The following is a 277,514-nucleotide window of genomic DNA, read 5'->3' as shown; positions in this document are numbered from 1 at the left end:
GAACATTGCAGCAGGCCAAGGACAGACGTTGGGAACAGGATCGTGTGTTAAAATGGCAAGCAACAGGAAGGTCAGGGTCCTGATTGGGCACAGACCAGAGGTGCTCAGCAAAGTGATCACCCACTCTATGTTTGGTCTCTCCAATATAGAGGAGACCCCATTGGGAGCAGCGAATGAGGTAGACCAAATTGAAAGAGGTGCAAGTACAACGCTGCTTAACCTGGAATGAGTGTTTCGGACCTTGGATGGTAAGCATGGAAGAGGTAAAGGGGCGGGTGTTACACCTTCTGCAATTGCATGGGAAGGTGCCATGAGTGATGGGAGAGGTGTTGGGTATAGTGGAGGAGTGGTCTAAGTTATCCCGGAGGGAACGGTCTCTGCGGAATGCTGACAGAGGGAATGAAGGAAAGATGTGTTTGGTGGTGGCATCACACTGGAGCTGGTGAAAATGGCGGAGGATTAAGCTTTGCATGCAGAGGCTGGTGGGGTGAAATGTGAGAATGAGGGGGAATTTGAATTTGGTTTTTGGAGCAAGCAAGGAATGAATTTGAGTCCTCCTGGTCCATTCTGACAACACCAGGTTAAAGTCCAGCAGATCAATTTGGAATCACGAGCTTTCGGAGTGCGGGTGAGTGAGTGAGTCACCTGGTGTTGTGAGACTTCTTACTGTACCCACACCAGTCCAAGACCGGCATCTCCAGATCATGGTCCATTCTGAGCATTGATTTTGTAACTTTAAGAATGGAGATTTTTTTTTAAATGCTGGGGGGCTGGGGGGGGATGGTGGTGATTACAATCTCTAAAAACCATCTCTCCCCTCGGTGGAAATGCATAGACATATCAATCACGAATAAATCAAAAATAAAATTTCTATACAGCACATTCTGTTTTGTTTTCTGTTGCGAGCGTACAGATAACACATCTATACAGACAATTTAATTTCTAGGCAACCCTTGTTAAATGCAAATACCTCAGATAAGAGAAACTTTGCAAAAAAAGTCACAATTTGCAATGTTAGCCTTTCCCTGTATCAAATTCCTGATGAGTTCAACTTATATTTATGCACAAAGTGAATAGATTTTCAGAAGAAGTTCTGCATGATAGTAAATCGTCGCCCGTTCCTCAATTTGAGGATGCGAGTTTTGGCAACTGGACTTCGTACGACTGAACAGGCTGATCCTTGACCCACAGATCTTTGGGCATGTGGGTTAGGGCATCCCACAAGGCACTGGGATCCAGAGTACAAGATTTGCTTCCTTTTTAAATCCTTTGTAAATTCTTCTAACTTCTCTTGCTCCCGATGATCTTCTCCAGGGATGGCTGTGCTTTAATGCTTTAGCTGAGATCAGAAGTCACGGCTGAAAAATCATATGAGGGTTAAGTTGCAGAAATCTTTACAGGCAGAATCAGCATCGACCCTGACCGGAAAATTTGGAGTCTTGAATTACATTTCTGTTCAGAAACAGAAACATAATAACTGCAGATGCTGAAAATCTGAAATAAAAAGAACAGAATATGCTGGACATACTCAGCAGGTCTGGCAGCATCTGTGGAGAGAAAAAAACAGAGTTAATGTTTTAGGTCCGGGAGCAACAGAACTGAAGGGAGATAAAAATGTAATAGACCTGAAAAGGGGGTGAGGGGAGGAAGAACAAAAAAGAAGTTCAGTGATAGAGTGGAGGGCCACCCACTGATGTGCTGGACTCCCCAAGAATGGGAATGTTTTTAGAATCTCTTCCTCAGTGTTCTTGCTTACTTACTTACTCCCATTCATACTGAACATGGCAGCACTGCAGAGGTTTGATCTGAACAGTTGGTTGTGAGATCACTTAGCTCCATCGATAGCATGCTGCCTCTAGTGCTTAGCATGCATGTTGTGGCTTTAGCAGGTTGGCACCTCATTTTTAGATACGCCTGCTACTGCTCTTTGTATTCTCTCTGGCACTCCTCATTGACAGGTTTATTTGGCAGCACTAGCTTTTGGAGCCCCAAGCCCCTTCTTACCTGAAGAAGGGGCTTGGGGCTCCGAAAGCTAGTGCTGCCAAATAAACCTGTTGGACTTTAACCTGGTGTTGTGAGACTTCTTACTGTGCTTACCCCAGTCCAACGCCGGCAACTCCACATCATCACTCCTCATTGAACCAGGTGCTATTGATAAGTTTAAATAGAATATTTGCCCTTATCAAAATAGTGCAAAGTCACCCTTCAGTTTGAAGAGTACAGATACATAGAACTCACTTTTAAAGAATAAACTGGTTGTTAAATGCTGGACCAGTTCTTAACAACGGCAGAGATTGCATCACTTAGGGTGTGCATTAATAAATAACAAACATTCTAAGGTGGGTTTCAATCTCATGATACCCTCAAAGGGGAATTTTGCAAAGTACTTTTGCCCTTTATGGCCCTGGGCCTCTTATGTGGCACGGTGGTTAGCACTGCTGTCTCACTGCACCAGAGAGCTTGATTAAATTCTGGCCTTGGGCGACTGTATTATGATGATAATAGTGCAATTGATATGGACATATATAGTTTAATTTTGTTTAAGAGGAATGTTTAAAAATTCAACTTTATGCTATAGGCAACCGGTATGTCTGGAGGGAATGCAACTCATGTTGGAAGAGCAGGATAATTACTCATTCCAGCCTTTCAAGTGGTTATGTTAAGTAGAGTTAATGGACTTTTGTTTACTTAAGTTCCCCTGGGATTTCTGATTAGAGTGATTGACAGGGTCATGTGATGATGTGGTTTATGTGCCGTCCTGGGTCTATAGCAGAGAGAAAGGCTTTTGCAGAAAGCAGTTTTGTTTGCAGCTGAAGCTTGCTTGAAATTGGAAGGATTTTTCAGGCTTCTGGAACTCTATCTCTCTGTGAAAGCTTCAAGAATGTTAACACTCATTATGGCAAGTATATTTATGGTTTTTAACTGTATTTAAAGTAGCTTTTAAGTATGTAAGAGGAATGTTGCTTATTTGGAACTGAAGCAGTGATAAGTTAGAGATTAAAGTTGTTTCCTTTTCATTTTTTAATATTGTTCAACTGTTAATAATTAAGTTGCTTAATTTGTTAGAGTTATATTTAAACTATGTTTTTAAATAGAGCTGTTTTACCTAAAAGATCCCTACTTTGTCAGTGGAATCCTTACTGGAAGGAAGCATCCTTTCCTCACATTTATGCCAAAAAGAAAAATTGTTGGGGTCTAGTGGGTTCTCCGCAGAGATCAGTGCTGGGTCCACTGTTGTTTGTCATTTATATTAATGGTTTGGATGAGAATGTAGGAGGCATGGTTAGTAAGTTTACAGATGACACCAAGATTGGTAGCATAGTGCACACTGAAGAAGGTTATCTAGGATTGCAACGCGATCTTGATCAATTGGGCTGATGAATGGCAGATGGAATTTAATTTAGATAAATGCGACGTGATGCATTTTGGTAGATTGAACCAGGGCAGGACTTACTCAGTTAATGGTAGGGCATTTAGGGGTAGTTATAGAACAAAGAGATCTAGGGGTACAGGTTCATAGTTCCTTGAAAGTGGAGTCACAGGTGGACAGAGTGGTGAAGAAGGAAATCGGTATGCTTGGCTTCATTGGTCAGAACATTGAATACAAGATTTGGCACGTCTTGTTGAAGTTGTACAAGATGCTGGTAAGACCACACCTGGAATACAGTGTACAGTTCTGGTCACCCTATTATAGAAAGGATATTATTAAACTAGAAAGTGTGCAGAAAAGATTTACTAGGATGCTACCAGGACTCGATGGTTTGAGATATGAGAGGCTGGATAGACTGGGACTTTTTTTTCCTGGAGCGTAGGAGACTTAGAGGTGATCTTATAGAGGTCTATAAAATAATGAGGACCATAAATCAGCTGGATAGTCAACACCTTTTCCAAAAGGTAGGAGAGTCTAAAACTAGAGGGCATATGTTTAAGGTGAGAGGGGAGAGATACAAAAGGGTCCAGAGAGTAGTGAGTGTCTGGAACAAGTTGCCAGAGGCAGGTACAATTTTGTCTTTTAAAAAGCATTTAGACAGTTACATGGGTAAGATGGGTATAGAGGGATATGGACCAAACGTGGGCCATGGGGATTAGCTTAGTGGTTTTAAAAAAAAGGGCAGCATGGGCAAGTTGGGCCAAAGGGCCTGATTCCATGCTGTAAACCTCCATTACTCTAGTCTGGCGTCCTAATGTAACTTGATGTTCTGATCCGGAACCCTAACAGTGCGGAGTTTGCACATTCTCCCTGTCTCCGTGGGTTTCCTCCAGGTGCTCCAATTTCTTCCCACTGTCCAAATATGTACAGGTTAGGAGGATTGGCCATGATAAATTTCCCCTTAGTGTCCAAAGATGTGTAAATTAGATGAATTAGCCATGATAAATGTGCATGGTTGTGGGGATAGGTCAGAGGGGAGGGCCTGAGTAGGCTGCTCTTTCGGAGAATTGGTGCAGACTTGATTGACCAGATGGCCTCTTTCTGCACTGTAGGGATTCTATGGTGACTCACCCAGGAGTTTACATGACTTTGTGGGGGTGGGAGGTGTTATATCATGATGCTACAGCCATCTTGAGCGTGGGGCAAGCTTAATGGACCAACTTGTCTTTTCTGGCCATCTTGCTGTGTACAATTGGCTGTTGTGTTTTCTGACATTACAACAATGATTACTTTTAAAATGTACTTCATTAGCTGTGAAATGCTTTAGTACCGAGATTGTGAAATATACTATGCAAGTTTTTTTCCACTACGTCTGGTTATATTGTAAATAATGCAGTTTGCAACTGGTTCCTCTTTTTAGTTCTTTGAATAATTTGCTTTTAAAAGAAACACATGTTTTCTGAGTCATTTTCTATAGTTCAAGCTATGAGACTCACGAGAACATTTAACAAAAAAAAAGTGCTATTCTCTGGCTTTTAGATGCTTCCTACTTTTCGTGGCCTGAAAATTCCTCAAAACCTTTTAGACTTGTTTAGGTTTTATATCTGATGCTCCACTGCCAACTTTAGGAAGTCAATAAATAAACCAAAGCACATTAGCTGTTAAAATCATAATTTAAAGTTGATTAACTTATTCATTTAATTGATACAATGAATGATTTACTTAGTTTACTTAGTGGGTGGCATGGTGGCACAGTGGTTAGCACTGCTGCCTCACAGCACCAGGGACACAGATTAGCTTCCCAGCTTGGGTACTGTCTGTGTGGAGTTTGCACGTTCTCCCCGAGTCTGCGTGGGTTTCTTCCAGGTGCTCCAGTTTCCTCCCACAGTCCAAAGATGTGCGGGTTAGGTTGATTGGCCATGCTAAATTACCCCTTGGTGTCAGGGAGGTTAGCTAGGGAAAGTACATGGGTTTATGGGGATAGGATCTGGATGGGATTGTGGTCGGTGCAGACTCGATGGGTCGAATGGCCTCCTTCTGCACTGTAGGGATTCTACGATTCTAGTTCAATCTTCAAGTCCCAAAATTATTCTACAGATTGTAATTTTAAAATTGGTGACTGCAGCCAATAAGGAATACTTTTAAAAAAATTGATACAACTGTAGATCTTTAAAATTGATAATAAAATGCACCAAATACATTTCTTCAATACCATTTTTTTTTAAACTAGAAAAAAAATAAAATTCAAAGTAAAAGTACCATTCACATAACTTGCAGGTAATGTACTTCGCTCCCTTACAACGCAACCAAATTGAGATAATTGGGATCTTATCTCAAGAGCTGCATCATGAACCTTGATCTTGCTGCTCTGTGATACTAATACATTACCTCTATATATTATACAGATTCGTCATCTTGGCTCAATTCTAGCACTCACTTTGACATCAGTAGCTGGTTGATTTAAACCATGCTCCAGGCTTATTCGGGCTAATGCATCGATGCAGCATCAAGGAGTGACACACGGAGCAGGAAATTATGCCAATGTCTTGGCCAAGATTCTGCCTTCAATCACCACCTCCAAAATAGAATGATTGGCCATTTGTTTCATTGCTGTTCGTGGGGTCTTGCAGTGTGCAGATTGTCTGTTCTGTCTACCTACAGAACATGAATAACCACACTTTTAAAGCATCCATTGCTATGGAGTGCTTTGGGAAGGCCTGAGCATGTGAAAGGTGCTATACAAATGCAAGTTCTTTCTCTTTCTTTATAAAATAACCACGATTAAGAATAATTTACATTTGTGCTCAGTCATTTTGCATGAATATCTACACATCAGATGCATCATTAATTTTATATGAAACACATTTTCAATTTTCATTTGGAACATAAGAACAGGACTATGCCATTCAGCCCCTAAAACCTGTGCTGCTTGTTTAAATTACACTACACAGAGAAGACAAGAAAAAGTAAAAAGTTAATCACTGACATGCAGTACCAAAATCTATTTAAATCTGCATCAAATAATAAACATTTGTAGTATTTTAACTGTTTAATAAACAAAATAAATGTTCCAAAAGTTTCTCTTTTGGACAGTCCACTTCTAGCTAGATGAGATAACTGACAATTAGTGACTGACAGGCAATTGGATCCCACAAGATAGTGGAGTACATTTAAACATTATGCTTCACATCCATTTTCATAGAATCTACAGTGCAGAAAGAGGCCATTTGGCCCATTGAGTCTGCACCGAACACAATCCCACCCAGGCCCTATCCCATAACCCCATGCATTTACCCTTGCTAATCTCCCTGATACTAAGGGGCAATTTAGCATGGCCACTCCACCTAACCCGCACATCTTTGGACTGTGGGAGGAAACCGGAGCACCCAGAGGAAACCACGCAGACACTGGGAGAATGTGCAAACTCCACACAGACAGTGATCCAAGCTGGGAATCGAACCCAGGACCCTGGCACTGTCAGGCAGCAGTGCTAACCACTGTGCCACCCATTGTTTGTACTTGGTTGAACTCTAAACCAGTAGGCATCACAAAAATTAAACAAGTTTCAAAGGGATGGATAATAAATGCTGAACTTTCCAGCAATACCCACCTCCCATGGATAAAATAAAAATCTATTTTAATGAGGTGGTGTGCCTAACATTTTATCTATCCTCCAGTATCAAACTGGTCCGCCAGGTTTCCCAGTCCTCAGATAACCAAGTAGCTGAAGGGAGGTGACAACTGGTGGACTGCTTGATCGGCCGGCAGGAGCAGAGTGCCTATCACCCCAGCCCACCTATCTCCCTTATTAACCTCCCCAGTGACACCCTCTTGATCTGATCCATGGCACCACCCAGGCAATGTCATTTTCTGGAGAGGCATCCCACTCCACACTCTTCCACCCCCTCCCCTCATTCGATGACCTCCACAACCCATAATCACCCGTTCCCTCTCCCATATTCCCTAGCTTCAGCCTGGTGCCTCACGCCTACTTGCCTGACGGCCATTCAGCCTCTCAATCTGGCTGGATGCAGCTCAGAAACAAGTCCTGACATTCGGCACACTGAGAAAAGACAAATCCTGATATTTCAATTGGGTTGTTCCAGCTAAACATTAAAAAAAACCTTAGAGAAATGGTGTAAATAGATTTTAAAAATGCCTTTAAGAAAATTTATCTAGATGACCTGCAATTACACACCAAAGTTATGGCAGGAGAACCCCATGGAGATGTAGGGCTTGGGTGTCATGTAAGACCAATATTGGTTGTTGTATATGTTGGGGTGTAGCCCCTTTTAAGGGAACAGTTCGTGTGACCTCAGGTGTGGGGTGAGCTGTGGGGATCTGCCCAGAGTGGGCAGTCTATGGTTAGAGAGTGGAGCAAATATTCATAATAAAGAGCTGTGTTCTCTGATTCCTGACTGTGGAGTAGTTATTGAGAAGCCTCAGTATGACAAGATTTAATAGTTGTTATCCAAAAGAGGAGTCAGGAGTGATGGAAAGAAGGGCAATCTGTCATATATCTCAGAAAGGTTAGTCCTACTCTGTATCACCTGACTTATTTTCACCCACGGCCATTTGTTTCTTTTCCATCTACCCAAGAAAGGAAGCAGAACACTAACAGTGAATCATGCATGTTATTCATTGATTCAACTGAGAATTAGAGAAACAGCTGCACAAGATAATTGGATTTACATGTTATTCAAAACTAAAATTTAGCCCTTTGCTGTGGAACAAATTATGGTGCAAAATTCTGTACCTTGATCTTTATCTAAATAATTCCAGAAATCCATATTTAGATTTGCTGTGTAGTCACAGGCAGCAACCCTGAAATATGTGGGAATTCAGTAAATGAAGGATAGCACAGAAAATCTAAATATAATGATCTCTAGAACGTGTAACATATAGGACTTCAGTGAGAGGAATCAATTAGCATATAGGCACACAAACATGTGCTTTGTGCTACTTTTAAATAGAGTTGCCATCAGCTGGCATCTGCAAGTATAGAAACAATGGTAAATGCAGTATTTATGAAATATTAGAATTAAGTTGCGCAATGGCATTTTGTTGGCAAAAATAACTATTTTATCTTAACCATGCAACTTTTATAATTCCCTTGCATAGTAAATAAAACAAAACACAATTTGTTGCAAAATGGATTAAGTAAATGCCATTGTTAATTGTTGAAGACTTGTAATGAAATTATAGCATGTCCCTAGAGGTATTCACTGACCTTATCATGAAGAGTACAGGAAGCTTATTGACCTCTTGTTGTGCTGTTTCCAAAATTGAACAGAACACACAAGGTTGTTGCACAACTTAGTCATTACATCATGATTCTGAGTCACTTTTTCCTCTGTTAGCTTTTGTATGTACTTTAAAGATAGGCTGCTATTCAAAAATCAGTCAGCCTTGATATGTTTCTATTAAGAACATAAAAACATAAGTAGGAGCTCGAGTAGGTCATTTGGCCTTTCGAACCTGCTCCACCATTCAACAAGGTCATGGCTTATCTTCACCTCAATTCTACCTTCCTGCACTAAACTAATATCCCTTATTCCATTATTGCCAAAAACTCTTAGTTTTGAATTCCAAAGATTCACAACCCTTTTGAGTGAAGACATTTCTCCTCATCTTAGTCCTAAATGACTGACCTTTATACTGAGATTATTCTAGATTCCCCAGCAAGAGAAACATTTTCACAGCATTTACCCCTTAAGAATTTTACACTCCAAACACTCCCTTTCTGAAACTCTTCAGAATATTAACCTTTGACTCCTCAATCTTTCCTCATGGAACAATCCTTCTAACTCAGGAACCAGTCTAGTGAACTTTCATTGCATTAAGTCTAGAGAAACTATGTTCTTAGACAGGACGGGCAGGAGGCAGTTTGAAGCTGTAAACTGAATTTGGGCTGATATTGTTTTAATGATATCTCTGCTCAATCTGGCTTGTACATTGAGGAAAAAGAAGTGTTAGGTTGGCTACTAATAGTAGCATGTTATGTAAAGGATCATGTCATTCTGAAATGTTTTAAACTTATTTTAAGTACATATTCAAAATAAATCAGAACTGGAAATCAAAAAAAATATCGGTTGGCACAGTGGTTAGCACTGTTGCCTTACAGTGCCGGGGACCCAGGTTCAATTCCAGCCTTGTGTGGAGTTTGCACATTCTCCCCATGTCTGCATGGATTTCCTCCAGGTGCTCCGTTTTCCTCCCACAGTCCAAAGACGTGCAGGTTTGGTGGATTGGCCATGCTAAATTGCCCCTTAGTGATCCAAGATGTGCAGGTCAGAGGGATTAGCGGGGTAAATATGTGGGATTATGGGGATAGGGCAGTGGTGAGCCTGGATAAGATGCTCAGTCAGAGAGTTGGTGCAGATTTGATGGGCCGAATGGCCTCCTTCTGCTCTGTAGTGATTCTATGATTTCCTAGTTTCTCGTCATTCAAAATTATCCTGCTTTTTAATTTTTCCTGCCAAAGTGAATAACTTCACACTTTTCCACTTTTCTTGACCACTCATCCAATTGGTCTATATTCCCTTGCAGCTTCTTTGCATCCTTTAACCACTTAATTTCCCACTTAACTTTGTTTCATTGGCAAACTTGGATTCATTACGCTCAGTCTCCTCATCCAAGTCGTTAATAAAATTTTAAATAACTGAGGTCCAAGAACTGATCCTTGTGATACCTTACTCTAACATTCAATTAGAAATCATTTAATATTTTGCTGAAATTATAATTACATAAAGTTAAATTAGAAAGGTTCTTGAGGTGGTCTAAACAAAAGGATCTTCAAGATAAATTTACCTTTATCATACAAGTCCACCATTTCAATATAAAATACAGATAGTCTTAATTTACACAAAATAAAATGAATGGCACTCACGTTCCACTCAGATATTGGAAGAAAACAAGAAAATGTCACTTGCACTAAAGATTCAAAGTTAATTAAATTCTGAGTGTACAACTTGGAACAACAACAGTAACCCACATTGTGCGTAAAAGATTCGTAAAAGAACTCTGACATGGTCACCCTGCAAACAACCACCGTGTGGATCTCTCCAACCATCTAGCCCACATTCAGAGGTACCAACTAATTGTAAGCAGGGATAATGAGACATACGGTCTAACCACCTACATCAAGGAAAGCCTCACTAAAAGCACAGAAGACCTAAAATCAGAGAATGACTAAAATCAGCTGACCATTAAAATCAGATGACCCCCACTCCACCTCCATCAAAATAGGTAAGCTGATCATCACAAATGTCTACAAGTCACCAAACTAACATCGCAATACAGCCTGCTGGATACTTAACCACCTACATTGGTGATTTCAACAGCCAACATCACATGTGGGGGTATCTCATTAACAACAATTCAGGAGAACAACTGTCAAAACTTGGGCCTCCATGCATGACCTAAAACTTGTGTATGATGCAAAGCAGCTGGGCACATTATGTTTTGTCAGGACTATTAACCTGATCCTCGCTTCATGGCCCACGACAGAAATAATCAACAGCTTATGTGTTCCTGCCAAGTGCTATCCATCATCCCCCCCACTCCCAACATCACCCAAAACTCACATCACGAGCCTCAAACACTATCCATAAATTCAAAGTCAAAACCTGGGAACCTGCAGAATATCAACTTGGGTGCCTACAGCAGATCGACCATTAACCAGATTCCAGCCCTCCCTGAAAACTAGACTGGCAGCCACTAGATTTGTTCCCTGGGGCTTCAAAATAAAAACTTTCATCCTCTGCTAGACCCCAGAAAACAAATGCCTTCTGGAAGAATACAGGGAAAATGAAGACTTGGATGTAGCAACAGAACTCCTCGAGTCTCTTGACGAAGAACATGTCATAAAATGGCAGGAACAGCAGAGGGGATTAACTTCACACACTAAAGCTGAAAGGTGTGGAATCTCCTAGGACCAGCCAAGCAACAACCCCTCATGTGGCCAGAATTAACGCTTCAGAGCTCCCAATGAACTCAGAGATACTGGCAGCAGGGACGATAAGCAATGAAGATAAGTGATGAAGTCTCTAAAGATTGCCCCAGAGCAGACAGACGTCCCAAACCCTGGTGCACAAGAGGAAGTGGACAATGCCCTAATGGTGACTAAGTCAGGTAAAGTTAGGACTCAATGGAATTTACCCAGAATTCCTGAAGAATATTGGTTCACAGGGAAGTCGCCGAGCAAAGCTGTGTCCCAACACCCAAAGCACAAGCACCATTCCAAACATTCGGCACAAATTCAAGACAGTGGCAATTGCCAAGACAGTGGCAATTGCCAAGACAGGGAGGCCAGTCTATGACCTACACAGATACCACCCTATTACCCTGCTCTCAGTAACATATGTGGTCTGAGGATGCCACCTGCTAAAGGGTAGAATGATGGTTAGCACTGCTGCCTCACAGCACCAGGGACCTGAGTTTGATTCTGGCTTCGGGTAACTGTCTGTGTGGAGTTTGTACATTCTCGCTGTGTCTATGTGAGTTTCCTCCCACACTCCAAAAATGTGCGAGTTAGGTTGATTGACCATGCTAAATTGCTCCTCATTAGCAGGGCAAATATGTGGGATTGCAAGGTTTGTGCCTGGGTGGGATTGTTGTCAGTGCAGACTCGATAGGCTGAATAGCCTCCTTCTGCACTGTAGGGATTCAATGATTCTATGATTCTTAATAGACTGAGTCCCACCCTGGAAGCAGCAGTGCCCAAATAGGCAGTTAACTGCTCCGGGCTGGTCCTGACCTCACATATTGAGGCCAATTTCCAAAAAGACCCAAGGACAGGAATCACCTGAGACAGGAACTACCTTTGTTGATTTATCCTGTGCCCCTGATAGTGTGTGGCGCACAAGCACACTGCTGAACTCTTGAAAAATCATCTGTTTGAAAACCCAGATCTAATCAACTCCACGATCAGCAAACATCAGTTTCTTGTGCAGTGCCTTGGGAGATCAATTCAGTTGCTCGAGTATAACCAACAGCAGCCTCCCACTGTACAGTCTTCACATCAGCTCTCTTCAACATATAAACTGATGACCTCCCTCCCATAAATGCTGATGATTTGACCTAGGATGTGTTTTTTTGGGGCCAGGTTTTTCATCAGCTTTCAGCAGTGCTAATCTTATTTCCATACATTTGCTCAATCCGTCCTGAGCTTCCCTCTCCTCTTCTATTGAAACCTTCACATCAACCATTTCCTTTGTGAAGACAGATGCAATGCACTAATTCAATAGTTCAAAAAGAAAAGCTTGCATTTAGATGGTGCCTTTCACAACCATTGGACGTTGCCAAATAAGTACTTTTGAAATAAGTACTGTTTTATTATAGGAAATTTAGTGGCCAATTTGCAAATAGCAAATTCTACAAACAGCAATGTGTTAATGACCAGACAATCTATTTTTGTGATGTTGATTGAAGGTTAAATGTTGCTCTGCTCTTTAGTGGCCCAGGATCTTTCACCTGAAGGAACAGACAGGCCTCAATTTCAAATCGCATCTGAAACAAGGCACCTCCATCAGCTTTGTACCAGCCTAGATTTTTGTGCACAAGTCCTGGAGCAGGACTTAAACTATAACTTTCTGACTCCGAGGCAAGAGCGCTACCCACTGGGCCATGGCTAACACTTTAGCCACGTCCCCTACCTCTGCATGAAGATTTTCCTTTGGCTCCTTAATAGGCCCAGCTCTTTTTTCTTGGTAACATCTTACACTGTGGCTGCAATCTTACCGGCTCACCCGGTTTGGCGCCGCACATAGAGTTCCCGGCCCTATTCTGCCAGTGGGATTGGCTTCACACATTAATGACATTGATACATCTGGCAGAGCCACTTATGGCCTTCACCAGCAGAGACCAGACGTGATGGCCACACCAGGGGGATCAGAGGTCATTGAAGTCTCCAGGTCATTGCTATCAGGCAGTGCCAGCCTTGCAGTGGCCACTTGACACCCTGGCACTGCTCACCTAGCACACTGGCAGTGCCTGTGTGAGCACCTTAAATGTTGCAGGGCAATGCCAGGGAGCGTGGCCGGTGGGATGTGGCCTAAGTGGGGGTGGGGCCTGAGTGGGGGATATGCACAATGACGGCGGGACCCATGCAGGGAGGAGGCTTTGAAAGGGGGGAGTGTTTTTGCAAGGGGGCTCTGAAGGCGGGGGGGGGGGGGGGGGGGGGGGGTGGTGGTTTATGTGCAGGGTGGGACTATGCAAGGGGAGGACTATGCAAGGTGGGGGCATGAAGAGGGAGCATAGTGGGTCCGCGAGGGAATTCCTCGGGAGAGTCCTGATGCCCCAATCCTGGCGACCCTGGTTTGTGTTGGAGGAGAACATGCCACTAATAATGGGGGGGGGGGGGGGGGGAGGGTGTCCGATGTCTGTGCAGAGGTGGGGGGAAGTCTGAGAGATTGGGACACACTGCGCAATGGAGCTCGAGCACTCTGAAGCCAGCTGCCTTGGTGAACCTAGGCTCCACACCATCCCCCCAACTTTGCGAATCTCACTACTGTCAAAAAACTGACAGAGTGTGGTAAGATTGCAGTGCCAAACACACCCAAAAAAAGTGTGAAACACACCCAATTTCTGACTTTTATGGCACTTGAAGGTTCAAGGTATTTATCTTTTCTCCTAATCTCTCCACCTCCCATAGCAACTTTTTCAATTTCCTCACCTATTTTTCATAATCGTTTTGGTGTCAGGAACCACACTGATGTTATCTGTGAGGCCGTCTCACTGTGAGACACCAGTTTGTGGGGGTGTATATTATCGTTTTTGAAATGGTGTGAGGAGTCATGGGAAACCACCCATGAGAATAAGCAGCCCAGTCTTAGTAAAGACTATTTATTAAAGAAAAAAACAAATACACATGAACAAGACTATAATTCTATAAGTAAACACTGGAAGTAATACAAATACACAGTTTTAGCTAGAAATTACCCCTTGTTCCAAACAATATCCCTGATACCTGAACTCAATAAGATTCCCCTGTTTCCCAAACAACATCCACCTTAAACACATCTATAAGTCAAATCTAGTTTATAGTTACCACACAATATCAGGAGGATGGTTCAGTCTGGGAAGCATCTTTGCCTGGTTCAGCAAAGATGGTTAAACTGCCTTTACAAAGGTTTTTGTATTAACTTAGCTGCAAGACTTTGATAAGGACCTCAGCTGTTAGCTGGATTGCTGTTGAAGGTTACCCTGGCCTCCCAGTGTGATGTTAAACTGGCCTTCAAGTGAGATGCTAAACTGGCCTGTATGCTTCTGTAGGAGTTGGCAATTATACCCAGTTCTCTCTTCAATTCCGATCACCATATATTGCACCATCTGTCTCTCCTACATTCCTTTCTCTAGAAAATTTGCACCCGTTTGTCTCCCTTGATCTCTCAGTCATCTTGGTAAACTGTTTCCTGACAATAGGTCTATTTACATCTGATCTTATCTAGATGTCTGCTAATCTCATTACTGGGAAAAGGTCACATTTCCTCAGCTACTTTGTGGGCTACTGCTGTCATCAGGCAGATTCTCCCCTGTTGCTCAGTAGAATACATCCCATCATTCCCTTTATTAATTCTGGGTCTTTTTGTTCCCAGGCAAATCAATGACACTGGCTATTAACTGAATATTGCTGCTGACATTTGTCATAAGCCTCCTTTTTCTGTTTCAACTTTTATTTCCTGTGTCATCCAGGGTGCGTTAATTTTTGATTTATTTCTTCAAAGGACTATGCCTAATTTGTACCTAAACCATCTCTTTAAATATCTTCCATTCCTCCATTACAGCTTAACCCCGCAATTGCCTTTCCAATCAACCTGTCTACAAATAAGCTCTTGGACAATTGAACATTTTTACCTTGGAGATCTTCTGGACTCTTGAAGTAATTACTCTAAAATGGACAACATTGTCAGGTGATTTCCTATTGCAACATATTCCACTTGTCTTGCTTCATTTTCTAGAACCTGATCCAACACTACTTCCTTCCTCATTTAGAGGGTGTAACAACCAACCTTTTAAAAAGTACATGGATGAACACTTGAAATAACATAACATTCAAGACTATGGACCAAGTGCTGGAAAGTGGGATTAGTGTAGAGTTAGTGTAGTTTTGTTGGTGTCGACTCGATGGGCCAAAGGGCCTCTTCTGTACCTTATGACTCTGAGTCTACTTGCTTCCTCATTGGACTGGAGACATGTTGTTCAAGAAAGTTCTCTTGTACATGTAAGAAATTCCTCTCCTTCCCTACCCCTAAGATGGGTGGGGGGGGAGGGAGGATTCACTGGCCCCCCCATAGAGTATTTCTCATGGCGGGAGGTGACACGCCATTCAGCAACAGCAGGATCTTCCCTTCTCACCACTGTCAATGGGATTTCCCAATGACTGCACCCCACGTGGCCGGGAAATCCAGGACGGAGATGCGCAATCAGCAGGTTGGAGAATTCCAGCCATTGCATTTTTCTCGTTCTATACTGGGGTGTAATTCAAGCCTCCTAATTGTTAAACTAGATTCCATTTCCATTCACTTGCAAAGTGTCAGGACCATAGCAAATATTCATTGCTGAGCAAAGCAAATTCCAGAGGAAAACTGAGCGAACAAACCATAACCCTTTTTCTGTAATCTGAAGACAAGAAGAAATTGCACTGATCTCAGCAGCAAAGATGTCCTTTTGGGATTATAAAAATTAAATGTAAAAGATTTATTAGCAATTGGCACAGTGCTTGTCTGGGCTCTCAATGTTGGCATCAGTGCCAGGCCTCCACAGAACCTCTGTCAAGCATCTTCATCTCTTGAGACATCCGGATGAGCGCTGTGTAATTCCATTAAAAGTGGCTCTCTGCTTGGTACAGGGGCGACTATTCTTGCTCCCCAGAGTATGATGCCATTCTGGAACTCATCTTTACGGGTAACAAATGGTTTCATTTCTTCAGAAACTGGCTCATTGGCCCAACCTGTAAGTATTTTGTTTCTCACTTTGGACAGAAGTGGATCTCAATTGGTCCAGTACCTGACCTGGCAATAATGTGTCCAAAACATTCATCACTATGACAATTTCCTGTGGTAGTGGAGCAGCTGTAACATTTTCTTGTAAAGGTAGGCAGTTAAATGCATCGGCATCCACTGTGCGTTCCAGGTCAGTGCTTGAATGTATATTCATAGACAAACAGAATTAACGTCCAATGTTGCATTCTTGCCGCTCAGATCTGATGCTTCTATTCCAAAAAATACGTACAAATTCTCACCATTAAGGCTGAACCATGAATAATAGGTCACCTGGATAAGGAACTAGGAGGGGGCCTCCCAAATTTGGAATGCATTTCAGAAATCAAAAGTTTCAAGAAAGGAGGAATGTTCCTTTTTTATAACTTGCAATTCATTTATAAATTATATAGTTTATCTGCACCGAATATAAGCATCTGTTATGCAACAAGCCATTCAGCCCAACCGATCATACAAGCCTCCTCCAACATGGCTTTACTTCACCCAATTAATTATCCTTTTTATTCTTTTCTTCCTCATGTACTTATTTAATCTTCCCTTCAATACATCTACACTATTCACATCATCCACTCCATGGCCCAGATTTTCATCTTTGAGGCAGGAATTGAGAATCAGGTCATTACGCGATGTTAACCCTGCCTCCTGCCCAGCAGTGGTTGACAATACTATTTTCACCATAGGGTGGCAGTAGTGAGCTGGAGTCAGGGCTGCCACCTCCCGAAGAAGGGTGGCGGCAAAAACCCAGGCAGGTGGATGCCAAGGTGGCCACGTTCAAAGGCTCATTTTTGTTCCTTAGAGCATTGGCTTCATCCTTCTAACCCTTGAAGCTTAATCCTTCTAACCCCTGAAGCCCTCACCCCTCCATACCCACATCCATTGGGGCAGCACGGTGGCACAGTGGTTAGCGCTGCTGCCTCACAGCACCAGGGACCCGGGTTCGATTCCCGGCTTGGGTCACTGTCTGAGTGGAGTCTGCACATTCTCCGTGTCTGCGTGGGTTTCCTCCAGGTGCTCCAGTGTTCTCCCACAGTGCAGATTAGGTTGATTGGCTATGCTAAATTACCCCTTAGTGCCAGGAGGATTAGCAGGGTAAATATTTGGGGTTATGAGGATAGGGCCTGGGTGGGTTTGTTGTCAGTGCAGGCCTGATGGGCCAAATGACCTCCTTCTGTACTGTAGGGATTCTGTGAACCCAACATCCCTCTCATCCCCATATCCACTAACCCAGTATCAATTATGTACAGAACTCTAGAGCCCTATAATAACATTGAGAAGGTGTTAAGATGCTCATGAAACTGTCAAAATGTGAAAAAACACACAAAAAAAATTATTTTCAATGGCCAAAAACCATCAACATTAATTCAGTCTCCTTGACAGCTGCATCAACAATCAGTGCTGAGCTGAATCTATTGATGGGATTTGGGAATCAGCCAAGCATCCATAGTAGGATTCCAATGAAGAGCTGTATGAACAAAGCCTCCACAGCTGAACACCTTTGAAGTCTTTGGAAGAGGTAAGCCATCTGTTCAACCTTTGGTGAACATATGTCTGGGTAGTACTTCAACAAGAGATTAAAGCCCAGGGGAAAATTGACAGTCAAATTTGAAAATCAATAATGGTTTAATGCTGGAGAGTACTTTTATCGATTGGATTATGTACTTCAATGCATAAAATCATAGAATCAACAGCACGGAGACAGGCCCTTCGGCCCAAATTGGCCCATGCTGACCAAAATGCTAATCTAAGCATTTGCCTGCATGTGGCTCATATCCCTCTAAACCTTTCCTATCCATGTATCTGTCCAAGTGCCTTTTAAATGCTGTCAATGTCCCTGCCTCAACCACTTCCTCTAGCAGCTCATTCTTCATACGTACAACCCTCTGTAAAAATGTTGCTCCCCAGGTTCCCATTAATTCTATCCCCTCTTAACTTAAACCTATGCCCTCTAGTTCTTGAATCCCAACTCTGGGGAAAAAGACTGAGTGCATTCACCCTTTCCATGCCTCTCATGATCTTATACATCTCTAGGATCACTCCTCGGTCTCCTACGCTCCCAAAAAAAGTCCTAGCCTGTCCAATCTCTCCCTTAAACTCAATCCCTTGAGTCCTGCCAACATCTTTGCAAAAAGGATGTTTTACACCTAAACATATTCTCACCTTCACAATGCTGGCAAATGTAATGGTCACTTACCTTTTTGAAACTAAATCCCCATCATTAATTAGTGTACTAAAAACATATCTAACTTATTATACACCACTACATTATGACTTGTGAAGTTGTCAATACCTTTGCACTTCCACCCAAAGGTTCCCAGCTCCAGAATAGTGTTCTCCCTTGTTCCAACGCTCCTCTGAGGTGCTGTGAATCACGTAAGCGACCAAAACAGGCCAGCTGCTGAAAATGGTTGGGGATCTAAAATGTCCATCCCTGCAATGGTGAAAATGCTGCTTGCGCTGTCACTACCCACACCCTCTTACACACAACCCTTAAAAATGTCACACGATGGTAATGGGAGGCAGGAATCCCAGCATCCGTTCCCACCCACCTTCATTCCAGCATGGACAGAGATGTGAATATCTGGTCCCAAGTGGCAGCGATTTTCGTATTCTTACTGCTGAACATAAGAGTATAAAGCACTTTTCTTATATTCACAAAATTCAAATAGTTAGTTGTTTGAAATGTGATTTGTAAATTAAATTTATTTTCATACTGAAATCTTAGTTATTTCAATTTGCAGCATCTTATTTGTAGTGATATAGTACATCTTAAGTGATTAGTTATTGCAGTTTATGCCCAAACTGGTTTAGAAAAAAAAACATCTTGTAATAAATTCACAAATAGAAGTCAGCGCAACAGTCTTCAGTCGGACTCTATGCTGTACAGGTATAAAAGAGGAGGCGCATGTAAAAATAAGTAATTCAGATATATCCAGTTTTTGTCCTGAGTTTTAAATATGCTACCATATTTTTTTTGCGCGTGTAAGTTACCAACATTTTTTAATGCATAGAAATGTAAAATATTATAATTCAAATTTTTTGCTTGCTTCGTCAGCAATGACTTCGCCAATAGCTAAGGATGAAGTTGCTGCAGGAGAAGGGGCATTTCGAACGTGAAGAACACGGCTCCCAATAACCCCAGAACCCCCATCAAACACAAAGTCATCCACGAGATTGCCATCTTTGTCCAAGGCTTGGGCTCTTACTCCAGATGGCCCTCTGCAGAAACAGAGCATACACTTGAGGTTACTCCAGTTATAACATCATAAAAAAAGAGAATAACTTTAAAATCCTTTGTGGAGAGATTACATTTATTTCCAATTTAAAATATACTATATTCTAATCAGTTTATGATTTTACCAAACTATCAATTGTCCCAGTCTTCCTTTAGCGGAAAGCTGCTACAAAGTTGAAGCATCTGTTTACATCAAATCAGCAGTAAGATTTTTAATCTGAGCTATGATTAGGATAATTAATTGCATGCAATTTACATAGTCTCTCAAACTAACCTTGCAAGTTTTGACAATGAATATGCAACTCCATATTTACTAATAAGATAGCGATGGAAATTTAGCAAAATCATAAGCCAATATTAAAGCAAAAACATATCAAAAACTTGAACGTATAGTAAACTCCTTTTATGTAGTCTTGAGAAGCTCCTTTTCTCAATTTTGTGCTTCCAAATTTGGATTTATCCACTATGTTTTTCTCCTATCCCCTTACAGTTGGGACAGCAAGACAATTTGGGTCATACACTCCTTATACAGGTCTATAGTTTGGTAATGTGCAGCCACCTATCACAGAGAGTGTAGTTTTGGAGGTGGAAACATCACCTAATTTCTCTTCCAGAGATCGCAGTACTCCACCACTGTAAGCATCTACATTCATAGGAACATAGTAGCAAGAGATGGCAATGAGCCCTTTGAGTCTGCTACACCAGTCGTTGAGATTATGGCTGAGCTGTGATGTAACTCTATATATGTGCCTTTGCCTCATATCCCTCAATACCTCTGGTAAACTAAAATCTATCAATCTCAGATTTAGAACGAATTGATGTAGCATCAACTGCTGATTGTGAAAGATAATTCTAAACTTCCAACACTTTTTGCGTGTAAAAATATTCCCTAACCTCTCTCCTGCAGTATTTGGCTCCGATTTTTAAACTACCTTATGTAGTAGTAGACTCCCCAACTATCAAACAGTTTCTCTCTATCCACCCTATCAGATCCCATTAACCTTAAATTTCAATCAACTCGTTCCTCAACCTTCTAAACTCCAACAACTTGTATTTATATAGCACCTTCTAACACAACAAAATTCTAATTCCAATTCTGCGACCCCCCCCCCGACCCTCTAGACATTTCTCAGTATCAACCCTCTTAAGAATTTTATGTTTCAATTAGAACAACTCTCATTCTTCTAAATGCCAAGGAATATTGGAGTAGTCTAAATCCCCTCATAGGACAATTCCATCAACCCAGGAACCAGTCTAGTGAACCTTTGATTTGATTTATCGTCATATGTATTAGTATACAGTGAAAAGTATTGTTTTTTGCACTCTATACAAACAAAGCATACCGTACATAGAGAAGGAAAGGAGAGAGTACAGGATGTGTTACAAGCATATGTTTTTGTCATGTGAGCAAACTGAATTCATGGAAAACTGGCATCCGTGATGGTGGGGTCCCCAGGGAGAGGCTGAGATGGGTCATCTTTTCACTACTTCTGTCTGAAGATGATTGCAAACAAGTCTTGTCTTTTGCACTGATATGCAAGGTTGTCCCATTATTCATGATCAAGATGTTCATGGAGTCTCCTCCTCTTGTTCACTGTTTAATTGCCCATTGTCTTTCACAGATGTGGCAGGGATACAGACTCTGATCTCACCTTTTTCAGGTCTTAAGTGGACGACCTCACATTTACCTACCCCAAAATCCATTTGTTACAATTTTGTCATTTACTTAATCCATTCATGTTCCAAGACTATATCTTTCTAATTTTATGCTTCCACCTACATTGCTAATAATACCATCCATCTTTGTGAAATTGGCAAACTTGGATATATAATTCTCTATGACAGAATGCAACCTCGACAGTGTGAGCAGCTAGAAATTCAGTGAATGAGGGAGTTTGGTGGGAGAGGAAGAAGGTGTTCCTTTGTTTTTCTATCCTTTTCAGCCGCCAGTATTTGGTTCTTCAGTACAAGGAAAGAAATTTAATGGCGAGTAACTATTAAGTTATTCTATTTATAATAAATAGTTTGTAAAAACTAAGGTATGGCAGGGCAGCTTGGGAGCGTAAAATGTGTATCTTGTGGCATGTGGAGAATCATGGATGCACCACGTATGCTAGACTAACACATCTGCAGGAAGCACTACTGGGTGCAGAAGCTTGAGCTTAAGGTTTCGGAACTCAAGCAACGGCTGGAGTCACCGTGGTACATCTGGGAGCAAAGAGTTATGTGGATTGCATGTCTAGAAAGGTGGTTACACTTCAGGTAAGGAGCATGCAGGCAGATAAGAGAACCAGACAAATAATAGAGTCCCCTGGGTCAATCTTGCTTGCTAATTGGTTTTCCATTTTGGATATTGGTGAGGGGGGTCATTCCTCAGAGTAGTATAGCACGAGTCTGAGGCCTCACATGTGGTTCAGCTGCACAAGGGGAGAGAAAGAAGGGTGGAAGAGTAATAGTGACAGGGGCTTCATTAGTTAGGGGAACAGGTAGGCTTGAACATGACTCCAGAATGATGTGTTGCTTGTCAGATGACAGGGTCATGGATGTTACAAAGTGGCTGCAGGACATTCTTCTGCGGATGAGTGCACAGCCAGAGGTCATGGTCCACATAGGTACCAATGGTGGGAATAGGGATTGAGTCCTAAAGGGAGATCTTACGGTGCGAGGAAAGAAATTAAAAAGCAGTAATCTCAAGATTACTCCCAGTGCCACAGGTAAGCATAGGAACTGAAATGAGGAGGAATTTCTTCACTGAGAGGGTGCTGAATCGTTGAAATTCTTTACTCCAGAGAGCTGTGGCAGCTCAATCATTGAGCATGTTCAAGATTTCTGGACACCAATAACATTAAGGGATTATGGAGATAGTGCAGGAGAGTTGCATTGATGCAGACAATTAACTATGATTTAACTGAATGGTGGAGCAGGCTCAATGGGCTGAAAAGCCTACTCCTGCTAAAATAAAAGCAAAATACTGTGATGCTGGAAATCTGAAATAAAAACTGAAATATAAACAGAAAATGCTGGAAAAACTCAGCAGATCTGGCAGCATCTGTGAAGATGCAAACGGAGTGTTAATGGTGACGTTAAAGGCTGCTGATAGTGGCATAAAGGTAAGATAACAGAACATGTTAAGAGCAGAACCAGGGTCAGTGCTCAATCAAAGCAAAACGTAACAAGTGACAGATGGCCCTATTGCAAGGGTTGGTGGGGGGTGGCGGGTGGCTTGGGAAAGTATTGCATTAGAAAAAACAGTTAAGATGTAGGAGAGAGGTCATGGTTGAAGTTGTTGAACTCACTGTTAAGTTCAGAAGGCTGTAAAGTGCCTAATTGGAAGATGAAATATTGTTCTTCGTTTGTGTTGGGCTTTACTGGAACATTGCAGCAGGCCAAGAACTTGTGCATATGATGGCAAGACGCTGAGTTGAAATGGTAAGCAGCAGGAAGGCCAGGATCATGCTGGCAGACTGAGTGAAGACTGGGAAAGTTTTATAAACCAGCAGAGGATGAAGAAAAAAAATGAGGGAGAAACTGGTATGAGTGAAAACCAGCAAGAAAGTTAAAGTTTCTACAAGTATATAAAAAGGAAAAGAGTAGCTAATGTGAGGGTAAGACTGAGGAATTAATAATGGGAAACAAGGAAATGGAAAGACTTTTGAACAAATACTTTGTATCAGTTCACAGTAGAAGGCACAAAAAGCACCCAAATAATAATGGAAAAATCAAGAGGCAAAAGTGAGGGAAGAACTTAAAGCAACCACAATACTGGGAAAATGACTAGAACTTAAGGCAGACCTGTCCCCTGATCTGATGGCTTGCACTAGGGTCTTAAAAGATGTAGTTACAGATATAGAGAGTGCATTGGTTGTAACCTTCAAGATTCCAGCAAGGTCCCAGAGATTGGAAAATCACAATTGTAACACCTCTATTCAAAACAGGAGGGAGACAGAGAGCAGGAAACTATAGGCTAGTTAGCCTAATGCCTGTCATATGGGAAAGTGCTGGAACCATTATTAACCAGATAGTAGCAGGACATTTAGAAAACCTAATACTGTCAGACAGGGCCAACAGTTTTATGAAAGGAAAATAGTGTTTGACAAACTTATTAGAGTTCTTTGAGGATGTAACAAGCAGTACTTAAAAGTGAATAGATAGATTTTGATTTTCAAAAGCCATTTGTTAAGGTGCCACATTAAAGGTGAGTGTTTATGGTATTGAGGGTGATATATAAGCATGGTTAGAGAATTGGCTGACTAACAGGAAACAGGGTTGGGATAAATGGGTTATTTTCAGATTGGCGAACTACCTAATAGAGTTTCACAGGGATCAGTGCTGAGGCCTTAACTATTTGTGATCTATATTAGTGAATTGAATGATGGGATCGTATAGCCAGATTTGCTAGCAATACGCAGATAAGTAGGAAAGTAAGTTGTGAGGAGGATACAAGAGTCTACAAAGGGATTATGCAGATGGAGTGTAACGTGGAAAAAATATAAGATTGTCCATTTGTCAGGAAGATTAGAAAAACAAAATTATTTACATGAAGACTACAGAACACTGTAGTAAATAGGGATCTCTGGTGTCCTTGCACGTAAATCATACTGTACATGCATGCTGCCTTTGTAAGTAATTAGGAAGGCAAATGGAATCTTGGCCTTAATTGCAAAGGAGGTGAAGTATAAAAGTAGAGAAGTCTTGCTACAACTGTACAGGACATTGGTGAGGCCATACCTGGAGTGCGGCGTGTGCATGTATGTCTCTTCAGGAGGAACATACTTGCATTGGAAGTGGTTCATAGAATGTTCACTAGGTTGATTCCTGAGATGAGAGGTTTGTCTTATGAGGAAAGTGCATGTTCTCCCCACGTCTGCATGGGTTTCCTCCGGGTGCTCCGGTTTCCTCCCGCAGTCCAAAGATGTGCAGGTTAGGTTGATTGGCCATGCTAAATTAACCCTAGTGTCAGGGGGATTAATAGGGTAAATATGAGGGGTTACAGGAATAGGGCCTGGGTGGGATTGTGGTCAGTGTAGACTTGATGGGCCTAAATGGCCTCCTTCTGCACTATAGGGATTCTATGGAAAGGTTGAGCCTTATGCAGGGCAGGCAGCAAAGTGGGACACTGGCAAGGCTCATTCCTAATTGCTCTTGAACGGAGTAGCTTACTAGACCATTTCAGAGAGCAGTTAAGAGTCAACCACATCGCTGTGGGTCTGGGGTCACATGGAGGCCAGACCAGATGAAGATGACAGATTTCCTTCCCAAAAAAGAATGTGAATATGATGGGTTATTACATTAATTGATGATAGTTGTCATGATCACCAGACTAGCTTTATATTCCAATGAATTGTTTTTATGGATTTGAATCTATTTTCCACTCAGAGCCAGGGCTTCTGGAATATTAGCCCATTGGTACTTCCATTACACCACCACCTTCCCACTGAATGGCAAAGCAGGTTCAAGAAGTCAATTGGCCTACTCACTATTTTGTATGTTGTTACCCATTGTTTTTATCCTGGTTGACCTGTATTTGGCTCTCAATTGCCTGATGCCTCAAATGTAAAATTCTCATCCTCATATTTAAATTCCTTCACAGCTCACCTTTCCCTATCTCCAACACTAGGCAACCATAGAACCCTGTGATAACATTTTAAAAATCTATCATTGCCGACATATCATATACTTTTGCCCCATCAAATGTCCAGGGCTATTATCTGGAAATCCCATCCTAATCTCTCTGCCTTTTCACATTCTTTTCCTCTTTTAAGGCGGCATGGTGGCAGAGCGGTTAGCACTGCTGCCTCACAGTGTCAGGAACCTGGGTTCAATTCCGGCCTTGGTAGAGTGTGGCGTTTGCACATTCTCCCCGTATCTGCCTAGGTTTCCTTCAGGTGCTCCAGTTTCCTCCCACAGTCTAAAGATGTGTAGATTAGATGAATTGGCCGTGGTAAAATGTGTGAAGTTATGGGGATAGGGCAGGGGAAGAGAGCCTGGGTAAGAAAGTCTATCAGAGAGTCAGTGCAGACTTGATGGGCTGAATGGCCTCCTTCTGCACTGTAAGTATTCTATGATTCAAACCACTTTGATCAAAGTTTCAGTCACTGTTCCCAATATCTCTCTCTTTGGCTCAGAGAGGACTTGGCAGATGGGATACAATTTGGCAAAGTGCATCTCTGTGACTATCCTCTGTTTGTAAAAATAAAAAGCCGAATTTTCTTTGAATGATAGGCTGGAAAATGTTTGAATTCAGAGACACCCAAGTGACCTTGTAGATGAATGACAAAGTTAACATGCAAATACAGCAAGCAATTAGGAAGGCAAATGATATATTAGCTTTCGTAACAAAGAAAGTGTAAATGTAAAGATGTCTTGCTGTAATTATACAGGGCATTGGTAAGGCCACACCTGAGGTAGTGTGTGCAGTTTTACCCAAGGAAGAACATACCTGCCCTAGAGGAAATGCAACAAAGGTTTACTTCACTGGTTCCTGGGATGACAAGATTGTTCTGTGAGGACAGATTGAGTAGCTTAAGCCTACATCCCCTGGGCTTTAGAAGAATTACAAGTGAATTTGAAACATTTCAAATTCTTAAGGGCTTGACAAAGTACATGCTGAGAATTATTTTCCCTGGCTGGGAATATCCAGAATATTGAGTCAGAGACTTAAAATAAGGGATTGGCCGTTTAGGATTGAAACATAGTTGAAACAGGGAGCCCTTTCAAAAGGCTGTAAATCTTGGGAATTCTCTATCCCAGAGAGCTGCAGATGTTCATGGGTCAAGTATTTTCAACAGAGGTTGAAGGGACATGGGGATAGTACAGGAAGATGGAGTTGTAGAAGATCAGCCAAGATATCGTTGAATGGCAAAGCAGGTTGGGGGAGGGGGGAGCGGGTCACCAGTAGTTTGAAACTGAAGCAGTCTGTGTCCATATGCAGCAAGGCCATGACCATATTCGGGCTTGGGCTGATAAATAGCAAGTAATATTTATGCGACACAATGACCACCTCCAAGAAGAGACAATCTAACCATCTCCCCTTGACATTCAATGACATTAACAACACTGAATCCTCCCCACTATCAACATCCTGAGGGTTACCATTGACCAGAAACTGATCTGGACCAGCCATATAAATACAGTGGCAACAAGAGCAGGTCAGTGGCTTGGAATTCTGAGGTGAATAACTCATCTCTTGACTTCCCAAAGCCCGTCCACCATGTACATGGCACAAGTCGCGAGTGTGATGCAATACTCTCGCTTGCCTGGGTAAGTATGACTCCAATAGCACAAGAAGCTCAACACCATTGAAGATAAAGCAGCCACTTCAACATCATCCCATCCAGCAACATAAACATTCACTTCCTCCACTACCGACACAGAGTGGCAGCAGCATGTACAATAGAACAAGGTTCACTGCAGCAAATCACCAAAGCTCCTTTGACAGCATCGTCCAAATCCGTGACCTCTACCACCTAGAACATCAAGGGCAGTAGACACGATCACATGCAAGTTCCTCTCCAAGCCACACACAATCGTGGCTTGGAACTAAGGCTGGAATTTTCTAGCCCCCTCCACCATATGTTCTCCTACCGCAGGGTGAGTGAACCACTGAAACCTCTGTTCACATTGGTGGACTGGAAGATCTCGCCAGCATGAAGGGCTGGAAATTTTGGCTTATATCGTCATTCCTTCATTGTCATTGGATCAAAATCCTGGAACCCCTTCCCCGCCAGCACCAAAAGGATACCTATACCACTGGACTGCAGTGGTTCAAGATAGCAGTTTGCCAGCATCTTCAAGGGCAATTAGGGATGGCCAACAAATGCATGCCTTGCCAGCAAAGCCCACATCCCATGAAAGAATTTTTTAAAAACAGGCTCGAAGTGCCATATGGCTCACTCCTGTTCCCATTTTGTATGTTCTTATGTACAATTATGCTTCTGTGAACTGCCTTTGGATAGTTTTCTATGTTCAAGGCACTATAATTACAAGTTGTTGTCATTATTGTTGTTTCCAATGGAAGGTCAGAGACCTGATATGGTTAATCATGTTTCTCTCTCTTCACAGACGCTGCCAGAACTCCTGAATATTTTCTGATCTAATCAAGTTCCTTGTTTTCATAACTTACAATAGTGTCCCCTGACCTTCCTAATCTACCTAGTTTGAACAGCTTATCCACTTGGACTGAGTCTAATACTTATTGTTACATTAAAGATCAACTGAATCTTTTCAAAAGTTATGCTTTTTTGAAAGTAAAACGTCCCAGCTCTCTCAGGCTACTCTGTTAACTAGTTTAAGGATTCTCATTTATTATTTCAGTGGATTTTTTCTGATCATTCTCTAGAGTTTTAATATCTCTGTCTTGAAGGGGACCAAAACTAGTTGTGGCTTGCCAAGGCTTTGTATAGAAATTTTTAAAAATATACTTAATTGTCCTGACAAAGCATCCTAACATCGCATTTGTTTGTGATATCCTATTACGCTGGTCCTCAATGTCACAAGCACTTTATAACCCTTGTGCCACTCAAGCAGTCTTGAGCTTGCAACTCTGCATTGTGATACATTTCGTTGTTTCTTAAATAATTACAAGGTTCTCATATCTACAATACTATCTGAAAAGCTATTGTGCTGATTATTTAAGTGAAGAACTTTCTGATAAAGTATTACATTTATATTTTACAGGTTGGAACCTATATCCCTTGTTCAACTTTCAATTTTTTTCTGAAGTAATATTTCAGATTTGCCATTCCCATATCCTTAACTATTCCGCATACTTCTAGAAAAACATTCATCAGGTTGAAAAACTTAAGTTTCTCCTTGTAACTCGATAGTTTGCATGAGGGATTAGGCCTTATAGTTCTAATCTGCACCATCTCTTGCACTTGAATGTCTCCCATGGTTCTCAGCAATCAATGCTGAGCAGAGTACTTAAGGTATGTTTTAATTAGAGCCCTATTAACTCTGATAAGCTCATCTGACTTCTGCGTTTTACTGTTCTGGCCACGTAGTTAAACGTTTTATTGGTTTTGTCGACTGGATCTGTTAAGCATTAAGCCTACAAAGGCTCCCATGTCTCTGAAATCCATTTAACTTCAACGGATTCAGCATAGAAGCATATGTGATACACTTATTTTGCACTTAAGATAGATTGTTAAGGACCAGATCAGAAACTTCAAGGTATTTTATGAAGTTAGCTTAGACACTAACTTCTACTTTTGATTTTGGCATGAGGATGAGCACAAGGTGTTTCACTCCAGATATGATTCAAGTGACCCACTAGGAAGCTTTTATCAAAACAAACTTTATTTAAGAACAAAATTAGAATATAACAAAGAATTAACATAACTTTTACCAATTAAAAGACTTAAATATGACAAAATATAATTCTCAACAGCTAGCTATCTCTATTGTTCCAATTAATCTGCATCACCCATGGACATAAATCCCTTCTGTAGAACCAATTAGCACAGAAACCAAAGATGCTTACATGATGCTAGATTTACAGCTTTATAACACTTCTGGACAGAAATCCAGACAGCTGTTTTCAGAGAAGGATATATCCTCAAAACAGCAAAACATGAGACAAGTGAGCCTAGTCTCTGGCAGCTCCCAGTCTCCAGACTTCAGAGAGGGGGAAGGAGAGACTCTGCTCTCTCTCAACTCAAAAACAGCAACCAAACTTGAATATTCTGTATAAGCCTAGCTTCACCGCATCACATGACCATACCTGTCAATTGTCCCAATAAACCGTAGACTGCAAAATTCCAGGGGAAAACACTCAAAAACAGCAGAACAGCATTAGTTCAGATTAAAACAAACATTCTACCAATTAGAAGCAATTATGCAGCTGCAGTAACACAGTTGTGTTACTGTGCCAGTTGTAGACAGAACGGCTCTGAGTGCATAGAATTGCTATAGCTGATACTGCCCAAGAACATGACTCAAAGGCACAGTATCATCACAGGATTCAGACCCTAATATCCAATCATCACAATATATTTAATAATTTGATGAAAAATAGTTGAGTACTAGACTTAGTCTTTTTCCACATAAGAATGCTGTAGTTTCAAACACACTTTCCAGGTGAAACAGCAATTTACTTGTACTTTTTTTCAATGCACTGGGCGAGATTGTCCAGCCTCCCAGGCACATGTTTCTCAGCTGTGGACGGCGGCATGCTGTTTGTTGGTGGCGGGGCTCTGGTCCCACCGCTGTCAGTGGGATTTCCCACTGCAGGGACCCCATGCTGCCGGGACCAGAGAATCCTGCTGGTGTGAACACCCGGAGAATTCCGGCCACTATTTTGTAAGTGCTGTTTACAATGTAGTCTGTACATTCAGGAAACTAAGTGCAGACTGGAATCACTTTGTAGAATATGTTCATTCAGTCCATGTGCATCCAGTGGCTTGTCATTTGCACTTTCACCCTGCTCTCTGTCCTCAGCCTCTTACACTACTCTGATGAAGCTCAATGGAATTCCCCCCCTCCCAGCCACCCCAATCCCTGCAACGCACACCAAAGTCAAATCATTATGGTGGTGGCAACAAACACAAGGCAGCCAGAAATAAAGTAAACCAGAAGTGGTGGTGAAAACATTGGAAATTCAATGTGCTTCAATACTCTTGCAACTCACCTGGTGACATCGTTGACAGTGAGTTCTGGTATGTATCGCTGAAGCTGTTTCACTTGGGCAGCAATAACCAATCCTCTGTACAATTCATTTACACCAAACGCCACATTTTTCAATACAAGTTTTTGAACCCCCCTGGTAAAGATAAGACAGAGAAATGTATGTTTTTGATAATCTCATATTAATTAAAGATCCAGATACAAATAGGAATCCACTTTCAAACTTTATTGTACTAAGAATTTTATAAAAATGAATAAATTGTGATTGGCACAGTGGTTAGCACTGCTGCCTCTCAGTGCCAGGGACCCGAGTTCAATTCCAGCCTTGGGTGACTGTGTGAGTTTTCTCTCCGTGTCTGCGTAGGTTTCCTCCAGGTGCTTTGGTTTTTCTCAGTCCAAAGAGCTGCAGGTTAAGTGGATTGGCTGGAAAAACACTTCCTTAAAACCCCCGCATTGCCGCATCGCTTTATTAATAAACTCTTGTTTGGGTTTACATTCTGTGGGAGTGTAAATCATTGGAAAAATCAAAGATAACAGTCCACCAATCCTGACAGCTTTACGCTGCCTTTGACTAAACCAGAGCATGAGGGATGCAAACCAGATAAAACTTTTTATTATAAATGCAGCAAGGTCAGTTTTTATTGTCTCTGTACAGGCTGCTGCTCACATTTTCATTTCTTTGTAAAGTAACGTTTGATTTTCCTTTAAATTGCCCTTTAGTTTTCCAAGATGTGTAGGTTAGGGGTATTAGATATTTGGAATTATGGGGATTGAGTCTGGGTAAGATTTTCTGTTGGAGAGTCAGTGCAGACTCAATGGGCTGAATGGCCTCCCTCTGCACTGTAGGGATTCTTGAATTCTTTTATAAAATTTTAATACAAATGTGCGTAACACCACAGATCAGAAATGGTTACAGAAGGAAGTATATATGAACCCCAAGATCTATTCCAAGATCAAATGTCATTCAAAAATGCTCCATTTTTATAAAGATTAGCTGATGAACAAGTGTAATAAATGGTTTGCATTTATGAACTGGAGATCTAACATTTCAGTCACTGTTGGAGGATACAGTTTTAAAACTAAAATACTGCATTAATCCATTCATGTGTTAGAGATTCAGCTCTGGAATCTACTACATACCGATAGCTTATAGCATCTGTAAAATCACGCAGATCAAAGTCATAAACATTATAACCTTCCCGTTTAAATGCCAAAACTGCATTGGGTCCAAGCCAGACACTACCATCCATTCTGGGTGTAAAGTGCACACCAAGGAAAGGAAACCTTGGATCTGGAACCTATAAAAGAGAAAGACAGACAATTTAATGGACCTTAATAGAAATATTCAAAGAATCCTGTGGAAGAAACACTTTTCATTCGGATTGTTTAATTAAGTATTCAAATCTAAAAAAAAGACACAATTTCAAACAAACGGTTATGTTGATTAGATATGAGAGTTTGGTCGACTATATTGTGGTGATACAAGCCTGTTCATAAGCAATACATTAGCTACAGTTTACCATTATGGAAAGAAAAGCACTTAACTAACAGTGTCAGATTTGGTTTGCCACATTAGAATGAAATTCTCATAGATTTTCTTAATATATAATGGCATTCATGGTGCTGGTACGTTGCACATTTTACATCACTACGAAACAATTCACAGCAACAAAAAAAAAGCAGAACCTCAACAAAATAATGACATGTCTCCCACTCCACTGCCTTGTTTTTCAAATTTCAACGCTTTAATTTAACCTGTAAAAAGCCGATTTGAAATCAAGTTTAAAAATATCCTTTATTGCTTTCATCAGAGGGGATACAATTGAAAACAATAATAATTTTGATCAGGGGTCATGTGATGCAAGCACAAGAGCAGCTGCGTTTTTGAGCGCTCTGGTACTATACATCTTTTAATCTTTTTTTTATCCTGGTGCATAACCATAATTATTTGATCTTGGTGTGTATAATATGTGCTACGTTCCTGGAAGATCCTGGCTAACTTTTGGCGATGGGAAGCCGAGTTAAGTCAAGAAAGTCCTTGTTTGATTGAGGCAGTCGGAGACAACTGGGGTGGGGCCCAGTTTGCTACCAAAGAGAAGGAAGGTGGGGCCCAGTTTCCACTGGCATTTTTGCTTGTGAGCAGATTCAGGCTTTGGTAATGCCATAGGCACGACATGATGGGTGCCATTGAGAGAGTCGTTGCGTACAACGGTCTTAGTTCCCTAGCACATATTATTGGTGAACTGCGAGATATCCTAAAGAGAATGTGTGAAGTGGAAGAGAGGCCAGTCGTGGGGGCAGTTTCCTTGGTGGGGGCTCACCTCCATTTCTTGGAAGTCCTGCTGCATGCTATGTAGAATATCCTGATTGATTGGGGAGATGGGGCCAGAGAAGGAGTATCCGTGCACCGGTCTATTGAAGGGAGCTGGGGATGAGTTCCTGGCTGAATGCGAGAACTGGCTGCCATGCTTTCATAATCTCGAATTCAATGGAGCACATTATATCCAGTCTTCAAAGCCTGGGCTCGATCAAAGACTCTGACCACTGGTCTTATGTTGTCTTGTCCTCGTTCAGAAGGGCTGGAGGAGGTCAGATGTGAAGGGTCTTTGCTACCCACTGGGCCCCAGGTTTCTCTTTACCGGGCCTTCGGGATGATAATATGAGAGGTGCAAAGGCTTCGGTGGAATTCTGGATGGATCCTGGTGTTGCACAACAATCCTGTCTGGTCTTTTCAAACTCCATGGATAGTTATATATTTCTTTGTTCCCTTGTGATTATATTCCTAATTTCGTGATAGTCTTTTAACCTGACAAAGGTGTATTATATATGAGATTGGAGGCGTTTGTCACTTCAGAAAATCAGGATTGTCCATTTTTACTCTTTGATAGTATTCGTCCACCAGCGTGCTCCAAAAGTAAAATGAGGGAGGCCCTACTTTAACGTGCAACACTGTTTGCATTCAATCTTGGTTTTATGCTATACTAGGAGAGCGGGTAAGGGGTCTGCCCACTCTGCTTATGCCCAGACAGGGGTGAAGCCAGACTGGGACGGAGTCAGACCAGGGGATAGGAAGGGAGGGAAAAGGGGAAAGCTCTGCATCGAGGGGATGGGGGCTAGTGGTAGGGCCAACGATCGGGAAAACCTCCCGTTTTCTAGCCCGTTGGACACTGAGTTATTTTGTGAAAATTGCCTCCAAGGAGTTGCAGCCTCAGAACCTCTCCTTCTGGCTAGTTTGCAAATTGCAAAGAAACTATCCACACTGCCCTTTTCACTTCTCCACCCCAAACATATATTTAAATATCTGTACCCAATTACATCTGTATTCTATCGGAATTTTAAAAAAAAATATACAATCTCTTGTGTAGTTCCTCAAGATAAAATAAACTTATTACATCCACTCCAAATACTTACGGGATAAATATTTCCATTGACTAAATAGTGCTTTTCTGGTTTTAGCACCAGGTAATCTCCCCGAAAAGGCACGATACACGGCTCACTACTACAGCCCGATTTCTGGGATAGCCTGTCTGAATAAAGGCCTCCACATGTCACAATGTAGCTGCAGTGTATTGCAGTTCCCTGTTAAAAATACACACACACACATATACATAGCAATTTAATGGAATAAGCATGCATCATGTGAAGAAGTGTATTAGGATTAGATTTATTGCTAACCTTTTCCATGTGGCTCTTTTAGTAAGATCTGAATTATAAAATATATATTTTTTTTAAAGTAAACACAGCTGATTGAGGAAGTGAGCAGCTGTGCCATAAGGAGCAGGATGGTCCCAGCATTAAACTTAGGTAACAAATATATAGAGGAGAAATCTTGGAGGAAAAGAAATTGAATACAATGATAGAATTTTGACTCAAAGTGCACATTTTCTATAAAGGAGGTACATACCACGGCTTGACCTGTCTAGAAAACTACTGAACAGAGAACAAACACAGGATAAATGGCCTAAAATGTAGAGGGACACATATTGAAAATTTGCATTACCCTCCATGTCTTTAGTCATTGGTCTTAGACTAAGTGCCAATAGTTCCCAAGTATCGTCAAAATTGATAATTTCTTACATAAGAACCAAGACAGTGGACAAAAACTATTCCATTACAGAAAATCATCTGGTCTCACTTCTGCAATGTCAACTACATCTGTATTGACCTTATTACTCACTTATGTCTCTGTCCCCTCCAGTAAGCTAATAGTGCGTCCAAAGATGTGGAGGTTAGGTGAATTAGCTATGGTAAATGCATGGTTACCGGGGCGGGGGCCAGGGTGGGATGCTCTTTCATTCAAAGTTGCAATCTTTTTTGCTCTTTAGAATCTGGATTACTCAGTGTCCTTCTGTCACCCCAACATCTGTGAAAGTGTACCCCTGCTCTCCGGAAATTGCTGCCAAAAAACCTCCATTTGATTTAATTTTATTCACACTTTCAAATACTTCCTCAAAACTTGTCTTTGTTACATCCTTCGCACTGTAAAGCTACCAGGATGTTCTGCTGTAAGCATTGCTGCCTCAGTGCCAGGGACCCTGGTTTGATTCCCAGCTTGTGTCACTGTCTGTATGGAGTCTGCACATTCTTCCTGTGTCTGCGTGGATTTCCTCTGGGTGCTCCAGTTTCCTCCCACAATCCAAAGACGTGCTGGTTAAGTGCATTGGCCATGCTAAATTCTCCCGCGGTGTACCCAAACAGGCGCTGGAGTGTGGCAACTGGGGGATTTTCACTGCAACTTCATTGCAGTGTTAATGTAAGCCTACTTGTGACACTAATAAATAAACTTTAAACTTCAAAAGCTGTATAAGTAACATCTCAGGAATTATCCAAAATAAAGGTCAGACAATCTAAATATTTACAATCAGGAGTGCAATATTTTCCAATTTCTGTCAACCAGTGTCAGCATGCAGCATTCCCAAGCTGGGTGTGTCGGGAATAAGTAGATGTAAAGCTCTAAAGTTCTGCCTCAACAAACTTTTCAACACCAACCATATGAATTTTTTCACTCCCTCCATCTCCATTCAATGAAATGGACGACACGCGCTGAATTATTAACAGTTTATGATTTTTTCCTCTTGTTCTGAGACCTGGATAGAGGGTTCTCTAAATAATTTCATGCAAACGTTTTGTAGCCAACAAAAGGAGTCTCGACCTAATTATGAGTAGCATTCATATCGTGGTCTCAATGTCCAAAAGTATTACATCCCAATCTATTTCTAATTTTAAGATAACATGCAGCTTAGGTTAATTATGAAAAAAGTAAAGGCTACTTTTAGTTTGTTATAAATTAAGCTGGGAAATATACTGTCAGTACTCATTATATCCACCATGTTGTTCCATTTTAGATAATAAAAATTTTTTACCTTCAAATTCCTGATTGTTAGTGGATATTTTAGACCTAGAACAAAAAAAGAATCTCTCTAATCAAAGTATCAGAATAATTGGCTATTTTGGCTCATTAATACTGCTGAACTTCATGTGTATGATTCTTACATAAGTTTGTAAGTTTTTAAGTAGTAAAACTTACAAAGAACAGTTGTGCATTGGAAAGAAACATATCAACTCAAAATAGCTTTAGCACATGCTGTGTCGCAAGTTATACTGATAATCAAGTTAAATGTAAATCATTCGAATTGCATAGGATTGTGAAGCAAAGCTCAAGACTATTTCAAATTTAAATTTGGTGATATTAATCTCACGAAGAATAAGAATAGTTATGGAATATTTTACTTTCTAAAAAATATTCATCGTCTGATTTTATTTTTCACTTCTGGACATCCAGTACTTCTGGGTCAAGTATTGTACAGAATAGATGCAGACTTAGTTTGCTGTACTTCATCCCATTATTAAACCCACAAAGAACAACACTCCCAACTGGAATAGCTTGTTTTCCTTCCCACCCAAATTTCTACAACAGACAACCACTAAGACTGCAAATTTTGGAAATATCTTGTGTGCAGTTTCATGTCATCATTAGGTTAAGTCTTGGCAAGTGCTAACATGAGCAATTTAATTTCATCACCTCCCACTTATCTTTGACCTTCTATTTTGCTCCACTCTCTCAACAGTCTAAAATCCATCAACTTTCTAACTCTTTCCAGCTCTGACAAAGAGTCATATGGCTTTAAAATATTAACGCTGTTTCTCTCACAGATGCTGCCAGACCTGCTGAGTTTTTCCAGTATTTTGTCAAGCACAGTATGCTAACTCACTTGCCTATTTATCTAAAATGTTGCCACATATTTATGAAGTATTATAAACTTCCATTTGCATCTGATATTTTATATTTTCATGTTGCATACAATACCTACTTCGTAAATAAACAGGGGCAAGTCTTCCAGCCTGCAGTGCTGCTCAAGTTGGGGGGGGGGGGGGGGGGAGAAGAGGGAGGGCGCGGAAGGTGGTGGCAATTGGAAGGCCGGCAATGGAGGGGTGGGGGACAGTGTGCATGTGCTGATCTCCCCACTGACAGATTGTAGGGCGATTGGGGCTAACCGTGGGAAGCAATCGGAAGGCCGGCGATGCAAAGGGGGGGGGGTGTTGAGAGACACCTGCACATATGCCCATCTCCCCACTAATAGATCGGCACACGTGCAATGGCCCGTTGACCACTATGCTGCTGGCCTCTCGAGTGGGCTGAGAATCCCCCCCTCCCCATCAGCGTGAATCCCCCTGTGCCACTGGAGATTCATTCAACTAATTACGCCCAAAGAAACAGGCAGGAAAATCTCCTGTTTTCCCGCCCATTGGGCATTTAAGTATTTTTCTGGGAGAATTGCCCCCATGTACTCCAGTTAGACTATGAAAGCAACCATTCTGTCAGAGTCACTTCACAGCTATAAACCATAGTGAGATGATGTAAATTCTCTAAAGGCACAGAAACATGAATCATCAATTTGACTTTATTCCAGGTCTTTGGAGGCCGGTAGTGAGCTTAAATGTTGATCACCAAATTGACTAAGCTCTAGCTCACCCGTACGATGTTTAGGCAGTGCTGACCCCATATGGGTCTCCCTTGAATATTAAGACAAAAAGTCACAAACACTACTTTTAATCAACTAACATTCATTAGATCATACACGTGTTAAGCATTGTCATCAGTACAACTTTTGTTGAGCACATTGCAACTTGTAATTTGTGAAAATGATTCTCCTTTATAAATGTGGTGTTGGAATCATCAAGGTTCCCCTGGTGATATTTCAGTGTACATTACTATTTTACTGACTTTTGAGAGGAAATTCAAATTAGCAAACTCTACCACCTAGAAAAACAAGGGCAGTAGACTCATGGGAACATCACCAGCTGCAAGTTACACACCATCCTGACTTGGAATTGCATTGCCATTCCTTCACTGTTGCAGGGTCAAAATACAAGCAATGTGGGTGTATCTACACAACATGGATTGCAGCAGTTAAAGGCAGCGGCTTACCACCACCCAAAGATGTTTAGGGATGGCCAAATGAGGCCATGCCAGCAATGCTTACATCACAGGAATATTTTAAAAAAACAGAAATTTTGGTTGGTCCTTACCATCTGTGCTGCCTGCAGGACTTTCCTTAGTTATTTGAAAGTCAGTTGCTTCAAACTGCGTTTTAATAGTTCCACCCATTTCACAAAAATCTTCTGCATACGAGAGGGCTACCTCTCTCCAATCCACAATGCCTGTGTTTGGAGAATCCAAAGCCATCAAACCCTACATTGCAAAGTAGAAGAAAACGTTATGCATGAAAATTCAATTTTTAAAAAAAAATCTTTTGTTCTGCTAGCATATCTTATTCCTGAGCTTTCCAATAGCTTTACTCCTTTAGAATTTTATTTGTTTGAGGTTGTAAATCATAGGTTAATATTTAATACAACTAAGAAAGCTAAATTTGAAATTCAGCCAATCAAAATTTTACATTCAAGGAAAACAAATACTTAACAAGCTTAGGTTGATTTTAAGTATAATTAAAAGTAGATACAATTTTCAAAAGACTATAGATCAATGATAAACATTTCTGTAATTTGAGTAACCTTTAGAAAAAGGCATTTCTTAGAATCTTAGAGGTTTACAGCAGGGAAACAGGCCCTTTGGCCCAACTTGGCCACGCCGCCCAGTTTTTACCATTAAGCTAGTCCCAACTGCCCACATTTGGTCCATATCCCTCTATACCAATCTTACCCATGTAACTGTCTAAATGCTTTTTAAAAGACAAAATTATACCCGCCTGTACTTCTACCTCTGGTAGCTCGTTCCAAACACTCACCACCCTTTGTGAAAAAATTGCCCCTCTGGACTCTTTTGTATCTCTCCCCTCTCACCTTGAAACTATGCCGTCTAGTTTTAGACTCCCCTACCTTTGGGAAAAGATGTTGATTATCTAGCTGATCTATGCCCCTCATTATTTTATAGACCTCTATATGATCACCCCCAAGCCTCCTACGCTCCAGGGAAAAAGCCTCTCCTTATAACTCAAACCATCAAGTCCTGGTAGCATCCTCGTAAATCTTTTCTGCACTCTTTCTAGTTTAATAATATCCTTTCTACAATAGGGTGACCAGAACTGTACACAATATTCCAAATGTGGCCTTACTAAGGTCTTGTACAACTTCTACAAGACGTCCCAACTCCTGTATTCAATGTTCTGACCAATGAAACCAAGCATGCCGAATGCCTTCTTCACCACTCTGTCCAGCTGTGACTCCATTTTCAAGGAGCTATGAACCTTTACCCCTAGATCTCTTTGTTCTATAACTCTCCCCAACGCCCTACCATTAACTTAGTAAGTCCTGCCCTGGTTCGATCTACCAAAATACATCACCTCACATTTATCTAAATTAAATTCCATCTGCCATTCATCAGCCCACTGGCCCAATTGATCAAGATCCCATTGCAATCCTAGATAACCTTTTTCACTGTCCACTATGCCACCAATCTTGGTATCATCTGCAAACTCAGGAACCATGCCTCCTAAATTCTCATCCAAATCATTAATATAAATGACAAATAACAGTGGACCCAGCACCGATCCCTGAGGCACACCGCTGGTCACAGGTTTCCAGTTTGAAAAACAACCCTCGACAACCATCTCTGTCATCAAGCCAATTTTGTATCCAATTGGCTACCTCACCCTGGATCCCATGAGATTTAATCTCATGCAACAACCTACCATGTGGTACCCTGTCAAAGGCCTTGCTAAAGTCCATGTAGACAACGTCAACTGCACTGCCCTCCTCAGCCATCTTGGTTACCCCTTCAAAAAACTCAATCAACTTGGTGATACATGATTTTCCACTCACAAAGCCATGCTGACTGCCCCTAATCAGTCCTTACCTCTCTAAATGCCTCTCGATCCTGTCTCTCAGAATACCTTCTTACAACTCACCCACTACAGAAGTTAGGCACATTGGCTTGTAGTTTGCATGCCTTTCCCTGCAGCCCTTTTTAAACAAAGGCACAACATTTGCCACCCTCCAATCTTCAGGCACCTCATCTGCGGCTGTCAATGATTCAAATATCTCTGCTAGGTGGCCTGCAATTTCCTCCCTAGCCTCTCACAACATCCTTCATATTTTTAACCTTTGATATCAAGTGCAATGCACACATTATGCAATATCCTTTTCATATACATAACTGTATTTATCTATGGTTTATATTTTGATGTAAAGCCAAGAATTAAAATTCCAAAAATGAACCTTCTCCTAAATACATTTTTACCTTATTGTATCGAAATACTTTAAAAGGAGCAAAAACAAAATAAGTGCTACTCAACACATTTTAAGTACTAGTATTCCTTTAATGGCCCAGTTGCAAAAGGCTGCGTAACTGAGTCATACAAACAAAATTGTTGCACAGTCTAAGGCGAGTTAGCTAATCTGATCCATGGTAATAGTTGGGGCACTGTAGTTCCAACAGCATCCTACAATAGGGAACACTGAAAATAAGTCAGGTGTTCACACCTATTGATAAACAGTCACCTTGCTGAAAAGCACACGTGGACACTGGGAGAAAGGGTTTGACCATAATACTATTAAAAGAAAGCCTCCACCATCATTATTTAGCCACATATGGAAAATGGCCACTTGGGCGAATGGTCGGAAGGTGCTCACTCCCCTGGAACAGTACATTGGCAAAAACCTGTACATTTCAGGAATTCAAAAAGTTTGGAAGAGGAAGATACATTTAGAACACTTTACCCTACAATAGGGCTCTCGCTTGTGGATTTCTTTTGCATCAATAAGGCTTAGACCTGGGACATTATTCTGTTGTCCACGTTTATACAATGCCTTCAGTCTTGGGATTTCTTCTTGCTCGACAGCAACAATAAGCTTTAACAAAAAAAAATAAGATTTGTCAATCAAGTATGATATCTGGATTGATCAAACCTACAAATTGAACTGCCAACTGACTGAAAGGTTCAGTGGTTGAAGTATTCAGTCTATGCAGTTAATTTCCTATATTTAATGGAACACAATACAAGTTAATTCACAATAGTTCATTTTGTATTTTCTGTATAAAATTTGCCAGTAGATTTCAATTAGAATTTTGCCAAACCTTCTGGGAATCTATTGCAGGGTTCATTACTCTTTGGATGAGAACAATTTCCTATTCGTCCCAAAACTCCTTTTAATAACTTAAACTAGTAACTCCTGATTCTATTTTCAGTTTTTCCTTGCATTTATAAAAGCTCAAGGTTCTATGGCCTTTCCACACAATCGGAATCTCTGACTCAGGATCAGCTTTAGGTCATAAAATCTGGAACTCCTCATCCAACAGCACAAGGGAGTATCTTCATCACGTGCCCCTCGTCAATAATGCCCACAACCCATGACTGATAAAAACAATCTCTTCTCTACTTGAATGTCTCACTTGTGTTCTGGGGCAGAACACCAGCAACTCTGAAAGTGTAGGGGGTTGTAAAATGCAATGCCTGGCCTGCTCGCCACCTGTCCACACCCTACCATTAACTGAGTAAGTCCTGCCCTGGTTCGATCTACCAAAATACATCACCTCGCATTTATCCAAGTTAAACTCCAGCTGCCATTCACCAGCCCACTGGCTCAATTGATCAAGATCCCATTGCAATCCTAGATAACCTTCACTGTCTACTATGCCACCAATCTTGGTATCATTGTCTCCCATTTTATGGAGGGCAGTGGTGACTTAAATGCCTCATCCGGCCCCTGTCACTAATTCAGGCAGGGGGAGACCTAGGGCAAACAGAAAGCCTGGCAGCTTTAGTTGCATGGGCTGGTGTCAAGCAAACAGGGTTCCTCCTTTTGGGGGTCTCCTGTGTTCATTAGAAGCATTATACCCCCCACTTCTCAAACACAACTTCCCAACCCTCTCATTCCCATCACTGGGAGACTGCCAGACATCCCCGAATACCCTGAACTTGCCCTTGGTGAGACCTCCTTTCGCTCCTCTTTTTTAGGGATTGGCTGTAGTTCCAGCAGTGGTCACCACTCGAACCTGGTGCTGCAAGAAGTACAGAGCTGTTGGCCATCCGATTATCCTGCCTTAAGAGCATTGCCAGCCATTCTTCCCAGATTGGGGGGGGAGGGGGGGGGGGGAATTGTGGAAATCTCACCCTAGCCAATTAATGTCCTGCCAAATGTTAAATGGCTCTGAGGCAGCTGGTACCAATGGGGTACTTTCTCCACTGATTCAATGTGTGACAGGGAGGGAAATCCCCACCACCTGAAAATTTCTGGCCTTAGTGGTAAAATAACTGTAAAGATCTTGTCTGAATGGTCTGACTAGAGAACTGCTCAGTTTGATTATAAATTTCCCTGACTTATATTTCACTGTTTGACTACAACATTCAATGTGTCTTATTGGTGGCAGCTTTGTATTGATTGGAAGTTCTGACTGTCAAGTGTACTGAAACTCCAGATCTTTAAGTTCCTTAACAGCTAATTACATTTTTCAGGGGGCATGTCATGGTCATTATTCACCTTTGTCTGTATTAAACTTAATTTTGTATTGTTCTTCCCACTTACATATTTTGAGCATTATTTTGTAATTTCAAAACCCCAAATTCTTACTTCAGCATGATCTGAAAAAAATCAATTTTTAAATTACATTTAAAAAAAAATAGAAACAGTAAGAGCGCCAGGTGGTGCACAGGCCCAACTTACCCCATCCCAACCTAATCCTTTGAACAAGTGTCTGTTGTTTTTTGCCCTTCAGCCAATTTCTTAACCACAGAATCGTAGATTAGAATCCCTACAGTTCAGAAGGAAGTCATTCAGCCCGTTGAGTCTGTACCGACTCTCTGACAGAGTATCCGTCTTTCCCTGTAACTCCACACATTTACCATAGCTAATTATTCTAACTTGCAGATCTTGGGACACTAAGGGGCAATTTAGCATGGCCAATCCACCTAACCTGCACATCCTTGGATTGTGGGAGGAAACCGGAGCATCCAGAGGAAAATCATGCAGACACGGAAAAACAGGCAAACTCCACACAGTCGCCCAAGGCTGGACAAACCTGGGTGTCTGGCACTATGAGGCAGCAGTGCTAACCACTGTGCCACCATGCCCAAGGCTTATCCTCAACTGCCACACCTTTGATCTTAACTAATAGTAATTACTGTGAAATTTTCCATAAAGTTTCTGGAAGTTCAGGTACAATGTGTCATATGGTTCATCACATCCACCTAGGATAAGACTTACTCAAAGAAGTCAAAGAGATTGAACAGGCAACTTTAATAGGAGTGGAGTCATTTATTGACTCCATGTTCAATTTAACACACAAGTGTACACATTGCATTGAAAAACCTGATCCTGTGGAAATTCCAAGAAAGATGTTCAAATTTACCTGCAATGTTTGTTCCACTACAGGTGGAATGGCAATAGGCATTTCCAGAATTAATAGTATTACCGTTTGTCTGTCACACAATGAATCATGCTCATTGTAAGAGTAATTACTATTCTATATTGAGGGCATTGACAAAACAAAAGAACAGCTCTGGTCACTGGTCATCCTGCTAAAAAGCTCAATCTGACACCCATACTGGCTTTTGTACAGTTTTCTTACATTGTTTTTACTGATATTTATTTTTCATCTTTCCAAATGCTCTTCCTGTTCTTGGGTTGCTCTTCGCCCAATATTCTTTCACCTCCTCAGCCCATTGTAGGATTGCTTGAAGCCCATTTTCACTTCTTGGCCTGCACTCTGCCTCCTCTCGTTTTCTAGGTCTCATACGCAACTATGAGCACTGGTAGTACTCCATGTCTGTTCCATTTCTCCCCTGCAAAAAGATATTTTTTCTGCATACCAATGAACAGGCCAATGACAGACTCATCTGAAGCCTATTTTCAAGTTGCTGTTTGTTATTAGTGCTGTTCTCTACAGCCAGATACAAACAGAAATGAGCATGCATGAGGACACTCGGAAGCTGGACATGGGCACAAGAAAAAGAGGGGCTTCAGGTGAGCAGAAAGGAGTGTAAGGGAATAGGCATGAAAAGAGGTTGAGTGACATACAGAAACAAACAAAAGGAAATTGTTTTACAAAAAATATACTGAAAACAATGCCATTTAGGCGAGCAATATCAAAGATCTACTATTATCTTATTAAAAATCTTGTGAATGCACATTCAGCCTACTTTATCTCCTAATAAGACTCTTGTATTCCAAAACCTAACTCTAAAAATTCTCTATTCAAATAGTTGTATCTGATGAGATATATCACCAGTGTGCTCCTTTACTAAATTGACCACGACAACTTTCTTATTACTGACATTTATATTTACCTCAATAAGTTTTTAAACAAGATTAGAAAATTAAGAATTCCAATGTGAATAAATGTGATGGAACTATCTTTTGCATCTTTTAAAACTTTAGCAAAGCTTTTGTGTGAAGGCCTCCAATTCTCTCAAAAAGCTGGGTTATGACAAGACATTCTACTTTAACAAGTTGCTGAGTTCCAGCTCAAAAAGTACAATCATATCTGCACTTGCAGAATTTTCCAACAATGTCTTGTATTTATGTAGCACCTTTAATATAATAAAACATTCCAAGGTGCTTCACAGGGGCTTTATAAAAACACATCTGACACCATGGAATTATTAGGACAGGAGACCAAAAGCTTTGTCAAAGAGATAGGTTTGAAAGGAGCATCTTAAAGGAGGAGAGGGGGGTTTAGAAAGGGAAATCCAGACTTTAGGGACTATGTAACTGAAGGCATGGCCACCACTGATGAAGTTCAGGAGTCCAGAATGAGGAGGAATGCAGAGATCTCAAGAAAGTTGTGTGACTGGATGAGATAGGGAGTTTATGGTGTTATACTCTAACAGGAGTTGAAAGGTAGAAGAGAAGGTTCCCTTGATCTGTGTGCATGAGAGATATTTTCACTTTGAAAACACTTAAAGAAACTACAAATTGAATTTTCATAACTTTAAGTTTATTTATTGTCACAGGTCGGTTTACATTAACACTGCAATGAAGTTACTGTGAAAATCCCCTATTCGCCACACTCTGACACCTGTTCAGGTACACTGAGGGAGAATTTAGCATAGGCAATGCACCTAACCAGCATGTCTTTCGGACTGTGGGAGGAAACTGGAGCACCTGGAGAAATCCACGCAGATACAGGGAGAACGTGCAGACTCCACACAAACAGTGACCCAAGTTGGAAATCGAACCTGGGTGCCTGGTGCTGTGAGGCAGCAGTGCTAGCCACTGTGCCACCGTGCCGTCTTATTTCAGGCGCATAATAAATTTATATAAATACATCACAACTGTGCTTTTGTCATGAACTCCTCCTTAAAAAAAAAGTAGAAGCAGCATGTGTAATAGATGTTGTGAATTATTTGTTGATAGCTGAATAAAATTAAGACTTTCTAGAAAATGGACTGTCTTAAGTCAGTCATTTTTCTTGCTTGTACAGATTCCGTTGAAAGAACTTTGCTGAATCATTTGAGTTTTTATTTTAAACACATGAAAATTTGGAATCAACACTTAGAAAAAAATAATTGTATGTAAATGTGTGTTTATTATAGGTTTTAATGGTATAGAAAACTCACAGTGAGCACATAAACTTATTTCTGATGCACACTGGACTGCTCATCAGAAAACTGCACCCACAGTCTTCAATTTTCTGTGTCAACATATAAACATATAGCCATTGTTGGTGGGTTATATACATAAACATGAAAAAAATAGGCGTATGCTGTAGGAAGTAAATATGCTGGGTTCCATAACTAACAAATATTCTAATTTAGTAACAGCAAGAGTTAGAGTGTTTCATTTTTCAAGGTAAAATTTTGGTATTTCAAATTAAACTTCTCAAAAATAGTACAAGTAATTTGTAGACACATTCATATAGTCACTGCAAGCAATAGAAAAGAAGAAATGTAATGAACATGCATATAGCAATAGGAATACTTACTTTGCCACATCTTTTGTAAGGGATATCCTTCTTCACACAATAAGCATAGCTTAGTTCAGCACCCCGCACACACAGTTTGGCCTTCAAAGAGCCAGGAGTATAATAAATTCCACTGTGAATTACCCCACTATTGTGCCCACTCTGGTGGAAAGCTGAGCACGGGGATAAATAATAATTATTAAATTTATTAAACTACTGTAGTATTAATGAACATTAATTTTATGATATTGTTTTATATATTAGGTAACAATACTGGCCCTACTCTTTGCATTGGCACATTAAAAACTAAGTAAACTTGGGCCATTTGGTGGCAGAGTGCACTCATACTCAAAATCACTTCCCTCATGCAATGATTATCTTGCCATCGACATTTACCCAATTACCTCCAAACATTTCACTATTGTGTTCTACCTGTGGAAAAATTACTCCATCTTCACATCTCTGGCTCTCCACTCATCATCTGAGCAGGCAGAGGTGGATAGCAAGTTGGTTTGTAATGATACGTTCCCTAACTGGAAGAGTTTGGTGATATGATGGTGGCTTGCAAAGATCAAGGTGTTGAGAGTCAGCTTTTTTAAAAAGGAATTAGGGGTTATGATTTTCTTTTGGTGGGGGTAGAGGAGAGGGAAAAAAAAAAGAGATAGAACAGTTGATGCCTTTACTGACCTACTCACTTAGAGCACCAACGTTTGTCTCAAATCTGAGAGCCACAGGCTTGGTTGCACATAGTATGTAAGAAGTCATTACCATCTCCCACTCATCCACTCAACGCATTCCCTCACTCCAGCCAAATATTACAAAATAGCTTAAGGCTGAAATTTATGGCACAGGACACGCTTTACAAGTTGGTAATTTGTCTAGTTCAGCATTTTTAAAGCAGGGCGTACCCAGTTCTTTTTCCTTTTCTAGTAGGATGTAGCTCAATTTAGGATGCCGTTGTATAAGCTCTCTGGCAGATGCCAGTCCAACAATTCCTCCTCCAACAATGGCCACATCATAAGAACTAGGAAAGAGAAATGCAATTAAAAATCATACAAGTCCAAACTTATTTAAACTCAAGTCCCTGTGTGTAATATGATATAGTAAGAGTTTTAACAACACTAGGTAATGGTACGCTCCCAAACTCTTACAACTCTTACTGTGTTTACCCCAGTCCAACGCCAGCATCTCCACATCATGTAATATGATATCACAGAAGATTTTGTTTGAAGCAAATATTACAACAATTTTGTTTTTAGAACATAGAACATTACAGCACAGAACAGGCCCTTCGGCCCACGATGTTGTGCCGACCTTCATCTGAAACCAAGATCAAGCTATCCCACTCCCTACCATCCTGGTGTGCTCCGTGTGCCTATCCAATAACCGCTTAAATGTTCCTAAAGTGTCTGACTCCACTATCACTGCAGGCAGTCCATTCCACACCCCAACCACTCTCTGCGTGAAGAACCTACCTCTGATATCCTTCCTATATCTCCCACCATGAACCCTATAGTTATGCCCCCTTGTAATAGCTCCATCCACCCGAGGAAATAGTCTTTGAACGTTCACTCGATCTATCCCCTTCATCATTTTATAAACCTCTATTAAGTCTCCCCTCAATCTCCTCCGCTCCAGAGAGAACAGCCCCAGCTCCCTCAACCTTTCCTCATAAGACCGACACTCCAAACCAGGCAGCATCCTGGTAAATCTCCTCTGCACTCTTTCCAGCGCTTCCACATCCTTCTTATAGTGAGGTGACCAGAACTGCACGCAATATTCCAAATGCGGTCTCACCAAGGTCCTGTACAGTTGAAGCATAACCCCACGGCTCTTAAACTCCAACCCCCTGTTAATAAAAGCTAACACACTATATGCCTTCTTCACAGCTCTATCCACTTGAGTGGCAACCTTTAGAGATCTGTGGATATGGACCCCAAGATCTCTCTGTTCCTCCACAGTCGTCAGAACCCTACCTTTGACCCTGTAATCCACATTTAAATTAGTCCTACCAAAATGAATCACCTCACATTTATCAGGGTTAAACTCCATTTGCCATTTTTCAGCCCAGCTTTCATGAACCATCCACCTGCAAGTGTACACAAGACACCTTTGTTGAACCCCAATTGGCAAGTTCTGGTAAATGATTCCCAATTTCTCCCAGATGTAGAAGTAATTGTTGAGGATTTTATTTAAAATTAAACCTTTTTGTAATTCAATTTCTAAAACAAGAGCAAAATACTGCAGATGGTGAAAAACAAAAAAAAAATCCCTCTCTCCCATTGTATACCTTCTTCTAGTCTGAAAAACAGCTGTGCACAAGAGTCAGGTGGAATTTCCTCCATTTGCACCCAGATACATATAAATGGGGTGCAAAGCAAATACAGAAAAAAGATCAAGGGAAATTTGGGCGCAAGTGTGCTGTGGACATAATTATACTATGTGTGCATTCCTTGTTTTTTTTTTACCATCTATTTACTGCTGCTCCTTGAATGCTTCAGCCAATTACAATGGCTCAGCGTCAATCGTGTTTCAGTTGGTGACACTCTTGCCTCTGAGACACGAGATTCTAGTGCCAATCCAGGGCTTGAGCATAAACATCAAGGCTGACAGTGCAGTGCAAGGCTGAGGGAGCACTACATTGATGGGAGAGCCACCTTTTTGATCAGATGGTAGACCAAGAACTCAGATCCATTCAGGTGGATATAAATTCCTCAGCACAATTGCTAAGAGAGTTATCCTGGGTGCCCTGGCCGATGCTTTTCCCTCAATCAACATCACAAAAACAGGTTATCTGGTCTTTATCATATTGCTGGTTAAGAGAGTTTGCTGTGCATAAATTGGTTGCTACATTTACTACACAACATTGACTGCACTTCAAAATACTTATTTGGCCATTATGTATTTTCATATAACTGGTGATCATGAAAAGTGTGATATAACTGCAAGCAACTTGTTTCTCCCCTCGCCCCTTTACTGGGCGAGTAAATTAAGCCCAGAACATTAGATGCAGAAGGAAACAAAACCATGTTTCTGATATTTTGCTATTTAACAGATTTTTAAAAGAACTATTAAAACTTGCAAAATATTTTATATTTGACTGTATTTTAATGGTATCAGTGGAATCACATTTTATTTTAATTATTTTGTGGGATGAGTGTGCCACTGGCAAGGCCAGCATTTATTGCTCACCCCTAATTGCCCATGAGGTGGTGGTGGTGAGCTGTCTTCTTGAACTGAAAGTTGGAAACTGTTGTTGGGAAGGGGGTTCAACGTTTTTAACTCAGCAGCAGTGAAGGAATATAGGTCCAGATCAGAATGATAGTTCCATGTCAGGACAGTGTGCACCTTGGAGGGGAACTTTCAGGTGACGGTGTTCCGATGCATCTGCAGCCTTCATCTTTCAAGATGATAGAGGCCACAGGTTTGGAAGATGCCGTCAAAGGAGCTTGGTGAGTTGATACATTATATCTTCTATCATGGTAGATACTGCCATCACTGTGTGCCTGTGAAGAAGGGAGTGAATGTTTAAGGTGAACGGAAGCTGTTCAAGCAGGCCGCTTTGTCCTGGATGGCGTTGAACCTTTTGACTGTTGCTGGAGCTGCACTCATCCAGATGGGACATATTCTTTCACGTTCCTGACTCGTCCCTTGTAGATGGTAGACTGCTATCATAATTGTATGATCTTAAACCAATGGGTCTGATGTAGGAGTCATAAAAAGCTCGAAGGATCAATTTTCATTCTTTCCCCCATGTGGGATAATACATCTAGGATAACAATTGCCCAAACTATGATCTGTCACTCTCTCAAAACTCAAGGCAAATTCAAGTCACTGGGTCAGTAATATATCTGGGATAAACGCAAAATACTGCAGATGCTGGAATCTGAAACAAAAACAGAAAAATGCTGGAAAATCTCAGCAGGTCGGACAGCATCTATTGGCTCGTTGGCTCTATTCGCTCTCCACAGATGCCGTTAGACCTGCTGAGATTTTCCAGCATTTTTCTCTTTTTGTTTCAGTAATATATCTGTTGCGTCTCTGTATCGGTCTACTTGCCAAGGGTGAAGTGAAAATTCTGGAATTATAGCTTTTAAAGGCATTAGTTAAACTTCAGCTGGATTATTGTGTACAGTTCTGGGCACCACGCTATAGGGAGGATGTGGACACATTGGAGAGAAAGTAAAAGGGGTTTACAAGAATGATTCCAGGCATGAGAAACTTCAGTTATGAGGATAGATTGGAGAGGTTGGGTTTGTTCTCCTCGAAGAGAAGAAGGCTAAGAGGAGAGTTCATAGACATGTTCAAAATCATGAAGGGGTTGGACAGAGTAGCACTGTGGTTGGCACTTCTCCTTCACAGCGCCAGGGACCTGGGTTTGATTCAGAGCTTGGGTCACTGTCTGTGTGGAGTTTGCATGTTCTCCCCATGTCTGTGTGGGTTTCCTCTGGGTGCTCCGATTTCTTCCCACATTTGGAAAGATGTGCTGGTTAGGTGCATTGTCCCGAACAGGCACCGAACTGTGGTGACTAGAGGAATTTTACAGTAACTTCATTGCAGTGTTAATGGAAGCCTTACTTTGACTAATAAATAAACTTGAATAGATAGGGAGAAACTGTTCCCTCATAAAAGGATCAAGAATAAGAGGGCACAGATTCACACAATGAGTGGTTCAGGTCTGGAATACACTGCCCGAAAGTGTGGTGGAGGCAGGTTCATTCGAGGCATTAAGAGGATATTAGATGATTATTGGAATAGGAACAATGTGCAGAGTTATGGGGAAAAGGCAAGGGAATGACACTAAGCCAGTGGTGGGCAACTCGTGGCCCAGGGGCCACATGCGACCCATCTGGATTCTGAGTGCAGCCCATGAAACATTGACCAGAATTTTACTGTCCCACCTGCCATCAGAATCAGAGCATAGGAACTAGGAACTGAAGTAGGCAAATTCAGCCCTTTAAGCCTCCTCCGACATTCAATCAGATCATGGCTGATCTCTCCCTGGTCTCAAATCCACCTCCCCACCTGTTCCCCATATCCCTCTTCCCTTTTTTATTAGAAATATGTCTATCTCCCTCTTGAAACTATTCAATGATTCAGACTCCACTGTGCTGTGGGGCAATGAGTTCCACAAATTCACCACCCTCTGAGAGAAGTAATTCTTTCTCATCTCAGTTTTAAATCGACCTCTCAACCTATACCTGTGACCTCTTGTTCTAGATTATCCCACAAGAGGAAACATTTGGTCTATGTTTATTTTCTCAATCTCTTTTAGAATGTTATATAGCTCGATCAGATCCCCTCTCATCCTTCTAAACTTCAGCAAGTACAAGCCCAAATTGTTTAATCTCTCCTCATATTTCAAGTCCTTAATCTCCAGAATCGATCTGGTGAACCTCCTCTGAACTGCCTCCAATGCCTCCACATCCTTCTGCAAATAAGGAGACCAAAACTGGACACAATACTCCAGATGTGGTCTCACCAACACCCTATACAATTGCAACGACACTTTTCTACTTTTATATTCCAGTCCTTTGGCAATAAATGGCAACATCCCATTTGCCTTTTTTATTATGTGCTACACCTGCATACCGACTTTCTGCGACTCATGAACATAGACACCCAGATCCCTCTGCACAGATGCATTTTGAATCTGCTTTTCATTTAGGTAATAATTTGCCTATTTTTCTGCCAAAATGGATAACTTCGCTTATCCACATTAAACTCGGGTGGCATAGTGGTTAGCACTGTTGCCTCATAGCGCCAGGGATCCAGGTTCGATTCCTGGCTTGGGTTACTGTGTGGAGTTTGCACGTTCTCACCATGTCTATGTGGGTTACCTCCGGGTACTCCGGTTTCCTCCCACAGTCCAAAGATGTGCAGTTTCAGTGCATTGGCTATGCTAAATTGCCCCTTAATGTCCCGGGATGCATAGGTTAGAGGGATTAGTGGGGATAGGGCCTGGTTAGGATTGGTGTCGGTGCAGACTCGATGGGCTGAATGGCCTCTTTCTGCACTGTAAGGATTCTATGATTCCATCTGCCAAATCTCCTAGCCTATCTATATCTGTCTGTATTTTGCTATGTTACACTCTGTCCCGCTTGCAGATCATTTATATAGATTGTAAACAGTTGACGTCCAAGGACTGACCCCTGCGGCACCCCACTAGTTACATTTCGCCAGCTGGAGAAGGACCCATTTATCCTGACCCTCTGCTTTCTGTCAGTCAGCCAATCCAATCTAATACTCTACTCCCAATCCCCTAAAATCTCACCTTCTGAATCAGTCTTTTATGCGGCACCTTGTCAAACACCTTCTGGAAGTCTAGATATACCACATCCATAGGTTCCCCACTATCCACATTGCTGGCTATGTCCTCAAAGAACTCAAGCAAGTTTGTCAAGCATGACTTTCCCTTCATAAAACCATGTTGACAATGGTGGATTGAGCCTCGTCTTTCCAAGCTGCACGGTGGCACAGTGGTTAGCACTGCTGCCTCACAGCGCCAGGGACCAGGATTCGATTCCCGGTTTGGATCAGTGTGTGTGGAGTTTGCACGTTCTCCCCGTGTCTGTGAGAGTTTCCTCCGGGTGCACTGGTTTCCTCCCACAGACTGAAAGACGTGCTGTTTAGGTGCATTAACGCGAACAGGCGCTGGAATGTGGCGACTAGGGGAATTTCACAGTAACTTCATTGCGGTGTTATTGCAAGCCTTACTTGTGACTAATAAATAAACTTTCAAATGCTCAGTCATCTCCTCCTTAATGACTGATTCCAGGAACTTCCCAACCACAGAGGTAAAGCTAACTGGCCTACGGTTTCCTGCTTTTTGTCTCTCTCCCTTTTTGAATAAGGGTGTCACATTAGTAGGCAAGGGACACACCATGGAAAGGTCCGTTGACCTCAGGCAGGATTTTACAGTTTCAGGACGTGCGAGGCCGTAAAGCTCTGCCATTTTGTTGACCATTACCCACATGTAGGGTTGCCACCACATTCCTTTGATTTCTGTCCAATTAGCTTTTTCCTACTGGTGTGACTGTAGTAATATGCAAGGGCACGTGAAGTGAGGTGCAAGCTGATAGCACACAGCTCTCAGAGTCAGGGTTGTGTACATTCTCTGCATCCAAAGTGTATATATTTATTTTGCTTTTACTATTTGAAGATGATAATTTTATTAATTTTTAAATGATTAAACATTTTCTATAACCCAATGAAATAGTCACTGTTATTCAATGTGTTTGGTCTTATTCATCGCATCATGGTTAAAGTTACGGTTAATTTATTAGTCACAAGTAGGTTTACGTTAACACTGCAATAAAGATACTGTGAAAATCCCCTAGTCACAACACTCCACCACCTGTTCAGGTAGACTAAGGGAGAATTTAGCATGGCCAATACATCTAACCCTAAGTGAACAAGTCTGATTTCAATCTTGTGGCCCACTGAAATGCAGGCCATTCACTAAGCCTGGGCTGCCCAGCACTGCACTAAGCCACCTGGTGCCGACATGATGGGCCAAATGGTTTCCCTCTGCACCGTAACAATTCTGTGATTTCACCCAGGAATATTACTGCAGAAAGTTAATATGGACACACACCAAGGTCACAGAGATAGGGGTAGTACTCCCTTTCTATAAGTTAACCTGCCCTCCTCCTCGCAACTAATAATTCATTCTATCAGGATTCGCCTAACAACCTCAAAACAAACGCCCACGTGAGAGGACATGCAGCTTCAGCCCTGCCAACTCCAGCACTGAGAGAAAACCAAATTACAGCGGATGTTTGAATCTGAAACATAAACAGAAAATGCTTTAAAAAAAATCCCAGCAGGTCTGACAGCATCTGTGGAGGGAGGATGGAGCCAACGCTCTCTTGACAGATGCTGTCAGACCTGCTGGGATTCTCCAGCATTTTATGTTTTTGTTTAACTCCACTCCTCACCTGTACTTCCTTCGCACCAGATAATCCGCTTGAAACCCACTGAATCGCTTGATGAGCAGCGACGCTGCGCGACCAAACCCAACGGAAGTGACCATCACTGTTAAAACTCAACCCAACAGCCGCCCAACCGGTACCGCCTTTCACCTTTAACCCCGGCCTTCGGGTAGGTACACCTCCGCTCGGTTCACAACCTGGCGCCTGCGCGGTTGATAGCCTGATGCCGGCGCACAGGCCTGATGGCGGCGCTTGCGCAGTTGATAGCCTGACGCCAGCGCACAAGCCTGATGCCGGCGCCTGCGCGGTTGATAGCCTGACGCCGGCGCACAAGCCTGATGCCGGCGCCTGCGCGGTTGATAGCCTGATGCCGGCGCACAGGCCTGATGCCGGCGCTTGCGCAGTTGATAGCCTGACGCCGGCGCACAAGCCTGATGCCGGCGCCTGCGCAGTTGATAGCCTGACGCCGGCGCACAAGCCTGATGCCGGCGCCTGCGCGGTTGATAGCCCAATCCCGGCCCACAAGCCTGATGGCGGCGCCTGCGCAATGGATGAGCGCTTTGCCTTTAGTGTCGGTGGGCGGAACCAGAATGAAGGTTGCAGGGCCTTCACTAAACTTGATTATCATTCCAGTACCTGTTGTGGCTTTGTGGCCGGCAGAAAAGAGCGAAATCCAGCAGTAAAGATTAATTCCAGATTTGCATTTTGGAGATGACTGAACCATATGTGAACCCACTGCGCAGTCCATTTAACTGAGGCCTGTTTCTCTAATACCTGGTTCAGGTGAAGCAAGTCTGGTCATAGGAAGCAGTGTGAGCATGAGTCTGGTCTCTCCCTCTCGCAGATAATTCAAGAAGCTTGTCTTTGGCAGTTACAAGCACAAACTGTGATCCCTCTCATTATAGAACAGTTGAAAATTTGGCTGTTTTAATTCGTATATATTTCTTGTAGCTTCAGAAAACCTATCAAGATGCTGTTTTCAAAGTCAACGGGATCCATTAGGACTCTGCGGATCATGCACGCTTATGTTGGCCGCAGGAGTTTTTGGGGATGGTTGAATGCTGTTTTCAACAAGTAAGGTTAAAAGATAATTTACCGGTTTAAATATTTGGCTAATGTCTATAACAACGGTGCATTTTCTTTTAAATAGTGTGGATTATGATCGTATAAAGACTGTTGGTCCAGACAGGGCAGCATCAGAGTGGTTGCTTCGTTGTGGTGCTAGTGTGCGTTACAAAGGTTTGGATAAGTGGCAAAAAGATTACAATCACCTACCTACTGGCCCATTGGAAAAATTCAAAATTGAAGGAATTGATGCTACAGAATCATGCATTATGCACAAAGGATTTGACTACCTGGGTACAGTATTAGATTATTTTCAGTATTAGTTTATTTCTGTAACATTTTGATCAAAAACTCTAATAACTTTGACTTACAGAAGGTAAGACTCAACATATAAAACTTATTGTCTGCACATACTTCCATTATAAATATATCTACAATTATAATTGCCCCAAATAATAGATAATACAGTACACCATTGCTAGGTGGGTGTGACAAGTTATATATAGTTTCTAGTATATGGATATAGGAATTTACAATGAAATTATAAAATAAGACATAATGCATAACTTTAACTTTGAATTATAATTATAAAAACTAACCTAATTAACTCCTCCCCTCTAACAGTATTCAGCATACCTTCTCTATGTATGATATGTTTTGTCTGTATAGCATGCAAGAAACAATACTTTTCACTGTTTACTAATACATGTGACAATAATAAATCAAATCAGCTAAAATGTACACTTGGTTTTTGTGTAACATCATGACACATTGGGAAACCAAAAGAATCATGATTAACTTCATGCTTGTTTTTATTCTATTCATTTAAAAGAAGAATGGGGTTTAAATATTTAACTCTTGATTGTACCATTATGGGAGCTGGTGTGGGGCTGTTGTGTTTAAAAGATTTCAGAAATGTTGATATCTGCAGAACCATGAGTTAATAACTGTTTTCTAATCTATTTAATTTACAGGATTACCTTTAATAGCCAGAATGTTGTTAAGAGTCAACAATCTTATGTAGACATGGTATTGCCACCTCTTTGTAGGTCGCAGCTTTGCTTGGTTTCTCCAACCCTTGGTTGGTACAAGCAGTACTGTGGTTACCTCTTACATTTTAAATTTGGTTTTCGGTAGGCTGATTTTAGCCTAATTTAAAGAATAGTTTTGGCTTTCACTTTGGGAAATGTTATGAATGGACTGATCAAACTGGACAGGTACAAGGCAGAAACAATTCAACCATATAAACAAGGCAGATTAAAGGGCAGTTAGGGAACTGGATTATATCATGCCATGGTATGATGAGCCTCTGGTGACACAATTGCCATTGCAATCTGAATTTTTTGAAATGCTGTACAAGCCACTTTTAGAGCAAACTATGCACTTGCCTTTAACTAAGTTCCTCAAAATGGGTCCTTGAATATTGAAAGAAGATTGCCCATATAACTTTATGCTCATCATAGCCCTTCTGAATGCGATGATGTGCTTTTAATTATTTGTTTCTAATTTTTGCATCTCTGATTTTGTTTCATCTTTTATATATTCTGAAAATTTATATAATTAAATGTTTTGCATCTAGCAGGCCTTTGTCAATTGAGCCTTTCAAAAGCATGACACCTCAGCACATAGAACGTACATAGGGCAAAACTAGCTAACTGACTGAAATGATAACTTCACTGTTGAATCAACTGATTAAACAATATTTAAATAACATCCCAGGCATTTCACAAGAGTGTTATAAAACGAACAAAGAACAGTACAGCACAGGAAACAGGCCCTTCGGCCCTCCAAGCCTGTGTCACTCCTTGGTCCTTGGCCCAACTAAATGGGCGGCACGGTAGCACAGTGGTTAGCACTGCTGCTTCACAGCTCCAGGGACCTGGGTTCGATTCCCGGCTTGGGTCACTGTCTGTGTGGAGTTTGCACATTCTCCTCGTGTCTGCGTGGGTTTCCTCCGGGTGCTCCGGTTTCCTCCCACAGTCCAAAGATATGCGGGTTAGGTTGATTGGTCATGCTAAAATTGCCCATTAGTGTCCTGAGATGTGTAGGTTAGAGGGATGAGTGGGTAAAATATGTAGGGATATGGGGATAGGGTCTGGGTGGGGTTGTGGTCGGTGCAGACTCGATGGGCCGAAGGGCCTCTTTCTGCACTGTAGTCTGTCTGTCTGTCTGTCTGTCTGTCTGTCTGTCTGTCTATCTTCCCTCCATTCCCAGGCTGCTCATGTGACTATCCAGGTAAGTCGTAAACGATGTCAGCGTGTCTGCCTTCACCACCCTACTTGGCAGCGCATTCCAAGCCCCCACCACCCTCTATGCAAAAAACATCCCTCTAATATCTGAGTTATTCTTCGCCCCTCTCACCTTGAACCTGTGACCCCTCGTGATCGTCACTTCTGATCTGGGAAAAAGCTCCCCACCATTCCCCCTATCTATCCCCTTCATAATCTTGTACACCTCTATTAGATCTCCCCTCATTCTCTGTCTTTCCAGGGAGAACAACCCCAGTTTACCCAATCTCTCCTCATAGCTAAGACCCTCCATACCAGGCAACATCCTGGTAAACCTTCTCTGCACTGTCTCTAACGCCTCCACGTCCTTCTGGTAGTGCGGCGACCAGAACTGGACGCAGTACTCCAAATGTGGCCTAACCAGCATTCTATACAGCTGCATCATCAGACTCCAGCTTTTATACTCTATACCCCGTCTTATAAAGGCAAGCATACCATATGCCTTCTTCACCACCTTCTCCAGCTGTGTTGCCACCTTCAAGGATTTGTGGACTTGCACACCTAGGTCCCTCTGTGTTTCTATACTCTTGATGACGCTACCATTTATTGTATAACCCCTCCCTACATTATTTCTTCCAAAATGCATCACTTCGCATTTATCCGGATTAAATTCGATCTGCCACCTCTCTGCCCAATTTTTCAGCCTATCTATATCCTGCTGTGTTGCCCGACAATGCTCATCGCTATCCGCAAGTCCAGCCATCTTCGTGTCATCCGCAAACTTGCTGATAACACCAGTTACACCTTCTTCCAAATCTTTTATTTATATATATATATATAGCAGAGGTCCCAGTACAGAGCCCTGCGGAACACCACTGGTCACAGACCTCCAGCTGGAAAAAGACCCTTCGACCGCTACCCTCTGTCTCCTATGGCCAAGCCAGTTCTCCACCCATCTAGCCTCTTCTCCTTGTATCCCATGAGCCTTAACCTTCCTAACCAACCTGCCATGTGGGACTTTGTCAAATGCCTTACTGAAATCCATATAGATGACATCCACGGCCCTTCCTTCGTCAACCGTTTTTGTCACTTCCTCAAAAAACTCCACCAAATTTGTAAGGCACGACCTCCCTCTTACAAAACCATGCTGTCTGTCACTAATGAGATTGTTCCGTTCTAAATGCACATACATGCTGTCTCTAAGAATCCTCTCCAACAACTTCCCTACCACGGACGTCAAGCTCACCGGCCTATAATTTCCTGGGTTACCCTTGCTACCCTTCTTAAACAATGGGACCACATTCGCTATCCTCCAATCCTCAGGGACCTCACCTGTGTCCAAAGAAGCGACAAAAATTTCCGTCAGAGGCCCAGCAATTATATCTCTCGTCTCCCTGAGCAGTCTAGGATAGATGCCATCAGGCCCTGGGGCTTTGTCAGTTTTAATGTTCCCTAAAAAACCTAACACTTCCTCCCTTGTAATGGAGATTTTCTCTAATGGGTCAACACCTCCCTCCGAGACACTCCCGGTTAACACGTCCCTCTCCTTCGTGAATACCGATGCAAAGTATTCATTTAGGATCTCCCCTATTCCCTTGGGTTCTAAGCATAATTCCCCTCCTTTGTCCCCGAGAGGTCCGAAAATTAGACACTGAGCCAGGTAAGGTGATATTTGGCAGATGGTCAAAAACTTGGTCAAAGACATGAGTTTAAAAGAGCAGTTTAAAGATGAAAGAGATCGAGAGGCAGAGAGGTGTTGGAAGGGTGCTTGGGACCTAGGTACAGCCACCAATGGTGGAACAGAAAAAAATGGGAGATGATCAAAAACCCAGATTTATGTGAACACAGATCTTAGAGGGTTGTGAGGCTCGAGAAGATTTCGGAGATAGGGAGGGGAGCGGTGAGACCATTGAGGAATTTCAAGACAAGAATGAGAATTTTAAAATTTGAGGCGTTGCTTGACTGGGAGCCAGTACAGGTCAGCGAGTACAGAGGTGCTAGCAGAACAGGTGTTGTGGCGAGTAAAGACATGGACACCAGAGTTTGGGTGATGAAGTTTACAGAGGTGGCAATATAGAAGACAGGCCAGCAATGTGTGGGATTAACCAAGTATAGCGATAACAAAAGCATGAATGAATGGCCCTGAATGTTTCTATAACCCACTCCACATTCAGTAGGGTGCTCCCAGAGGCCTGTTGCCTCATAATACAAGAATTTACAAGTTCCAGCTTCTCCCCTGCCTTGAGTACCATCAGAGGCCAGCAATCATTTTATATACTTACATAAGTGAAAGGTTATTAATAATATTGTATACCTGATATTTAAAATTAAATCTTGTGAAAATATTGTTTTAAATATAAAGATATTTGTTTAGAGATGAGTTAATGACTTTTTGTAAGATTTCTCATTTGTACATTTTGTTGAAGATCATCTGGAACATGTCAAAGAAATTAAATTCCAGAGGTGTATATACATTGAAGATGTATGTCTTGAGAGACTTTGCAAAATAGAAAATTTGCAAAAGAGCCTTAAAGGGCTGGAAATAATTTCTTGTGGAAATGTCACAGACCGGGGAATCATAAGTCTTCATCTTCTCAAGTAAGTATTCTTGGGGAGAAATAAGGTACAGTACTGTGAAAATAGTAGCAACATTAACAGTTGTATGTACTTGCATCATGTCTTCATAGCAAGACTGTTTATAGCAGCTAGCTAATGAAATTACAGTACTTCTTGGTGTGGAGTTAAACAATGAGTCAACAACACTTGGAGTAAGAATTGTTTTTGTTCATCAACATGCTAGATCATGCTTAACCGTGAATCCATTACAGTATTCAAACAGTAAGTTCTAGTTACTGTAGGGTAACAAAGTTTGCGGATGACACAAAGATGAGTGGGAAAGCAAATTGCGTGGAAGACACAGAGTCTGCAGAGAGATTTGGATAGGTTAAGTGAGTGGGCAAGGATCTGGCAGATGGAGTATAACGTTGGTGTGAGGTTATCCACTTTGGAAGGAATAATAGTAAAATGGACTATTATTTAAACGGTGAAAAATTACAACATGCTACTGTGCCGAGGGACCTGGGGGTCCTTGTGCATGAATCACAAAAACTCAGTTTGCAGGTGCAGCAGGCAATCAAGAAGGCAAATGGAATGTTGGCCTTTATCGCGAGAGGGATGGAGTATAAAAGCAGGGAGGTCATGCTGCAACTGTACAGGGTACTGGTGAGGCCACACCTAGAGTACTGTGTACAATTTTGGTCCCCTTATTTAAGAAAGGATATATTAGCTTTGGAGAGGGTACAGAGAAGGTTCACCAGGTTGATTCCGGAGATGAGGGGGTTAGCTTATGAGGAGAGATTGAGTAAACTGGGCCTGTACTCATTGGAGTTTAGAAGGTTGAGGGGGGGATCTTATAGAGACATACAAGATAATGAAGGGGCTAAACAGGGTAGAAGCAGCGAGGTTATTTCCACTTACAATGGAAACAAGAACTAGGGGGCATAGCCTCAAAATATGGGGGAGTCAATTTAGAACAGAGTTGAGGCGGAACTACTTCTCCCAGAGGGTAGTGAATCTTTGGCATTCTCTGCCCAATGAAGCAGTAGAGGCTACCTCGTTAAATGTGTTTAAGTCACACATAATTCCCTTAATGGTTAAAAATCTAAGGGTTTTGGGGAGCGGGCGAGTAAGTGGAACTGACACCACTATCAGATCAGCCATGATCTTATTGAATGGCGGAGCAGGCTTGAGGGGCTAGATGGCCTACTCCTGCTCCTATTTCTTATATTTTTATGTTCTTAAATTCTGATTGAAGTACATGGAAATGCTACTAACCCACCTCCAACCAGCCGCAATCTCCAAAAACAAAACTTCCAACAGTATCAACTTCCATTTATGTAGCACTTTTAATGATTATGAACATCACAAAGTGCTTCATAGGGGTGTGAAGTGTAAATGTCCAAGCTAAAGAGGGCAAAGTTAGGAAGAGTGACCAAAGCTTGGTCAGAGAACTGGAGTTTATAAGGAGGTTCTTAAAGGATGAGAGGGCATAGAAAGTGGAGATCTTAGGTTCCGGATAACTGAAGACATTGCATTCAATAGTGAGGCAAAGGCTATGTATTTAAAAAAGTGTTAGAGCAATGGAGAGTTTGTGAGAGGAGGTTACAGAGCTTGGGAGGGCAAAACCATTCAGAGATTTAAACCAACAAGGGATTTATAACTAATGATTGGTGTAATTAAAAATAAAAATCATCATGGAATGTGAACATTGCATACCCACTTACTTCAGTTCCTGCTCCATATTTAGGTGAAAATCCTGCCTGTGGTCTCGATTCCTTGCACTGACTTAGTCAAAATGGCAGATACTCATCTGCATTAGATTTAAGCCATCTTAACCATTCGTTAAATGGAAAATCCTAAGTGAATCAATCCTGTACATCTCCAAGTGGAAATGAAATGTGTGGGGGGAAAAAAAAGAGGCCACTTAGATTTTGTTAAAGAAAAGAACACCGGCTATAATAGGGGTCATTTATTTCCGCCATCCCTGAAAAAAATCCAAGTTTTGGAGTAAATTAGAGCATGGTGCAACTGAATCTATAACATGGCCACACACCAGTTGTATTTAAAATACCACAGGGTTGAGATCTGTTAATGGTAGTTGTTGAGTAATGTATATATGTTGTACCTTGGGTGTTGTCAGGTACAACAGTGGGGCTGGTATTCACACCTCTACAAGCAAACATTTTGGGTTTATATTGACGTTTATCCCAATCACAGTTAATCATGTGCTCATCCTGCTTCCATATCTTGTCACCATCTGTCCACTCTTAGACTTTGACATGATTTCTGCTTCAGTCACTACTCTGATGAGGCATTTCATAACCTCTGTGCATCTGAAGTGCATTGAAATTTTGGTGATGCATGGATGTTGGGAAGGGTGTAAATTTAGTGTGGGAATTCTCGTGCAATCCCAACTAAATATACAAATGAGTTATAATCTATTAGTTACATCATGAAAATGCTATTTAGGTGTTTTGATGTGATGTACAATTTTAACGCTAACGTTTTTGTTTTGAGGTGCAATGAAATGTTTAAATGCCATTTTTTTTATCTGCACAGTGTAAAATCTTGTTTTCCTCATTTTACTGCAGAAACTTAGAACAATTGTTTCTAAGTGATCTTCCTGGCATGGAAGAAAAAGAAAAAACTCTTCAGGTTTTACGAAAAGCTCTACCTGCCTGTGAGATTAAAGTTGATCTTGAGTGAAGCTACAATTTGGAAATTTATGTATAGTCCAAATAAAATGCCACTTTGCAAATAGCAGGATGGATGCGGGGTTGATGACATCCGATTACATGAAATTATCTGCTTTTTAACAAAAGCTCATGCTTCTGCATTATTTAAAAAATGAGATTGTTTTAGCCACAAGTATGTTCACTAAAACTGCCCAAAGTGTTTAAACTCATGTGTGAAGTTGGATTTGAGCCTCCAAATTAGGGTGCTGTTGCATTCTCATCGTCCTGACACCTGGCTAATAAAACATCCATGAATCAAGATTGTAAAAGTTGCAATAGTGTTTGAAGTACATAAATTATAAATTCTGAAAATGTTCAAGTGTTAATGCTTTACATTTTTGTAGTATGAAACAAAAACCTTTCTTCCTCTGCTCGCCATGACATCAAAATACCTTGGTTACAGACATGCATACAGTTACCAGGCAACTGCATTATTTTATCACTTCATTTGCAATTTGACTTTTTATTAATAATTATTAAGTACAGCATTCTGATATGGAGCAGCATACACTTGTTGCTGTTATATATAGATAAACTGGATGTGTAAGTTATTCCACTACTAACACGATCATAAACAGAAAATGCTGGAAAATCTCAGCACGGCTGTCAGCATCTTTGACGAAGAGTCGTCCAGACTTGAAACGTTAGCTGTGTTCTCTCTCCACAGATGCTGACAGCCGTGCTGAGATTCTCCAGCATTTTCTGTCATTGTTTCAGATTCCAGCATCCACAGTCATTTGCTTTTAACTAACAGATTCATGATTTAATACGAGAGATTTTAAAATCAATACAAGATACCATAAGTATTGCAGATTTTGTAATCTATATGTAGGTTTCAATTGTAGCTAGTCAAAACCGTATATATTTACAAACGTAAATAATGTAATACCTCTAAGTTTTAAGCCAAAATTTTTACACAAGTTACTTTTAGTATTCACATCTACTGCAAGGTTTTTTTCCCCCAGATGTCTGATTTAAATGTGCTACATAAACTTTTTTGCTAAAATCTTGTTAGGTTATCAGATTTTGTGTATTTTGTAAAACAAAAAATGAGTAACACAACTTTATCCATTTTCATTTATATCAAAATTGTATGACAAAGCATAATCACTGTGTACATATATATAGTAAGCAGAACATTCTGAATTTTTCATCCCAAGAACGGTCAATTTATTTGTACCGTTTTTGATCGATTAACTGACAGATATACAATCAAATATTTGCCCTGCAGTCAAACTGAATTACTTTAAATTTAGTTATCTGCTAGACTAAAACTGTTGTTTCTGACTACACTGAGTACTGTGCTAGAGTTGTGATCAGAATGGGGAAAGATCATACAGAAGTGAAAATTCCATTCAACAACAGGGTATTTTAAGGGAATAGCTGGAATGGGTCATCAAAGAACTCACAAGAAATGCTAACTAAACAATTCAAAATCAAATTCACTTGGAAGTTGAGTTAGGACTGAAAACACTATGTTGGTTCTTATTCTGTGGTGACACGGTAAATCCAATTTTCCAGCTCCTTTGTACGCAGTTTTCAGACTAAGAAAGGTAAATAACAGGTTATTAGACAAAGAATAAACAGAATTTTTGGCTTGGTATACCTATAGCTGTGGAAGAATAGTGTTGGCAGTATACATGACTCAATGGTCAACTTTTGTTAGGTATACATGTAATGGACATTGCACTTCTCATATGTTAGGACACCAAATGCTAACCTGATTTGGGTTCTCTCTAAGTGGGATTACAGTTTCAAGCAGGTAGTAGTGCATAGAATACAGTGCTATTTCTTTATATAAACATTGTACACATTTAAAACAAAACCTCTGACCAAGTATTTCCTGGTTTATACTCATTTTCATAAGTACACGTTCCTTTAAAATTCAGACACACAGAAAACAAAGTGCTGACCTAAAAAAAAGTGCATATAATCTCAGGCTGGATAACAGTATGGTGCAAGTCTTCACTTTACCAAAATTTAAAAACCCTTATTTTAACATTTTCTTTGGACAGTTGGTTTTTCAGGTAGGTGTCTTTTGTTTGATATCATTTGTAATTTGATGATCTTGCCATTTGGTTAAATGTTAGGTAGATGATAATTATATTTCTGCTTGAAGTACTTCTTGCTTTCCATCGTTGGAGGTATATTGCTGCTGGTAAGCTGTGGTAAGTACTGCAACTATAGAAAACAAAAAGTAAGTACAATATTTGAATTAATCTAAAATGCTGCATTTAGTTAACATTTATCAAACTAATTCTTGGCAAGGAAAATTTTTTAGCCCATTGTTTTATTCAACAGCTTCAAACTACTAACAGGCTAAAAACAAATGTTTATATTGGTTCCTGAAAATCACTAGTTCAATTGAAACATAATTTTCTAATTGTCATGGTACACTTTAGACTTAGAGTTACAAGAACAAACTGTTCTCAATACAGAATGTGCCCACAGGGGTAGTAAATAGCATTCAAGCAGAAGTGACGTTTTCCAGAGAGCTTAGTTTATTTATTAGTCACAAGTAAGGCACTGCAATGAAATTACTATGAAATTCCCCAACTTGCCACACTCCAGCGCCTGTTCGGATACACTGAGGGAGCATTTAGCATGGTCAATGCACCTAACCAGCATGTCTTTCAGGCGGTGGGAGGAAACCCACGCAGACACGGGGATTACGTGCAAACTCCACACAGTGACCCAAGCCAGGAATCGAACCTGGGTCCCTGGCGCTGTGAGGCAGCAGTGCTAACCACTGTGCTGCCCCTTGTGAGGGCAAGTGAGTTTCGAGAAAGAGTGGTTGAGGGATGTATAATTATCATACTGAATGCTTTGATTCATCTGTATGACTTGCTAAGCCACTGCAAAGGATATGTTAAAAATCAAACGCATAATCAGTAAACACCACAAACACTCGGTATAATAGACAGGGTAAGAAATAGCATATTATTTACAGGAACAAAGCTCAAGTTGTTATTACTGTATTTGGTGCCATTTTTTTAAAAAATGCTTCAAATCCAAAATTTTCTCTCAATTCTTTCCATGGAAAAATAATCAAAATATTCTGAGACACAAACATGTAATCTTAAACACAATCCAACACCTTAGTTACACACGATAAACTTAGTAAATTTAGGCTCTGAGTCAGAAGGTTCAAGATCAGTGCTTGAATTTGAGCTTAAAAACTAATGCTGCCTGAACACAGCAATAAACAAACTAGCCAGCAATTTAGTGTGAAAAAGATACCCTGTGAATTGCAAATCATTGTGAGCTGTTGGCTGATTTATCTCTCTACTTCAGTCTTCCTGAAAATGATATCTTGCACTAAAGCTCCCCGTAATCTTCAAGAAATAAGTGCAGTTGCACATTAATTATCCATTACTCACCACAGAAAGTTAAATCCAGTAATTAACTGTGCAAGTGCCCCATTGACATATTACAATTATCAACCACTGCCAATCAACCCCTCGTGCTCAAAATTAACGTGAAGTCTCACTACTTCAGATTGTGAATCGATTATCTTACTTTTCCTTACTGTCTCTTTCAGCTGGCACAGTGGTTAGCACTGCTGCCTCACAGCACCAGGGACCCAGGTTCAATTCCCGGCTTGGGTCACTGTCTGTGTGGAGTTTGCACATTCTCCCAGTGTCTGTATGGGTCTCCTCTGGGTGCTCCGGTTTCCTCCCACACTCCAAAGATGTGCAGGTTAGGTTGATTGGCCATACTAAATTGCCTCTTAGTATCAGGAGGATTAGCAGGGTAAATACAAGGTGTTACGGGGATAGGACCTGGGTGGGATTGTTGTTGGGTGCAATGTCGATGGGCTGAATGGCCTCCTTCTGCACTGTAGGGATTCTATGATTCTCAATCTATTTTTCTTCTCTCTTCCCCCCCCCCCCCCCCCGCCCCCTGCCATCCCCACCGACTGTATCTAATAAGACATTGAATTCATCCTCTTTTAATATTTACCCTATTTATTTCTCAGTCCTTAAATTTCAATGGTTAAGGAAAATGGGCCATTGTTCACCATGCCCTGTTGTCCTCACTGTACCATTATCGGGACCAAGTCTAATCAGTGGGGCATGCGCAAGATGCAGCATTCTGGTGAAATATGGCCCACTATCTGTTAACACTTCATTGCCGTTCTAAGCGAAGGCTGCAGTCAGTGATATCATCCTTTACACAGGAAGCTGAAAAATAAAGCTGATGAACTAAAATATGCTATGACTCAGGATAAGACTGGGGTGACAGTGGTTAGCACAGCTGCCTCGAGCGTCAGGGACCCGGGTTCAATTTCAGCCTTGGGTGACTGTGGGTTTCCTCTGGGTGCTCTGGTTTCCTCCAACAGTCCAAAAATGTGCAGGTTAGGTGGATTGACCATGGTAAATTGTCCCTTAGTGTCCCAAGATGTGTAGGTTAGGGGGATTAGTGAGGTAAATGCGTGAGGTTATAGGGATAGGCCAGGAACTGGGCCTTGGTAAGATGCTCTGTCGGAGCATCGGTGCAGACTTGATGAGCCGAATGGCCGCCTCCTGCACTGCAGGAATTCTGTATTCAAAGAAGTTTAATTTGCTTGTTCAAATGGGCATTAAAGATTCCATGGCAATTTGTCATAAATTGTATGTTTTTACTGTGCATGAAAGAGAAAATTACAGCACTAGAACAGGCCCTTCGGCCCTCCAAGCCTGCACTGACCATGCTGCCTGACTGAACTAAAACCCCATACCCTTCCGGGGACCCTACCTATTCATGTATGTGTCCAGAAGCCCCTTAAAACTCACTATCATAGCTGCTTCCACTACCTCCCCTGGCAGCGAGTTCCAGGCACCCACCACCCTCTGTAAAAATAAAAAACTTGCCTCGAAAATCTTCTTTAAACCTTGCCCCTCGCACCTTAAACTTTTGCCCCCTGAGTAATTGACTCTTCCACCCTGGGGAAAAAGCTTTTGACTATCCACTCTACTTCTCATAATCTTTAGACTTCTATCAGATCACCCCTCAACCTCGATCGTTCCAGTGAGAACAAACCAAGTTTCTCCAATCTCTCCTCATAGCTAATGCCCTCCATACGAGGCAACATCTTGGTAAATCTTTTCTGTACCCTCTCCAAAGCCTCCACATCCTTCTGGTAGTGTGGCAACCAGAACTGAACACTATATTCCAAGTGCGGCCTAACTAAAGTTCTACAAAGCTGCAACATGACTTGCCAATTTTTAAATTCAATGCCCCGGCCGATGAAGGCAAGCATGCCATATGCCTTCTTGACTACCTTCTTCGCCTGCATTGTCACTTTCAGTGACCTGTGTACCTGTAGCCCAGATCCCTCTGCCGGTCAATACTTTTAAGGGTTCTGCCATTTACTGTATATTTCCCATCTGTATTAGACCTTAATGGCGACCAATTTTGCCTACATAACAATCACAGCACTTCAAAGTGATTCTGTGTAATAGTTTTGTTTCTGAATGACAATGTTACCTAAAAGCAGATAATTATTTCCTTAATTGAGTTTACCATGTAACTACTTACTGCTGGTACATTTCTGCGTGGTGCTCTTACACGTCTTTTCAGAGCTTTTTGCTTGCCCAATTCCAGTTCTTTTCTAAGGCTATCAAAGTATGGATGATCCAGCAACTGTTCACAATTTAGACGAGCCGCAGGATCCATGTGTAAACAACCCTGTGTATAAAAACCAGAATTAATATTGTTTCCTTGTACAGATATTTTACACATGCCCATAATTTTTTCTTACCTTCATCCATCTTTACTTCAGGAGTCAGAGAGTACTGTCTTCAGATATATTGATCCACTGAAGGTGTACTTAACTGGTATGGAAGGCAAACCGGAGGAATTTCTTCCCTAGGTGACCTTAAGACTGACAAACTTATTCTTAAGAGATCAGACTGCAAATGTTAACTAGGTCTAGGATTTAGTTTGGAATCTTGGGAGTTAAAAACTTTAGGAATAAAACTAAGGAGCTAATTCAAATACTGATCATACAATGTTGTGGGAACCTTGGCTAAAATCTGGTCTTTGAACCATACTTTCAGGTACTCAGCCTTGAACAATGTGACCCCATTACACTTGGGAGAAAAATGATGTGCATGTTTACATTTACAAAAATAATACACACATTTTGTCAACTACACGTGTTAAAAGTGAGCTGGGAATAGAATTCAAAACAATAAGTATTAAAATATTGAATTAAGTTTATTTTAGTAATGTTATATTAATAACGTTACTCCTGATACCAAGTCTATTACTGTGCAAGAAGCTTTGTTTCAGTATCACAGCACAAGTTCAAACCTGACTTGCCACAAGTTTGGAGTTCCCTGAAATTTCGGGTTAGCTCTTGCACACTGTTTTATAATGTTGTATTGTTGACCCTTTCTGAACATGGATCTCCCTAGTGAACTGATCCCTGTCATTACACGAAGAAAGTTTTGCCGAGAGGCCAGTAAGAATTGAATCTTTAAGGTTTAACATTATGAGCTGTATTTCCTCTCCTTAACAATTCTTTTATGTACAAAATTGTGTCGAGGGTTAACTTGGTAACTTGTGAAACCAACCAGGTAACAGACTATTTTAGATCTGGAAAGATGTAATGAGTCAGGGGTAAAAAGGAAAGAATGATCAAAGCATAATAGGATTTCATGTCGTTTGAGAATGAGAAACTGGATCTGTAGCTGGTGTCTTAAACTTAAATAAAGGAAATTACAAAAGTGTGAACATAAAGTTGGCTGGTAAGCTGGAGAAGGATGAACCACTTATGACTACCTAAGGAAGTCGAGGGTAGTACCAAATTGAAGAAAGATGTACAATGGGCAGTGCCTTGGTTATTGTATATTAAGCCCTGGAAGCTTACACTGAGTTCAGCACAGAAACATGTCATTGGGCCCAAATTTTCCACAGAATCGTTGAAAGGTCACAGTACAAGAGGAAATTGATCCTGTCAAATCCATGCCAGTTCACTGCAAGAGCAATTTAACTAGTTCCACTCACCCCTTCACCCTTTCCCTATAGCTTGTAATTTTTTTTCCCCCTTCAGGCACGCCTTCAGATGAAGGTGTTCAAGAACACCACCACAGTCTGAAAAACAACTGTTTACCATTATTCTGATATTTCCAAAGCACTATCTCTCAGAAGATAGGGAGAAACTGTTCCCACTTGTGAAAGGATCGAGGACAAGAGGGCACAAATTTAAAATAGTTGGTAAACAAAAATGACACGAGGAAAAACTCTTTCATGCAGCAAGTGGTTAAGGTCTGGAATGCACTGTCTAAGAGTGTGGCAGAAGCAGGTTCAATTGAAGCATTCAAAAGGGAATTAGACAATTATCTAAGGAAGAAAGATGTGCAGGTGAAATGTATTTCCTCATGTCTCCTTTGGTTCTTCTGTCAGTCACCTTAAATTTGAATCCTCTAGCTCTCAATCCTTCTGCCAATGGGAACAGTTTCTCTCTATTCTGTCTAAAACATTTTAACACTCATCAAATTTTGTCTCAACCTTCTCAGCTCTAAGTATACCCATCACATCTGAACTCCCTCATTCCTGGAGCCACTATTGTAAATCTCTGAATCCTCTCCAAAACCTTCACATCCTCCCTACAGTAACATACCTTGAATTGGACACAAGACTACCGTTGAAGCTAAACTAATGTTTTATAAAATTTCATTGCTTCTGACACCCTAAATTCTTAACCCCCATATGCCTTTTCAGCTGTTTCCTGATCTTGCCTTGCCACCTTCAATGATTGGTGCATGTGTACTTTAAGGGTTCCCTGTTCCTGGACCCCGCCTTTAGAGTTGTATCTTTTATTTTGTATTGCCTCTCCACTCTTTTCCAAACATCTGCATTAAATTTCACTTGCCATTTGTCTGCCTATTCCACTGGCCCATGAACTCAGAAGTCAGTCACTATCCAACTCGCAGGTCATTATACTTCCAAGTTTAGTTCATCTGTATATTTTGAAATTGTGTCCTTTACACCCAAATTCAACTGAATAATTCATATCAAGATAAGCAGTAGTCTTAACACCATCACAGTCTGAAAAATCATTCACTAAGGCACTCCCTGTTTACTGTCACTACATCAATTTCGTATCCATGTTGCCACTGTTCCTCTTTTATTCCATGGGCTTCAACTTTGCTGGCAAGCCTATCATGTGGCACTTTTCCAGATGTCTTTTGGAAGTCCATATACACATCAAATTCTTTATCCTCATCAACTCCCACGCTAACAGCCCATCATTCTACTACTTTCTCCCCGATGTGCTTATCTAGCTTCCCTTTAAATGCTTCTGTGCTATTTGCAGAGGTTCAGTGTTATCTTTCTTTAACTCATCCAATGTTTTATTGGCCAGCTAGTTTGTTTTTTTATAATAATGAAATACATGTCTTTCTACACAAAAGCAAAATATTGCAGATGCTGGAAATCTGAAATAAAATAGAAAATATTGGTAATACTCAGCAGGTCTGGCAACATCTGTGGAGAAAAAAAGCATTAACATCATTGACCTGGAATGTTAACTTTGTTTCTCCCCACAGATGCATTTTGAACTCCTGAGTAATTCTAGCATTTTGTGTGTTTATATTTTTCCTGAACTTCCTCGATCTATCTAGTCCGTCAGTCTTTACCTGCTCCAGCTCTGTTTCCTCCCCTCCCAATGTTACTTTGATTTTTGTCTTGTATCTTTCTGAATCATTATTTTGAGCGTATGTTATGGCCGCTATAACAAAGCAGATTTTTATACATGTACAACTTTTATACTTAACCTATGGAACCTGTAAATTATAAATCAAGAATTCCATGAATGCACATGAGTTGCAACAATTCTCAGGAAGGAATATTAGAAATAAATAATTTTTGAAATCATTAATGCAAATAGAGAGTGGTTATACGCCATGAAACTATGTGCAACAATACTTGGTAATTAATGTGCAAACCACAATCAGCACTTGCCTTCATAAATCCAAGAGCATGTTGGGAAAGATTTGCAAACTTCATTTCCAAAGGTTCCTGTACAGAAAATAAATTCTAGTTACGACACACTGCCAAAAAGCACAGACAAATTTAATTTTCTAAAGTTTGCTTTCAATAAGAAACACATTTTGTAAACAGATGAATTAGTAGTAATCATCATCCTGAAGGCAAATGTTAAGTTTCTCCACAAAATAGTTGTTTTTCTTCATATTTTCTCTCTTTTATAAACATCCCCCACTAACCTACAATGTCACTGCTTGGCTAGCAGAATGTACAATTCAATCTAAGTTGAATAAAGAGAGTTTAATACTTCTGTTTCTAACTTGTCTCAATTTCAGATTTCAGTAATAATTACCAAAATAATATATTTGTTTATTGATTATAGGCAATAGGGATGTAATTAGTGTTCCTCTGGCACACATATAGGGCTTCCTTCAGAACTCATGCTTCCATAGAGATAACTATATGTGCCAATTCCTAACCTATAGCTAAAATGGCAACAAACTGATTGTCTCAATATTCACTGTAACTGAGACAATGCTGAAATTAATTGATATACAATTACAGACACTGCATGCAGCTTATACCGCAGGCTTAGAATAAAAGGTTTAACACCTCTTGACTAAGTCAAATACACCATTAGTGAGTATTAACAGTTGCCATGATAAATGTATATACCTATCTGACAGTATAACAAAGATCAATTACACGAGAAAGATAAACTGAAAAGCCATCAACATTCAATGGTAAGTAAGTTTTACAATGCACCTATAGTTTATGTTAATTGCATTGTGGAACTGATTCTGTCAAAGTTTGCTTCAAGAACAAAATCGCATCAACTCTTGGTGTTTCCTTGTTGGTCTCTACATTGCACAGTGATTCACACTAGCTCAACTGGTGTACTGGAATATGATGATCGCCATCTGTGGCTAAGGAGATAAATATTTGGGCCAACATGGTGCCAGAGTTCATAATCTAAGATTTACACTTGAGGGAATCTGTGTTTACAGTTGATAATCTTTGTGCCACACAAGTGCGAGGCAATGACCATCTCCCTTTGACATTCAATTGTGTTATCATCATTGAATCCCTTGCCATCAACCTCCTAGGAGTTACCAGTGACTAGAAAATGAACTGGACCAGCTATAATGCCAGAGGCTGGGAATTCTGTGGTGAGTAATTCACCTCCCGATTCCCCAAAGACTGTCCAGCATCTACATGGCACAAGTCAGGAGTCTGATGGAATACTCCGCACAAGGCTGGATGAATTTGGCTTCAACAACATTAAAGCTCAACACAATCCAAGATAAAGCAGCCCTCTTGATCAATACCCCATTCACTACCTTAAACATTCACTCCTTCCAGAATTAAGGCACAGTGCAGCAATGTGTACCATATGCAATAACTGCTGTAACTCACCAAAGCACCTTTAGTAGCATCTTTTAAACCTGTAAACTTTACCACTTAAAAGGATAAGGGCAGCCGATGCATGGGAACACCACCACCACCTGCAAGTTGCCTTCCAAGCCACGCTTATCTTGACTTGGAATTATATCGCTGTTCCTTCACTGTCACTGGATAAATACCTATACCAATGGACTGCAGCCATTCAAGAAGGCAGCTTAATACCACCTTTTTGTGATCAATTAGAGTTGAGCAACAAATGTTGGCCTTGTTAACAATGCTCAGATTTCACAAATGAATAAAACAAATCCTGTATAGTTTATTGGTAATTTGTTTTGCATATCGCTGAGACGATTGTGCTAAATTGAAGAATATCATACTTTCCTTTTTGGGAAGTTTTAATATTTTCAAAATTAATATGAAATTAGATATGTCTACCCATTTTAATGGCAGCCTGAAAGCCACTGGTATTCCAATGACTGTGGCAGCCAAAAATCCCTAAACCCAAACTCTGCCCCATATTTGGCAGAAATCCCAGTGGGGACAGCCTATCATTTATAGTTAAATAATTCCTGAGGTTGGAGTCAAGAATGCAATTCCATGGTGGAGAGCGATGTACTCCAATCAAAGGGAATGGAAAGTCTAGGGTACGGAATTAAAAAATTCAGACTCCAACGTTCAAACAGTGAATAACCCATTTGTTTTCGATGCTACATTTCCAACAACTACTTTCCTAGATTAATACAATGGCATACCACATTATCTGGCACTGGAATGCTCACTCCACTGAAGAACTGGTTTGAACTGAAGACTTGTTGATGACGAGGAATCAAATCCCCTGTAGGCAAACAAGATGCAATAGTAATTACTGAACCCTTAATGAATGCATTAAAATTGCAATGCGTCAGTGCATGACGTTACACTGAACAATACAAATAATCTTAAAACATGTTGAGCTGCTGTGATACAATGTGAAACTAGCAGGTACAGTCCAATCGCCAAGGTATCGCCATCCAACAATCAACTCTGAATTTAATGGCTAAGCCAACATCGACTGTGAGTTCAAAGAGAAAGAAAGCCAATCTGACCTGCGTTTAATCCAAGCATGCAATTCCAGAAAGCAAAGCAATTAAACATTATACACTCACTTTGGCACCAGAATAATATATTTTTATTTAATGCTCCTGAAATTACAGGGACGTGCGCACTGCAGTATACATTTATAATGCCATTCTAACTCCCTTCAGTGAATATAATCAATCTCCTGTGGCTTTAAACATAAGGAATAAACAAACAGTCTTCAGGTCGAGTTGAGTCCCTGCTTTAAAATTTGATTGGATTTATTATTGTCCCATGTATTAGTATACAGTGAAAAGTATTTTTTGCGCGTTATACATACAAAGCATACCATACATAGAGAAGGAGAGGGTGCAGAATGTAGTGTTACAGTCATAACTAGGGTGTAGAGAAAGATCAGCTTAATGCGAAGTAGATCCATTCAAAAGTCTGATGGCAGCAGGGAAGAAGCTGCTTTTGAGTTGGTTGGTGTGTGATCTCAGACTTTTGTATCTTTTCCCCCGATGGAAGAAGATCAAAGAGAGTATGTCCGGGATACATGCGGTCCTTGATTAGGCTGGCTGCTTTTCTGAGGCAGTGGGAAGTATAAAAATTACCAAATCCTGTCCTTATTTTTATATTTGCATTATAAATTTCCCACTGAAGAAGATGATGGTTTTTGGGCAGTGGGGGAATGTGAAATTGCCTCTGGGGTTCCCTCTGGGTTCCCACCTGCCCAACCTCGTGGCAGGCAAGATCAGGGAAGCCCACCTCTGCCCCAATTGAGACCCTTAGGTGGCCAATTAAGGGCCATTTCCTGTTAGGCTGGCAGGTGGATTGAAACTTCATGGAGAAACCTGAAAATAAAAGTTAGATCTTGGATGGGATCTCCATCATAAGCCCCCATCTGACCGAGGCGAAAGGGCCAGTGGTCATTAGCCCCCATTTTACATGAACAACAGAAGGATGGTCAGGGGAACCCCTGCAAAACAATAATGTACATCCCTTTAACCCCGGTGAGACACAAACGATGACTAGGGACCTATCCAGCTCTAGCCAAAACCACACAATTACGGATTTCTGGAATAAGTTGGAAGAAATGATCAATATCCACTCACTCCACTCAGAGGACAAGTCCTCAGATTTGCCTACAAATGAATAACTTAGTTACCGATTAAACCATCAAAGCATCACTCTCAAGTGAAGATCAGGATCCTAGCCACAAAACCAGTCTGAGCAACTAGCTGGTAAAGACCACATGAAATTCTGATGACCAGCGATACATGTGCATGCGTGAACACAAAAGGGAAAGGCTGGTGGAAACACTGGACATGGATTTAGTATGGAAGCGCAAAGAGTAATAATGACTAGCTGGTGATAAGTAGTGTCCATTCTTTACAGGGATATGAAAACCGTGATATTGTTAGTATGTGTGATGACCCTGACTAGAAAGAACCAAGACAGCTGACCAAGTTCTACAAAAGCTTAAGTGAGGGCCAACTGATCAGGAGCATTTAAATACCAATGTTCACAAACAAACATGTCAAAGATGTATCCCCAAACACTTGGGAGTGGAACAATCAGACCATGGGACTTCCCATGTAAACTTACTCGATGATGCATCAAGTGCTGGGGATGAATGCACCATGTAATAACTGACAGCACCACCTTGGATCCTCCAAACATCAACCTAATAGGTTGGGGATATGTCCTGGGAATGGTATGAGGGAGCTATAAAGGGAGAAAGGCAATTGGAGACTGTGTCCAAGGGACGCTCCCACAACCGGGACCCTCCCACAACCCCAGCAATTTCAACCCCTGGGCCAATTACTACTATCACCAGGGAGCTCCTAAAATGCTCCCACATACACTCTGGACCTCAGAGTGGACCTGTGGAATGGGACTCCAGAAGGAATTTGTCTGAGGTAGTCTTGGTTGTATTTAGTATTAGTCAGATGGAACTGTTGGAGCGATGCGAGACACAGACGAGGTCCTTCTAAAACCAACACCTTGATATGCCCTCCAAACAACATGTGCAGGATTTAATGCGCCCTGCTGTAAAGGAGGCCCAATTAATGGTGCAGCCCGCTCTATGGTGCAGCGACATCTGCCATTAACATTTTGGACATAGTGGATATGGATGACAAGTTAATCTTCTGATTTCCACATTGAGGGAGCTTGTGTTAAGGGCCAAGGAGTTGAAAAAACAGCAAGGGCAAAGTGAGAAAAGCCTGGCCAAAACCTCATTAGGATCCATGCAAGTTCTAGAAGACCAAGCCCACATCATTAGCCAGATCTCAGCATCCCTTCATCAGACCTGCATATATATAGGCAGGGACCATATATGCACATGGACTGGTGGGACCTAGGCACATGATTGGTAGGAGAGGCCCGGCACAATCTAGTCCAGCTCCATAGAGGAGATGTGCCAGTCTGGATCATGGATGACACATTACAGACCTGGGTGTCCAAAGATGGAAATTGCCTCTATGCATCCTAAAATTACTGACCTTTAGCACAAAACAGTTTACTCCAAAACATGAACTTTGCTCATCTACCCTGACACTTTACTGCAGTGCCCAGTCACCTGATATCTTAGCTTGATCTTGAGGTCAAGTTACCAGTTTGTTACGGTATAACTCATAGATCATTCATCAACTTATATTATGCTGACCCAAAGGTCAGATTCCTTTAGCTTACCATGGACTGACCAATAGGATAGGCATAAACTTCCCAATTGATTCCTATTCCCATCTATATCCATTCTAGTTTTTTATTTACTGTGGACACTTTTGAAACATATATCCACAACCTGGCCAAACCTGGATGATCCCATGATGCATCCTGATATGTTACACCAGAAGAACGTTTTTTTTAAGAATTCACCATTGTGAATTTCTAAAATGTTGTGGTGTCACAAGGATATTTGTAACTGTAAACGTAACTTACTCTGGTCTAGTGATATTCAATTCAGATACATGATTACGAGCATTCAATATTGTAATATCAAGATTGCAATTACATATACCAATTTCTAACCCCATTTTAAATCCTATGTTGCTTTGTTGCACTTCATGTTGTGAGTTACAAGTTGTAAAGGGCTGTAACAGCAATTGGGAAAACGCAAGGCATTGCCTTCTGCCCAGACACAAACTCTGTTCACCACTAATTCCGTGCTACTTCCTGGCCACTGTCAGACTGAATCACACAACCTTACACTCAATTTGGCCTTAGGTTGAGCCTCTAAGCCAGCCTACCACCACTTCTGTCACATCATTCAACTCTTGTCCATGCCATTTGTTACTAAAATCTTCATTCGTGCTTTTATTTCCTCTAGACTTGAATACTACAGCACCCTGCCGCCGCCACCCCCCCCCCCCCACCCCAATCGACCACATTCCATAAATTTGATCTCATTAAAACTCCTGCTACCTGTATCTAAACCTGTGCCAGATTGTGCTCATCCATCACCCCTGTGTTTACTGATCTATGTCGACTCCTGATCCACCAATGCCTTAACTTTAAAATTCTCACCCTAATGTTCAACTTCCTTTCCCCTGTGGCCTTACTCTTCACCATCTCTGTAACCTCCTCCAGCCTTGCAATGCTCAAAAACTCATGTTCTGGTTCACACTGGAAGTCATGCTTTCCATCGGGTGCTCCGGTTTCCTCCCGCAGCCTGAAAGACGTGTTGATTAGGTGCATTGGTCATGCTAAATTCTCCTTCAGTCTACCCGAACAGGTGCCTGAGTGTGGCAACGAGAGGATTTTCACAGTAACTTCATTGCAGTGTTAATGTAAGCCTACTTGTGACACTAATAAATAAACTTAAGCCTGCGCCCCACACCAGAATTCACTCCTTACACCTCTCAATCTCTACACATTTATTATTCTTCATAAAAAATGTCTATTTGTCTAAGCTTTTAGGTGTTCCTCCTAATGCCTCTTTTGACCGTGTCAATTTTTGTCTTCCTATGCTGCCATGAAGTGGATCATTTCAGAATGATAAGGGGGTGCTATATAAATGTAAATTGCTGTTTAGGTAAATTTAAATAGGTTTGTATGTCAATGTTCAAAAGTCATTAAAACCTACAAGTAATTATTCAATTAAGAACCTTGTATTTATGTAGCACTTTTTATGATTTCTGGATGTCCTGAAGCACTTGACAACCAATGAAAGCACTATTGTAATGTAGGAAATGTGGCAGCCAATTTGTGCACAGCAAGCTCCCACAAACAAAAATGTGATAATGACTAGATAACTTGCTTTTCAGTAATGCTGATCGAGATACAAATTCTGGCCAGAACACAATGGAGAACCTCCTGGTTCTTCTTCTTTATCGTGTCGTGGAACCTTTTACGTCCATCTGAAAGGGTAGGCTCGGTTTTCTCTGAGAGAAAGCACCTCCAACAGTGCGACACACCCCCACTGCTGCATTGAAGTGTCAGTTTTTGATTTTGGTGCTCAAGTCTCTGGGTTTGGAATTGAACCTTCAACTTTCTGACTCGGGAGGTGAGAATGCTACCAACCAAGCCACAACCAAGTTGACACCTAAACATGCCAAAGAACCCTGTATTCCTAAGATGCAAGAAATTTGTTTTTTTTAAAGTTTGTTTATTAATGTCACAAGTAGGCTTACATTAACACTGCACTGAAGTCACTGTGAAAATCCCCGAGTCGCCACATTCCGGCGCCTGTTCAGGTACACTGAGGGAGAATTTAGCATGGCCAATGCATCTAACCAACACAACTTTCAGACTGCTGGAGGAAACCAGAGCACCCGGAGGAAAGTCATGCAGACAAGGGGAGAACGTGCAGACTCTGCACAGACAGTGACCCAAGCTGGGAATCGTATCTGGGTCTCCGGCTCTGTGAGGCAGCAGTGCTAACCACTGTGCCACCATGCTGCACCGTTTTGCAAATTTTATTAATGATAACTCGAATTGCTTGGAAAATTACTTTGACTTGAGCAACCGAGTATAATTTTGAATATTGTACTCACCGAGTGTTTTTCTGATCAGAAAGAGCTGATCAACATCTGATTTTCCTGGCCACAAGGGGGCCCCAAATAACAATTCCGCAAAAAGGCAACCTATTGCCCAAACGTCCACTGGAGGGCCATACTGTGTGTCTCCAACCAACAGCTCAGGAGCACGATACCACCGGGTTGCTACATAATCTGTATAGTAATCTCCTGGACCAGCTACAAAGTAAAAGGCTATATTTAAAAATCATGTAAAGACCCTTAACATGAAACTAGAAAACGCTGAATTGCCATAGACAACCAAACCTTACTTTTATGGGGAAAACATAACTTTTACAAAACCAATTCAGTGCCTTATTACAATTCAGCATTTACCAAAATACATCAATACAATGTATTGCTTTAGTGATGTAGGACATCCACCGTGATGGCACAATGGTTAGCACTGCTGCCTCAGCGCCAGGGATCTGAGTACAATTCCAGCCTCGGTGACTGTGCAGTCTAAAGATGTGTGGGTTAGATTGATTGGCCATGCTAAATTCCCACTTAGTGTCAAGGGAATTAGCAGGGTAAATACGTGGGGTTATGGGGATAGGGCCTGAGTGGGATTGTCGTTGGTGAGGCTCGATGGGTCAAAAGGCCTCCTTCTGCATTGTAGGGATTCTATGATGTGTCCACAGCAGCTATGTTTTGAACAGTACAGTCGCACAAAAAGCATTGAAATGAATGACCAGTTATTCTGGTTGGATAATGTTGGATGAGGAAGGAATATTAACCAAGGCATTGAAAACACTCTCTGCATCTTGAGGGGACCTTGTGGGCCAATTTTAACCCATTCACAACCCATTCATTTGCACAGTGTTAAAATTGGTCCCCTTCCACTTCAGCAGTCAAAAGGGTCCCCGGTTTATTATTTCCTTTAAAGGATAGCAGCTCTAAAATTACAACTTAGGCACTGAAATGTCAACCTGGATTATGTGCTTGATTTATGGACTGGGCTTTAACCTCACAATCTTATAATCTAGAGACAAAAGTGCTATCAATTAATCAAAATATTTTCCCAAAATTTAACACTTAACTGGTGCATTCTTCTTCCATATCTGATTCGTATTTAAGTATATTCAAAGGGCTTTTTTTAAAAAAAGAAACACTATATTGTATGGTGAAAACTAATTTTTATTCATTCATAGGACATGTGCGCCACTGGCTGGCCAGCATTTATTGCCCATCTCTAGTTGCCCTTGAGAAGGTGGTGGTGAGCTGTCTTCTTGAATGGCTGCTCTTGTCTTTCTTGATGGAAGTGGTCATGGGTTTTGAAGGTGCTGCCCAAGGATCTTTGGTGAAATGCTGCAGTGCATCTGGTAGATGGTACTCACTGCTGCTACTGAGTGTCGGTGGTGGATGGAGTGGATGTTTGTGATGTGGTGTCAATCAAGCGTACTACTTTGTCCTAGATATTGTCAAGCTTCTTGAGTGTTCATAGAATCCCTGCAGTGCAGAAGGAGGCCCTTCGGCCCATCAAGGCTGCACCAACAACAATCCTACCCAGTAACCCCACATATTTACCTTGCTAATCCCCCTGACACTAAGGGGCAATTTAGCATGGCTAATCAACCTAACGCACACACCTTTGGACAGTGGGTGGAAAGCGGAGCACCTGATGGAAACCCACACAGATACGGGGAGAATGTGCAAACTCCACACAGACAGTCACCCAAGGCCGGAATTGAATCTGGACCCCTGGCACTTTGAGGCAGCAGTGCTAACCACTGTGCCACCGTGCCATGTTGTTGGAGTTGCACCCATCCAGGCAAGAGGGGAGTAGTATTCCATCACACTCCTGACTTGTGCCTTGTAGATGGTGAACAGGTTTTGGGGAGTCAGGAGGTGAGTTACTCACCACAGTATTCCTAGTCTCTGACCTGCTATTGTAGCCATTGTGTTTATGTGGCAAGTCCAGTTGAGTTTCTGGTCAATGGTAACCCCAAGGATGTTGACAGTGAAATATATACTATAAATTTATAATAAATATTGAAATATATATTGAATAAATATATATTCAATGTATGAAATTAGTTGAAAACCTTCGAATTATTTAAAGCCACCAGTGTGTCCACATCAAGAGATAGAATTAGGATAGTGCCATATGCCTCCCACCAACCCCCCCATCTCCCAAGCTTACTTTTGCTATTTATTAAGATCATGGCTAAACCTTGATCACTCCACTTTCCTGCTTGATCTCATGTCTCATTTCCTTAAGAGTTCAAATATCTTCCGATCTCAGCTTTGAATATGCAGTTAAGCAGCCAAAGTCTTCTGGGATAGGGAATTCCAAAGATTCAGCACCAAGCTACAAAGGACTAACCCAAACATTGTTACACAAACGTGGATTTTCACTGTTATTCTGGTGCTTTATACAAGTAAAGAGAAAAAGACAAACAGTAAACTGGTTCTTGGACAAGGTGGTTCAAGTGGACCACTGTGTTGACAACCTTTTGTTCACCACCTTTCTCAGCTGCTCCATTAGATCTGATTTACCACACTGTTTGTCCAATACAGTAATTGATGCCCAGAAATATTGGGAAGACTGAATCCATTGTCTTTGACCCTTCCCATGAACTGTTTCCTAGTCACCAATTCCATTCCCCTCCCCACCCAGACTGAGGCTGAACCAGACCGTTCACAACTTTGATATTCTGTTTGATCCTTAGCTGAGCTTCTGACCTCATATCTTCCCGATCACCAAGATCCTCTATGTGAACCGTTCTAATGTTGTCCATCTCCTCCCTTACCTCAGCCCATTTGCTGCTAAAACCTAAATCCACACTTCTATCATCTCCAGACTCAACTAGTCCAATGTTCTCCAGTCTTCTATACCACCCTCCATAAACTTCAGCACATACAAAATTCTGCAGTCTATATTCTAACTCTCACTGTGTTCTGTTCACCCCTGTGTTTGGTGACCTGCATTGGATCTTTGGTCTGCAACACTGCAAATTTAGATATTTCATCCTGGTGTTCAAATCCTTCCATGCCTTGTTCTTCCTTATTTCTGCAATCTCAAGCCCTACAACCTCCTGAGAACTTTGCTTTCCTCCAATTTTGGTCTTCTATGAATCCCGCGTAACTTTAGCTGCACTGTCGGCAACTATTTTCAGCTACCGTGGCCCAAAACTCTAGAATCCCCTCCATAAATCTTTCCGCCTCTTTCTCTCCTCCTTTAAAACCTACTTCTTTAACCAAGCTTTTGGTCATTTGTCCTGATATTGCCTCCCGTGGCTCAGTGTTAAATATGTTTTTTATTGATAGCACTCTTGTTAAGCACCTTGGGATATTTTTCTGCGTTAAAGGTGCTATATAAATACAAGTTGTTTTTATTTCTCAGCTGCCTAGGCCCTGAGCTATGGAATTGCCATCCTGAGACTCTCCTATGTGAAATATCTTAAAACCCACCTCTTTTACCAGGCTCCTGGTTATCTATCCTATGGGCGGCACAGTGGCTCAGTGGTTCGCACGGCTGCCTCACAGCAGCAGGGACCCATGTTCAATTCAGCTTTGGGTCACTGTCTGTGTGGAGTTTGCACGTTCTCCCTGTGTCTGCATGGGATTCCTCCACGTGCTCCGTTTTTCTCCCACAGTCCGAAAGACATGCTATTTAGGTGCATTGGCCATGCTAAATTCTCCCTCAGTGTACCCAAACAGATGCCGGAGTGTGGCGACTAGGGGATTTTCACAGTAGATTTGCAGTGTTAATGTAAGCCTACTTGTGACACTAATAAATAAAGTAAAAAAACTAATTTCTCCGAATGTGGCATTTCTGTGAATTTACTTGCAACGTTTTACTATGTTAAAGTCACCATATAAATGCAAGTTTTAGTTGGTATTGTAATGAATCAGTTGTGAAATATAGCAACTCATCCATTCTCCTCAATTTTCTGCGCACTACGTACTCAATCCTGCTTTTAGTTAACGGTCCTGTGATGTCACTTCTAAAAATGTTACGCAATTGCCTAAAATTTTGGTTTTGTTGTACAAATGGTAACAGCGACAATTAAACAGCCTTTGTCAGTTGAAAATAGAGGACTTTCACTTACTCAGTATCCTGGCAAAACCAAAATCACAAAGCTTAATGACATGATGCTTTGTAATCAAGATATTTTCCGGCTTTACGTCTCTATGTATACACTGCAAAAATTAAAGTAAATATAATCAAAGAAGTGATTAGTACAAGGATGTTAAACAGTTGCATGAATGGCAAAAATATGCCAGGCTCTAAATAAACTGTAGATCAATTAACTTCTTGACATCCTGGACAGCGTTAAAAAGCTTCAATTCGATTGGGAGATTTGATAATATTACAGATATTGACCTTACAAAACCAGTTTTTAATTATTAGCCCCATAACCTCTTCTCAGCAATGTGTCACGTTAATACATTTTGTCGTTGGCTTTGACATCTATTTTCCTGCTACTTTTGTTATGATTTATTGCTTTGTACATCTTGAAGGTTGAAAATCAAATGAATGCAAAAGGAATTACACTTTTAGCCAGTTGCAAAGTTTGACCTCAAGCTGGTAAGAGACAATATCTGGTAGTATTACACTAAAAGACTCCGTATGATTATATGGAGTCTTATATTATGATATACTACAGGCAATTTTAACATGAAACTTTTCAGCTGACAAAAACAGAGGACGCAAATTTGTTCTGTAATGTATGTATCGTGTAAAACAGGATTTAAATTGCTTGCCTGAGGCAAAGGCCAAAATCATTTATGGCCTGTTTATACATATACAACTTACTGTCAACATCAGCTGAAAGTAAACTGTCAAAAGTAATTTAATAGTTTAGCTGATTTAGGTAAGTATTTTTTTAACATCAGGTTTAGGACTAATGAAGAATTGCACATTCTCAGAGCTTCAAATATTGCTGTTGAAACAATCTTTTTCAGCAATCTTCAAATACATAAATCTAAATAAAAACTTTAAACATTATGAAAGTGAATCAGAATTGTAAAAGTAGTACACTCGGTGCACTATTTGATGAGTTGTAAAATACTTCATGTACACAAAAGTGTGTGAATGCTTACATTGTGCTTATGGCAAAAGTTCACAGCCTGTAGAGTTTGCCAAGTAATTCTCCTCACCAAGTGATCTGGTACCCTAAGAAAAAGAAAGGCATTATTGAATTTTGCAAAAAATTAAACAGTTTTCCTTCCCTTTCTACTTACAGTAGTGATTTAAATTTGGCATGAGATTTAGCCATGAATAATATACAAAGCAAAACCACATTTATAAACAACTGTTATTAAAGAACCCACGTTCCACTTCAATAAGCCCAAGAATAAAGGAGCTGTGATTTCATCAGCTCCAACAAGATGTCAGGAATGGAAGGACACACAAATCTAGCAAAATGCCTGGTAAGGGAGGGGGCAAGTGCTTAAAAATTGATTATTATTATTCTCGAGCTGCTTTGTTCTGCTTAGATTAACTAATAATGCTTGTTGTTGAATGAAGGGTTCAATGAAATATTCACAATAAAGACATAGCTCACACAAGTCAAAATCAGATGAAGCACAACTTGCAAAAAAATGTGGAAAAACAACACGCCCTGCGGAGTTGATGTTTAACACAAGCTCAGTGACTCAAAGTAGTAACAGTTTTTCAACTGAAATGCATATACCCCAGATTTGATTTTGATTACGTACATTAGATGGGTGAACATGGAGTAGTTTTATTATTCACAAAAAGACTGCTATAAAAACACATTTTAAAAACTGATTTTTTTTCTGTCTAATAGTTACTTGTTCGGTGAAGTCAGTGCTTGAAAATGTAAATTAAAGAATCGATTTACGTTTGCTGTTTGTGAGATTCTGTGGTGGTAGGTTAGCCACAATGTTTGCCTACATTATTATACTTTAAAAAGTAATTCATACAAAGTACTGCTTTAGGGTGTTAAAAATATCCGTTAAGCAAACTCACTGAAGCTCACTGTTGAGAAAGCTTTTCTGAGACCATCTATGGTTGAAATTGCACAAAATTATTTTGCCTTTAGATAGTTCTGAAGGGTTATGCATTATTAATCTAGTTTCATTCGAATAATTGTGAAGAAAAGCTAGCAAAGTTTAATTAGTTCATGTTGGAGAATATAGATTTTAAGCTGACATTGTGGGTAACACTAAAATGTAAAGCTCCATTTATGACTACATTGTTCGTACTTTTCTCTTCACTGATATTAATGATTTCCGTCCTGGTCACTACAATCAGTGCCGAGAAGGAATCAGTGCTATAGGTCCCAAAATCAAGGCAGTGACCATTAAAGGTCCAGTTTTGAAACTTGGAATGTCATGAGGTTGTACTGTGTACATCGCAGTCCGTCACATGTAGTCTGTACACCACAAATCAATGTTACTTACCCTGTGGGGTATCGGTCCAATTCATCCAATACAGTGTGGTCACAGTACTCAAAAACTAAATGAAGCCTTCGTTTCCTTCTGAACACTTCAATCAAGTTGACAAGATTGGCATGTTTGAGTTGCTGAAAAATAAAATGCAATTTAATTTTCAGAGATATATAGATTATCCAAACTTTGCCACGTGTTATTCATCTTGTTGATAATTCTCCCGTTTTGTAATATTAAAACAGGTTTTACTGTATGCAATTCCAAGTCAGTTGTAGTTGAGTAAATAGGAATGATGTGGTTAGTGGCATTGCCTAACTGCAGATATACTTGGAGCTTGGCAGAGTACCTTTGGACATATAAAGAGTCACAAAAGGTGGGAAGTGGAGGAAGAGAAAATAATGTAACAGCAAAACAATAAAAATGACACCCAAGAATCTTCATAAATTTAAATACCCATACCTGATATCAAAGTACTGTTTAAAAAAGCACAAGCTATTAATGATGTGGAAGCTGTTTTTGATCAGGAAGTAAAATTACAGCAATTCTACGATAAATATTAATTTTCTACAAATCATATTATCTTTTATCTGTCACGGCACACCTTTATACTACAAGAATCTTGAGGCACACCTTCGATATTCTCCAAGTGAGCTGCCCTCAAGCAAAAGTCTGAAAGCCAGTGATCTAGTACATATTGTCTCACATCAGGTAATTAAAATGTCCGGTTTACATCAATCGCAGTCTGCACACTTTGTAATTTAACTACCTCGTTTGTCAGAATTGAACACAAATACTAAAAGTAACACAAGTCAGTAAAACTGCTTCACTTCTGTCAAAAATTCTCTGATCCATGAAAAAGGTAATAATTGTAACAGAAAGTTGCTTTCTCATTATCCAGCCTTTGTTGGTGGTGTGACTAAACCACTCTAAAGGCAAAGGCCTCTTGGAATGGAGTTCAAAGAATTTCTGCAAAAAAAAAACCCCTTCAAGACAGATGTTCTTCCAAACCCAAAAGCAGAATGAAGAATGGCCTGGATTACAAACACACAATGATTACATTAGCATTGGAAGTTGCTTAACTGCTTATTGTAGTCCTGGAAACACAATTAACCAATTAAATTCCTAGCGAGAGAAAAATGTTGCTCATTGTGTGATGAGCCAGACCTTTCAAGTCAATGTGGAGACAACAGCCGCTGCTCCACTGCAGTTGACTATGGGGACGATCTTACTGGCTCGTCACGCCAATCCATCACCATGGCAAGCCGATAAGATCGCACAAGAGCCAAAAAAATGGGTTCGCGCTCGGTTTCTCGCCTCTCGTGATATTACTGGCCCTGCTGGCGTAATCAGCCTCACGCCCAAGAAGGGCGCGAGGCAGAATTTAATATCCATCGCTTACTTTTTATTATCAGTGAGCCCGTGACGCAATCATCTGGGCTCAATTGCCTTAACAGCCGTGCCGGTGGAGGTCCTCACTAGCAAAGCCTCCAGCAACGGGAACAAGACGCGATGGCCTCACCAGTGGGGCAGGAGGCCAGGGAGATCATCCAGAAGGTCGGGAGGGGTGGGGGGGGGGGGTTTGGGCAGTGCCCCTTGGGTAGTGCCGGCCTGGGACCCTGGCACTGCCAGCCTGGCACCCTGGCAGTGCCAAGGGGTGGGGCCTAAGGAGAGATAGGACCATAGCCTTAAACGTTATGATGTGCCAAGTGCTCATCCAGGTGTCCAGATCACAAACAACTACTCCTAGTTCCTCCATGCCAACGCTATAGTTAAGAAAGTCCACCAACACCTTTACTTTCTCAGGAGGCTAATGAAATTTGGCATGTCAGCTACGGACTCTTACCAACGTTTATAGATGCACCATAGAAAGCATTCTTTATGGTTGTAGCATAGCTTGGTATGGCTCCTGCTCTGCCCAAGACCGCAAGAAATTACAAAGGGTCGTGAACAAAGCCCAGTACATCACGCAAACCAGCCTCCCATCCATTGACTCTGTCTACACTTTCCGCTGCCTCGGAAAAGCAGCCAGCATAATCAAGGACCCCATGCACCCCAGACATAGGGGGAATTTTACCATTTTGAGTCTAAGTGCCGGATCTGGGCGTCAAATAGATCCGTGCCTGGAATCCTCTTTCCAGCGCGCCCGTACACGTTTTGCCAGCTCCGACCTGATCCGCGCTGTGGGCGGGGCTTAGTGCTGGCGGACCAATCGGAACTCTGAACTGCGCACGCGCAGTTCGAAAAAAATCTGACAGCGCGCCCAGGCGCAAAAGAGAAAGCAGAGAGAGCGGTTCTCTGACGGTCATCCTCTGGTCGGGGGGGGGGGGGTGGTTTGAGGGGAGGGGGTGTGACCGATCATCCCCTTGTGGGGGGGGGAGGAGAGGGGGTGTGACGTCTCATCCTCTGGTCAGGGGGGTTCCGCTGCCTGTCTGCGGCCGATCCCTCCTGGCACCATCACTGGTACACTACCAGCCACAGCCATCTCTCCCGCACCTGCAGGGAAGAGTAATCTGTGACTGGTAGTGTACCAGTGATGGTGCCAGGAGGGATCGGCCGCAGACAGGCAGCAGAACCCCCCCGACCAGAGGATGAGACGTCACACCACCTCTCCTCCCCCGCCCCCCCCCCCCCACAAGGGATGATCGGATACACCCCCTCCCCTCAAACACCCCCCCCCCCCCCCCCCACCCCCCGACCAGAGGATGATATGTCACGCCCCCTCTCCTCTCCCCCCCACCCCCGGGGATGATCGGTCACACCCCCTCCCCCAGGGGATGAGATGTCACACCCCCTCTCCACCGCCCCCCCAGGGGATGAGATGTCACACGCCACGCCACCTCCCCGGCCCCCCCAGGGGATGAGACATCACACCCCCTCTTCCCCCCCCTCACGCCCCGACCAGAGGATGACCTGGGTCAGAGAGCCATTGCAGTCTCTGACCCCGCTCTTCGGAGGCTGCAGCGGCGACTTCAGACTTTTATTTTGTAGATTGGTAACAACGCGGACGCGGATCGGGCCAGAAGACGGTAAAGTGGGATTTGGCGGTAGAGTTGGGCGCGCGGTTCATTAAGTCGATTTAAATGCATGCTAATACATTTAAATCGTCGGGCCACCCGATTCGGGTGTCGGATCTGCTCGGAATCAGGTGCAGATCGCGGTATAGGCCCGACGCCCAACTTTACCGCGCTTTGGTAAAATCAGGCCCATACTTTCTTCCATCTTTTTCTGTTAGGAAAAGATACAAAAGTCTGAGGTCACGCAGCAACTAACTCAACAATAGCTTCTTCCCTGCTGCCATCAGACTTCTGAATGGACCTATGGGGAACAGCCGCTCCCTATCCACGCAACTCATAATCTTGTACACCTTGATCAGGTCGCCCCCTCAGTCGTCTCTACTCCAATGAAAACGATCCCAGTCTATACAACCTCTTTTCATAACTTAAATGTTCCATCCCAGGCAGCATCCTGGTGAATCGCCTCTGCACCTCCTCCACAGCAATCACATCCTTCCGATAATGTAGCGACCAGAACTGCGCACAGTACTTCAGCTGTGGCCTCACCAAAGTTCTATACAACTAACTCCAATATGACCTCCTTGCTTTTGTAATCTGTGCCTTGATTGATAAAGGCAAGTGTCCCATATGCCCTTTTCACCACCCTACTATTGTGTCCTTCCGCCTTCAGAAATCTGTGGACAAACTTGCTGAGGTTTTCCTCCTTTCTCTCAGCCCTGACTCAATGTTAATCTTCTGGCACCAACAGGTTAGAGGTCACCCTGGAAAGGGCCCCTTGATCCAACAGTGCACTCCTCACATACAGTCTCAGACCCCTCATGCAGATTTGCTTCTACTTTTGATTTAAAACTGCACTATTAGTTTGAGTGTGCAAGATGGTGGTTCTGCACTATTAGTTTGAGTGTGCAAGATGGTGTTTCTGTACTATTAGTTTGAGTGTGCAAGATGGTGGTTCTGCACTATTAGTTTGAGTGTGCAAGATGGTGGTTCTGTACTATTAGTTTGAGTGTGCAAGATGGTGGTTCTGTACTATTAGTTTGAGTGTGCAAGATGGTGGTTCTGCACTATTAGTTTGAGTGTGCAAGATGGTGGTTCTGTACTATTAGTTTGAGTGTGCAAGATGGTGGTTCTGCACTATTAGTTTGAGTGTGCAAGATGGTGTTTCTGTACTATTAGTTTGAGTGTGCAAGATGGTGGTTCTGCACTATTAGTTTGAGTGTGCAAGATGGTGGTTCTGTACTATTAGTTTGAGTGTGCAAGATGGTGGTTCTGTACTATTAGTTTGAGTGTGCAAGATGGTGATTCTGCACTATTAGTTGGAGTGTGCAAGATGGTGGTTCTGTACTATTAGTTTGAGTGTGCAAGATGGTGGTTCTGCACTATTAGTTTGAGTGTGCAAGATGGTGGTTCTGTACTATTAGTTTGAGTGTGCAAGATGGTGGTTCTGCACTTTTACCTCGAGACCAGCTTTGACACTCCCCCTCTCACTGTCTGCATTCCCAGAAATCTACCTGGAACCTCACGATGTGAAGGTAGTGCTCCCTTCTGTTATTCATTTATTATTCATTCATGGGATGCGAGAATCGCTGGCTGGGTATTTATTGTCCTTCCCCAATTGCCCTTGAACTGAGTGGCTTGCTAGGCCACTTCAGGAGGGCATTTATGAGTCAACCGCATTGCTGTGGATCTGGAGTCACATGTAGGCCAGACTGGGTAAGGATTTCCCTCCCTAAAGTACATTAGTAAACCAGGTAGGTTTTTACAACAAATCTGTTTCATGATCATCATTAGCTTCTCCAGATCTTGTAATACTGGATTCCACTGTTATTGTGATCAAAATTCCAACCCTCCCCCCGAGCTATAACTGTCAATGTGCCCATGCCCCATGTGGACCTCACCCCTCCCCAGCTAGAGACCCTCCCCCACCCCCATGAAAGCTTCACAAACCTCCCCTCATCTTTCCCCAAGTACAGGCTGCTGATGCCTCCCATAACCATCACAATTCCATCTGCAGACAAGTACAAAGCCAGACAAGCAAATGGATACGGACTGTAAAATTGCCCTACCCACCAAGCTGTACCTCATCACAATTGAGCACACAGCCCTTGTCCCACCCAGGAGTAGCAGTACAATGTGCGTGCCATGGCCTGTAGTATGGCCAGCTGTGCCCCAAGACTGTCTCTACTCCCTGACTCCTGACTACGAGCCCAAGACCATATTTAACGAACATTCATGAGATAGTAATGAATCATTCATGTCACTACTTGGGGAATACCCGATCTGCTATTAACCCAACACTGGGAGAATTGCAAACTGCTTTTATGCCAAGGGGCTTCTGGCTTTTTTGGCTCCTGCCTGCCACAAAACCTGCCGTGGGCAGGATGGGAATATTCTATCCGGTGTTTCTGGAAAGGGAAGAGCTCTCATCATCACTCAGTGACCTGTACTGAAAAGAGGTCAAGAGAAACCTCAGCTGCAAATACTCTGATGACTCACTGTCCAAACGAACATGTGAATGAAGAGCAGAATGGAACTGTAAACCAATGTTGTTAGTGGATTCAAGAGATGAGGGCTAAGGGGGCACAAAGAAAGTACTATTTTGCTGTTATGTTAAATTATTGTAGATTCTGTTGTACATGACCTTATATAAAAAATAAAAAGCAAACCTTTATTTACGCAAAGCTGATTGAAGTCCTGTATTAATTTAGTGCAAAACAGACTGAAAAGGTTCTATGTGCCTCAAGTATATAAACTGAATTTAAAAATATAGAAATGCAGAATGTATGGTACATATCGCTTTGATCAATACTTACATTAACTTAGCAACTCAAATCAAACTGGTGAAACTATAATTGAAAGATTCATTAGCTGAGACCTGATTTATATCAATGTTTACTACAGTATATTGACTGAACAAACACTCTCAATTGGGAAGGGAACCAACTCAATTTCCACTTCCGCCACTCCTTTGCACAGTGCGAGACTTTTTACACTTTGAACAGGAAGCTTTATTGGCAAGCACTTCAACATACCAAAACAACAGACTAAATAAAACACAGTAATTTGAAGTGTTTACATGGTCAGATTTTCAACCTTAACATTTGGTAGAAAAAACTAATATTTCCTGTATATAGAATACAAGTATTTCCCTTCTTGTGTCCCTTTGTAAATATCAGTTCTTATATTTCTAATGAGATTTCCTGGTTGCCCACTTACTGAAAGACACGAACATCAGATCTGAATCTCAACTGGTTGTGAACAAACTAAATACTAGTTACTTGATAGCGATAAGTTGTTCTCCAGTAAATGTGACACTACTTATTCTTTGGACTATTGGGTGACTGATTATTTTTCCAAACTTTTGGAGCTACATAGGTCCTTTCATAGGTGAAAAATGGACAGGAGTGCTATTTCGTGCAGGCTAAAAGCATCACATTACAATGAAAAGCATTTTGACAGGCAAAACAGTACAGATTAAAAACAGCTATTAGATTTAAAATCTACAATGAAAACAAAGAACACCGTAGGAACATTGCTAGATTTCCCTGCCCAAATTAAAAGCACTCATTTTTTTCAGTACACACATTTACTTGCAATCTAAGTTGAATACACAGTAATCTCTCAATCTGGAATGCTTGTGACCAAGCCATTCCTAGATTTTGGAATTTTCAAGATTATAGAATGACATTCAGAATGCCTAACCGCAAGTGTGCAAAACGAAAAAAACCACATACTTGCCTGCTGCATAAACTATTATAAAACAATAATAAAAAGTGGTTAGTTATTCAAGTACTGATATACCTTCCATGTTTTCACTCCCAAAGTACTTCACTAAAATGATGAAGTCAATTGCTTGGATCTGCTCTAAAACCTTCTGGATAACGAATGTTTCTGAGCAATAGTTTTCCACTGACTGTTCCCAAATATTTGTACAAAGAGTCGAACCATCAGCAAGTCTTGCACATAATGTGCTGCACTTTTCAAAACGCATAATGTAAGTTTATTTATTAGTGTCACAAGAAGGCTCACACTAACACTGCAATGAAGTTACTGTGAAAATCCCCTAGTCTGCACTAATCTGTCCTTCTGCACTCCGGCCCCTGTTCGGATACACTGAGGGAGAATTTAGCATGGCCAATCCACCTAACCAGCACGTCTTTTGGACTGTGGGGGGAAACCGGAGCACCCGGAGGAAGCCACGCAGACACTGGGAGAATGTGCAAACTCCACACAGACAGCGACCCAAGCCAGGAATCGAACCCAGGCCCCTGGCAATGTGAGGCAGTGGTGCTAACCGCTGTGCCATCTCGCCACACATTGCATCTTATAATAGAAAATGTGCATATTCTGATGTTTATTTTACCTTATTTATTGTAGTATTAATTCAAAAAGAATGAATCCTGGATACAGTACCAGTGTTATTCTGGACTGGAGAGATTGCAGTGTATGAGGAATTTCTGGAACTATATATTTTTGAAAAAAAATGAATCAATCTTGACCAAGAAAGTCCACCAATTCCAGTGGTAGGTACGCCATGAAACATGACAAATCATAATTTTCCAGGATAATTTATAAATCATAATTGTATTTTGCTGTACTTACCTTTGCCCTGATACGCTTTTATTTGACTCTTTTTCACATTCCATGATTGTACAACTAATATTTAATAATTCTGGAGGCCAGAAGAGTTGAACAAAGCATTGAGTACAAAGTTAATAGTTCTGACTACTGCCATAAAATTACATTGAAAAATTGGGTTTGTATTTCTCTAAAAACAAAGGGTTAAATGTTAAACATATAACTAATAATAACTTAATCTTCACATTAAAAGTTCACATTGTAGTAAAACACCCCAGAATAACACTGGTACTGTATCCAGGATTCATTCTTTTTGAATTAATACTACAATAAATAAGGTAAAATAAACATCAGAATATGCACATTTTCTATTACAAGATGCAGCGTGCGGTGTGATGGCACAGCGGTTAGCACCGCTGCCCCACATTGCCAGGGACCTGGGTTCGATTCCCGGCTTGGGTCGCTGTCTGTGTGGAGTTTGCACGTTCTCCCAGTGTCTGCGTGGGTTTCCTCCGGGTGCTCCAGTTTCCTCCCACAGTCCAAAAGACGTGCTGGTTAGGTGGATTGGCCAAACTAAATTCTCCCTCAGTGTATCTGAACAGGGGCTGGAGTGTGGCGACGAGGGGGTTTTCACAGTAACTTCATTGCAGTGTTAGTGTGAGCCTTCTTGTGACACTAATAAATAAATTTAAATTATGCGTTTTGAAAAGTGCAGCACATTATGTGCAAGACTTGCTGATGGTTAGACTCTTTGTACAAAGTATTTGGGAACAGTGATTTTTATTTTCTAAATAAACTGAGACAAGAGGCATTTCTCATTTGTGACAATGTTATGATCAGCCCTATTTGCACTTACACCAAGTGTCTTAGCTGATATTTGAAGAGCCCAATTGTAATTTTTATTTTATCCTATCCAAGTTCCTTCGTGTACCAAATATGTCAGAGTAAGAAATAGGAGTAGGCCATTTGGCCCATTGAGCCTGCTGTACCATTCAATAAGATCTTGGCTGATCTGATTGTGGCTTTAACGTCACCTTCCTGTCTACCCCACAAACCCTTGACTCCCTTGTCAATCAAAATCTGTCCAACTTGGCCTATCCTTTGACCTAGCCTCCAATGCAGTCGATGGAAGAGAATTCTAAAGATTAACAACCATATAACAAACTGAATTCCTCCTCGTTTCTGTTTTAAATAGGAGATCCTGTATTTTATAAGTGTGTGTGCCCGCCCGTTAAGTTTTCCCCACAAAGGGAAATATCTTTGGCACACTGGTTAGCACTGCTGCCTCACAGCGCCAGGGACCCGGGTTCGATTCCCGGCTTGGGTCACTGTCTGTGCAGAGTTTGCACATTCACCCCGTGTCTGCGTGGGTTTCCTCCGGGTGCTCCGGTTTCCTCCCACAGTCCAAAGATGTGTGGGTTAGGTGGATTGGCTATGCTAAATTGCCCCTTAGTGAAAGGAGAAGTAGCTAGGGTAAATGGATGGGGTTATGGGGATAGGGCCTGGGTGGGATTGTGGTCGGTGCAGACTCGATGGGCCGAATGGCCTCCTTCTGTACTGTAGGATTCTATGATCCTGTCAGCATGTACCCTCCCAAGCCCCCCTGAATCTTTTGTTTCAACAGGGTCACCATTTTCTCAATGCCAGTTTTTAATAAGCCATTCACTAACAGGGGTGCAGCTGGAGTTGGGACCAATCAATCTAAGCTTCCTCAATGGGAAGGAACTACATGTTTCAACCTTCCCCAATAACCTCAAATGTTGCCCGGTATAGAATTTTAGCTTTGCACTTGTAAGCTCAATCCAGGGCACAAAATTGTTTTAAATTGAATCTTTAATATAGTTGATCAGTTAGGACTAGTAAAATTAAATGTTGGCTCTTGCTACAGTCATGCTTTGATTCGGGCATTTTAGGACTTTGCTCTGCCATCAACACAGAAATATTTGTTTCAGAATTGAATCTAATTTTTATGATTGCCACTAAATAGCTTATGAAGAACAGCACGGTAACCAGGTGAACGCACAAAGTAAAGTTTATTTATTAGTGTCACAAGTAGGCTTGCACACCGATGAAGTTACTGCGAAAATCCCCTAGTCGCCACATTCCGGCGCCTGTTCGGTACACAGAGAGAATTTAGCATGGCCAATGTACCTAACCAGCACGTCTTTTGGACTGTGGGAGGAAACTGGAGCACCGGGAGGAAACCCATACAGACACAGGGAGAACGTGCAGACTGCGCACAGATAGTAACGCAATCCGGGAATCAAACGTGGGTCCCTGGTGCTGTGAGGCTGCAGCGCTAACCACTGTGCCACTGGAATTTAATGAATGTTCAATATATACAATGTTATGTGTACAGTGAACAAAATATCACTATACAAGATATGTATATATGTAATGTGGCCTTGTAATTCTACCGATTACCTACTTTCTCAATATAGTAACATTGTGCAAAATCTCTGAAGTAAAAAGTGGCGCCTTGGCAATACATAGATTGTGCCAGATATACGTAAATAGTTCAGCAATTGGCATGGTCTGACACTCCCACAAACTTTTCATATGTTCGCCAACACACTATTAAAAAAACTGATTCATTATAAGTTGGCATATTTATTGCAAATGCCAACCCATTCTTAGCAACAGTAGCATTAAGAAAACAGACCATTGCTAGGTTCCAATGTGCTGCATGTTTAGTAGTAGTTCTGGATTGGTGTTCCTGTTTACTTTAGATAATGAAATCAAGAAATATACCATACCATTTATCTTATGTCAGAACGTTAAACAAATACAGATTTATCTCCTGACCAACAAAGTGAGTTACGTTTACATTCACAATTATCCACACAGATGCAATATTTAATACAACAGGCAGCTACTGGCCAATGTGCCAATTACACTACTTGGAGATCTGTTGCTTGGTTGCGAGTCAACGTCTATACAGATATGAAAAATTAACATTAAAACAAATATTGCAATAGAACTGGAATGCAGAGATTGACAGAAATATGCTGTGCTATAATTACCTTTGCTAATAAAAATACAAATTTGCTGATTGATTTTACAATCACTAGAAAATTACATTGCATTCCATGAAACCCTTCTTAAAATCTAGGGTTTCTCTCTATTATCTAATCACTGTTAACTTGATGTCTAATTGTGATGACAAAAAGATTAATAACAAACAACCCAACAGAGAAACAGTGTGGAAAAGAGGGATGTTCCTGGGAAAAATGTTCTTCAGTGGCACTACAGATATTTGGCAATGGAGCAAATGACATGAAAATTTCAGAAATGTAAGGACATTCATATCTTTAATACAGCAAAAATATTAAAACTATCAAAATGAAAGTGGGAAAAATGTTGATCGCATCAAGTTATAAAGTAACAAATGCCAATGCCAACAGAATGTTCAGTTTTACAAGTATATCCATAATTTATTGGTCTGGAGATACAAGACTGACACTCTAGAAAGCATTGGCAAAGACACACCGCGTACTGTGTCCAATTGTGGTGTCCACTGAAAAACGTTCAAAGTGGAGTAACACACAATGCCAGGACTCAAGACTATACAGGAAAGGCCAAGGTGGACTTGCTACGGAATATAAAATGCAAAGACAAAGTATAAGGAAGAAAAGAGTCAAGGATGAATGTTGGACATTCCTGTTACCTACAAGAAATAATCTCGTCTGAATAATCTCTTCTGAAGTTCCAACTTTTATAAATTAAAAACATAATTACTCCAGATGAACAGACAATGCACACAAGTTTATACATTTACATTCATTGCTGTGAAAAGAGCTCCAAGCATTATCACTAAGGGAATCCATAAGGTGGATTGTGAAAACTATGATGACCTGGGAGACATAACTAAAACCACAAGCAAAACATAGCTTCTGGGGTGACTATGTTACATTCAAATTTTTAAAAAGATAATTTTAAGGATGTGTTCATTTATTACCCCTCCATAGTTGCCGAGAAGGTATAGCGAGCTGCTATCTTGAACTGATTCAGTTGTAAGCTATTGGATTGTTATTCTTTCATGGATGTGGGTGTCACTGGCTAGGCCAACATTTTTATTGCCTCTACCTAATTGTCTTTGAGAACCCAGTGGCTTCCACTTCAGAGAGTGGTTAAGAATCAATGTGTGAGCTGCAGTGACATGTTGGCCAGGCAGGTAAGGGCAAGTTTCTTTCAAAAATGAGTCATTAGCGAAACAAAGGGGGTTTTACAACAATCAAAACCTTCATGTTCACTTTTACTGACATAAGCTTTTTATTTCCAGATTACTTAAAATTGAATTCAAATGGGATTTGAACTTAAATTCTGTTGGTTAGTCCAGATTTCTGGATGATTAGCCACATGAACAGACTGGGAATAGAGGGATACAAAAGAATGGTCTAGTGGGCACAAGAGTGGTGCAGACTTGGAGGGCCAAAGGGCCTGTTCCTGTGCTGTATTGTTCTTTGATTAATTAGTCCTGGTGATGAGTCAATAGTATGAGTCAAAAAGTACAAACTGGCACTCGGTTCTTAGATGAGCATTCCATCAGCAAGTTCCAAATAACATATGACTTCACAGCTGTGTTTACATAAAGAAATCTCCAGTGTTACCATTACTTTGTACCTTTCATATTTGCAGCACTTGTTACGCGGTGGAATGGAATGATTTGCACGAAAAGTCAACACAGCCATAGCAGAGAATGATTTTGATCCAATGACACTTACACAGCACCATTCTGCCACCCAAGAAATCTCCAACATACTGATTCTAATCAATTTCCAATTAAAGAATTGTAGCAACAATGAATCTCTTGTTAAATCCCACATGAAGATGCACCTGACACAAGTTACTGCTAATATGGAAGCCATTTTGACCAGTTTTTATTATCCATTGAGTAATTTAATTCACTCATTCAGAGTGAATTAAAACAGAGTGCAATCCATTCTGGCTTTGATCTTCCTGGCACCAGCACTTTCACCTTTGGACGCAAACAAAATGAGGGATCTGGATCTTCTTCCCACAAAGCCAGAAGCAGGCTCCAGTTAAGAACACTTTTACAATTCTACCTTTTTCTAATACCTTCATCATCTTATCCGGTCCCAAATTCAAATCCTCATTCAGTTATTGCCATAGCTATTGACCTATTAAACTTATCAATTTGGCACACTAATTAGCTCCAGTGCAGGGTTCGATTCCAGCCTTGGGTGGCCGTTTGTGTGGAGTTTACACATTCTCCCTGTGTCTGCGTAGATTTCCTCCTGGTTTCCTCCCAGTCAAAGGATGTGCAGGTTAGGTGGATTGGCCATGCTAAATTGTCCCTCCGTATACCAGGTTGTGTAGGTTAGGGGGATTAGTGGGGTAAATGTGTGGGATTAGAGGATAAGGTGGGGGTGGGCCTGGGTAAGACGCTGTTAGAAAGTCAGTGCAGATGTAATGGTCTGAATGGTCTCCTTCTGTACTGTACGGATTCTATAATCTCTATGATTTAACTATCTCCCCTTTTTAATGGTGTGTTTTAACTTAAAATGGGAAAATAAAATCATTAAGTGGTGTTATACACCGAGAACACAAAAAAAAACCAGAAAATGAGAAAGCATTTCCCTCCACTCTCACTTCCTTCGTCATGCATTGGATTCAATCGTATTTGTTTACCTTCCAAAAAAAACCTAATCTGTTCAGATATCTTTTGATCTCCAAGGGTAATCCAGCCAACTTGATTCCCACATCAAGGCAATTCAATCCTGGCTCATTGATCTCGACAAGCAACAACTTGCAGTTGTGCTATGATATGTTTGATCACCCCAGATGATCAAATATCAACCATCCAGTTTTTGTGAATGAATCAATTGACAGAACATCAGCTATTCTTGCTGGAAGTTTTATACTGCAAGCCCATGTCATATGAAAAACCCTATAATCTCTAGTCTCACTCCATGCAAACAAACAGCACGTAATCAGCACCTCCCAGAATTTTAAAGTCACGATTCATGTTACGTTCTTCCTCCATTAATCTTTTCTCGATTAAAACAAACTTCAGCTCTGTCTCTCTCCCTCTTTCTTTTTTCCTCCATAACTTACACCTGAGAATCATTCCTTGGAGCTTTCCTCAGAATTCTATCCAGCTTTAATGATCTTGAGCAACACCTCATTGTGCAGGATACTCTCTTCAGGTAGCAACACAGGTTGCCTTAGAAACACACTGTTGTCCTCACCAATCACTTGAATTGTTGGCCCGAGGGAGTGGCACTTACTTTGATATACCTGGCTCCAACCCCACCTTGGCTGTCATTGGGAAGCAGTTATGAATAGCATAAATTGTTCAGCAAGTTGTTTCTGTGAGATATATGTTGCTAGTATTTGCATTTTTAATTACATTTAAAATACTGGATATCTATACTCCTTTTGCAATTTACTATTATTCCACATTTTTGCCTTAATAAATGATAATGAGGCAGTGCAGCGGGCCAGGAGACATCAGCAGAGGCTGTTTAGCGGGCTCCCCACTGGGCATCACGGCCTCTGCGCATCTCTGGCTCCAGGTTTTTTGAAGTCATCAGCTCTGTGTCGGAAATCAGCTCGGAACAGATTTAAATATTTAAATCCCAATTTCAATATCATTAGCGGGCCCAGGACTGAAGTCTCTGGGCCCACCAGCGTCTCTCCCCCGCCATGGCAGGGAAGGTTCCCTCCAGTGGGGTTTACAACTGCTCCCCACGAACTGAGAACAGGCAGCCTGACCCCGCTGGAGGGAACAGAGGCCACGGTGCCCCCCCTCCCTCCCCAGGAGGTTGAGAATAAGGGGCTGCCCCCTGGCTGGGCAGTGCCAGCCTGGCCCCTCAGCACTGCCCAAGGGGCAAACTGGCACTGCCAAAGGGGCACCTTGGCACTGCCCCACCAGGCATTGGGCAGTGCCAATGGGGCAGCACCTACTGGGGGCAGAACCTGTTGGGGTGCGATTGGGGGGGGGGGCAACTACTACACTGCATTTGGATCAGTGGCAGAGGGAGAGAGGGAGGGAAGAGAAGATGGCGATCGGGGCTGGCCATCCGGGTGTGCATGTGTGTGTGTGGGGGGGGGTCTTTCCCAGAGAGGTCTGGGAGGCCGGTGATCAGGGGGGGTGAGGGGGGTAGGATCAGAGGGCAGTGACTGCGCATGCACTGATCTCAGCGCTGACAGGTCGGCGCATGCGCAGTGGCCCGCTCAGTGCTATGCTGCCGGCCTCTCCAGCGGGAATATGCCCCACCCACAGGTTTTCATAATGAATCTTGCTTGGGCACTCTGCAGCGCTCAGAATGTGGGAGATTCGTTCTGAAAATCACGCCAAAAAAAATCAGCGGGAGTTACTCCAGTTTTCACACGAATTCGGCACTTCGAATTCTTTTGGGAGAATCGCCCCCCCAATATTTCTTCAACTTGAAGAGGTCAAACCAGATGGTTTTAATTAAATCTACAGCATTTATTTGTGAAATATCATTCTATAATTATCAAGTACTAGGAACTGTCCCATTGATTAATTTGTAAACCATGAAAAAGGGTTTTTATTGTATGTATGCAAGCCAATCATCATATTTAGGAGTCTTCAAACAAAGCAACAGTTACAGGGAAATCCACACAGGTGATCTTTTTATTTATCTCATGTGATCATAGAATCCCTACAGTGCAGGGGGAGGCCATTCGGCCCATCGGGCCTGCACTGACAACAATCTCATCCAGGCCCTATCTCCATAACCTCACATATTTACTCTGCTAATCCCCCTGACAATAAGGCACAATTTAGCATGGCCAATCAACCTAATCCGTACACCTTTGCGTTAGGAAACTGGAGCACCCGGAGGAAACCCGTGCAGACACAAGGAGAACATGCAAACTCCACACAAACAGTCACCTGAGGCCAGAATTGAACCTGGATCTCTCTGGAGTGATAAAACCACATTTACCCAACTCCAGTAAGCTTGGTACAGTTGATAAAACCAAAGTTTAGGGATCCACAATTCCACATAGAATATTACTGGAATTTAGTCAGGTAAAACTGTGCAGCCTATCAGCACACAACACCTCTACATTTCCCCTTTTGTCCAGCTAAAGCCAGCCTCACATTAGGGTAATGGCTTGCAGGGCTATCTGGAACGAAGTGGGAAGAATCCCTGCTTGCAATTATTATCCCAATTGTCAAACTTACCCTGAAGTACAGTGAACTTGCCTGCCTCAGATACTGGATCACTAGGTTTGCCACAGATGATTCCAAAGCTAAATTGCCAGGTATTTGATAATGTAATTTCTGAGCCCAGGGAGACCATGCTTAAGCTCCCTGATTATAATAAAGTCAGTATATATTAAAGGCTTGACAAACATAGGTTTGTCCACCAAGCTACATGGACGGCTGGTACCAGCAGATCCTCATAAATGTAACCACGCAAGAAAGCACAACCATCATCCTGAACACAACTCCATTTGGTGGTTTCACCATTTGGGAGTACAGATTCGGCAGCTTCTCTTTATCTTTCTGTAATCTAATCATGGTAGCTTAAATCCCTGGATATATCAGCTTAGAAACATAGAAACTAGAAGCAGGCCCTTTGAGCCTGCTCCGCCATTCATTTTGATGATGGCTGATCATCAAATTCAATATCCTGATTCCCCCCTTCTTCCCATTTCCCTTGATCCCTTTAGCCCCAAGAGCTATATCTAATTTCTTCTTGAAATCAGACAACGTTTTGGCCTCGATTACATTCTGTGATAGTGAATTCCACACATTCACCACCCTCTGGGTGAAGAAATTTCTCCTCACCTCAGTTCTAAAATGTTTACCCCTTATCCTCAAACTATGACCCCTAGTTCTGAACTCCCCACCATTGGGAACATTTTTTCTGAATCTACTCTGTCTAATCCTGTTAGAATTTTATAAGTTTCTTCTAAACTCCAGTGAATATAATCCTAACCAATTTAGTCTCTCCTCATTTGACAGACCTGCCATTCTAGGAATCAGTCTGGGAAACCTTTGTTGTACTCCCTCAATAGCAAGAACATCCTTCCTCAGATAAGGACACCAAAACTGCACACAATACTCCAGGTGTGATCTCACCAATGCTCTATACATTTGCAGCAAAATATCCCAATCCTCAAATCCTCTCACAATGAAGGCCAACATACCATTTGCCTTCTTTACTGCCTGCTGTACCTGCGCGTTTACTTTCAGCAACTGATGCACAAGGACTCCAAGGTCTCGTTGAGTATCCACGCCCCTCAATTTACACCCATTCAAGTAATAATCTGTCTTCCTATTATTGCTATCAAAGTGGATAACCTCACATTTATCCACATTATATTGGGACCCGGGTTTGATTCCCAGTTTGGGTCACTGTCTGTGAGGAATCTGCACATTTCCCTGTGTCTACGTGAATTTCCTCCGGTTTCCTCCCACAGTCCAAAAGACGTGCTGGTTAGCTGCATTGGCTATGCTAAATTCTCCCTCAGTGTACCCAAATAGGCACCAGAGTGTGGCGACTAAGGGATTTTCACAGTAACTTCATTGCATAGTTAATGTAAACCTACTTGTGACACTAATAAATAAACTTTAAACTATGTGTAATCTTTTCCAGCAATCATAAACCTGATTTTCTGTTTCCTGGTCAACTACACAAATGTCCAACCAATCTCTGTGATGTAAGAACACGAGAAGATTAGCTTGGGACTTACTTTGAAGTCCCAGATTTCCAAGTCCAGTGTTGCACACTCGATTTCATCAACAACTGTTTAATCCAGATGACAAGAGGCAGGATATTCTGGCCACACTTGCCCGAAGACCAGAAAATTCCACCCGAGGTCAATGGACCTCTGCATGGTCTGCCAGCCCCCTGCTATGATTCCCGTGGTGGGCGGGCAGAACGGGACAATTCCACCCGAGGGGTTTCACAAAAAGGCATGATTTCAATGAAGTGATTTTCTCTCAAGTTGTGGTAGCATCGCTCAGTTATCTTTACTTTGCCACAAATCCACCTCCACCACTTAGTCCTGGATCTCACAAATAAATGGTCTCTCTCTGTGAATCTAAAACATGAAGATCAACTATTTGGATACAACACCAACAATCGGCATCAGTGGTCACACTCTCACCTCAGTCAAGTCTTGGATTCAAGTCCCACTCTTGGGATTTCAGCATATAGCATTGAATGGTACTGCTACCATTCAGTGAGGGAATGTTTCACTTGCCCCCTTTCAGATCCAAGGCTCCATCTTTCCTTTAAGGTGAACGTGAAAGATTTGTTGGCATTATTTGAATAAAAGCAGGGGAGTTCTCCTGGCCAATATGTATTTCTCAGCCAACATCTAAAAACAGACAGTCTAGTTATTTCTCTGTTTGTGGGGACTTGCTGTGCTCAAGTTGAGCGGTTTTGGGTGACCGTGTAGAGTTTGCACATTGTCTGTGTTTGAGGGGGTTCCTTCAGGCGCTCCAGTCCCTCCCTCCCAACCCCCCCCCCCATTCCAAAGATTTGATTTGTCACATGTATTGGTGAAAAGTATTTTTCTTGCATACTATACAGACCGTTCATAGAGGAGGAGAGAGTGTAGAATGTAGTGTTACAGTCATAGCTAGAGTGTAGAGAAAGATCAACTAAACACGAGATGTACAGGTTACGTGGATTGTCCCCTTAGTATTCAAAGATGTGTATGATTAACCATGGTAAATGCATTTGGGGGGGGGGGGGGTGTGTCTAGGCAAAATGCTCAGAGTTGGTGAAGACTCGATGGACCGAAGGGCCTCCTTCTGCAATGCAGGGATTCAATGGTTCTATGGACATTCCCTACACAACAGTGACTGGAACATCGGATAAGCAGTCAAGTGCTTGGAGACTCTTCAAACATGCAACACGGGGGGGGGGGGGAGGATTACTGTCGATGACAGGTTGATGGCTAAACGACTGAATAAAAAACGACAGCAAGCAGATGATTCTGCTCACGATATTTAGGCACAAGATGATAATATCTGCACAGCAATGTCATACAGCAGTCTGATTTGTGAAGCCGGACAACAGTGAATTAAAACATCAGACAGACAGTGAGATCAGCAAAGAGGTACATCATATTCCGCTCATTTGGAAAATGGTCAAGAAATGCATTCGGGGTTGAGAGGCGACTGGCCCCAATCTGTTGCCCATGGGTGACCGAGAGCAGCCGCAAATATGATTTAGACACAGAGTTACTAGAGTTGGACACCAGAGTGCCTGTTTCTCACAGTAGCCCGGGGAAAGCCGGTCAGGTGTAACTTGTACAGTCAGCTCTGCATTTTATTCTGCTGCTGATGTGGAAGAGTTTAGATTTCCAATCTGAATAAAAACACTTCAAACTCACACAGGGCAACCTCTTAAGAATAATCCGTCCATCGCAAAAAAAGTCACGTTATTTATTTGATATAAAAATGCCGCGCACTCAATGCTGAGTAAATATATAAAATATGATAAAATAAGAAGTTTCAGCACTGACTGACTTACCTTCAGCATCCGGATCTCTCGGAGTGCAATCTTCTTAATAACCGGATCATCCTCAGACTCCACAAACTTTTTAATCGCCACTATTTGCCCGGTGTCTTTGTTCCTACATTTGAACACAACGCCGTAGGAGCCCTCGCCGATCTTGGCGATTTTTTCGTACTTCTCCATCGCCCCCAGCTCCCCGCTGCTACTTTCCGCCAGTTTTCGCCCGAGGTCTAAAATGGCGCGTCCGAGCCCCGGAGACCGACTGAAATATTGGGCAGGAGCAGGAGGAGGGCGGGAGCGCCGCCCAGGTAGGCGCTGTCGCCAAGTCCGCACTCCCGCACTGATGCTCAGAGCTCCCTCAGCCAGCGGGCAACTCGCTGCTCCCGCCCGGGGCTCCTTCCTCCGCTGCTAACCTCACTCAGCGGAGTCTGATCCCGCACAATAACCCGCTGAATCCCTCCCTCCCGCACAATAACCCGCTGAATCCCTCCCTCCCGCACAATAACCCGCTGAATCCCTCCCTCCCGCACAATAACCCGCTGAATCCCTCCCTCCCGCACAATAACCCGCTGAATCCCTCCCTCCAGAGTCTATCGCTCCACCCAGGGCGGAATCGTCTCACCTTCAGAATTATAGCACAACAGGTACCCAGCCAACTGCCACTTCACATTTTAGTTCTGTAAATAACCTGCCTTTGTACACTGCAACATTTTCCTGGTACATATGTCCCAGATGGAAACATCGTTCCAACCAACTCAAACTTGGGCGGGATTCTCCTGCCACGCTTACCTCAAAACCGGAGAATTCCGCCCGAGGTCAATGGACCTTTGCACGGTCCGTCCCCCGCCGGCTACAATTCCCGTGGCAGGTGGGATGAGAGAATTCTGGCCCCAATTAACAGCTTTTTCCCTGCTGCCATCAGACTTTTGAATGGACCTGCCATATATCAAGTTGATCTTTCTCTATACTCTAGCTACGACTGTTACACTACGTTCTGCACCCTCTCCTTTCCTTCTCTATGTACAGTATGATTTGTCTGTATATACACCAGAAACAATACTTTTCACAGTATACTAACAGACGTGACAATAATAAATGAAATGAGAGGACGTTGGGATCAGCACATTTCAGAAATCAGCCCAAGGCTTTTTTTGGGGGGGGGGGGGCAGTGGAAGAAGAGGGTCAAGAGATAAGCTTGCCAGAGGGTCAACACAATGGAATGGGCCAAATGGCCTCCTTATGTAATTAAACACAAATATTCATCAGATCAGACAACTCCTGGGGTGGTCTGCTATTGTTTTCCATTCTTGGAGCAGAGCACAGAAACAGATACCCACTCTAACCCGGGTGGAATGGGAATTGAATCAAGACGGAGTTATTCTAACCCACAGGTTAGCCATCTAACTAACCAGCTCCTGATTTGTTAAATGTGGTAAAAGACCACTTAGAAAATCCCTATTAGTCAGGGTCAGCGTGGATTTATGAAAGATAAAAAACCCTAAATGAATTTGTCAAACATTTGAGGCTATAACTAAAAGGGTAGTTAAGGGGGTACCCTGTAGATGCCATGTAATTGGATTTTCAGAATGCATTTGATAAGGTTAGTACACAAAGGGACTAAGGTGGGGAAACTTTTTGTCACTTGTGACTTTTTGGAATTCTCTACCCCAGAAGGCTGTGGATACTCAGTTACCGAGTGCATTCAAGACAGAAATTTATCGGTTTTTGTGAACTGAGGATTTGGGATGATGCAGGAAGTGGAGTTGAGGTAGTGAGCCATGATCTTTTTAATAGTTGACTTCTGCTCTTATTTCTTATATTGTTATGAATGGGAAACAAAGAGACCTTGAAGATCAAAGGCACTGAAACTGTTGTGGAGAGACAGGAATTTCCGATCATTTTCTAACCAGTTTTTTTTCCTCCTGTAATTTAGCAAGTAGCAGTGGAGAGGGAGGTGCAAAAAGTCATACCATCCAATGGGGTAAATACATGGGGTTACAAGATAGAGTGGGATGCTCTTGGAGAGAGTGCAGACTCGATGGGCCAAATGGCCTCCTTCTGCACAATAGGAATTCTATGATTGGTACCAATGTCAATTTAGTGTTTATGTGACTCACTATACTTCATTGTGAATACTCAAACTGTAAACAAACATTTTTGTAAATTAAGATTTTTAAAAACATTGTGTAAAACTGTAGATTAATTGGTGATTTTAAACTAGTGTTAGCATGCACACCCTATTAACAAAAATTTACACCCAGCAAAAAGTTTCCCCACCTCAGTCCCTTTGTGTACTAACTGTGTGTGTGTGGCACCTTATCAAATGCATTCTGAAAATCCAATTACATAACATCTACAGGGTACCCCCTGGGGTGGTAGGTAAAGACGAGTACTTCTAATAAATTGAAATCCAAGCATTTCCTACAGAAAGGTAGGATTTCCTAATGCAAGTTGGGAAATTCAGTAAATAGTTCTTATTCACAAAGCAATTATTACACAAATTTGAACCCATGCATTGTACATTTTATTTTACATTATTTACAGATTCATATTACAGAGCCACAATCAATTCAAGTTTTTTTTGCTACAATTAGTGTTTATTTTATTGAATTACAGCCTTTAATATGCATGACTAATTTTAAGAATGGATAAAGTAAATTTTTCTGAAAGATCTTCAAGAAGTGGAGACATAGAAAACATTCATGGGGTGAGGTAGAAACTGAAAATTGTGACTTGAATTCACTGCTTGCATCATAAACCATATTCCAACTCCAAAAGTGAAAAATTGATGAAGTGAGATGACTTCCCCAACCATTTATGATTAAAATAACCAAAAGTGAAATTTAATGTTTTTTGATATATATATACAATGTTTGACAATTTTGACCTGTTTTAGTACACTCCTATAATCACTGCATGTTGTGTATAAAAAACACTTTCACTATACATTGTATATGAAAAGATTAAAATCTATGAAAAAATCTACTGTGGCATCTAAATAGCTAATAAGCCTTACAAATTAAAAGTTGTACTGGAAAGTGCTTAAATGGTGCCTTTGTACAAAAAGAGTGTAAGAGTTTAAGCTCTAAATTATATACCACAATTTGCTTATACATACAACCAGCTAAATAGAACATTTTTCTCTCTTCCTTGAAGCCTTAAGCTTCAATAACACAAATTGAACTAAATATGATGTAATTACCCTCTTTTCCCCATAAGTTTATAACTTTTCTTACAATTGGCAGATTAATAAATAAAACACTTAAATATTCAGTTTATCACTATACTATGACAGAGTTTTTCAAGCTGTACAGTCTTGCAGTGGGTGTATTAAAATCCTATAAAATTGCTGCAGTATTAGACAAGAGGTTTCCAAAGGCATAGATTTAGTACTAAAAGTAGATTTAGACAATATATAACACAGAACACAATGAAACAAAATTTTGCTGCAAAATATTTATAAAATAGAAAGATTTAAGTACGAAAAAGTGTGGCACTTTTAGATTGCTTTATATTTTCATTTTGCATGAATTACTGTGCTCTTATTAGAAATTAGATCATTTGTTATAGTTTACAAAATAGTTAGTCATGGCTTTTATGAAGCAAATTTGATACGACAGACCAACCACACAGTGGCTGAATATTTTAATAAAGCCACATCTAGCTACTAAATTTACTATTTTGCATAATAAATCTACCCCATGATAGAATCAAATATAAAAGTACAACACAAAGGCTACAGCCCGACTTCCATTTTGTTTAATATTTTCCGTCAACACTCAACTTTTGTTGGAAGCTGTTAGGTTTGTCTCATTTCAAGCAACAGTCACTCTGATTAAGTTTCTTTGTGTTGCTTAGTAACTGTTTTCATGGCCAGCTAAGATATAAAGATTGCTGTGTGCTGTAGGATTGTCTGTTGGTCGACTTTCTAGCACGACAACCCTGCAATAAATAATAAACACAATAGTTATGCCTTATAATTTATAGTAAAACCTAATAACATTAATAAAACGCGATTGCTGCAATCAAAATTGTTGAACTCCCCCACCCCCCCCAAGTTATCGCTTTATGGTGTTGCAGGAGTAAATTGATTTAAAAAAACAAATATACATCACATCTTGCATGAATGTGTGTGCAAATCCTTCATTCCGAGGATATTACTCCAAAAATGGTTAGCATTTTGTAATTTACTAAAAACTATAAATCAGCAATCAGTAAAGTATAACTTTTCAAGCGATACACTGGATCTGAAGTTTTAGGCTTACAATAGGTATTCCTACATCATATGCTGTTCGAGGGGGCAGATAGACCTGCTCTCAATACCAATGCAACAAGTTGCTTAAGCTTGCAACAGCAGGCTGGTGCAACTTATTTTCTGGTTCCATCTCCTTCCTTTCAGAAGCACTTGACACACTGATAAGATAAACAATGCAGCCTCGAAATGACAAGTATTATTCAAAGCACACCGATTAACATTCTTAAAATAGTACTGGTGCAAGTGGAGTATGTTGGAATTCAGGGGTTTAAAAATCAATTAGCCCTTTAACCCCTTAACTCTCAAGTTCTCAAATGGTTCAGAGTCCAAAGTGCCTTACTGGTGCTTGTTTATATTTTATTCAGTATAAGAAAGACTTGACATGCTAATGTCTGAGCAGTAGTATCAAAGCACAACAGCATTACCATTACGCCCTGTGTAGCAATGCAATCTCCACGTGACTATTCCCAATGGTCATGTTTCTTTCAGAGTTAGAGCGCACTGTGCTGTACGTAACCAGGTTGATTCCGTCAAAAGTGAGAAAGCAATTCATCACCAACACAGACATCCCTCAACTCTCGCACAAATTCAGTTACAAAAAGATAGTAGAAATACATGAAGTTGATTTTCAAAAGAGTATTAAATATGTATTTAAAAAGAGGAAATTTGCAAGACAAAAGCTGATCAGTTTGTAACCTCAACTCCACATTATCGCTTATTCCCAATAAGCTTTCACCTGCTTATCCAGAATCTATTTACCTCGGCCTTAAAAATATCTCTGTTTCCATTGTCCTTTGAGGAAGGGAGTTCCAAAGACTCATGACCCTCAAGAGAAAAAAATGTATCTTCATCTCGGTCTCAAATGGGCTAGCCCTTATTTTTAAACAGTGACCCCCTAGTTCTAGATTCTCCCACAAGAGGATACATCCTTTCGACATCCACCCTGTCAAGACCCCTCAGGATTGTTTCAATCAAGTTGCCTCTTATTCTTCTAAACGCCAGAAGATACATGACTAGCCTCGCCAACCCACCCATACTAGGTATTAGGCTAGTAAACCTTCTTTGAACTGCTTTCAATACATTATATGCTTCCTTAAATGAGACCAATACCGAACACTGTACTCCAGATGCAGCACAGTCACACAGTGTTTAGCACTGCTGCCTCACAGCGCCAGGGATCCGGGTTCAATTCCCAGCTTGAATCACTGTCTGTGGAGTCTGCACGTTATCCCCGTGTCTGCATAAGTTTTCTACGGGTGTTGCGGTTTCCACCCACAGTCCACCGGAGTGTGACGACTAGGGGATTTTCACAGTAACTTCATTGAAGTGTTAATGTAAGCCTATTTGTGACACTAATAAACAAACTTAAACTCTATATAACTGAAGCACAACCTCCTTATTCAATTCCCCTTTAAATAAACAATAACATTCTAATTACTTGCTGTACCTGCACACTAACCTTTTGCGATTGATGCACTAGGACACCAAGATCCTTCTGCATCTCAGAGCTCTGCAATTTCTCACCATTTAGATAATATGCTTTTCTTCCTGTGAGAACGAACAATTTCACATTTTCCCACATTTGCCAGAATTTTCCCATTTGCTTAACCTATCTATATCTGTCCTCCTTATATAGTCTCCTTCACAACTTACTATGCCTGGGCAGGGCAAAGCTAGAAGAAACTCTGGTGGGGTAGCGGTTCTGACTTGCAAATCGGTCGTCCGACCTTGGTATAGGGGCGAAAGACTAATCCAACTTACTATCCTATCTACCTTTGTGTCATCAGCAAATTTAACAATCATGACTTCAGTCCCTTCATCCAAGTAATTTATATAAATTGTAAAGAGTTGAGGCCTAGCACAGATCCTTATGACACACCACTCATCACTTCTTGCCAACCAGAAAATAACAGCTTTTTGTCTACTCCGTTTCCTGTTAGCTAACCAATATTCTATCCATGCCAATGTGTTATCCAGCGCCCTACACCATGAGCTTTTATTTTCCACAGCAATCTTTGATGTGACACCTTATCTCATGCCTTCTGGAAATCAAAGTACTGTACATCCACCCATTCCCCTCTACCCACAGCACGTGTCATTTGCCTTCTTCAAAGAACTACAATACATTGGGTAAACATGATTTTCTTTTCACAAAACCATGTTGACTCTGTCTGATTATCTTGAAATTTTCCAGGTGCCCTGCTACAACAACTTTAATAATAGCTTCTAACATTTTCCCTATGACAGATTTTAAGCTAACTGGCCTGTGGTTTCCTGCTTTCTGTCTCCCTCCTTTTTTGAATAAAGGCTGCATTCGCTATTTTCCAATCTAATGGGACCATCTCCGATATTAGGGAATTTGGGAAAAATCTCTCACTAACCACTTCTTTTAAGACCTTTGGATGAAGTCGATCAGGACCCGAGGATTGTCAGCAGCTCCAACAATTTGCTCAGTACCATTTCCCTGGTGATCACAATTTTAAGTTTCTCCCACCTTCCATTTCCTGGTTTGCAGCTATTACTGGAATGTTACTTATATCCTCTATTGTGACGACCATTGAAAAATGCCTGTTCAATTCATCTGCCATTTCCTTACTTTTTATTATTAATTCTCCAGGTTCACTTTATATAGGCTCACTTTTCTCTCCTTTTAATTAGCTATAGAAACTCTTACTGTCTGACTTCATGGCCGTGATTCTCCCAAAAGTGCTGAATTGGTGGGAAAACTGTTCTACACCCCAATTGTTTTCTCAGTCCAGCTTCTCACCCGAATCTCTGCACTCTGTACACTGCGGAGGTCCCCAGTCGTGAATCTTATTAAAAACCCAGGGGGGCGGGGCCTATTTGCACCGGAGTTTGACAGTTCTGGAACTCTGCGCATGTGCAGTGGTCCCAATGTGTCAGACTCTGTTTGCTGGCCAGCCTGGGACCACTGCAGTGCTGCCCTTCCAGCCATCCCCCCATGGCCCGATCGTGGCCCCCACAACAATGCTGTCCAATCTTCTGACCCGCCACCCATCTTTGTGCTATTAAATGCTTTTTAGGTTTGATACTATCCTTAATTTTTTTTTAAGTTAACCATGGATGGTGAGCCCTTCCCTTGGAATTTTAACTTTCTCATTGGAATGTATCTGTTTTTGGGTATTCTGAAATATCCCCATATCTGTCATTGCATCTCTATTGACCTAGCCTTCAAATTATTTTGCAATTTACTTTAGCAGCTCTAATTTCATACCCTCAAAACGACCCTTATTTAAGTTTAAAATATTGATCTTAAACCACACTTCTCTCCCTCAAACTGAATGTATAATTCAATTATATTATGATCCCCACTACCTAGGGGCACCTTCATTATGAAATCATTAATTAATCAAACCCATCTCATTTTACAATGCCAGGTCTAGTTTAGCCTGCTCTCTGCTTGATGACAGAACATGCTGCCGAAGAAACTATCCTGGAAACATTCCATGAATTCATCTACGCTACCTTTGCCCATCTGATTTTCCCAGTTTATACTTGGATTAAAATCCCTCATAATTGCTGTACCTTGCTGACATGTTCCTGTTATTTCTTGTTATACCACATCCTTTCATGTGGTTACTGTTAGAGGGCCTGTACACCACTCCCATAAGTGACTTCTTGCCTTTATCATTTCTCCCAAACCATTTCTACATCTTGGTTTCCTGAATTTAGGTCATCCCTCTCTATTGTGCCAATACCATCATTAATTAACAGAACCATTCTTCCACCTTTTTCTCGGTTCCAGTCCTTCCTAATTATCACGTGCCCTTCTATTTTTAGGTCCCAACCTATGTCATCTGTAGCTATGTCTCTGTAAGGGCTATCAGATTATATTTATTTACAATTTGCACCAGCAGTTCAATCGGTTTTATTTTGAATGTTATGTGCATTCAGATAGAGATTTTAGTTTTGTCCTTTTATTATTTTTGTAACCTCTAGGCCTTATCTGATGATTTAATCTTCGAGTTATATTCTGTCCCTTCCTGTTACTTGAAAAGCTAAATTCTATAATTGCCATAAAATGTTTAGAATGTCCCCTCACTTTGAAAGGCGTGCATGAAAGAGGATGTATGTAACATAGGATTTATAGAACAACAGAACATCCGAAAGCCAGGTTATAATTATGTCTGGAAGAAGGGTGAGGAACTTCCTCAGGAAGGCTAAGTGAGAATCAGACATGGACCAAAGTTAGGCCGTATGCAACATCTACAATAGCTGGTTCTATAATAACGCTGGAAGATACCTAGATCTCGTTCGCCCAGTTAGCACAAAAAACCCCTAGGCACAGTGAAAACAAAAAACTAACCCGCTTCAGTCTTGGAGGATATCCATAAGTTTTCACATATGAGCCATTATCAAATAGATCCACGCTATCTCATGCAAATTATTTCTATATGTCAAAACTATCAAAAGTTTTGGAATTATTTACCAAATTTCAGATTAAAATTAATCTGCAAATACCATGTCAAAAAACAGGACATTAATATGTAAATGAAATTTCACTGAAGAATTCAAAATAGTCGGTAGTTAATTTGAAGATTTACAGTAATTAAAACAAATGCAAGTGAACTTGTAATTATGCAAACCAGGTGCTAAGCAGATAGTTGCTAGGCAAGCACCTTGAACAACTTTCTAGCAGTAAGCATTCTATTGTGTACTATTCATTCTCTCCACCTTCCATTCTTTTAGGAAGAATGCAATTGTTCCAGTGAAAGAAGAATGCATAGGGGTGGTGAGCAGTATTCCCTGTAAAATTGTTGTTGTGTGCAGCTAGTCCTTTTAATGAGCAGTATGTTTAACTTTTTTTTGTTTGACCGCTGGCAGACATGACATTTAACTTGCAACAGGGCCTGAACCCTACTTTCCAGGTTGCCACATATATGCAGCTTCATGGGAACACTGGTGGCGAGTGAGCACAGTAGATGTCTTTAAGACAACTACTATTTATACAAAATTAAATCCCCATGTTGGGACCTCTTCAGCTGAAAAAATGCAAGTGCTTGAAAGACTCAGGTGAAGGTATTAACAGTGAAATGTGAATTTACAAGACCGGAGGTTGGGAAATTTTGTAACGAGCATTACAAATTGACAATTTAGCCAACAAGAAACAACAATAATATTTTAGGACTGTTCAAATAAAAAAAAACCATTCAGGAATTACTGAAGTAGTATTAAGATGTACATTTTTCCCCCCACTTGTTTTTCAAAAATCAAATTAACAATTTTGGCAATTGGTGATAGTTTCAAAGATAACATGGACCTACAGGTAGTCTCGATTATTTAACTGGCAAAAATACTGGAATGAAAGTTTTCATACAGGCCACTTTTTGGATTAGGGCTTTAAAAACTCATTATATATTTTGACAACATAACTACATTTATTTTAAAATTAGAAAATCTGCCAGTAACTAATGGAGCTTCAGAGGTCATGCTCACACAAATAAAATGAACAGGTGAATGTTATGCAGTACAGTTTCCTCATGGCTTTGGTACAAGTACCTGGAATATAATTGTCAATTACATCAACATTGTATATGTGCACACTCTGAGCTGTACAAATACCCATGTTTATAATTAGCTTAAAAAATGGCTTCTTCTTACCTATCGGATCCTAAGAGGTGAAAGACTCTGCTTTTATCTGATATCTCCTGGGTAACCTGATTTGAGAAGTTTAGCAAGAAATTGATTACATTTCTAAATTCCAACAGTTTAAGAATCCTTAAAATGGTCACACAACAAATGTAAAATGTAAAAGATGCAGACTTGACCTTGAACCATATAAGCAGCCCCAAAATAATATGATAAATTGCTCCACAAGGCATGTGAATTATTATCCTTTAGGTCTCTGCAGAAACCTACATTCTTCACCATTTTTGAAGCTTCCATGTAAAACATAGCATAAATGTAGATGCTTGCAATATCTGTTTAATGGCACTAGATGACATATCTAATCAAGAGCTTTATAAATACATAATTGGGAACCAAATACCACTGTTTCTGCCAGTCCTCAATATGAACTAACGGCTGTTGTTTTGTTCAGTAATGCTGCGTTGATTTAAAAGTCTCTTTTTTTTCAGTAATGTCGGATTTCATTTTTGGATGAATTTGGCTACTTAGTTTGCTGCAGTTCAACAGCAAAACACATTAGTTTGAAATAGGAATCATGTTCCAAAGATTGTTCTGGTACATTAAGAAATACTAACAATCATTATCTAGTTCACACATTGCAGAGTGGCCACGGTACTGAAAAACTGTTACCATTTGTAGAACTACAACCTAGCTGGGAATAGTGCCCAGTAAAGGGAAAAGGGGCAATGATCATAGAAACATTCGGTGCAAGAACAAAGGTAAGAAAGGGCATTTAGAAATGCACCAGTTTGAAAATGACTGCATTAGACAGTGCCTGAGCAGGAGACCAAGTGTGGCTATGCCTATCTCCAACATCTTTACATTTTGATGTACATTGAGCACATGATTTATTTTATCTGAAGTATAGTAGTTTAGAATTTTGGATCATGTAACTCAGGTCAACAAAAAAATAATCCAATGCATATTGCAATGTTAAAATCTACTGCATACCTTGTTAAAATTTCAAATGGCAGCTCTGAAGCAGTTATATTACAACGCATTTATAAATAGTCAAACTACCAGCCCTCTGAATCAGATACTATCATTCCACTTGTTACCAAGGCGCTTGTTGATTGTTTATATTTCATCACTTCATTTGTATACTCCACTAACGCTGTTTTAAGAAAACTCTTTGTGCTGACTAATCCTGCTTGGACAAAGGTTCGCTGTACACGAATAAATCTGCCTTTACCATGATCTACAAAAGAAGATCATAATCTATCTTTTTGGAATATGTATGCCAAATGACTAATGGGAAAATTCTGACAAAAGGCTGCTGGTACTAAAAAAAAAACCAATAACTTGCAACAAGAATGGAAATATTGCGCTTGACCATGATCCCCATTATTCAGAATTTAAATGATATTCACTGTCAGAGCTCATTGTGAAAAAATGCAGTTTGTTGTATAGGAGACCCTATTCAGGCCCTCATGCTTTGTGCTCCATGTCTCTATTATAAAACCAAGCAACTTGCCCAGCTACCTTCAAAGATTTGTGCATGCAAACAGCAAAGTCCCTTTGTGTTAATTGCCCCAAGAGAGCTATTTTTTTCAAATCCTATTACCAGTTTTCTCCTAGGCAACTTGGGGAAAGTACCAGAGGGACATGAATCAACAAGATTCATTAGAAATAGAGAGGGAAAACAAATCAAAGAGGAGAGATTTTTTCCAGGAGAAACAAAAGTCAAAACAGAACAGGACCTGCTATTATCAATCATCAAGTACTTGTTAGCTGTGAAAGTAATGACAATGGACTTACGACAATGGACTTACTTCATTTGACTTAAAGCTTTTGCCCTGCATTCCATGCTTCCAGAAAGCCAGTATACTGTCCTGAAGGCACACTGCAAAGGTGTGGATTGGCGGGGTTGAGGGAGGGAAAGAAATGCACATTAGAATGAATAAAGTATATTTTGTACCTTTGAATTTGCTGAGTATCTAGTTCAGGTTACTTTTCTCAATTCTAAATATACATTTCAAACTTTGGATAAACGCACTATAATCGAAAAACAATCTGTTGCGTGTTTTTGGTTATTGACAATATTCATTAATACTCTACATTCAATATTTATGAATACTTAAGTTTCCAATAAACACATTTTAAATCAGAGCATTTAGAACACAGCCATAATTTGTTATTCACTTTACCCGCTTTCTCCAAGGAAAACAGTGAGAGTTTCTCCTGCCTCGCCACATAACTAAAGTTCCTCTTCTTGGTACCATTCTCGTAAATCTCTTGCATCTTACCTAGGGTCTTGACATCCTTCCTAAGTTGTGCAGCTCAAAACTGAACATTCCAGCTGGGGCCTTACAAGCATTTTTTAAAAATCCTTGCTGTGCTCCATTCTCTATTATAAAGCCAAGGAACTTGTCCAGCTTCCTTCAAAGATTTGTGCATGCAAACACCAAGGTCCCTCTTTTCCTGCTTGCCCTTTTAAATTGTATCATTTAGTTTATATTGCCTCTCCTCATTCTTGCTACCAAAATGTTGTGTTAATTTATTTGTCATATGTCTGGCCTATTTTTGTAGTATGCCATTGTCCAACCAGGGGTCTGTTACTAACCTCCTCACTGTTAACTACATATCTGAATACATCATCAGCAACCTTTGGAAATTATGCCTTGTATACCTAATCCACACCACATTAAAAAAAACAGCAGTCGGCCTAACACCAACCTCTGGGAAACACCACTGTACAGTTCCTTCTTGTCTGAGAAAGAACCTTTCACCACTGCTCTCTATTTCTGACCATTTTGCACCTACATTGCCACAGTCACTTTAAATGGCATGGACTTTTGTCAAATATCTTTTGAAAGTCCATAAGGACAGCATCAGCTGCACCACTCTCATCAACTCTTTATTAATTCATAAATCAATCAAGTTGTCAAGCACGATTTGTCTTTTCACAACCTGTGCCGAATTTAATTTATTTGCCCATAATTTTCCAAATGCCAATTAATTTTGTCCCAGATTGTTGTTTAAGGTTTCCTCACCATTTGGTTGGCTGGTCTGTAATTTCTGGGTTTATCCAGCTCCCATTTTTGAATAAGCTGGAATATTTGCAATCCCCGAATCCTCTGGCACAACCCCCATATCGAAGAAAGATTGCAAGATTGTGGCCTTTCCTTAACAATCTAGGATGTACCCTTCCAGACTGGGTGACTTTTCTACTGCGAGTCATAGAAACAGAGGGAGGGATTTTCCGGCTGCGCTGGTCTAAAAGCCAGAAATTCCCGCCTGATTGTCCGCAACTCGCCTGCTAAAATTCCAGTGGCAGGGGAATGGGAGAATTCCGGCCATAGAACCTTTTTATATTTTTCTAATCCTATCCAATATCACTACGGTGAATTTACAGCATTCTACCCTCCAGTGAAGACAAACGCAAATGATTACCTCAGCTGCATCCCCTGCTTCCACAAGATCATAGAAACCATCATAGAAACCCTACAGTGCGGAAGGAGGCCATTCGGCCCATCGAGTCTGCACCGACCACAATCCCACCCAGGCCCTACCCCCACATATTTACTTGCTAATCCCTCTAACCTACGCATCTCAGGACTCTAAGGGGCAATTTTTAACCTGGCCAATCAACCTAACCCGCACATCTTTGGACTGTGGGAGGAAACCGGAGCACCCGGAGGAAACCCACGCAGACACGAGGAGAATGTGCAAACTCCACACAGACAGTGACCCGAGCCGGGAATCGAACCTGGGACCCTGGAGCTGTGAAGCAGCAGTGCTAACCACTGTACTACTGTGCCGCCCCAAGATGATCCTTTATAAATATTGTAACTGCAGCCTAACATATGCATTGAACTAACAATACCTCTGATTTATAGTCTGCACCCCATTTATAAAATATAGGCGCTCACTTCTTTGTTTAACAGCTTTAACAACTTGTTCCACTTCTAAAGGTTTGGATATCTAATGCTCTGAAGCATTTACTCCTATTGAAGTTTTAATATTTAACATACGCATTCACTGATTCCTCCTTCAAAATTACATCACCTCACATTTCCTTGTACTAAGTTTCATTTGACCTCTACCTGCCCAATCCAGAAGCCCACTTTAACATTTTGCATTCTGAAAGCTAGCTAAATAGATTTTACTCCATAAATGTATCTAAAAGATACAATTTATATTCAAACCATTAGGCAATGTACCTACCTACTGATTCAATGCAAAAATCAAAGCTTAGCTCGGATGCTAGTTTTTTGCTTGATTTCAATTTGCCATGTAGATTTACAATCTTGACATTTTCTGAAACAGAATAAAATATGGATAATTACAAACCTTCAGTTGTGAAAATATATTACAGAAGGGAACAGCAAAAATCCACCATGTTACGCGCTCCACCTTGAACTTTTCTGACAAATCATTTTCATGAATCATGTTCCCAAGCCATCCTAGATTAATTGCTTAAGAAAGAATGACAACTTCAGAGGTATCCCTATTGAAGTTTCAGAAATCGCCATAACGTCATGATGATTTTTTTGTAATCTGATGTAGGTAGTCCTTCAAATATTTTAACACAATATTGTAACTTTTAATAAAATTCAAAGTTATGAACTGTGCAAAATAATAATTTGGCAGCAAGTGTCTCTCTACAGACCACCTACCCTGATGAACAGTACTGCTTTTTGTTCCAGAACTGTTCATTTTGGTCCTGTAAACTACTAGACAGCTATGAACATTACAATGAGTTCTTTTTTACAATCTATTGAAGGTCGCAGATTGCATCTTTACTGTTTTAGAATATTGCCAAAAACGTATTTGTACATGCAAATAATTACCGAGATTTAGAGTGTATTTTGGCTCAGGTTACTGCACTGCAGATATCCATAATTACACTTTTGATAGTTGGGTAGGTAACATATTCTACAGTGGGTAAAATAAATGGTTGAAATTTAGGGGAAAAGACAGTGTGGACAAATTTAAGGTGTTACATTTTAGTATATTTAGATGACTCCTTTCTTAATTTGATTCACTTATGTTTACCCATGTATAGTGCAACAGGTGTACATAGTATCTGTTACCAGATTTCAAAGAACAATTAGGGTTTATTACAATGCTTCCATTCACCAAAATTCCCATCTTTATGTTTGCTGACATCCACAAGTGCATTTTTCTATGTATTCTCTTATTTCAACCAACATCTTTCTATCAGCTACAATGATCATTGTTGTTCCTTTTGTACTATGACATTAGAGTCAGGGAGTGTGTGTGTGTTAAAGGGGATTTAATGTTCCCAGGTATTAGGAACAGAAATGGTCCAGTGGCGATCTACCATGTTGAGGGGAGGTTTAAGGCTGAGATATCTGTAGATGATACAAATAGCCACTTCCTTATACAGCAGGCGAAGGCACATGGAGAGATCATGGACTGGATCTAATTCAGATTAGTGTGGGCTCATGTGGCATCCTATCTCCACATGGGAAACACTAGGGCACAGCAAGCATAGAATTAGATTCAATGAAATGAAGTAGTTAATTCTGATGTAAATGTGATGCTGGTACCAGATAATAATAATACATTACAAAAAACGACAGATAACCCAAGGGTTATCTTTAGATAGTACATAGCTTCTTTATGTAACCGGATGACTTAAAAGATATTCCATCTGCAATTACCTCTATTTAGTAAAATTACTCAATCTTGCTAGACAGAGATAATTGCAGCTGGAATAACTTTCAAGTCATTCTATTACATAAATATGTAGTTCAAAAGAAGGGCACATAGTAAAGAAAGTCTAACTACTGGACTTAGCTGAAAACCAAATCTCCGATTTATTAAATTGGGAAGAGGGGTACAGTAGATATGTCTATTAATATTAAAATGGTCTTCTTCAGTTGTTAGGAGTCAATAGGGCATTGAAGACTGTATATGGCCACTTAAGAATTCTGTAGGGCATATTTGGGTGGAGTTCTAAAGTATGGTTGGAGATTTAAACTGCTGCTTTTCAACAGATTTCACATCTGAAACTGATGTTGAAAACCATAATTGTTGGGTAGAGATTAAATGTGCAGAAATAGATGCAGAAACTGCCCATGCTAAAATTTGGGTTTTAAAAGCAGTCAGTCCTACTCGTATCTCATGATTCTTTGTCTATTAAAGCTTGCTAAAACTTGCTAAAGTTCAACATGAAAGTTTTCATTTAAAAGTCATGCCATAAAAATTAACAGAATATTATGTTCCTGTTAGAAAAAAATTGGAATCAAGTCCATCTCTGGATACTGGAAACTATTACACACCAGTATATCCTAGAATTATTTTTACCAATGTATTTTTAATTAACATTAGGCAACAATTTCATTGTAATTTATAAAGTCTCAGCTATTTAAATTGCATGAAATATTTTAGTGTTTGTGCCTTGGTGTAATGTTTTGATTGCATTGAAAATTATTTAACAAATTTAGATAAGAAGAAAATCACTCAATTGAACATTAGTAATGTACCTGGCCTCTTATAATCTTCGCTTTTGCCATGATCAAAACCCTTTCTTAATATAAAAAAAATATTTCCCATGTCTGAAGTTTATGACAATAATGCACAGCTCCCATACTTACTAAATGTTGGATCAAAGTTATGTTTTGCAGTCAGTTTAGTGACTCTACATTCAGAATTGCAACACAGAATGCTGTGATAAAGGCTCCCTAAGTCTGATGTTGCAAATATTGGCAAACTGAAAGTATCATTACTTTTAACTTCACTGTGATTATTGATACTGTGTAAAAGGTTAAGCCCAAACAAAAAACCCCCAAAAACCAAACTCTCCTCACTGTCCACAAGGGCACATGTTACAATCACACGTCTCTAGCTACAACCTGGGTCAGACGAACATTCCTCCCCGTTGCCAGCCATTTTCTATTAGCATGCTGGAGAAGATCAAAATCCACATGGAGTTCGGGGTGTGAGCGGAGAGGAACGGGAGACTGGAGATTAGAAGGTGGGGCAAGGTGGTGTGTGGGACGATGACAACAGAAAATTTGAGAGGAATGAGGAAGATAAGAATTTAGGAGAGGAGAGATTAGGGCTCTTATCAACTTGCTCTGCTACCTTGAACGATTGGTGAATATGCGCTTCCAGATGCCTCTGGCCTGTATAAGTCCTCCAGGAGTCTGCTGGTATCCTGCTCGTTATTTACAGTCTTTGCAAGTTTTGTATTGTCTGCAAACCTGTTTGTATGATACCCTATACATTACATTATAGGGTATCAGAGGGTAATTGTCATTGTAGACTTGGTTTAGAAAATTCCAAGATGCTACTGACAAGAGTACTAGAAGAGGATGCATTTGCCACCCTCCTTCTCCAACAATACAGTACATTCTGATATTCTGCAATGTTATTGAGTGAAGAAACAGAACCAGTTAAACAAAACTTGAGACACTTGGCGCTATGTCTAGCATTTCCTGTTCTGATTTCAGACATATGTAATTTTTTGTTTATTGTTCAGAATCAGTTTGATGTTTCTCGCAGCTTTCAGTTATATTTAAAACTAAAAAAAAAACTTGCCACTTATAAGAGCTAAGTATTTTAGGCTTCAGCAAAATAAATCTGCTCTACTGTTTTGTGCAGGTTACTTCAGGAAAAATGATTTAATTTGTTTTACAAATCCAAAGATGTATAGGTTAGGTGGATTAGCCATGTGAAATTGCCCCTTACGCGTCTGAGTTAGGGGATTAGTGGGGTAAATGTGCGGGATTACAGAGATAGGGAGGGGAACCTGGATAAGATGCTCTGTTGGAGAGTCGGTGCAGACTTGATGGGCTGAATGACCTCCTTTTGCACTGTAAGTATTCTATGATTCTAAGTAGCCTGCACTGTACATGTTAGACTTTATCTCATTAACATGTTTGTGTAATTGAAAAAGCTTACGTTATCATATTGTACTATACACAAGCTTAGTGGTTAAAATCCTTAATTGGTATGTACTATTGGAATGTTAAAATGTCTTTAAGTTGACATCGTTTTAAGTGCCAAAATATTGTATTGTAGCTTTAAGTATACATGTAGTTACAATGGGCACATTGATGCTTGCATTAGCAGTAAACAGAAGCCCCGACTGCAATACCAATTGGCTAGAAGGATGGCCCAACAGCTACTAAGTAAAGGGTACAAGTTAAGGTCGGTTTGTTGTAGGGAAGCAAGAAGCATTCTTCCCATTGATGAAGAGTTGCAAATATTTGATTAGATGTTATTAACAGTTGACACAGATGCACAGATTTGGCTTGAATGTTGTGAAAGCTGCCTGGCAAAAGGGTAGAAAAATAAAGGAGCATTGCTAGGGTCTTTGCATTTGCCAAGGGATAGCATTTGTCTCAAGTCACTCGCTAGGTTAGCTCTTGTGTGGGTCATTCCAGTTGATGGGTAATTGTCATTGGTGGTTGCTGCAAGAACCCAGAAATGACAAAAATAATTGTCGTAAGTTGAGGATTGCCATAGGAATCCAGTATAGAAATCAATATTGGAATCTAGTATTAGGGCTAAAGGTAATTGTCTTGAGTGAATAATCTTTGTTAGGAAGTTTTTAAGCTGGAGAGAAGAGAGAGAGAGAGAGATATATAGTGATAGATATATATATATATATATATATATATATATATATATATATAGAGAGAGACAGCTATATAGAGAGAGACAGATATATATAGAGAGAGACACAGATATATATATATATAGAGAGAGAGATATATATAGAGAGAGAGAGATAGAGGGAGAGAGATAGATAGATAGATAGAGAGAGAGAGATATAGAGAGAGATATATAGAGAGAGAGAGATATAGAGCGAGAGAGATATAGAGCGAGATATAGATAGAGAGTGAGATATATAGAGGGAGAGAGATAGATAGATAGATAGAGAGAGAGAGAGATATAGAGAGAGATATAGAGAGAGAGAGATATAGAGAGATATAGAGAGATATAGAGAGAGATAGAGAGAGATAGAGAGAGATAGAGAGTGAGATATATATAGAGAGAGATATAGAGAGAGATAGAGAGAGATAGAGAGTGAGAGATATAGAGAGAGATAGAGAGTGAGATATATAGAGAGAGAGAGAGATATAGAGAGAGAGATATAGAGAGAGATAGAGAGAGATAGAGAGTGAGATATATAGAGAGAGAGAGAGAGATAGAGAGAGAGAGATATAGAGAGAGAGAGATATAGAGAGAGATAGAGAGTGAGATATATATAGAGAGAGAGAGAGATATATAGAGAGAGAGATAGAGATAGAGAGAGATAGAGAGAGAGATATATAGAGAGAGAGAGAGATATAGAGAGAGAGATATAGAGATAGATATATATATATATATATATATATATATATAGAGAGAGAGATAGAGAGAGAGATAGAGAGAGAGAGATATAGAGAGAGAGAGAGATAGAGAGAGAGAGATATAGAGAGAGAGAGATATAGAGAGAGAGAGATATAGAGAGAGAGAGATATAGAGAGAGAGAGATATAGAGAGAGAGAGAGAGATATAGAGAGAGAGAGAGAGATATAGAGAGAGAGAGAGATATATAGAGAGAGAGAGAGAGATATATAGAGAGAGAGAGAGATATAGAGAGAGAGAGAGATATAGAGAGAGAGAGAGAGATATAGAGAGAGAGAGAGAGATATAGAGAGAGAGAGCGATATAGAGAGAGAGAGCGATATAGAGAGAGAGAGAGATATAGAGAGAGAGAGAGATATAGAGAGAGAGATATATAGAGAGAGAGAGAGATATATATATATATATATAGAGAGAGAGATATATATAGAGAGAGAGATATATATAGAGAGAGAGATATATATATAGAGAGAGATATATATATAGAGAGAGATATATATATATATAGAGAGAGAGATATATACAGGGCGGCACGGTAGCACAGTGATTAGGGCGGCACGGTAGCAGTGGTTAGCACTGCTGCTTCACAGCTCCAGGGTCCTGGGTTCGATTCCCGGCTTGGGTCACTGTCTGTGTGGAGTTTGCACATTCTCCTCGTGTCTGCGTGGGTTTCCTCCGGGTGCTCCGGTTTCCTCCCACAGTCCAAAGATGTGCGGGTTAGGTTGATTGGCCATGCTAAAATTGCCCCTTAGTGTCCTGGGATGCGTAGATTAGAGGGATTAGTGGGTAAAATATGTAGGGATATGGGGGTAGGGCCTGGGTGGGATCGTGGTCGGTGCAGACTCGATGGGCCGAATGGCCTCTTTCTGTACTGTAGGGTTTCTATGATTTCTATGATATAGAGAGAGAGAGATATAGAGGAGAGATATTATATATATATATATATATAGATAGAGAGAGAGAGAGAGAGTTAGAGAGAGAGAGAGATAGAAAAACCATTCAGCAGAGGCTGTAAAGTGAGTCTCTAGAGAGAGAGAGAGAGAGAGCGCGCGCGCAGTTGGGAAATGAACAGCTACAGCAATTAAGATAAAGAATTCTTAACAAACATACAAACCCCTTTGCAGTTTTAACCTGACCAAGTTAAAATCTTAAAGGATGCTGTGATTCAAGGGACCAGGCTCAAGGAACCAAGGAAAGAACACACAGAAGTTTGGGGGAAGACCAGTTCCAGGGAAAGACACACTTGGCAGGTGTTGAACTTGTGTCATGCCATACCTTGACTAATGGAATGTTAAGTATTAATCTTTGCTGATCAATAAACCTTGTTAGTTTTCATTCTGAATTAGTGGCTGTCCATTTCACCAACAAGGTTATTCCTCAACAAGAATGTTTTTACTCTGTGGTTTAGAGTCCAAATCCCTAAAAAACTCTAATTAGTTGATAAAAACAAAATTCAATAGAAATAAGTATAACTATGAAAATTTGAATCCATGTAATGCAACACATTAAAGTCATTGAAGGTGGCAGGACAGGTTGACAGAGTGGTTAAAAAAGCATACAGTATCCTATGCATATATCAATACGGGTATAGTGTACAAGAACAAGGAAGTTATGTTTAACTTGTATAAGAAAGCTGGAAAGATGTGAAGGCCTTGGAGAGAGTTCAAAAAGATTCACGAGAATGGATCCAGGGATGAGGAACTTCAGTTGCGATGATAAACTGGAGGAGTTAGAATTGTTTTCTTTGGAATAAAGGCGGCAGAGAGGAAACTTGATAGAGGTATTCAAAATCATCAGGAGGTCTTGACAGAGTAGATAGGGAGAAACAGCTTCAACTTGTGAAGGGATTGAGAATGAGACAGCACAGACTTAATAAAACAAAAGCAATACAAGAAAAACCACGTGCGTTGAAAGTTTTACGGTCTGGAATGCACTGCCTAAGGGTTACAGGCAGAAGATGGGAGAACATAAGTAAATTGCTCATTCGGAAAGCTGGTGCAGATTCAATGGACAAAATGGTCTCTCTCCTGTGCTGTAAGAATTCTGTGATTTTGTGACATACACCCAAATCAGGTAACTCTGTTTTGATCACTGATCTCATATTCAATGATTGAAAGATATGCTTCTCATAAACCTAAACATTACTGGCCTTTGCAACTGCCAGATAAATGAAGTATCTGTGTCCATCAACTTTCACCAAATAAAAAATATTCACCCTGTATATTTCACTGTAGCCTTTTATCATATACAGGAGACATTATATTTAATGAAAGAAGGGGCAAGAACACTGCTGGGGACTTTATGGATAGAGGCATAGTAAAATTAAGTAGTCTCAAACAAAAATGCACGTGGTGTTAAAAGGGAATATATTTAGGATTTTTAGAACTTGATAGATACTCACGATCCATGCAGACAAGAACTGTATCCCTTTCCAACTGGGTTATGTGGATGGTATCCAACTGGCAACTAGCTACAACAATAAAATGCACACATAATTAGTGATATTTATGAAATTGCAAACATTTAATGCTCTTAGGTGATCAGATCTTTTAGATAAATTATCCTCAGTTTAAAAAAGTTTCCATTGGATATGTACATAAAAGGAAATTGTTTTTCCAGTGCCTACTAATATACTGAAAAAAAGTGCAAAGCTAATTAATGAGTATGATGCTAACAAATTAAATGGAAGAATATAGTATTGTAATCAAAACCTGCATAGAATTATTTAATACCTAGATCCGCATTATCAACAAGTCTGTATAACTCATTTTCCATTTAATTTTTTAATCATTAGACCTCAGGTGCTCAGTGAGTTTTAAACTGTTTTGCAGTGTAACCCACGAGTGACAAAACATTACAAAACTGTGAAAATCTATGAGCAAATGGCATACCTGAGCCATCTTCTGTAAACCACGAGGAAGAGGAGTTCAGGTTTATTGTCTGAAACCGGACTACCTGGTGGGGTTCACTGCCTTTGCTGATGGCTACACAGACCATTGGGTATTCCTGCTCAGGTACCACAAGCATTTCAAAAACCTTTAGAGGGTCCGGGAGTGGAAAGTCAAAATGCTGGAAGAAAGGCAAATCATTATCCAGATTTTGTGAAGCTAAAATCAATATTCCAACATACATTTGAAATGGTTCCTGTATTCATTTGTGGGATGTGGGCATTGCTGACATTTATTGCCTATTGCTAATTGCTTGGAGGTGGCAAGCCATTTTCTTGAACTGCTGCATTCTGTATTGTGTAGGTACACTCACAGGCCTGGTAAGTAGGGAGTTCCAAGATTCTGACTCAGCAACAATGAAGGAATGGTGATATAGTTCCAAGTCAGGATGATGCGTGACTTGGAAGGGAACCAGCAGGTGGTGTTCCTGTTGGATTGAATGTTTAAAGGGGTGGGTTGAGTGCCTTCAAGTGGATAGCGTTGACCTGGATGGTGTAAACCTTCTTAAGCATTGCTGGAGCTGCACACATCTATGAGAGTAGTTCATTACACTCCTGACTTGTGAACTGACAGGTCCTTGGGGAAATCAGGTGGCGAGTTTGACCTTGAAGTCACAGTGATTATGTGGCCAGTTCAGTAAAGTTTCTAATCAATAGGTGGTTTAGGTTTATTGTGTTTTGTGAGAACAGGACATAGCAGGGTAATTTTGCATTGTTGGGAGCTGCCAGTGTTGCAGTTATACTGGAACAGCTTGGCCATAGACATGGCTCCGGTGGAATGTTGTCTAGGCCCATAGCCTCTACTGTATCCAATGCAATCAGCCCTTTCTTGATGTCAATGAAGTGAATTGAATTGGCTGAAGTAGTGCTGAGGATCTTATTTATTTGTGCCACAAGTAGGCTCACATTAACACTGCAATGAAGTTACTGTGAAAATCCCCTAGTCGCCACACTCTGGAGCCTGTTTGGGTACACGGAGGGAGACTTTAGCACGGCCAATGCACTTAAAGAGCACGTTTTTCGGACTGTGGGAGGAAACTGGAGCACCCAGAGGAAACCCACGCAGACACGGGAGAACGTCTCAGGAGGAGGCTGAGCTGGATCAGCCACTTAGCACTTTTGGTTGGAGATTGTTGTGACAAGTAGAAAAAGGTACTGTTTGAAGTTGAACATGTAACTACTAAACATTACAAACACACCCAATCTCTATAGCTTTATATTTGCATTACATTTAAACATGGGTATATACTTTTAAATATTCAGCATTTAGCTCTAACAAATTACTGTTTACTATTTATGATCTAAAAGTAATTCAGTACTAAAATATTAGATGCCTAATGAATGATATAAAACAAACACCGACCTTGATTAACATGAATTTTTGCATTGGCTCATACCACTGAAGTAAGACAATACCGGACTGCAATGCTCCACAGAGGTATTTGTACCCAGTGTATGGATTTCTCACTGTAGTTAGTAAACAGAGATATCAATTTTAAAAAGCTAAAAATAACACTTTGCAAAATGATAGCTTCCTTTCAAATATGTACATTAAATTCAATTTTCTTGTACTAGCCGTACAATATTCCCATATGTGGTGCAAGGTCAATATTTAACCTGCTGTGCTTCCCCAGAACACAGGCATTTTAAGAGAAAGATGTGTAGAGGTAGGTTATAGCACTCGGACACTTCTGGTTCCTGATCTCAGCTGTGTTACTTTGGGTGGGAGATGCCAAGTAAAGGAAGAGGAGCAAGATTGAATGACCATTTTTGCACATCTCCCAGCAACCAGATCAGAGTGACATTGAAACATATGGTGCATGACCAGATACACAATAATAATCATATCCTTAAAGGAGCTGCTAAAAATGCAGTTTTATACATTTAACAACTACCATGCTCCAAGCAAATGTTAAAAAATACACAATTTTACATACCAATGCAACATTTGTGGCAACCTTTTGTTTCTGGAATCTTTGTTGTTAAAGCAAATCTCCTGGAAACAAAATAGGGTAGATGTCAGTCATTTTATAAGATGTTCATTAAGTTATGACTCATGCTGCAAATCAATATTCTATATATACTTCCGGCGTTAAGTATCTTGAACTTATCCATGTGGACAAGTGTGTTTATTTTTTTACCATCCCTTCCAGTAATCACTTCTGCCTGTCTTCTACTTAAGCATTTATAGCCATTCTAGTTTTCTCCTGTATATGTTTGTATTTGCCCCCTTCCTGGTTTCTTTTTTAAATGCTGTTCATTAGTATAATCTTTCATCACACCGGAGTATCTTAATCAGAAGATTTGATCAAGGATCTGCACAACCGAAACATTACTTTTTCCATCTGATAAGAACAAAGAAAATTACAGCACAGGAACAGGCCCTTCGGCCCTCCAAGCCTGCACGGACCATGCTGCCCGACTTAACTTAAACCCCCTACCCTTCTGGAGATCACATCCCTCTATTCCCATCCTATTCATGTATTTGTCAAGACGTCCCTTAAAAGTCACTACCTTATTTGCTTCCACTACCTCCCCCGGCAACGGGTTCCAGGCACTCTGTAAAAAATCTGCCTCGTACATCTTCTTTAAACCTTGCCCCTCGCACCTTAAACCTGTGCCCCCTAGTAATTGATCTTCCATCCTGGGAAAAAAGCTCCTGACTATCCACTCTGTCAATGCCTCTCAATCTTGTAGACTTCTATCAGGTCGCCCCTCAACATCCGTCGTTCTAGTGAGAACAAACCAAGTTTCTCCAACCTCTCCTCATAGCTAATGCCCTCCATACCAGGCAACATCCTGGGAAATCTTTTCTGTATCCTCTCCAAAGCCTTCACATCCTTCTGGTAGTGTGGCGACCAGAATTGAACACTATATTCCAAGTGCGGCCTAACTAAGGTTCTATAAAGCTGCAACATGACTTGCCAATTTTTTAACTCAATGCCCCAGCCGATGAAGGCAAGCATGCCATATGCCTTCTTGACTACCTTCTCCACCTGCATTGCCACTTTCAGTGACCTGTGTACCTGTACATCCAGATCTCTTTGCCTATCAATACTCCTAAGGGTTCTGCCATTTACTGTATAAAACGTCAGGAGTGGAATTTGAACCCACAACCCTAGAAAGGGACTAGTATTCACCAGGCTTAACACAAGGCAAGGGATCACACTTTGAGTCTGGCACCTTAGACCACTCAGCCATCCTGACAACTTCTTCATTTTTTTGTGTATTTTCTGTTTTTGTCACATACATCCTCAGTTGGGCAGACATTTGCTTGTTGATTGCATGTCAAGCACCAGAATCAATTGTGTGTTTTCCTGGAACTACTTAGAAGATTGGACTTCAAAAATTTCGAAGGAAGATGCTGAATAAAGAAGACATATTTTACATTGTTCCAGCACAAGGCACTGCAGGATTTTAAATGGAACTCAATTCTACAAAATGTAGTTTCCTTACCTGGGTATTATCTTGTCAGGAAAACGGTGTGTTTGAATGTGGGATGCTAACCCTGGTTTCTTTGCCTGTTCAAATAAGGCTACCAGGTTGTGTGAATAAAGCTGAAAAGTTTTACCTGTAATTGCAGAAAAATATGAAAAAAGTCAAAGACTGACAACTGAAATCTACTCTCTCACCACAACTGTTCTGAGCCTATGCAATGGTTTGTTGATGCACCAAACTGACTCCATCCTAATTAATATCCTCAACTTCATCCCATCCCAAGGCCGCATCTCCTCTGTTTGAGGGCATGTCCCTCTCACCTTTTGCCTTGGCCACATGATCTGAATTATGCATATGCATTTTGATGGTGCTCTGGATCAAGTCTATTACTCCAAGTTCAACATTGCTGCCACTACCCATACTCCAACTCTTCATTCTTTGCCTCTCAGCCCCCACCAGGAACTCCACACAAATGACATCCCATCCCTTTAAAAAGCATCAGTTATTTGTCCAGCTATTTTTTTTGTAGCATGTACCATATTCTTACCACACTTTGGACAAAGCAGTTTCTCTTGAATTCCTGATCAGATTTATTAGTGACTACCTTATATTTGTGACCTCTAATTTTAGATTCCCCCACAAGTGGAAACATTTTCTCTACATCTGCCCTATCAAAATTATTTTTGTTCTGTGGTTAGCACCGCAGCTTCATAGTGCTAGGGACCTGGGTTCAATTCTGGCCTTGGGTGACTGTTGGTGTGGAGTTTGTACATTCTCCCAGTGTCTGCTGGGTTTCCTCCAGGTGCTCCAGTTTCCTCCCACAGTTCAATGATGTGCAGGTTAGGTGGATTGATCATGCTAGATTGCCCCTTCGTGTCCAAAGATATGCAAGTTAGGTGGATTAGTCATGGTAAATTTACAGGGTAACAGGATAGGGCAGGCCTGGGTAAGATGCTCTTTCGGAGAGTTGGTGCAGACTCAATGGGCCAAATGGCCTCCTTCTGCACTGTAGGGATGCCAAGTTCTGAGAGAAGAGAGCTATCCTGTTCTGCCATTTCTCGATAAGCATACACTCAGTTCTGTTATTGTTCTCAGTCTTTTTAGTACTTTCCCCAGTGTCCTTTGAATAATATGGAGATCAGTACTGTGCACAATACTCCAAATGTGTACACAAATTTAACATAAGTGCTCAGCTTTTTAATTTTATTGCTCTAGAAATACATCCAGTGCTTGCTTTTATTTTTTAAAATGACCTAATTAATCTGCGTTATTACTTTTAGTGTTTGAGTACCTGTAGATCCCATGGCACTTCTACCTCATTTAGACTATTATTCAAACAGCCTGATTGCTCCTAGCAAAACACATCAGTTCATACTTGTATATATATTACACACTTATTCTGCAAGTTTATCAATGCCAGTTTGTATATTGTCAAGTTCTTTTTCAGTATTAAGTACGTCCCCAATTCCTCAGCATCCTATTCAAATCTGGGCAGAGCTTTCGACTCCATATGCTCTCCATCATAAAGACTTCCTATTTCCACCTCCAGCAATGCACACCTTCACCCCTGTATCAGCATATTTGCTGTTGAAGCCCCCATCCATGCTTTTGTTGCATCAGGACTCCGCTATTTCAATCTTCCCCATGCCGGATTCCTATCCTCCATTTTCCATGAGCTTCTCAACAAAAACTGTATTACATTCCACAGAAATTGATAAATCCAGGGCCAGACGTATTGTTAACAAAAGCCAGGGAGTAAATAGTGGATGCTCCAAGGACATTTTCCAATCTTCACTAGATACAGGCGAGGTAGAGGTTTGGAGGGCTGTGAACGTTGCTCAATTATTTGGTAAAGGATGGGGGGGTTATGAGGGCTAAGCCAAGTAATTATAAGCTCTTTGGTGTGACATCAGTGGTAGGAAAATTATTAGAATCAATTCTGAGACAGGATAAACTGTCATTTAGAAAGGAATGGGGACAGTCAGCATTGTTTTGTTGGAGTGCAGGGGTGGGGGGGATCATGTCTTACTAACTTAAATCAATTTTTTTGAGCAAGTTTCACAGAGGATTAATGAGGGTAATGCAATGCATGTTGTCTACATGGATTTTGGTAGGGAATTTGATAAGGTACATGACAGACTGATCAGAAAAGCAAAAGTCCATGAGATACAGGAATGTGTTGGATCCAAATTGATTCAGGGACAGGAAACAAAGGGGAATGGTTGATGGATGTTTTTGCCAATGGAAAGCGCTTTTCAGAGGCGTTTCACAGGACACGTTTTGGATTCCTTGCTATTTGGTGCATGTATTGATCATTTTAAATGTGGGAGGCATGATTGGGAAATTTTCAGACAACACAGAAATTGACCGCGCAGTTGATGGTGAAAAGGACAGCTGTTGCCTCCAGAATTATATCACTGGTTTGGACGAGTGGGTGGAAAAGCAGCAAATGAATTTTGATCTGGAGAAGTTGAGGGTTATGCATTTGAGGAGCGAAGACAAAGCTAAGGAATACACAATAAATGGGAGATATTGGGAAGGGCAAAGGAAGAAAGAGACCTCAGAGTACTTGTCCACAGGTTCCTGAAGGTGGCAGAGCAGGTGGATAAGTTGGTGGAGAAAGCATATGAAATGCTTTCCTTAATCGGACATGGTTTAAACACAAAAGCAGGATGTAACAATGGAACTGTATAAAATGTTGGTTAGGCCACAGCTAGACCAGCAGTACTCTCTGCCACATTACAGGGTGGACATAATTGCTCCAGAGAAAGTACACAGGAGAGTTACAATGATGTTGCCAGGGCTTGAAAATTGCAGCTATGAGGAAATAATCAGATCGTTTTCCTTGGAATTGAGGGTGACCTGATTGAGGTGTGCAAGATTATGAGGGGCCTAGATAGAGTAGACATGGCTGCCATGTTTCATCTAGCAGAGAGGTCAATTACCAAGGGGCACAGATTTAAGTTGATAGTGAAAAGGACAGCTGTTAGAAGCATCAGAGGGGACATGAGGAAAAATTTCTTCACCCAGAGAGGTGAATTGGAATTCACTGCCAGGTTTGGTAGTGAGGCAGAAACCCTCAACTCATTTAAAAGGCACCTGGATCTGCACCTCAAGTGCTGTAATCTGCAAGACTATGGACCTAGTGCTGGAAGGGAAAATTAGAATGAGCAGCTAGGTATTTTTCTGTTTTGGCTGAATGGCTTCTTTTTGTGTCATAATTTTTGTATGGTTCTAATTCTGACTCACCAATCACCCATGTGCCTCCTGATCTACAATGGGATGCCTGGTTTTCCCATGCCTCCAACTTAAATCCCTTCAATATCTCCAATCACCTCCAACCCAACAGACAGCAACCCTCTCCACCTCTCAGGTCTTTTATTCCTTAGACCCCACGTCCTACTGCAGGTGCCCCAATCCCGATCTCTCCAACATTGGTATCCAGGCCTCAACCACCATGACACTGTGGGTTCTAAAATTTTCTTGTTAAACCTAATTGCATTTCTCTCTTTCCTCCTTCTCGAGGCCCTCTTCAAACCCTGCTGCTACCCTCCCATTTCCTCTTTCACATAGTCAACCATTTTTGTCAAATTATATCTCGAGGGCCTTGGGATGCTTCCTGCACATTAAAGACATTACTAAAATCTAAGTTGGCGCCTTGAATTGTCACTTTGATTCAACACACCAAAATTTAAATCTCTTAGCAGAAACAAACATGTATGATAAATGCACGTTAGAAAATATTGAGATTTGAAAATTCTAAAAATTTATACTTCTTGAAAAAAAAAACTTTTGTAATGCTTTTACAAATGAAATGTATTACCGTCTCTAACAGATTTGCTTTTAGATAGGAAACAATAAAATCACAATATGGAAACAAAGTACTGCGGATATTGAAAATCTCAAATAAAACAAGTGCTGGAAAAACTCAGGTCTGGCAGTATCCATGAAGAGAGAGAGAGAGAGAGAGAGTTAATGCTTTGAATCCAATGTGACTCTTCTTCAGAACCTGTTGAGGTTTCCAGCACTTTCTGTAGGTATTGTCACAATATTTGCTGGGTGTTTTCCTGGTGAAAATCAGTCCATAGTCAGAGTTATAAGGTCATAAGACACAGAAGACAACCATTTGGCTCATCAAATCAAGGTTAACTCACTGTTGAGTAATCCAGTCTTTCCCGTTCCCTCCTCTATCCTCATAGCCCTGCAAGTTTATTTTGCTCAAGTGCCGATCCAACTTCCTTTTGAAATCATTTAACCGCCTCTGCTTCCAACACCCTTTTTTGCAATGAGTACCCTTCCTCGCTTGACAGGGACTTGGGGAAATCCTGGAGTGTTAGCAGCTATGTTGACAAGGAATCTAATTTCAAGCTAAGATATATTTTGCTTTAATCTGAATCAACTGTGAATGGTATATTGCGAGGAATGATTTAAAATCTATTGAAGATAATTGTAACTTTACATCTGTGAGGATTAGTATGCCCATGAACAAGTGTAGATGGTTCAGGATAGATTACATTTACCTGATCTTATTCTTTGTTCAACATATCTTTCATCATATGGAGTATACATTTAACTGAAGTAATGCGATAAATGTAAAAATAACGGAGCAAGAAACCAAACTGAGAAGAGGCACTATGAGCTCAAACGTTATATTGAATAAACCTATGAAACTGTCAGCGTAGTGCTCAGCTACAGAATTAAAAGTATGGTACCCAACTGCAAAAGCATGACGACAGAGTACAAATCTAGAGACCACTGTTACTGTCCAAACCACTACAGGTCCCATCTTCAATGCTCTATACCGTTCTGTTCAGCTAATCGCTATAAAGATATCACAGTCCCAAAGAAAGTAGAGAAATGTACAACTGGCAAACAGATGTCTGAGAACATCACCACCTGCAAATTCCCCTCCAAGTCGTACATCATCCTGACTTGGAAGTAAATGGCTGCACCTTCACTGTAGCTGGGTCAAAATCCCAGAACTACCTCCCTAACAGCGCTGAGTCATCGATACCAAATGGACTGCAGCAGGACAAAAGGACAGCTTAGAACCACTTTTGTAAAGAAAATTAGATATAGGCAATAAGTGCTGGCCTTGCCAGTGACACCTACATCCCATAAATGAATAATCTGCAGTCCTGCCACATCTAATCATGAATGGGAGGTGATCAATTAAACAATTAATGGGAGGTGATAATTCCACAAACACCCCCAGCCTCAACTATGGCAGAGCCCAGAATTATTGCAAAAGACAGTGTAAAGCATCTGAAATCATCTTTAGCCAGAAGTGCAAAGCAGATGATCAATTTCAGCCTGGTCTTTAGGTCCCTAATATAACAGACACATTCATCACTGATTGGATTCATGTGATATCAAGAAAGGGCTGAGCATACTGCACATAGAAAAAGATTATTGCAAAAACAGAAAATGCTGGAAATATTCAGCAGGTCTGGCAGCATCAGTGGAGAGAGAAATATAGTTAACATTTCAGGTTGAAATCCTAATAAACCGAAGTCAATGGAAACTGGAGAAAACTCTCCACTTTATAGAGTCATGTCTGATGATAGCTATGTTGGAGCACTGAAGATAATGATTGTGGTTGTAGAAGACTAATCATTTAAACTACAGGGCATCAATGCACAAGTTGCTTAAAGCAGTGTCCTAGACTCAAACTACTTTAGCTGTTTCAATGATCTCCCCCAGCCCACCAGAAGATAAGAAATGGGGATGTTTTGCAGAATGTTCAGTTCCATTCACAACTCCTCAGATAACAAAGCAGTCCATACTTCATGCAGTAAACCATGAAAAAATACCAGGCTTGTGCTGATAAGTGGCAGGTCATTACGGCACACAGTGCTCAGCAATGACCATCAACAACTTAACTATCTCCCCAAAACAATGAATGCCATTACATTCACTAAACTCCCTACCATCAACAAGGGGTGGAGGTGGCAGAGGTCACAACTGACCAAAAACTTAATTGAGACTAACCAAATAAGTACAGTAGCTATGAGAGGTCAGATGCTAGATATTCTACTGTTAGTGACTCACCTGATTTCCTAAATACTTGTCCCCACCTACAAGGCACAAATCAGGAGTGTGATGGAACACTTCACTTGCCTGGATGAGTGCAACTCCAACAACACTCAAGAAGCTTAACAACATTCAGGACAAAACAAATATTCAAATCCCATAGCACTAGTACAACATGACTTCTGTGTATACCAAGTTTAAGATGTACAGCAGCAGCATGCCAAAGCTCTGCAACAGCATCTTCTAAACCTGTTATAAATAAATATCTTATTCATAGTTCACAGAGATTTTTAATTCTGGGAAAATTAAAGTTAACTATAAAAAGGGATAAATGCAACTAAAGCAGTCCAAAAAAATAGGAAAGAATGGGGAGCAGGCAAGAAGATGGAGTCAAAACAAAGTTAGGTCTATCTTGCATTTTTATCTTAAAAGGTTGGGGTCATGTTGACACAAGGCATTAACAGCTAGATGTGCAAGATCATAAAAACAGCAGGTGGACTTATTTAGCTGGAGAATTGAAGACAAGGTATTTGCACTGCTTGCAAAGAGATGCAGCCCAGAGAATAGTTTTGTTCTGTGAGTTAAGGCTGCAATCAATTTAAATGCAGTGAGCCCAGGAAGACTACCATCGTCACGGAGATGGGTGGAGTGTGAAAAATTCTAGGGTTTCAACTGATCTGTTCATTTGCTGGGGGCGTGAGAACTCAGCAGGGGAAAAGTCCAGGTCAAAAAGGTGCTGCTGTTAGCAGGCTCCCAACAGCAAGTTTTTGCTGTTAGCTGGCTTTGTGCAATTAAGGCTCAGGAGAAGTTCTGGGCATAGGGAATGTGGCAGAAGGTCCATGCTGGAAAAGGTTAGGGTTCAGAAGAAATCTTGAGAGCCATTTATAGCTTGGTGTAACAGGAAGATTGGAACTTGGTGAAACCTAGGGGCAGTGCCGCGCAGTGAAGCTAATTGGCTATTAAATAGCTGAAATCACACAAGTAGAGGCTGGAACGCAGACCACTCAACCACAGAAATTGAGGGGTTTGGAGTCTCAGGAAACAAGACTGAAATCCTGGGAGATGTGCAATCATTGACACAGGAGTTGGAGATGCTGAAGGAATTCAGAGGATTGATGTTCAAAAGTGAAAGTTTGGAGTCCCTCATAAGGGAGGCAGAGTTCTAATGAAATTAGATGACTGTTTACTGACATCTGCGTGGGTTGAGAAAAATCCATGGAATCTGGTCATATCTGCAATTTACTGTGCAGTGTGGTGTGTTCGATCAGTTTACCTGCTAATTCAGATATACCGCACATACTCTATCATTCAGGGTTAATAAGATAGATAGTGAAATGTTCTATCTTTCTGACCTTGTAAAGTTTATTTTTGTTCAACCAGTAGAATCTTGTGGCTTTATTTCCTTAGCAAGTGTCCTGGATCTCAAACCTGGTCTACATTAAACAAAACATTGGTCGCGATTCTCCAGACTCTGGTGGGAATTGCGATGGCCCGGTAAAACAGGAACCGAGCCAGTAGTCAGTCCTGTCACAATTCTCCCAGCCCATCCAGTCAGCCCCTTACAGCTTCGCGCCCAGAGTGGATGCTCCAGCCTCCCAGTATGCTGCTGCCCCTCAAGTGAGAAGTCCACCGGGGCGGGGGGGGGGGGGGGGGGGGGGGGAGATTTGGTGCAGATCCTGACAAACATGGACCTGGCACCTGGGATTCGGTGGGGGGGGGGGGGGGGGGGAGAAAGAGGAGGGTTGTGAGGGGTGGAGTTGACCTTGAGACTCTCCCATGGGATGGGACTCTCGTGGCTTGACTGCCCCTTCTAGCCTGGGAAAGGTGAAGGTCACTCTTAGCTTGGTGATCTCAAGCAGTTTTCAGTTCAAAGTAGTAATTCTTATCTGTGTACTGTGAAACCCTGGTCACTTTAATATAAGAACATAAGAAATAGGAACAGGTGTAGGCCATCTAGCCCCTCGAGCCTGCCCAGCCATTCAACAAGATCATGGCTGACCTGAAGTGGATCAGTTCCACTTACCCGCCTGATCCCTTTAACCCCCAATTCCCTTACCGATCAGGAATCCATCTATCCGTGATTTAAACATATTCAACGAGGTAGCCTCCACCACTTCAGTGGGCAGAGAATTCCAGAGATTTACCAGCCTCTGAGAGAAGAAGTTCCTCCTCAACTCTGTCCTAAACTGACCCCCCTTTATTTTGAGGCTGTGCCCTCTAGTTCTAGCTTCCTTTCTAAGTGGAAAGAATCTCTCCACCTCTACCCTATCCAGCCCCTTCATTATCTTATAGGTCTCTATAAGATCCCCCCTCAGCCTTCTAAATTCCAACGAGTACAAACCCAATCTGCTCAGTCTCTCCTCATAATCAACACCCCTCATCTCTGGTATCAACCTGGTGAACCTTCTCTGCAATCCCTCCAAGGCCAATACATCCTTCCGCAAATAAGGGGACCAATACTGCACACAGTATTCCAGCTGCGGCCTCACCAATGCCCTGTACAGATGCAGCAAGACATCTCTGCTTTTATATTCTATCCCCCTTGCGATATAGGCCAACATCCCATTTGCCTTCTTGATCACCTGTTGCACCTGCAGACTGGGTTTTTGCGTCTCATGCACAAGGACCCCCAGGTCCCTTTGCACAGTAGCATGTTGTAATTTTTTTCCATTTAGATAATAATCCAATTTGCTATTATTTCCTCCAAAGTGAATAACCTCGCATTTGTCAACGTTATACTCCATCTGCCAGATCCTCGCCCACTCACTCAGCCTGTCCAAATCTCTCTGCAGACCTTCTACGCCCTCCACACGATTCACTTTTCCACTTATCTTTGTGTCTTCTGCAAACTTTGTTACCCTACACTCAGTCCCCTCCTCCAGACCGTCTATATAAATGGTAAATAGTTGAGGCCCCAGTACCGATCCCTGCAGCACGCCACTAGTTACCATCTGCCAACCAGAAAAGCACCCATTTATTCCGACTCTCTGCTTCCTGTCTAATAGCCAATCCCCAATCCACGCTAACACCCTACCCCCAACTCCGTGTGACCCAATCTTCTTCAGCAACCTTTTGTGAGGCACCTTATCAAACGCCTTTTGGAAATCCAAAAACACCGCATCCACCGGTTCCCCTCCGTCAACCGCACTAGTCACATCTTCATAAAAATCCAACCAGTTCGTCAAGCACGACTTTCCCCTCATGAATCCATGCTGTGTCTGCTTAATCGAACCATTCTTATCCAGATGGCCTGCAATCTCTTCTTTAATGATGGATTCCAGCATTTTCCCAACTACAGACGTTAAGCTAACCGGCCTGTAGCTACCCGCCTTTTGTCTATTTCCTTTTTTAAACAGCGGCGTAACATTAGCCGTTTTCCAATCCACCGGCACTACCCCAGAATCCAACGAATTTTGATAAATAACCACTAACGCATCCACTATTACTTCTGACATTTCTTTCAGTACCCTGGGATACATTCCATCCGGGCCCGGGCACTTGTCCACCTTCAGTCCCGTTAGTCTACCAAGCACTGCCTCCCTGGTAACATTAATTGTATTGAGTACCTCTCCTCCTACCAACCTTCTATCGTTAATATTCAGTAAACTATTTGTGTCTTCCACCGTGAAGACCGACACAAAAAACGTATTTAAAGTTTCAGCCATTTCCTCATTTCCCACTATTAAATCCCCCCTCTCGTCCTCCAAGGGTCCAACATTCACTCTTGCCACTCTATTCCTTTTTATATATTTGTAAAAGCTTTTACTATCATTTTTTATATTTAGAGCTAGCCTAGCTTCATAACCTATCTTTCCTTTCTTTATCGCTTTCTTAGTCGTTCTTTGTTGTTTCTTAAAGTTTTCCCAATCTTCCGATTCTCCACTATTTTTGGCCACTCTGTACGCATCGGACTTTAATTTAATACTCTCCTTAATTTCCTCTGTTATCCACGGCTAGTTATCCCTTTTCTTACAGTCCTTCTTTATCACCGGTATATATTGTTGCTGAGTACTGAAAAGGATCTCCTTAAAAATCCTCCACTGTTCCTCAGCTGTCCTACCTACCAGTCTGCTCTCCCAGTCCACCTTAGCCAATTCAGCCCTCATCCTATCGTACTTCCCTCTGTTCAAACAGAGGACACTGGTATGGGACCCTACTTTCTCCTCTTCCATTTGTATCAGAAATTCGACCATATTGTGATCACTTGACCCAAGAGGGTCCTTCACAAGAACATCCTTAATTCTACCTACCTCGTTACACATTACCAGATCTAAGATAACTCGTTCCCTCGTCCATATATCCATACTTTCTAAAGTATGTTAGAAAAGAGGAAGTGAAACTTCTTGGCTAGTGGGTAATGGATCCAACCTGTTAATTAAAGGCTAGTTAATGGTAATGGAGCATGAAACTGAATGAACATAAAGCTCTTGGGAGCTTTTGAGCTTTCCAGGAAGGTTCAGAGACCTAAATAAAAGACAGCGCTAAAAAATAGAGCTGAGTGAGCAGGTCTGGTAGAATGAGGAGGTTATTGAGGCTTAAATACTAAAGTTGGGTGAATCCCACCTGACAGGTGCTGCTAATGCCAGCAGGATACACTCTGGTTTTCCCACTAGCCTCAGCTCTTTCTTTTGGAGAATTGAGGCCATTATTGATCCCAACCAGATCATACCAAAAACTTGGAGGTGCAGGTTAAGGGTGATACACAACAAACTTTACTACTTAGAAGGGCAAGGACAATGAGCACATTGTCAAGATCCCATCCAAATCTCATACCATTCAGGTTTGGAATTGTATCACTGTTCTTTTATTATTGCTGTACTTGAAACTCCCTACCTAACAGCACTAACATCTAGAGTACCTTCAAAACAATAATTACAGTGACTCAAGGTGGCAGCTCACTACCACCTTCAAGGCAATTAGGGACGGGCACAAAATGCCAGCATTACTAATGCCCATATTTTGGGAGTGAGAAAATGCAAAAACTAACTGCGAACCAAACCTTTGAGGGAATCGTATTTAACACTAAAAGTGGATTTATGCCAAGCAGATGATAGTTTCGGAATAGAGATGCAATTCTGTAATTACATCTTCTAGAAATAAGAGGTTTGTTGCTGAAGCTCTTCTGGTAAGAAGAATAGACCTGCTGACACTGAAACAACATTTGGATGAAGTAAAGTAACATACAGAGATGTCATAATCAAATATACTGACGGCAAGAGGATTTAAATCAAACACCTAGTCAGGTTGCAGATTTTAAAGAGCTTAGGAAGCACGAACAGTGGAAAATAAAAACGTTCTGTCCTGGAAGCATTTGCAACAAAAACAAAAGTTCATAAAACTTAATTGAAAATTGACACAAAAGGTGAAAAAAGATGCAAAAGAAAAACAAAAAAGAAATATTACAGGAATATAGGGAAGTTGAGAGGATAGGAGCATACCACATTAAGTAGTTATTTTGAGATCAAATTTTGGTAAACATAGGATTCCTTTAGAAAAGGACATGAAGCTGTAGATTTGCATTTTAATATTGTACTTTGACACAAGATTTTGTACAAAAGCATGCATAAATACAGTGAAGGCTGAAAATTCTTAAATTGTTTTACCTTCTGCACGCAGTGATCAATGTAATTTGGATACAAAGTGAAGCCATTTATGAGAAAAGGAGAACACAAGAGGTTTGATTAATTTCACACACAAGTGTTTAGACAAACAGCTATTAAAAACAGTAGATGAACAGAAAAGCACAAGGATTATTTCAGTTAAATTGACATTCAGCACAAACAACACATTTTACATGGTCAAGACGACAGAATATAAACTATTCATATTCTAAAATAGTCCAGTTAACATTCTCACCTTCCCCCACCTGTTTAATATGACACACAAAAATCTATAATGGACTAAAATCTCAAAAGGATATTTGATATTAGAATATCACAGAAAATATAAAGTGTATATTTTACCAGTATCCCTGTAAACTGAAACAAATAGCCAGATATTGATTGGAATCATGCTATAATAATCATTCCAATCTAATTTAACCAATGCACTTTTGCCCACCTTTCTATTTCATATATGTACTGCTTGCTTCCTGACCTTTGCCCAGTGCTCCACTATTCTGTAACTGACAGATAGGTAGGCAGTGTGTAAAGGCAAGCTTTCTGAGCATTTCCGATTGCACAGTGTAGGTAATATCACACATGCAACGATCCCAGGTTTGATCCCTGGTCCATGCAGAGTGAATGGATGTCACAAGGCGAAACAGTAGAAAGCATGCAACTGATTTCAGGGTTCCTGGGTTTAAGGGCAGCAATAAGTGAGGGGGAGAAACAAAGCTTCTCATTTCTGTCTAGTGACTCCTCCCAGAAAGTGAACTTCTATCAATGAGGGTTTCACATTAACCATCTATATTTGTTGGAAAATCAATAACTTGTTCCCAATTATTATTCTTTTTTATCTTTTGTCTTAAAGGTGAGTATGGTTCAAATATGTCAACTTTCTGTTTATATACAAGCCTAAAGAAACATGCATATATTCCAAAAAAAGTCAGTAGATAACTATCAGCTTCAGATTTAATTTAGTCCCTCAATTACTCCAGGTAGCAACGTTTCACTGCTGCCCTGAACTAGATATGTGGGGTATTTGCCCCACAATGCATACTGGAGTTCAAAACCAGGCCCTTCGTGCTCTGTATGGATATCCGCTGTTTTACAAGACATACATACACCTACAGAACTACTGATGGGGCAGAGAGAAGAGCTGTATTTTCTTCAAAGAAATGTCTGAAAGAATCAATTACAAGGTCAATCTAAAGGCTTAAACTTTAATGCTTCAAAGTCTTTCCCAGCCTTATGAATAAATTTCAGTATTGCCATGTTTATACTGAAGAAATTGCAAGATAATGTTTTAATCCTCCCACAATATAGCCCCAGAAAAGATTACAATCCAATTCTCTACAAACATTTTCAATATTCTAAGAAAACTAGCACATCAATATATACATCTAAGTTAATGAGAAAGCTCGTGGCATAAAATGGCCAACCGGCCAACTTCATGGACCTATGTGCTATGTCTCAAGAAAGTCTGATGAGATGTTGGATATGGCCATTTTTTTGTGGATCAAGCAAAAACAGGTGTTAGACCCTTTGCATACATCAGTGAAGGGTCTCTGTGCCAGTTTCAGGATTTTTCTGTCAAATGGGACTGTTCTGAGCAAGACCGATGTCAGGTCTGCTCTGCACAGATTGTTCAAACATAGAGTTTAACAAGTGACCACACTAATAAAATGCATAATTTTCAATTTAAAAAAATGCAATTCCTCTGGCTGCACAGCACTCCTGAGAGCTGCTGGCTGCCCACGAGGACAGCCAGTACCATTGGAATTGGATGCAACTGGAACACCGACAATTACAGAAATTAGCTCAGAATACCAGAATGACTCAGACCTCCTGGATGGTATCCAATGACACAGGCACATTAAAACCTATAGATTTAAATATCAATTTTGCACATAACATGCAACATTTTTCCCAACTGGTGATTACACTGGAAATTTAAATCAAAATCTGTCCCATCAGTTAAATTGATCTTTATTTTCATGGGAACATGGACAAATGGAAATAAGTGCATCTACAAATCTTGTTTTCCCATGTGTTGTTTATTGACTTGAAATGACAAATAACATTTCAAAAGTAAAATGTTCATGTTATTATTCTTAAGAGATGACCAAATGGGTACATACCTGATAAAGACATTAAAATATTATTGATAACATACAGCCAAGTACACCTCCTGGGAAAAAGCTGGGAAAATATATTTGTATTAGTATCAACTGTAAATGACTGAAAAGTTATTCAACTAATTTTAAATAAAGGAATTGTATAGTCATTGTCCCTTTCCCCCCCCCCAAAAAAAAAGTAGTCTTAAAGTTCAGTGCTACACTTCTAAGCCCTCTCCCTCCCAAAAAGAGATCAAATGCAATTCATCTATAATACTCAGTATGCTTACTTGTTCCATTGAAGCTTCATGCAGTTCATTCAGATTTAATGTATAAATGCCTTCTTCAGTTCCAAAGATTAAGTACTGGTCTATTTTAAAGGAAAACAAAGCCAAAGTTAATATTTTACGAAAGGAAATACTGCACAACCTTTTGTAAATGGTGTCAGTGTAAAAGCAATTCCTGATTAGTTAGCATTACCCTTTGTCTCAGGGTGTATCCAAGATGTAGCACAATTTATCTTCAAAGGACATCCATCAAAAACCTTTGTAAAGCAAGCTCCCATCTGTATTTGAAGAGTTTCAACATTCAAAAATTTACTAGTTAATATTGCAAAATCGGAAAGAAAACTCGTCAAGTAAAATAAATAAATGCATTTAAGATTAAACATGGTTATGTCTGAAAAGTAACCAGGATAAAACCATTTAGCATTTGAGTGAGATCTATTATCAATAATTAATTGCGTGCTATGGTCATTTTCATTTTTTTTGAAAAAAATCAAAGTCCACAAATAAGCAAAAATTGTTGTTGACAATGGAGACAAGGGTGAGGTGGGGCAGGGGCATTAAAATAGATATGCTAGACCATGGAAATGATTTGCAAAACTTGTTCGAGGAAGGGGAGCCTGGCAACACTCCTGCACATTATCCAATATCTCTACCTGTAAATGTGTGGATGATGACATGATTAGACAGTTCTGATACTTTCGATTCAGCCTATAGTCACTCAGGTTTTCAGCTCAATGGTTGAAGTTATCACAGGGCTGAGGTACTTGACATGAATCATCTCATTCCACAGAAAGGTGGAAAACATTGGGAGAAATTTAATGGTACAATGTGGTAGCCCACTTTCAATTAACTAGTCATTCCCAGCATGAAATCCAGCCTGAACAGATGGGTGCAAAGGTTCTCTGCAGACACAGTGGTTAGCACTGCTGCCTCAGTGCCAGGGACCCGGGTTCTATTCTAGCCTCAGGTCACTGTCTGTGTGGAGTTTGCATGTTCTCCCCGTGTCTGCTTGGGTTTTCTCCCACAGTCCAAAGATGTGCAGGTTAGGTTAATTGGCCATGATAAATAGCCCCTTAAGGTTAGGGGGACTAGCTGGTTAAAAAGATGGGGGTCAAGGGGATAGAGCCTGGGTGGGATTGTGGTCGGTGCAGATTTGATGGGCCAAATGGCCTCCTTCTGCACTGTAGGGATTTTATGAAAATGAGTTAGGACAGCATCATGGGCCACACCACAAACCAAAGCATTATTTGACAATTTTAGTCAAATGGCCATAAGAATTTATGTGGGGGAAAAGAAAAATTAACATTGATGTAAGTGAGGGGTGACCTTGAGATGAAGACAGATTATTCTGGCAGACTAGAATTTGACTCTACAGCTGCTTGAGGCCAACATTGTCATTCCTAGCGATGAAATGCTTTCTCATGATGACTATAACATGCATACAAAAAAAAAAGGACTTTGAATCAACATAACAAATTATGCCATAGCAGAATCATTAACCAATTTACAGAAATATCTTAATTCCACTGAAGTAACCAGGAAGGACTTACATGGACTTTTGGAGTTGGAGGAAGGCCATTGATTGCTGGCTTCTGCAGAAAAATTATTTAACTCTTTTAATGTTCAAAATTGAAATTAAAGTTACACAAGTACAACACAATTCAATAGGCATCAAGATAAACATCGTACACTGTAATCACTTGACTCCAATGTCTGTTATCCAGCAAGACTCTCATTTTATACATGGAAAGTTAAACATATTGTAGCTGGAGATTCCATGTCATCTAGACTCCTGGTTTGTAAGGGGGTTAATAGTACAACAACAAATGTAACAGGTGCCCATCTGATCCAAATATTTGGCAAGAGAGAGGATTTAAAAATATATACTTTTTCTAATACACCATAAAGTACTCTTGCAAGGAGCAAAATGGCATTTTGTGTGCTTCACTTATGCGATGCAGATATGTTTCAACAGCCATAAAAAGCACAACGACTTCTATGAAAACAGCAAAAATTCTTTGTGAAACCTGGGATACATTTCTACTATAAAAAGTCATGTGGAGATGCAGGCGTTGAACTGGGGTGGGCACAGTAATTAGTTTCACAACACCAGGTTAAAGTCCAACAAGTTTATTTGGTATCATGAGCTTTTGGAGTGCTACTCCTTCATCAGGTGAGTCACTGAAGAAGGAGCCGCGCTCCGAAAGCCCGTGATACCAAATAAACCTGTTGGACTTTAACCGGGTGTTGAGAGACTTCTTGCTATAAAAAGTAATAGCCATAATTCAGACTTCTAAGTATTACTGCAAGGAATACATTTATTCTATGATTTTAATAATTAAAAAGCCACATACAGGAAATTCTCTTTTTTCTTTTCTTCGAGGCAGTGCTGGGGGATTGTCAGAACTTTCACCAGTTAGGATTGAAGAGCCTCCTGCAACACCTGAGCATATAGAAAACATTTTACTGCAAGCAACACCAATCTTCCCAAAAACAACTAAAATATAATTTGTGCAGAACCAGCTCCACACGTGAAAGCAGAGTGCCTCCATTCCACATTCTCAGGGCAGTTAATGTACACTGCCATTATAAATATCTGCATATAACTGACAAATAGTGCAAAAACTTATAGCAACAGCTTGAAAATGTTAAAAATACATTTTTCAGATAAGACACACAAGTTGCATCCAAAATTATGTTTTTAAATTATCCTGTTTCTAAAAAAACGAAATTAAGAAACTCCTTTACTCTATTCAAAGTGGGCTACTTGTGACTGATTACAATTCCTACAATCTGGAAACCATTGCCATATGGAAAACCATGAACTGCTGCGCTTAATACCAATGCACAGGCGCTGAAACGACAACCCATGACAAGCCCTACACAGCCCTTGAAGCATAGGCAACACAATCCTATATAGACTGTTCAAATCTTATTCACTGGTTTTGGTTCTGCATCAATTTTGTGGGCGTGGGGGCTTGGAAAGAAAGGGGTTTTGTTTATGCACTGTGGATATCAGCTGATGTTTGTAGTGTAGATAATAGTATCTTTTTAAAATATAATAAATTTCAATTGTGTCCGACAACAGTCTATGGCATGGAGACCATAGCACCATCCATATTCATTTCTTATAAGCCATTTTAAATGCCCAAGTATTTTCAGTTACTCAATTTTTTTTTAAGTACAACATCTCTAGAAATTTCTATTGATGTAAATCCTTCAACAGTTAATGCAGATAATTTTATAAAATATTATAAAATAAGATATTTTATTCAAAATATTCACAGATCCACATGCTTATGGGTTTACACACTCACTGGTTCTCTAAGGATGTGCTGCAAATTAATGAAGGGAAACCAGAATCTCAAGTTCCTTCATGTAGCAACTAATTTTACTCTCCAAACTTGACACAGTGCACAGAACATAAGCAGCTGCTGATCCAATGCGGTGATCAGTGCAGTATTCACATATAGAATCAATACCACACAAATGCAAATGAAAATGCTTCCTTGCATTTTTTTGTGACAACCTAGCAAATGATATACACAATAGTCCTACTGTCCCCCTAGGAGGAAATGCACTAGCCTCCTGTGCACAGTACCATTTAAAGAGTCATATTTTCTTCAGTCGTATGTCAGTGACTGACTTTGGGCAAATGGAACAGTCTCCATTTTAGTACATTCCTTCCAAAAGATGGCATTAATACAGATTTTGAGCAATGCCAGGAATGCTCAGTATGTACGGTTCAAACAATTCAGATAAGTTAAATCTAATTTATGCATGTGTGTGTGAAGAAATGTTATTTAAAAAAATATTTTGTGGTCTACTGTGGTTGTGTGTGAAGCAGGTTTGTAGGGGCTGAGTGTACGTGTCTGTGTGTATGACAAATTTAGTTACGTTGGGGACAGAATTTCTACAAAGTTGAGATCAAAGAATGATGAGGACAATGGGAAAATGAGAGAGAGAAAAAGTATATTTAAAGAGAACGTGGAAGCTGTACTGAGGAGTGGTCATGTAAGACCTTCTGGAGTGTGCTCTGTGCTGGGAGAAGCTTGAAAATAGCAAAGTGAAGCAGATTTCAGCCAGGCAACCCACAAAAGTGTCTGTCTGTATTTTCCAGAAAGCAAGCTGCTGTTTTAAAGTTTTTAGAATGTTCCACAGTAAAGAGAGAGAGCGCAAAACACTCTGGAGCATCTCTTCCCTATAGCAACAGTGGGTGCCTTGTGGTAATGTCACTGGGTTGTTTTTAATAGATTAAATGTCTGTGGGGACTGCTGCCTAAAGAGAGTTTACTTGCGAGTCTAACCAAGAATATTTTTGGGGGAATGTTCTGTAAGACTAATTGAGTTCTGTAAATGCAATCTTGTGTTTAAGTTTTTATTTCTTAATAAATATTTAAATATTGAAAATCTCCAACTGTGTAACTGGAATTTGTGGTTCCTGACTTCAGTACACATTCTTCTCAGAGTAAAATACAAATAGAAAATAGCTTGCCAGGTTTCCCTTAGGGATTTGGTTTACAAAGCCTGCCGGATCATAACATGGGGATTAACAGGAAGTACCTGACTTTGTGTAGTTTTGGAGATTTGAGTTAGAGAAATAAATTATGCAAGCAGTCCTATAGTCTTCAGTATAGTGAACTTTCAATGCACATTTAACTTCATTACCTAGCTCATTAGCTCTGATATCAAGCAATCCAGGACTACTAATGCTACTGGGAAGGGATGTTTCAAGAATCTCCGATTGATACAGTGATGTTGGAGTACTCTGTCTTCTTGGCACGGCTGATGGTCCATTTTCTGTACAAGTTTGCCTCTTGACTGTCTGTGATCTCTCTTCATCCAGAGCTTCAGAAGCACTGTGCAGTCTTGGCTGAAACAGTACAAACTGGTCTCAATAAGGAGAAACAGGTAGCTTTAGGCGGTTCATCTTCTTATTCAAATACATTTTCAAATAGTAAAACTGCAATTAGAATAATCGTTGATCAAGAATGCACAGAAAACTAGTTTTGATTTGAATGAAAAGGCAGCGCTTTCAGTCTTAATGGAGCCATTAAACTCAGATTGGACATGCATTGAAATCAGTGGAAAGGAAAATTGGGTGCAATATATAATGGGCAGCCAAATTAATACCATCTGTTTTACACTGCTGAAGTTGAAAGCTCTGTCCACTGCATCTTTTCAAGAAGTGCAATAATTATTGAAGAATGAAATAAAAATAAACATACGATACACATTCAGTCCTTTGGAACCAAAAGTATAATCAACTAAACCTGATCAGGTTTCCACTTATGCATGTATGCAAGAACTGGGAAGGCAAAACTGTCAATATCAAAGATACCTTAAAAAGAGTTGTTTTTTTAACTTCGGCAGTAATATTGCTTACAGCTCTGTAGTGAAACCTATAAATTTCTAACTCAATTCTGCTGTAAGCAGAGGGCTGATGTCAAATCGTCAGAGAATCATTGAAATTTACAGCACAGGCAGCCATTCTGTCCATTGTGTCTGTCTTTGTTTAAAGACACACTTTTTCATGCTTTCTCTTTGCATTCCTATTTTCCTTTGTAATTTCATCTTAACAGTTTCGATACTCTTCTGTGCTGTATTGAGCTCTTAGTATCTGATCTGATTTATTATTGTCACACGTATTAACATACACAGTGAAAAGTATTGTTTCTTGCACACTATACAAAGCATACCGGTCATAGAGAAGGAAACGAGAGAGTGCAGAATGTAGTGTTACAGTCATAGCTAGGGTGTAGAGAAAGATCAACTTAATGCAAGGCAAGTCCATTCAAAAGTCTGGCAGCAGCTGGGAAGAAGCTGTCGTTGAGTTGGTTGGTACGTGACCTCAGACTTTTGTATCAGACATAGGCTTCCCTTTTTTGCCTTCTCCTACCTGTACACTCCCAAGCACCCAGGGAGCTCTGTGTGTGGGAGTCCCACCAATTTCTCCAGTGGTAACATATTCATTATGAACACTCTATCGCCTCCTTGATTGTTTCCCACTGCTCTGACATGGATTCACCTTCAAGTAGTGTTTCCATGCACTTTTGAAAATCGTTTCTTAGCTTAAAATCTGAAATATTCCATCGGAATGTCAGCAATTGTCAGGAATTCTTTTCTTTTAAAAACTACCAACACTTTATTGGAGGGGGCAATGTCACGTAGGGAAAGGGAGGGAATAAAAATCGACATCTGACTGTCAAAGGATGCTTCCCGTTTGAGGAAGCAAAGAAATATTCGCACTTATATTTCCATTAGTTCACAAACATCTCAAAACCTTTTGTACAATTAATTATTAAGCTGCTCTAAACTATCTGAATAAGTTAGAAACTGAGGCAAGTTCCTGCTGGTGTCACTCCACTACATTTAGCCAGTGAGTCAACAGAGAAGTTTCAGGGTTTCACATAACACTCGGATACTTTTTCCATCTGATTTGGAGATGCTTTATGGTAACTACTATGGCTTGTGATTCATCACAGGATTTATTTCTATGGCTGATAGAGGATAGTAATGGTGATGGCCCTTAAGTTTTTAATATATATATTCAATAAGTTGTACTTTTTGTATGCAAGCTTAACAGCCTGTTGATTTATTTTGACTGTGGCCATGATACATCTGGTTCAATACAGAACTTCAGCAGATTTAAGTTATTATCCTAAAAGGCGCAACTAAATTTGATTTTAAAATTCTCACAATTTCAAGTTCATACATAAAAGTCAGTTTATTGAGGGGTAACATAGCATGATAAATTACCTATTATAGCAGTTATTCACAAATTATCTTACCCATAATCTCCTTTAATATAAATTAACCAGATTTTTAAAAAATGTAATTAGGATGAAGGAGAACTCACCTTTGGTGGAAGAGGAGGTGGAACTATTCGTTTAAGTGTTGACCTGAGAGAAAACATGCAAGTAGTTTAACAAGGTTCAAAAACAATACAATGTCAAAAAGTTACAATGTCAAGATAAAAATCATCAAAAGTTCATACATCAGAAGGATAATCAACAATAGTTCAGTTGCACAAACTTCAGTGAATTAATTTGGAGATGAAAACTGATTGGAACCAGACATTTACATCTCCCCAGCAGGGAGACCACTTGTCTCATTTTTTAAAAATTTGTTTATAGGATATGAACATCACAGGACGGCCAGCATTTATTGTACATCCCTAATTGCCTTTGAGAAAATAGTTGTGAGCCAACTTATTGAACTTCTGCAGACCATATAGTGCAAGTACAGTCTGTTTTTAGGAAAAGTTCCAGGATTGATTCAGCGACAGTGAAAGCATGGCAGGGTATTTCCAAGATGTGGAGGTGCCGGCGTTGGACTGGGGTAAACACAGTAAGAAATCTCACAACGCCAGGTTAAAGTGCAACAGGTTTATTTGGTAGCAAAATCCACTAGCTTTCAAAGCGCTGCTCCTTCGTCAGGTGAGTGGGAGTTCTGTTCACAAACAGGGCATATAAAGACACAAACTCAATTTACAAAATAATGGTTGGAACGTGAGTCTTTACAGGTAATCAGGTCTCAAAGGTACAGACAACGTGAGTGGAGAGTGTTAAGTACAGGTTAAAGAGATGTGTATTGTCTCCAGACAGGACAGTTAGTGAGATTTTGCAAGCCCAGGCAAGTCATGGGGGTTACAGATAGTGTGACATGAACCCAAGATCCCGGTTGAGGCCGTCCTCATGTGTGTGGAACTTGGCTATCAGTCTCTGCTCAGCAACTCTGCGCTGTCGTGAAGGCCGCCTTGGAGAACGTTTACCCAAAGATCAGAGGCCGAATGCCCGTGACCGCTGTTTGTGAACAGAACTCCCACTCACCTGACAAAGGATCAGCATGCGCTCCGAAAGCTAGTGGATTTTGCTACCAAATAAACCTGTTGGACTTTAACCTGGTGTTGTGAGACTTCTTAGGGTATTTCCAAGTCAGGATAGTCTGTCTTGCAGGGGAACTTAGAAGCATAGAATAATCATAGAATCCCTAAAGTGCAGAAGGAGACTATTCGGCTCATCGAGCCTACACAGACAACAATCCCAGCCAGGCCCTATCCCCATAACCCCACATATTTACCCTGCTAGTCCCCCTGACACTAAGGGGCAATTTATCATGGTCAGTCAACCTAACCTGCACATCTTTGGACTGAGAGGGGAAATCAGAGCACACGGAGGAACCCCACGCAGACACAGGGATAACCACCACACAGAGTGTCACCAGAGGCTGGCATTGAACCCAGGTCCGTGGCGCTGAGAGGCAGCTGTGCTGACCACTGTGCCATCAACTTGCAAATGGAGGTGTTCCCATGTGTCTACTGCCCTTGTTCTTCAGCAATGGTGGGCAACCTGTGGGTCATGAGCCATATGCAGCCCACCTGGGTTCGAGTGCAGCCCATGAGACATTTTGCTGACCGTTGCCCCCACACAGGTTTGTTAGATTCCAATCATTTCCATCTGCATAGTATTTTACCTACTGGTACAACAGAAGTGATAGCCACAAAGCAAGGACATGTGTGTCCAATCAAAGCGTAAATATCTTTTGTGTTTTTACCATTTGAAGTTGATAACAGTTCCATTAAGATATGAATGATTCTGCGTTTTCTATAACTAGTTATGAAATATTCAGCAAGTATTAAACGAAATTCAATCATATTCGCGGGATCATAATTAGTGAACATGCCTGACTTCAACCTTGTGGCCCACTGAGATGATGGGAGGTCACTAATGTGGCCCACTCACTAGCCCAGGTTGTTCAACACTCTTCTAGAGGTCATGGTTTTGAAAGGTGCTCTATTGTTTATAATGCATCATTTTGCAAAAGCATCAGAAACTATTCTGTGCAATTTTTCATTACCATCCTACAGTAGATAAGCTGACATCAAGAAAAGTGGCACGACACAGGTGTCACAAAATGCTGATAAAGTTTTCCACAACATTCATAACCTGGTTATGGAAAAGCATGATTTGCAGCCATTTTTGAAGATCTGCCAAAATATTGCAACCACTAACATGAAGCCTTCATAACAGGGTTTGCCATTCTCAAATTTATAATAAATAATTTAAGCAACTTCATTGAACTCGTTTTATGAGATATATTGGTATTAATATTTTGCTATTCATTATAATTTGTTTAAAGTTAAGAATCTACAAAACAAGACGACTTACAGCTCATCTTCAAAGTCCTCTTCCAAATGTGCTATGTGGCCCCTAAAAGTGTATCGGCATACATTAGTTTGCAAATAATTAGTTTAAAGAACAGATGCTTTGAAGTTACTAAAGCATGCACGCACTGTCACAAAATTCACATACAACGTGTGAAAAATCAAAATATAAATATGTCGAATAATTGACTCAAAATATGGTGTCTATTGGAAATTAAAATCTGCATACATACTTCATCTAAATTGTTTGGAATGATTTCACAGTGAATAAACACAGGGTGCAAGCTTCTCAGATGATGACACTGCATCCTTCTTTCCTCTCCCCAACACCTAAATTTGGAATTCAGTTGTAGATTTGTTGGATGACGCCTAACATCCTAGATTTTAATTACACCCTAATATACAGTTCCACAGAATCTAGCTGCTAATTAAGAAACTGAAAATGTCAGCCCATTTTTGGTAATTTTTACCCCCTCCTTCCGTCATTTATGAAAAAGTTGATAGATAGGCTGTTCCTAAAACTTGACAATGGGATTTATTAATCAAGATCACAAGTAAAAGATTGAGACCACGAATGTGCATTCCAGCACTCAGTATAACTTTTGCTGCCGTTTCCAGTATTTTCAGTGACAATTTTCTTACTAGATGTGGAGAGAATAGAAGGAATACACCATATGGCTATTACCACCGTACAATAGTTAGATTTCATTTAAAAAGTTGAAAAAAATATTTATTTGGTACGGATCACATCTATCTTGATGATGGTTCTAGATTGATGATTTTGGGTAGATTACTTGGAAGCAGGAGAATAAAAACCATTGCAGTCAACATACAGCCAATTGACACGAACTCTTATTCAAAAGAGAAAATGTTCACTTGACCCACCCTCTACAACTACCACTGTACCTACCACAAAACATATGCATTACAATAGATGGAGGCATGGCAACTACTGATTAAGCTATCGAGTTACCGTTGTTGCAATTCTTCCTCAACACATTTAAGAAGGCTCCTTTGGAATCAGAACAGAAAAGAGGGAAAGAATTTGTAGAGTAGGATGCACAAGATGTGCTTCATGCCTAGGAGCTGTAAGAAACAGATTGCCATGCTTGGAATTTAACTGTATACTACAGCTGTTGGTACATTAAAGCAATAAGAAGCATTAAAAGATTATTTTTACCTCAGTTGATTTCCTCTACTTTTAACATATAACATAAGGTTACAATATTAAGCATATTAGAAGCACTCTTTCACATACTCAAATGTTTTAAAATGACCAATTACAACAGTTCATTACATTATCAACATGACTCAGTTATCTAGCCAGGAAACAATAGGTACCAAGGAATGCTGTCTGGTGTGTCCAAAGATTACTGTAATGATTCCTTACTGTAATTAATCTCAACGCTAACAATTCAAGTTCACAGAAGATACCCAAATTGGGGGAGATCTTGAATCTGATAAGTCACCCAGGAATATACAGAACAAGCTGAACAAAATGCATAAGTGACTGGAACAGTGGCAGAGGAGTGTTAATAAGGACAAGCATAATGATCCATCACATAGGAAGAAAAAAATAATGGATGTGTACTCTATAAATGGTGTTGAACATCTAAGAGAAGTTGAGAGACTCAATGGTAGACTCGAGGGTCCAACTATCCTAGCATACCAAGCAACCAAAACAATAAATATACTGAACAATATATCAAAAAATTAAGTTGGAGCAAGCCCGATTTAAACTGTATAGTGCTCCAATCAGATCACATGTTGAGCATCATATTTGGTTCTGTATCTGACAATAGAGCAACCAGAGTATTATAGTCCCTGCACCAACAACTTCCTGCTACAATAGCACAGTAATGATTCACTGCTGCACTGTCAGAAGTGCCACGTTTTGGATGAGTTTAACTGAGGCCTCACCTGCTCTCAGATAGGCATAAAAGATGCCACTTTGAAGAGGAGCAGGGGGTACTCTCCATTTTCCTACGCATTCCTCAAAACAGCAATAAAACAGATTATCTGGTCTTTACCTTACTGCTGTTTGATAGGTTTTGCATGTGAAAAATGGCTGCTGCATTTCATTGCATATAATGAGAATTGATTGTCTAATGCATTGGAAAGTCCAGAGCAATTCAAAGATATATAAAAGCAGATTTTTTTCGTCTTTAATCTTGCATCCTGCTCGTTACCCCTGGAATGTCTCCATATTCACTCTCTCAAGGTTAAGATGTTTCAGCTGCATGCCTTTGGCATCATCATCTGAGATGTTGCATGAATGCATACAGCACGTGGCAAATCTAGAAGAACTTCAAATTTAGCAAAAGGACATGTGAGGTACAAGTTCACAAATAGCAAGAAACAAATTTAAGACTAGTCTAAGGAAGCTTTCCCTCATACAAGGATCAATCACTAATGGAGGTCAACTGGCTTAGCATAGACCAGGGTTGAAACACATGGCATTCCTCATCCCTTTCTTAGAGCAAATGTGAATTTCAGATCGATTGTGGGAAACGATTTCCTTATCCTTTCTGAGCAACACAGTTTCACGTATTGACTGCTGTCTTGACCTAAGTAAATTAAATTTATTGGAAGGTTAACTCTTCTTTACAATATTATTGTATTTTGTGCAAACTGGAGGAGAAGACAAATTTCTTTATAGTCAACTCATCAAGGATATCTGGAGAGGAAGGCAGTCAACTTGACTGTTGGTAGAGTCAGGCTAATTTTATTTTGCTACATGCAAACGCTCCAAAATAGCATTTGAAAAATAAACTTAGCAAGAAAATGAACTTCAGAGAAAGAAAATTGGAAGTAACAGGAAGAAAATTTCACAATGTCCTCCGTTACTTCAGGAACTTCAGTTAAGATAACTTGGAGAAGTTGGGACAGTTTTTCTTGGAGAAGGGAAGGCTAAGAGGAGATTTGAAAGATGTATCTAAAATCAGGTGGAGGGGTCAAGACAGTAGATTAGGGAGAAACTATTGCACTTGTGAAAAGATCAACAACAAGAGGTTATAGATTTAAAGTAATTGGCAAAAGAAGCAAAAAAGATAACATGAGAAAAAGAAAATTCATGCAGTGAGTGGTTGTCTGGAATGCACTGCCTAAGTGTATTTAAGGAAGGTTCAATCAAAGCATCCGAAAGGGAATTAAGCCATAATCTACAAAATAATAATGTGCAGGGTTACAGGGAGAAGGTGGGGGAATGGCACTAGGAGAGCCAGCACAGACGTGATTGGTGGAATGGTCTCTTTGTGCTGCAACAAATTCTGAGATTCAACATCTCAAAATTAATATTCATCTGAAAAGCTTATTTTGGCAGATACGATTTGTTACAGCAAATTAACTTGCATCAAGTGCAAGTTCATGACTTAGTTCCTGGAATTGATGCTTAGATTCTGTCTGAAGGCAAAAAAGTCTTCAATGTCACCAAATTGGCAAGTCATGAAGATCATTTAACAGTGTAAAATACATGTTCAAGAAGACATTTGAAACTTTTGTGAACTTATCCACCCTTTGCTTTTTAAGTAGGTGCATCAGTTCTCACCATATTCTGTTGTCAGGTAATTATCTGACTTGGAAATAAACCTGATCAGTTTTAGCCTCCATTAAACAGTCATACTATTAGCACTGTCTTTCAAAACAGATTTGAGAGCAAAATGTTCTCTAGTGTGCTATACTGTATTTAGGGGATAATTGTTAATCTTGTGGCATGCAATCCTACTCATGGCACGCTATCCCATTTACGGCACAGTGATTGCAAGTTTTGATTTGTAGGAACCAGATCTGCTTACAGAAGCCATTGTTCCATAGTGAAGGCAACTTAAAAGCACTGGAATGAAACTGCAAAAGTGATTCCATAATAAATCAATAAAACATTGAGTAACTAGTCTACCTGTAATCAAATGCTATTGAGAAGCATCCTTGGTCAGTTTAATTTAGTTGATAACAGCTTCATGCTGATCATGAAAGACCAATAATAAACATACAAATAATTTTTTAGCTTTGCTCATGGATTGTATCATACAAATAGCATGTTTCATGTTTCAACATGCATGCTTATATGCAACCATGTTAAAAGTCATCTGCCACACAGTTTATCTTCAGCAATTTTAAAAATAAAAATGTTGTATAATATGATGCTCTGGAACAGATCACTGTAGAGTTCTCTTGCATAGTTTTTCACATCAGCATTCCCTCAGCATTGTGTCTGGTCTCTGCCCATTACCCAAGTAATTTGCCATAGTCCACAAAAGGACCAGAGGCATCTCTCTCTATTAGAGACTCAATTGGTTATATCTCGATTTAGGGGCATCACTGCATAGGTAAGTAGTATAATGTAAAATGCTCATTGCTTGCAAAATTATGGTGACAAATGGCATTAAAATGTTCAAACAACATGGAAATGTGTAATACTATGAATATTATCCATCTTTTCAAAATAAGGATGTTTGAAGCATCCACATATTTGTCATTTACTCATTACTTACTTGTTTCCTCCATCTGAAAATGGGCTCCATGAAGAATCAAATACCGTTTCTTTGGTTACCTCCTATACAATATATTGAACAGAATTTTCTTAAAACATATTTTTATGCAGCATTAGCAATTCAAAAGGTTTTGTTTTACTCTATTTTATACAAATTATGTCTTGCACATTTGACTCATGAAACAAATCCAAATCTTGTTGAAAGGAGTTGCCTTGTCTAATATATAGCAACAGAAGGTACAATTATGAACCAAAAATAAAGTTCCACAGGACCTAGTTAAACAATGAAGTACCAGTAATTGGCTTCCATGCTTAATTAATCAATTAAAAATAATTTAAACAATTTTGTCAAACTCAAGTTGATGAATACAAACAAAGAACAGTACAGCACAGGAAACAGGCCCTTCGGCCCTCCAAGCCTGTGCCGCTCCATGGTCCAACTAGACCAATCGTTTGTATCCCTCCATTCCCAGGCTGCTCATGTGACTATCCAGCTAAGTCTTAAACGATGTCAGCGTGCCTGCCTCCACCACCCTACTTGGCAGCGCATTCCAGGCCCCCACCACCCTCTGTGTAAAAAACATCCCTCTAATATCTGAGTTATACTTCGCCCCTCTCACCTTGAGCCCGTGACCCCTCGTGAACGTCACTTCTGATCTGGGAAAAAGCTTCCCACCGTTCACCCTATCTATCCCCTTCATAATCTTGTATACCTCTATTAGATCTCCCCTCATTCTCCGTCTTTCCAGGGAGAACAGCCCCAGTTTACCCAATCTCTCCTCATAGCTAAGACCCTCCATACCAGGCAACATCCTGGTAAACCTTCTCTGCACTCTCTCTAACGCCTCCACGTCCTTCTGGTAAGTGCGGCGACCAGATCTGGACGCAGTACTCCAAATGTGGCCTAACCAGCGTTCAATACAGCTGCATCATCAGACTCCAGCTTTTATACTCTATACCCCGTCCTATAAAGGCAAGCATACCATATGCCTTCTTCACCACCTTCTCCACCTGTGTTGCCACCTTCAAGGATTTGTGGACTTGCACACCTAGGTCCCTCTGTGTTTCTATACTCCTGATGACTCTGACATTTATTGTATAACTCCTCCCTACATTATTTCTTCCAAAATGCATCACTTCGCATTTATCCAGATTAAACTCTATCTGCCACCTTTCCGCCCAATTTTCCAGCCTATCTATATCCTGCTGTATTGCCCAACAATGCTCTTCGCTATCCGCAAGTCCAGCCATCTTCGTGTCATCCGCAAACTTGCTGATTACACCAGTTACACCTTCTTCCAAATCATTTATATATATCACAAATAGCAGAGGTCCCAGTACAGAGCCCTGCGGAACACCACTGGTCACAGACCTCCAGCCGGAAAAAGACCCTTCGACCACTACCCTCTGTCTCCTATGGCCAAGCCAGTTCTCCCCCATCTAGCCACTTCTCCTTGTATCCCATGAGCCTTAACCTTCTTAACCAACCTGCCATGTGGGACTTTGTCAAATGCCTTACTGAAATCCATATAGACGACATCCGCGGCCCTTCCTTCATCAACCGTTTTTGTCACTTCCTCAAAAAACTCCACCAAATTTGTAAGGCACGACCTTCCTCTTACAAAACCATGCTGTCTGTCACTAATGAGATTGTTCCGTTCTAAATGCACATACATCCTGTCTCTAAGAATCCTCTCCAACAACTTCCCTATCACGGACGTCAAGCTCACTGGCCTATAATTTCCTGGGTTGTACATCATGTTGTACATCGACTGTTTTATGGAAACCAAGGTAATACATTCTCTAATCACTATGGTGAACTGGTTCTTTCCTGTCCAAACAAGGTATAAAAAAGCTCCATTTGGGGATTCTTAAAAAGGCCACATCTATGCTTTGAAATGCTAATGCCCTGAAGGGCAAGGACAGTAAATCAAACTGTTTAATAGTTTACAGCCATTAATATAGGAGGCAATTCTTTTGTAAAAAAAATATCTAAATGTGGCTTTAGTGGTCATTAGAGATTTTGAGTCTTTTACGCTTGAAAAGTCCTCAAGATTGAGGTTTGCAGACTTGTTTGAATAGATTATCCTGTCAACTTGAATTCAGATATTTGATACTATGAAACGCAACAGTAAGATATCATAGTAATGAAGGTTTGTTCGTGATTTTAAAGCAAAGCCCAAATTTGAAATAGGTATACAAGATAAACCACTTTTGTCTGGCTCACTTCAATGTACAGGTGTAGAGAGGCATCTTTAAATGCTTTCAGAAAAAGGCTGAACTGATGTTAAGATTCAAGAGCAAGACAGGTAAAGAAAGAACCTTTTCAAAAGCTACAAATCAAGAGAATAGATTTCAGTCAGAAATTTAACAGTTGTAACTTGTTAATAAGTCATGGAAATATACAGCATCAGTTAAATAATATAAAGGTCAAAATCTGAACAGTCAAGAGCAAAAGATTATTTTGAAGGAGTTACAGAAACTGTAAGCTAATGTAAAAGCTAGCATATTGAGACTACACTGCAGAGAAGGTTCAATTTTGATTTGGCAGGGTGACCACTCCAAGAGCACAGATTGTAGGATTACTAGTCATTACCTTGTTCTACAAACTGAAACGGCCTATATGCAATTTAAACCCCAAAATAGAATCCTGAACAGTTACATTAAACAGAAAATAATGTGGACTAAACAACTATAATAATCAACTGCCCCAAAGTAAAACCAGCTAAAAGCCAAACTGCTGCAAGTGCAAAATCAAAATTACTTTTTGTGACAATGACCTTAAGGTTATCTTTCCACGGGTTAGAAAATTGTGCTATTAATATAGCACAGCTCCTCATTCCTTGGCCTGTGATAAACCAAGAGTTAAATAATTTTTATCCAATGCTGCACTTTTTGTTTCCCAATTTTTTTGGATTGGTTTAACATGGGGCAATTCAAGAACCAAATATTAACGCCTACATGCAAACACGGCTTTGAAGTATTTCTTACATCAGGTACAGCATTTTATCAAGCTTTTCAGTTTCTCTTTGCTATTAATTGATATCTGCTTTTTATGACCCTACAAAATTTCCAATTTTGGTTGGGGCTTAGGTCATAGAATCATAATTGTTCTTATAATAAACTTTCTTTCAAGTGGTCGCCCACTAGGTAAAACTGTAACGAATAACCAGTATATGCAGGTAATTAGCACCATACATCTAAAATCTAATTAACCCATTTTCATTAACACTTTGTTTGGTGCTTTCTCTTCTCCATACCCCACCATCCATTGATTTTTCTTTCCCTTTGTTTCTATAACCCAGGGATTTTTATTGTAATAGGAAATTTCCACCAGCATCATGGGTCATGCCACTATAATATTCTCCAGCTGCAAAATGTCCCAAGCTGGGATTTACCAGCACAGAACAAAAAAAGACTGAATTCCTTCAGGAGCGCATCTACCAAATGTAAAACGACCATGTCTAATCCAAAGACTAGAAAAGAATCTTGCCTGAACCACAGCTAACTGTGGGATACATTATGAGATCCCCTGTTGTTAAGAGAAGATCAAGTGAGATAAAAGCATTTGAGAACTAGCTCCTACTCGAGAGATTCATGCTCCAACACTGCACAACCAATCAACGGGATAAATGTGGGGTCTATGGGTGAGGGCGAGGGCATGGGTAAGATGCTCTGGCAGATAAATGATAGTTAAGGGATCATATGCTGAATGCATTGAGCCAACTTGGATTTAGCAAAGAGGCAAGTTGAATCTGATTTGATTGAACGGAGTTCCTGGAGGACATCCAGGATTTGATAGATGAGGGTGAGGCGGTAAATTCTCCCTATCTGGATTCAGAAAAATCTCTGACACGGACTCACGTAAAAGACTGATTTGGTGGGTGCTTGCCCGTAGGGCAGATTTTAAAATATTAGCCTGGAATAATGTATGGCTTATAAAGTAAAAGGTGGTGATATAAAAAGAGGATAAAATTTTAAATCTTTCATAATGTCTGGAATTTCCTTTGTATACATGATTCTTTTTCACTATTAAAGATAAAAACGGCAAATCTTGTTTATGTTCTTAGAGTAATTTGGGAATAATTTGCAAGAGGTTAAATTGAATCTCTGACTAGCTAAAGATGAAGACGTTCAGACTTACCATTTCACAGTGAGCCTCCGTTTCTTTTCTTAATGGAGGTTCAAACTGAATTTTGTCAACTGCAAAATAATTACTACAGTTAACTCCATAAAAATTGCATTGAAAACCAAATACATGAAAAGCTTTGTCTTAAAAAACTGTGCTCAATATTAGGAGCACGAGTACAGAAAAAAAGTACTTTTTCCGTTAACTGCATTGCCTCACAATCGGCAGTGTAAACTTGCAGAGAATGGACAGAGTGTAAAGCTTCCTGCTATGACAATGTATATTAACTCCCAACTGTACCAAATTGAATCAAAGCACCACCACCCACCAAACCCTCCTCCCATCTCCACTTTTTTCTTACCATATTCATTGTCTAAGGCTGAAAATGCAAATCTGATCAGGTAGGCAGACTTATGCTTTGCATTCAAGTCTACCAGAAATCAGGTGAATTACCCAAATGGACTTGAGGAAATTATCACTGACATTTATTGCATGTCAAAATATGATAGGAAGGTAAAAAAGTAAAGCTAGTTAACACCAGGCAGCAACAAATTTTAGCCACATCCTGATAACTCCAGATCCAATTTCAATGCACCTATTTCTATTTGAGCTGTGCCCAATTAGTATTTTTTCACAAATTGAGTTGTCTTTTTGTTCAACGCACAAAGTATAGTAAAAATGACAATGTCAAGAGATTTCAGTTACTGAATTAAGTTCCTCTTGAAAACATTGCTTCAGAGTATATCAAAATTGTCTGTTGATACTACAAAAATAGTTCACAGCCTATACATCAATTATTATCCAAGCAATGGGCATATAAAACTAAGACTTACAGTTGATCTCTGACCGCGTCCTTTCTGCTCTTGAGTTCCTGTTATTGGAGCGAATGGTATGAGGAACGGCAGAGAGGGGCTACAAAATAGGGGAGAGAACATTACAATAGAAAAATGTCATCTTCTGTACATATTATTTCTCAAGAGGCTAGAGAAAGCACAATGCCAACAAGGTGCTCTTAGCCCATTACACTGGTTAGGCAAAAACAATCAGAAGTCACTGATCAGTTACCTCCTTTAATAAACCCTTCACATTTGTTACAACAAAGCACCAATTGAATGCTGCTTTACTGGTTTGTAACCTATGGTCTTGAGGTCTTCATTTAACTGGCAGTAAAATATGGCTCATTTATCTAGTAAATGGCGACTGAACAGCCAAAATGTCCTTACAGGGTTCCGGCATGAAGCCCACCCTCATTTTGGCTTTAGTTAACTGCACTGGGTTTGTCATCTACATTTGGCTTGACATCACACTGTCTTTTACAATATTGTCCTTCCTTGGATTTCACTTCTGGTACAGTACCCTTGATATATATTAACAAATGTATCAGGGAAATATAAAAGGTCCTACTTTTTCATTTAATCTAATAATAGACCTGTTCAGTTTTTCCAATATTTTGTTTTTATTTCAGATTTCTAGCATGCACAGCATTTTGCTTCGAAAATAATAATTGCATTTGGACTTCTTTAATTTGAAGTGCTTGGATTAAGACCAAGCAAAGCATACAACGGTGAAGTTTTAAAAACAAATAATCAAAACTATGGTATTTCATACCTCAAGGTCATCATCATCTGTCTCACTGAAATGATGATTTTCAGGATTATTGACTTTGTCCAACAACTCTAATGCCAATGATCTGGACAGTACTGACTGTGTTAAAAATGAATGCTGAAGAAGCAAAAAAAAAGTTATAAACTCTCAAACCTGGATATTTAGTGAAGCTTGGTGTACATATAAACAATGCATTTTATCAAATGCCTCTGTTGATTTTAGATTTACCGAATACAAGACCCAACTAAGATTTAAAATGTTTTGCCAAATTGTAAATACTGCAAAGAATATCCATTACAAGTTTAAGTCTCCTTGAATATCCTTTCAGCTACAGTAATGCTGCACATTCTTGTACGTATTTTGAATGACTTCTGTTTGGAACCATGCTTGAAATATCCAATATTTAATTTTACAATAGTGTAACCCAACAACTACTGAATGTATACAGTGGGTGGGTTTTTTTGTCTCCCTGCAGCATCTTTTTCGCAGCCAGAGTTGGCCAGTGGTAGGATCTTCAGTCCCGCCGCTCTGTCAATACGATTTCCTATTGACTCCATCCCATCCCACCAGGAAACCTGCAGTGAGGGTGCACTGTTGGCAGGACAACCAGTTGGAAAGTTCCGGCCTATGTTTTTAACATAAGACATTCCATGCCACTTCAAGTGTTATAAAACAAAGTTTGACAGCAAGTCAGATATGCAGATATTAGGGCAGATCACCAAAGGTTTGGTCAACGACGTAGGCTTTCAGAGGCACCTCAGAAGGAGAAAAAGGTACAGAGACAGCGAGCTTAAAGGAGGGAATTTCAGAGTTTAGGGTCTTGGCAGCTGAAAGCATGGCCACCAATGGCAGAGAATTTAAAACGGCGGATGCTGAAGAGACTATAATGAGAGGAGCACAGATATTGGAGAGTTGTGGGTTTGAGAAAATTAGATATAGGGGGAGCCAATGTGTGGAAGAATTTGAAACAAGAATGAGAATTTTATCAAGGCGTTGCATGACCAGTGACAATAGCTGAAAAGGATTTGGTGCAAAGATACGGGCAGCAGAACAGGGCAACACAAGGGTGCAACAATAGGATTCCCTATGTGACCTGAATTGGATATCACAATTGTTGCATGTGCCCTCAGAATGGTTACAGCACGAAAGAAGATCATTCAGCATTCATATCTGTCGCTACTACAAAAATAGTTCACAGCCAATATAATAATTATCCAAGCAATGGGATATAAAACTAAGTGCAGCTCAGCTACTCATTCCCTGCCCTTTCCTCAGAAAATTTGCAGAGTTCTCTCTTCAGTTAATTTTCAATTCTCTTTCAAAAGCACTAACTGAATTCAGTCTCCACCAACCACACCCTCAGGCAGAGCATCGTACATTCTATCACCTGCACCAAAAAGTTTTTTTTCCTCATTGCTTCTGGCTCTGTTGCCATTCACTTTAAATTGGTCCTCGACCCTTTGCTAATGGGAATTATTTCCTCCCCATCTACACTACCTCATAATTTTAAACAAATCAATTAAACCTCCTCTCAACAGCTCTTCTCTTCCCAAAAGAGAACAGCCCCTGCTTCTCTACACGCTCACATAATTGACAGTTGCACCCCCGGAAATACTCTTGTAATCTCATTTTTCTGGGCTCTATCTAATGCTTCCATGTCGTTCATAAAAGTCTGGTGCCCAGAAATGGAAATAATATAGACCAGTGTTTTATAAAGGTTCACCATAAGTTCCTTGCTTTAAAGCCCAGTACCCCAATACCTTATTAACCACTTTCTTAACAGGCCCTGCCACCTCCCAACAATTTCTGCCCATATAGCTCCAGATCCCAATGCTCCTGCATTACCTTTATAATTGTACCCTCAGTTTATATTGCCTCTCTTTATTCTTCCTACCAAAATGTATCACTTCATTAAATTTCATCTCTGCATTAAATTTCATCTGCTACTTGCCTGCCCATTTTAGCAGCCTGTTTGTGCCTTCCTTGAAGTATCTTTATCCTCTTTACAGTTCACAATACTTATGAAACTGCAAATTTTGAAATAATGCCTTGCACACCTAAGTCTATGTCATTAACACAAGTCAAGAAAAGGAGTGTTCCTAATATCGACTCCAAGAAACCTCACTCTGTACCTTTCTCCAGTGCAAAGCACAGATGTTCACTAATGTTCCCATCACTCAGGCAATTCCATACCAATTCTTCCACTGTCCCTTTTATTTCTTGGGTTTCAACTTGTCTGACAAGCCTGTCACATGGCTTGAAAGCCCACGTACACTGCAGCATTGCTCTTATCAACCCTTTGTTACTTTACCAAAAAATTTAATCAAATTAATTAAACAATTTTTCCTAAAGAAAATCCATGCTGGCTTTCCTGAGCTAATTGACATTTTCCCAAGTGACTGGTCAGTTTTGTCCAGGATTATTGTTTCTAAATCCTTTGCCATCACCAGGGTTAAACTGGCTGGCTTATAGTTGCTGAGTTTATTCTTATACCCTTTTTCAGACAAGGGTGTATAATCTGCAGTTCTTCAGGCCTCTGTCACTACTCCACGATCTAAGAAGCATTGCATTTTCCTAACCATTCCATAGACAGAATCCTTCAGTGAGACCAAACCAAATTATGTCTGAAAAGTAAAACAGCATAACAATATGGAACTGAAATGTACAAAGCAATAGTTATAATTAAATCCCACCATAGTTCCCTTACTCCATTACACCCCATCTGACCCAACCCACTTCCCCTCATTTTCAAACTAAGAGGATTATGGGAAGCATGATCAATTGGCAGAGGGGATGAGAAGGGAGCTAACCAGCGTCACATTTTCCTGTGACTCCCACTTCAAATATAGTATGCTGCTTATGTCAATTTCCCAAGATGTAAACCTCCACCTCATTTGAATACAAATGGCTTCAATTTTTAAGAAAAATCATAAACGATCAGCATGATGAACTTCAGATCAATAATATGGCATATTTCAGGAGTTGAAGGGAGTAAACAGCCTAGTCAATCCTGCCTAAAAGAAAGTGCACCTCCTAATCGTAAACCACCACTGATAATATGGAAGTTTCACATCAAAACCATTCCATCCTCCTATCTGAAGGAGAAATTGGCAGGAAGCCACATTTTTATGGATGGATAAATATATAAAAATATGCAATGATGGCATGAAAATAGGCATATTTCCTTTGGGTCAAAGAAAATGTTACGTTTCTTATTTCAATCAACATTAATTCTATGACTGAAACCAAAATTTACTTACAACCAGTAACTTCTCTGCTGTTGGTCTCTTCTTTGGATTTTTTGTCAATGCTACTTTGAGAAATGCGTGGAATGTTGTGCTCCTGAAAGAAATGAACATGGGCGTCATACCAGCTTGTGAAAAGAACCCAATCATTTTCATAACGATTGCAATATGAGTAACAATTGTTGTCTGTGATGGTCTTCATTTACAATGGTGCTAATTGTTATTTTCATATAGACAGGAAGAAATCAAAATGCTTGATATACACAACATTACAGTTCTATTATATTTTGAGTGATAAGTGCCAAACATTGTAATACTCAATCTAATTGTTGCCCTTTTAGGATATTTACACTTCTGAAAATCATTTGAAAATTCTTCAAAGAAGACCTGCATCTATATGGTGCCTCTCAGCCTTAGGACATCCCACAGTACTTCATTCCCTCCGAATCCATTCTCAGCTTTGAAAAAAAATCTGCTCTTTGATTTTTCCTACCAAAGTTATTAAGTTCACACTTCCCCACATTATACTCCATCTGCTTGCCCAATCACTTAATCAGTCTATTTGCACCCTTGGTGTTACTTTCCCATCCAACTTTATATATTATCAGTAAACTTCGATATTTCAAATTGCTGAGGTCCTGTACAAATCCTTACCATCCCATGTGCAACACCCTGCCATCTTAAAAATTACCCATTAATCCTACTCTCTATTCGGTCCAGTGGTCAATTCATGGCAACATGTTTACACCAAATCCCATGAGCCCCAATCTTGCGCAACCTTATGTGGCACCTTGTTGATTTTGTTTTTATTCTTTCACAGGGTGTGGATGTTGCTGGCTAAGCCAGTATTTCTGCCCATCCTTAACTGCCTTCAAGAATTCCTTTTGAAAATGCAAATATCCTACACCCATTGGCTCCCCTTTATCTATCCTGCCAGTTACACCCTCAAAAAAGACAAACAGATTCGTCAGACAGGATTTCCATTTCACCAAATTACAGCCGAGCCACTGGTGATTTTTACAAGTGACCAGTTACCACATATTTAATAATAGATTTTAGCAGTTTTCCTACCACTGATATCAGGCTAACTGGCTTATAATCACCTGTTTCCTCTCTTATTTTTTGAAAAGCAGAATTACATTTGATACCTTCCAATTCATGGAGATTGTTCTGGAATCTAGGGAATTCTAGAAACTGAAGGAGAATGCACTCACTATCTCTGCTGCCATTTCTTTTAAAACCCTATGGTGTAGGCCACCAGGTCCAGGGAACTGGTCAACTTTTAGTTCCATTAATTTCCCCAGCACTTAACTAATATTATTTCAAGTTCCTCACTCTCATTAGATCCTTGGTTCCCCACAATTTTCAGTTGAAGTTGGATGTCCTAAGTAGGCAGAACCAAGGTAGATGAAATTCAATGGAAACACTTGTAAACTACTGGGGAAAATATGTATTCTGTGAATAATGTTTAAATATGAAATTGGAAGAGGGCCATAATTCTCCACGCAACACGTGAATGCCAGTGACCATGAATATCCAGATTGTAGTAAAAACCTATCTAGCTCACAAATGACTTTTAGGAAAGGAAATTTGGCATCCTCACCAGGTTTGGCAATGTGGTTTACTCAAAACTGTCCTCAAATAGTCTAGCAAGCTACTCAGATGGTTTTATTCACAAAGTAGCTTATTATCACCTTCTCAAGGGCAATCAAGGAGGGCTAATAATTGCTGATCGTAGCAATGAATTTACTCCACAAATGAATAAAAAGCATCATGAGACAGAAGCTGCTAAAGAAAAGAGAATGCTGAATTATACAGTCAAATTAATGCTCATAGCAGGAGGTTTCTACAGAAACTGTACACTGCTCTAGTCAGTTCACACCTTAAGCACTGTGGTCAGTTTTGGTCACCAAAATATTTAACCACTGGAAGCATTTTAAAGAGGGGCCAAGAGGCTGGTGTTCAATATTAATGAGCAAAGTCCAACGATCTTTGAGATTAGTAACTCTTAACTGGGGCTCTGCCAGTCGGTTTGTCCACAGCATATTGAGACAACTGAAAGAGTCTCAGAGATACAAAGATGGTGTATGCAAAGTATTGAGCCAGAATGATCATTCACCATGCAGTCGCATATGTGTAAGATACTTTGCTGCTTAGTACCATGCCTTGCTGCTCAATACCACCAACAGGTTTCACAAAGTAAAAAGAAAAGTTAGCTATATTTTTTGTAAAAACAGAAAAATAATCTCATGTTGAGTGCAGGGAGTCTGAATTTTTTCTAACATAGGAGATAATCCTTGGAAGCATGAAATGGCAGAACTCAGGTTTCAGATGATAAAGCTGAAACAGTATAAAAAAACTTCAATTCTTTTGCAAATATCAAACAAGGGGCAACAAGTTCAAACCAGTAAAATAAAGAACAAAGAAAATTACAGCACAGGAATAGGCCCTTCAGCCCTCCAAGCCTGCACTGATCATGCTGCCTGACTGACCTAAAACCCCCTACCCTTCTGGGGACCGTATCCTTCTATTCCCATCCTATTCATGTACTTGTCAAGATGCCCCTTAAAAGTCACTATCGTATCTGCTTCCACTACCTCCCCTGGCAGCGAGTTCCCAGCATCCACCACCCTCTGTTTAAAAAAAAACTTACCTCGTACATCTCCTTTAAACGTTGCCCTCGCACTTTAAACCTATGCCCCCTAGGAATCGACTCTTCTACCCTGGGAAAAAGCTCCTGACTATCCACTCTGAACATGCCCCTCAATCTTGTAGACTTCTATCAGATCGCCCCTCAACCTCCGTTGTTCCAGTGAGAACAAACCAAGTTTCTCCAACCTCTCCTCATAGCTAATGCCCTCCATACCAGGCAACATCCTGGGAAATCTTTTCTGTACCCTCTCCAAAGCCTCCACATCCTTCTGGTAGCCTGGCGACCAGAATTGAACACTATATTCCAAGTGCAGCCTAACTAAGGTTCTATAAAGCTGCAACATGACTTGCCAATTTTTAAACTCACTGCCCCAGCCGATGAAGGCAAGTATGCCATATGCCTTCTTGACTACCTTCTCCACCTGCGTTGCCACTTTGTGACCTGTGTACCTGTACACCTAGATCCCTCTGCCTATCAATACTCTTAAGGGTTCTACCATTTACTGTATATTTGCTATCTGTATTAGACCTTCCAAAATGCATTACCTCACATTTGTCCGGATTAAACTCCATCTGCTATCTCTCCACCCAAGCCTCCAACTGATCTATATTCTGCTATATCCTCTGATGGTCCTCATCACTATCCACAAATCCACCAACCTTTGTGTCATCCGCAAACTTACTAATCAGACCAGTTATATTTTCCTCCAAATCATTTATATATATTACAAACAGCAAAGGTCCCAGCACTGATCCCTGAGGAATGCCACTTGTCACAGCCCTCCATTCAGAAGTGCACCCTTCCACTGCTACCCTATGTCTTCTATGATTCTATGAATTTAAAATTCATCTCAGGAGGCTTTTCTCCAAATTGAGTGATCAATAAATAATTTGGACTCCTGAAGAGAGTGGCAAAGGCTAAAACCTTGGAGATCACTTGTGATCACTTGCTGCAATGGGGCAAATGTAGTGTTTATTTATTAGCAAGTAGGCTTACATTAACAGTGCAATGAAATGACTGAAAATCCCCTAGTCGCCACAGTTCAGCACCTGTTCAGGTACACAGAGGGAAAATTTAGCATGGCCAATGCACCTAAACAGCACATCTTTTGGACTGTGGGAGGAAACCCACGCAGGCACGAGGAGACGTGCAAACTTCGCACAGACAGTGACCCAAGCCAGGAATTGAACCCGGGTCCCTGGTGCTGTGAGGCAGCAGTGCTAACTACTGTGCCACCCAGCGTTGTGCCGAATGGGGTGGAGCAAAGCAGCCACTGCCTTCTTCATTCATATTTACCATGTGAATTAAATTTAGATTAATTTCAACTCGTTCCTTAGCACCGATTTGCCATAAACGTGAACTGGTACAAAAAGTGCATATACTCACCATTTCACTTTGTCTTTCAACTTAGGGGGTTGAAATCCACTTTTGCTCATCAAGAACAAAGCCCTATGAGTAGAGACATGAGTCACAATAATGTAATATGCAAAACAAAATCAAGATTCAAAGTTGATCCTCAAACGGTGTTTGCTATACAGAATCTATAACCAAAAACAGGCCATTTAGCCCATCTAGCATATCTATTGTTTACATACATGAATCCCACCCCTGTATTCCTTAATTCCCTTATCTCTTAGGAATGCATCAAGTCTTTCATAAGTGCACAAATGCGATTTCCTTCAGCACTATATGCGGCGAAGTGTATCATATTCTCACCACTCTTTAGTCAATCTGTTTGCGGCTGTATTTATGCCGCTTTTTCTGGAGTTATCCATCAAGTGGAGACAGTTTCTCTACATGAATCCAACTGAATTTCAGGTCTTAAGTCTACTCATCAAACAAAACAGCCCCAACTTGTTCAATCTTTCCAGATTGTTGCATCCTCTCAATTCCGAGAACACCCTTGTAATTCCTTTCTCCATACTTTCGTCAGTGCAAAATCCTTTTTGCAGTATGGAGACCACAGCTCCATATTGTGCAGTGCTCCAAATGTGGCCCAATCAAGGTTCCATATAAAATTCAACATTACTTGCTGTTGTATCAATCACTCCAGAAGCCCCATCCTCTGCATGCAGTCTTTATAGCCTTTTCAACTTAACTATTTATATATCTGTTTTACCAGCTCTTCTACATCAATTAGTTTCTTGCTTTTGAAGGAATAAATAGCCTCCTACCAAATGACCACCTCAACTTGCTCCACTGAATTTTATTTGCCATTCATCATGCATTTACTTTGGTGCCATCCTCTGCATTATTAGCTTTATCCCTCACTTTGGTATTATCTACAAAGTTTGACCTCACACCTCCAATTTTTGCATTCAAATCATATATTTGTGAAACAACTGTGGTCCTAGCAGAGATTCCTGCAGGACACCACTTCCAATTTGCCAGCTAAGAAACTTCCCTCAAGTCCTCCCAGTGCCTTTGATTTTGTAGCCATTTTTCCAATTCATTATGTTACTTGACCCGATTCCAGTTTCTTGAACTAAAAATAGAACTAATTTTGTGCATTTTCCTCTTGTCTCTCCATGAGGAATTAGAAAAATTACATACAAGTTATTTTGGATGCAACCATCTTATTGGTGCTGTAACAAAAGTAATTTATCGACCAAAAACAGTAGTCACTGTTGAAATTTGACAATCACATGAATAAAAGGTTGACAATCACATGAATCTTATTGTTTCTGGGTTGGATTGGCTAAAAAAAGAACAGCCTGCGGATCTAGTTTTAAACTTTAGGCCATCTTTTTCAATGCTCTATCAGCTCCAAAATGGAGATGGGGCTCCGAGAGAGAAAAAGTAATGAAATGAACAAACTTGCATTATTATAGTACCATGGGACATTCCGAAACACTTGAGTGAATGAAATCCTGCTGTAATGTCGGGAAATTTGCTGCCAATTTGCACAAGGTCCCACAAACTACATGGTGATAAATGACCAGATAATGTTTTATCTACAGTGTTTGAACAATAATTATTTTCCAGGATAAAACTAACTGCCTTACTGTTTTTTTCACATTTTACCATTACATAGGGTATAAAGCACAGAAACAGACCATTTAGCTCACCCAGCCCATGCCAGCATTCACACTATGCTTACTTGAGGGTCTCAGTTTAACATCTCAACTGAAAGATAGCACCTCCAACAGTGCAGCACTCCCTAAGGACTGAAGTGCCAGCCTAGATTATGTGAGACTAGCCTCTGGGTGGGACATGAACCCATGATTTACTAACTCAGAGACAAAAGTGCTACCGCTTAACCGAGGCTGACACCTTTGTGGAAATCTTGAAGAAATTAGAGCAAAGAAAACAGGGCAAAATATTCGTATAAAATCAGTTATAAATAAATCCTCTCCCAATACTGCATAATATTTTTACATGCTGCACAAGGCTACTAAGTTTGAAAGTAGCGGAAATTGAGAACAAACTCGATTCAACCAATTAGGTGTTGATTAGGGGAGTCAGTACGAGATCTATTGTTATTTAACCTGGTGGACACAGGAGTAGAAATACACAAGGATCATGTGTCAGTTTTATTGTTGATTTAAGTATCAGTGCAGTTCAGTGGGAGCAGTCCCTCCTTGGAAGCAGAAGATTATAGGTTGAAGGCCCACTCCATAGACTTGACCACATAACACTAGGCTGGAACATCAACACTGCCCTGAGGGCGTGATGCACATTTCAGAAATGCTACCTTCAGATGAGATATTGAACTCAGCCCTCTCAGTCGATGCAAAAGATCCTGAGGCAGTATTCTAAGAGCAGTAGAGGCATTTTCCCAGTGTGATGGTCAACATTTGTCTTTTAGCCAACAACCAAAATAGGTTTATAAACAGAAAATGTCAGAAGCACTCAGCAGGTCTGACAACATTTGTGGAGAAAGAAACAAAAACACACAGTTCAGGGCAGTGACCTTTTCTCAGAACTGGAAAACGTTACAGATATAACATGCTTTAAGCAAGTGCTGAGGGAGGGAGAGGAGAGAAAAGAATGAAAGTCTGCAATAGGGTGAAAAGCAGAAGTGATTTAACAACTTACATGTATATAGTGTCTTTAACATAATGAAATGATCCAAGACACTTTACAGGGACATCACACAAAGTACGACGTTGAGACACAAATAAAATGATGGGCGTGATCTCCCAGCTCTTCACACTGGTGGGGTCTTCTGATCCTGCCAACAGCAAATGTTTTCTGGCGGTGAGAGGTGGAATTATAGGAATTCCCAGCAGAATCAAAGATCCCACCAGTGGCCAATAGTAAGCCACCTCCCATCATCGAGAAAAACGCCATGGGGAAGCCAGAGAATCAGGTCAGGTGACCAAAAGCTTAGTGGGAGGTAGGTTTTAAAAGAGTGTCTTAACAGGGGATAGTGATGTAGTGAGGCAGGGAGATACAGGGAGGGTATCCCAGAGCTTGTGGTCTCGACCCTGGAGGATAAAAAAGGTGAAAGGGCAGATGTTACATCTCCTTCACTTGCAATGAAATGTGCCATGGGGAGGGAGACCAGGTGTTGGGGGAATTGAAGAATGGACCTGGATGTGAGAAGGAAAGGCCCCTTCAGACAGTTGAAAGGGGAGGAAAGGGGGAAAAGAGATTTGGGTGAAGGTATCATGTTGGAGGTGCCAGAAATGGCAGAGGACGATTTATTAAATGTGGAGGCTGAGGGGTAGAAGGTGGGAACAAAGAAACCTTATCATGGTTCTGAGAAAGGGCAATGTAATAGAGCAGAAAGTGATATTTCCATCCTTTTCTGCTAAAGAATCTGGACATTTATTTCCTGGTGTTTTACATGCATTATGACAACAGAACAGCTCCTATCAGTAGTTTTATGTTTGTTCCAGGACCACAGTGCAAGACCTGAAAACTTAAAAGAAAACGTCAGCAGCTCAAGGGGCTCATCATTTCCATATAATTACCAATGATCTGAAAATTAAAATACCTCATGGGATGCAAATCAAACATTGGAGGCTGCAGCTCTGCCAGTTCGATTGCAGTAATTCCAACTGCCCAAATATCACAGAGTTGGTTGTATCCACCATTCTTCTCCACTGCAGCAACTTCTGGGGCCATCCTATAAAAGTAAATATTGCCCTCAAGACTCAAAAAAAAAATAGATTTCAGATTTCAACAACATAAATAATTTACTGGTTGAGAGTCAGTTATCAAGTTACTTCTTCATATATTTTTAGTAATGTGCATACTACCATAGTGAATGAAAACTCTGCGAAAGGAGCAATTATTACAAATTAGTGGGTTGTGAAATTTATTTTGAAGGTACTCAAAAATGCAACATAAAATAACTGATATTTGTTCAACTAAGTTACAAACATATAACCTGATTTATTCACAGTACATTATCCATGGATAGCTCAACCAGTTTATAAAAGTAAATTAAATATTGTTAATTATTCTTAACCATCATCTATTGAGTAGGATCGTTTTCCACTAAAATGTTTTGAGGAATTCCACAATATTTGTAGCTTCTTGTGTGCACTTTTTGCACATTTACTGTAGATTAAAGAGTAATCTTAGGCATGATACATTTAACCTATTAATTTGTTGGGCCTGATCAATTTTGAATATTGGACAAAGGATTTCAATTCTGGATGAAATTATAAATTAAGTTTAACATTTGTGCTCCATAATTTTTCACTTGGAATGACTGGTTGTGCACAAATATCCATGACTGCAGTACAAGTGATGTAGCATTTTAAGTACGCCAGTTTAGTTCCATATACTTGGTGGACAAACATTTCTGCAAAGGTAAACTTCAAGAGAACACAAAGATGCAATAACTGATTTATTAGAAGTCAGGAGCATGGAATGGATCTGTAAAAGGAAGATTGTGCCTAGTCTAATACAATTTTTAATGAAGTAACAAAAATTTTGTCCATGGATTTTAATAAAGCATTTGACAAGGTACCACATAAAAGGCCGATTTTAAAAACAATTCCTACAGAATAAGAGGGTTAGTGTTCAATTGGATAAAACTTGGCTTAAGGACAGACAGCAATGACAAAATGCTTGTTCTTCAGTTTGAAGGGTCAGTGCTCTTTTTGCTATATTTAAATTACTTGGATATGGAACAAAATTTCAAAATTTTCTGTGACACCAAACCTGAAGGAGTGGGAAACACTGAAGGGGGGGGGGGGGGGGGGGGGGGGGGGATGAATTGCCTGCAGCAAGACAGAGATAGGTTAGCAGAACGAGCAGACACGTGGAAGATGGCTTATAATACTGAGAAGTGTGAGGTGATGCATTTTGGCAGAAGGAATACCTCTCTATAGGCTTAATGGCACGATTCTAAAGTGCACAGGAACAGAGGCATGTGGGCAGTGCATATGCATCAATCTTTGAAGGTGGCAGGACATAGAGAGAGTAGTTAACAAAGCATATGGGATCTTGGGCTTCATAGTTTGTGACAATAGGATACAAAAGTAGGGAAGTTATGCTGAACCTTTTTATAAAACTTAGTTCCCAGCTAGACTACTGCATCCAGATCTGGTCACCACGTTTTACGCAAAATATGAAGGTTCTGGACAGGATGTAGCAGAGACTTACCAGAATAGTTTCAGGGACTCATTAGATTGGAAAGGTTGGGGTTCTTTCCTTTGGAGCAAAGGGGATTGAGGGGAGATTGAGGTCAAAGTGTGCAAAATTAATACCGGTTTAGTCAGGTAGACAAAGAAAAGCTGCTCCCATTAATTGATGGTACAAGAACTAGGGGACATATATTAAAGGTTTTGGGGAAGAGATGCAGGGGGACCGACCGTGAGTGGCAACAACCTGGAACTCATTGCCCATGAAGGTAGTCGAAGTGGAAATAATCTATGATTTCAAAAGGAAATTGGATGGCTACTTGAAGGAAATAAACTTGCAATTTTGGGGATCAAGCAGGGAAGTGGAACAAAAACAGAAAATGCTGGAAAACCTCTGCAGGTCTGACAGCATCTGTGGAGAGAGAATGAAGCCAACGTTTCGAGTCTGGATCACCCTTCGTCATGACCCTGCAGCCGCAATATTTTGCTTTTAAGCAGGGAAGCAGGACTGGGTGGACTACTCCATAGAACCAGTGTTGCCTCAATGGGCTGAACGGCCCTCCTTCTGTGCTATAAATGACTCTATAACTTATAGATCACAATACAGCATTGACAATTGGAGGTAATGCCTTTGTATTAAAGGTGGACTGGGGGCATAAGATTATGTTGTAACAGTTCAAATTACGTACAACTTCTGAGTGTTAATTAACACTAAAATGGATATTATTCAACCATCTCACTTTAGGATTTGTACAACCTCACCATCTTTATTCCTACAACATGCAATGACAGACTGGGACCAATGACTTTAAGTGCACATAAATACTAGGTACAAATGATTTTATTACCAGTATGGGGTTCCAATGAAGGACTTCCTTTTGGCTATAGTAGCAGTTATTTTTGCTGCAACACCAAAGTCAGCTGAAAGGCAAAATCAAAGTACATCAACTTCAACTTGCTGCTTTCCAATAAGTATTGATCAGGGCCACTGTGACTAAATCAAATTATTGGCCTGGATTTTCAGATCAGTGGTAAATAGATGGACGCCCAACATTGACCTCTAAACACCTCCCATAAAGATTTTTTAAAATACTTTTCCAATTCAATCAAATCAAGTCCAATTCAGAGTCTCAACAAGTTGAGACATTTCTGATCCAGGCTGACAAGACAGGGCATGCAATCCTCTACCCTGTCTTGGGCCTGATCACAGTAAGAAGTTTAACACCAGGTTAAAGTCCAACAGGTTTATTTGGTAGCAAAAGCTACCAAATCATTGGGCCTGATCTACATGAGCCAAGCTGATTGGAGTAGGCGGACGTCTCCACCCCCCCCAGGCTTGATCTCATTTGCATCTTAGCCAAAAGGCCGAGATACCGCTTTTAAAAATTGCTTCATATGAAACATATGAAGCTTAAATGCAACCCAATGGTCACTACCAAGTGCAGCATCCGCATAACTACACTTGATCTTAGCCAAAAGGCCGAGAAGCGATTAAACAGCTCCAAAAAATATATTTCTTTTATTCTGATGTCATTTGAATTTGGCGCCATCTATTGGGGAACGACAGTGTCCAAAACAGGCCGATCAGCCAATTAGACTGAATTCTCACAAATAGCAAAACTAAGTAAAAGGCAGAACAAATAATTCACATTTTAGTCATTGCATAGAAAGAGAAACTAAGACTGGAACATGGCATGGGGTTAAAGAAGCTAAAATATTAAAACAAGCATTAAAAATATTTTTAAAGTTGCAATTTTTAAATGCTATATTGAGGGAATGACACTTCACACTTTAAAAACATATTTTCAGGGTAAGAGACGTTGTTCAGCAGTATGTTTGATTTAGTATGCTGTACATACACCTCATTCAATAAGGCTCAACATTTTGCCGTCAGCAAGAGTAATATAAATAGTCATAGTTCACATCGAATCAGCGATTGCATTGTTTTCATCTGTAGAGACTGCAACAGCACACCATATTGAGCAGCAGGATATCACTGATGGTCAATTCCAAATCTCCACATTTAACTGTGTACACGCAGATGCCAGAAGTTGCAGTCAGTTGTACACAGCAACAACTGCTACGGATGACAGTTTTACAATCATTACAACTGCAAATTCTAAACTTTAATTTTCTAGTCCATCTGGGTTTCAGAGTGTTTTAGGAATTGCACTCATCAATTTAGGAGGAAGGAAATAGAACAGTATGCCATTCAAGTCTTTGAACCTGCTCTGCCATTTAGTTAGACCATGGCTGAACTTGTATCTCAACTCCGCCTTTCCAAACTATCCACATATCCCTCGATTTCCTTAGTATCCAAAAATTTATCAATGTCTATCTTGAATATAGAGTCATAACAGCACAGCTCAGAGTGCCTGATAACTTTGAGGGGCAATCCAGTCAGTCCCACCTCCCTCCTCAGTGTACCTGTAGCCTTGCAAATTTATTCAAGTGCCAATCAAATTTCCTTTTGAGATCATTGATTATAACTGCTTCCACTACACTCGTAGTTAAAAGTCATTGGGTGCATTAAAAAGTTATTTCTCACATCTCCCCTGCATCTCAGCCAAAATCTTAAACCTGTGTTCCCTAGTCCTTATACCATCGGCTAAGGGAACAGTTTTTATTTGCTTCCTTAGCTAAACCAGTCATAATCTTGCACACCTACACCAGATCTCTCCTCTGCTCCAAGGAAAACAACCTCAGCTTCTTCAACCTGACAAAAAGTCCCTCATTCCTGGAGCCATTCCAGCAAATCTCCTCTGCAGTCTCTTCCGGCCCCTCTCATCCTTCCCAAAGTGTATCAACCAGAACTGCTAGAGTTGTGACTTAACCAGAATTTTATAAAAGTTCGGCATAACTTTCCTGCTTTTGTACTCATTCACACCACACTCCTGCAACAGTGAAATCGAAGAATTTGGCACCCAGCCAAATCTCTGTTCACGGAAGCAGGATGGGAAAATCCCAGCCGCAGGCAAGGTCGGAGAATCTGGCCCAATATCTCTATTCATGAAATCTAAGATCCCACATGCTTTACTCAACATATCCTCTCTCAATTTGTCCTGCCACCTCCAAAATTCAATGCAAATACACTCCCAGGTCCCTCCATCCATGCACACTCTTTAGAACCTGTGACATCAAGTCTTGCCTTTCCCTGTTCCTTCTCTCAAAATGCATCACCTCACAGTTCTTTCTATTAAATTCCATCTGTCACTTGTCTGTCTATTCTGCCAGTCATGGCTGACCTGATTATGACCTTACCCCAGTTTCCTGCCTGCCCTGATAACCTTCAATTCCCTTATAGATCAAAAATTATTCAACGATTTAGCCCCACTACTCTCTGTGGAAGAGAATTCCAAAGACTAACCAAAGCCTTAGAGAAGAAATTCCTCCTCCTCTCCATCTTAAAAATTGTCCTCACCTTTAAATAATGCTATCTAGTTCTAGTTTCCCCCATGAGAGAAAACATCCTCTCAGCATCTACCCTACCAAGTTCCCTCAGGATCTTTAAGTTCACCTTACATTCTTCTAAACTCTAATGAATAAAAGGTCCAACCTAGAACCATAGATAAGTTACATCACAGAGAGACGCCATTCAGCCCACTGTGTATGTGCTGGCCAAAGGAAAAAAAAGTCAATCATTTTAATCCCTTTCTTCATGCCCCCTCTAATCCTTCTGCTAATCACCTTAAATCTATGCCCTCTAGTAATTGACCCCTCAGCTAGGGGAAACAGGTCTTTCCCGTTTACCCTATCTAGACCCCTCAATTTTGTGCACCTCAATTAGGTCACCCCTCATCCTCTTCTGTTCCAAGGAAAATAACCCCCGCCTATCCAGTTTTTCCTCATAGCTGCAATTTTCAAGCCACGGCAACATTCTTATAAATCTCCTGTGCTCTCTCCAGAACAATGATGTTCTTCTTGTAATGCGGTGACCAGAACTGAACACAAAATGCCAGCTATAGCCCAACCAGCGTTTTGTACAGTTGCATCATTCCATCCCTGCTTTTGTGTTCTATACCTTGTCCAATAAAGGAACATACTCCATATTCTTTATTTACCACCTTGCCAACCTGTCCTGCTACCTTCAAGGATCTGTGGACACAAGGGGCCTGATTTTACCATCAAGTTGCGCCCATTTTTGGCATGAAACTTGGTAAAGTCAGGTGTGAGGCAAGCAGCGCGATCCATGCCCGCCTCCACACTGGTTCCCCCTTTACCGAGAGCCGCAAATGGCCACCGTCGGGACCGCGCCCAAAATGGGCGCAACATCAGTTTAAATGCATTTGCATTTAATGCATTTGTGTCTGCTGCCACTCTGCGCACGATCGGTTGTGGGGTGGGGGTCTGCTGCCACTGCGTGAGAGATCGGTTGGTGGGGGGAAGGGAGGGTCCGCTGTCACTGTGTAAGAGATCGTGTGGGGGGGGCAGGGGGCTGTGATCAGTCTGGGTAGTGGGGGGGTATAAAAGGGGGACAGTAATGTTGTGGGGGGTGCAGCAATGTCTGTGGGAGCCAGGGGGAGGCATTATCCGCACCGGGAGCGATGTGGCAGGGGAGCGTTCTCCTTTTTGTTTTCTGCGCATGCGCAGTTGTAGGCGCCGATCAGAGCTGCAGTATTTCGGGCACATTAAGCCCTGCTTCTACAGCACAATTCAGAATCGCTGCTATTTTTTCAGGCAGAGTGCGTATGGGGGCGCCTGAGAACGGGTCGAAAAGTCAGATCTGAAACACTCCCAGTTTCAAGTTGGCCTATCACTTCGAATGAAAATGGTAAAATAGGGCCCCGAGGTGTTTCACTTTTTCTATCCCTCTTAATATCCTCTTTTTTTACTCTATATTCCCTAGCTTTGTTTGCCCTCCCCAAATGCATTACTTCACACTCTCCAGATTGAATTCCCTTTGCCATTTTTTCACCCACTCAACCAAACCATTGATATCAGTCTGGAGACAACAGTTAACCCCTTCACTATCAAATACAAGACCAATTTTCTTGTCATCTGTAAATTTTCCAATCATGCTTCCCACATTTATGTCCAAATCATTAATATATATAACAAACAGTTACGGCCCCAACATAGCCCCGTGGAACATAACTGGAAACCACTTTCCATTCATAAAAACATCCATTACCCTTTGTTTCCTGTCACTGATCCAACTCACCATTTTCCCTCTATCCCATGGGATTTCACTTTTCTGATTAGTCTGTCAGGTGGGATTTTGTCAAATGCCTTACTGAAATTCATATAGACAACATCCACTGTACTACCCTCATTAATCCTCCATGTTACTTCCTCAAAAAAATTGATTGCTAGTAAACATGATCTTCCCCCAATAATATGTTGACCATATCCCTGATCAATCTGTGCCTTAGTGACAGTTTATCCTGCCTCTCAGAACTGATTCCAATAATTTGTCCAGACTGACCGACTGATAATCCTCTGGCCCATCTCTCACACCCTTTTATGGTACAGTGCTCGCAGACCTCCGATCCTCTGGTACTTCCTTTCAACAGCCTGGGGTACAATCCATCTGGCCCTGGTTATTTATCCACCTTCAAGGATGTCAGTCCCTCCAGTATTTCCTCTCTCATAATGCTTACTGTAACAAATATTTCACATTCTCTTCCTTGACAAGAATGTCTGCATCACTCCTCTGTTTTGTGAAGACAGAGACAAAGTACTCATTCAGAACCCTGTCCACATCTTTTGCATCAACATACAAGTCACCCTTTACCTCTCTGATGGGCCCTATCCCATCCTTAATTATCCTCTTGCTCGGAATGTACTGGTAAAACATTTTTTCATATCCTTGCTTTGCTTTCCCAATTACCTTTTTTACTTCACCTCTATACTTTCTATAGGCTGTGGTATTAAGCCTTTTGTGACTGTTATAAAGCTTTCTTTTTCTGCTTTATTTTACCCTGTGCACGTCTGGATAACTAGGGGGCTCTAGATTTGGCAGTACCAACCTTTTTGTGTCCCTGCAGATTGCAAGGTAGCATTCTAAAATCTAGGGAATTCCAATGAAAACCAATGCACCCACCACCTCTGTAGCTACCTTTTATAACTAGGGTACTTTTAACCCTGTTAATTTTTCCAGGCCTATTCCTTTACTAATATCTTAAAGCTCTTCATTTTCACCATATCCTTGGTTCCCCACTATAAAATGTTTTGTGTCTGCCACTGAAGATATAAAGTATTTGTTTACTATCTCTGCTATTTCCTTATTTACCATTATTTTGCCCGTCTTTAAAAGGACTGATGTATACTTTTGCTAATTTATTCTAAATGCCTGTAGAAACGTTCACAATCGGATTTCATGTATCTTTCTAGTTGACTGCCATATTTTATTTTCTTTACCAATTGCTTGGACTTCTTTCGTTGAATTTTAAAACCTCCCAAATAGTCACATTTCTTACTTTTTTTGGGCAACTATATAAGCCTCTTCCTTTAATGTAAGGTAGTACTATATTAACTTCCATAGATGGACCACTTTTCTCACAAGGTTTTTATTCCTTAAGGGAATTTATATTTGTTGCAAATTATGATTTTTAAAAATGTTTTGCTACTGCTCATCTATCATGAGATCTTTTAATCTAGTTTCCCATTTACCTTAGCCAACTTGCATAATACCTACATACGGTTGCAGTGTTCAATTTAAGACTTTGTTTCAATCACTATCAAAAGCAATATAAAAACATATTATGGTCACTTCCGAGATACACTTTGACAATAAGGCTAATAATTAACCATGTTTCATTGCACAACACAAGATCTGAAATAGTCTGTTCCCTAGTTGGGTCCTACAAACTGATCTTGAAAACTATCTTGAATACATTCTATGAACTTAAATAGTACCCACACCCCCACCGCCCCCCGCCCCCCCAAAATTTGGTTCGTTCAGTCGATATGAAGATTATAGTCCCCCTTGATCTCTGTGTTACCCTTGTTGCAAACACCTTTCCACATTTATACTCTGCACGATACCACAACTATTTATGGGGCTTATAAGCTGCTCCCAATGTTTTCTGCCCCTTGTTGTTTCTGAACTCCAACCCAAACTGATTCTACATCTTGATGTTCCAAGATAAGATTCTTTGCTCTCGACTGCTTATAATCCAATCCCACCCACCCCTACACAGAATCATCGAATCCCTACAAGTGCAGAAGAGGACATTTGGCCCATCAAGTCTGCATCGACTCTCTGAAAGAGCACCCTACTTAGGCCCAATCCCCTGCCCTAACCCCATAACCCCGCGCATTGATCATGGCCAATCCACCTAACCTGCGCATCTTTGGACCGTGGGAGGAAACTGGAGCATCCAGAGGAAACCCATGTAGACACAGGGAGAATCTTTTCCATCTCTTTTAAATGTGAAGTGTGCTGGACTATTTAGTTCCTAACTTTGGTCACTCTGCAACCATGTCTCTGTAACTGCTATTAGACCAGCCAATTTGTTTTGGTGCCATTAATTCATTTATTTTTGTTGCAAATGCTTTACACAGTTAGATATATTGCTATCAGATTTAACTTTTTTTCCTATTTTTTTTCCCTGATGCCACTTTAGTCACCAATGTCCTGGTACCTTTTTTAAGCTCTCTATCCCTTCCTCGCCCACACTGCTTATTTTTACTCAATTCTCGACCTCGCAGCATTAACTTTTCTCTAACTCTCAATTTACCCTTTCCTGAATCCTCCCATCACTCCACCCTCATTAGTTTAACACCCTAGTCATTCGATTCACCAGAATACTGGTTCCACCCTGGTTTAAATGGAGCTTGTCCAAAAAACAGCTTCCTCTTTTCACAGAACCGGTACCAGTGCCCAATCAAAGCTGCTGTCTCCCAGACCACTCCTACAATCAAGCATTTATCCTTCTAATCTGTTAGGCCCTATTCCAATTTGCACATAGTTCAGGTGACAACCAAGAGATTTCAATGAAGTTCTGCATTTCAATTTGGACCCTAGCTCCTCATACTCCCAGCAGACCTCATCCCTAGTTTCACATGCATTTGATTCCTACATGGACCATGGCAAATGGAGCCTTCCCCTCCCTCCAAGATATCCAATCACGAGTAGATATCCTCAACTCTAGCACCCGGTGGGCAACACAACCTTTGGAATCCTTCGTCATGGCTGCAGAGAGCAGAATCTATTCTCCTAACCATACTAACCCCCACAACCACATTCCTTTTAATTTGCCCACACTGGTGAGCACGTCAAATTCCACATGGTGAAGAAGTCAAATTCCATATTAATAGACAGATTCCAGCATTTTTTCATTACTTTAGATAATTACATCCATTTCCATGCAAATCAGAGATCTTTGTAATAAATTATGGGAAAAGGGACAGTAAAAAGGTGGAAGCGTCCAATCCAAGTCATACCCTCCACCTGAATAGGAGAAAAATATTAGGGGGAGTTGTGACCAGACCACTCCTGTATCTTCCAGCAGCTGTTAAAAGATCTATTGATAAAAACCTTGAAGCAGGTTGTCTACGTTTGCTCTTAGTCATAGGAATTGCATGGATATGGAGACTACCAAGGCAGAAAGAGAAGCAAGAATATCTTTGGCAATTTTTTTCATGTTAGGAATACTTGATGTTAGTTTTAAATTTTAAACAGAGGAATCCAAATAAGCTGAAGCAGACACTATCTGTACTTATGCCCAAATCCAGTATCAAGCTAATGTGAAGGAACTCAGCAAAACCTGTTTTGTATCATCTATATGTGCAATCTTCCGTAATCTTGTGAGAGTTCACTCTTTTCCACTTAGCCAGGGACATCCTAGCCAACTGTAAAGCCCCTATTGGTTGTGATGAGCTAATCAGAGGGATCTGGGAATACAGGTACAGAATTCCCTAAAAGTGACATCACAGGTGGATAGGGTCGTAAAGAGTGCCTTTGGTACATTGGCCTTTATAAATCGGAGTATCGAGTATAAAAGTTGGAGTGTTATGGTAAGGTTATATAAGGCATTGGTGAGGCCGAATTTGGAGTATTGTGTACAGTTTTGGTCACCTAGTTACAGGAAGGATGTAAATAAGATTGAAAGAGTGCAGAGAAGGTTCACAAGGATGTTGCCGGGACTTGAGAAGCTGAGTTACAGAGAGAGATTGAACAGGTTGGGACTTTATTCCCTGGAGCGTAGAAGATTGAGGGGAGATTTGATAGAGGTGTATAAGATTTTGATGGGTATAGATAGAGTGAATGCAAGCAGGCTTTTTCCACTGAGGCTAGGGGAGAAAAAAACCAGAGGGCATGGGTTAAGGGTGAAAGGAGAAAAGTTTAAAGGGAATATTAGGGGGGGCTTCTTCACGCAGAGAGTGGTGGGAGTGTGGAATGAGCTGCCGGATAAAGTGGTTTTAACATTTAAGAAAAACTTGGACGGGTTCATGGATGAGAGGGGTGTGGAGGGATATGGTCCAAGTGCAGGTCAGTGGGACTAGGCATAAAATGGTTCGGCACAGACAAGAAGGGCCAAAAGGCCTGTTACTGAGCTGTAATTTTCTATGGTTCTATGGTTCAGAGAGAGGAATGAACTAGTGATTCGTCTGGTATACACACCTGAATAGCAAAACAGCTTGCTAGCTATCTGGGCAGTGTGGTATGATGTCACACAACTTTCAGCAAATAGTTTACTGTTTGGATTGTACATTGTAATTTCTAACTGGTAATCAGAACCTATGCAATAATGAAGAATTTTAAAACGTTTGACACACTGAAAAACTGTAAATCTCCTTTGAAATACATTCTATGATGTTTTACAATTCCCATGTTGTCACTCTTAAAAATGGACCTGCAATATTAACCCCCTACAAAAAAAAACACCTTGGATGTCAATAGATTCTTCAACTATTTCAGTCTCTTTTTCCCCTCTTCTCATTCTACCCAAAACATTGAAGATAGAATATCAGCATACCCCAAATTTTCTTATTCCTGTATCGAGTATCTCTAATAAGCCCAGGCACATTTGGAAACTTGACAGTCAGTCAATTGTGCATCAAACTATTGTATTACACTCGAGAACTGACAAGCCACTTGTAATTTCCTCAATGATTCAGTGATAAATGCACGAACAATTGTGTCACTAGATCAAAGAGATCTCAGATTTGATACTCAGCTGTACTAAAATGATTGCTTTCAGCCAGGGTAGGTAGCAAGAATGCATTAATGGAGGTGGGACCCTGGACCAGCACCATAGACAGAGTTGGTAAGGAAAGAATTAAACATGTAATTTCCTCAGACTTACAAGTGTTCTGTCAATGGAACGCCAGGTATACACAACAAGCGATCTATACCATCATACAACATTGCTAATTGTCAGTCATATATTTTAAATGCTGGTTCATTAATATCTTATTCCCCACTATTCCTCAACAAGGTGGTTAGGAAATTTATGCTGAATAGCAACAAATAATAGTGAATTGAGTACCTTATAAACATCACCATTAACCTTAATATTTTACACCTCTAATGCAAATTTGATGTATATAGCAAATCCTGGGTCTTAATACTCACCTAACTTTACATCACCATGGTCTGTCAGCAAAATATTTGCCCCCTAAAAAAGAAAGGTCAATTTTAGGAATGAAGTAACAAATAGTGTTCAGCTGGTTACTTTCTTAACCATAGTTTCTCCAAGAGGGCTGGTAGTCAAACTTTTGCAGGCCTCTGCTAATGAATTCTCTACACATTATATACAAGGGAATGACTATTATTTTGCTGTTCTTTTAATAGCCAAGTAGGTTGTTCAGCAATACAGCCCATCAAATGGCTAATTTTCAATCTAACACAAGATGTACACAGTCTGATTTGACAATAAAAGCTTATAAAAAATCTTCAGCTTTTAAAAGCTCAACAATTAAAATACATTTAGCCTTACCTTTATATCTCGGTGCATTTTTCCTTTACTGTGCAAATAGCCCAAACCCTACAAAATAAGTTTAATGTAATCAAGTACACACAAAAAAAAACTGCACAACAAAAGTAATAAAACACAACCACACACAGAAACAGCCATGGGTCATCGAAACAAAAATGTGTAGCACCACCCCCTTTACAGGTTCTGAAGAACCCTGGACTCTCCAATGTGTTCAATTTGGTTCAATGGATGCTCTGGCCATCTTAAAATAACTTTCCTTGCAGCTTGCCCAATCAAAGGCGATTGTTTCACTTTGTTGGCTACTGATTGGTGCACTAGTCAGCCTCTGATTGGACGAGCTGCAAACTTATCATTCCTTCACTGTTGCTGGGTCGAAATCCTGGAGCTCAAGCCCGAACAGCACTGCGGGTGTACCTACATCATATGGACTGCAGTGGTTCAAGAAGACAGCTCACCGCCACCTTCTCAACGGCAGTTGGGTGATGCACAATAAATGCTGACCAAGCCAGCAATGCCCACATCCCATGAACAAAAACCATTATTAGGCATAAACTTCAATTTCTTTCTCCCTCAAATGTTTATCCAGATTCCCCTTAAATACATCAATGCTATTTGCCTCAAGCGTTCCTTGCAATAGCAAGTTCTATATTCCAATGAGTAAATAGGTCTTGTCTGAAATCTTTATTGAATTTATTAGTATCTACAATTATAGCCCCAGTTTTCAATTACCACACAAATGGAAGTATCGTCTCTATTGTGACAATCTTTGACCCAGAAGCAGTACAGTAAGGAAAACTTGTAATTACTGAAATCTGTAATTGATTTTTAAAAATGTTTGAAATGGGCTTTTATGAGTTTGCATCAATTATAAAGGGATCAATTATGATTGTCCTAGATAAGAAATACTGGTCCTGGGAAGCTAAACTGGTTAGTGACTCATCAATATATATATACATTTTATATATATATATATATATATGCAGACAGGTTTTCAAACACTAAGGGATGCACAGAAAGGAGACAACATCTGAGTGAGACATAGATGGAGGCGTAGTTGGAAATTTGGTTCAGAAGAGCAAAGAGTTATCCTTTTACTACTTTTTTTTTTCTAGCCTCCAGTAGTTGGAGAGTTTTCTTTCTTGCCTCCAAGCTAGGCAAGTGCAGCTTTCTATTACTTTGTGTAAATCATCAATTAATTGACTCATTAAATAAATAAGGTTAGACAGAAATGGCAGGGCTGGTGACACACTGCAATCCCAGATAATCATATATGCAGTAAGTGACTGCAGCTTAGGCAACTTCGGCTCAGAGTTGCTGAGCTGGAGTTCAAGTTGCGGACACTGCAGGGCATCACACCTCATAGTTTAGGCAGAACCTTAAGAGTTGGTCAATGGTCAGGGATAGGAGAGTGTGACCGAGAGTCAGGCAGACATGCGGAACCAGCATGTAGTGACGGACGAGTCTCAGTCCCTGACTTTGTCCAAAAGGTATGAGATGTTTGCTATCCATGTGGATGCAGAGAAGGATTGAAAGGTGAATGGACGGGGCATGGCACCATAGCAAAGGATGCCATTGTGCGAGGAATGTAGAGTGATAGGAGACAGCATAGTCAGGGGGGTAGATACTCTTCTCTGCATCAATGACTGGGAGCTCTGCCTGCCTGGTATCACGGTAAAGGACATCCCCTCATGGCTGGAGAGGAACTTGGGAGTGGGAAGGGAGGATCCAGATGTCATGGTCCACATGGTAACCAAAGACACAGGCTGAACCTGGAATTATGTTCTGCTCAGAGGATTTGAGGCATTAGAGACAAAATTAAAATGCAGAACATTAAAAGGTAATTATTTCTGGATGTTACCCGAGCCAGAATGGGGTCAAGCAGATTAGAGAAATAAATGCATGGCTCAAAGAGCAATGTGGGAAGAAGGGGTTTCAATTCATGGGGCACAGGATCAGTCATCAGTGAAGAGTGAGCAACGCCGTTGGGATGGGCTCCACTTGAACCACCCTGGCACCAGTGTCCAATCATACAACTAGGACTGTGGACAGGGCTTTAAATTAACAAGGGTATCGTGGTGGCATGGAGGGATTGGGTGAAGAGAGATGTAGAGAAATCCAAAGAGAAAGGTCAAGGCAGTATAGCAGTATGGGTAAAGACAAGTATAGTGGGACAGGAAGGGACAGGAAGTTTAACAGAAATTGGACATCAGCAAGTGAGGACATTGCAGGGAATAGAAGTAAAAAAAAAATTGAAATTAAAGATTTATTTGAACGCACGAAGCATCTGCAATAAGATAGATGAACTAATGGCACAAGTAGAAGTAAATGATTTAGATTTAATTGCCATTAATGAGACATGGTACAAGGTGCTTAAGAACACAAAATAAACATTCCTGGGAACACAAGCTATCTTCGATCTAGCATTGTGTAATGAAAGAGGATTAATTAATAATGTCATAGTTAAAGGTCCACTGAGAAGTAACGATAATACCACCAAATTTCATGTGAAATTTGAAAGTGACATATTCCAATCGCAACCAAAGAATCATGAACTTAAAGCCAATTACGTAAGTACGAGGAGAACACGGGCTTCGGTTAATTGGGTAAATAGAATTGAAAAGTATGGAAGCAAATGGACAGTTTGAAACATTTCAACAATTCAAAATTTTCAACAAAAAACATTCCAATTAAAAAAAATTTCCAGTGAGAAAGACCCATCCATGGCTCACTTAGAAAGTTAAAGGTAATATTAGATTTAAAAAGTCTTACAATTAGCAAGTTTAAGTGTTTTACAAGCCAGAGAGCTATAAAAAGATTAACAAAAAGAGAAAAAATTGAATGAGAGTAAACTAGCCAAAAATATAAAAACAGATTGTCAGAGTTTTTATAATATAAAGAGAAAGACCATAGTTGAAGTGAATATAGGTCCAATAGAATCAGAGGGAGAGTAAATGGCAAAGGTATTGATCAAATGTTTGACACCTGTTTTCATAGAAGACACACTTTTCATTACAAAAATAGACAGTAACCTAGAGGCTAAAGAGAGGAAATTAAGGAAATTCATATCAGCAGAGAAAAAGAATTGGTAAAACTTAAGGGGTTAAAATGTAACAAATCCCCAGCACCTTATGTCCTACACCCAAGGGTTCTAAAAGGGATAACTGCAGGGATAGTAAATATGTTGGCTATAGTTTTCCAAAATTCCTTAGATTTGGGAACAGTCCCATTAGATTGGAAGTTGGTAAATGTTACACCATGGCCATGATTCTCCCATTCGCGCTCGCCACTTTCCTGGTGGGTCCGGCCGGGAGACGCACGTCTGCAGCCTTGAACGGGGATTTGCACATGCGTGGGGAACACATGCACACCTCCCAGAGCCAGCGAGCAGTCGCCTACCAGACCACGCTGGAAACCAGCAGGAAGGCAGGTAAGTAATTTAAATCTTTTTAAAATCTATTTTAAGTATGTAGATAAGTTCATTATTGTGACCTTTCAGGTCCCGACCAAGTCTCCCACCCTGCCAGGAATACTTAATTCCGGCAGGGCTCAGACGAGCTCCCCACATTCGGGGAACTAGTAGGAGGCCCCGCTGGAATGAAGGGGGGGGGGGGCAATCGGGCAGCAGGGAGTGGTGCCCCCTGGCCATGGGCACCCTGGCAGTGCCAGCCTGTGCCCCCAGCACTGCCCAAGGGGCACTGCCCCATCAGGCAGTGCCAAGGGGCAGGCCTGGGTGCGATCAGTGGGGGTAGGGGGTCCCACTGTCACTCTGCATTGGGATCGGTCTGGGATGGAAGGGAGGGCAGCGATTGGGGCGGGCTGGAGGGAGGGGACGCCCCTGCTGGGAGTTGGAGCCTGGGCATCAGGGCACTTCGAGGGTCCCGGGCTGGCCAGCAAATGGGAGTTTGACAGTTTGGGCCCCCCCCTCACCAGGTTTTTAATAAGATTTGCGACTGGGCCCTGTGCATTGCACAGAATGTGGAGATTCAGGTGAGAAGCTGACCCGTCAGAACTGGCGCGATCTCGAATAGTTTTGCTGCCAATTCAACATTTTTGGGAGAACCCCCCCCGCCTCCATGTTTCAAAGGAAGGAAGGAAAGAGAAATATGGAACTACAGGCCAGTTATTCTAACATCAGCTGTTGGGAAAATGCTGGAATCTTTTATTAAGGACATTTTAATCATGCACTTAGAAAAGTATAGTATGATTGGAATAAGTATAGTATGGTTGGAATAAGTCAACATGACTTGGGTGCGGGGGGTAGGATTACTAAGTTTGTGGATGACATGGTATACTGTGTGCAGTTCTGGTCGCCACATTATCGGAAGGAGGGGGTGCAAAAGAGATTCACCAGGATGCTGCCTGGGATGGAACATTTAAGTTATGAAGAGAGGTTGGATTGGCTTTGGTAGTTTTCATTGGAGCAGAGAAGACTGAGGAATGACCTGATCGAGGTAAACAAGATTATGAGAGAAATGGGCAGAGTGGATAAGGAGCAGTTGTTCCCCTTAGTTGAAGTGTCAGTCACAAGGAGAAATAAGTTCAAGATGAGGGGCAAGAGGCTTAGGGGGGGGCGAATGAGGGGAAAAACCTTTTTACCCAGAGGGTGGTGACAGTCTGGAATGCGCTGCCTGGGAGGGTGGTAGAGACGGGCTGCCTCACATCCTTTAAAAAAGTATCTGGATGAGCACTTGGCAAATCATTATGTTCAAGGCTATGGGCCAAGTGCTACTAGATGGAACTAGGTGGGAGTTCAGGTGTTTCTAATGTGTCATTACAGGCTCAATGGGCCAAAGGGCCTCTTCTGTGCTGTATGATTTTACTAAAGGGAAATCCTGTTTGACAAATTTATTCGAGTTTTTTTTGAGAATACAACTAGTGGAGTAGTTGAGAAAGGGAACCAGAAGATGTATTGTACCAGAAGACATTCAATAAGGTACCATGCAAAACATTAAAGACAGATAAGGGTTCATGGAGTCGAGGACAATACTTTAGCATTGATAGAGGATTGGTTAATGGATAAGAAGTGGAGAGTGAGCATGAATGGGGCTTTTTCAAGTTTGCAGGCATTGAATAGTGGAGTACAACAAGGACCAGTGCTGGGGCTTCTTCTATTTAAAATCTATATTGGTTAAACTTGGTTAAGAAGACAGAGAACAATGTATGAAAGTTTGCTGACGATGCCAAACTAGATAGTAAGGTAAGTTGTGGGGAGGGTAGAGAGAGAAGCTGCAAAGAGATATAGGCAAGTTAACCAAGATGGTTGACGGAGCATAATGTAGGGAAGTATCAAGTTACTCACCTTAGTCATAAGAATAGAAAAGCAGACATTGTTTAAAAGGTGTGAAATTTTTTAAGTATTGATGTTCAAAGAGACATGGATGCACTTATACAAGGAACACAAAAACTTAGCATGCAGGTGCAGCAATCAATTAAGAAGGCAAATGGCAAGTATTGCAAGAGGATTGGGTACAAGAATAAAGAATTCTTTGCTGCAATTATACAGGGTTTTCGTGAGCCCATATCTGGAATAACGTGTGCAATTTTGGTCTCGACACCAAAGGATCTACTTGCATGGGAGGCGGTATAGCAAAGGTATACTAAATTGGTCCCTGGGATGAGAGGACTGTCCTATGGTAAGAGGCTAAATAGTTAGGGCTCATCTCCTTGGCTTTCAGAAGATTGAAGACAATCTCATCAAAACCTACAAAATTCTAAAGGGGCTTGACAGGGTTGATGCCCAGAGATGATTTCCATTGGTTCGGTAGTCTAGTTTCCATTGGCTGGGGAAACAGTCCCAGGATAAGACGCCAATTACATCATTCAAAGGACTGCAAATCTTTGGAATTCTCTACCCCAGAGGCTCATGGATGCTTCATTGTTGAATTTATTTGAGGCTGGGATAAAGAAGGGAAATAGGAAGTGGTGAGAAATTGAGTTGAAACCCAAGATTATCCATGTGTATCGAATTCGACAGGCCCTATGGTCTAACCCTGCTCCTATTTCTTGTGTGATCTAGGTCCCTTGACCTGGAAGCAGTGCCAACAGGAAGGAAAGTTAAGTCCAGAAGCTTTGCGGCTGGAAGACACAAAAGGACAGTGTGAGGCAGAAGGTAAATCAGCACACAGATGCACACACAAAAGAAGTGCTGCAGCAGGACACAAGTTATCAAACTTCAGGTGAGTTTGGAAGCAAGAAAAAATAGAATTCCAGTGCCTCTTGGGGAAGAGATGCACAACCAAATAAAAGCAATTGAATCCCAAAAGTGACCTGTATAGCTCAGGCATGCTGAGAGTTTGTATCAGAGGATCAGATTGTGAACTGGTATTGTTGATAGGCTGGTCAAAAAGGAATTCTAGAAAACTACATTACTCGGTCTGACGTGACCTCAACTGACAGAGGACTCTCAGGCACGCGCCTTGTCTGTGTCAACAGTAGCTGGGGATCTTGGATGGAAAAAGAGCTGCCGGTGAATGTGACAAGGGCTTAAAATTGAGGACCAGAGGTCAAATTGGAAAGACAATCATTTGTGCGGGAGTGGTGTGGTGCTTGTGGTCATGTAAAACGTGTCTTTATGGGATCAACTATTTAAAATAACATTTATCTTTTTACTTGAAGAATCATTTGCCTTTACTTGTGCTCGATTTCTGTTGGTTCTAATTTAAAGTCACAGAGTGGCATCTTGTTGGAAATTTCTTCATTTGGGGGTAATCAACATTCATCATATTTGGTTATTTTGGTTTATAGTTTTCCCATGGGGATCATAAAACATCTACCCTGCTACGGCCTTTATAATCCTAAAAACTTCATTAGCTCACAACCCAGACGCCCCTTTTCTCAAACTGTCCTGGTTGCTGCACTCTCTCAAGTTTTGGGATCAGTATCAGCATCTCATCCAGTGTAAACATTTTGGGCTGATCAGGGTTTCCACTGCCTCACCTTGGAGGTGAATACTGGAAATTGGAGGGAAATTCATTTTAAAATGGATAGATAATCCAGACAAGCTAACAAACCCGAGTCCTTGCTGTTATTGCCAACTTGGGAGAGGAAGATGATTTTCCATTATGTTCATAAGTGAGGGTCAGACCACTGATATTTGCTCCAAATAATTAATTCCTTTATTTACAATTATTTATGAAGTAATATTAATGAATGACAATGGGATTAATGGCCTGCAATTGCTCTGGTCAGTTTTGTCCTTTTTTGAAATGAGTACTAACATCAGTTTAATATCAGTACAATGCATTGTTCTGGCTGCTGGCAAGAAATACTTAATGTTCACAATACAAGAGACACCAAGATCCTACCTGTAAGGTTTCTCTGCAAACATAGGCTATCTGCAGTTCTGACAGGGGTCCGGTTACTGGAAAAACAGAACATTTAACATATTATTAATGAGTCTACTTCTACAGACATGAACAAAATGGAATATGAGAAAGTCATTTTAAAGTACATTCAAGCCAGATCAAATCAAATTTGTGACAGTCTATTATTGTAGAAAGGGAACTAGACAACAAACAAGCAAAAGAAAATGATTGGACAGTGAGGATAAGTGGTTGGGGTGGCTGGAATGAAGGACAGATGGAAAGGGGCCTGGTACCAGTAATGGGGAAACACATCACCAGGGAATACAGAATAAGATATGGGGTGCACAAAATATAGGGAAGAAATGGGAATGATTGGGTGAGAATATGAACACAACTGCATGAAAAACAGATACTCGGAGACAAAGTGGGAGACAAAAGTGCTAAATTGATAACACAAATGAGCAGAGGGTATGCAGTTAGTTTCACTTCTACCTTGCCCCCAGCCCTTCTTTGCTTTTCCCTATAACTTTGAAAAAAGATCCTTTTTTGAATATTTATCCAATTCCCCTTTGAGTTCCTATTGAATCCGCTTCCACTGCCCTTTCAGCCAGTGCCTTCCAGATCATTCTCTCTCTATTCCCCCCAACCCTCTCCCAATCTCCAAGTAGCAAAGGACAATTGTAACGCTAATTGAAGCTGCAGTTGTTTTCTTGAACCTCAGTTTAGAATGGGGGAGTCAGAATGTTGCGTTGGGCGTATGTGCTCCTCAGTGAAATAGATGATCCACAGTAATGTTAATAATGATGGTAATTTGTTCGAGAATCATGTTCAGCCCAGAGGCTGAATTGCAGTGCAATTTTCATTGAAAAATTCATATATAGCCTATGTAATGAAGGTTAAAAACACACAAACATGTAACAGTCTTGTAATAACTAAAATAGACAAAATCCACCGGGTGGCAGATGGGATATTAGAAGAAAGATAATATTGAATTAAAATGAGAAGCTAATGCACCATTCCTAAATTAGTCACTGAAGGACGTATGCTTTCATTGACTAGAGGGGACTGTCCGTGCATCGAGGAGCATGTTAAGTGTGGGCTGATCTGTCTACACTCCCATTGCAAGTGGACCCTCGCTACTCTATTGTCAGGCAAATACTGAGAGCATTTGCATGTTGTGGAGAAATCCAATTTAATCAAGGTTGGTGGACAGACCTCTCTATGGGCAGCATGTCAGCACAGTGGTTGGCACTAGTGTCTCACAGCACCAGGGACCCAGGTAACTGTGTGGAATTTTCACGTTCCCTCCAGGTCTGCATGGGTTTCCTTCCACACTCCAAAGACACGCGAGTTAGCGGGATTAGCCATGCTACAATGACCCTTGGCATCAGAGCAACTAGCAGGATAAATACGTGGGTTATGGGGATAGGGCCTGGGTGGGATTGTGGTTGGTGCAGGCTCGATGGGCCAAATGGCCTCCTTCTGCCCTGTAAGGATTCTATGATTCTAGACGGGAAGGTAGGCGATGGTGCTGAGTGAATGTTTACCATGTGCCAACAGAGTGAAGACCCCTGTTATTGCTGCACAGGGCTTTAAGTCGATTATCGTAGAATCATAGACATCATAGAAACCCTACAGTGCAGAAAGAGGCCATTTGGCCCATCGAGTCTGCACCGACCACAACCCCACCCAGGCCCTACCCCCATATCCCTACATATTTACCCGCTAATCCCTCTAACCTATGCATCTCAGGACACTAAGGGGCAATTTTAGCATGGCCAATCAACCTAACCCGCACATCTTTGGACTGTGGGAGAAAACCGGAGCACCTGGAGGAAACCCACGCAGACACGAGGAGAATGTGCAAACTCCACACAGACAGTGACCTAAGCCGGGAATCGAACCCAGGTCCCTGGAGCTGTGAAGCAGCAGTGCTAACCACTGTGCTACCGTGCCGCCCCTATCGGCCTTCTCACTAGATAAAGTAAAATAAGATGTACGAAAATGCTTTTTCTATTCTGCGGACATACCGCAGCATTTGTTACTCAAAACCAGCTAAAAAAAATAGAAAATAAAGCATTAAATATCCAAGGAAAGCTACTGTGTGAACTTCAGTGGCATTAAAAGTACAGGCTTGTATTCACTTGGAGCTTGAATAAAACTCAATATCAGTGGTTCTTCAATATCGATGTTAAATACCCAACCAGACATCAGTTTTATGCATACCTGAAGAACAGCAGAATAGAAATTTTGACTTTTGAGGAAGCAATCCATGCACCTGAATGGCGAAGCCTGAGGCACATTCAATATTAAACATCAAGATTTATTAGGTTGGTGAGTTGGCAATGGCAGAGGAATGAAAGACAGAGCAGCCAGTGAACCCCAGGTAAATGGCTCAAGGGCACCTGGAAGGAGGGTGACCAGGTTGGGAGGTGTCCCAATTGACTCAAAAAGGTAATTGGTCCAGTAACGGGAGAAAGGAGGTGGATAAACAATGGCGAGAATTCAAGCAACATACCATGGTACATATCCTGGAGTGATCCACCTCCACAGTATTCCATACAGATCCATAACTTCTCACGGCTAAAAAAACATAAAATAGCTTTTAGAAAGCGTTGAAAGTTCAAGTTACGCAATAGAAAGCAGAAATTATTTCTGTTGTTCACAATATGGTAGTACTGATCGATAGAGAACAGGAAAGAAAATCCTAAATCACTGGTGCATATTAAAAAAAAACTTCATTTAATGTTATCTTAATCAAACAAGTGGGAAAAAATCTAGACAGCCCATAACGATCTATAGTAATATTTAAAGAAAATCAACTCACACAGTAAAATATTTTACAAAACAAAAAATACAAAACTGGTCACAGAAATCCACCCTTGGAGCCCACGGAGTGTGGATGACAATTAAGTAAATAATTTTAATAAGGTAAACCTCAAATACCACACATACCATAAATTACACTAAGGAAAACTACTATTTGGAGCTTTTGTACAACAAGGATTGTATCATCTTACTGTGGCTTTTGCACAGCTTTTTAAAAAATTGGCCTACCTCGTGGCTACATAAGAAAAAGGAGCAGAAATAGGTTATTCAAGCCTGGATATTGTCCAGGTCTCGTTGCATTTGGACATGGACTGCTTCAAACAAAATTCAACAGCACTGCTTATAAAAGGGGATATAGATTACCAAAGGTGGTGAGCCACCTTCTTGAATTGCTGCAAGTCCATCCAATGGAGATATCCCCTAACATTGTTAACGAGTTCCAGGATTTTGATCCAGTGACAGAATAGCAATGATGTTGTGTGGCTTTCAAGGGAGCTTACAGATAATGCATAAACATGGATGGCTGAAGGAGGTTGCAGTTAGGGAGCTCTGGGGTCATGGAGGGATTTAAAGACAAGAATGAGAATTTTAAAATCAAAATGTTGCTGGACCAGGGTCAATATAGGTCAGTAAGTATAGGAGTGATGAGTGAATGGGACTTGGTGCAAGTTAGGATATGATCAGCAGAGTTTTAAATCTCAAGTTTAGAGGGTGCAGGATGAAATACCAGACAGGAAAATATTGGAATACAAGTCCAGAGGTTACAAAGGCATGCATGAGGGTTTTAGTAGATGAATGCTTATGCAGAGGCAGACAGAGACAATAAAGTGTGCTAGAAAAACAAAGGTAGTTTTATGGAATTTATATTTGGATTGGTAAACGTTTCTAAAGCTATGGTTTTAAGTAGGTTTAATTTAATGCTTCTGTGGAAGGAAGGATAAAACCTTTATTTAGATTCATGCTGGACAATGGTGTTTGAATGTGTGGGGGTTGCTTTTAATTTCAGTGTTTCTATTGTGCTTAAAGAGGGTTACACTGTGAAGAGTAAATAAACTAACCGTGGTTGCTTGGCAACTGGGAGCCTTTGAAGGTAGTAGGGCTTTTGTTCTTAGTTTAGCTGAGTTTGTTTGCAGTCAGAGTCAGGACACTGGGAAATCACAGAATCCCTACAGTGCAAGGAGGCATTCAGCCCATCGAGTCTGCACCAACTATCTGAAAAAGCATCTTACCCAGGCCCTATCCCCGGAACCCTACACATTTACCATGGCTAATCCATCTAACCTGCACGTCTTTAGACTGTGGGAAGGAACCAGAGCACACAGGAGAAACACACAAAGACATGGCGAGAATGTGCAAATTCCATACAGGCAGTCACTGAAGGCTGGAATCGAACCTGGGTCCCTGGCACTGAGGCAGCAGTGCTAACCACTGTACCACCATGCAGCCGTGGGAAGTAAACATTTCTCAACTCAGAAGATTGGACGGGATAAGGGAACCGAAAAGAGGCAGGTTTCCCAAAGAACCAGATAAGCAGGGAATTGGGACATCAAGATTATTTAAAAACTGAAGTTAAGAGAACACAAACCAAGGTATTGCTTAGGAGAACTCAATGGGAAAAGTAAACAAAACATGTTCTGAGTTAAAGAGCCAGTTGCAATAACCAGATTTAAAGTATGAAAGCAGACTTCAGAGGTAAATCAAACATTTGATGTCATCTGAAGAGAGTCTGGGAATCAAGAGTTAAAGCAATGGTGAACAGTTTGTACAACAATCAAAACGAAGAAATCCTAAAAGAGGAAGTGGTAAAACCCAGATACTGGATTCATTATTAATAGTGGAGTGGAAGCTTTGTTTTAAAAAAAATCTGGATTGAATTTTGGAATGCAAACCACTGCTCATAGAATCCCTACAGCACAGAAGGCAGCCATTCAGCCTGCACCAACAACAATTTCACCCAGGCTGAATCCCCGTAACCGCATGTGTTTACCCTGCTAGTCTCTCTAACACTAAGGGGCAATTTAGCATGGTCAATCAACCTAACTAGCACATCTTTGGAGTGTGGGAGGAAACAGGGGCACCCAGAGGAAACCCACGCACACATGGCAAGAATGTGCAAACTCCACACACAGTCATCCGTGGCTGGAACTGAACCTGGATCCCTGATGCTGAGAGGCAGCAATGTTAACCACTGTGCCACCCCAAATGGAAAGCATTATTGTGAAAGAAGATTTTAGTGTTTTGAGAGTGGAGCTTGGAAGCTCTCATGGGACAATCATCCAGGGAGATTTTGGGAGAAATCCACAGACACTAACTTGGAGTTCAGAGTGGAAAGTTTATTTGTCGATAGCCATCTTATGAGGTTCATTCAATTCAATTTTGTCACTGTATAGTGCACAAATACAATGAAAAATGAGTTTGCAGGCTCCCAAGATACAAACAAAAAAGCAAATGCAAATAGTCGTTGTAAAATAGTGCCAATAGTCATAAAGCGTATGCATGCATATTGCACAATACCTATTGCTTGGGAATATTTTAAAAGACGGAGTTCAGCTGAGTAGCAGCTCTGGGGAAGAAGCTGTTCCTGAGCCTGGTCATACGGGCTTGAATGCATCTGCAGCACCTCCGAGATGGCAGGAGCACAAACAGTCTATGGCTAGGATGGGCGGGATCTCTAGTAAAAGGGACGTTGTGTTACTTGTAGCTTAAGATATGGTCTGCAATTGGTATTAATCATAAAATCTGTGTGCATTTGTTAAACTAAGGGGAAAATAAAGAAGTATTGTATTATCCAATTCTTTTCCCCCTTATTGTTAAAACTAATAAGTGGACCTGTGACAGTTCCTCCATGTTTTTTTTTAAATAGCCAGGGTTCCATTCTGGAATCTTCCCGCCCAGTTATAACACCAATGGGATTGTAACAAGTGTTATGGAGGTAGATGTAGGAGGTCTTTGTAATGGAGCACTGGTGATAGAACCAAGCCTAATCCTATTTTCACCAGGCATAAGGGCACACTTTCAGCAAATGTCCTTTGAGCTTAAATAAATTGGAAATCTAATTCTTCAGCTCCTCCTCTCAATCAATGTCCCACTATTGAAATTAACCAAAAAAGGTCCAAGAAGAAATCAAATTTTTTTTAAAAAAAGTTTGCAACTTAGGCAAGTTAGTGCACAAGCATAAACATAGCTCAACCACACCCCACCCTCACAGGAAATAGAGGGGAAGTCACACAAACTTGTTGTAAATCCTGAACAGAATGCTGACAGTAAGAAGTCTCACAACACCAGGTTAAAGTCCAACAGGTTTATTTGGTAGCAAATACCATAAGCTTTCGGAGCACTGCTCCTTCGTCAGATGGAGTGGAAATGTGCTCTCAAACAGTGCAAACAGACAAAATCAAGTTGCAGAATACTGATTAGAATGCAAATCCTACAGCCAGCTAGGTCTTAAAGGTACAGACAATGTTGAAGCCAGATGATAATTTTGACCAATGTTTAATTATGACCTTTTAAAGTTTATTCCATTTTTGAGGTATAGACTTCTACATTTGGAGAAAGTCCAGCAAACCATTACAGGATTTTTCAAAGAATACCAAATTCTGAAAGGGTAGGGTTGCTCAAAGATTATTCCATACATTAACAGTCAAATACGCAAGCATAATTGAGCTTGAAGTACTTAACTTTTCAATAGATCACCCTTATTTACATAGAAACAATTGGCAATATTTGTGTAATAAAACTATACAACAACTTCTGTTTGCATGTGCCATTAACACAACAAACATGGTATTCTTGGATCTTTTTCTGGTAACCTTTGTTGCCGCCTCTCTTGACTTTGCAATTGGAAGGAAAAAAGACACTTGAGGCTCGATTTAATTATTTTTGTTAAACCACGTTTTGAATGTACGTGGTGTGACTGGCAAAAGTTGTTTTATTAGCTGTTCGCCTGCTCAGTGTGCTCCGCACCCCCCCTCCCCACCCCCCCCATACAAAAAGGTGACAATTGCTGACTGTGCAGGATTCAGTTGTGAACTTCTTTTTAGTAAGCTTTAGGCAAATAATGAGAATGATTTTTGCCCCCTCTTAGAATTCTATACCACAGTTGGAGCATATTCGTGTCTGAAAAAGATATTTACCAAGACTCATATCTGCCCTGCCCCTTTAATCAAATCCCTGTTTCAGTATACCATGTTATTAAAAATCTGCAGCAAGCTCAGGCAAATATATTTTTCTTGAAAGGGTGCCATTAATTGAACTAAAAGAAAATCGAAGGAAGAACCATTCCCTTAGTTTTATTTTTAAATGAATTTTCTCTTCCAGAATTACAAAAATCAGACAGGAAAAGTAACATCTTCCTGCAACCTTGACTTGTGGGTTTGGGACAATGTATTTAACTGCAAAAACTACCTAGCAGAGAACAGTATAAAATGTATATAGTTCAACAGTACTTTCTAGATTAAATTTGCAGTTTACCAGGCATCTTGTCTTATTTAAATGAGTGCAGAAAATTACTATCCCTACGTGAACCCAAATGTACACACGATCCCTAATGTTTATTTTCCAGCTATTTATGCTGGCAGGATCTTCTGATCTCACTGACAGCACACCCCTGCAGCCAGGGCTTCCTGGTGGCGTGGGGTGCATTCAATGGAAAACTCCCTTAACGACGACAGAACCAGAAGATCCCACCACCAGCCAATGGCAGACCCATCTGGGTTGCTTGGAAAATCCCACCCTATGACCAAAGTAATCGAGAAACATTTCATCAAATTCAAATACAATTCTGCACATGTGAGGTTATTGTGTAAATGACGTGGACCAGCTGCTCTAAACCTATTGGGGCTCTGTTTTGACAGCCTGGATGATTTTAACAATACCCATTTAAGCACTTGGTTGTTGAAAACACTCACTGGAGCTCATAAGACTTAGACATGCATGGTATGCCTCTTTTCTTAGAGTGTGAACTCTATAACGGGCCAGTGGATTTCCATAATGGGAATTTTATCTTTGTGCATTTCTCAACGGATTGATTTGGGATTCTTTTTAAGCATGGCTGTCAATTTCCATGTGTTTTCCTCAGTTACATTTTTATAAAATGGTCCTACATTTGCAAAATTTCCATAACATACCCTCCAAATGTTTCAGTTGTAAACACAACTTTACTGACTGCCTACAAAACATGCCATTTTCCCACCTGTGGAGAGTTAGAGGTACTTGGTCATGGATTCTCACGGTCTGATCAAATATTCTATGAAGAAAATTTCCTTCCTGCGATTCATTCTTTTTTTAAAAAATCAATTTCTGAGAACAATAAACTGCTATCACAGTCTACTTGTAGTTATCTGGAATTTTAAAAAACTAAATATAATGGGGATGAAGTTATTGTTCAAGAGTTTAGGAGCCCCTATTTAAGTAATCTCAAAAACTAATTTTGGGGTCCTTTAATTAGATTATGAATCTAATATAACTGTGCTCTTATTTATAAAAGTTGCAGCTAAGGTGCTGTGCAAATTCTCCTTTACAGTGCATTGTTTAATTATAATGCAAAACATAAGTCAAAACAACAAAGATAAATCGAAATCAATTATCCAAATAAAAAGGGTACAATTTTAAAAAGTAAAGTCTGTCGCTATACTACAAGTACAGGCAAAATCTGCAAATGTTTTAGCTATCGCTATTGCATTTAATTAAATATTCAAAAAGTTCCATCAAGTGTTTTTCCATATAATTACCAACTATTTTAAATATTAAGGTTTGTGCAAGGTACAACACAAGCAAGAACCAATCTAGAGCATATAATGATGTCATTCCCACTGCTAAATTCTTGACGTAATCCACTCAGGATTAGAGAACAAGAGAAAAGTAAAAAGATAATATATGAATAATACTATACATTTTGGTTACATTGATGATTTTGCTAGTCAATTCCAAGTTTCCATGCCCCTAAATTTAGGGCTGCAATTCAAATCTAGGGAATTTATGATCTGAATTTTATGAATATTACCATGGTTAATGTGGCATTTTGGTGATTTTGCACAGTGCTACCTCATGCATCACTGTGCATCTTTTTACTGAATCAGCATTAGTCAGTAGAGAAAAAACACTTTGCAAATGAAGCAACAATTTTAAGAAAGTATGTCTCTCAATAGCCTACACACTAGGGACTGACATTTTACAGAAATAAGGCCATGAAATTACAACAGTCAAGTCTACCAGATAATTTGAAAAGAATGCCACAGAACCCTCACCCTTCCATGAAAAATAAAAACATTTACAAACCATTATGGATCAGATAATTATAGACAATAATGACCTTATCTGTTCCAATAATTTACTTGGAGTCCATACCCAACAAAGGAATACGTACATATATGGTAGACTGTATATAAGACTTGGGAACAGTGAAATACCAATCAATTCCACTTTAAAGTTAATGAGTTCAGCGAGATGAAGTATATTCATTTGAAGAGTGTTGTGTTCAATTAAATTATTCTCAGTTATATTAATACCAAATGGAAATTTTCTGTTGAAGAAATATGCAGAGTACTAAAACCTTGCAATAACTTTACTTATGTAAAACATATATAACAAAACTTTTAAAATACGAAATGTAAATTTCCCATTTTCACCTTAGGTAGCTTCCAAAGTAGGCCACAATGTTGGCATGCTTACATTCCTTTACCATAAAAATTTCTTGCTGTATAATGGACAAGTCATCGCCTGTAAAAAAAATAAAAGTGAAATGTTACACTACAGCACCATCTGTATATATTTGCCTTAACTCAAACATATTCAGTGCTATGGAATAACATCTTAGGTGACTGCAACCATGGGAAACTATTCCCCTTCATTCTTCACAACAAGGTTGGCACTGTTTTCAGCCAATGACATTCACCTGATCATCATCATCAGAGTTTGCTGTATTTCCTACAGTACAATAGTGTAATGTAGGAAACTTCAAAAGGAATTCATTGGTTATAAAGCACTTTGCAATGTTTAGTGATTGAGAAAGGTGCGCTACATAATTAAAGTTTTTTTCTGTTTTTATATATCTGCATGCACAATATTGAATATGTCACTGCCATCATCAGTGTTTTAAAAATTAGAATGGCATTTGTCACACCAATTTTCAATTGTAATTATTTTTAATCATATGTCAAGTTGGTTCATTTATTTATTTTAAATAGCAATGTGTCACATCTGCAATGCATATTTTTACCCTACAGGTGTCACTATCCCTCCATTTATCGTACAAGCCATGAATCACAAACAACCAGTTTCCCCAATTTGCCCACTGTCAAATGTGAATGCAGCATCATCCCTCTTCCTCAATAAAGTCAAAAAACTAATTGTGGATTAATGTTTAAATTATGAAAAAAATCCCATCATAAAATATTGATTTCTTCATTCCCAAAGGTAAAAAAAATGATCCCCTAGTGGTGATAGCATTGCTAAAATTAGTGCAAAATTAATACTGGGCTTTATGCTTATCATTTCTTTACACAAAAAATTGTTTTGCCCAAACTATGGATCTATGTCACACTGGCAGAATAAAGTAGGTGACCCTGCATTCCCACAATGTACAATAAATAAACAGAATAGTTCAGCACTGAGTAAACCCAAACAAATAAGAATTCTGTATGCAAACAAATGTGAACTACAGTACTGGGCTTCTTTCTCTACCCTTTGTTACTTAGTTCATTAGCACTTTCACTATTTCAAAGAACTTGGGTATTTTTAAATATATGCACATGAACCTCAAGGTACTTGTGTTCCTGCACAGTGTGTCATTAAGTAAATAGTGCTTTCTCTAACTCCTCTGCCAACATGCATCACCTCACACAATCCCTACAAGTGCAGGAGGCGGCTTTTCGGCCCATCGAGTTTGTACTGACTCTCTGACAGTGTCTTTTCCAGGCCCTCACCCTATCCCTGTAAACCCCGCACATTCCCCATGGCCAATCCACCTAACCTGCACATCTCTGGACTGTGGGAGGAAACCGGAGCACCCGGAGGAAACACATGCAGACAGGGGAAGATTGTGCAAAGTCCACACAGTCAATCCTCGGTATTAAATGTGATCTGCTATTTGTCTGCCCATTTTGCCAGTCCATTATGTCCAGTTGCAGTCGATGTTAATATCCTTACTGTTTGCCAGGAGACTTTAGTACCATCAGCAAATTTTGAAATTTTACTCTTTATTCCAATATCCAAGTCATAAAAGCAGTGGTCCAAGCATTGACCCTTGGGAAGCAGCACCGATTACAATCCTCCAGTCTGATAAACAACCATTTACTACAACTTGCTGTTTGTGTCCTCTAGTCAGTTTCCGCTGCCCCCACCCCCAGCCAAAGCTGACACTGACCCACTTATTCCATGAGCCTCAATATTGTTGACCAGCCTTTTATGTGACACTTCATCAACACTTTAAAAACCACAACCAACATCCACCGCATTCCCTTCAACCTTCTAAATTGCTTCAAAAATTCAATTAGTCAAGCATAATCTCTTCAAAAACTTCTGGCTTTCGATCAATTCAAACCTCTCCAAGCTTGCTATTTTTTCCCCTCTGATTATTTCTAAAACCTTACCCACCACTGATGTTAAACTAACTGGCTTATAGCTACTAGGAAAGTTCTTTCACCCTTTAAATATCACATTTGCCACCCTCCAATACTGTGGCACCTCCCTAACAGCTCGGGAAGATTAGAAGTTGATGAAATCTCCATCATCTCCATGCCCACTTCCTTCATGAACTCAAGATGTAAACCATCTGGACTCTGTCCACTCTAGGCAGAGCCAGATTTTCCAGTATATTCTGCCTACCAGTTTTCACCTCATCTATTGCCTCTATCAGCATGCACTTCCTTAGTAAACACTGATACAAAGTATTGTACTCAAAGCATTCTAATCTTGCCCTGTGACTGTAATCATCTTTAACCTTTTTTGCCCCCCAAAGGCCCCTGCTCACCTCTTATTACCTGCTTACTATTTACATACAGTAAATATTTTTGAGTATCCTTTTACATTAATTCCCATTCTAGTCTCATTTGATGTCTTTCCTGGTCTTCACTGCATTATTCAGGTTCAATTGTCTGTTCCCAACTCTAAAAGAGAAAATCTTGCTGTACAAATTTACCATGGTCACATATTTATTAAATTTGACTTTTTTAAAAAAAAACTGTTTTGGATTATGTGTGATAAAAGTATCCCTAAAGCTAATGTCAAGTCCTGAAATTAAGGAAACAGCTTGCAAAATACTTCCACATGAAATATTGCCAAGCGAAACTAGAAGAGCATTTTTGCTCAAAGTATTACATTATAATTTGATTTGCATTGTTCTAGTTTCCTTCCCAAATAGAATCCTAATAACTCCATTGTGCCAGCAAGTGCAAAATGTAAAACTTCTACTATACTCATTTTAAAAACTAAATTTGGTATTAAGCTCCATTGTCAGTCTAAACCCTGATCCAAGGAATAAGCAGAAAAAAAGCACATGGCCTTCTATAGAGATTTTTTTTGATAACATTCTGTATGTACTTACTAAGATGGAGTAATAAATTGGTAGACTTGCCCATACTTTGCTCTGTAGCTATTTCCTTCACACAAATTGTGGATCATAAAAGCAGCTTGGTACCCCAGTAAAGTTGCTTGCATATTTATAAAATCTTACTTATGGAATGAATATCATAGAATCCCTATAGTGCAGAAGGAAGCCATTCAGCCCATCGAGTCTGCACCGACAACAATCCCACCCAGGCCCTATCCCCATAACCCCACGTATTTATCCTTCTAATCCTCTGACACCAAGGGGAAATTTGGCATGTCAAATCCATCTAACCTACACATCTTTGGACTGTGGGAGGAAACCGGAGCACCCGGAGGAAACCCATGCAGACACGGGAGAACGTGCAAAGTCCACACAGTCACCCGAGGTCGGAATTGAACCCGGATCCCTGGTGCTGCGAGGCAGCAGTACTAACCACTGTGCCACCATGCTGCCCCAATATTGTATTTGAAAGAGTTGCTGGTTGATTAGCAGCTTGGCAGGCCAAGACATAAATGCTTCTTCCATAGCCGTAACCATTTTTATACCAGCCCTTCAGATTGTAGTCCAATATGGCAGGAAGTTTTCATGGAATCACAGCCTTTACATTGAGGGAGCAGAGTGAAAGACTTCATGTCAATTCAGTGCCTAGTCTCATCAGGTCTATATGGAGCAGAGGTCAACTCAGATATGGGAATGCTACCATTAAGCCAAAGACTTGCTCACCCCAGTGATGCAGGAGGATTATTAGTGAAGACCATTTCTAATATTTCTCAGATGACTGCAGAAGAACATGAACCAGATCAGAATTTGGGGAAATTGTAGTTCCCAAGGACAGCTTGCATTCTAATCCTATAGATTATGTAGTTGTAGCCTGGAACAGTTGGTATTTTGCAATTGAAATTTTCACAGCCCTCAATAACATGCCACTATATTAAAAGCATGTAAAACCAGTTTTACAGGTACATTCCTGTGGTGGCAGTGAAATATTAAACAACAAATTCAAGGAGCAAAGATAATTACTTCACTTTGAAATGATGTTTCAACAATGTGAGCATAATTCAAAGATCTTTTTTCAAAATTATAAATTTCCTGAAACAAAGCCCAAAATTCAATTGCACACGTTATAACTTGTGTTTAAATGGAGTACCCCAAGTTGCAATAACAAGGACTGCCGTTGTTTCCCAGCTACAATAATCAGGAATACTACAATCTCAAATTAGTACAAACTGTAGACCCCCAATTTAGAATACTCCATATGTAATGGAAAATTCTGTTGCCTTTTTTGGGGTTGGTGCAAAAATTCTTGAGGGTGTCTTAAATACCCATGTGGAAAATGTGCATCAGGTACTTCCTAAAATTGAATAACTTCAATATCTCAAGTCAGTCTACATATTCTAGGAAGGTCAAAACATTCAACTTTCATAGTACTTCCTTGTTCATACTCCTGATCATATTCATCATCTTTGTGTTGGCAGGGTTCCACTAGGTACATAGGTAACTGCTAAGACAAATACACAGTAAGAAGATTAACAACACCAGGTTAAAGTCCAACAGGTTTATTTGGTAGCAAAAGCCACAAGCTTTCGGAGCCTTAAGCTCCTTCTTCAGGTGAGTGGGAATTCTGTTCACAAACAGGGCATATAAAGACACAAACTCAATTTACAGAATAATGGTTGGAATGCGAATACTTACAGCTAATCAAGTCTAAAGGTACAAACAATGTGAGTGGAGAGAGCATTAAGACAGGTTAAAGAGATGTGTATTGTCTCCAGACAGGACAGCCAGTGAGACTTTGCAAGTCCAGGCAAGCTGTGGGGGTTACAGATAGTGTGACATGAACCCAAGATCCCGGTTGAGGCCGTCCTCGTGTGTGCGGAACTTGGCTATCAGTTTCTGCTCAGCGACTGTGCTGTCGTGTGTCGTGAAGGCCGCCTTGGAGAACGCTTACCCGAATATCAGAGGCCGAATGCCCGTGACCGCTGAAGTGTTCCCCAAAAGGAAGAGAACAGTCTTGCCTGGTAATTGTCGAGCGGTGTTCATTCATCCGTTGTCGCAGCGTCTGCACGCTTTCCCCAATGTACTATGCATGGTACATTGAGGAAACCATGCAGACGCTGCGACAATGGATGAATGAACACCGCTCGACAATCACCAGGCAAGACTGTTCTCTTCCTGTTGGGGAGCACTTCAGCGGTCACGGGCATTTGGCCTCTGATATTCGGTTAAGCGTTCTCCAAGGCGGCCTTCACGACACACGACGGCGCAGAGTCGCTGAGCAGAAACTGATAGCCAAGTTCCGCACACGAGGACAGCCTCAACCGGGATATTGGGTTCATGTCACACTATCTGTAACCCCCACAGCTTGCCTGGACTTGCAGAGTCTCACTGGCTGTCCTGTCTGGAGACAATACACATCTCTTTAACCTGTCTTAATGCTCTCTCCACTCACATTGTTTGTACCTTTAAGACTTGATTAGCTATAAGTATTCGCATTCCAACCATTATTCTGTAAATTGAGTTTGTGTCTTTATATGCCCTGTTTGTGAACAGAATTCCCACTCACCTGAAGAAGGAGCTTAAGGCTCCGAAAGCTTGTGGCTTTTGCTACCAAACAAACCTGTTGCACTTTAACCTGTTGTTGTTAAACTTCTTACTGTGTTCACCCCAGTCCAACGCCAGCATCTCCACATCAAGACTAATACATGCATGGAAAGTTCTGCTGTAAAATTTAACAGGATGTCACAGACAACGGAGTTTTGGATGAGTTTCTGTTTCGGGATTTCCTCTGTGTTTTCTCTCAGAATTTGCTACGCACTTACTCTGGAAGGAGGCTGCAAATTTGTTTGGTTATGCCAGGTTCAGCATTCCTGGGTGAGCTTCTCCCAGGACCCGAATTCAATATCTAAACTCCTAAGTGAAGCCTTCAGAGTGTCCTTGTAGCCCCTTCTTTGACCATGATGGGAGTGCACCCCAGACTTGAGCTCTACGTGGAAGATTTGCTTTGGTAAGCGACTGTCAGCCTTCCAGCTACTTGACCAGCCTAACTCAGTGCAACTACTTGACATGCCAGCTCAGGCGAGAACCACTGTTTCATATTTTATCCTGCCATCTGATCTTCAGAAGCTTCCAAAGGCAGTTCAAGTTAAAATGGTTGAGCGTCTTAGCATGATGGCGATACAAGTCTCGTGCAGAGCAGAGTGGACTATTGCTCTGTAGACTCTCAGTTTGGTAGGCAGATTTACTCTTCTTCATTCCCAAACTTGTATTCAAAGTTTCCCAAACTTGCTTTGGCATTTCTTGCATGCGTCTGATCATTATAGATAGCTTGAGACACTACTGCAGAGGTAAGTCAACTTACCACTGCTGACAGGTTCTGGTCATGGACTGAAACTGGGCTTGAGATATGTTTTTTTTGGAGTAAGCTGGTACATTATTTCAGTTTTCTTCCAAGATTGTGGGGCCAAACTTGTAGCATACATTGTAGAATAAATCCATGCTACATTGCATGTCAGTTCTGAACCAGCAGCTAGTGCAGAGAATTCACCGTCAGGAAATCAAGAAGTCTTTGGAGTCCTTGGCCTTTGCCTAGAGTTGTCTTAGATAGAGAAGCTTCCCATCCTCACATATGCGATTTCAATGCCAGGATCTCCACTATGGAAGGCATGAGAGAGCATGCATGCAGGCATGGTGGCACAGTGGTTAGCACTGCTGCCTCACAGCGCTAGGGACCAGTGTTTGCATGGGTTTCCTCTGGGTGCTCCGGTTTCCTCCCACAGTCCAAAGATATGCAGGTTAGGTTGATTGGCCATGCTAAATTGTCCCTTAGTTTCAGGGGGATTATCAAGGTAAATATGTGGGGTTACGGGGATAGGGCCTGGGTGGGGTTGTGGTCGGTGCAGACACGATGGGCCAAATGGCCTCCTTCTGCACTGTCTGGACTCTATAGAATGCCAACGTTCCACTGGCTTTTTAAAATATTTTTTGTATATACCTTTTCACCAGCATTGGAATTTTGTACTTAGACCCCTACAGTTGTTCATTCATAGTTCTTAGTTTCTCCCCATTTAGAAGAGCCGGTGGATTTCCTTACACCTGCCCATATTGAACTCCATCTGCTGCAGTTTTGGCCACTCAATGCCCCTTTTCAACTTACTGCTCCAATCTGCACTATTTACTCTGCCATCTACTTGTGTCATCAGCAAACTAGGATACAAAATTCTTGATATCTCAGTCCAAATGATTTATAAATAATGAACTCCATGATAAGCTGTGATGTGGAGATGCCGGTGTTGGAGTGGGGTGGACAAGATGAAAGGTCACCAGATTGTATATAGTTCAATAGGTTCATTTGAAGTCACAAGCTTTCGGAGCACTGCTCCTTCGTCAGCTGAAGTGGAGAGAGGCGTGCAGGCGCAGAATATATAGGCAGAGTAACGATAGCCTGACACTCTCCGGTAATTAAGAGTGTCAACAGGTACTTATCCATCGACACTCTTGATTACCTGCCAGTGCCGGGCTATCATCACTCCGCCTATATATTCTGTGCCTGCATGCCTCTCTCCACTTCACCTGACGAAGGAGCAGTGCTCCGAAAGCTCATGGTTTCAAATAAAGCTGTTGGAATGGTGTCATGTGAACTCTCATGATAAGCTACATCACTTCGCCTAAAGCTGTAGACCCAGATTTTTTCAGTGAACAAATGGTAAATCTATGACACAGGGTCCTGAGGGAAATGGTGGAAGCAGATAGCATTAATTCAAATTAGTTATATTTATTTTGGAATATATTTTGGGATACAATATAGAGGTATGTGTAATTGAGACGTGGCATATAGGAAATGTAGCATGCTTGGGCAGAACAGGTGACTTTGGATATACGATTCTTAAATCTGTCCACAACTGGGGGGACAGAATGGCAGAGGAATGGGAACCCGAGCGGGGAGACACAAGAAAGGGAAACAAAGGTAGAAATGAAAGACAAAAGTAGAAATTAAAACTAGAAGGCAGAGGAAACAAGGGCTAACAGCAAGTAGGGTCATAGTACACAAAATAGTAAAAATGTTAAAAATACAAGTCTGTATCTGAAGGCATGTATCTGAAGGCATGGAGCGTCCGCAATAAGGTAGATGAACTAACAACACAAATTACAATATGATTGCAACTAGAGAGACATGGCTGCAGGGTAACCAAGGCTAAGAACTGCATATTCAATATTTAGGAAGGACAGACAAAAGGGAAAGGATGTGGGGTGGAGTTCTTAGTTAAGGATGAAATCCATGAAAGAGTGCAAGAGGATATTAACTCAGAAAATCTAGATGTAGAATCAGTCTGGGTGGACTTAAGAAGTAACAAGGGGCAGAAAACATGAGTGGTGTTGGAGTAAAATCAAAATTAAAGGACACAAAATGATTACCTGGCACAAAATGGACTCTGGGAAAAAACATTAAGATGTGCTGACTTGGGCACAGACATTGCACAGCAAGTTGAAACCTGTTAGTGTTTAAATTGCTGCAGGAAACAGATCAGACCTTGAGGCACCTTAGCTGCTTGAGATAAAGCAGAACCAATGAGTTTTGATAACGAGATCATTGATGGGGGGCACAAATGCATAAAAGTATCTACTCTATGTATAACAATGTGTTAACTGCCGATGTCCGTCCTTGTCTATTCTATGTATAACGATGTGCTAACGGCTAATGTCCGTACTTGTCCATTATTTGAAAATGTATAAAAGATGCTCGACTGCCATTGTAAAGTTAAGGAGGTGACCGCGCGCACTGCAGAGAGCCCAGTGCTTCTCCCAAAGCTTTGTCCGATAAAACTGCGTGTTGAATCTTTAAGCCTGACTGCGAGTGGTGATTTTCCCACAACGGTGGCAGTTATCCATTGGCCTCCAAACAGTGGTGGAAAGGCAGAGATGGCATTAAACAGGAAATTTCAGATGTAACAAGAGTGCTACATTAATCATAGAATCCCGAGTGCAGAAAGTGGCCATTCAGCCCATTGATCTGTACCGACTCTCTGAAGAGCATCTTGCCCAAGCCCAATCTCCCCTCCCCCATCCCCATAACGACATGCATTTACTACAGCTAACCCACCTAACCTACACACTTTAGGACACTAAGGGGCAGTTTAGCATGGCCAATTCATCTAATTATGGGTGACTTTAATCTACATATAGGATTGGGCAAATCAAATTAGCAGCAATACTGTGGCCGATGAATTTCTGAAGTCTGGATGGGATGGTTTGGGAACACACTGCCCCTGATTTGGTATTGCGCAATGAGAAGGAGTTTGTTAATAATCTTGTTGTGTGGCATCCTTTAGGGAACAGTTACCATAACATGATAGAATTCTTCATTAGGATGGAAAGTATAGAAGTCTGATCTGAAGCTAGGGTCCTAAATTTAAACAAAGGAAACTACAAAGATATGATGCACGAGTTGGCTAAGATAGATTGGGGAACTTCATTAGAAGGCATGATGGTGGATCGGCAATGGCTAATATTTAAGGAATATTACCTTTCTGGTGCAAAAACAAGCGAAGTGGCCCAACCATGACTTACAAAAGAATTAAGCATAGCATTAGATCCAAAGAGCAGTCCTATAAAGTTGCTAGAAAAAGTAGCAAGCCTAAGGATTGGAAGAAGTTCAGTATTCAACAAAAGAAGATGGGTTTGTGGGGGGTGTTTTTCCGGTTTGGAGCGAGCGTGGCTGGAAAATCCTGCCCAGAGATTGATTAGAGGTGGAAAATAGAGTATGAATAAACTTGTAAGCAACATAAAAGCAGACTGTGAAAGCTTCTATAAGTATATTAAAAGAAAAAGATTACTGATATATGGTGATATATTGGGAAATAATGACAAAGGGATCTTTGCCCTGTACACCAGTCACTGAAAGCAAACATGCAGGTACAGCAAGCAATTAAGAAGGCAAATGGTATGTTTGACTTCATTGCAAGAGGATTTGAATACAGAAGCAAGAATGGCTTACTGCAGCTGTACAGAGCCTGTGTGTGCAGTTTTTGTCTCTTATCTAAGGATATAATTGCCAAAGAGGGAGTACAGCACATGTTCACCACACTGATTTCTGGTATAGCACGATTGTTGTATGAGGAGAGATTGGGTCAAGTGGGTCTGTATTAATTGGAATTTAGAAGAATGAGGGGATCTAATTGAAACGTGGAAAATTCTTACAGGGCTGGACAGATTGAATGCATGGATGTTGCTTCCTCTGGCTGGAGGAACTAAAACAAAGGATACACGGCTGGCCTTTGGCCTTTTCGGGTTAAATGAGGAGAAGCTTTTTCAGAGGGTCATAAACATCCTGAATTCTCTATTACTGAAGGCTGTGGAGGCCAAATCACTGAAGATATTGAACGAAATAGATTTCTAGACTGTAAGGGTGTCAAGCAGCATGGGAAGTATGATGCTGCAATAGATGATCAGGCATGATCATGTTTAATGGCAGAGTAGGCTTGAAGGACAGAATGGTCTACTCCTGTTCTCTTTTTATGTTTCTAAGTTTGCTTGTCTCACACCTGGGTCTGTTACAAACTAATTGTCAGAGATTAATTGTTTCTAACTTAATTATTGCTTTACCAGCTAATTAGTAGGACGCAAGAAAACAAAAATAGATGAACTTTAAAACACAATTCCAACACAAAACAAGTCAAAAAAGGGGATAAAGCCAGAATTAAGCCATAAAAATATAAATTCATTTTTTTTAAAAATCAGTCATGGATTCTACACAACACTTTAGAAGAGGTAAAGGTTTACTTCATTTCCACCAAACACGGCTAACCAAAAAAGATAAAGGAAGGAAATCGCCAGAATACTGATCCTACCTCTCATATTCTCATAGAATCATAGAAACCCTACAGTGCAGAAGGAGGCCATTCGGCCCATCGAGTCTGCACCGACCACAATCCCACCCAGGCCCTACCTATCCCACATATTTACCCGCTAATCCCTCTAACCTACGCATCCCAGGACTCTAAGGGGCAATTTTTAACCTGGCCAATCAACCTAACCCGCACATCTTTGGACTGTGGGAGGAAACCGGAGCACCCGGAGGAAACCCACGCAGACACGAGGAGAATGTGCAAACTCCACACAGACAGTGACCCGAGCCGGGAATCGAACCCGGGACCCTGGAGCTGTGAAGCAGCAGTGCTAACCACTGTGCTACCGTGCCGCCCCTCGCCATCCATTACCATTTACCTTTGGTGTAGGACAGTTCCAACGTTTCAAAAGCTCAGGAATCAAGTTTTCAGAAGTATCAAATCCTCCTCCAGATATTTATCCAACTGCCACGGTAGCACAGTGGTTAGCACTGCTGCTTCACAGCTCCAGGGTCCCGGGTTCGATTCCCGGCTCGGGTCACTGTCTGTGTGGAGTTTGCACATTCTCCTCGTGTCTGCGTGGGTTTCCTCCGGGTGCTCCGGTTTCCTCCCACAGTCCAAAGATGTGCGGGTTAGGTTGATTGGCCAGGTTAAAAAATTGCCCCTTAGAGTCCTGGGATGTGTAGGTTGGAGGGATTAGTGGGTAAAATATGTGGGGGTAGGGCCTGGGTGGGATTGTGGTCGGTGCAGACTCGATGGGCCGAATGGCCTCCTTCTGCACTGTAGGGTTTCTATGAATATCTATGATTTAAGTTGGATTCAAAAACAATTGGTTGTGCTGCAAATTTATTTGCTGTTCACTGAAGTCTTGTTTGAAGCTTAATTTATATTCCCAAATTCAAGGTGCAAAAGGTTTGTTAATCGATTGCCTGAATTTCATTACAGAGGTGACTTGGAGCCCAAGATTTTAACCACAAGAAGCCTATCATAAGACTGTCTTATTTTCTTCAATAACCTGACAGAGATTGGTTGGTATTCACTAGCCCACACCCACTATACTCCCTCCCTAACAGTACTGTGGGTGTATCTATGCCATATGGATTGTGCAGTTCAAGATGGTTCACCACCATCTTAGAGCAACAAATGCTAGCCAGGCAGAGACGCCCACATCCCGCGAATAAATATATCAGAATCCCTACAGTACAGAAGGAGGCCATTCAGCCCATCGAGTCTGTACCGACCACAATCCCACCCAGGCCCTATTCCCATAACCCCACACATTTACCCTGCTAATCCCACTGACACTAGGGTCAATTTAGCATGGCCAATCAACCTAACCTGCACATCTTTGGATGGTGGGAGGAGGAAACCCACGCAGACACGGGAGAACGTGCAAACTCCACACAGACAGTGATCGAGGCCAGAATTGAACCCGGGTCCCTGGCACCGAGAGGCAGCAATGCTAACCACTGTGCTGCCCTATTTTTAAAAAAACACCTTTAGGATACATCCTGGTGTTATCAACCTCTAATATAAATAGTATCAGAGTGAATGGACACATTTAGTGAAATATTAATATCTTCTTCCAGGCTCAATTTCAGGTGTTTTGCACAATTAGCTCAACCGATTCTGCTCATTTCATTGCTGCTGGGCTATGAACAGGATGATAGAAACACCTGGATTGTCTGCTCCTCGACTTCCAGCAATTATTGAAGTGTTCATGAGTAGTTGTTAGGTTCAACTTGGTTATGACACACTGCCAACAAACTATATCTTAAGCTCAAAAGTGAAGATTGACCATTTGGAGGGGGCACCAGAGTTAGCTAGCACATGAAATGGATAAGTAAACAACATTCTTACATTTAAGAGATGCTGAATAAAAAGGAAAATAAAGGATGGGTTATGTTGATAAGAGTTAGATGAAATAGGGTAGGGAGGGTCAATCCATTCATAGATGGACCAGCTGCCCCAAAATGTCTTGTTTCTGCGCTGAAAATTCTATGTAATGCCACATAATCCAACACGACAGTGTTCCAAGATGCAATGCAATCAATGCTTGTTTGATACTTGCAACAACACATCATGGGGAGGTTACCACTGACCAGAAACTGAACTGGACAAGACATACAAATACAGTAGCTGCAAGAGCAGGTCAGATGTTGGGAATTCTGCAGTGAGTAACTCACCTCTTGACTCCCCAAAGACTGTCCCACATTTGCATGGCACAAATCAGGAGTACAACAGACTATTCCCCACTTGCCTGGGTGGGTGCAGATCTCACAACACAAGATGAAGCTCAATACCATTCAAGGCAAAACAGCCCACTTGATCAGCACCCATCCGCCAACTTAAAGTATTCACTTCCTCCATCACTGATGCATGGTGACAGCAGTGTGTATCGCCTACAGGATGCACTGCATCTTCCAAACCCACAACCTCAACCACCGAGAAGGACAAGGGCAACAAATACATGGGAACACCACCACCTGCACATCAACAGGACTTGCAACTACAGCACCACTCTTTCACTGTCACTAGGTCAAAATCCTGGCAATCCCTCCCTAACATCACTGTGGATGTACCTACACCACATTGACTGCTGCGATTCAAAAAGACTGTTCACTTCCACCTTCTCAAGGACAACTAGCGATGGGCAACAAATGCTGGCCTAGCCAGTGACACCCACATCCCTTGAATAAATATTTTTTAAATACCTTTTGATTCGAGTGCGTTACCAACCTCCATTAAAAACAATATCAGACTGACATTTAGTAAAACATCAGTAAAGTTAGTAACGTTTATTTATTAGTCACAAGTAGGGTTACGTTAACACCGCAATGAAGTTACTGTGAAAATTCCCTAGTCGCCACACTCCGGTACTTGCGTGGGTACACGGAGGTAGAATTTAGCATGGCCAATTCACTTAACCAGCACATCTTTCGGACTGTGGGAGGAAACCGGAGTACCCAGAGGAAACCCACGCAGACACAGGGAGTACGTGCAAATTCCACACAGACAGTGACCCAAGCCGGGAATCGAACTCGGGTTCCTGGTGCTGTGAGGCAGCAGTGCTAACCACTGTGCCAACCAATATTCTTTTCAACCTCCATTAGCAGGCATCAGTTGTTCATATACACATTTTCAATGTCTTACTTTACAATTATCTACATTTAAATCATTTGCCATCTTCCACCAGTTTTCTTAAATCGCGATCACTCTAAACAGCATAACACCTAGCTGCAATGCTTATAGTCATCATTACATTTTACAATATTGTTTAAAAACACTTCTCCATAACATTTATAGATATCAGACAACTCAGCATATAACCTCATAAAACTGATCACCATCTCTCCATGAACTCAAATCCAGATTGGAAAGCTGGATCTACATGACAAATTTAAGAAACACTGCCTTTCACGCATTGCTACCAAGGCTAATCACTGGAAGATGCTTAACATAATGCAACAAATAAAATGTTTACAGAACTGAGAAGATAAAGCACCAAGGAATGTGTTACATAAATATATATAGAATCAAAATTGTGCAGGTAAAGTCAGAACTGTCCGGATACCTGCATGGGCATCAAGAAAGAAAGCACTTTGTGCCGAATAGGATTTCTGCTGACTACAACTGCCCAATATCTTTCTTGATAAAATGACAATAATCTTTTCCTCATTTGGATAGGAACAACAATGCTCAGATAAAGCAATTTTATTCAGAAAGCCGTCACAGAAGATTGCGTTTCAAGCCCTACTGTCGGACTTTGGCTCATTATGTGTGGTTGACACTTCTGTGCAACTCTGACGGAAGTGATGTGCTGTCAGAGGTGCAATTTTTGTAATGAGGTGTTAAACTGATGTTCATCTGCTCAAGCGCTTTCTTTATTTCTACAGAAACCACAAGGCTATAGGAGCAGTGGGTTTCCCAACATCCCTGTATTCATTCCCTTCTTAACCAAACCATAAACAGGTTAACAAGTCATAAATCTAATTTGTGGTTTGTGTTACCTTCTTGAGGTAGCTTTTTTCCGCCTACATGGCGGTAACCGTACTTCAAGACAAAAATCTCTGACTTAACCACTATATAATATGCCGCTATTTAATTCCAGGCTCTAGACAGATATGCCATGAAAGTGAAAAACAAGAAAATCCAGAAAATGCTGGAAATATTCAGCAGATCAGGAGAATCTGTGGAGATGAAAACAAATTTGCTTCAGGTTGATGACCTTCATCAGAACTGGGAAATGTTCAAAATGTAATAGATTTTAAGTAGTAGATTTCTCTCTCCACAAATGCTGCCTGACTTGCCGAGAACGTGCAGATTTCCAGCATCCACAACATTTTGCTTTTGTGAAAACAGACAATACTCACACAATTTAAGTTTCTCACATGGGTAGAACAACATCTGATAATGGATTTACAAAATAGAAGTTGCGTAACCTTATGCCAATAAACATTCGGCTTTGAGACCAAGTTAAATAAAATGTTTTATTTTTAATAGAATACACAAAAATGCTCTAAAAAATTAGGTCCTGAAAAAAAAGCCGCTAGCCCTATCTGGAGGTTGTGACTCAAATAACGGTTGCTTTCTTCCATGGTATTTTAAGGCGTCCTGCATTTTTTCTACATTATTTAAAACAGGCAGTCTGAAAGACTCCCTTGTATACATACTTTTTTTTCAGAAATATTTTCCTGTGTTCAATTCCCTTCCCTGGAACCCCAACCACATCTTTCAACTTGGCTATTTCTGGATTTATTGCAGTATTTATCCACGTATTGATGCCCTAATACACATTAGTGCAATAATCTTTAAAGGCCACATTAAGGCCTTTGCTCAATTAAGCTATAAACAATTTGACTTGAATACATTAATAAAACCCAAGACACCCAAGACTCTTTAGCACACATCCAGATACAGCTGTTACAAACAAAGGAGAGAAAAAAATTCACATCTGGGTGTTCCAATGTCTCAGCAGACTTTGGAATTTGAAAGTCATTGAGACTGTTCAAAATAGATTTGAATGCAGTCGTTACTTTTTGATGCTTCTCAAATACTTCAAGTGGATACTGTGACAGTATAAAGCAATGAAGTTATGCTAGACCTTTATAAAAAGGTACTTTTGCCAATAAGTCAAGGCCTTACAGAAAGCGCAAAAGAGATTTGCTAGAATGTCGTCAGGAATAGAAACCTACAGAGAATAGAGAAACCTGGAGTGCTCTCTTTGGAGCAAAAAAGATTGAGAACATTAGTAGAGATGTTTGGATTAAATAAGGAGAAAATGTTTTCAGTGACAGAAGGGTCAATGACCAGACAACACAGATTTAGGACGATTGGCAAAGAACTGAAGGTAATACAAGGAAACAAATGTTACGCAATGAGTTGGGATGATCTGGATTGCATTGCCTGAAAGGATGATGAAAGCAGATTCAACAGTAACTTTCAAAAGGGAATTGGGAAAAACTTGAGGGGAACAATACTGCTGGGTTAAGGGGAAGTAACAAAGGCGTAGAGCTAAATTAGATAGCTCCTTCAAACAGCCTGTGCGCACACATGGACTGAATGGCCTCCTTCTGTTCATGATACTCAATGATCCAAGGGAACTAGTCAGTACCTCTGAGCTTTCCCCTGCCACACACATTCTGCTATCACAATTTAGTAATGCTTTTGTAATACTTAGAGGCACATTTAAAATATAACACTAATGCTTATTTCTATTTAATAATTAACACTAAAATTTGGCATTCAGTTGTGTTGACAAATCTACAGGTTCTTTAAATTAACAAGTTAACATTGTATATCTGAACATTTTTCCACCGCTTCCCCCACCCCAAAATCACATCCCACACCTTGCTTTTCACCTACTTTCCATTTCCATAAATACTTAACACAACTCCAGACAGAGGTCAAAATGAAGATGCAGCTCTAAGCCATAAAATGTAAAAACAAGTGGAGAAAAGGCAGAACATGGAGCCAAAGCAATAGATCAGTGAATAGGTACTTGAGACAAGCAGACCTTTGTCCAAGCCAACCACAGAATTTTTGTTCTATCCACCCATTTGGTTCCAGATTCTTGGCAAACATCAAGACAGATATCACACACTTCAAATATCAGCTGCAGATTCAAGCAATGTCATTATGTATGCAGAATTTGCAGCCACGGACAAGAAATGAAGTCGGCACACAGATGCACAGTGATGCATTTGGGTGGGGGTGGTGCACGAGTGGGATGAATACACAAAACACATTAGAAGAAATAGCAGCCAGTGTAAACAGGTCAGAGATAGATGGAGACAACACATTATGAAGCAGATATATACATAAATGATGCACAAGGTGATTACATAGTCTCTGATGGGTGACAAATAAAAAATAATGCATGTGTGTATCATATTCAGTATAAGTAACCTTACTCCGGCATACCAAGATGATGTCACATTAGTAACACATCACAAAAATATCAGTTTTTGTGGAAAATGGTTCATAACAAGACAACATCTGCAGGAAATGTAGCAGCATTGGACAGAAAATATGGCACCAGCCGACATTTGGATAGAAAGTAAGCAAGCAAGATTGGTGTTGAGAGAGGCAAGTTTGGGTGATAGAATATAGAAATGAAGAATTGCAGAATAGATACACAATTACAGGGAAAGAATTCACAGTGAGCAGAGCCAATGGTGATCTATTAATTATACACAAATGTAGAAATGAGGCAACTACAGATGATAAAAGGGTAAAACGAGAGAGCTATGAAAAAGCTGAAGTTGGTGGGAGAATCATTAAATCTATACAGATGTGTTATTAGATGCACCTTTTTAATGATTTAGGGATGGATTGAAACGCAAAAAGTAAAATGTGAGAGAGTTACGAATGCAAAGTTTTATGCTGATTATATTTGGACTGTCTCTTGAATTCAAGGTAAAATGACATGATCTGCTACAAGTTCTGCCCAACATCAAGCCTGTGGCTTGCTTACCATGGAGATCAGGGGCCCAGCTCATGTTCTATTGAATGCACATGCCAGGATGAACACTTGAAAACAAAGGCAGAAGCAGATGTTCTTGCAGATTTTGTCTGAGAGAGAGAGAGAGCAGCAGTTGCAGAGAGAAAAGACCGTTTTCAGTTAGCCACCAGACAGAATGCTGGGAAATGTTGATCCAATGGTTGAAGAGAAGGAACCCACAGTTATTTAAGGACACCAGAAGATTCACTGGCTAGGCTGAGCGAAGGAATGACCAGAGTGGACCTCATGCCTGAAAGTCAGTTTAGGAATTCTCAGAAAACAGAGGGAAAGGACCTTCTACAGCCATGGAACTTATGACTCAACAAAACAGGGAGAAGTAACCCATTGGAAGCTGGGAGCAACTGTAGACTGTTTCCAATAAAGGATGCAATCCTGTGGAGAGCATGCAGTAAATAGAGGTATAAGGCAACAAAGGTTTATTGGTCACATTAAAGAAATCAGTAAGATTGATATTTTCTTTATTCTGTAGAATCATAGAATCCCGACAGTGCGCAAGGAGGCCACTCGGCCCATCAAGTCTGCACTGACAACACCCCGCCCAGGCTCTATCCTTGTAACCCCACGTAATCCCCCTGACATCAAGGGGCAATCTCACCCATAACCCCAAGTATTTACCCCGCTAATCCCAACCTACACATTTTGGGACACTAAGGGGCAATTTAGTGTGGCCAATCCACCTAACCGGCACATCTTTGAGGTGTGGGAGGAAACTGGAGCACCCGGAGGAAATCCACACAGACATGGGGAGAATGTGCAAACTCCACATGAGTCACCCGAGGCTGGAATTGAACCCGGGTCCCTGGTGCTGAGGCAGCAGTGCTAACCACCGTGCCGCCGATTAGTTGCCAAAATAATATTTAGGCAATGTTCCTTTTAATTTCAGTAAAAATGATAAAACTTGTCGTGCAAGTCCATTAACTCAGTCACTGGGAATTCAAATATCTTTTTAAAAGTTGATCAGTCTCTATAAGAATCATAAGAGTCAAGAAATATGCTCAGGAAATAAATTCTTAAATTTATAAACAAATGTGAACACAAATGTAAAAGGCACTTTAGTGGTCAAGATACTTTAAAACACTGCAGCTATGTTCAAACCAATGAAAGACACTGTTCAAGCTGGAGCAGCTTGCGTAATGCTGACCTGCTAGTAAATAAAGACAGAACACCATTCATGCTGGAGTTGGGCAAAAATGGGGTAGGCTACTGTATTCATTCTGAAAGAAAGCTGCAAATCAAAAAAATGTCTAGATACAGATCACTTTAGAAAAAGAGCAATTCTTATAAGAAGTGAGACAATGGAATCACACCACATTGGAGGGGCAAGCAAAGTTCTCCTTTCCCCACTTCTTACAGAAATGCATAACACCTTCGCCTGAAATTTCTTTGAATGTTTTTAAGTTAATCTTCATGCTGTTACGACAATCCTCCACCATCCTCAATTCCTCTAGGGGCCTCTATTCCAGCTGAAGATGCACAGGACACAGTGAACAATGCAGTTTCAAACAGCAACAGAGTAGAGCTTGGGTCAGTTTATTCCCATGAAACCATTCTGAAAAATGAAAAGATGCTGTTCCTACAATTGAGGTTTATAGGATTGTGTTGTTTTAGGTCTCCATTTAAAATGAAGGGAGTCACATGACTTTGCCTGACATCTGCCTGATGGCAAGTGTGGATGGTTTGATTGAGAGAGACAGGGTCAAGATTGTTTACTGGATAGAAAATACAAGATATTTACACTCAGACGGTGGCAGCAACTTGTGTACTAACAAACTGAGCACCTTCAAATTATCCATTCCCTACTAAACATAGAACAGTACAGCACAGAACAGGCCCTTCGGCCCACGATGTTGTGCCGAGCTTTATCTGAAACCAAGATCAAGCTATCCCACTCCCGATCATCCTGGTGTGCTCCATGTGCCTATCCAATAACCGCTTAAATGTTCCTAAAGTGTCTGACTCCACCATCACTGCAGGCAGTCCATTCCACCCCCCAACCACTCTCTGCGTAAAGAACCTACCTCTGATATCCTTCCTTTATCTCCCACCACAAACCCTATAGTTATGCCCCCTTGTAATAGCTCCATCCACCCGAGGAAATAGTCTTTGAACGTTCACTCTATCTATCCCCTTCGTCATTTTATAAACCTCTATTAAGTCTCCCCTCAGCCTCCTCCACTCCAGAGAGAACAGTCCTAGCTCCCTCAACCTTTCCTCATAAGACCTACCCTCCAAACCAGGCAGCATCCTGGTAAATCTCCTCTGCACTCTTTCCAGCGCTTCCACATCCTTCTTATAGTGAGGTGACCAGAACTGCACACAATATTCCAAATATGGTCTCAACAAGGTCCTGTACAGTTGCAGCATAACCCCACGGCTCTTAAACTCCAACCCCCTGTTAATAAAAGCCAACACACCATAGGCCTTCTTCACAGCTCTATCCACTTGAGTGGCAACCTTTAGAGATCTGTGGATATGGACCCCAAGATCTCTCTGTTCCTCCACAGTCTTCAGAACCCTACCTCTGACCCTGTAATCCACATTTAAATTATCCTACCAAAATGAATCACCTCACATTTATCAGGGTTAAACTCCATTTGCCATTTTTCAGCCCAGCTTTGCATCCTATCTATGTCTCTTTGCAGCCTACAACAGCCCTCCACCTCATCCACTACTCCACCAATCTTGGTGTCATCAGCAAATTTACTGATCCACCCTTCAGCCCCCTCCTCTAAGTCATTAATAAAAATCACAAAGAGCAGAGGACCAAGCACTGATCCCTGTGGCACTCCGCTAGCAACCTGCCTCCAATCCGAAAATTTTCCATCCACCACCACCCTCTGTCTTCGATCAGACAGCCAGTTACCTATCCAATCGGCCAACTTTCCCTCTATCCCACACCTCCTCACTTTCATCATAAGCCAACCATGGGGGACCTTATCAAACGCCTTACTAAAATCCATGTATATGACATCAACTGCCCTACCTTCATCAACACACTTAGTTACCTCCTCAAAAAATTCAATCAAATTTGTGAGGCACGACTTGCCCTTCACAAATCCGTGCTGACTTTAGAAAGATTAATCCGCATCTTTCTAAATGGTCGTAAATCCCATCCCCAAGGACCTTTTCCATCAATTTACCAACCACCGAAGTAAGACTAACCGGTCTATAATTACCAGGGTCATTTCTATTCCCTTTCTTAAACAGAGGAACAACATTCCCCATTCTCCAGTCCTCTGGCACCATCCCCGTGGACAGCGAGGACCCAAAGATCAAAGCCAAAGGCTCTGCAATCTCATCCCTTGCCTCCCAAAGAATCCTAGGATATATTTCATCAGGCTCAGGGGACTTATCGACCTTCAGTTTATTCAAAACTGCCAGGACATCCTCCCTCCGAACATCTATTTCCTCCAGCCTATTAGCCTGTAACACCTACTAAGATTCGGTCTCAAGGATAATTAAAATAGCACTTCTACCTAGGTACAAGGCCCTTGTGATTCACATTGCCAGAGAGATGGGCCTTGACAGGGAAAAAATTTGTAAGATTATCTCTAAAACTTGCAGACAAGGTGAGTCTGTCAGATCCAGGAGGATGTCAAAAGTTTACAATTGGATTGCAAAAACAAAATTTGTGAGGAGCTGAAATGAGGCTGGAAGATTTGCCTAGCTTTAGCAGGCGGTAGAAGTTTCCAGAATAACTCTCACTGTGAAAGACAAGTTTCTAGGGTGGGATAGGAATAAAATCAGAAGTAAACCCTCAGGAGTTAAAAACGATTTTGGACCGGTTGCAGTTTTGTTCTGTTTTCTGGTTTAAAGCATAAATCGCCGACCAAAAGGTGTTCAATCAATATTGCTATCAAATTGAAGTTTGAATTTCTTTAAAAGTAATCAGTCTCTATGATTATCACAATATTAATTTGACCATTTTCTATTCAGTAACTGCATATTTTGTACATTAAGATTTAAATCTTGTGAAAATTACTACTTCACTTTAAAAAGGTATCTCAAGGAATTTAGCAATTTGGGTATACATAACTTCTGCACACAGTGCAAAATAAACCACATTGATTTTCCTGTCAGTACAAGGAGCCGACTGATCCACCACAAATGCATGACCACACAAGCAAAAGAGCAGCAGCTATGTGCGACTTTTAAAAAAAATACAACCCAACTGCAAAAGGCAAATTTTTAATAACTTTGTTACTATGGGGAAGGAGTCACGAACAACCAAAAATAAACACTATCCTTTTTCTTTTAGTTTAAGCAATAACACACTTCATAGATATATTTACCAAGCCCTTTAAGTGGACATTAAATTCTTCCCCAACCAGTCCAAAGAGATTCTTTCTTCCCAAGGATTTATTTCTGATCTTTTCCTATCTCAGCCTGGAAACTTAACTCCAGGCCGGTCTTTCACTGTGCGCGTTTTCCTGAAGACTTCTACCTCCAGCTAAAGCTAGGCAAATGTTCCACCCGAACACCTCACAAATTTGGCCTTTCCAACCTGAGCACAAGTTCCTACTTGCTTTCTTGCACTGTGAACCACAAATATTCGGCCTCTAACTACTCTCCCTCTCCAGGACCTGACAGACTAACCTTGTGTTTCAGGGATATCTGAAACTCTTCCCTTCTCAAAGTCCATCCCCCTGGCAATATGAATCAGATGGACTTTGTGTGTAGGTAGACATGTTAATTAGCTATCTTTGAGACCTTTATCTTGGTAGTAAATGAACAATTTAAAGCAACACTACTTTCAATTCAGCATTCTAAACTCTTTTTTGGGATTTAAGACTCGAGTCTGTTAGCACATAGGCTGTTGATATCGTCTCCAAGTTTAAACACCTTGTACCTTCATCTCAGTAAAAATATCCGAGCACCCATGTAATCTCCAGCAATCAAACCAGCCAGTCTTGCTGCCAGACAGGTTTCAGATAAAGCCACATGACTTCCTTCACTTCATCTGTCTCAAAACACAACCATATAACCCAAGAAAAACCATTAAGACATAGGAGCAGAATTAGGCCACTCAGCCCATCGAGTCTACTCCGCCATTCAATCATGGCTGATATTTTTCTCATCCCCATTCTCCTGCCTTTTCCCCAGAGCCCCTGACCCCCTTATTAATCAAGAACCTATCTATCTCTGTAATAGATAGGTCTATCATGTAATTCCTTTGGAATTAATTGTTAACGTGTTTGTTCTTCCAAGCTAAAGCAATTGTGCGTAGATTTTCTTAGCACAATAATCTCAGAAAATGTATAATTTGTGCATAGTCATGGCAGAGAACAAGGGTGCAATTCAACACAGAATTGAACTACCAAGTGGAAAAGACTGAAATATTTTGGTAATGTTATATCGAACAGAAAAGTTTCAAAATGTAAACAAAATAATTCTGTAAATTACTGTATGCAATAGATTAGATTAGTAATTAATTTGCTAACACCATTTATTATCGACATAATGGTCCAGAGTTTAACTGCCAACGAACAAAAACTGAGTAGAAGGGCAGTTAGACAATGGTCAGTAATTAACTCCTCTGACCCTTGTCTCATCTTAACCTGGCCTTTTGAGAAGGAAGGATCGGGGCTTCTACTTTAAATATGGAGATTGGGTACAATCAGGAATTGATCTGAAAGTTTAGTTGAAAGCACGAGCAGGAGAGCAGTGATGTTTTCTTGATCAGGCATGTGCCGCTGGGAACCTGATTATGGTTCAGAGGCCCAGAAAGGTGAAGTTTTGCCATTAAGATCAGGGTCTCTGCTTGACCAGCCCACAATTCAATTCTCACACACCCATCCTGCACCCCACCCCTGTGAAAATCAAGGCCATTGTCTCAGTTTCAGCTGCACTAACAGGCAGACACTGTTACGACAGGAAAGTCCCAAAAGGAAGTATGGGGGGGGGGGGGGGGGGGGGGTAGGGGGAGGAGAGAAGAGAAATCAGTCAATAGTCCATCTGTGTCATTCAGAACATGTGGACAGTATTATTTAATCAAAGAAACTGGGCAACAGTAAAATATAGAAAACAATATGCAAGTTCTTACCACTGTCCTCTGCAGAAAACCGAACATTTCGTTTTGTCATTGGGAATGGGCTTGGAGTTTTTGATGAGACATTTCCCCAAGTACAATTCAGTCATGAGTTCAACATTACCAGTTACACCCCAGTCCTTGCCCTGACCAGTTGTAAATGCTTGAATTGTGCTTCAAGAGTCAGTCAAGAATAAGGTGAAGTCCAGTTTTATTCAATAAAATTTAGAAAACTCTCACAACCCCTCTATGAAAAGGGTGAGATTTTCTGGCTGTTCACACGGGCAGCGCACCCCTACCCACAGGTTTCCTGGTAGTGTGGGGTGGCTTCAGTGGGAAATCCCATTGACAGCGGTGGGACCAGAGAATCCTGCCACCCTTGAACAGCATGCCGCCTCTCGCAGCCGAGAAACACGCAGCTGGGAGGCTGAAGAATCCTGCCCTACAGCTTTGAATGATCTCCTTTGAGTTTACTGTTAAATCAAGCCAAATTAACCAATCCAACTAAAATTAGAATTTATATTCATTTTCGATATTCCTGTACTTCAAGCAGAAACTATTGCAAATATTGAAACTTTTGTGTCAAGAGAAGTAGTTATAGCACAAAACCCTGTTTAAGGAAACACTACAATCGAGTGTAATGTAGTCAAGGTAACAAAATGAAAATTATGTTGCCAATTCTAGTTTGCCTGCAAAAGGTCATATTTCAGCAGTCAAGCAACCGCACAGATGTGGTCATGACTAGTCTCATAGCAACATTTTTCAGTGGGTTATATTTCCTTACTGAAGAATTCAGACTTGAGCAGCATTTCCTCTCAGTAGGTACTTTGGATAAGCTCAAAAAAAAAACAGCCCAGTATAAAATAATATTTTCATGGCAATTGCATTTGAATCCCTATAATGGACAAAAAAAGGGGATGATTTTTGCACTTCTTCTTCTTTCCAGGGACACAAGAAGTGTGCAAAATGTCATCGTTCAATTTGTAATACTAGTAAATGCTGAAGCACCAGAAGGTAACTTCCTTAAAAAAGAGAAAATGGAAATGATCCACCCATAAAAATTCAAAAAGCTAATACCAAAGCAGTCATCATGAATACGAACAACAACTTAAAAACAAACAAAGCCCAAATACTATGGATATGCTAGAAATCTGAAAAAAACTGGAAACTCAATAGGACTGGCAGTGACTTGAGAGAGAGAAAAAAAAGTAAATGTTCCAGGTCTGTGACCTTTCATGAGAATGAATTTATAAATAGCAAAATGCAGTAATTTGGAAAGCACGTACGTAGACCTGAAATAACAACTCTTGTTCTCTACACAGATTTAGAAAATTACTCTTACAATCCTCTATAAAAAGGGCGAGATTTTCTGGCTGTTCACAGCAGCCTGGTCTCAGCAGCAGCACACCCCCACCCACAGGTTTTCTGGTAGTGTGGGGTGACTTCAGTGGGAAATCCCATTGACAGCAGTCTTTCCAGTGTTTTCTGTTCTAATTTTAAAATATATTTCATGGAAAATCACATCTTTAGAATGCGTAGCATTTACTGCCAATTTTAATGAAATCCTGGTCTCTCTCAGCCAAGTATTAAAAAAATGCACTGTGATGAAGCAAACTCTCTTAAAGTAAAAGCATTCAAATACAAGTAGAAACTTTGCAATTGGAGTTATTCTTTACAAAAAAACCTTTCAATACTATTGCAATTAAAGTTTTTTTTAATATAAAAAACTTGAATGCAGTTTAAATAAGATGGCCAGGACATCCAGAGAATTGAAATCTGCCTTTAATATTTGCCACCAGTCAACATTCTGTAGCACAGCACAAGGACAGGAGAGTCAATATCAGGTGCACTAGTCCTAAACTGAAGCAAGAAATAAGTGGACCAGGGCGTGGAAGTGATTCCCTGTCTCTTGTAGAGCTACATATTCTGATTTTTAAAAATGTATTAACTGAATTTTAATTTATAGATAGCAAAATTCACAATAATTTGGAAAACAAAAGTAGTAGATTGGTTGGAACATCAGCTTTTCCTACAGCCAGTGGTTCCCAAAGCGTGCGGCGTGCCACACTGGTATTAAGTCTTAACACAAAGAGAGATGGCATGAATTCTGGAAACTTCTACGGGTTTCTATACATGAATGTTTAAATGTTTCTTTGATTGTCCTTGAATCTTCCCGCCAGCCTCTCTCGCCGCACCAGTGTGGCACGCCACACCTTTGGGAACCCCAAAAGAGTTGGAAGACAAAACAAATGGAACAGCAGCACCACTGTGGGGAGAGTATAATGAAAGTGTGGCAAGTTTAACAAAGGCAATTTTCATAAATGTGGATATAATGAGAAAAACTTGAGAGTCTACAAACCTACAAGATAGATTACAGATGGTTAGACATTGCAAACCTGATAAACGTTCCCTCTAATTTTGTTTGAGTGAGAGTTAAGTGTGTGGCCCTTTAAATTCCTTTTCACAAGTGCAAACGCAAGGTAATTTAAAGGGACCAAAGTATGCATGACCTGTGTGGGGTTTTTGGTTTGCTGCTTAGCCATACAGTTTAGAGGGAATCTTAACATTACCATGGAGAACACAGATATAGGATGTTTACTATATATTCTGCTAGTCCAGACAATTGAATATGTCAGATTATACAGCTGTGTGCAGATTAAAAGATTGTTGATTTGCTATCAAGAACAAAGATAAAATATTAATATTACTTATGACATGATTCAAGTGTTCACGGTTAATATAATCTTGTCCAGCACAGTAGCCCACACCTCAGTTCACATATTCCGATGAATTGGAATGAATAGCAACCTGGGATAGTAGGCTGTAGGATGGATAATAAACCCTTTTAGTAATGAGAAACATAATGGAAATAGTATGGGTTATCACGACAAACTTTCAACCTTTGCAAATACCAATAAATCTCACTCTGGCAGATCACTTGGCTATCTTGCTACAACTAAAAACCAAGTTTATGTTGTAGAACTGAATAGAATTAAGTGCACGTAACACATCCTCCAGATAATGCCCTTGATTTTGCAGAGGCAAATAAACAAATATCCCCATGTGGAGACATAAGAAAACAGCAAATATTTTTCTAGCATGAATTAAAGCAGCGATAATGTAAAAGTTATAAATTGCCATCAACCCATTAAAATGAAGCCTGATTAAATGACAGGAAATATTTGCACTTCAATGTGTGGCGATTAGGAATAGCACAGCGTCCTCTGGAAGGGATCTAGGACCTGTGAAAATAGGAAAAGAAACTGCATCTCCCTTTAACCAATCAAATTGAGAAAACTTTACTGAGACATGTAGAGTCTGAAACAGGAAGTATAAATTTGTATAATTAATAAAATGTGAATGAGAGAGAGAAAGGTGCAATTAAGTGAAGAGACAAAGTAAAAAAAATCCTTTTAATTTTTCAAATTCAATTATTAAAGTTTAAAGAAATAAGAAATTTTCAATGCAATACGAGTTGACTGGTGATAATCAAGTCTTATCACTCCATTTATCATTTACTTACACTTGAAATGATAAGCCCTAACCTTGCCTAGCATATTTAGCTACCAAGTACCCCACACCACTGTTTATCTTTCAAAGTGGAGTCCCTTGGCAAGACATGATTATGATTGTAGGACATACTTAAGGGGGAGGGCGAGCGGCTAGAGGTTGTTGTACATATTGGTACAAACGACATAGGTAGGAAAAGGGATGAGGTCCTGAAGTGTGAAAATAGCGAGTTAGGCAGAAGGCTAAAGTGCAGGACCTCAAAGGTAGTAATTTCTGGACTACTATCGGTGCCACGTGCTAGTGAGAGTATGAATAGGAGGATTAGGCAGTTGAATGTGTGGCTTAAGAGCTGGTGCAGGGATTTAGATTTTTGGATCATTGGGCTCTCTTCTGGGGAAGGAATGATCTGTTCAAGAGGGACAGGTTACACCTGAACTGGAGGGGGACCAATATCCTGGCGGGGAGATTTGCTAGAGCCACTCGAGAAGGTTTAAACTAGTTTGGCAGGGGGGTGGGACCCAAAGCAGTAGGGAGACAGAAGAGAAGGTTGAAGACAGCACAGGAGTTAAAGAGAGCACATTAAGTCGTAAAGGCAGTGTCAGTAATCCTAGTACCAGACAGATCAGGCAAAAGCAGAGCAGAGAGCAAGGGAAGTCCAGATTAAACTGCATTTATTTCAATGCAAGAGACCCGACAGGCAAGGCAGATGAACTCAGGGCATGGATGGGTACGTGGGACTGGGATATTATAGCAATTACTGAAACATGGCTAAGGAAGGGACAGAACTGGTAGCTCAATGTTCCAGGGTACAGATGCTATAGGAAAGATAGAACAGGAGGGAGGAGGGGGAGTTGCACTTTTGATTAGGGAAAACATCACGGCAGTACTGTGGGGATATATCCGAGGGTTCGGCCACTGAAAAATAAGAAGGGGGAAATCACTAATAGGGTTGTACTATAGGCCCCCAAATAGTCAGTGGGAAATTGAGGAGCAAATATGTAAGGAGATTACAGATAGCTCCAAGAAAAATAGGGTGGCAACAGTAGGGGATTTTAACTTTCCCAACATTGACTGGGACAGCCATAGTATTAGAGGATCGGATAGAGAGAAATTTGTTGAGTATATTCAGGAAAAATTTCTCATTCAGTATGTGGCTGGCCCAACGAGAGAGGGGGCAAAACTTGACCTCCTCTTGGGAACTAAGGAAGGACAGAAGTATTAGTGAGAGATCACTTTGGGACCAGTGACCATAATTCTATTACTTTTAAGATAGCTAAGGAGAATGAGAGGTCTGACGCAAAAGTTAAAACTCTAAATTGGGGCAAGGCCAATTTTGATGGTATCAGGCAGGAACTGTCAAAATTGGGGGAGTCTGTGGGAAGGCAAAGGGACGTCTGGTAAATGGGAGGCTTTCAAAAAAGTGTGTTAACCAGGACTCAGGGTAAACACATTCCTCTTAGAGAGAAGAGCAAGGTTGGTAGAAGTAGGGAACCCTGGATTACTCGGCATATTGAGGCCCTGGTCAAGAAGAAGGAGGCGGCACATGACATGCATAGGCAGTTGGGATCAAGTGAATCCCTTGAAGAGTATAGCGGGTGCAGGAGTAGAGTTGAGAGAGAAATCAGGAGGGCAAAAAGGGGACAAGAGATTGTTTTGGCAGATAAAGCAAAGGAGAATCCAAAGAGCTTCTACAAATAGCTAAAGGGCAAAAGAGTAACTAGGGAGAGAATAGGGCCTCTTAAGGATCAACAAGGTCATCTATGTGCAGATCCACAAGAGATGGGCGAGATCCTAAATGAATATTTCTCATCAGTATATACTGTTGAGAAAAGCATGGATGTTAGGGAACTTGGGGAAATAAATAGCGATGTCTTGAGGAGTGTACATATTACAGAGGTGGTGATGCTGGAAGTCTTAAAGCGCATCAAGGTAGATAAATCCCTGGGATCTGATGAAGTGTATCCCAGGACATTGTGGGAGGCTAGGGAGGAAATTGCGGGTCCCCTAGCAGAGATATTTGAACCATCGATAGTCACAGGTGAGGTGCCTGAAGATTGGAGGGTGGAAAATGTTGTGCCTTTGTTTAAAAAGGGCTGCAGGGAAAAGCTTGGGAACTACAGGTTGGTGAGCCTCATATCCGTGGTGGGTAAATTGTTGGAAGGTATTTTGAGAGACGGGATCTACAGGCATTTAGAGACGTAAGGATTGATTAGGGACAGTCAGCATGGCTTTGTGACTGGAAAATCATGTCTCAAATTTAATTGAGTTTTTTGAAGGGGTAACAAAGAAGGTAGATGAGGGCAGTGCAGTTGATGTTGTCTACATGGACTTTAGCAAGGCCCTTGGCAAGGTACTGCATGGTAGGTTGTTGCGTACGGTTAAATCTCACGGGATCCAGGGTGAGGTAGCTAAATGGATAAAAAACTGGCTTGACGACAGAAGACGGAGAGTGGTTGTAGAGGGTTGTTTTTCAAACTGGAGGCCTGTGACCAATAGTGTGCCTCAGGGATCGGTGCTGGGTCCACTGTTATTTGTCATTTATATTAATGATTTGGATGAGAATATAGGAGGCATGGTTAGTAAGTTTGCAGGTGACACCAAGATTGGTGGCATAGTGGACAGTGAAGAAGGTTATCTCGGATTGCAACGGGATCTTGATCAATTGGGTCAGTGGGCTGACGAATGGCAGATGGAGTTTAATTTAGATAAATGCGAGGTGATGCATTTTGGTAGATTGAACCAGGGCAGGCCTTACTCAGTTATTGGTAGGATGTTGGGGAGAGTTACAGAACAAAGAGATCGGGTGGTACAGGTTCATAGCTCCTTGAAAGTGGAGTCACAGGTGGACAGAGTGGTGAAAAAGGCATTCGGCATGCTTGGTTTCATCGGTCAGAACACCGAATACAGGGGTTGGGACATCTTGTTGAAGTTGTACAAGACATTGGTACAGCCACATTTGGAATACTGTGTACAATTCAGTACAGGTCACCCTATTATAGAAAGGATATTTTTAAACTAGAAAGAGTGCAGTAAAGAATTACTGGGATGCCTACCGGGACTCGATGGTTTGAGTTATAAGGAGAGGCTGGATAGACTGGGATTTTTTCCTCTGGAGCGTAGAAGGCCAAGGGGTGATCTTATAGAGGTCTATAAAATAATGAGGGACATAGATCAGCTGGAAAGTCAATACCTTTTCCCAAACGTAGGGGAGTCTAAAACTAGAGGGCATAGGTTTAAGATGAGAAGGGAGAGATACAAAAGGGTCCAGAGGGGCAATTTTTTCACAGACGGTGGTGAGTGTCTGGAACAAGCTGTCAGAGATAGTAGTAGAGACGGGTAAAATTTTGTCTTTTTAAAAAAAGTGTTTAGATAGTTACATGGGTAAGATGGGTATAGAGGGATATGGGCCAAATGCGGGCAATTGGGACTAGCTTAGAAGTTTAAAAAAAAAAAGGGTGGTATGGACAAGTTGGGCCAAAGGACCTGTTTCCATGCTGTAAACCTCTGACTATGATTCTGCTTCTGGAGAAGCAGGGCAACTTCCTCATTTTCACATTTATCTGTATGTGTGGTCGCCAGAGGCTTTTGTCCAATTTACTATTTAGTAACTTCGTGAACTTATAGCCTCACCTTTATTTTAACCATTCAATCTAAGCCAGCAAGTCTTTAGCAGATTGCAGAAATAAAACTTTGGTTCGTCTAAGCATTCCTGATTGAGAAATTTTACACAAGAATGGATGCTCATGCATGCTGGAAATCTGAAATAGACAAAATGCTGGAAATACATGGGCTGGAACAATCATAGCTCCAATTCACTGTCTGCCTGTCAAAGAGGGACTATAGCTTGGGATCATTTGCTACCAGCCAAAATAACACTTTCTGCCAGTCAAAAATTAAGTTAAAAGTTCTCTGTCACAGATAAACACAGACTATCAAACCAATTAATGCCAAGCAATCTAAACCACTTCAGTTCACAGAAAATCTGAAAAGGTTTTGCTCTCAGAACTTCCTGAAGGTATCATAGAAATCATAGAAACCCTACAGTACAGAAAGAGGCCATTCGGCCCATCGAATCTGCACCGACCACAATCCCACCCAGGCCCTACCCCCATATCCCTACATATTTTACCCACTAATCTCTCTAACCTACACATCTCAGGACACTAAGGGGCAATTTAAGCATGGCCAATCAACCTAACCCGCACATCTTTGGTATCATTGCAATAGTTATGGATAGACGTGAAGAGAATAGCAGCTGATGATAGGAGTATCAATTGTTTATATTACTGAAAAAAACTTGTCAACTGGTAACTTAGATTTGGTCGCCAACTATAATGTGTGGAAAGCTTTGAGGTGTTTACTTACCTATCCCATGCAAATGCCCAAGTATATTTTTACTTGGATATTTTCCTAGCATGAAGCTGTTGCATTCAAGTGGCTATAACACAAGGAAATTTAAATTCCTGTATTAAAATTAAGCCTGATTAAATGACAGGATAAATTTCCATGTGTCATAAATCAGAGAGAGAAAAGGAATTAACCCAAGAGTTAATGCTTTCTATTTAGAAATCTGATTTTTGTAGTTATTGCATTGCAACCATGCTTTAAATCAGAACTATCACTTTATTGTATACAAAGTCATAAATAAACCTTTTAAGTCAACCTATGTAACTTTCCAGAGCCTTCATCACAACTAAATTGACCAGAATAAACATTTATTGAATGAAACCTCTAATCTGGATAATTGATTTTGAAGGATCCCATTGGATGGACAAATTTCACGTACCACGGGTAAATTTAGAAAGTGAAATATTAGGTGGCAAGTATTTTGTACATTAATGAGCAACATCAGTAAGATAGACTATTGCATGTTAATATTCAGTGCGTTTGACGTGTTGGTGCAGACATCTGTAAAATTATCACTTGTTAGAAGTAGCCAAAGATCTTAAAATAGATAACCGAGTTCAAAAATCTTCAAAATCGTTTTAAAGAAATGACAACTTGTAGATGAGGAAATGGAATGAATGCAGTGCACATGCATTTTTGAAAAGCCCTTGGCAAACCATGTGAGAAATTATTCTCCAAAATCAAAAGCTATGGAATTGTGCAGGATGGGAAGGGAGTGCGGTGGTGATGGTGCTGGGGAGGAGAGAATTGGTCAGATTGCAAGGATAGCAAACCAAGTTAGCAATTGGGTTATGCTGTGGTTAAGATTAATGCTGCCTTGAATGGCTGTGATACACCTGGTGGGAGCTACATACAAGTGCAGCTGAAAAATTGCCCTGAAAAAGGAGCTCTCTTTCGCTATCCTCAGATGCTGTCCGAACTGGAGTATTTCCAGAACTTTGTCTTTATTTCAGATTTCCAGCATCCACAATATTCTGCTTTTGGATTAGGAATTGGCTAGAAAGGAGAAAACAGTGAAGTTAACGAAACATTTTAGAGCAGCTGGATGCAAGTGATGGGTGTGAATTTGGATTTAAGCCTAAAGGAAATGGTGTTAAAATTTTCAGATAATACCAAAAAAGGCATAATTTTCTTTGAGGATCAAAGGAAGCAGTAAAGGGAGGTTGATGAGATGGGGGAAATTAGTTAAAATGTGTCAAATAAACTTCAAATGACCTGACATCTAGATCTACCTTGCCGTCGCCTCGCTCGACCTCTTCAGTGTCTTTGGTACTGGTCTGCCATAGAATCAGAATCATTAAGACACAGACAAAGACCATTTGGCCCAAAGTCCATGCCAGTTTTCAGTCATGGTGCTAATCTGACAGAGTCCTAGGTAAGGAGACAAATCCCTCCAACAAAACTTTGGGCTGACTATAGACAATGTCTTCAGTTCCTGCCACCTACTCCATGATCATTGTTGAGGCTGAATCAAACCACTCTCAAACTTATCCCATTTGACATGGAGACAAGTTCCAGACTATACATCAGTGGCATCACTAAGACCAGCTACATGCATTTCCATCACGTTTCTGGTTATCTGTTGCTTGAAACCCTCATTCATGACTTTATTACCTCAACTTGACCATTCCAATCTTTTGGTGTCCCCTCCTTAGACTTGAACTTAGCCAAAGCACAGCTGTCTGTATCCTCGTTCTCACCAATTCCCGTTCACCCATCCACCCAAACATGAAACACACAATATTGTGAGATGTTGAGGAGGATAGTTTAGGACTTCGAGAGGATGGTCATGGGGCAGATAAAATTTAATGTAGTGAAGTGTTAAGTAATTCATTTTGGTAGGAAGAATGATAGAGGCAATAAAGTATAATTTCACAGAAAAATAACTATTACATCATTTGTCCCACATACAAAATCTTTCATTAGCTTACAGTTAGTACAGTTCCCTTGGAAATTATGTGGTTCTATGGTAGATGTTGTAGTGAAAAGGGCACTCAGTAGAGTGCATACCTCCGGCACGCTGCTTTAATTCAAATGTTGTTACATATACAGTTCTTCCTTGAAGCTTTTCCCTGTCTGGCTGAGCTTTTGTAATTACATAGCTGAGAAAATTTTTCATTAAGCACTTCCATCTCATTGAGGAGGCATCAGGCCAATCCACATCCAACAACTTGCTCTGAAAGCTCTGCTCACATTTTGGCAGCTGCGTTATGATCCCAGTGGAGAACCAAAAACCAAATGCCCCCAAAAGAAATTACCAACAAGATGCTATTTTTTGCAATTTTTACTTTAGCATAAATCTGAATCAATATAAATTAAGCACAAATTAAAAGATAATCAATACTTCAAATAAAATAGGCAAGTTCACTTTAAACAAATCAATGCAACAAAAATGCATCTTACGCAAATCCAAGCATTCACATCACTCCCTGCACAAATGTGGCAGTATGTAGCTACATGGTTTCACTATATGCTGCTCTTTATTCATACACAGGAGGTCAGAGATTCTGTCGGACAATCACCTTTGGTTTTTTTTTGAGTACGATGATAATCAGTAAGGCACACTTCTATGAACCCTCTCTCCCTTAGATCATGACAGTTGTGGTGGTGTAGCTTTCTAGAGATCATTTTCAACTAACCAAGCAGTAACAATCCAGCTGATGGTCTGGCCACATCTGGAAAACACACAGACCTTTAAAATTTCCGAGCTAATCACACAGTTGGATCTTATAAAGCCAACTTGCACCATATCTGCAACAGCTCCTGGCTCATTTACTGCCAAACAGAGAAACGAACCTCTGATTTCCTTTTTCTCGTCACAACAATTCCTGTCTGCTTTCATTTTGTCTCTGCAATTGTGTGCTAATCGCCTTCACTACCCAACTCTTCAGCTTGTAGTTCAGCCTTGCTTCTTTCCTGTTGGCACTAATTCCAGGTCAAGGGTCCTCAGATCACATGGAGCCGTATTTCTTATTATGCAAGAAAATTACAATTGATACAAGCTCTTAAAAGTCCTCTCAAACATTGGTAAAAAACAGATTCCACAGCCTTAAAGAAATCACAAATTTCGGTGACACAGTGGTTAGCATTGCATCTCAGCACTAGGGACCCGGGTTCGATTTCAATAGCGGATGACTGTGTGGCGTTTTCACGTTCTCCCAGTGTCTGCTTGGGTTTCCTCTGGGTGCTCCAGTTTCCTCCCAAAGTTCAAAGATGTGGTTAGGTGAATTGGCCATGCTAAATTGTTCCTTAGTGTCCAAAGATGTGCAAGTTAGGGGATTAACCAGGTAAATATATGGGATCATGCGAATAGGACGGGGGATGGGCCTCAGATGTTCTGCCAGAGAGTTGGTGCAAACTTGATGGGCCGAATGGCCTCCTTCTGCTCTGTAGGGATTCTATACTGCTACCATATCAAAAAGGTACAGCTGTTACAAATTCCAACACAAAAGCAGAGATAATTCGCAACATTCTAAAACAAACAACATTGTAAATGAAGTAACCCAAACCATCTTGGAAGTCAATTTGCCCCTTCTACCAATATTAACAGATCCTTTTTAAAAATCCCAATATCTGGGTCCGCATCTTCGCCAAAATCTAATCAGTTCTTCCTTGGGCTATACCCTGTGTACTAGTTCTGTTGAGTCCACCCATTAGTTTTTGAGAAATATTGTTTGCAGACAAACAAACTAAAAGGCAAAAACAATACTTCCACATGCCTTCAGTGTGGGAGGCAAGCAAGCAAAAACATTTGAACAAAATCATAAAAAGGATCAATTTGAATATTTATGTTCCTAGCTCATATAAATTTGCTTTAAACAGTTTTTGTTAAGAACTTGGATAACTATATCAAAATTTAGTACAACAGAAGTACTTTATATCCCTGCAAGTTTTCCTGGAAAGTTAATAAACCATATTAGTAAATGACTCTGAAGCAGCTTTAGTAAACAATGGGTAAAAAAAACATTAGCTTTTATCTGCGCAGATTTAAAATCTACTCTCATCAGCCTGCCTATAAAAGGATAAAATATTTTATTGATATCTGTTTAAGATTCAATACATAGTTTTGCTAAATTTAGCTTACCTGGTTCCAATTTGATAATTTTAACTGCAGCCAGCTCGCCAGTCTGTAGATTCCTTGCCTGTAATGAAAACAAGAGAATATTTTAAGTAAAACAGATCCAAATAGTATTACTTGTTATATTTTTTAAAATACAGGAGTTACAAAGATAGGAATATTCCATGCATTACACTAATTACATCCTATTGTGTAATTTATTTTAATTTTAGATGGCCAATCTAGGAATTAACGTATAGAGATACAGCCACAAAAATGCACAAGAAACTTTGTTCAGCATAACTTAAATACCAAGCATAGCACTGAAGCTCCACTGAGAGATGCCATTATTTCAGATGAAAAATTAAACAGGAATCATCTGCCTTCTCAAGCAAATGCACTATTTGAAGAACAGTGGGGGAAATATTGGTGTCTTGACCAGCATTTGACACTCAACCAATATATTTAACAAGGGTCCTCACATAGGATTAGCAAAAATTAAAAGTGCACCGAATTGGTGGTGACCTTGTGACATGGGCTGATAATTGGTTGAATAGCAGAACCAGTAGAAGTCAAAGAAAAGAAAGGCTTGCAATTATAAAGCACCTTTCACTAGAGATCTCAAGCCACGTACCTACTTTTGAAGTGCAAATACTGCTGTAATGTTGAAACATAGCAGCGCATTTGCATATAGCAAGCTCCCACAAACAGTAAAGTGATGGCCAAAGTAGTGCCATGGGATCTTAGACTTCTAAATGTGCAGATGGGGCCTCGGTTTAACGTCTCAGCCAAAAGATGACAACAGTGCACCATTCCCTCAGTACCGCATTAGAGTGTCAGCCTGGATTTTTATGCTCATTTTAAAATGGGACTTCAACCTACAACCTTCTGACACAAGTGAGAGTGCTACCAACTCAACCATGGCTGGTTCTCTAGATTGAAAAATTCCTGGGTAAATGCAATCTGATTGGTAAGTCAATACATTTATTTAAACACAACACAAGAACACAATAATTAGAAGTAGGCCATTCAGCCCCTTGCGCATGTTCTGTCATTTGACAAGCTTGGCCTGTTCACAAATGCCATATAGAGCGCACTGCAGAATTTGGATAACAGAGAACTTGCCATGCAAAATTCAATAGAAAAATATGTGGGACTAGGCACCATAAGCTTTCCATTCAGAGGAAAATCAGGTCCAATAGTTAATAAGAAACAGATTTGGGTTTTAAAATAAAAAGTTGAGAAGCGGAAAGAACAGACCAATATTTACAGTGAATCTATTTCATTCGTTTTTATATCCTTCTGAGATTTTGATGTTCAGGCCTGTAAGTAGTACTTAACTCTAAGATGGCAATCTATTTCAGACACTCAAGTGTGATTATCTGCCAGTGTCCTTTCCATCAGATTTCAAAATAAAAGACCATTATCCCTTTAAAAAAAAACCAACCATGAACATATTGCGCACTAAATCAGTTGCTTCTGTTTCAAGATGAATACAGAACAGAGTCTTCCCATTTGTCTTCTTATAATTTTGAACCAGCATAAAAGGCAAGCAATGCTGCACAAAATCCATTAATGCCAACTTCAAAAATAAATAGGAACATTGAACTTCAGTGTAGGGGTAGCCATTTCAAAAAATATCCCTTGAACAATTTTGACTATTTTTTGAAAGTGCTGTTAATTCATTATATCTGTTTCGACTTATTCCACCCAAACATGTGTTCTTTTGTAGTATAATGCATTTGAAGGAAAATATTTGCATTACCTCACTATCCAAAGTCCTGTTAGTCAGCATACAAAGAACCACGAGTGCAACAGATTTTTCTTAGTTTGACATGAAATAACCAAAAGTAAATACACACAAACCCAATTAATTACTTCCATGGCAACATATCATAATTGAAGCATGTCTCACATGTTGCTTATAAGGATTTCTAATGTTTCAATTCAAGCTCAGAAGCCAAAAGTGTTGGTAGATTAATAAACTCTTCAACAGAACAGGTAGCTGTGTCCCTGTTACTTTTAAGCATTTATGGATAATGTGTATATGTACTGGAGAACAATTTGCTCTCCTCACCTCATTTTTAAGTAGCATTATGCTGATCTGTGAACACTGTCAGGAAACAGAGGCAATTTTAAATGATCTATATTTGGATTTTTGGGTATTAGAAATATGATACAGATTTAGGGGAGTTTAACTGTGTGGTTCTATAAAAGGGTTAAAATTTTAGTTAGATTCATGTTAAACAAAGGTGCTTGCATATGTGGAAGTTTTGGTTTCATTAGAAACTGTGCCTGTATTGTGATTAGAGTGTTTACCACTCTGCGAAAACAAACAAGTGTAAAGAAAGATTACTTTATTATTTAGGAACCAGAGGCTACTTTAAGTTAGAAATACCTTTTGAGTTTAGTTTCAGCTGAACCCAGCAGCAGTTGGAACTAGGTAGCTGTTTCCTGACAGTGTTCACAGATCAGCATAATGCTACTTAAAAATGAGGTGAGGAGAGCAAATTGTTCTCCAGTACATATACACATTATCCATAAATGCTTAAAAGTAACAGGGACACAGCTACCTGTTCTGTTGAAGAGTTTATTAATCTACCAACACTTTTGGCTTCTGAGCATCTCTCACAGAAACTGCCAAAAGCAGAGATGATGAACAATGGAGTAATGGGAAGAAAGCAAGCCCAGAAGTTAAAGTACAGACAGTTCTAGAAACTAGGGAATAAAAGAGAAGTCCCCGGAAGACTGAGGTCAAAAGGACAAAGGGAACTGGAAATTGAACAAGTTGCTGTTCTCATAAGTTAAAGAAAAGGGCAGAGAAAAGCTCCCAGTTAAAGACAGATCTGAAAGGTGCAGGCCTGGTGAAGTTGACTAGCAAGAAGCTAGATATCTGAAGTAATCCTAAGGTTGGTGATATCTTACAACCTGTGAAGCAATGATGCTCTGTTGGTGTGGTTGGGTACCTGAGAGATTGTGTGGAACCTTGAAAGCACATGAGAGTTCAAGGCAGAGGAGTACTCAAAGTAAAGATTGAAACCCTGGAAATGGATCCATGGTGAAGCATCTGAGAGGAAAGCATTGTTTGGGAGAAGATTCTAAAATGTGTCTTTGGGTGTGGCGTTGAGAAACCTTCATGTAAAAATTGGAGTTCCAGTGAAGTCACCTGGCTCACAGTGATAAGCCTCTTTGGGGCTTGGATGGGAAATCCACACAAGTTGTATTGGGTGCCATCTGCCAGGTTTAGTTTCAGATTGAGGTGCGTCTGACCACAGTTGGCTTATTGATTTATAGGGACTGTGTACTTGCTGAGAACCGTACAGTACAAGATACACTTTGTAACTTGTGTTGCCCTTTAAAATCTGTGAAGAGATGGGTGAGGGAATATTGTGTTATAGGCGATCTTTTCATGTTTAATTAATATTTTATTCTTTTCTAAAAAGCTATTTGGAAGTCCTGTGATTCTTTTTATCCACATTTCTATAAAAGTAAAAGTTACGGTCTATGGAGCTAGGGTTCCATTCTGGGACCTTCATGTCCAGTAATATCAGTTGGGATCCTAACACTGACATTTTTTTGGATAATATTTAACCATTTAATAGCAATTTTGAAGAAATTAATGGCAATTTTGAAGAAATTAATGGCAGCATCAACTGGTTGCTTAGAGTAATGTTCCTGGCTATTTAATTTGCTCCATCTGTACTAGAGCTGATAGTTTATGCTTGCACTCTTGCCATTACATTAGAACTTTCCAAGCCTCTTTCCTCCCTCTGTATCAATGACATCCAACCTTCATCCATTTATCTATTTGGCCATGATTCAACTCTCTTCACATCACCCACCCTCACGGCACATATCTTTCATTCCTGTAATGAAACTCACTATCAATATATTTCAGTTTCTCTGATTCAGATCCATCGACACTGGAAAAAAAATAGTCCCTAATTCATGAACTTCCAACTCTCTTTCTCGATCCAGACAATGTAATCTCCTCTAAACTAAGCCCAAGTCAAATATACACAAAACACAAACAGAAGGCAATAATGCAACTTTATATCTGGGGCTCAGGAAAAGCATGATGAAGCTCTTACAGCAGGCGTTCTTGGGTCGTCTTTCTCCTTAAGAACATAAGAACATAAGAAATAGGAGCAGGAGTAGGCCATCTAGCCCCTCGAGCCTGCCCCGCCATTCAATAAGATCATGGCTGATCTGACGTGGATCAGTACCACTTACCCGCCTGATCCCCATAACCCTTAATACCCTTACCGATCAGGAATCCATCCATCCGCGCTTTAAACATATTCAGCGAGGTAGCCTCCACCACCTCAGTGGGCAGAGAATTCCAGAGATTCACCACCCTCTGGGAGAAGAAGTTCCTCCTCAACTCTGTCTTAAACCGACCCCCCTTTATTTTGAGGCTGTGTCCTCTAGTTTTAACTTCCTTACTAAGTGGAAAGAATCTCTCCGCCTCCACCCTATCCAGCCCCCGCATTATCTTATAAGTCTCCATAAGATCCCCCCTCATCCTTCTAAACTCCAACGAGTACAAACCCAATCTCCTCAGCCTCTCCTCATAATCCAAACCCCTCATCTCCGGTATCAACCTGGTGAACCTTCTCTGCACTCCCTCCAATGCCAATATATCCTTCCTCATATAAGGGGACCAATACTGCACACAGTATTCCAGCTGCGGCCTCACCAATGCCCTGTACAGGTGCATCAAGACATCCCTGCTTTTATATTCTATCCCCTTCGCAATATAGGCCAACATCCCATTTGCCTTCTTGATCACCTGTTGTACCTGCAGACTGGGCTTTTGCGTCTCATGCACAAGGACCCCCAGGTCCCTTTGCACGGTAGCATGTTTTAATTTGTTTCCATTGAGATAGTAATCCCATTTGTTATTATTTCCTCCAAAGTGTATAACCTCGCATTTCTCAACGTTGTACTCCATTTGCCATATCCTCGCCCACTCACTCAGCCTGTCCAAATCTCTCTGCAGATCTTCTCCGTCCTCCACACGATTCACTTTTCCACTTATCTTTGTGTCGTCTGCAAACTTCGTTACCCTACACTCCGTCCCCTCCTCCAGATCATCTATATAAATGGTAAATAGTTGCGGCCCGAGTACCGATCCCTGCGGCACGCCACTAGTTACCTTCCTCCAACCGGAAAAACACCCATTTATTCCGACTCTTTGCTTCCTGTCGGATAGCCAGTCCCCAATCCACTTTAACACACTACCCCCAACTCCGTGTGCCCTAATCTTCTTCAGTAGCCTTTTATGGGGCACCTTATCAAACGCCTTTTGGAAATCCAAAAACACCGCATCCACCGGTTCTCCTCCATCAACCGCCCTCGTCACATCTTCATAAAAATCCAACATGTTCGTCAAGCACGACTTTCCCCTCATGAATCCATGCTGCGTCTGATTGATCGAACCATTTCTATCCAGATGCCCTGCTATCTCCTCTTTAATAATGGATTCCAGCATTTTCCCTACTACAGACGTTAAGCTGACCGGCCTATAGTTACCCGCCTTTTGTCTCCTTCCTTTTTTAAACAGCGGCGTAACATTAGCCGTTTTCCAATCAACCGGCACTACCCCAGAATGCAACGAGTTTTGATAAATAATCACTAACGCATCCACTATTACCTCTGACATTTCTTTCAATACCCTGGGATGCATTCCATCCGGACCCGGGGACTTATCCACCTTCAGTCCCATTAGTCTACCCAGCACTGCCTCTCTGGTAACATTAATTGTATTAAGTATTTCTCCTGCTGCCAACCCTCTATCGTTAATATTTGGCAAACTATTTGTGTCCTCCACCGTGAAGACCGACACAAAAAACTTATTTAAAGACTCAGCCATATCCTCATTTCCCACTATTAACTCCCCCCTCTCGTCCTCCTTCCCCTACTTCTAAATTAACTGTAATTTCCTACTATACAAGGAATTGAATAAATGTATGAAAGTTACATTTTAGAAAATTCCCATGTAAATCACAATTAAATTTTACACTGTTGCAATGTTCTTTCTCAATTGCCATTGTTTAAGTTGTGCAATTGCCTTGATTTTAGTGTGTAATTAGTCCTGGTGTCACTTTGGCTCACTACATCAATGTCATATATTTGTGTATTCAACTGTCATTCCAAGATTCAAGCATGCAAGCTCAACAACCACCCAATTATTGAAAGACTTGCATTGTCATAGGTGCCATTTTTTGGCTCAGATTAAGAAGGAAGGGAGGCAGCAGATGGGAAGTTGTAGGCCAGTTAGCCTGACTTCATTGGCAAGATTTTAGAGTCCATTATTAAAGAGGAGATCGCAGGGTAGTTGGAAATGCATGATAAAGTAGGACTGAGTCAACACGGCTTTGTCAAGGGGAGATCATGTCTGACAAATCTGTTAAGAATTCTTTGAGGAGGTAACAAGGAAGTTCGATAAAGGAGAACCAGTGGAGGTGATTTATTTAGATTTCCAGAAGGCCTTTGACAAGGTGCCACATAGGAGATTGTTAAATAAGTTAAGGCCCATGGTGTTAAAGGTAAGATCCTGGCATGGATAGAGGATTGGCTGACAGGCAGAAAGCAGAGAGTGGGGATAAAGGGGTCTTTCTAAGGATGGCAGCTGGTGACTAGTGGTGTGCCTCAGGGGTCAGTGCCAGGACCACAACTTTTCACAATATACACTAACGATTTGGAGGAAGGAACTGAAGGCACTGTTGCTAAGTTTGCAGATAATACAAAGATATGTAGAGGGACAGGCAGTATTGAGGAAGCAGGGGGGCTGCAGAAGGACTTGGACAGGCTAGATGAGTGGGCAAAGAAGTGGAATACAATGTGGAAAAGTGAGAGGTTATGCACTTTGGAAGGAGGAATGGAGGCATAGACTATTTACTAAATGTGGAAATGCTTAGGAAATCAGAAGGGACTTGGGAGTCCTTGTTCAAGATTCTCTTAAGATTAATGTGCAGGTTCAGTCAGCAGTTAGGAAGGCAAATACAATGTTAGCATTCATGTCGAGAGGGCTACAATACAAGAGCAGGGATTTACTTCCGAGGCTGTATAAGGCTCAGGTCAGATCCCAAATGGAGTATTGAAAGCAATTTTGGGCTACCTTTTTGAATGTAAAATTTCAGCCAGAGATAAATTTGCACGTATAAAAGACAGGGGAGGCTGTTTAGAGGGGAGGCAGTGGCATAGCGGCAATGTCACTGGACTAGCAATCCTGAGGCCCCAGGTTAATGTTCTGGGGACACTGGTTCAAACTACACCATGATAGCTACGAAATTTGAGTACAATTAATAAATCTGGAATTAAAAGGCAGTCTCAGTAATGGTGATCTTGAAACCATTGTTGAATGTTGTAAAAACCCATCTGGTTCACTAATCTCCTTTAGGGACGGAAATCTGTCACCTTTCCCTGGTGTGACTTACAAGTGACTCCAGAATCACAGCAACGTGGTAGGGTCTTAAAAGCCCTTTGAAATAGCCTAGCAAGTCACTCAGTCTGAAATGGAATGACATCAGATTGACCACCCAGCATCAATCTAGGCACTGGAAATGACAACAGCACAACCAGGTCCATCAACCTTGCAAAGTCCTCCTTATTAACATCTGAGGGCTTACGTCAAAATTGGAAGAGCAGGCCCACAAACTAGTCAAGCAATAACCTGACATTGTCTGCAAGGTACGATGCTGTATGACTATGCCCCAGACACCACCATTCCTAGATATTTCCTGTCCCATTGGCAGGGCAGAGCCACCAGGTGGTGGCATAGTGGTATACAGTCAGGGAGGAGTTGCCCTGGAGTCCTCAACACAGGGTCCAGTCTTATGGCATCAGGTCAAATATGGGGAAGGAAATCTGATTACCACCAACCATTACCCCTCAGTTGATGAATCAGAACTCCTCCAGGGTGGCACAGGTCCAGACTTCAATGTCCATCACCAAGAGAGGCACCAACGCTAATAATCCAAGCCAAATTCCTAGTGGGTGTAAAGACTGCATATCACTATGGAGTGCTGTCCTCCAGATTGAACACCACTTGGAAAAGACACTGAGGGTGGCAAGGGCTTAGGAAATACTCTGGATGGGAGACTTCAATGTCTATCACCAAGACAGGTTTGGTAGCACCACTACTAATAATCCAGGGAATTTTCAAGAGGGTGTGAAGGATGAATCGTATCAGAGTGTTACATTTTAAGCAAAAATTGAAGCTCTGCTCAAGTTCATTCACGTTCTTGTATTATTTATAGAATCTGCCACATACAAAATTTTAATCCATTATTTTACATCAAAATGATCCCAAGGGACTATTAAAAAAACAGCAAGGAACTACCTAGTGTAAAACATAGCATTCCGGTCTCAATCAATACTAAAAATGATAAGTTTCATCTGGCAAACAACTACTTGTGGGACAAAAACAGAAAATGCTCAGCTAGTTCGGTAACATGTATGGCAAGACTAAAGCAGAATTAAGGTTTCAGGCCAATAACTTTGTCAGAACGCTAGGTCATTGACCTGACATTTTACCTGTTTGTCTCTCTGTGGATGCTGCCAGCGGCTGAGCATTTTGTTTCTATTCCAGTATCAACAATATTTCACTTTAATACTATTTGTAGGATCTCTCTTGTAAAATGTTAATGTTATTTCAGGGCCATGCATCAAAATATCAAAATTTAAATTATTGCAGTTATGCACCAAGTTTATCCATTCACAATGGAAATACAACAGCTTACTACAAACATTGTATAGCATATAGCTATAGTAAGGAAGCAAGTTTATTTTACTAATCAAGAGCAGACTGGCTCTCACCCAATACCAGGAAAAGTATGGAAATCCTCCACTCAAATGGAATTACAGTAGATGCCTTAAGTTATTAAAGCTAAGATTTTATTGGCAAATAACTCCCAACTTAGTTTTTGAACTCCGAAATAGCATATACAATTGCTAACCCTGAAATGTTATCATCAGTTTTGCTTGATGATCATAGAATCATACATGTTAGGGGCCCGATGAGAAACTCCAAAGAATATTCTGAAGTTAACCTAGACCGCAACTTATTTTAAATTTTGGCATTCATGCGAGCACAAGGCATTCACTCCAGGTGTGATTCTACTGACCCCTGGGGAACCTTTATTAAAATAAAATTTAACAAGAATTAAAATATAACAAAGAATTAGCGTAACATTTACCAATTGAAATACTTAAACATGACAAGATTTCATTCTTAACAGCTAGCTATCTATATAATATCCCACAGACATAAATCCCTCTTCAGAATCAGTTAGCACGAAACATATAGGCTTATGTGGATGCCAGATTTCTAGCTTTTATACCCCTCTGGACAGAGATAAAGAAAAACACATGTTTTGTGACTCCTACACAGCAGCCTCCAGAGACTGATATTTTGGCAGATCCTAGTCTCAAAATCAAGAGAGACACAGAGAGCTACTTCTCTCTAGCGACTCATAGCAGCATTTGTCCTGTTTCTTTGTGTAAACCTAATCTCACCCAGTCACATGATGATTCAAGCCCCACTTTGATTATACCAAGAAAGTACTTATTTTTGCTCGTGATGCGAAGTGGTGTTGATTTTTATTTCCCATCTCTAATTGCCCCGAGGACGAGACAACCACAATGTAGACTGGATTCTTGTGCAGGCTAGATAGACCAGGTAGGAAAAGGAGTTTGGGTTTGCAATGAAAATCCAGCATACTTCTAAAGTGTTTTTTAAATGCCAGCTCACAAATGATTTAATTTAATTTTACAATATTGGAATTTGAACTCAGTTGCTGAATTGTTAATACTGTATCAAAACCAGTAGGCATTGTGGTGAAAAATAGAAGGTTCAAGTTCAGGATGTTTTTCCTCAGGCAATCCGTCATTAGTTCAGAAAGGAAAAACTATTTGGTCTTGCTTTTAATAGTGAAGCAAAACTAGTAGGTGATTTACAAGTAAAGCAATGGCCACATTATAACTGGATTCCGTAGAAGAATAAAAAAAGTTGAGAACAAGGATACCAAACTGGAAAAAAGCAACCTTTGGCAAGTAGTAAAAAATAAAATTGAAACTTGCCCAGACTAGCTAGAAAATAGAAATGCAAATCAGCAAAAAATATTTAAAAGAGATACAAATCCAGTATATTCTAGTGAGAAAATGCCTTGGTCCCATGAAAGAATAGGAAGATGACATCAAATCTGAAATCTTCAGACATTTTTAAAAAAGGAAACGTATAGGAAAACTACAAAAGGGAAATTTATATATCTTCCGTAGGTTCATTTGGTGTAAGAGAATAATCAAAGTAAAAGATGAAGAAGCAAACTCGTGACAGGAGTGAGGGAACAGCAAAAAGTGATGAGGTACCTCGAGGTCAAACCCAATAGATAAATCAACAGAATTCAACAACTTGCATCCTAGAATCCAAAGGGAGGTTAGGAAGAGATAGCAAGGGTTCAGACTGCATTTTCCAAAATTGTGTGGATTTGGAAAACTGTGCTGGAAAATTGGAATGAATGTGACTTCTTCAAACAGCAAGATAGCAATTAATTAGGAAGTTAATCTTTCTTTGGCTACTGGCAAACTATGGGTCGAAAATCGATGGCCTTTTCGCTGCAGACCCAGTTGGAGAGTACTGGAAGGGTTGTGGATTACACTGGGACAAGGATACATAGGCATCCAGCTTTCCCATTAATTTTGCAGGGGGGTGGGGGGGAACCAAGTTAGTTTTCTTTACCCTGAGCCTGGGAATCTGTCACTGGGTCAATACATCCAGTGAAGCAACTACAAGTGGTGACTGACTAGGTGGTCCAAGCCTGCTTAATTACCTATACCCCTGAAGAATTTAAAAGTTCTTATATTCTTTGGCCACTTACAAAGGAATTAGCAAAGATATTGAAAATTGTCATTGGTAGCGCAAGACTTGGTATTGCTGAAAAAAAGAGACATCAAAGCTTTTCATCTTGCACTCAAGTCACTTTGCAAGAATACCAATATAAGGGGAAAGTAACATTGTATGAGCAGAGAATGCAGATTGGTTGGCAAGTGGACTCTATTGGTAGAGGCGTTGCCATGAAGAATGCACCAGTTAATGGTGACAATTAACTGACAAGCATTGTTTGAACATTTAAACCAGGCAGCATGACCCTGATTGGTCAAACATTGCCCTGAGGAATGTGTCAGCAAATGGCTGTCACTTAATTTATTTAGTTGAACCAAGTGCAATGTGTGTACATGCTCTTTGTCTGCAAAGAACAAGGTCCTGTGCATTAATATATGTAACTTCCAGTATAGGCAAGACTGTCATAGTGTGAGCCTGACTGAAAATCTTTGTTGTTTGTCAGTGTAATTCTTAGCACGAGCATTAGTTAGCATATGTTGTCCAATCGCAGAATCACATTTAATGTTGGACATTTTGTTTTGAGTTTTGCAAGCACAGACTAGTTGAGAATGGTCTGTACTTTGCCTGTTGCAGACAGCAGCTGGGACATGTTGTTCGACACAATCTACCAGTCTTTTCTATGTACGACCTACAGCCTAGCATCACACTGGCACTGAAATTCATATACCACATTACTCATTTGAGAGATAGGTAGAACATCTTTTTGGCTTGATTGCAGCATCCAGTTCATGGTGAATATTACTCCTGCTGATACTGCATAGTAGCAATGTGAAATGGCTAGTTTCACCTGTTGTTTTGAGATACCTTGCATTTCCAAGGTAATCTGAAGCTGATCGGGTACTTTGCAGTACCCAAAGTGATGGCCTTTGGCCTGTTCACAAGTTTGCATGATATACAACATGGAATGATCAAGGTAGTTAATAACCTGCAGAATGTCTTTGTGCGCCCTTCAACTGCCAAGACCCCAAGCTTTGGTGCTTCCTCTCTGAACTTCTCCCCTCTTTCCTACTTTAAGATGATCCTTAAAAACATACTTCTTTAACCAGATTTTTGGTAACTTTTCTTAATATCTTCTGTGAAGCAATTTAGGATATTTTGTGTGTTAAAGATGCCAGATAAATGCAAACAATTGTAGGCATTAATATTTATCTTCTGTTTCCGAAATCTGTAAGGAACTGTAATGGCATAGTTAATACAGAATTTGAAAGATATGCATGTACAAAATGCACATACAAACAGATCTAAGACAAAGTGCTATTAAAAGGAGAACATGGACTTATGGAGAGGAATGTATGATTGGAGGATAGATATCAAATAATTGGGATAAAATTTTCCTGGAATGTAAAGATGTGATAAGTGGTATCCCACAGGAAACCATTTTGAAATGAAAGAGTTTTAGGAATGAAGGAAACAATACTAAAATGTGATTACACTAAATTGGTAGGTATAGCAAATGTGATTTCTATTGTGAGCAAGTGCAAGGGGACAAAAATAGGCTGGCAGGAGGAACAGCTGTTAAAGTTTCTGGAGAAGCATAATGAAATACTGTGTAAATATGAGCAAGGAAAACAAATATAGAGGAACATATGGACTTTAGTAAGCATACAGACAGGCAATAAAAACCGAGAACTGTCTTTGTATTTATACATTTAGATACAAAAAAATGATAAGGCTGTTGAACATGTACAAAACCTTAGTTGGTTACAGCTGAAATAGTGTACATTTTTCAATACCCTATCACAGAAAAAATGTAAAAACATGGTAATAAAGTACAACATTCTCTAGATTAGTGGTTCCCAACCAGTGTGCCTTGAAGACCCCTCCCTAACCCCAAATGTGCTGCAAAAAAAAAGATTCAAAATAATTTAAAATTCATGTAGTTAAAATAAAACTAATCTTAGCCTTCAGCTGTGGTTGGCATCTCCATGACTCGACGAATCTTGGGCATCCACGCATGCACCGGTTTAGATTTTTTTATGTTGATAAGGCCCATGTGCGTCACCAATGGGACTTGGAGCTGAAGACAAAGTTCCCATGCACTTGCACAAGAAGCAAAAACTCAAAAAGGCTCAAAAACCCTGAGAGTAGAAAGAGACACGGAGAGACTTTAAAAACAGAGGAGAGAACAGGGAAAAGTTAAAAACGAAGTTCCCAGTAAGGGAAGAAGACAGAGAAAATAGAAGGTCTGCCTCAAATTTTCTTAGTAGTACAGAAGTGTGCCATGACATATAAAAGGTTGGGAGCCATTGCTCTCGATGTTACATGGGATGATGTGTTAGAATTAAAAAGAGACTTGCATTTCTCTCATTCGGATGGTAAATCTTAAATCCAAAAATATGAAGATAAATAGGGATGTACTCTTTAGAGACAGACAATAAAATAATAAGCTGGCACAAATTTAAGACTTCACAAAAATTCAAGGGGTGATCAGAAAAAACACTTGTTCACACAGTATTCTGTGTGATTCTCAGTTGCAAACTATTCAGGTAATAGATTCCATGAATTCTTTGCAAGGAAATTAGATAGTTGCTCGACAGAAATATTAAACACCAGCACAGCGGTTCCCAAAGTGTAGTTCACAACCCCAATTGGGGTTACAGGAATGTGAATGGGGTAGATAATTCTGGTAATTGACCATATTAATTTGCAAAATGAAAGCAAACTGTTGAAATTGTTGTTTCTTGCACTGAAACTGGTAGGTTTTTTGAAATTGACAAATAATTAAAGATTAGCTAATGCTGGCCAGTAGTTCCAAGTATTTCATTTAACCGGAGTCTCAATGTACCTTGGTTCAAACCAATTAATGTTCAGGGTGGTCCAGAAGATCATGCCAGCCACAGGTGGCAAGAACACCTCACTGTTTGTGATCTGGCGTTGTGGCTCTGAGGGAGTTCTGCCACAACCATATATTATCTGCACACTGTCCTTCCACCACCTGCACCTGATGATAGTATGCTTAGGACTTCAAGATTAACCTGTGCTTCCAGAGACTGGCCATCATGGCCTGCAGGGGGTCAGAAGCTTTTTGAGGACACCAACCTGTGGGCCATCCAGGCCAAGTGAATCATCATCATGCTTGAAGGCATCCAGCTGTTCTGCTGCATCCACAAGGAGCGAGCCTAAAATCCGGTTTCAATACTATGTCGAATGATGGCTTTTTTAAAAGACACCAAACAAAAAGGAAGGAGCTGCAATCTTTTGTAACCCGTGATCTCAGTTGTCTAATCACAGTAGTATCGGAGAACATTACTAAAGGATATCAGATCTAGACTTCATAAAACAGCATCTTTGGTATCCAGGTTCACATGCTTTCTGACATAGTGCTGTTAAGTTATAAAGAATAAATAGTTCAAGGTAGAAAGGAACTTGAGCCTCATCGAAGAGAGAGACATGCTGTCAAAGCTTTCAGTCTTGCACTCATCAGGACAGAAGCCAAAATACCAAATTTCAAAGGGAACAATTTATACTGCATGAGAAAAAGGGTGCTGAATGGTTGGCAAGTAGGCTCTGATTGGTTGAGGACAGGCCATGGAGATAGCACCAGGAAACAGTTATCCCCCAAGTTTTGCTTAAATTCAAAAAAGACAGGTCAATTCCGATTGGTCAAGGAGCATCATGGGAATGCGCCAGAGTTGTTCCCCAAACTTTTATTTTGATTGAAAAAGGCACAATGCCTAGATATGTTCTGTTTGCAAATGACAGAGCCCTACCTTGCCTGTTGCAAATAGCTGAAGTGAAGTGCTGCTTGATACCATCCACCAGTCTTTGGGACATATGGCATCATACTGGCACTGACACGTATATAGGCAATATGCATGCAGTCTTGCTTGCAAAACTCAGATCATTGGTCCAACATTAGATGTGATTCCACAATTAGACTGCACTCGATGAACAATTCCAAATATGCTAAGAATTACACTAGCAACCAATTTAAGATCAGTCAGGCTCACAATGTTGCTCATGTGTTTGCTAGAAGTTGCATATATTCATATGTCAGGCCCTGTCTTTTGCAGAAGAACATGTCCAGGCATTGCTCCTTTTTCAATTTAACAAATGCTCGAGGGACAACTGCTCCCTGGTGCATTCCCCATGATAACGCCTGGACGAGAGTTGACCTGTCTATTTTGACTTTAAACAAAGGATTGAGAATAACTACTCCCTGATGCTTTCTCCACCGCAATACTTTGACCAGAATCCACTTGTCAATCAATAAGCACCCTTTTTCTCAAGCAGCATGAATTGTTCTTTTTGAAATTTGGCATTCTTTTGCTCATTCTGATGAGTGCAAGAAAAAAGTTTCAATGGCAATTGATTCTAGGCATACTGTATTCACTACTAGCTAGAAGGGGATGTGCGTGAGCAGGAAGGAAACAAATGTTAGCAAATAGAATTAAGGGATGGCAAGTTGATTGAGGATTGCTTTTGGATTGACTGGTTGGGGCCATGGCAGGAGCTTCAGGTTGATTTGGTCGAGGTTGTTTCAAAATTTGCAGATTTAGTATCAAACTACTGGCCTCTCACTTGTTCCAGTGACTGCAACTCTCAAAAGCAGGTTCTCTTCATCCGCACCACAACTCTGCCTCATCAGCCCCCTGCTCCTTCAGGAACTCTCCATCTGTACTGGCTAGCTCATTCTGCTGCTTTCTTGACTTTGTCCTAGCCAAACCTCTTCCTCCTGAAGATCTTCAATCTTAACTTGCCTGTTAAGATGGCACTGCTGCCTCTCAGCACCAGAGCCCTGGGTTCAATTCTGGCTGTGGTGATGTGGACCTGGTTGGCTGTAGAGATTCGCATTCTAATCAGTATTCTGTAACTTGATTTTGTCTCTCTGTGTCCTGTTTGAGAGCAGATTTCCACTCCATCTGACGAAGGAGCAATGCTCCGAAAGCTAATGGCATTTGCTACCAAATAAACCTGTTGGACTTTAACCTGGTGTTGTTAAAACTCTTACTGCATTCAATTCTGGCCTCAGGTGACTGTCCATGTGGAGTTTGTACATTCTTCCCATGTCTGCGTGGGTTTCCTCCAGGTGCTCCGGTTCCTACCACAGTCCAAAGATGTGCGGGTTAGGTTGACTGGCCATAGTAAACTGCCCCTTAGTGTCAGGAGGATTAGCAGGACAAATAAGTGCAGTTATGAGAATAGGGCCTGGGTGGGACTGTGGTCAGCATAGACTTGATGGGCCAAATGGTCTTCTGCACTGTAGGGATTCTATAATGTCTCCTTTGGATTGACTGTGAGATGCTGGTTTCCCCGTTAGGCTTTCGGTAGCAGTGGATCACGGCACAGCATGTGGGATGGTGCAGCCATTCGCGACACTATCGTGTGGTCAACTTGCTGGGTTGTTTGGAAGAGAAGAGTTTACAACCTGGTCACCAAGGGCCTGAATCTCGTCACCAATTTATATGATGTATTATATGTTGTTCTGTAGCATACAAACTTTGATTTTACATTGAATATTACAATGCTGTTTGATTTCAGTTTTGTTTTTAAACCACTACATTTGAGAATTGGACAATTCTCTGTATAACCATTTGACATTTTCAATTATAAAGTTGCCATTTATAGACTATTTAGCACACATCTTTTCAGACAGAAACAACGTTCGGTATGTAGTTAATACTTTGTTTTTTCATAGAATCCCTAGAATGCAGAAGGCTGCCATTCGGCCCACTTGGTCTGCACCAACTCTCCAACAGAGCATCTTACTTATCCCCATAATCCCGCATATTTACCCCACTAATTCCCCTAACCTATACATCTTGGGGCACTTAAGGAATAATTTAGCATGGCAAATCAACCTAACCTGCACATCTTTAGCCTGTGGGAGGAACCGGAGCACCCAGAGGAAACCCACCCAGACATAGGGAGAACGTGCAAACTCCACACTGACTGTGATCCAAGGCCAGAATTGAACCTGGGTCCCTGGTTATCTATCCCACCCAATTACCACTAAGTAGTGTTTACACAAGGTTCATTGTTGTTTCACCTTTTCTCATTCAATAGCACTCACTTGTATCAAATACTCCAGTGGTTATTTGATCATTTTACTTTGTGCCCGAGACTCTGGCAAATCTGATCTAGTTTGATACTAGTGAATCGGAAAGTAATTACCTGCCATATCTAAAATGAGAAAACTCACACATTGACCAGTTAAAATTTTACATGACTCCCAATCCTGAAATTCACACTCAAATGCTTTTAAGGTTATCGCTGCAGGTTGGCAAATCAGTAGTTTTCAGAACAACCTGTTCCCTCCCTCTGCAATGGAGAAACTTTGCATTCTACACATTAGATGACTCATCTACAGCCCAAAAAACCTTCATTATGCTTCCTACATACCCCTTTCCTCATCTAGACTTTTACAAATCTTGAGGGCACGGGACAAAAGGGGCTTTCATGGTTACCAATTTAATCACATTAGACAGGAGTGTTGTACTGCACCTCACAACCAAAACCAGGCAAGATAAATTAACCATTTCTAGAACGCTGATTATAATCATCAACCTGTGTTTAATGTCTTGCATCTTAAGTGTTTGAAAAATTACAATATTGTATTTTGCAAATACTTATTTTTATATGGGGCATGACAGCATTCACAAAAATATCCACAGTTTTGTTTCTGACATCAAATCCCTAGGCAAGAGCATTAGGATTTATAAAATGCACTGGATGGGGTTAATGTAGAATTCTCAAATCCGGAACAACAGCACTTGCCACTCATTCAATTTTGGTGTTATTCGAAACATTCATTTGGACCATAATAACATAAGCATCCATGTTCTAACTGCATGCTTTTGATAAGGGAGAAGAAAAAAAGGGAAAAAGTAGTAATGACCATTTATTTGCCTTTTAGAAAGCATGGTGCCACTAACAATAATTATGGAGAAACATACAACTGAGGCTAGCTCATCTCACCCCAGCAAAAACTATCGGAGTAAAATTAAAGTATGAACTGAGCAACAGTACACTCATGTAGTTCACAAGTAAACTTGGTTACAATACCTTTTGCATTTAGAATTAAATTATGGATTATTTGTACAATTTAATCATTATTTCTAATCAACTGTAGGACACCCAAGACATGGACCAATTTATCATATTAGTTAACAAATTCATTATCCTGCATTACATTTTACAAAGGAAAACTTTATTTCTACACACGGTCAATGATTCATACAATACTATAATTCTAATGCATCTCTACAACAAGACCTTTGAAAAGCATTGCACAAACAGAACCTCTTTGTCTAGTCTTGTGGTACCATTCCGTTGTACCACTCTCCACATCACACTAACTACTTGGAAGCTATAAATACTGAAGGAAGATTATTTTTTTTGTACTACTAACATTTCACATCTATATAGCACTTTTCACAGCAAAATGTCTCAGGAACATCAGCCAAACAAAATTTGACACGGACATATTACAAGATATTAAGACAGGTAATCAAATGCTTGGTAAAGAGGAAGGTTTTAAAAAGTATCTTAAAAGGAGAAGAGGTAAAGTTGTTCAGTGACGGAATTCCAGAGTTTATGACCTGGGCAGCTGAGGGCACTATGCCAATAGTAAAGCAAAAAAATTAGGGACGCGCAAAAGGCCAGATTAAAAGAGCACGTTGATCTCAGAGGGGCTGGAGGAGGTTACAGAAATAAGGAATGGTCAGGACATTGGGGAGAACTGAAAATAATGGGAATTTTGAAAACGATGATGCCAGAGCAGGGCAAATTGAGCTCACATAAGCAATTTATTGCAAATTTAGTGTAGTGAGCACAGGGATAACGGGGGAAAACGGGAACAGGAATTGTGGCAAGTTAGGGTGGGTGCAGTATTTTTGGCCTTAACTGCTCTGGACTGGAGAGAGTTGGGCAGTGTTGTGCTAGGTTGCTACTTGGGACAACACTGGAAAGTATGGATGTCAGATGAGAGTAGAATCTCACCTGTTGTGATGCTCTCTATGATCACACAATCCAATATATTATATAATCTCACACAGGAGTATAGGGATAATACTAAAGGAAATGGCACCAAGCATGAGTCTGGGTTTTCAGCCACACAAGAACTTCAAATTGACCACCTCCAACAAGAGTGAATCTAACCATCCCTCCCATGACATTCAACAGCATTACCATTAGTGAAACCCCACCATCAACATCCTGGGGTGACTGACCAGAAACAGAACTGGACCAGACATATATAAAAATAAAGTTAAAGTTGATTTATTAGTCACAAGTAAGGCTTACATTAACACTGCAATGAAGTTACTGTGAAATTCCCCTAGTCGTCACAGTCCAGCGCCTGTTCGGGTCAATGCACCTAACCAGCACATCTTTCGACTATGGGAGGAAACGGGAGCACCCGAAGGAAACCCACGCAGACATGGAGAATGTGCAAACTCCACACAGACAGTGACCCAAGCTGGGAATCGAATCCGGGTCTCTGGCGCTGTGAGGCAGGAGTGCTAATCACTGTGCCACCATGCTGCGACTACAATCTCAGGTCAGAGGCTGGGAATTCTGGATCACGTAACTTTTCTCCTTACTTTACTCCCGAAAGCACAAACTAGAAGCATGATAAAATGCTCTTCACTTGTCTAGATGGGTGCACTTCCAACAGTCAAATAGCTCGACACCATCTAAGGTAAAGTAGCCAACGTGATTAGCACCCCATAGACTAGTTTGAACAGTCTGTCCACCAGGAGTGCCAGTGACGGCAGCATAAATAATCTACAAGATGCATTGCAGCAACCCAGCCAAGGATCATTCGACAACACTTCCAAACCTATGAGCTCTACCCACCTAAAACAAGGACAGCAGGTGCATGAGAACAACACCACCTGCAACTATCCCTCCAATCATAAGCCAGCAAAAACAGAGTTATTTCACCATTCCTTCACTGTTTCAAAGTCCGACAACTTCATTCCAAAAGCACTGTGGGTACACCACATGAACTACAGTTCACATTTCATAGAAATCATAGAGTCCCTACAGTGCAGAAGGAGATCATTCTGCCCATCCAGGCCCCATAACCCCACGTATTTACCCTGTTAATTCCCCTGACACTAAGGGGCAATTTAGCATGACCAATCCACCTAACCTGCACATCACTGAACTGTGGGAAGAAACCGGAGCACTCTGAGGAAACCCACGCAGACACAAGGAGAATGTGCAAACTCCACACAGTCACCTGAGGCTGGAATTGAACCTGGGTCCCTGGCACTGCAAGGCAGCAGTGCTAACCACTGCACCACCGTGTCACCCTTCACCAATATATGTTCAAAGGCAATTAGGATAGACAATGAATACTGGCCTTGCCAGAAACACACTTGCCCTTAGAAAAAAAACTGTGGTGACAAGTACTACTTAGCATACTAGAGTAACAGCTTTGACAGGATATTATTCATCAAATACTTGATGAATATAAAAACATTTATAGGGACCAGTTAGCTTCGTCTGATTCAGAACAATATTAGTGCAGATTTCGTTCCTGTTTCAGCTGAGGTAGACTTGGAACCTGCCTCTTTGTTCTAGTGCACAACTTATTTTTTAAAAAATCAAATGGCTCAGGGTGAAGCATCAGCAGACAATGAGCCAAGGACTTGCCTTTGGGCAGAGCACATGTGATGATGACAACATTGCAGTTATAAAAGAAAATTATTATTGATTAGTAAATACTGGGAAAATTAAGTCATTGTTTTCAGTCCCTGATCCAAGCTCCATCCTTTCCCCTGGCAACAGTCCGAGATCAAGCCAGTTTGTTCACAACCTCGGTGTCACATTTTATCCCAAGATAAGATTCCAACTTCATAGATGGGCTTAGTGATGGTGCAACTATTTCCACCTCTGTAATATTGCCTAACTTCACCCACCTCAGCTCATCTGTTGCTGAAACCCTCATTCATGCCTTTGTAACCTCCAGATTCAACTACTGGAATGCACCCCGATTGGTCTCCCATATTCTACCCTCTATGAACTTAAGTTCATCCAAAACTGTGCTGTCCGGGTCTTGATTCACAGCCAAGTCCCATTTCCCTATCACTCGTGCTTGCTGACCTACATTGGTGCCCTGTCAAACAACATATTGATTTTAAAATTCTCATCCTGGTTTTCAAAACCCTCCATGGTCTTGCTCCTCATCTCTGTAATCTCCTCCAGCTGCACAACCCTCAGATACTATACTTCGAGCATCACCAATTCTAATCACTCAACCTTTGGACACATTACCTGGGCCCCAAGTCTGGAATAACCTCCCTAAACCTCACTTTCCTCTTTAGGGTACTTATTGACCTACCTCTTTCAGTAAGTTTCTGATCATCAAATTAAGATCTCCATTTGTGGTGCAGTGCAATATTTTATCTTATAATGCTCCTCTGAAGCACCTTGCAACATTTTATTACATTAAAGGCGTTATACAAGTTGTTGTTGATGACTGACTCTGTAGAATATCAAGATTGGCATTCTGGGCAATTTGTGTAAACTAATAAGAGGATGATTACTTAGACTGATGCTTCAGGCATTAAAACTACTTGTGGTTGAGATTAAGAAACGTTCAAACAGTTACCTTTATGTGTACACTAAAATTACTATACTTGAGTTTGGATAGTGCTACAGTTTATTAAAACTTCAAAAATATTGAAAACATTCAGTATACAATAAAAATATAATAAAATGATCACAAGCCAACAATGAAACTGGAAATCATGGTCACTGATTTATTTATGGTAACACACTGCATAAATCTTCCTGTGTACTTTACGCTAGGAAAATAATTAAAGGATGCTGCCAAGACGCCCATCTCAGTACAGTATATGCTAGAACATTCCTTACAAAGGTCCACAATTAGAACATACTAGTTAAATTTATAATAAAATTACTTTTGTAGTAACAGGAGGTACAAGATAAAAGCAAACAATAGCCAACTGTATGACAGTTTCACAACAAAAATACTGCCCATCCTACCCTTACAGATTATAGGCCTATTTCCAAAGTCCATGAATGTGTTGACACCTCCCAAATCTGTATCCATCTCTCTCATACAACTCCTCACTTCAAACTTCCCAGCCAAGTTTCTACTCTGACCACAGCAAGAAAATAAACTTAACACAAGTCACAAACATCCTACACGACCAAGGTGCATTATTCCCTCTTCATTTCCTGTGTTGACAAACTGCTAGACAGACTGCCAACCTTGCATAAACCACAATTTTCTCCAGCTAAATTAAAGCCATCATTTTCAGCCTCCAACAAATTCCAAACAGGGAACTTGACAGGGTGGATGCCGAAAATATATTTCCCCTTGTGGGGGAGACCAGTACTAGGGAACACAGTTTAAAAATAAAGGGGTCTCCCTTTTAAAACAGGTGAGAAAAATCTTTCCTCTCAGCTGCGGGATTGTCTTCCCCAGAGAGAGTGGTGAAGGCAGGGTCATTAAATAATTTTGAAGGCCGAGTAAGATAGCTTCTCGACTGATAGGGAGTCAACAGGTACAGATGGTAGACAGGAGACACCACAACCATATCAAAAAGCAGAATAAGCTCGAAGAGCTGAATAGTCCACTTCTGCTCCTAATTTACATGTACGTATGTTCATACTATTGCCACCATTTCCAGTTAGATAAAATTCAAAAATCCATTCAAGCATCATTAAGTAATTTAACCTGTAAATCCCCTAATCTGTATTGATATTCAATTATTTAATATATTTATCAACATGAAAAAGCTACACTTTATTCTGATACAGAAACAGGTACCATTCCCCACCTGCCAAGTTTTCTCTAAACAAAGTACAATGAAATAAGAGCCCATGGTATTAAGGGTAAGATCCTGGCATGGATAGAGGATTGGCTGACTGGCAGAAAGCAGAGAGTGGGGATAAAAGGGGTCTTTCTCAGGATGGCAGCCGGTGACTAGTGGTGTGTATCGGGGTTGGTGCTGGAACCACAACTTTTCACAATATACACTAACGATTTGGAAGGAACTGTAGGCACTGTTGCTAAGTTTGCAGATGATACAAAGATTTGTAGAGGGACAGGTAGTACTGAGGAAGCAGGAGGGCTGCAGAAGGACTTGGACAGGCTAGGTAAGCGGGTAAAGAAGTGGCAGATGGAATACAATGTGAAGAAAGAAAGAGGTTCTGCACTTTGGAAGGAGGAATGGAGGCATAGACTATTTTCTAAATGGGGAAATGCTTAGGTAATCAAAAGCACCAAGGGACTTGGGAGTCCTTGTTCAAGATTCTCTTAAGGTTAACGTGCAGGTTCAATCAGCAGTTAGGAAGGCAAATGCAATGTTAGCATTCATGTCAAGAGGGCTTGAATACAAGAGCAGAGATGTACTTCTGAGGCTGTATAAGGCTCTGGCCAGATCCCATTTGGAGTATTGTGAACAGTTTTGGGCCCCATATCTAAGTAAGGATGTGCTGGCCTTGGAAAGTGTCCAGAGGAGATTCACAACAATGATCCCTGGAATGAAGAGCTTGTCGTATGAGGAACGGTTGAGGACTCTGGGTCTGTACTCGGAGTTTAGAAAGACGAGGGGGTGAATCTTACAGGATACTGCGAGGTCTGGAGAGGATGTTTCCACTAGTAGGAAAATCTAGAACCAGAGGGCACAACCTCAGGCTAAAGGGACAATCCTTTAAAACAGAGATGAGGAAGAATTTCTTCAGCCAGAGAGTGGTGAATCTGTGGAAGTCTTTACCGCAGAAGGCTGTGGAGGCCAGGTCATTGAGTGTCTTTAAGACAGAGTTAGATAGGTTCTTGATTAATAAGGGGATCAGGGGTTATGGGAAAAGGCAGGAGAATGGGGTTGAGAAAAAAAAATCAGCCATGATCGAATGGCGGAGCAGACTCGATGGGCCAAGTGGCCTAATTCTGCTCCCATGTCTTATGGTCTAAACCAGACATCAAGGAGACCCGTTTTTTCCAACAGAACATCCCATGCTACTGGGTGAACACGATTACAATACCTCTTGATTTCATGAAAAGGGCTCATTTCGAAAAATTCTGTGAAAGTGTCCCTATTCCATTCAACTGTTTGCAACTCAAACACAAGACGTGCGACAATATATTTTCGGAACAGCTCGAAATAAAGATATAGAGCGACGTCATAAAAAGGCAGTTCTGAAATACCTGTTGCGGTCAGAACAGGCGATAAGATATTTTTGTTTGGTGATAGGGTAGATAGTGGAAGAACCAGTTAGTTTGGATCCCGAGGCTACCTACTGACTGCCAGCACTCCAGTCTTTTTTCTCTTAAATTTCATATCCTCCTATGATCCAGCAGGTGACCAACTATTACAAAAACAAATCGATTTACACTCAAAATGAGCGTTACTTTGGCCGTGTAACTAACACAAAGTGGGCTGAGATTCTGCAAACAACATGTATAAAATTCGGCAATCGAAAGGCTAGCGTTTTAAAGAGGAAAAGTACTACTTGCCAAATCTTTATTGCTGTAACCTGAACTCTGCCCCTACATTCACCAACTGTTTTAGTGAGCTGGTCGCAAAACGGTGAAGTTTGTGGGAGAGAGAGAGAGGCAGATAGAGAGAAAGAGAAGGAGACAGAAAGAGGGAGGGAGAGATAGAAAGAGGGAGGAAGAGAGAGAGAGACAGGCAGAGAGAGAGAAAGAGGAGACAGAGAGAGAGGGAGAGATAGAAAGAGGGAGGAAGAGAGAGAGAGAGCCAGAAGAAAGAAAAAGAGAGACAGAAAAGAGAGAAAGAAAGAGAGACCCCCCCCTTTTCTCATCCGCCTCAGGCTGAGAGACACGTCTGCCGGTGTAAAGGCCGCTCGCCTCAGGCTTTTCGGATCCGCCGCCAACAACCGTTGGTCCGGTTGGCGACAGAGTGGGAGTCGCCGGGGGGGGGGGGGGGGCGGTGGAATTAAAACGGTTCAAACACAAACCTTATAGACATCGCCGTAGGTGCCGCTGCCGACCCGCTGGATCAGCTCGAAATCCAGCTGCGGGTTCTTCCTCAGGATGTCCCCGCTGGCGCTCGCACGGCCCTGCGAGTTCATCGCTCCCTGCCTGCCTCACTCACACTCTCTCTCTGTCTCTGTGTCAGGGGTAACCGCTGTCTCTGGATCGGTTGAACTGACTGACTGACGGGGGGGGGGGGGGGAGGGGGTGTTGGCAGCAGCCGCCGCCGCCTCCTGTGTCTTCAATCGGCCGCCTCCAAATATGGCTCCCGTTCCATTTCCTGCGCGCGGCGGTGGCGCGAGCTGCCCCCGGGGCCAGCGCTCTGCACACAGTCTGTGAGACAGACTCACACCATCCCTGCTGCTGCTACTACTACTACTTTACTCACCCCCCTCCCTCACTCACTCTTATTGTCCCTTCGTCTTTTTCTTTTTGGATTTATTTTATATTTGCAAATATATTACCCTCCCCCGCACACAGGCTCTCAATTAACACATCAGTTTTGATTGTTACGTTTCGGCCCCCCCTCTCTCTCTCTGCGAGTCACTTCCTTCTGTTGACCTCAGAAATCAGCAGCCAGTAACTCCAGCCTCAATGAGTTATTCATTTCTTTCATCCTAACTGGTGTCGCGTCCCATCGCGTTTTGCACCCCTTCCCCTCTCAACAATTTCAACTGGGTGTATTCACTGCTTGATTTTACCCACCACTCTGATCTTTTAAAAAAGATTCTGCGAGAGATGGTGGGCAAGTCATTTTTTGTTTGTTTGTTTTTAATTTCAGTCGTTCTCTCCCTGAAAGGGTTATTCATCTGTATTTATTTTGTTGGTGCGTGGCTCTCCAGCCAAACGTTTTACTCCTGAGTTGCCACCCCGTGACTTTTCTGGGAATTACAAAGTCTTGTCAGTTTATGATTGTAAACAGCATATCGGGAACGATGATGCATACTCCATTTCCCGTGGCAGTCTCTAGTTTATTTTACTTATTTATTGTCAGAAGTAGACTTACATTAACACTGCAATGAAGTTACTATGAAAATCCCCCAGTCGCCATATTCCAGCACCTGTTCGGGTACACTGAGGCAGAATTTAGCATAGCCAATGAGCCTAACCAGCGCGTCTTTCGGACTAGAAACATAGAAAAACTACAGCACAAAACAGGCCCTTCGGCCCCACAAGTTGTGCCGAACATATCCCTACCTTTTAGGCCTACCTATAACCCTCCATCCTCTTAAGTCCCATGTACTCATCCAGGAGTCTCTTAAAAGACCCTATTGAGTTTGCCTCCACCACCACTGACGGCAGCCGATTCCACTCACCCACCACCCTCTGTGAGAAAAACTTAGCCCTAACATTTCCCCTGTACCTACCCCCCAGCATCTTAAACCTGTGTCCTCTCGTAGCAGCCATTTCCACCCTGGGAAAAAGCCTCTGAGAGTCCACCCGATCTATGCCTCTCAACATCTTATATACCTCTATTAGGTCTCCTCACATCCGACGTCTCTCCAAGGAGAAAAGACCGAGCTCCCTCAGCCTATCCTCATAAGGCATGCCACTCAATCCAGGCAACATCCTTGTAAATCTCCTCTGCACCCTTTCAATCTTTTCCACATCCTTCCTGTAATGAGGCAACCAGAACTGAGCACAGTACTCCAAGTGGGGTCTGACGAGGGTCTTATATAGCTGCATCATTATCCCCGGACTCCTAAACTCAATCCCTCGATTGATAAAGGCCAGCACACCATACGCCTTCTCAACCACCTCTTCCACCTGCGGGGCCGATTTTAGAGTCCTATGGACCCGGACCCCAAGGTCCTTCTGATCCTCTACAGTACTAAGAGTCTTTCCCTTTATATTGTACTCCTTTATCCCATTTGTCCTGCCAAAATGGACCATTACGCATTTATCTGGGTTGAAGTCCATCTGCCACTTGTCCGCCCAGTCTTGCATCCTATCTATGTCCCTCTGTAACTTCTGACATCCCTCCAGACTATCCACAACCCCACCAACCTTCGTGTCGTCGGCAAACTTACCAACCCATCCCTCCACTTCCTCATCCAGGTCATTTATGAAAATGACAAACAGCAAGGGTCCCAGAACAGATCCTGGGGCACACCATTGGTGACCGACCTCCATTTAGAAAAAGACCCATCTATACCCACTCTCTGCCTCCTTTGGGCAAGACAGTTCTGGATCCACAGGGCAGCAGCCCCTTGGATCCCATGCCCTCTCACTTTTTCTAGAAGCCTTGCATGGGGGACCTTATCGAACGCCTTTCTAAAATCCATGTAAACCACATCTACCGCTTTCCCTTCGTCAATGTGATTAGTCACATTTTCTAAGAACTCCACCAGGCTCATAAGGCACGATTTGCCTTTGACAAAGCCATGCTGAGTATTCTAGAGCATACTAAACCTCTCTAAATGCTCATAAATCCTGTCCCTCAGGATCTTCTCCATCAGCTTACCAACCACTGAGGTTAGACTCACCCGTCGGTAATTTCCTGGGCTATCCCTATTCCCCTTCTTGAAAATAGGAACCACATCCGCAATCCTCCAATTCTACGGCACCTCTCCCGTTTCCATCGACGACGCAAAGATCATCGCCAGAGGCTCTGCAATCTCTTCCCTCGCCTCCCACAGTAACCTGGGGTACATCCCATCCGGACCCGGCGACTTATCTATCTTGATGCCATTCAAAGATTCCAGCACAACCTCTTTGTTAAAGTCCACATACTCAATCTTTTCAGTCCACCGCAAGCCGCAGTACATCCACCCAGGTCCTTCTCCTCTGTGAAAACAGAGGCAAAATACTCATTAAGCACCTCTGCCATTTCTACTGGTTCCGTACTGATTTTCCCGCCTTCACCTTTTATAGGCCCTATTCCTTCACGTCTCATCCTTTTACTCTTCACATATTTATAGAACACCTTAGGGTTTTCCTTAATCCTACCTGCCAAGGCCTTCTCGTGACCCCTTCTGGCTCTCCTAATTTCCTTCTTTAGTCCCTTTCTACAAGCCGTATACTCATCTAGATCCCTATCTTCGCCAAGCTCTCTGAACCTTTTGTATGCTTTCCTTTTCTTCTCGACTAGGTCCCACACAGCTTTCGTGCACCACAGTTCCTTTAACCTACCAACTCCTCCCTGTCTGCTCGGAACGTTGTCCTGTAGAACTCTAGACAGACATTCCTTGAAAAACTGCCACCGCTCTTCAGTACATTTCCCCGAGAATACCTCCTTCCAATTTACTCCTCTAATTTGCTGCCTTATGTCTTCATATTTCCCCTTACTCCATATAAACGCTTTCCTAGCTTGCCTGATCCTTTCTTTTTCCAATGCAAGCATAAAGGAGATAGAGTTATGATCGCTATCCATATCGCTATCGCATAAAGGAGATAGAGTTATGATCCCCAAGATGCTCTCCCACTGAGAGATCTGACACCTGTCCAGGTTCATTGGTCAGTATCAGATCAAGTACAGCCTCTCCTCTTGTAGGCTTGTCCACATGCTGTGTCAGGAAACCCTCCTGAACACACCTGACGAACTCCTCCCCATCCAATCCCCTTACCCTAGGGATATTCCAATCTAGAACATAGAACATAGAACAGTACAGCACAGAACAGGCCCTTCGGCCCACGAGGTTGTGCCGAGCTTTATCTGAAACCAAGATCAAGCTATCCCACTCCCTATCATCCTGGTGCGCTCCATGTGCCTATCCAATAACCGCTTAAATGTTCCTAAAGTGTCTGACTCCACTATCACTGCAGGCAGTCCATTCCACACCCCAACCACTCTCTGCGTAAAGAACCTACCTCTGATATCCTTCCTATATCTCCCATCATGAACCCTATAGTTATGCCCCCTTGTAATAGCTCCATCCACCCGAGGAAATAGTCTTTGAACGTTCACTCTATCTATCCCCTTCATCATTTCATAAACCTCTATTAAGTCTCCCCTCAGCCTCCCCCGCTCCAGAGAGAACAGCCCTAGCTCCCTCAACCTTTCCTCATAAGACCTACCCTCCAAACCAGGCAGCATCCTGGAAAATCTCCTCTGCACTCTTTCCAGCGCTTCCACATCCTTCTTATAGTGAGGTGACCAGAACTGCACACAATATTCCAAATGTGGTCTCACCAAGATCCTGTACAGTTGCAGCATAACCCCACGGCTCTTAAACTCCAACCCCCTGTTAATAAAAGCCAACACACTATAGGCCTTCTTCACAGCTCTATCCACTTGAGTGGCAACCTTTAGAGATCTGTGGATATGGACCCCAAGATCTCTCTGTTCCTCCACAGTCTTCAGAACCCTACCTTTGACCCTGTAATCCACATTTAAATTAGTCCTACCAAAATGAATCACCTCACATTTATTAGGGTTAAACTCCATTTGCCATTTTTTAGCCCAGTTTTGCATCCTATCTCTGTCTCTTTGCAGCCTACAACAGCCCTCCACCTCATCCACTACTCCACCAATCTTGGTGTCATCAGCAAATTTACTGATCCACCCTTCAGCCCCCTCCTCTAAGTCATTAATAAAAATCACAAAGAGCAGAGGACCAAGCACTGATCCCTGCGGCACTCCGCTAGCAACCTGCCTCCAATCCGAAAATTTTCCATCGACCACCACCCTCTGTCTTCGATCAGACAGCCAGTTACCTATCCAATCGGCCAACTTTCCCTCTATCCCACACCTCCTCACTTTCATCATAAGCCGACCGTGCGGGACCTTATCAAACGCCTTACTAAAATCCATGTATATGACATCAACTGCCCTACCTTCATCAACACACTTAGTTACCTCCTCAAAAAATTCTATCAAATTTGTGAGGCACGACTTGCCCTTCACGAATCCGTGCTGACTATCCTGGATTAATCCGCATCTTTCTAAATGGTCGTAAATCCCATCTCTAAGGACCTTTTCCATCAATTTACCAACCACCGAAGTAAGACTAACCGGTCTATAATTACCAGGGTCATTTCTATTCCCTTTCTTAAACAGAGGAACAACATTCGCCACAGCAATGGGTGGTCTACAGTAAGCACTTTTGGACAAACAGGGAAGCTCCTCACCACAGCCAAACTTCCCCACTAACATGAGGAGTTATTGAGAACACAGAGGTGGCATGGGTGTTTTCCAAGATTAAATTTCCCTTACATCAGTTGGCCTTCTTCTCCATGCATTGGAAAGGTCACTGTCTGAGGTCACTCTCTGAGGATGGTTGAAATATTGTAGGTGAACTCCCAATTGCAAACCCCACCCACTTGGTCATTTTTTGAAGGGAGGGGGTGAAATGTTTGGGAAATTAAAGTCTCCCATACAACAACTCTGCTATTATTGCAACTCTCCAGGATCTGTTTCCCTATCTGCTCCTCCACCTCCCTGTCACTATTGGGCGGCCTATAGAAAACTCCCAGCAAAGTGATCGACCCCTTCCCACTCCGAACTTCCACCCACAGAGACTCTGTAGACAATCCCTCCACAGCATACACCTTCTCTACAGCTGTGACACTATCCCTGATCAGCAGTGCCACTCCACCCCCTCTCTTGCCTCCCTCCCTGTCCTTCCTGAAACATCTGAATCCCGGCACCTGGAGTATCCAGTCCTGTCCCTGAGACATCCAAGTCTCCGTAATGGCCACCACATCACACTTCCAGGCATCAATCCATGCTCTGAGCTCATCCCTTTATTCACTATACTCCTGGCATTAAAGTAAACACATCTCAATCCTTTGGTCTGAGCTCTTCCCTTCTCTATCCCCCGTCCATCCTCCCTCTTGCACTGTCTATAACCCTTCTCTGTTTGCGAGCTAACTTCCTCGCTCCCAGTCATCTCGTGTCGATCCCCTCCCCCCAACCTATCTAGTTTAAACTCTCTCCAGTAGCCTTAGCCAACCTTCCCGCCAGGATATTGGTCCCCCTGGGATTCAAGTGCCACCCGTCTTTTGTGTACAGGTCACATCTGCCCCTAAAGAGGTCCCAATGGTCCAGGAACCTGAATCCCTGCCCCCTGCACCAGTCCCTCAGCCACACATTCATTCTGCACCTTACTCCATTCTTACTCCATGGGCGGCATGGTGGCACAGTGGTTAGCACTGCTGCTTCACAGCTCCAGGGACCTGGGTTCGATTCCCGGTTTGGGTCACTGTCTGTGTGGTGTTTGCACATTCTCCTCGTGTCTGCGTGGGTTTCCTCCGGGTGCTCTGGTTTCCTCCCACAGTCCAAAGATGTGCGGGTTAGGTTGATTGGCCATGCTAAAATTGCCCTTAGTGTCCTGCGATGCGTAGGTTAGAGGAATTAGTGGGTAAATATGTAGGGATATGGGGGTAGGGCCTGGGTGAGATTGTGGTCGGTGCAGACTCGATGGGCCAAATGGCCTCTTTCTGTGCTGTAGGGTTTCTAAGATTCTAAGATTCCTGCCCTCACCTTCCCGTGGCACAGGCAGCAATCCTGAGATTACTACCTTTGCTTTCCTCCTTCTCAGCTGTCTCCCTAATTCCCTATACTCTCTTTTCATGACCCCTTCCCCCTTCCTTCCCACATCAGCAGTACCAATATGTACCGCTACCTCTGGCTCCTCTCCCTCCCCCCCCTCAGGATCTCTGGGACTCGACCAGCGACATTCTGGATCCCGGCCCCAGGGAGGCAGACCACCATCCGAGACTCCCGTCTGCCTCCGCAAAAACGCCTGTCTGAGCCCCTTACTGTCGAGTCCCCGATTAACACTGCCTTCCTCCTCTTTTCCTTAGCCCTCCCTGTGGGAGGAAACCGAAGCACCTGGAGGAAACCCGCAGACACGGGGAGAACGTGCAGACTCCACAGAGACAGTGACCCAAGCCGGGAACCAAACCTGAGTCCACTGGCACTGTGAGGCAGCAGTGCTAACCACCACGTCGCCCCTGTCCAGTCAGAACTTGGTGTAATTTTCAAAGGAAACACAACTTTGGAACAGGAGTAGATCACTTAGCCCCTCAAGCCTGTACTGCTGCCATTCAGTGAGATCACATTGTTCCACGACTGAACTAAATACCCACCTTCGTTCCATATTCCTTAATACCTTTGCGAAACAGCTGTCATTGGAGTTTCAAACTTCAGCCACCCTTTTTCTGGAAAACTATCTTCTAATCTCGTAGCTGAAAGGTCCGGCTCTAATTTTCACTGTGCTCTCTAGTACAAGACTCCCCCAACCAGCAGAAATAGTCTCTCTCCAGCTGTTCTCTTAAATAACTCCACACTTTGATCAAAACACCCTTTAACTTTCAGTGTTGGCACACTGGTGATTAATTGGGCCGGGACTTGCAGAAGTCAGTCAGTCACCATTTTAAAGTGAAGAGCAAAATACTGCTGATGCTGGAAATCGGAAATAAAGACATAAGGTGCAGGAATTATTCAGCTTGCCTGGTAGCATCTGTGGAAAGAGAAACATAGTTAATGCTTCAGATTATTTTTAAAGTCATTCATTTTGTTCTTAATTTTATAATGCATTAAAAAGTTAACCAGCATGTGTTTTCTGTCAGCTTCCCACTGTAAATTTCTATCTCCACATAATACAAACTGCCCATACAGGTTTGTCATACTGTAATTACAGGGGCAGACACTTTATTGGTATCATGTTCACAATAATAAAACTGACAGATATTGTAACCTCCCAATTACATAAATTCACATAAGCATTTTCCACTTTAATTTGAACATCTAATGGAAATATAACAAAGGACTGAATGGATAATTTTAAGGTGGAGCATGAATTACATTTGCACACCTTGGACAATTACTCACTCATTAGTTTCCATTATAAATACCTGAATGTCCTCCGTGCCCTTTTCCACCGCTCGGAGGCGTTTCCTGTACGGGCTGCTGCTGCACACCTTTCACTACCGCGTCCTCGCCTGTCGCCCGGGTACACCTTGGCGGGCCTTGTTGCCGCCAGACAACGGAGGTCCCCAGTGGAGGTCCCTCTACGGAGGGATCTCCCCCAATTGTCTTGGGGACCTGGGGTGGAGGGTGCTGCACGCAACAGTGCCGTACAACCGTAGGTTTTTCCGGTACACGGGCTCCCGAGACTGCCCTTTCTGTGGCCTTGTGGAGTCCGTGGACCATGTCAACATTCTGTGTTTTAGGCTGCACACCCTTTTTGGTTTCCTCAAACACCTTTTACCGATGTTTTTTTTGCACTTCAGTCCCACGCTCCTGATCTACGGGCACCTGGTGCGGAGAGGGGTGGGTCGGGATGCCGACCTCCTCGTGAACCTGCTCCTGGGCCTGGCGAGACGCACCATCAATAGGTCCAGGCAGCGGTCGATCGACAGGGCCATCCATCCTGACTGTCTGCCCCTCTACCGTGGCTACATTCGCGGCCAGGTGTCCCTGGAGAGGGAGCATGCGGTGTCCACGGGCGCAGTTGACGCCTTCTGCGACCGCTGGGCACCGCAGGGGCTGGGGTGTATTATCGACCCTGATAATCACCTTTTGGTTTGATGTTTTAAGTTTCCTTTCGACTTTGTTTTTGGTTCGGGCTGTTCCCCCTTCCTTTTGGGGAGCTGCCCCTTTTACTTTGTCCCTAAGTTAATTTGAGTTTGTTTACTTGGTTGGTATCAAAAGAAATACCTGATAGAAATAATCTATTACTCCAGGTTCCTTTGGCCAAATAATGCATACAGAATTAACCCTTCAGGAGTAATGCCGGTGGTGTAGATCTTGTTGGCCAACAGTCAGTTTTTCAGTTCCTAGCTCTCCTGTAGTTTAAGTAATCTCTTCTGTCATTTCATCCAATCGCATTGCTTTCCCACTGTTCATCTTCTTCAGCACAAGTTCCTCTTCTCGCAAAGTTTCTGGGCCTCTATCTTCATTTTTTTATTGGGTTGCTCCTCTATCATGTCATAAGGTTCTTCAGTATATTCAGTCCATCTTTCCCTGATTTTGTCCTTTTCCATTAGAACTGAACTATCCTCTCTTTCCAAAATCTATTACAGCTACAAACTGTTCTCTTTCCTGAAATGTCATTGACAAGTTGGTGAATGTTCTTAGGATGCATGTTTTTCATTGTCTCAATTGAAATGCATTTCAATGTCATTCAGCCTATTATTGGCAACAAGATCTACAACACAAATATTACCCCTGAAGATCTAAATAACTCTGTTTTTATTGCTTTGCCTAAGAAACCTAGTGCAATTAGAATGTGAGATACATTGAACAATCAGCTTAATGAGCCATTTAGTAATGATCATCCTCCGAATCCTCATGACCAGAGTTAGAGAGAAAATTAAATCAAATTTCAGATACTCAGTATGGTGTTGTAGAAGATAAAGGAACACAAAATTCAATCTATCTTTTAAATAGCTTAGCAGTAAGAGTTATTGAACTACAAAGAACCTTTATCTATGTTTTATCGATTATACTGAATCATTTCATAAAATACAACGCAATTGTCTCATGAAAATGCTGGGAGACAGCTATGTTGATAGGAAAGATCTTTGATTCATCATGCAGGAATATTTACTGGAATCAAGCAGCAACGATCAAATTGGAGAACATACTTGATGATTGGAAAACAATGAAAAAGGGAGATTAGACAAGGCTGCATTCTCTCGTTGGACTGTTTCTTCCTATGCACTGAATGCACTCTCTGGGGAATTGAAGGGAAGAACAGGATAAAGGTAGTTTTTGGCCTATCCCCTCTAGATTTCAGCAAATGCATTCACTCGTTCTGACCTAGTTAGATCATTAAATTATTTCCTGCTCTGCATCCAAGATTGGGGCACAATGCTCCTGAGGCTCAGCCCCTCTGCTACATCCAACCATATATTCTGGGTTGATTGTCCAGGTTTCTTTTCCCATTGCTGGGGAAAATGTCACCCCTCTTGCTCAACAGTATTTCTGGTGATGCATCATTAAATCTGGCTACTGCCCTTGCTCTGAGCTTTTTGCCAAAGATTGCTGCAGCTGTAGCTTTGTAGGGGCGTTCTCAGACATTGTGAGATGAGGCAGCATGTTGGGTACTGGCTGAGAGAGGAACCAAGTGGTGGTGGTTGGAGGTCAGGCAGGGAGAGTAGGTGGCAGGTGAGAAGTGTATGCACTATGACTGGAGTTCCCACTTCTACTTCCCCTTTCATATTCATCCCTCTCCTGGGCTAGTGCTAGATCATTGCTGCAGACTAGCTTGGGAAGATTAGTAATGCATTGTAAGGCCACAAGTATCTGTCAGTCTGTTTAAAAGGGTAGAAATGTTGGTAATCAAAGCCTACATCATAGTTATAGCCTGCACACACTTAATTGAGATCTGTGCTTAACGTTCCATGAAGGCAGCCATTCTCTCCATGGTCGGAATTCTCTCAACTGCCTGCATCAACAATCCACTGTTGATCAAGTTGAATTCCTGTATCATCTCTGCAATCATAGAGTATCCATGGCATGTCTGTCAGTACCTGGTTAAGTTGTTAATACACCTCCACAATTCTCCTTCTAAATAATAGCGCCCAGGTTCAGAATCTATGAACAACTGTTCCTGCTACCATTGTCTTCTCTAGCTCATTTATAAATTATGAACCAACAGGTGAAAACCAAAATAACAGTCGAAGTGGACCCACTGAAGTTAAATCATAAAATTTGGCTGCTGCTCTTGCTCTGTAAATATCCATCCTGACTGATGCGCGATATAACACACGAGAGGCTGGATGTACTCGGGAAATAAAGGCTTTTATTGCCAACAATAACAGAGCTACTATATACAGTATACGATCCCAGACTAAAGGGTCACCAGGCAGAGCAGTGACCTTTATACCTCTCCCAGGAGGTGGAGCCGACTGGGGTGTACCATAAGGACTATATTAACAGGTAGAACAGCCCAACCCTAACCCCAACAGTAACATATCTACAGACTCATAGTACTGGCCAGACCATGGCTCAGCACTACCTGGTGGGAACCAACAATGGTTCACCACACTGACACTTCTCGGATTCTCTAAATTCCATTTCACATTATCCCTTCAAAAAGAAATGAGGTTATGTCATATGGATGTGCATATGCTACAATCCCAGAAAGTCAATATTTATTGTCTCAATCAAGATGACATTGGGAAATCCCATCTTTACTTCAGGTCCCCGGAAGGGTAAGGGGTTTTAGTTCAGTCGGGCAGGCTTGAAGGGCCAAAGGGCCTGTTCCTGTGCTGTAATTTTCTTTGTACTTTGTTTTGCACAGGTAACTCCACCACCAACCATATCCTGCCCTCCTACAACAAGACTTCAGATGGCAGCTTCATATCGATATCAAAACTGGAGATTGAATTACATCTGCACAGCTTAACTGGCTAGGTGACCAACTTGTGGTTTAGAATAATGCCAACAGTGTCGGTTTGATTCCTGTTCCAGCTGAGGCAATCTTGAGATCTGCCTTCTCACCCTGCCTCATCAAAAGTGGAAGGCAATGGCAAACAACCAGTGAAAAAAATCAGCCAAGAGATCAGCTCACGATGAAGAATCAGCAAACAATGAGCCAAGGACCTGCCTTTGGGCAGGGCACATATCACTCACTCAACTCAGGCCCATTAACCAACGCTTCACCTGCAACAGTACAGGAAGTTATCTAGTTTTCATTTAATCCTTCAATTGAACAGCAAAATGTATAACAAGTAAAGAAGCAGAGGAGTCAGGTTAGACAGAGTATGGGAGTCTTCTCTATAGTACTGGTTGAGGAGCTGGGAGGTATAAAATGGAGGTAGGATAGAACCACCATTTGTAGGAGGATATATTTACAGCACAAATGAGTTTATACAGGCAGGTTCCATTATAAACATGAGTGTAGAAATTTATAATGGAAAAGTCATTGGATAGTTTGTGCAGATGTAAGAATTTTAAAATGATTGTATTTATGCTTATATAATACCTCACAAGCATGAAACCTCTCAAAAAGCTCCACACAACAAAGTTTTTCAACTGTAGTGACTGTTGTTATGCTAGGAGATCTCAAAAGGCACTTTAGTGGCATGTTGGAAGTTTAATGGTTTAATAACCATTTCTTGGTTTAGACTCTGTGGATTTCATTTTCCGATTGGCTTTGGGACCCCAACATGCGGGACCAAATGGAGGTCCCAGGAGACCGGCAAAGATATTTCCACAGCCAAGCTTCTAATTACTAACCTCCAAGTTTGCTGTCCAATTAAGGATGTGAGCAGATGCTGCCAGTTCAAACAGAGCATCATCAACTCTGGAGCTTGGCAGCCCCATCGAGAGGGGTGGCACTGCCGTTGCAGCTCAGTAAATGCAAAAACATCTCGGAGACTAAATATTAGGAGCGGAGGGTGACAGGAAAGTCCCTCTGGTAACAGCATTTGGGCTGCAAGTTTTGTCTTTGCTGTCAGCAGCCCCCTATTTGGGGAATGGATCTTCCGGCTTCAATGGCCCCCTGGAATGCTGCTCTCCAATCACCAAATTAAACCTTCACTTCCTCCACCATCAACACAGAGTAGCAACAGTGTGTACCATCTACAAGGTGCACTGCAACAACTCACCAAGACTCCTTCGACAGCACCTTCAAAACCCACAACCTCCACCACCTAGAAAGACAAGGACAGCAGATGCACGGGAACACCACCACCTGCAAATTCTACTCCAGGTCACACAGCATCCTGACTTGGAAATATATTGCCATTCATTCTTTGTCACTGGGTCAAAATGCTGGAATTCCCTCTCAAACAGCACTGTATGTGTATGCCACACATGGATGGTCAGCACTATGGGGTTTGTAGATATGTTACTGTAATTACTGTTGGTGTTAGGGTTGGGCTGTTCTACCTGTTGATATTGTTCTGTGGTACACTCCAGTTGGCTCCGCCTACCAGGGGAAGTATAAAGGTCACTGCACTGCCTGGAGACCCTTTAGTCTGGGATTGTATTGTATATAGTGTGCTCCATTCTTGTCAGTAATAAAAGCCTTTATTTCCCGGGTACATTCTAGCCTCCCGAGTGATTTAATCGCGCATCAATTTTATTACTGACAAAATTTTGAAAACCATGGAGCAAATGTTGAAACCCGATCGGCTTACACTAGATCCACGTGCGGCAGGAGCGTCGAACACTTTCGACCATTAGTTAAAGTGTTTTCAAGACTACATCGATGCCTCAACAGCCATTCAAAACGACGATGATAGACTGCGGGTCCTCCACGTGAGGGTAAGCGACACCGTATACTTAGCAATCCGCGATGCCCAAGACTACAAAGGGGCCATCGAACTACTTAAGAAGCGGTACAACAAACCGCCAAACGAGATCCATGCTCGACACCTTCTAGCCACTCGACGGCGGCAGCCCGGTGAAACGACAGAACAGTACCTGGGTGAACTCCAGCAGCTAGCCAGAGCCTGCAACTGCAAGTCAGTGTCGGCGGCCCAGTATACGAGCGACTTGATCCGCGATGCGTTCGTGGCGGGAATTGGCTCATCGTACATTCGCCTCCGGCTGTTAGAGCAAGGAACCTAGACCTCGCTAAGACAGTAGAATTGGCTGACGCTATGGAGACGGCCTCCAGAAGCCTAGAAACGTACCCCACCGACCACGTGGGAACATCGTGGCAAGTACAGCCACCGACTCTACTTTATTCAGCGGCTCCGAAAAACTGCGCGATTGTGTTCCCAACCTCGGACCTGACGACGGCGGCAGCTCCAGGAGGCCCGCGGTGTTACTTCTGTGGATTGGCGAAACACCCTCGGCAACGATGTCCAGCCAGAACGGTATTGTGCTCCGCGTGCGGAAAGAAAGGGCATTATGCCAAAGTCTGCAGGACCAAACCA

At 41.0% G+C, this 277,514-nt stretch overlaps 4 protein-coding genes across 9 annotated transcripts; 1 reads left to right on the top strand and 3 right to left on the bottom strand.

Annotated features, from left to right (window-relative positions):
• Window positions 1-19,039: 19,039 nt before the first annotated feature.
• On the bottom strand, window positions 19,040-53,749 carry l2hgdh (L-2-hydroxyglutarate dehydrogenase). Of its 4 annotated transcripts, XM_078233959.1 has the most exons (10): window positions 53,525-53,749; window positions 46,493-46,608; window positions 45,606-45,757; window positions 40,403-40,534; window positions 37,757-37,919; window positions 35,590-35,624; window positions 33,638-33,805; window positions 31,367-31,524; window positions 30,231-30,362; window positions 19,048-19,587 (listed from the first exon to the last, which is right to left on the bottom strand). In XM_078233959.1, the coding sequence occupies exons 1-10, from the start codon at window positions 53,617-53,619 to the stop codon at window positions 19,392-19,394; spliced, it is 1,347 nt and encodes a 448-aa protein (XP_078090085.1). In that variant the 5' UTR covers window positions 53,620-53,749; the 3' UTR covers window positions 19,048-19,391. The 4 variants fall into 4 exon arrangements, with proteins under 4 accessions (XP_078090086.1, XP_078090085.1, XP_078090087.1 ...); XM_078233960.1 differs by lacking the exon at window positions 35,590-35,624 and having other exon boundaries at window positions 19,040-19,587; window positions 33,638-33,753; XM_078233961.1 differs by lacking the exon at window positions 40,403-40,534 and having other exon boundaries at window positions 53,525-53,724.
• A 285-nt stretch (window positions 53,750-54,034) lies between these two features.
• dmac2l (distal membrane arm assembly component 2 like) lies at window positions 54,035-63,107 on the top strand. Of its 2 annotated transcripts, XR_013500038.1 has the most exons (5): window positions 54,035-54,592; window positions 54,669-54,877; window positions 59,238-59,409; window positions 61,962-62,590; window positions 62,802-63,107. XR_013500038.1 is itself a non-coding variant. In XM_078233955.1 (4 exons), the coding sequence occupies exons 1-4, from the start codon at window positions 54,489-54,491 to the stop codon at window positions 62,074-62,076; spliced, it is 600 nt and encodes a 199-aa protein (XP_078090081.1). In that variant the 5' UTR covers window positions 54,035-54,488; the 3' UTR covers window positions 62,077-63,107. The 2 variants fall into 2 exon arrangements, 1 of the variants encoding a protein (XP_078090081.1); XM_078233955.1 differs by having other exon boundaries at window positions 61,962-63,107.
• A 64-nt stretch (window positions 63,108-63,171) lies between these two features.
• On the bottom strand, window positions 63,172-104,327 carry cdkl1 (cyclin dependent kinase like 1 (CDC2 related kinase)). Its single transcript, XM_078233954.1, has 9 exons — window positions 104,007-104,327; window positions 84,938-85,059; window positions 83,612-83,684; window positions 82,618-82,708; window positions 78,542-78,742; window positions 73,238-73,320; window positions 71,058-71,114; window positions 67,626-67,775; window positions 63,172-64,286 (listed from the first exon to the last, which is right to left on the bottom strand). The coding sequence occupies exons 1-9, from the start codon at window positions 104,172-104,174 to the stop codon at window positions 64,185-64,187; spliced, it is 1,047 nt and encodes a 348-aa protein (XP_078090080.1). The 5' UTR covers window positions 104,175-104,327; the 3' UTR covers window positions 63,172-64,184.
• Window positions 104,328-106,494: 2,167 nt separating this feature from the next.
• Window positions 106,495-264,267, bottom strand: map4k5 (mitogen-activated protein kinase kinase kinase kinase 5). 2 transcript variants are annotated; one of them, XM_078233956.1, is made up of 33 exons: window positions 263,717-264,013; window positions 238,933-238,990; window positions 203,118-203,208; window positions 196,181-196,245; window positions 193,663-193,718; window positions 186,359-186,406; window positions 185,995-186,037; window positions 176,321-176,393; window positions 173,873-174,004; window positions 170,317-170,379; window positions 166,293-166,374; window positions 163,036-163,149; window positions 162,261-162,339; window positions 161,443-161,501; window positions 157,300-157,361; window positions 153,783-153,821; window positions 152,814-152,855; window positions 150,503-150,545; window positions 148,312-148,516; window positions 145,999-146,087; window positions 145,195-145,236; window positions 143,838-143,922; window positions 143,648-143,727; window positions 143,382-143,442; window positions 129,626-129,740; window positions 128,107-128,165; window positions 127,533-127,636; window positions 126,114-126,291; window positions 125,624-125,692; window positions 118,063-118,155; window positions 115,668-115,738; window positions 113,869-113,924; window positions 106,495-107,933 (listed from the first exon to the last, which is right to left on the bottom strand). In XM_078233956.1, exons 1-33 carry the CDS (start codon window positions 263,828-263,830, stop codon window positions 107,846-107,848), a joined length of 2,658 nt encoding a protein of 885 aa, XP_078090082.1. In that variant the 5' UTR covers window positions 263,831-264,013; the 3' UTR covers window positions 106,495-107,845. The 2 variants fall into 2 exon arrangements, with proteins under 2 accessions (XP_078090082.1, XP_078090084.1); XM_078233958.1 differs by lacking the exon at window positions 153,783-153,821 and having other exon boundaries at window positions 263,717-264,267.
• Window positions 264,268-277,514: the final 13,247 nt, after the last annotated feature.

The sequence above is a fragment of the Mustelus asterias genome, chromosome 18, assembly GCF_964213995.1.
Source record: "Mustelus asterias chromosome 18, sMusAst1.hap1.1, whole genome shotgun sequence".
Classification (NCBI taxonomy): Eukaryota; Metazoa; Chordata; class Chondrichthyes; order Carcharhiniformes; family Triakidae; genus Mustelus; species Mustelus asterias.
The sequence above is the reverse complement of the archived record's forward strand: the minus strand, read 5'-3'. Positions and strand labels throughout refer to the sequence as shown.

What these genes read in the sequence shown, in the direction of transcription:
- dmac2l (XM_078233955.1), top strand. Translation starts at nt 54,489, where the DNA reads ATGCTGTTTTCAAAGTCAACGGGATCCATTAGGACTCTGCGGATCATG. An exon ending in TTGAATGCTGTTTTCAACAA is followed by an intron (nt 54,593 to 54,668) that starts GTAAGGTTAAAA and finishes TCTTTTAAATAG; the next exon opens with TGTGGATTATGATCGTATAA. An exon ending in CAAAGGATTTGACTACCTGG is followed by an intron (nt 54,878 to 59,237) that starts GTACAGTATTAG and finishes ATTTTGTTGAAG; the next exon opens with ATCATCTGGAACATGTCAAA.
- map4k5 (XM_078233956.1), bottom strand. Translation starts at nt 263,830, where the DNA reads ATGAACTCGCAGGGCCGTGCGAGCGCCAGCGGGGACATCCTGAGGAAG. An exon ending in ATGAAGCTTCAATGGAACAA is followed by an intron (nt 143,443 to 143,647) that starts GTAAGCATACTG and finishes ATATTTTCCCAG; the next exon opens with CTTTTTCCCAGGAGGTGTAC. An exon ending in TTGCCACAAATGTTGCATTG is followed by an intron (nt 127,637 to 128,106) that starts GTATGTAAAATT and finishes TACTAACTACAG; the next exon opens with TGAGAAATCCATACACTGGG.
- l2hgdh (XM_078233959.1), bottom strand. Translation starts at nt 53,619, where the DNA reads ATGGTCACTTCCGTTGGGTTTGGTCGCGCAGCGTCGCTGCTCATCAAG. An exon ending in TAACAATCAGGAATTTGAAG is followed by an intron (nt 33,806 to 35,589) that starts GTAAAAAATTTT and finishes TATTTTTAACAG; the next exon opens with GGAACTGCAATACACTGCAG. An exon ending in ACAGATGCTATAAGCTATCG is followed by an intron (nt 30,363 to 31,366) that starts GTATGTAGTAGA and finishes TATCTTTACCAG; the next exon opens with GGGGGTTCAAAAACTTGTAT.
- cdkl1 (XM_078233954.1), bottom strand. Translation starts at nt 104,174, where the DNA reads ATGGAGAAGTACGAAAAAATCGCCAAGATCGGCGAGGGCTCCTACGGC. An exon ending in ACTTTTGCCATAAGCACAAT is followed by an intron (nt 82,709 to 83,611) that starts GTAAGCATTCAC and finishes TAATTTTTGCAG; the next exon opens with TGTATACATAGAGACGTAAA. An exon ending in ATGCTCTTGGATTTATGAAG is followed by an intron (nt 67,776 to 71,057) that starts GCAAGTGCTGAT and finishes TTTTATACACAG; the next exon opens with GGTTGTTTACACATGGATCC.